Source organism: Astatotilapia calliptera, chromosome 15 (genome assembly GCF_900246225.1).
Source record: "Astatotilapia calliptera chromosome 15, fAstCal1.2, whole genome shotgun sequence".
NCBI lineage: Eukaryota > Metazoa > Chordata > Actinopteri > Cichliformes > Cichlidae > Astatotilapia > Astatotilapia calliptera.
Genome location: NC_039316.1, coordinates 33,368,882 through 33,657,239, shown reverse-complemented (window position 1 = coordinate 33,657,239; position 288,358 = coordinate 33,368,882). Strand labels below are relative to the sequence as shown.

The following is a 288,358-nucleotide window of genomic DNA, read 5'->3' as shown; positions in this document are numbered from 1 at the left end:
TGCCGTCTAAATTTGTGGGTTTGCGGCACCCTTCAAATTCTAATTAGTTCATCTCTGAGTCCAAGTAAACAAATCTGTCGCAAAGCTGAAGTGCTAACTACTTTGGGCTGCTCCCTTATTCACGGTGGGTCACCACAGCAGGTAGCTCTGCGTGTTCGATTTGGCAGATTTTTATGCCGGATGCCTTTCCTGACGCAGGGGATATGTGCCTCCTCCCGGGATCAAACTGTGGAGCTTTCACTAGAATGTGTAAACCACGACGCCGTAGAGACGACACCTGTGCCAAATCTGAAGTAACTACAACAAATCTGTTTCCTGAAAATCCAGTTTTTGTTCTTTTCTTCTGTGGCTCCCTCTGGTCTTTACATCAAACATATTATTGTATTATTTGCTGTTTTTCCCTCCACAATTTATTCATGTCTACATGAAAACAGCAAGTACAGCACAGCACAGGTTTCAACTGACATCCAGGAAGATAAAATTGTAGATCTACTAGCAGCTTGCGAGAGAAGTTTCTGAACAAGTGTTTGAGACTTTAATAGCAGAATATTTACAATAAATAACTGAAGTGAAGGACGGATATCCACATACCTTTGTCGCTAGCTGGATCTTGTTTGACAATGGACAGAGGGGAGCGCGTGGGTGGCTTGCTGAGGGGGTGGCGGCGACTCTTTTTTATTTCTGTAGGTATTTTCCTCTTGGGATAGGTTGCCTAAAATAAATTAATTTTAAAAAGTGTGTGTCTTATTTTTGTTCAATGTGTTTAACCTTAAAATATTTATCTCCAAATAAAAAGTAATTTGAACATGTTCAAACTTGATATTAATTTAATAAACTGCTGTTTTTCAGAATGGATAAAAAGGAAATGGAAAAACAAGTAATGACTACAGCTGCAAAAACATTTTTTCCTACATTTGTGGATTATTACAGCAAATATTTGTGGATTTTTTTTAGATTTAATTAGCTTGTGTTTTATTAGCCAATTCAGAGTCTACTCTATTGTGATGTAAGCTCACAGCAAATAAAGTATTAAACTGCCACCAAGTGGGGATTACAAACGCTTAAAGAGCTAACCTGTCTGACAGAGTAAAGGACAAATCTATTGACTTTCAGTCAAGATCGGACTCACCTGGGTGGCACTCACATCCATCTTGTTGTCTGCTAAGATGTCGCTGTGTCTCGGGGACAAAGTGTCTAGATGACGAGCCGTGTCCCTCTTTGAATTCTTGTCGTCAGATGTAGCAAACTGCTTAAACGCTTCCTCGAATCCAGTGATGGCATTTTGGCCACTGGAGATCTTCTTCGGCTTTCTCTGCTTCTTTTTCTCAATGTCGTCTGTCAAGTTCTGTGGTTTGGTTTCTTGTTCTTGTCCTGGAAAATAACAGATGAGGAGATAAAGTCAGAAGTGCTACTGGCTCATTAAAAATGTCTGTATGAGGCAATGAGGTTAAAACTACCGTGTGGACTGAGTAATGACTTTTTAAAGTGGAAGATTCTATCACTGAGGATAGAACTGAAAGAAATGCTTTCATATCTGCCTCACCCTCTGCAGCTGGAGTCTCTACTACTTTAGCGGCGGCCTCAGCAGCCTGCTGCTCCTCGCGCTCCAGGGCTTCCAAAGTTATCATGGCCTCTCGGGCAAGACGTGCTTCCTTCTCCTTCCTACGCTGAGCCTCACGCTCCTCAACCTGACGCTGATACTCGACAGCATTCAGCTCAATGCCTTCCTCTGCCAGGACTTTCACCTCCTCGAGCTTCAGACGACGGAATTGCTTCATCTTCTGCATGGCCCTGTCATAGTTAGACAGCTAAGTAAAACCCTCATATTTACTTTTGAACACATGAAGAATTTCATAATACAAACCTTCGCAGGAGGTTTGCCCGTTGGGCGACGCGATGCTCCCTCCAGCTCTCCAGCTCAGGGCTGGTGAGCTCTGTGGGCTTCAGGTGGTCCAGCACTGTTGTGTCTTTACCCTGCTTCCACAGGTCATAGCGCACGGGTTGCAGGCGGCGCACAAACACATCCATGGAGATCTTCACCATGTCCTTCCGGCAGGAACACTGGAGAGAAAAGACAAGGCTCTACATTAGAGTAGAGAATACCTTTTGTAAAGATGGGACTTCTGTGTGATAAAAGGGGGGGGGGGGGGGGGGGGGGGTGAAATTCTAGATAAGCATCTCTATTAAGGTCTTTCAGAACCCACTACCCCACAGCCGTAGGACTACAGATTATATTACACATCCGATTTCTGAAAACTCAAAAGAGTAAGTGAGGAGTGATCAAAAGCAGAGGTAACCATTCAGAGTAAACAAATCAAACTTTACAAAGGGGATTAGTCTATCTAGATAATAAAAATCTCTTACTTCCATCTCTGTAAATTACTAAAACCAGAGACAGTCTAAGAGAGAGAGAAGTCACCCAAACAATGCTGAATTGAATCTAATCTGTAAGAGCAAAGATGGTTGTAAAGTTTTAGCTTCTGGAGGAAAAAAAAGTTTGTTAAAACCTTTTTTTGGGGAGAAGTCGGCAAACCTTTTAAGTACATTATATCCAATTTGACTGTTGACTCAAAAGGCATGCAGATTTTATGTCACAGTGACCACAAACAAAGTTAATTTACACACACGAGCATCAAAAAGGGCCATCAGGATTACCAATACAGCTACAAAATGACCTAACTTGCTTTTAATGGTCACAGGTACACAGGCCTAGAGATCTGCAGGTGGCGATCTCCCGGCAACCTTTATTTTCTATGGAAAAATGTATAGACCCCAACCTGTTAGCAAGTGGTTGTGTAGAGGATCGGTCACAAAGATGGTGCTGTACCAAAAAACTTTGGTTAATAGCACTCATAATTTCCATGAAAGATGCCAATTTGTCTGCAAACAATGGCATTTCCTCACTTTTCACAACTTTGTTTTCAGACATATCTCCCATGCAATCTAGTAAGCGCAATGATAGCAATCAAAGTAGTTGTCAGGAGGTTTTCAGTACAGGACAATGCCTTAGGGACTACGAGCAACCTCCAGCAGCCACTCACCAGTTACAGGATCCACACTTTTCCCTGTTGACCAGTGGTTGCCAGACAGTTGCCGGCAGGTCTCTAGGCCTGTGCGACAAAGGCCACACCTGACAAACAGGCTTTAAATATACAGTAAACAACCAGCTGTTCCACTGTGGTGTTGTACATAAACCACTGACCTGAGATACCTTAAAACATGATAATGACTAAAATACGGCACGAGACAGAACCATTGAGTCATCAGAACTATTGAATCATTGAGCTTACTAGAGAGGGGAACTGTTGCATTAAAAAACTGCAGTGGTGCAGGAGTGAAAAATGGCATGGACATCAAAATGAAGTTTTGAAATACAGGAAACAAATGGAGGGTGGTGTAATGAAAGGGAAAAAAAGAAGAGGAAGGAGACATATGAAGATATTTTTTGTGCCTCGCTTGCTGTGTTTCTTTCAAATCCTTTTATTTCCTGATCTGTATTGACAGCCTTGTGCTCAATTACTAGAAACACAACAGCCCACACCTCCACAGCAAAACAATTTCCAGCCTACATCTCATCTAGACACCACTTGACAGACAGAGACATTAAAATACTGTGTTGGTGATGGAATGGGGAATGGGAGGGCAAAAAAGAGGGGGTGCAAGTGCAAGCATGGGAACACCTGATTTTTACCACAATGAAACTTTTACTGGGAACAGGACGTGACTAACAAAAAACCCCATCAAAAAACAGCCACCGAGATAAATATTGCTCTTACCCTGATTGTACCTAGCAAAATGTGCATTCTTCACTGCTAAAGAGTCAGCGCCTTGTTTTATTTTTAGGAAGGTGTTAAGAGGTTATGGACATCGTTGCCATCCTCAAGGGCCAGGATGAGTTACACTTTATTATCATCTAAAAACTTAATTAGATGAAACTCAATTGGAGATGCACAAGATCTCAGAAAACAAAAACCCACTCTGAGGCAGGGAGTCAATGAGCCCTGAAGTATACTTGGGCTCCTAATGAAGCTTAATTATAGGAGCCACAGAAAACCTGAAGCCCGGGGACTCACTGTGGATGCACAGCACTTAATTCAGTCTTCCTTTATTTTTCAAAGTTCTTCAGTGTAGGGATACTTCTCAGTATATCCAATAGTATAAAACAAAATGAGATTGCATGAAAATGTAAGCATCCAGTTATTTTGTTCATTCTTCTGATGAAACAAAACTAACCTTCAAGATGCTAATAGGAATGGAGAATAATTTCAAAGGTATTTAAAAACATTTTCAATGCAAAATTCTGAATGTGCTGTACAACAGGGCTGCAGATCACCCACCTGCTGAGAAAACAGAGTACAGCAACACAAAGCTAAACCACTACTTTGGTGTTTTTTTGTGTTTTCTTTTGTTTGTTTGCTTCAGTTAGCAAGAAATAAAAATGCTGAACACATTTAAAGACTAAACTGCTCCAATTTTTCTCCCACTCCCACAGTTTTCCCCTCCTTTCCTTCTTTATCTCCTCACATACATCCCCAGATGAGATCAGCTGCTTAACATGCTGAACAAAACAAGAAGATTTAAAACAAAACAGTACAAACGTTCATTAGGAACTGTGGTAAAACAACTGTAAAGTGGCACGAGCCAGGTTTATGATTACATTGCAAGTTGTTGTATTTCTCAGCGATATTTAATGGTCTTCACTAATCTGTGTGGCCGTAAGTCAGGGGTTTATTATCCTCCAGAGTAAAAACTGTCCTTAAAGTCAGAAAAAATAAACAAAAAAAAAAAAAAAAAAATCATTTGTATGTCCTCCTGCATGTAGTTGCTTCTACATTGTACTAACTGCCATTGCAGCAAATATACATTCAGCATGAGTGTCGAAGCTCGGGCTGCTGTGCATTTTTTAGCTATATATAAAGTAGCAAAAATATAAAGTCAAATATGACTATAGAGTTTTAGAAATGGATGATCTTTCTATGGTTAAATTAATCAAATTTCCTCAACATCTGGGCAGAAAGAAATCTCAGCAGCAGGAAGGTTCATTAAGCTGTTCAGAGTGAAAAAAATTAAACTAATTTTAAATTACTTTAGCACAGCAATGCAAAATGGCAAAGAGATTTTTGTTGTTGTTTCTCATGAGCAGCATTAGGGTAATTGTAGTTATAGCATCTTAATTCACCTTGCCCACACTGACACAGCTTCCTAATGTTATAATGAAAATCTCAGTAACATGTCTGTGTTTTACATATGAGCTAAATTTACTGCTGATTTTGGAAACTCTGTGGACAAATTCTGATTGTTTTTGTTAATGACTGGCCTGATTTTGTTGCTCAGTGTCAAGAATCTAGTCTGCATCTTAATGAACACTTCTTTTCTTCTTTTGTTTCAGGCAGTGTTTGCTACATTAACACTGACACAGTCCTTTCTTTAATAAATGTAGCACAAAAAATGCTAAATGTTGAACTATATCATGGACAAAGTTGATGAATACGACTAATAAAAACATATTCTCTGGTCTCATAGAAAAAAAAAACAGACAAGCCTGCAAACAAATACAGAAAAGATGAAGCGAGTCATCTGTAGTTGAATCTTTAGATGAAAAAGTGATGTGATTTAGCCCGGGACCTGGGAGGATGATTTTTGTTCATTTCCTAGACAGGGGGGATATATAAAAAAAATAAATAAATAAAAAAAAAATCACCCTGGAAGCCTGGAGGAACATTAGCAAAGTGTGACTGAGCACCAAACGAGCAGAGAGAGGCTTTCACCAAGAATACAACAACCCCAGAAGACAAACTTTTAACATTCAGAAAAATAATGCACCAGCAAATGTAAGTATAACAATATGAAGAATCTTTTTCACCGACTTCAATTCGTCAGTGGAGTCTACATTTTGCCGTCTTCCCTTAAATGTGCAAAAGAAGGGAAAAAAAGAAAAATCCTACTGTAGCTAGTCATGCAACACCTTTCTTTTTGATTTCTGCTGTTATTATTCTTGTCATTTCAAAGAAAGCTAGCCATTTCCACACTCAGATCTATGGTTCAAATGAAATTGTTTGAGTTTCAATGCTTTTCTGATATGCTCTGAATGAGGTACTAAATCCATTAAATGCAAAAAAAAATGAAAGAAAATTAAATGGCCAACACCTAACGCACAGCCAGAGGTGGAGAAGAAGGTTAATTAGAACTGTCACGTCTTAAACAATAGAAGTACAACCCCACACAGAACATGCAAGGAATGCTGACAATAGACCTGCTCTGACCGCAGATGTGTTCACTTAGGAAGCCAAACAGATGGGTCAGCAGTTAAGGAGCTTGTCTTTAAAAAGGACTGAGACATGAAGCACGCCCAAATTCTCTCTCAGTCTCTGTCGTGTGCCACCAGCCCGAAAACAGTGACAGATTCGATACCGAGCCCCATCGTTCACTGTCCTGTTTGATGCTGACAGACTAGGGCTCAGCAGGGGGAAGGCGGGGAGGGGAGGGGAGATGAGTTAATGGATGACTGCTTAAGCCAAAGACAGAGAAAGATGGCGGAGTTAAGAGAAAGATTAAGAGAAAATGAGACTTTATTATTGCTCAGGAAGAAGGTGGGATAGTTAAGCCATCTAAAACTACTATCTATATCAAGATACAGAATATAGAGAATATAAGAACTGAATTTTTTTAGGATATTTGGGGAATAAAAGGAAAAGAAATTCGAATAATTATGGCCCTGTGGATGTACGCCTCTATATACAGAGGGACAACCCAAATATAGAAAAACCTTTCAACTTTTTCAGGCATTTAGGATCCACTTATTCACAAGGCTCAGCGCAAGATCTGTGCAGTGAGCAAAAAGGCAAAGAAACGCCTTCAGCAGGTCCTGGTCTCTGGTTCATTTTAGCCAAAGACTCATCTGCTTGGTCCAAATGATTCACTATGAGGCGTCTGCTACTGAGCTGTAAATTACACAGCACAAGTTCTGGGACAATCTTTATAACCATTACACCCAAAGAGTACAGACGCCTGAGTGAGAGAGAAATCTGGCTAGAAAGAAAGAGCCCTGCTCGTTGGTCGAGCTGTTGTATTTTTCCACATTCCTCCAGCTCCACGTGCCGAGCTGTGCTGTCGATTTGTCGACTCGGATTAGTCGTGCTGAATGGAAAACTCTTCTTTAACAAACTGAGACAAGCGCAGTGGAGATGCTCCCTTGAGCACTGGTGAAGGGAAGACTGCTGGAGCCTCGACTACTGGTTCTTAAATTACAAGTGGCCACATGGGTACAGTAGGAAGGCCGAAAATGAGAAAGAGCGAGAAGGGAGGGTGATGTGCTTTTGCAAACTGGCACCTCATAAATCTGACATGCAGCCAAGTAGAGAGAAACCAGGGAAAAGGGGCATGCACACACACAAAGACAGAGACAGAGGACTGAACATGAAATGGAATGTATAGAGAAAAGAAAAGAGGGGAGTTTCTTCCAGAGGACATTGTCGTTGGGCTCCCTTCCACAACCAACCCATGCCCTGTCAATTTCATGCTCAACAGCCCACGGGCAAAGAGGCAGTTTGCGTCAGTGCAAGGATGCAAGGGTACAGTTAGTGTCGGTAACAGATGGTGTGCAGCAGAGAACCAGACGCTGCTTTTATATTTCGATATGATCTATTACTTCATCCCTTCAAAGAAGCAAACACCCAGAGCAGGAAGGCTGCAAAGCTGCCTCTGAATCACACATCCGATCAAAACTATTCAAGTGGAGTGTCTACACTGGCCTTCAGACCTCGTCTCAAACAAGTGCTGACAAAATTTAGATAAAAACCTATTTTCTAAATGGATAGACGTGTTATATAGATGGAGTGCCCAGTTTGCAAAGTTAACATGATCATTAATGAGCATCACTGCTTTTCTTTTAGCCAGATCAGTGTTTTGTTTTGGATGTTTTTGTGAGAGCATTTCAAACGTTTTCAAAATCCCCCAAATCACTTTTTCCCATCACTGCTGACACGTTAACACAGCAGACTGAAATTTCTCTGTTACGGTGACTTAACCTCTCTGCAATCAGTCTCATCTTACCAGTGTAGCCATCTTGCCGTAGTCCACCCAGCGCAGCGTGGCAAAGTTTGTGGACTCTGCACAGTTGAAGCCATGGTTGAAGCCGGCGTGGTAGCCATAAGGAAAGGTGATCATGAACTCCCCTTCATTCTGAGTTATCTGTTCACACAGACAAGAAAACACATTTTTTTAAATGTCTGAAGGCTGAATTTATCAGTTGTCTCTGTGCACAAGGAAGGCATTAATCTATTTACCAGTTATTTCTTACAGCTATATTTTATTGTTACCACCAGTTGCACAAAGGCTACCGCTGACTTAAGGTTTGAGGGATAAACATTGAGTTTGAATCCTTAGAAACATCTTGTCCCTGTTTTTCTAACTTAATTCGACTAAACATGGCTGCTGCTCCGAGTACTGAATTCCTTCCCATGAGCTCAGTGTTATTCTGCAAATGTGCTCTACTTGTCCTCACATTTTAACCACTTGTGTGTGTGTGTGTGTGTGTGTGTGTGTGTGTGTGTGTGTGTGTGTGTGTGTGTGTTGCCCTAAAACCCAAGCCCTATATATCTGACTGCGGATCTCAACTTCTTTACAAAGCATGGATCTTGGCAATCAAGAGACACATCAAGCCAGATAAGGTGACAGGAGAAACGGAAGTAGGGGGCTGAAAGTGGGAGATAAACTTCTTCAACTAAAGGCAGTGGTTCAGATATCAAAAGTCCCTTTTTTCTACTGCAAGAACACAAGTTTTATTTTTACACTCAAATCAGGAAAGACACTGTAGGTGTGTAACAAGTCAAACGTTCACTGTGATAATGATGTCCTAAGGGGTGAGAAATGAGATAAATGGGGGTAGAGGGGAACCCTTATGCTGACTCTGGAGAACATCAGATGCCTGCTCCATGTCAGCGTTTTTTCCCCCTTCCTCAATCTGCCATAATTTGAAGACTGAACTGCTGAACAGAACAATAACCGATAGGTGAAATGATCCCCAACAATTTGCTACGACAGACACAATATCTTGACTCAAACTAATTTTTCAGAGCCAGTATAAGTTAATAATAAAAGCCCACTTCTTCTCCAGCTGACGCAAGACACACTTGGAGAACTGGGGGAATAAATGCACCACTTCCCATCTTCTGATACTAAATATTTCAAATCTCCTCATTGTTTTAATGTCAATATCTGCATCACAATTTCCACTCTGATCATTATGAGGCTGAAGATGCGTGTGTGCTTAAGCATTGGGGTACAGCTTTATTCCATTTTATAATGGTTGCCTACTTTAGATAGACGTTAGAGTCAGGGCAAACAGCTTTCTTCTATATGGTGTTAAAGGGTGAAACAGTGTCAGCCAGTTTAAGGCAAGTGGGTGGGAGGGACTCTATTGCTACTTCAGCCAGCACTGGTAAAGAAGCTTGTATGACAGTTAACACAGAAATTGTTAACATTACTTTATTACCTCATGGATACCTTATACTGTGTGTGTAGGGAAACAGCGGCTACTCACCCTGTTAAAGGGAATGCCATACTTCTTCAGGATGGATGGTGATATCAGTGTCATTTTGTGGCGAAGGAAGGCATCGCAGCCTTGGGAGCTGCCGGGAAAGAAGCCTGCAGAGGGTGAGAGTGAGCATAGGGCATTTTACTGACAACCACAACATCATCTTACTACAACAATCGTAGGGTATACACACACACACACACACACACACACACACATATATATATGTAAACATACATACATACATACATGTATATATATATTCATGTTATCATCAACCTCTGAAAGCAATGTTATGTTATCTTTTTGTGTTTCTTTCATGAGCCACATTCAGCAAAATCTGTATCCATGACAGAGTTTTGTTCAATCACCACAAAAGACAGATTAAAGACTTTGAGAAAGTGCTGCAGGCCTCTCAAAAACAGCCCACGTTTTGTTTTGTTTTTTTACTCTTGCTAGTTTATGTTTATGTAAACGATTAATCTGTATATTGTAGCAACAGGAGAATAACTGGATTTAAACTCAGAGTTAGTGAGAGAAGAAGATTAATAAGCAAAGCCGAAACCCATATACCAATATTTGGTGATTGGCAACTTTTTTCTTTCATACATAGGAAACAATAAATGCTCAGAAAAAAAAAAAAACTGATTATGTGTAGTTTCATTCATTTAGACTCAACTCTGCTTAGATCAGCTGGTTGTTTTGTTTATCGTCAGGTATCTGGTGTGGTGGATGAGCCAAAACATCAGCCTACTGAAGTACACCAACACTAAAGACAATATGTCAACCGCACTCATAAGCCATCAGGTACATGTTAAAAATGGATTTTGTTCTCACCAGAAACTTCTTTTAAATCCACTTAATAAGCCTGAATCATCGAGTCACCGATTTTACGAACGGAAGCAATTATGCGGTGACTATGAGAGAAACTGTCTAGCAATGAAGTGTTGAGCATGAACAGTAATTTCAAGGACATCGGTTAAGAGCTGACACCAATGCAGCACTTGTTCCTGAAAGCCATTAATTATCATAATCATTTCCTGGGCCAACAATCCCCAGATGTCATCATGATGCCCCTGTGGTCCCCTGCCTGTCAGCTGGCACAAGTGAACTTCTTTGAGAAGAAGAAAACTTAAAATGACACGGCAACTGAATACATCAACTACTGCATGGAAATGGGTGACAAAATTTACAGATGAAGCTACTGTACACTGATAGCATCATTGCTTACTCTGATTTTTAGGAGGAAAGAAACCTAATGATTTCTCTTATTCTGTTCTCAATCACTACAGCACCCTAATAGCATGCCTAAAATTAGGTTATGCTGTGAAGCATGCGGGTGTCCGAGACATGAATGGAATCACTCTCTGATCGTGATGCAATATTTTCATCACACTCTGTCTGAATTAGAAACTAACAGTATGTTGCAGTAGTATTACGACCACAATCTAGCATAAACCATTACCAAGAAGCTTGTCAGCCTTTACTGGAATTTAGATTGAATATATTAATTTGCACAAACTGCTTTGTGTAAAGTACAAAAAACAGATTACAGAGTAATTAAAGGAGAAAATCAACACATTTGAATGTACTGCATTAGCCTGATTACTATACAACAGTGATTGGAGAATAGATTTCTATGATCCCTTCATATGTGTAATATAATCCCATAAGTGTATTTCGACACTGACAAATAAACAGCCATCTCCAGTTGAAATGCAACCATTTATCTTGTTATTGTTAATCCCACAACCTGGAAAAGGAAATCCGGTTTCCCCTTGACATGGGCAGAAATTAATTCACTGCCCAAAGTGTGGAATAATCACATTACCACAGTGCATGAAAATTCACTGATTGTGGGCCTCCAGGTTGGATTTCTGGGGAGATCTGATGGATGTCACTGTGTGTAAAGGGATGCAACAGCATAAAAGTGAAGCTGGGTGCTGTCTCTCTGTAAAATTGTGATCCAGTTCAGTGCAACCAATGCAAACAGAAACAAGGAAAACCTGTGGGGTTATTTAAAACATGTTATTAATTTGCAGAAGCAGCAGCACTAACAACAGTGACAGTCAGAGGCTACTGATTATTTAAACCATGGTCTCATCTGTTTACTGCAGTGTAATTAATCCGAAAACAATACAATGAGCTGTGCATTAATTACCGATGTTTCCGTCACTAATAAAAGTTACTGCAAGTCAGTGTACTTTATGAGAGGATTCAAACTGCACTAAAGGAAATGTGAAACTGCATTTGCTATTGTATCAATGTGGACTTTTCCAGCTGGAGTAATTTACCAATCATACCCATCTTGTATTATAAAACAAACTCAATTCCTTAAAAACGCCGCCCGCTTTGAGAGCCCAAAATGTCAGAGGTATATTATGATCTCAAAGCCCCGACTCACTCTCTAAAACAAAGGCTCACTTCTGCTCTTGGAGACAGAAAGACAGACTCTGCATAATCAAAAGAATGAATTTCTCCTCCATCGCTCACTCTCCACCCCCTTTACTGCATGTACCCACCAGTGCCTCAAAGGGGGGTCCATCCATGCCTCCACCCAGTTAAACTTTAATGTGACTGACAGTATAATCAGCACCCATTTCATCCTTCATTTTCACTGCATTGTTTCAGCCTCTGTTCCACCCTACAAAGCAAAAGAGGGAGAGGGGGACTCTCTACTCTCCCAGTGCCTGCCTGCCCGTTGGAGCTGATAAAGGTGAATAATGTGCCGACAGAGCCTGCGTATTAATCCCCATTAAAATGCAGCTGGCTTTCTGAGCTCTCCATGGGGTAATATTAACTTAAAGGCTTCATTCTGTCCTTTAGAGTTTGAAAATTAAGTTCCTGCTTCGAACCCTACACCCTCCCCTCCTCTTCACCTTAACCGAAAAGTCTCCCGCCGTGGCAGAAATGAGGAGTGATAGGAGTGACGTCTGTTACCCTGTCAAATGTCTGGAGAGGAGGTTTTAAGTAACCATTGTCCCAGTCCCATTTAGCATCCCTGCAACACTCATAACTGTCTTTTTAGGACCCCATAAACAGTTGGCTGCCTGGAGGATGGCTTTGATAGGTCAGTGAGAGCCTGTTAAATAACGGTGGCAGTGGTGTCCTCCTACTGCCAGCTGGTTAGATAAGAAGAGAGGAAGACAGGAAAGAGCATCAACATATACAATGTAACTAGAAAGCATGTTGCTTGAGATCAGAGATGTTGAGGTTATTTAAATAAAACATTAAACAATTCTGCATACATTGAAATGCATAATTCCCAAGTATTGTCCTAAAACTGCCAAACCAGGCAGATAAAAGTAAGACAAAATGCCCATTTTGCAGTATAATGCTATATTTATTTATAGCGTTTTTATTATCAGCAAAGACTTCAACATGGTCTGTGAGTAAAGCCGTCAATACAATGGGCCCATCTCACAGCAGACTTTTTGACTGGTGTTTTAGAAAAGGCACAGACGGAAGTAATAACAGTAATTAGGACTCCATTCTATTTAGGTGGGCCAGTAAGTCAATGTGAACACCAGGGCTGTGAAACTGAAACAACTGAATAAAATGATGCCAAAGCTGCAGTTGTGTTTAGTACTGGTAGGGTTTGCAGGGTTTCCCCCTTTATTTAGTTTTTAATACTTAATTGTAAAAGTATTACTTGAGAGATTACAGAACTAGGGTGTTTAAGAATGAGGCTCTCTTTGATTTGTACTTAGGATTTGGAATAATTACAAGGTGTTTTTTAATCTTAGATTCTTCTGTGGATTTTTCATGTCGTTTTCAAACCACAAGAGCAAGTTTTTGCATGAATGAAGCCCAGTGGTGGGCCCATTTGACAAACACTCTTTAAATGACCGTAACTCTGTTACAAACTGTGCTAGAGAAAAAAAATTCAAGTGGTTTTGGGGAGAGGAGAACAAAAGCTTTACAGGGATCTGTATCATGGTAGCAAAAGAAGATTCAGGTACTACGGTCTGAACGCAGACAGAAAAATCAGCTCTGGCTAGATTTTTACATTAATGTAACTCCTCAACCATTTTGGGCTAGAGAGAAAATTCACATAGTTTCTAAAAGATGGGATTCAATTTACAATTTTACAGCCAAAACCACAAAATAAGTGCAGGTGGCCTGTGTGATACTTTCGTGATAATGAGCTATCATTATAGACATAAGCCTGACACTCCAGTTTGCATTGCCCTAAGCAGCAGTACATAAGAAGAACTTTATCACAAAGTCAAACATGTTTGGTTATTTCTCCAGCTTTCTTTTGTGGAGAAATTTTAATGCAAACGCTCCATAAACACATTAAGTAGATTGGTTAAGTGTTTTCCCTTTATGCCAGCGCAGTAACGGCTACAACCAAACCCCTATCCAACGCTGGCACAGCACTGTGCAGATAGCCAGGGAGTTCCTCCACAGAGGAATTTTTGGCGAGGCTTAATTAAAGGCCAACACCACAAGAAAATCCACTGGTGAAATGATAAGAAATGAGAATAAAAACATAAGAATTAAAATCCTCTCCAAAAAGTGCCTCAGAGCAATTTAGCAAACTGCTGAACAAGTAGAACATAAACACTGATATGTTTTTGACTTCCAGGAGTGAGCTCTCCTCTCACCCTCGGCAGCTGTATTTTACAAATGAGGCAGGTGCTGGATAAGCCAGCTAAGCTGCAATGTATGACTGAACACCCTGCTATAAAAGCTGGCGCTAATGGGATCTCAGTTTTAATGTCCAAAGCCAGGCTACTCTGCGGGTGGTTTTAAAAGTAGCATTTAATGTCATTTTTAACATTTTACCAGTGTAACCAGCAGATGTATGGATAAAGGACATCTGGGCCAAGACTGTCCATTTCCCTGTGTGTCAGTCACTGATTACAATATGAATATAGATACACTTATTTAAAAAAAAAAAAAAAAAAAAAAAAAGCTAAATTACTGCAGCGTGACAGCTGATGCTTTCAAAATTACAGCTGCCAAATGTGCTCCTCTTATCCCTCCACATGGACTTCCTTCCACAGGCTGCTCAAATGTGACTGGTCAATACGACTCTAAAGCCCAAAGCATCTCACTCCTTGCCCTACAGATTCTGCATATTTATAAGGAAACCTATTTAACTTCGTGTGTGTGTAGCCCACAGGAAAAGGTTTTAGACCTGGAAATGCAAAACCAGCTTCCTCGAGCTGTCTTTCAGCCCCTCAGTATTATGTGACCGAACCTTTTTGAGTTTAGTTCATCAATAACAGTTTTTCCTTATAAGTACAGGAAGTGAAATACTGTCTGAATACTTTTGTTTCCTTTGTGCATAGAGACAAACTCCATGTATTGCACATAGATCAATGGTACATAGTTAAATTCCACCCAAGAGTGATAACTAGCATATAACTGGGAGAGTGTGTCTATTTAAAGCAAGTCTCTCTTCTCACCTCGATATCTTTTCCCTCACTCTAAGAAACATTCGATACTAAGGTTAATCCTCACTGATCAAAACAGAGAATAAGAGTAAAAGGAGAACATGGGTACTGGAAAAGAATGGGGAACAAAAGGAAACATCTTGTGTCAAAGAAAGATGGCAGAATGGTATCACTTCACTGCCTCTTATCCACCTTAGACAAGATTTCTAGATTTCAGATGAAATCCTCATGTCAAAGCGCTGACTATAAAAGTCAACAAAGAATATAATGCTGAGAAATTGTTCTACTTTTTGTTTTTTCACCCTAGTTGAAATATGTTTGACGTTTTCACTTTTCCACAGATTTCTGACAGGCGTTAAGACCGTTCATGAATCATCTACAGCCAACACTTCCTCCTCGGGATAATAAACATTCATCAAAACATAGTCCAGAACAACTGGCCTTGATTGTGTGAGTTTTTCAAGTTTTCCGTCATTACTTCTGCAGAACAAACAGGTGCTGCTGGTGTCACTTCAGACAGCTTCTACTATAAAATTCAGCATCCATCCTCATCTTTTTAGCATGAGTGACTGCACACGTTAAGTGCTTCAAGCTGCTCTTTCATCTGCTGCTCCATTTTAGCACAACCAAGTGACCAAAAAACAAAAATATATAATTTTATATATTGTGGCAAAGTGGCATTATCAAAGTTTTTCACTAACTAAGTGCATATGCGCCACACTGTTGATGGTAAGGACCACTGTGTTTGTCAGAGGAAAAGCTGCGGGAAGGTTGTTTATTGTGAGTGCTAAACAATGACGTCCATGCTGCGGTTGGGAGAGGAGAAGGTGAGATGTAGCTCAAAAGTCCCGCTTTGTTTTCTATTAAACGATGCAAGAGGGGGCAATAAGCGTGCTTTGAATGTGTGCTTGTGTGTATTCAGGGCATGTGTTAAGTGTGCAGCGTGTGTATGATTTTAATGGCGTGTGCTCTACAGGCGGAAGCACTTGCTCTGTCACTTAACGCATGTGAGTGAAAGAGATAGGCAGGAAAGCGTGCTGAAGTGGTGAATAAACAAACTTAAATGGATTTTAATTGAAATTAGCTCCTCACCTTGTGCCAGCCTCTCTAGTCTTTTGCCATGCTCAGGAGGGACACTGTACCTGTGGAGACAAGAGGAAAAGATGACAAAAAGTCAGACACCTCTGACTTGTGTTGAACTTTTTTTAACCTAATTTTCACCTTCTCTTTCTTCCAATTATCTTAAAAGAAATCAAGATGTACAGAATATTTTTACATCTCTAGTGTGAACACTTTGCTTGTACTAACAGCTTAAAAGGAATCTGCAGTTTTGCTGAGGTGAATCTGCAACTTCAGGTCTTCTCATAAAGCAGATGTGTGGATAAAGCTGGGTTGCATTCTTAGCATTAAATATATCACAGAAACATTATTTTCATTGATGATTTAATTCATTCATCAATTGCTTAAGATGAACACAAAGCATATTTAACAGGTATTTATACTATAGTATACAAAGTCAATGCATGTGTTAAAATGTCAAACAGCAAGCATGTGGCCATGTGACAATTTGACTTGAGATTCACCGTAGTATTAAAAGCAAACAGATGAGCACACAGGGTAAGATGCTAGAGGGAAACAACAAAACACACAACCTGTTACGGTTTTAATACGATTTAGAGTCAGAGCTGTCAGAAACACACCACGGAGGCTCATGGTTATATGTGCATTACTCTAGTGATTGACTTGGTGCAATTAAGAAGAAAACTTTGAACAAAAAATGTCAATATCTAAACACTGTAGCAGCGAAAGAAAACAATTATCATTAAAAATATTTATAGTGAGACTGGGAGGGAAGGAGAGGTTAGTGGAAAAGATCAAATGAGCGGTGAAGGGCAGGACCAGGAGATATTAGTGTTTTGGGAGTGCTAGGTTATTTCTGACCTCTCAGCAATTACTGGTTTGATGAAACTGCCCATGACATAACCGTCACTATTCCTCCCTAAAACAAATTCTTGTTTTTGTAACTGACATATCTGTGCATTTGGCAAAAGCCCTTCTTTTTGTTTCTTTGTTTTTCTTAAATCACCTCAATATTTTACATCCTTTTGTAACAGTAACCCTTTGGCCTTGGTGTTTGTGCTAGAGCGAGGTATTACTATTGGCAGTGTTCGTGCTGATAATACATGAGGTAGGCACTGCAAAGTACGTGGCATTACACCAATTGTCATATGCTAAACTTAGAAAGCAAATTTCTTTCTAAAACAGAGTGGGAGGAAGGGAGCAGAGCTAAACTATAATCTGCTCATTTGTGAAGTTATTACATACTCTTTATTACAGCAATTAAATCCTCGGTATTGTTTAACCCTCCATAGACCTTGAGAAATGAAGATGGGTGGGGGGAGGAGAAAAAAAAAAGCCTACATCTCTGCTTTCTTACAGAAGCCTTAACAACAAGAGAGATGTTTGAAACAAACTGAGAAAGAAGTAACAAAGAGAGACGGTGAGAGGCCATCGCACCTAATGAGAGACAAGAATGGACAAGAGAATAAGACTCACAGAGAGGAAGGAATGAAAATAATTAATAAAAGGAAGCATAAAGAGAAAGTCCATTCCAGTCAGAGACGCCATGAAACATGGCGCCACACTGCCACCTGTAGACAAAAGATTAGACCGTAGCTGGAGCTGCAGCCTCCTTCAGTGTTTTATTGTAAACACTAAAAGCTATGCATAGATTTTAGCTCCAACCTGACATTGGGTTATGGGCTAATGTTGTCACAAAGCTCTGCAGGCATTCTTATGAGTTATGACCAGATATATCACTCGGGTTTTGGGTCATATAGCGAGCACGGTATACACACGGTATACACACGGATACAACTGAGTGCAGCATTGTAACGCAGTTTAGCTGCAGCTCCAAAAAAAAAAAAAAAAAAAAAAAAAAAAAAGGAGAAATAAAAGAAACAAACAAACTGTAAAACGAACAGCAAAACGAAAACAAAATGAGCTTCGAGTAATTCCAGCATCTGTGTTCAGCTAGGCTAAATACATCCCCACACCTCTCAGCTGAAGATTAAATTGATATCGATCTTTTCCTCCAACTCAGGAACACAGAAAACAACTACATCTAAACCGAAGTTTTGGAGTCCACCTCTAAAAGCTGTTTGGGATTTTTTGTTTTTTTTTTCTGCGTGAGGTAAAATCACATCAGAGCTTTCTGTGCAAATATGTACATTTTTCAGAGAACTCCATCCCAGAGACAAACTAAACAAATCAAACGATCAGCGTGAGTCCTCCTGTTCCCCTCCGTCCGAAGGCTGAGGTTTCCATGGCAACAACACGTATGTCACTCTGCTGGCACGGTGAGAAACGCACAAAACAACGCACGGCAAATGAAGGCTTGAACTTTTACACCTCTCTGGGGAAGAGTGTTATTTACCCAAGGTGGGACACCTTTCCAGGCAGGTAGAGATAGAGGGGGGAGCCTTGACAGCACGAGAAGTGCCAATGCATGTGTTAGTGCGCCACTGCAGACATGTTGCACACACACTTCTTTAAAAATCTGTAAACAACTATGGCACCGTTAAAAAGGAACTTTCAGCTACTAAAAACATCAAGTCAACGCTGAGAACACCCCACTCAACATCCGAACTGCAGCTGCATTTCAACTTCTATGCAGATTTTCAGCTCCCCGTTCCTCTCCTCTGGGAACTGTCAAACGACAATGCTTCAAAACCATCGGACTACAGAGGAGGTTGAAAACTGATGGATTCATAATGAACTCCACCCTTCCTGGGAAGTTGCAGCTGGGCTACACTTCAAAATATCCCTTTCAATTCTCTTTCGTCAGCCTTTCCCTATCTTCTAGTTGCATGCTCAGAGGCTAATCTTTTAACTGACAGCATATCTATTGTTGTGTGTTGGGGTAGATGGATGATTGACAGGGTTTCAGCACTGAAAAGAGAAAAGAGAATGATGGAGGGATAAAGATGGGAAGAAAGTGACTGGCAGCTAAGGGTGAGATCTTCCACACATCCACTAGAATGTGTGCGATTGGCACTAGTAGTTTTGGTAGGGTCTGACTTTGATGGGAGCAGAGTTGCATGGGGAAACGGAGTTAATTTCACAATCGGCTGCACTATGAGAGGAGAGGAAGTGAAAGACAAAGAGAGTGTGTGTTTTAAAGGACCGTGCTCTGTTTAACAGCCTGTAATTACCCCACCACACACAAGTATAAAAGTGAAAATGATTCAGTTTCAGTGGGGGGAGAGTGCGGGTGGGTGGGCTTGGTGAGAATTAGACAAGAGAATTCAACAAAAGCATAAAAAGTCTGGGAGAAGAAAAAGAGAGAGGAAATAAAACTCGTACATCTGTTTAGTTGGGCATCAATTAGTCAGACTGATGTTAAAATAATGTTGTTGTTTTTTGTTTTTTTTAATTACAAGATTCTCGATTACCCAATTTGATAATGGTTAAAAAAAAATAAAAAATAAAACAGAATCCGTCACAGCACGAAGGTCCTGGGTTTGAATCCACCATCCGACTCTGTGGAGTTTGCATATTCTCCCCGTGCCTATGTATGTTCTCTCTGGGTACTCCAGCTTCCTCCACAGTCCAAAGACATTTAGGTTAGGTCAACTGGTAGTTCTAAATTGGCTATAGGTGTGAATGTGAGTGTGAAAGGTTGCCTGTCTCTCTGTATTAGCTCTGTAATAGACTGTAACCTTTTTGGCCTATGACAGGTGGAATAGACCCCAACCAGATGCTGGATTCATAATGAACAGTTACAGAAAGCGTTTTTAAAAAGACCACAAAAGGAAGAAGCAGTCTTTTTAAAAACAAAACAAAACAAAAAACTTCTTTCTGCTAAAATATGTCTTGTGCATTAAAACCAGTTCATTTCTGTTATAGTGAGCAAAACTGGTCTCACATTGGCTATGATTTGCATACCTCTCTGGCTACACAAAGAACATTACTGAAATTTAATAAATTCAGATAGGGAGACGACAACAGTAATAACACTGCCCTCAAGTGGCTGTAAAAGGATTTATACGACTTTGGTGTGTTAAAAAAAAAAAAAAAAAAAAAAATCTATGAAACAGCCCTAAATATGTAACCAACAATTGTTTCCATAATAATCTTTAAACACGGATACAAGAGAAAGACAGAAACACCACACCTTCTTAGCAATTTAATAAACACCGTGGAGGTGTATTCAAACAAAGGAATACTGCATACACAGACCTCCATAAGCAATGCAGCAGTGCCAGAGGTCCAGAACATGTAACACCAGACTGAACACTGCAGCTCGATGAATGTAATTTCATCTGTCAGACCACACGCACTTTGACACTGAGTCGTAGTGAAATATACTCATGCTCACTCGGAGGTGTGAAAACAAGACAGATGATTTTAATGAGGTGACATCACAGAGAGGGGGAGCTATAACACATAGACACATGGTATACCACTTCAGGAGGCAAGCAAGAGAGGGGAAAAGGTGGCGGGGAAGCATACTGTGAAAAGAAGGAAGACAGGTGAGAAAGAAAACAGAGAAGGAAATCTTTAAAACAACAATAAAAACCCACAAACACACACATACACAGAAGCAATACTGTATTTCTGAAAGCTGAGATGACACTGCTCCCCTCCTGCAGTGATATGGATGGAAAGACACACACACACACACACACACACACACACACACACACACACACACACACACACACACACACACACACACAATCAAGGAGCAGAAAAGGTAAGAAGAAAAACATTTTCCCCTCAGGAACCATGTGACAGAAGGAAATACAGACAGCAGGCAAGAAAAGTATAAATCTGAATCACAGCACTACCTCTCCTGTACAACAGGCTCTATAAAGAGTTTAAGCAACTCCCAAATGTCAAGGTACAATGAGACAAAAATTTATATCTTTGTTTTTAATTTACCATTCTTCAAAGTACCGCATCAGACTAGAAATTGAAAAATAAATCATGTGAATAAGATAAAGTGACAACTAGCAATTATAAAGAGAAATAACTTTTGTGCCTGCTGTTGACACAAAATGTAACAAATAACATTTTTTACCCGGCATTGAACAGAAAGAAACACTACTTTGTTATTGTTTGGCATTACCAATCAGTCAAGCTTCAGTTTCAATTTGTATTTGCTTGAGTCCAAACCACATAATTAGTCAATTTCATCGAGATGAATGATTTGGCAAAAAAAATGTTTAAATGAAAACATAGTTTAATTAATTTCAGTTTTACTTATATAGCAACAAATCAAAACAGCAGTCACCTTAAGGAACATAAAGACCCAACACTGTAATTGGCGACAGTGGGAAGGAAAAACTTCATTTTTACAGGAAGAAACATCCAGCAGAACCGGGCTCAGAGAGGGGCAGCCATCTGCCGGGACCAGTTAGGGGTCGTGGCTAATGGTTTGCAACGAGCGCAGTAGCAGTTGTGATTAACTTTACACACAGCTAACCTGATACCAGAACCAAAGAGGAAGAGGGAGGAAGGACAGCTAAAAAACTAAACTACGCTATATATTCTAATCACTCCCCAGCATCAGTTTTTACTGCTATGTTCTGCTTTGGAGACTTAGTACATAGACATCAGTTTGGACCCAAAATCAGGTCAGATAAAGGCAGACAAGTTGTGTCTCTAAAGAATGATTAAGGAGTGAAACGAGTTGAAAATTTTGCCAATCATTACTGTCCACACTTATAATAAACAGGATGTAGTGAAGACTTTGACACAAATTTCAAGTTATAAGGCATCCATGTGTAAATATAGACACATTTGAGCTATCCAGGACAAGCATTGCATTTACATAATCAGGTGAAAATTAGCGTGCAAATGACTGCAAATCTGCAAAGCACCCTCTCACTCTGTCCTTCGCAAAGCTCACTGCAAACAATTCAGGCATTCAGGTAGCAGAATCCAACTTTCAGCCTATGCTGTCACTGTTGTCACTTTAAATATGAACAAGCTGTCGCTATACAATGTTCATTTCGTGACAAGCCTTAAACGAAACTCGCTGTTTCACCGCCTTTTAGAAAGCCGGTGGAGAAATGGGCTTTGACAAGACTTTGGCTGAGCACATTCTGCACTTAAAGATCATTCATGGGGTGAGAGAAGCATCACTCTGTAATGTGGCGGTACACTCACGAAGAAGTAAAGTGATTCTGTAGTCCCCACACAAACTGTAAGAAATTATACACACACTTTGAACTCTAAATACTGTTTAGTAAGCATCACTTTATGGTGATGCTGAATAGTAATCTTAATTGCCCCTTGGGGATAAATAAAGTATTTCTGATTCTGATCACTGTCATAAATTTTGTTTTGTGGATTAAATGTTCTATTTTTATGCAGCATTTCCAGTTATCTGTATTTTTATTATTATTAATTTATGTTTAACCATTTCCTGATAAAAATACACAAATGTTCTCAGTCCCTGCTTCCATCACAGTGTGATCCTGGCTACAGAACTATTAGCACATTCACAGCCTGCAGCAGCTTAACTGAGGTAGAGGAGCTGTGGTTTGGAGGCAAGTTTCCCCAGTTACACTGAAACAGTGCACTCAGTGACATACAGCCAAGGCTAACTGGCTGGCAGTGAAGCCATCTGAAACAGCAGTAGCTTCAAATGCAAACTTCTGCATGACAAATGTGTCCCTCTCATCCTGCATTAAGTGAAACAGACACACAAGCCATTGTTTTCGATGGCCAATAAAACTGCTGCAATATTAAAGATTAAAAAAACAAAAAAGAATGACAGATGGTACAAACAGTTAACCGCTGATGGGGTCACTTATTACGGCAGCTTGTTTTAATTTCCACTTTTCTTTAAAAAAATAATAAAAAATTATTATAATTGTGCTTTTTATGTTCTTTTCTGCTTAAGATTAAATGAGAATTGATCCTAAAAATACTATGACTTCTTTTTTCAAAACCAAAGTCACCGTCCTGTGCTAGCCATGAGAAAGAATACAGCTTTAAGACACTTCAACAAATGGCTTCATCTTTTTGATCTGGGACCTTATCCATTTATATGTATGTATGTATGTATGTACACCCATTTTAATTAGAATATAAACTTGGAACTTCAAGTGGCAATTTGTGTCACATTCATAGAAGGTCAGGAAAACAAAGTGACTCACCAGGACTTGGACTGCCCGAAGTGCAAGTAATTGATGCTGTAGAGGTCCATGTCTTCAGTGTGCCAAGCAAAGGTTGTCTTCCACATGCCAAAATACAAGTATGGAGTGTTGACACCCTCAATGACGATCCCACATTCCTGCTCCACCATATCCAGCAGTGTGTTTAGATGGCCGATGTTCCATTCTTCAATGTTCTGGAGAGCATGCAATTATGAATATCAAGTACAAGGGAACCTGCACGCTACACTTTCATCAGTCCATCAATCTCCATCAATGACCACCAGATGGTGCTGTAGTCATATTACTCACTGAGCACGATTTTGAAAGTTACAACAGCAGCAAAAATCTTGAAATATAAAAGTTGTAAACTCCTAAAGCAGCTTTCTATCACAATTACATGGTGCATTTTAATTAAGTTCTAATAATAATAATAATACTACTAATGGTGAAAAAACAACCCTGAAAATTGCCCATTGATGGAAAATAAACTACTATAAACCTATTAGGCCAGAAGTGGTTTATTTTTATTTAAAAACAAACAAACAAACAAAAACAAATTCAAGAATATTTTAAAAACTTAATAAAAATTGTCATTATCCAGACAAACTTCACCCACCTCATCATAGATGGAGCCGCTCACATCAGCACCATAAAGAGGTGACACAAACGTCAGGTTCTTCCAATACTTCCTCTCGAGGTCATCAAAGTCTTTGTGTCGTGGCGTGCAGTACCTGCAAACAGAACAGGACAGGTTGTATTGTAAGCAGTGTGGTGCCCTTCAACTAAACCCTCAAACAAGCACTGTGCAAACATTTACAATCAGCAAATAGACTGTAATAAAATAATTTAAGTCCAATGTATATAAGAGTTTGAGCTTTTGTAGTAGTTCTGCTACAGTGCCAAGGTTTTCATTTGTTACATTATTCTTCTGCCTTAATAGTTATAGCATCTACACGACAATTTATAAAGAAAATGTTTATAAAATTTAAAAAAAACAACAACACAGCAACATAATATAGTTTGAACTGGCTTTTTACCGTCACTAGCACCACAGCTACCACTACCCACCATGACCCATTTCACTTATTTTAAGACAGTATTATTTTCAAACTCATGGTTATCAGGACAAACAAAACCTTCAGCTTTTTAAAATACTGTGCACTGGTGTTAAACAGTATTAGTTTAAAACAGAAAACCTGTCTGTTCTTTCTGGCACCCTGATGCCAATTGTAGGTACAAATAACACAATTCCTGATTTAGTGTGAAATATTAGAATGCACTTTTTTTGTTTATTTATGTTCTCCATCATCGTAGTTGCACTATATTTAGTAACATTCATGTTTTAAACCATGCTGAGTAAGAGCAATAATTGCACCATCAAAGCTTACAAGGACACTATCGTGCAAAACATCACGTCAGATACTGCATTTGTATGCAATCATTTACGAATGAAGCCCCTGAGGTTGGGACCGACTTACTTCTTGCTATTGGCCAGCTTGCGGTATTCACCCACAGTCATAGATTTCTTCTGAATGTTGTACTGGGTGAACAGACCCGACTGACCCGTCACCACTTGGCTGATGGGAGCTGGAATCACCATGTCCTCGATTGTGTCATAGGACTTGCGTGGCTTCCATCCCGCAGGGGGAATCACCTGGAGAAAAAAAAAAAAAGACACTTAACCTTTACAAGGTCAGCAGATTCAAAATCTATTCAAATTCAAAGTATGCAGATTAAACCTTTGGAAATTTAGATGGTGGATTCTGCTGATATCAGCTTAAAACTATAAATGGTTCTTACAAGCATTTTCTAACATGCTTTGATCATTTTAAACATTAGTAATGATGTTAGATTGAACCTTGGCTATGCAAAAACAGGTAGGAAACTAAAAGAGATGCACAGGATTCAAAATGTTACAGCAATACTTCACTAAAACAAAACAAAAAACATCTAGTAAGAAGACTGAAGTGGATATGTGGGTACATATATGTGTGTGTGCCTGTGTCCTGAAATCACCTTTGCCAGGCCAGCGCGATGAGCTCCTTGACTCTCCATGTAGGCGATGTATTTGGCAAAGTCTTTGAACTCCTCCATTGTGGGCCTGAAAGTCATGATCTTGCAGCTGGGGTTCTTGGCAGCAGCTGGCGGCAGGGGGGCCGGCAAAGGTACGGGAGACACCTCCGCACCTGGAACAAGTTCTGGGGCCACATTTGGGTCTGCAGGCTGAACTGGATTGAGGTGTGGAGCAGCATTGTGTTCAGAGATTACCACTTTATTCAGGTTTTCAGCTATTGCTGGCTCCAGAGTGGGAATCTGGTTTTGGGCTTCATTTGAGCTGAGAGTAGGGGGAGACACTGGGTCAGGAGGAGTGGAAGAGGCTGGGGCGGGGTGAGGACCCAACACATCTTCCATGGGCATGTCGGTAGCCATTGGCTCTTGGAAAGATTGCAGGTAAACCTGAGGAGGAAATCAGTGGTGTTCAGGGCACACACAGTCTGCCTCAAATACATTCAAATTACTGAGAACTTTGCAAAGGCAAATTACACAAAACTGCAAGTGAAAGAAAAGGAATCTATGTTTTAAAAATATTTTTCTAAAAAGGAAAAATCCAACTTTCTGACTACAATGTGTGATTATTTTTGTACATTTAAATAAAAACAAAAAATTAAATACTGAAAAAAATATGGAAAATTAAAAGATTGATTTTAAAAATAAACAAGACCAAACAACTCAATCTTAGTGCAATCTACACAGCTGTTAACACAAAAAAAGCAGACCAGTCCACTTCCTTCACCAAATAGGGGTGTCCTTGATCATAACATTACTGAAGGCACTTCCTAACCTACATTTTAGAAGTGTCACTTCTGCATCTTGTCAAATTTTGTGTCAAACAAATTCAATGGCTCTCATTCTCTTAAGGCTTACCACAGACTTTTTAAAATCCAAATGTGAACATAAACACCAGAAAGTAGCAAGCACTAAAACTTCATTCAAAAAACTCACTCTAAACCATCTTCTCTCATCAGCGCTTTCACTTTATATCAGTGTTTTTGAATATTCAGAAGCATTTTTAATTACCACTGTTTACATTTTCAAGCTAAGTTTTAATACCATGATTTAGGGTTGTTGTTTTTTTTGTTCTGTGTAAGACAAAACCTACAGCCTTCAGTTTAGCTAATTAACTTAATGTTATAACCATTTTAAAACATCATTTAAAAGCTTTACCTATTAAGCTGCCAGCAGTCCACTTAGATTCACTTGTTTTAATAAGATAAAAATCATTCACTGCCCTCTCATCAGCAGCAGTGGATAAATAGACAGAGCCTAAAGTACCTAAGCAGTTTGTATTGGTGGACAGTACCTCCCCCAACCACCTCTCCAATTTGCAAGTCGCTGCCGCAGGGCTAGACAACATTAACGGGTGAGACTTTGGATAAACTGACGGGACATTGTGACTTTTGTTGGACTAACTAAACCTTTAAGTAATATTTTCATTGGTTGGTTGAGCCTTCATTATGCAATACCATCACTGCCTCATGGCAGAAAATTGTATCCAGCCAGTAATTGTGCAAGTGTGACGTTTTAGGATCAAAATAAAGAAATACAAATAAGGATTTGAGTTTTTGCATTTAGAATAACAATAACCTGATCCTAATTGATCCATCACTTATGTGACTCCGTATTCATTAATCTAATCATGTTATACATATTAACATAAGACAATATCAGTGATCAATGCATCCATGTTCCTTAAAAGGTGCATAAATCAAACATTTTTCTTTTTCTCCAAACAACTACCTAATAAGGCTATCAACAAACACCCTGTTGATAGGAAGTTAATATCTGCTGGAAGATCAACTGTGGCACTGTGAACAACACGTGTGCAGTTCACTTCACAACTTTGCAGTGACTGTCCCCATCTGCGCTACAGACAGCATGTTCACTGTTCAATCACAGTTATAGAAGCGTTTTAGCTTTATGTTTGGTGGGTCAAGGAACAGTAACCATTTTCAGCGCTGCACATGCACTAAAAGATACACACTGCTGCATTGCTAAATGTGCCTTGCATTATCCTCATTCACAACTTCAAACAGATCTTACGCCCACGAGGTTAAAACAGCAGTAGTGTACTTCCCACTCCGACTTTCTGACACGAGATAATGCAAATTGCGCTTCGTTTGCATGAAGCACAAAAGCCCACAGTGCATATGAAGAAATGTGCTGTAGCCTTAAGCGCAGCCAAGTTTGAAATTAACGGGAAAAAAAAGGATAAGAGCTAACTAAGTTTGCTTTGCTGAAACTGACATATAATCCTCGTAAATACAACTACTCAGTGACCGAGACATTTCATAACACATTTCAAAGCATTCATTTCTTCAAAGCCCAGAGCAACAATTTCAAACTAGTTTTACCTTTAAAATTAATTCTGACTGATTGGAAAGGGATTTATTACATCTTTCCAATGACTAACTGCTTTAGACGCCGGGACCCTCTTTCTAACTGAGACTGACCTACTAAAGTGAATGGAGGCCACATGACCCCCAGCTGGCTCATCACAACAAACAGGGGCCTTTAACTCCATTTAGGCCTAAAACTTAATTCAACTGTGCAGCAAGCAGCCCCCTCGAGAGGGTAAAACTCATAAAATATATCAGTTACCCAGGTGGGTCTTTCTCGGCTTTGTAAGTGTAAAACGGCGCTGCTCGGTTGCATAGTATCAACTTATTATTGGCAGCTACTGCTAAAGGCGACCATAGCCCTGCACAACTGCCAATAACTATTAGCATTTTAACCCACATAGTGAACAAAAGAAAGCCAGCCGAAGCTCTTTAAGGTCCGTAAATTGCACTGCCTGTATAATCGCTTAATGCAACAGCAGCACATAGGCACATATCAACCATTTCATTTTAAGGAGCTACATATCATCGTGTCCTGACGCAAATGTATTCCTAGCCAACGCTGGCTAGCTTCTGCTTAGCTACTTCCATATCTGCATTTAGAAAGGAAAAAAACAAAACAACAACGACGGAACACACTCCGTGAATAGACGAGAGTATGGTCTCTGCAATTTACTAAAATAAATATAAGTAAGGAAATATTACCTCCTGCGGCAAACTATAGCCCTGTCCCTGTTTCGTTCAGTCGTTTTAGTTTCGTTTAGAACAGATTCCCTGGATCGATTTTCTTCTAGCATTAGCTTGCTGGGCTTGTCGTTGAGGACGCGCCTACTTTCACCAATTGCCTTCTGAGTGGTTTAAACACGTGATGGACGGTTACTAGGAAACGTATGATTGGTTTACTCGGTTACCGACACGCAGAGTAACCAATTAAATCAGACGTTTGCTATTCCATGGTTTCCGTGGCTCTCACGCAACCAATGTGTACGTCACGCACGTACACACTGCCGGGTTTGCTCAAGGTTGCTATGCTCCGTTGGCCAAGAGAAAAATAAAATACCCTCAGAGCAGGGGTAAACACGTTCAGCCGTCCTGACTACACTTGTATCACTTTTCAAGTTTCATATCTAAATTGTAAATGTTAGTGTTAGGACAGCTTCCCACCATGACATTATAATTAAATGTAAAGTCACATATCAATTTCGAACATTGTTTTTCATTTAAATTCCTACTTTAACTAAAAACTGTGAAAAGGGTAATATGTGCCTCCCCCCCCAAACATTTCCCCCCAAAAACACGTGTCAAATTTTTTACTTTATTGAATAACACTGAAAATGCATTGACAAAAATTCTGCACAAAATATGTGCAATTCTAAAACTACATATCAAAACTACAGACTAAAAAACAAAAACAAAAAAATTATACAATTTCAGAAAATATACATTTCCCAGTCTATGCAAATATTTGTATCTCCATCAAAACCCGAAGTGCTGGCACGTGGATAAATAACACACTGCTGCTGAAACTCACTGAACTGCATTTATAAAAAAGACAAAAGGCAGTAAAATTCAGTTTAGTTGAATTTCAGGATCAGCATGTGGAATTTCCTTAACATGTAAATGAAGCATTTTCTGTTTTGTTTTTGTTTGGTTTTTTCCTTAAATGAGGTCAGATAACACAGGTGACCACTGGAGACACAAAAGGCTGACTGAACACCCCCTACATAGATGGCAGAAATAAGATTATAAAAAGATGAAAAGTACACTTTTAAACTTTAAGAAAAATACAATTTTCTAGACAAATACATTTACGTGTCAGGGACATCTAGAGAGCTTGATAGATGGGAGTTCTACATTAAACTCTTGGTTAAGCACTGCTTTTTCTTTGGACTTTAATAAAGTGAATCTTTTCAAAACAAGGGATATCCAAATCTATGCCAGAGGATAAAATTTCTTTAGTAATCTATCACGTTTGGCATCTGAATGTTTTATCAAATTCATAACAACTTTTACAAACTTAATATACAGCTAGAAACATTCCTGTATCAAAACATTCAGGGAACTAGTATAGCTAGAAAATCCAACATCTGATGACTAGGCTACTTGGCCTCAGACTCAAGTGCAGGAACACAAAACTGATCTGGGTCAGTTTGCTCTTGAATGTTGGATATCATCTATATCCAAGAGAAACAGTGAGATTTTAATCATGTAATCAAGCCAGGAAAAACAAACACAAACTTTTTAAAATCTCAACTGCGTGATCAGAATTAAGACAAATTGCACCAAAATGAGGGCCAACCTCACAGCAAAGCAGAACAGACTGGATGATAATAAAACCCTTGAATAATTACAAAAAAAAAAAAAAAAAAAAAAAAAATCTTCAAACAAGTTGGACAGAATGGCTTAACCACTTAACATCCTCTTTTAAAAGAGCTAAACACAGATATTTAGTTTAAAATGATACAATTTACATCATGGATAACATTAGCATTAGTTAATGAAATAGACTGAAGCACTTGGAATTTAAAAAAAGAAAAGAAAAAAAAAGTCGAGGTTGAAGGTATTAATGGAGTAACGGTACAGCCAGTTAAAGGGATTTTTAAATGTATCTTTTAACACCACATCATTGCAGATCCAAGGTGATGATATTATTGAAGTCCACAAATATTGCAGTTTTATAATCATAGAATATATTAAAAGAAACTGATTCTTTATTGCCTCTACTGAAAACGGCCCTTACAGTTTACGTCTCATTTCCTCGAGGGCTGAGTAAGTAGCACCAATGATCACCGCCCGTTGCTGTACCCTGGGAAAAACTGATTTAGAATGTCTTGCAGGGATTTGTTGACCGACATGGAGTAGTTCTTGCCCAGGTCGTGCCTGCAGGCCGGGCAGGTGTACACCTCTGCTTTGAAGGACCGCTGAAGGCATTCCTGAAGGAAAAAAAGTAGAACAAGTTCTTGTTAAACAATAGCAGGTTTTGTTAAATAACAATTTGTGATGCATTTATCAGAGGTGTTAGTAGATCAAAAAGATACTCTAAGCACCAAAGCAATCAATGCTATCACTGCAATACAATAAGTTTTCACAACATCACTCATTAAAAACATCCATATAGAGCCTTTCAACATTCTCAGCAAACCCCATTATAATACCTCGCTCCATACGGCAAACAGCTACACCTCCAGCCAGTCTGCCAAATTTCTAATGTTCAAAGACGACACCACCCTAATCAGGCTCTGATAAAGAGGAGTCTGACAACCTAGTGACCTGGTGCAGAGAAAACAACCAGGAGCTCAAAGTAACTGTGGCAATAACAGGACTTCAGGAAGAATCCAGCCCATCATCATGCATCGCTGCCAGTGGACACTTTCCTATTCTGGGAACAATTATCTCTCAGGACCTAAATACACAACCTAATCAGCTCCCTTATCAGGAAAGCAGCAGAGGATGTACCTCCTGTAGCAGCTGAAGAAATTCAACCTGCAATGGTGCTACAGGAGGTACCATTAGTGAATGAATCCATAAAATATCACAACTAGGTGCAACAAAACTTTGTGAACTCCATTACTAATAAATGCTTTGCATTCTGCTTTATTTGACAACATTATTCTGTTAAGTAGCTTACTACGTGACAACTATGAGGAATACAAAAGTTAATATGTAAAGGTTTAAAGCTAAAGTAACAAGAGCACCCCTGAAAGGCAAGGGTTAACATACTTCAGTCAGTCTGTTTTTTTTCCCCCCATTACAAGGTGATGATGTCGGCCTGTTATGGAGTCACGGATATCGTTGGGCATCAAATTGCAAAAATAAAGTGTGTAGTAAAGCAGTTGATATATTACTTTACATGATTTCTTGGAATTTTTTCCAAGGTCAACTTTGACCTTGGACACTAACAATAAAGGTTAAGGTCAAATGATTAACCAACCTAGTTACTCATGTCTCCTAATGGCCTAGTATACTGTTGTGAAGCTTGAAGATTTTGTATTACTGTGATAGAAAATTGAGATGAATAAAGTGTTTACTGATTTTCACATTTAAAAATGACCTTGACCCAATTTCTAGCAAAAATAAACCAGTTTTAGCTGTTACTGGTATCTACTATCACACAAAATTTAAACATGATCTCTACAACATACTACAGAATAAATATTACCAAGTGGTAAATTTATTAGAGCAACAACTCTAGATTCGGGACATTAGTAGTTTCTTACCCTGCAGACATTGTGTTGGCACTCTGTGGTGACGGGCTGATAGACCACTTCTTGGCAGCAAATGCAGAGGAAAACTTCTTCAACTTTGTTCAAGAATTTCTGCAGAAAAAATAAAAATTAGATCAGTTTTATAGACAGTTTCAGTGGTTTTTGTTTTACGGAGGAACACAGGCTTCTTATTTCAAGTTGCATTTACTATGCACATAAGTTTGAAATTTGCAAGTGATTACACTTGCAAAAGCACAGTGTGGTTTTAAAATGTTGCACTAAGAGGTTCCACCCAGCAGCCAACTGTCACACAAACCAATAATATTGGTAAAGTGAATGGTTTTTATAAAGCACTTTTCTACTTTGAGCATCAAAGCACATTCACCCATTCATACAAGCACTTTCCCAAATAGTAAATTCAGTAAATGTTTACAAAAAAACAACAACGACAACAAAACACTATTAAAACATTGTGGTAATTTGAACAAATGTACAGATATTCTTACCGGTCCAAGTGACAGTGACTCCATGGCTTCATCCCACAGCTTCTTGTTTAGCTTGTCATTTTTGATGAGTGCCTTTTGCTCCTGGGACAGCTTGTACATCTCTACCTTGACTTTCTTAGGAGTTTTGGCTGGTGGGGTCTTTGAGGATTCTAAGAGAAACAAAGACATTTTCCATTAATAAGCAGCTTCTAGGATGCAATTTTAGTTAAGCTGCTACATAAAAACAATGTCAAATACATGAGCAATATCATGTTTTTTACATTTTCCAAAAACAAAGCACAGTTATGATATTAGCAACTTCCACATAGACAAACAACATACCGCTGCCCTGAGATTTTCTCTTCCTTTTAGCCTTGCTGGGTGTCGCCTCCTCTTCCACTTCATTTTTGTTCTCTTTCTCTTTCTGATAGCCTGCAGGATACTGGAACAATAAAAGTAGTTTATTAGTTTACACTACAACAATATGTAACAGTCAGCAGGTAATTAATGAATTGAAAACATCTAAGATGTAATGCATTTATTTACAAGGCTACATTAAGTGTATTACATTAAACTTAATATTTTTAGTAATGCAGAAGCTCATTTTCTCAACAAAATACAGAAGAACACAATGTTTATTTTATCCAGCACCAGGACTAAAAAATATCCACCATTGCTGAAAAGAAACAAACAAAAAGTAAAGAAATTAAAAAAAAAATAAAAAAATAAAAAAAAAAAAAATTGTATGGACAATATAATCTAATGATCTCTACCTGCATGGTGAGACCCAGTTTCTTGATACGTTCCTTGCCTTCTCTGGTCCATGGTGCTGGTTCGTCATCATCACGCTTTAGCAGGTACCGCCAGACCAAGAAGCCTGATTTTCCTTTGTCTGGCCAGTACTTCACCACCTAAAGTAAGACAAAGATCTCAAGTAAAACTAAAATAGTTGCAATATTGTGAAATCACTGCAGATTTTTTTTACCAAAGGCAAAAAAGAAATTCTAGTTTTCCTTCATACCTTATATATTCCATCGTATCTGTTCCCTTCCTCGGGGCAGTATTTACTGTGCTTGCGTCCCTTGCAGCTGCGTACTACTCTAACTGGTTTGCCTGCCTTCCAGTTTTTGGCTTCTGCTCCATTTTTGTCATTGACAGGGATGTTGCAGTTGAGAGCCAGCGCCCTGATGAGGCCCAAAAACAGATGATTTACATATGCAAAGGAAGATCTAAGCAGACAAATTGAAAATTAACACCAGTAAGTTTTTATAGCCTTGTCATACCGGTTCATGTGTGTAAGTGTCTGATCGCATGATTGCTCCGCAGTCCTCTTGTTTCCAGACAGATCTCGCCCACCAGAGCCAGTGTAGGTGAACTCATTACCATCATCCTATAGTTTAAGAAGCACCAAAGATATTAAAAACACTAAACTTCACAAAGTTTCTCATCAGGCTATTGCATAAAATAAATACAGTGTTTTCAAACATAACTGCTAACACTTGAAAAGCAGTATTATTTGACACCATTTTGATCAAAACAAACAGCAAGCTCCCCCCCCCCAGTAACATGTTCTCACTACTTTGCTTTTCTTTATAGAACATACAAAAACATACCACATCATCCTCATAGCCTCCTGCCAGGACCAGAGAATAGGCACCATCATTGCTCCTGCCATGAATTCCAGCTACATGAGGCCTATGAACACCAGATTCACTGACCTAAGGGTGGGAAATTAAACAGTTATTATTATTATACCATTATTATTCCAAGGTACAGGAATAAGTCATCACAAACGATGATAAGCCATGAAGTGAGGAAGGAAAAGAAAACAAACAAAAAAAAACAAAACAGACCTGGACTCTGAACTTCCATAGGGAACCGACAGGAATGCCAGGGATTGGGCCGTAGTGATTGGATGGAACAATGGTGCACTGTTTGGTTCGACCGACACAGGCCATACCCTAAAATAGGAGATAAGGCAAATCATTTATGATGTGTAATTGTCATTCCCATAATGAGGAAAAAAAAAAGCTGATAAGTTTAAGATTCATATTGTGTTAGCACTCACCTTGCCCCAGTCCCTTTGGCTCGAGGAGCTAGCAGAAGCCATCTTAGCTTTCTTCTTGCTCTCCTTCAGCTTCTCTCCAGCCAGCACAACCTCACTGACATCATTACGACAACCTGGGCAATACCTGCGAAATGTAAAGTAAAAGGTAAACCCGAGCCTGACACACTGATGATAATTTTTTAAGTCTTCCATTCTAACATTTGATGATTTTGTGGCTCTGTTCAATTTTAAATGAATGCTGGATTTCTGAATCTACCTACCAGTCCTCATCCTCAGGGATGGTGGTGAGTGGAGGATTCAAACAGTAGGTGTGATAGGCCATGTCGCATTCATCGCACAGCAGCTGTTTGTCAGGATCCTGCTTGATGCCGCAGATGTGGCAGTTACACCAGCGACAGTTCTTTTTGGGATCATCTTTACAGTGCTTGCACTCAGGTCCATTTGATCCTGAAGATTGCATTCATTTTGATTATGCATTTCATTCTGCAACATTCCTTAGTGAAAGGTTAAGTTCAGATTTCTAGATTATGACTACTGCTACACATCTTTGCAATTTTAAATGCAGTTTTTAAACCCACTTTTTAGTGGACTCTCAGATCCAGCAGGGGCGTCACCCAACGAGCCAGGCTCCTCAATTTTGTAGATTTCAGTGACAAACATGATGCGGCAGTCATTAAGAGAGTCACCAGCATCGCTACATTTTAAACAAAAAACATAAAGGAGCCTGTTAGAATAGTCAAACAATATAATCTAACTTCCTCCTGCTTTCCATGTTGTCCAAGCTTAAACAGAAGGTAAAAGAAATGACAAACATGAGGATAACAGGAAGCTTCCGATGCATGTACAAAAAGGTTAGTTATATTTTAGGTCGTCATCAACACAAAACTAAACCCGTTTGATATCAGATACAATAATCAGACGTAATGTTAATGAAAGCCATTTATCCTCCAAACGACCATACACACAGTTGGTTAAACTGTCAAAAATTGTTTCAGTGGCATCCACTGATACCACAGCAGGAAATTAGCTTCTACACACCTGCTGCTGCGGCATTCAAAAACCAAACTATGAGATACTGTTACAACAGACCTTAAAGAAAATGTTTATCATCTACCACAGCCAGTGAAATGTTCTTATATGTGACAAGTCGTAACAGATGCTACAAAGCACAACAACTCCAACTTGTATGCAACGATGGCCTTACCCAAGGATAATCTTAGCATAGATCTCTCGCTGGGTGCGCGTCTCCCGCTTCCTCTGGATCTCAGCATCATACCAGTAGCCACGTTCCTTGGGCTCATCTGGGTTGTAGTTAAGCATGACAACCATTCCTGGCTCCAGCTGGTGCCACTGGTACACAGTACGAGCACGTGGCCGAACGTCCTTTGCCAGCAGCTGAATCACACCATTCTCTGCATAGCTGTGAAAGTAAAAACAATGAATGATTTTGCAATTCAAAGACAAGCAGTGCTGCAGCATGGCCAAAACATAAAAAACACGTCTGAATAGTAAGGACCAGTAGTCATTGCAGCAGGTTTGAACCAATACACCATTCACATGAATGTTCCCTCCAACACTAATGTGCTTGCCATCTAATAAACAAGAGCACCTTTCAATGAGGGCACATATCAACAGAGCAATGCCTTCCCTTTATATATATTGTACTTATTTAACAAATGGGAAAACCTGTTTCATTGTACAGTCTCACTGAGCAAAATGAGAACTTACAGTTCAGAGTCCGTAAAAAAATTTTTTTAAAAACATTCTTCAATGTAACAACTGCATTGCTCGCAGTATCAAATTTAAACAGGACCATCAGTTTTCATCTCCAGTGTGTTTGAGAAGAGCTTTTAAAGTAGCTTACATCGTGTCAATGTATTTGTTAGGATATTTAGCTGCATCTTCTTAGATCTTTCAATTAACATTTTCACTGCTGCAACAAGTTGGTTTGTAGAATTACAACACCTGACCCACTAAAACCAAAATCAGAGCTCAAACTGCTGAATGATGACCATTAGTACAGAAACTCTGCTCTGTGCTGCTACATGACAAATACTGCGTTGATACAGTGATGTGATGGGGGGAAAGGAAAAAAAAAAAATTAGTCATTAGTACGAAAAATGATTCTTACTCTTCATATTTGACATGGTACAGTATATCCTCAGCTGGCTCTGCCTCTGCAGCCTCTTCTTTGGGCGTCTTTGTAGTCTTGGTAACGTTTACAATCTGGGCCTCAAACCATGCTCCCATGTTCAAGTCTCTTGCATCCACCAGCTCATTGATCTACACACACACGCGCACACACACACACACACACACACACACACACACACACACACACACACCAAGAGTTAGCAAACTTTTGACACTTTAAAACTGCAGTCACTTTTTCAGAATAATTCATAAAATGTCTTTTGACTATTCCCCACCCAAAAATAGTTTAAGTTCACTACAAAGTGGCTCATTTGATGTCTTGTAAAAATGAAACCTTTGCACGCTGCCCTTTTTGAAGCTTGGACAACAGAACTCATTCCATCCACTCCATGCACATGTCATCCAAACTGCCTACTTTTGTAGACAATTTGGAAGACCATCACAATCACATCAGAGGGAAAGTGAAGACAGCAAATCCTAAACTGCATCCAGAAGTCTCTTACTGATAAGATAAAGTTAAATATAATATTGCATAAATGCACAGAATGCATATTAAAAAAAAAGTTATATATATATATAGGGGGTTAATTGGAAAATCCAAATTGTCACTAGGTGCGAGTGAATGTGAGCGTGAATGGTTGTCTGTCTCTGTGTGTTGGCCCTGCGACAGACTGGCGACCTGTCCAGGGTGTACCCCGCCATCCTTCAAGCTCGGGTCCTCTACCAGAGGCCTGGGAGCTTGAGGGTCCTGCGCAGTATCTTAGCTGTTCCCAGGACTGGATATAGATAGATATAGATATATATATATATAAAATTAAAAAAATAAACAGCTTGAACACTAACGTAAAGAAAAAACAAAAGCAGTTTTCTTAGCGCCAAACTTTTCTAGATATTACCAGAAGGGAAACAATGTCTGAAACAGTGTGACCCCAATACTAAATTTAGCCTCAGTGTCCTATTCAGGGTGCATGCATCTTGCCTCCTGCCTGCTCTCTCAGGTCAATTTTAAATCAGATGAGAATCTCAAGTAGCAACATGCATGTCTGTCACCCACTGTGTCCTGCCTGTGAGAAAAGGAGACTTCAATCAACGCCTGCCAGATTTTCCCCACATTCATTCGTTAAAACAGCTATACAAAGTGTAACTTTATATGCAGCACATAATGCATACACACGCACACAGCATCAACTGTACACAAAGTGTTAAAAAAAATCAATTACTTTGCAAAAAATAAAGAGAACTAAGAGTTCAAATAAACATGTTTTCTACATGTGCACAGCTCACCACATAACTGCATGAACGCGACATACAGAGCTTATTGGGCACAGCCCATCACAACCTCCCGATGAAAAGCTTTGGGGCAGGGCTGCCCAATCCCAGTCCTCAAGAGCTACTATCCTGCAGCTTTTAGATGCATCCCTACTCCAACACAGCTGAATCAAATGGTTTGATTACCTCTTCAGCATGCCATCATGTTTGGCAAAGGCCTGATAACAAGCCATTCATTTGATTCGGGTGTGTGGGAACAAGGATGCATCTAAAAGCTGCAGGACGGTAGCTCTCGAGGACCGGGATTGGGCACCCCTGCTTTGGGGTAATGGCAGTTCCTGAGACTGAGCCAATGGCAAGTAGTTGTGAAGAAATATAGTGGCAACCTTGGTATGTTTCCTGCATGTCTTTTTTTTTTTTTTTTTAATTGTTTTGTCCATGTCTGTGTGGGTTTTTTTTTTTTAATGTAGGCATTACTAGCCATGTTTGTTCTGTATTGTCTTTTTAGTATCTGTTGTTGAGCTTTATGTATTTTAAACAAACATCTGGAGTAGTCATTGCTTACACGACTTTTTCGGGCTACATATTCCCAATTTATCTTATCCAATTTCTCTTTGCATTGTGTTTTGAGTTTGTTTTTTCTTAATCCCTATCACTTTTTTTTTTAAGATTGTAGCCAGAAACATCAACATCACAGTGGTAGCAGTTCTACATTGTATCGCCACCCTACCACAGCTGGCTTAAACAGGAAGTAATACACATCACATTCAATGTGACCACAGTCTTTAGCGCATACCTTGTAAAGTCCAAATCCAGGGTCGATGAGTTCTGGGGCGTTTGTCTGTGCAGAGGTTCCCGCCGTCTGACCTTCTGTCTCGCCATGAGTCGAACTCTTGTCACACTCGCTCTGGGTTGAGCCGCAGCCAGAATCAGAGTCTGAGAGCTCTGCCTCTTTGTCCTTGCTCTTGACGACATCAACAGGGGGCAACTGCTGCCTAACAAGCAGCTGCACTATATCATTTAGGCCTACATTGTAATCAAATATAGTATGGCCATCTTCCATCTGATATAAACAGGAAAAAAAAAAAATTGTAGATATCATTTATAGCATTTTACATTTTGTCTGTGACTAAATGCTAAAGCAGGGCTGACAATTGAGCTACAACCATCACTGAGATCATTTCAGCTACTGCACTAAAATGTAATAAAGTCATTTATTAACACCAACCATGCTGGCTCACCTGCTTGCCCCGGTAGAAGAGTCTCTGTCTCTCTGGCTCCACCTTGAAGATCTCCATGATTTTGAGACGCAGCTCGTCCACCTTGGTGAGTTTGGACAGGGAATCCACCCGATGGGTTTCCTTCCCATCCATTGTGCGGACTTGAATCCACATTGCAGCTGCCCTGTGTCAACAATCAAACACCACTCCCATTATAGCTAGTTATTTTCAATAGCACACTAATAACAAGTCTTTCCTGAAAGATTTCATTTCATCTTTTAATCCAGCAGTAGTACACACTCTGTCATAGTACAAATAGAAATGTGAGAGGAGTGCCATGCTCGTTTTTTCTGCAGTGAAGTTTAAATGAAAAACCAAAACATATCTGCTAATCATTTGTATTTAAATGCATTTCATAGTGAATAGTACTACATGGTACATATTTGAGCTTTATCTAGAAAGATCTGAAGGTGTGAACCAAACTTTCGGTTTCACCATTCACTGGAGAAAAAAAAATTATGACAGTCATTTTCTCTGCTAGCTGCATTCATTAATAAAGAATGTGTTTGCTCTAAACCAAATTGTTGATATGTGCATTTGTATAACATATCAGAAGACAGACAATTATCATCAACTTGAGCTTTATTCAGACAACAGCCAGACTGATATCAGCATATAACAGATATATTATATCAAGAAATATGTTATAAGATAAGGAACCAAAAATATGATTGGGCTCATTTTTGGAATCAACGCAACTACTTCGTTTATCCAGCAGAGAGCGCCCAGAGACTATTTACATTGATCACAACTGTCTGCAGCACATGTAGCAGAATACAAACAGTGGAGCAGATGGTGCTGTTAAATTTGGCATTTTCTACATAGTAAGGACCTTATTCATTTGCTAAATACATTGCTGTAAAGTTAAACAATAACCCCACCATTTCCCCTTTTAAATATAACTATCTCTGTATTTATATATGTGTGTGTATATATATATATATATATATATATATATAAAATTCTGTAACCTCTGTCGGTGCTGTGCTTTTGGAAACCGAATTTCCCAGAGGAACCCACCCGAGGGATTAATAAAGTTTTATCTTATCTTATCATGTTCTGTGCATATATGGAAATTACCATTCAGTATTTCCTTATCAGGACCATTGCCCCCTAAAATAAATAAATACGCGCACACATATATATATATATATATATATATATATATATGCAGTATCACTTGTGCTTTAGATTACGCAAGTCATATAAAAATTTGTTTCATAATTATTTCTAAATATTAATTGATTTTCTTACTGTATGTTACGTTTTTGTTTGCTTTCGCATTGCTGAATATTTTTTTTCACGAGTTTATATGATAATCAAATTCTCATCTAACTGAGAAAGTTGCAGTGATTCAGAATTTGCATCGTAAAAAGCTCTGCGTGGAAGATTGTCAAAACACTACATCTGCAAAATCCATCCCTAGGATTGGCTGTTTTTGTTTAGTGATCACAACAAGTTAAGACGAAACGGTCTCCAGCAGCAGAAATATGACCGTCTCCCCTCCCTACTCAGTGCATTGTACTGCTGTCAGCACTGTCACTTCAACAGAATATGAGAAAAGGGAGGGAACGGGCTGATTTAAATACAGTGCGGGAAACTAAGCTGTAGGCCACTCCCAGTTCTTTTAAAAGCACATCCGGACGCGAGGGAGCGCTAGCCAACAATGTGCCTTCGCTCCCTGACAATGAAACATACCTAAATACCAACTCGCATGTACTTTTAAACCGATTATTATAATACTACAGTGGCTTTTTATCCGCATATGTCGTCCTTTGTTGTTACAAAACAGCAAGGGGCCAGCTAAGCGGGGGTTGCGCGTTTACTTCAGCGCTCTCAGCTGAGATCCTGTTCGCTCTGCTGGCTCGAAATAAACCAGCCGCAGTCAACAAAACATAAGTCAAAACCTCGAAAACAAACTACTTGTTCCCATCCAAGGGGTACCATTTTGCCTGCGCAAATTAATACGTTTAAACGATGCTGACGAAAATGAGATTCACGTCACGCCACACCAATCCAGCCACACAGGAAAATAAACAGCCCGACGTTAGCTTATTTGTTTTTCTTAAAGAGAAGCAGTGAAGTTGCAAAGCTAACTCGGTTTACACATTTTTTGCAGATTATGTGGACGTTCCGAAGGATAACAAGTTAAAAGTTCACAAGTTCATCGCCCACCCATATCAGTGCTTAAAGCAAACCACGTTACAATTTATTTTGCAGAGCTTTTAAATACTATATTAGCAAAAGGAAGCCAGAGTACAGTCAATAGCTCTAATACTGTCCCGAAGATTATCAGATTTGACTAATTTTGACGTTTACACTTGACTGGTTGAGTAACTTGGTGCAATAAGCCAAAAAGAAAGGAGGTAGGACTTTGCCAAGTTAGCTAACCTCAGTTTGCTAGCAACTGGGTGACTAAATCAATGAGAACAATTTTTAAAAAGTAATTAAAAAACGCTGAAATTCACTTTACCTGTTTGTCCGTCCAAGCAAAAACAAGAAATTTACTTTTGAGGGAAAACGTGCACGTTTTCCCCAATTAACTCCTTAGAAGGGATGGCACGACCAATTCTATGCCTTGGTGGAGATTGATCAATGAGTTATTCTTCAAGACTTTGATATCCCGCCTGCTCTCGCACTTCAGGTTCACCATTGGCTACTTTCCTCTAACCACATCGTGTCCATTGGGTAACAGAGCTGTCAATCTGGAATGTGACTGGAGCTTATCATCAGCGCGCGAAACGACAATCTCGTGAGTACAACTGCCCTCCGAGTATTTATCGCGAGATTATTCGGCGCCATGTAAAACCGGTATCCCGGAGAGACAGATGGTGCTTCTGGTAAACAACTTCACTGATAGAGCTTTTTGATTGTGTCTGAACTATCACGGCTTCGTATTTGTGTTTAGAAATAGTTTCCAGTCTTCAAACTAATCAACTAAATGCATTGAACCTTTTGGTGGACTTTAATAAGCAGACCACCCGTTAGACTCCTATGATTCAGCTTAATTAATGATGTGCAATTAAGATACCTCCCCCTCATTTTGGCGGGAGCCGAAAGTTAATGAGACCAACTCAGTTCAAGCGCCTGAAAGCATGGAAAATGACAAGTGTATGTGGGAGGAATATGTGCTTTTGCGCACACTTGAGGCATGCTGTTTGTTTGCCTTTGAACTTGACACGTAAATAGCCTCCACTGTGCAATAAACTCCGTCCTAAAGCGCGGTTTATGTTTGTTCAGTATGGAGTAATGCGTTTGAGGTCACCTTCTGACCAACTGATCTGTGTATATGGCCATGACGTCAATCTTTAATAGTCAATTAAAAGTATTTATTTTAATGTTTCAAGATTATTTTCCTAGTTCCCGTTAAGGCACGATTTATTGTCTAACCCAAATCTCTTTTAATCACTTTAAATAAATGAGATGAAAAAAATGCAGTGCTGACAAATATCTTTATTACCACATATTAGATATTTCTATTAAAAAAAAATAAGCACTATGTGCAGGTTGCAAAATAAACTACAATACATGTGAAATATAAATAAATTCCAGTCAGTAGCGGGCATAATTATTTCTGTCCATCAAGTTTCTTCTACTTAACGAGTTCAGGGTTGTAGGGGGATGAGGCTATCACAAGGCAGAGGCTGGGTACATCCTGGACAGGCTGCCAGTCTGACACAGAGTCTTACATTTATATATACAGACAATTTAGAATCATAAAGCCCAACCCACGCGTTTTTGGACTGTGGGAGGAAACCAGAGTACTTGGTGAGAACCTACGCAGCCACAGTCAAACTTCATACAGAGAAGGGCCCACTATGCTAGGGGAAAGGGGGGGAGGGGGGATTTTTTTTAAAAACAAAGGGTGGTAAGTGAAGCAAGCCATAAGGAAAACACAATACAACCAGCAGAACAAGTAAACAACACGAGCAAAGCAACTGAAACTATACATGGAAAAAAAAACAGAAAGCAGAAGTTAACACAACTGGAACCAGTTCCTCCTTTGAATGTGATAAAAACAAGAAAATTGACTACTTTGAAGATTCTTTATTTTGACAGATGTTTTAAAAATCTAAGATGCGTTGCCACAAGACCCAGAAATGTGAAAAGTGTTAGATATACACCAGCATACAAAGCTGAATTTTTGGTGAAAGTTTTACTTGCACTTTGTGATAACGACAGTCAGTTAAAAGCCAACTGCTCTAAAAGAAGCAGATAAAATCTTGCATTTAAGAGGTCAGAATGTTACCCTACTTACTACCCTAGTTCTTGAATTGTACTGTAGTCACAGGTGTTTTAAACTTTCTCTTATAGCTCATTTCTGTTCTGCATTTGCACCCATTCCCTCTTCAGCAACATTGCGCTGCCACCAGTTGCTGGTTTCAGTGGGATGTTGCACTGCTATAGCAACCACTATTGACACAGTTTGAGAATCTATGGAATGGATCAGTATGATTACAGGGAGGAAAAATCTTTTTTTTTTTAAATAATATTTTAAAATAATGTCAACAAACTTTTCTACCCTTTTTAAATCAAATTTAGTCTATATACCTACAGTGGTGTCAAAAGTGTTTCCCCCCTTCCTGATTTAATATTTTTTGTCATGTTTCAGATCTTGAAACATTTAAATATTAGACAAAGATAACATGAGTAAACACAAAATGCAGTTTCTAAAAGAAGGTGTTTATTATTAGGGAGCGAAACCAAATCTACATGGGCCTGTGTGAAAAAGTTATTGTCCCCTAAACCTAGTAACTGGTTGGGCCACCCTTAGTAGCAACAACTGCATCAAGTGTTTGCAGTAATTGGCAATGAGACTTTTACAGTGCTATAGAAGGATTTTGGCCCACTAATCTTTGCGAAATTGTTGTAATTCAACCATACTGGAGCAGGAACTGCCTTTTTAAGGTCGTGCCACAGCATCTCAATCAGATTCAAGTCAGGACTTTGCCTAGGCCACTCCAAAGCCATATAGAGGTGGACTTGCTGGTGCATTTTGGATAATTGTCCTGCTTCAGAACCCAAGTGCGCTTAGGCTTGAGGTCACAAAAAGATGGCTGGACATTCTGCTTCAGGATGATTTAGTAGATGGCAGAATTCTTGGTTTCATTTATCACAGCAAATCTTCCAGACCCTGAGGCAGCAAAAAGGCCTAAAACCATATTTTACTGTTGCTATGATATTCCTTTTCATAAATGCGGTGTTGCTTTTAGACAGATGTAATGGGACACAGACCTTCCAAAATCTTTAACTTTTGCCTCATCAGTCCACAGAGTATTTTCCCAAAAGTCTTGGGGATCATCGAGATATTTTCTGGCAAAAGTTCCTTTTGCTCTGCAGAGGTATCTTCTTGGAACTTTGCCATGCAGGCCATGTTTGCCCAGTCTCTTTCTTATGGTGGAGTCATGAACTCTGACCATAACTTAGGTAAGCGAGGCCTGATGTTCTCTGGATGTTGTTCTGTGGTCTTTTGTCAACTCTTGGACGAGTCGTCACTCAATCCAACAGATGCGCTCTTGGGGTAAATTTGGTTGGCCACCCACTCCCACTAATGGCGATCCTATTTAAGTGATTTTCTGATTGAGAACAGGTGTGGCAATAATCAGGCCTGGGTTTGGCAGGAGAAATTGAACTCAGCTTTTCAAAGTTATGATACACCACACTTATTCCCCTGAATAATAAAAACCTTGATTTAGGAACTTCATTTTGTCTCTATTTGTGTTTAAATTTGATGATCTGAAATATTTAAGTGTGACAAACATGCTTCTAGAAAACTTTGTGAACCAGGTCATTAGATTAGTTTTAGAGTAAATATTATTCATGGTATTTGATCGGTTTTCATTGTAATGATTTCCATTTTACAAATGTTTAGTTCATTAAATAAACCCATGCTGAGCCACTTTTTGAAAATAATCACTTAAAAATCTTCAGAAGCTGTTTACTATATCACGTATGAGAAGCACAGAGAGACTACCACAGTGTCCCATGAAATGCAGGGCTTTTTTTCTTTTAGATTATTTGAGTGTCTTAGAATTTAATTTTAATAAACAAAATGAGCATTTTTAAAAAAAAAAAACTTTTTTTCACTTCTTAATCGTTCATGAACATCTCTCTGTCTTCTGCACAGTCCCCACTCTTGGGAGAGGAAATGAAGGAATGATGTTTTTCCTTTTCCTCTAAAGTCCCCTTACAAAGGGTCTTCCCCTTACACTGGTGGTGCAGCTGCAACTCCCAGGAGTGAATGTGTATGACTCCATAAACACGTAGCAGAGTTCTTGTTGAAAAAGTCCATCCCAGTATTGTAAACGGTTGCACACTAAAAGGAAAAGCACTGAGGAACGGCCATTCAGTTGTATGGTGTCTCCGGTGCAGTGGATCCTGGACAAAGCTGCTTGGCCGGCACTGAGCAGCACTCAGAGCTCAGGGAGGATGATAGGAAGTGTACACGGCAAGCCAAGTCATCCAGGAAATCCTTTTGTAACTTTGCTATTGCTTGAGAAAGCACAACGGGCAGCGACTGCACACATTGAAGGATGGAGTCCAGTTTCTTTTCCAGAGCCACAATCCTACTGTCCAGCTCACCACTTCGATGCTGCAGCTCTGATACCAGATCGTACATCATGTTCTGAGTCTGAAATCATCACCAACATGCTGAGGTCACTTTCAAGTATCAGGAGATAAGCAAGTCAGGGTTTCTCACTGTTTAGATTATTATAAAAGTCATAAAATGCAGAAAAGATAATGAAAAAGAGGCAAAATGTGGTTCATACTGGATAAAAATTACAATTCCTTGTGTCAAATTACTCTCAGCATCAGTCAGAGGGTAAAATTTCCTATTATATATTAGTAAAACTGAGGCAAATAAAAACGTTTGCACAAACCTTTGCAAGATCAGCAACTGTATTGGCCTGGTCAGTTAATTTCCTTTGCTCCATTTTCACTCGTCGCAGTCTAAAGTTGTAACCCAAAACTATAGTCACATTTGTGCTACAATAATATAAATGCAACATGCAGTAAATCCTAATTCACATAATCCAGAGCCACAAATTAAACTGTAACAGCATTTACTGAAACCCCTGATGGTGGCATAACGATACCTACTGGTGGATGGCTTGCAAGAATTTACGCTGATGGTGGCGTACTCTGGCATGGTCAATCTTCTTGACCAGCTTTGTGTTTTTGTAAATGAGCCATGTCTCTCTCAACACATTTGCTGCTGTGTTCTTGATCTGTTGAAGTATGTCAATGGAAAGGCAAAACAGAAATGTAGAGACATAAATGAAGCTTAAGTCAAACAGAAACTAAAATGAGCCTGAGTACTATAGGAAAGTCTTGAGCAATCCCTCATTTCTTTATGTTTTTCTGTGAAAACCTGCACGGAAATGCAGTGTTTAAAGAATAAACAGAGTTTGTACATTTCTAATGACCTGAAAAGTCAACATTTAGTATGACAATGCTAATTCTACAACAGAGATTAAACTGGCTTTAGGCAAACTTTCTCACATCTTCTTTGAGAATCTTTTAGAAATATTTCTCCAGGCCTCTTGACAGACTTTTAAACCTCTCCTTTAGATGTTGGCTGCTTTTTGTTATCATGATGATCCCACACTGTTTCAATAATGTTGAGGTCCAGGCTCTGAGGAGGCCAAAGTATGATATTGTTCCACTTCTATTGTTCACTTTTTTTTAGTGCATTTGTATTGTGTTTGGGATCATTGTCATGCTGAAAAATGAATCACATGCTTTCCAGATAGTATCAAAATCGGATGGTACTTTTCTGCCTTTCATAATTCAATCAGTTTTAACAAGACTGCTGGCTGAATTGCAGCCACAAGCCATGACAGAGCCTCAACCATGCTTAACAGATGGCTGTGGACACTCACTGTTGTACCTCTCTACTGACCTCTGCTGAATATATCGATGACACTTTAAATCAAAAATTTCAAATTTGGGTTAATCACTCCATAAAATCTGTTTCCACTGATTTTTAGTCCAGTTCTTGTTAAATTTGTTACACTTCAGTCTTTTCTCCTCATTTCTCTTCCTCAAGAAAGACTTCTACGGGTAGCTGCAATTAACCCCCTTTCTACTGAGATCATTTCTGAGGCTTCACTTAAAAGTAGATGATTAGATGATAGGCTAGATGAATATCACCTGAGCTCTTTCCTAGATTTTTGCCCTATTTCTTAAAGACATTGCTTTGAGATACATTTCATCTGTTAGTTTTGTTTTTTAGGCCTACCACTTGTTCTTTTGTTATCCCAAAAACTTAAGTTCACACTTCATACCATGCTAAGACATGACAAATTTTCAGTAATCGCCTTGTTGGGATTGTTGGGAATCACCTCGTTGGAGCAACTTTAAAAAAAATCTAATTGGAGGAAATTGAGGGTGGCTCAAGACTTTTGCGCAGTAGTGTATATGGTTAAAAAAGAGAAAGTGCTGTTACTTTTAAGACTGATCATGTAGTCTTAATATTAAAAATAAAGTCCAATCACTGCATGTGTAAGAACACACCTTTTTGTAGATTTGGGTATCCATCATAAAGTTGTGGACATGTTTCTCAGCTCTGGTGAGTTCTGATTTTCTTGCGACAACGGCCACAACTAAGGCTGTACAACCTGCTCCCTGATGAGAAGAAGAGAAGTGTTAGCATGACTGTGTTATTAGTTAGTAGTTAGCTAGTATAAAAACCACACCAATCATTCACGTAGACCAGGATTTTAAAGGATTTTTAAACAGATATTTAATTGGGGTTATTCAGAAAAAAATCACTGTGAGTGATTTGCATATCTGCCTCTTCTCTACATGTGCACTGTGTTGGTATAAAACTCACCATAATTCCAGTTAACAGGCAAACCCCTTTTCCACAGTAGGTGTGAGGGACCATGTCCCCATAGCCGATGGACAGGAAGGTAATGGAGATGAGCCACATTGCTCCAAGGAAAGTGCTGGTTACTTCCTGTGCATCGTGATACCTATTTAAACATGACACCTGTCTGTAAAAGCAGTTTATGTTAAAGCTGGAGAGACTACCCTTGATTTAAGTTTCTTTCATTTTTATCCAGCATTTGTTTAACGCTGAAAATCTTCTTGATGATTTTTAAGTAACACATTTAAAAAAAAAACAAAAAACCTTTAAGATACCTTTCACAAACACGCACTGTCCACGCAGCAATGATCCAACAGGACACACTGAAGACTAGCAGCACTGTGCCAGGACAGATGGTCATTAGGGTCTTCATGACAAAACGAGTGTCAAAGTTGATCTTATTGAGTGCACCGATGCTGCGAGAGGAAGCGTCTGTGAACAGCTTGCTGTGCAGCAGCATGACCCGGCCAATCAGGTAGAGGCGAAGGAACATCGGCACAGAGAGGATGATGTCTACGTCGGCGTATGCCACCGATGCTGCATAGCTGAAGGCCAGTCGAGTCGTCCAGGTGAACACGTATTTCCCTGGGATTGGATGAATGGCACAGATGAGGAGCTCCAACACGATGAAGACAAGTCGCTCAAAAGTCATTGCTATCCTCCAATCGTCAGCCCCGTTGTCCACCATGAAGAGCTGTTGAAGAAAAGTAGCAACATTTCTAGACCGTGAATATGAAAGAATAATGAGTGATGAACTCGTTTTGTTGGGATTACAGTTTTTTGTTTTGTTTTCTTAATTTGGATAATTCTGACGAGATGAAAATGAATGTTTTATCTTCTGGTGTTTTTCAAAGAGACAATTTTAAATATATTTTTGGGGGTATTTTAACTTTTATCGTTATAGGATAGTGGAGAGAAGAGCTTGGATAAAGACACGTAGTAAATGGCCTCTGGGGAGATTTCAGGTATGTGGGTTGTCTGCTCAACCCCTTGAGCTAAACCAATGCTCCAATTCAGGGGGTTTTAAGACTAGTTTCCTTACTTCACGTGAATTATCTGATCCAAATGATAACGCAGCTCATGTTGGCAAAGTCATGGTTTGTTTCTTCATACCTGGATTTCCCTTGCATGGTACATCACAATGAGTCCCAGCAGAATAGCAGTAGAAATGCTGATCAGGCCTTTTAGAACATATGAATACATGGATTCCTGTAAATGGTAGAGACAATGACACAAAACTATTAAACTAATAAAAAGAAGACCATCTGTGAGTAAAACTGTTTAGGGGGCCCTCAAAGTTAAAACTTTTAATGGCACTATGTTGACGCCGCTTTCATTTGTTTGTTGAAACACATTTATTTGGAGACACTGGTGTTTCTGCTCTGAGTGTACCTTGGTGTAAAATCCCCTTGACAGCTCCGTCTCGATGACCATGACAATAATGCCAAACATCCCACAGACCAAGGCGTAGTCGCTCAGTTGTTTGCGCTTCCCAAACAGAGCTCTCCTCTGACCCAGCCTGTAGCTGATATCCTTGGTCTTCTTCGGTGGTGTGCTACCTTCCTCACCGTTGGTCTTACTGGAGTCTTCTCGGATGACTTTGGAAAAGGCGTCCTCCAGGATGGCACTATGAAGAAGCTGGATTGGCTGCTGGCCTGAAGGAAGATCTGAAAAACTAGATCTCAAAGTGCCATGGCTGCTCAGGGGTCGGACTGCATCCCCGTTAAGTATGCCACTGCTTTGTAAGGCTTCGGGAGGCGGAGGAGTGTGTTTAGGAAGGGAGACTTTAGACCCCTGAGAGACTGTCTGCAAAATAAAATAAGACTGTCAACAACAAGCATGTAATATATCTGAAAGCATGTTACAGTGTATGGTTCAGTTAGAATTGGCATGGTATGGAAACACACAGGTTAGCTAAACCTACTTTTGATGGTTCCAATTTAAGTATGAAAACTAAACGTTTAAAGCAGCCGAATCAAAACATGCACCTGACTTTGTCGCTGTCTTGTTTTCTCATCCATTAAATCTTGAATCTCTAGGGAACTATACTGACTGATGGAGAAAGATGTGACACTTTTGTTGCCGACTGGTGTAGACGATCTTTTTATTTGGCTTGTCAGGGAGTCGTGAGGGAGGTGGTGGCACTTGAAGATGGTGGACGGATCTCCAGATGTTTGATCGCCTGCGATCAGGCAGTGGAACTCTTGCTTTCGCTGTTGCTGAACTAACAGCGGCTCTTTACCGAAAAGGTCTCTCCAGTTGACATCTGCACCAGCAGCAGGATGAGGCTGCTTTTGGAGTTTTTGTTTACACTCGACTGAGTCTAGAGGAATGTTGAACAAATTTGTTGCTTGGCTGCTGTCTTTCAGTTTATAATGATTGCAGGGCTGTTCTTTTCCACCTTCTTGGTTAGTGCACTGAGGCATGAAATGATCTTTGAGACGGTTTGTTGCAGGATTCAAAAGCTCACTTTGGTTTGTTTGCTGTGGTAAAACCTGGCAAGTAGTTGAAATGTGGCTGCTGGGAGAGAAAGGCTGAACATGTGGTGAACATAAAAGGCTTCTCTTAGCTGTTACCCTGGGAAGGCAGTCTTGGACCCTGTCCTGTTTTGACTGTGGCTGAAAACTAGAGGCATCAGGACCGGGACATCTACATCTGTCATTGTGGTTTGGATGTCCCACACTGGTGCCTGCTCTTTCTGCTGAGGGCGACTCATCTCCTGCGTTGCCAACATGGCCACAAAGGAGCAGCCAGTCCTCATCGCTTAGCTGCGATAAGGTTAGGTTTCGAGTTTTGAGTGGTGACATCTGGGCTGAACCTCTTGGAGGGCCGAGTCCATTGCATGTTTCATGGGGTGAAGATGAGACACAGCACTGGCTTTTCTCCTGTGGGGTCAAAGGTGTCTCAACCGAGGTTCCTCTGTATGGATCATGCTTCCCCTCAGGGGTCTTTATGGGAGGGGATGGGCATCCTGAGGTACAATGCTCATGGCCACCTTCGTGGAAGACTTCACCTGTTGAGTCAAGGCGCCGCGTTGCATTGGTGGGTTTAACCAGAATCAGCCTCATGGCATCAATGCAGGGCTGAAATGACACCATACACTGATCATTTTTGAAATGTCACCAAGAAATGAAACAAAGATCCTGAAATATAACTGAAAACATTTACACTGATCACTTTGGTTTATTTATTTATTTTCCCCCACAAAGTTCAAGAAGTGGTGAAAAGACTCAACTGCAGAAGGAGTTCATACATTCAAACATTATTGATTATGCAGGAAGACAGATATGATGGATGTATGGGTGGATGGACAGATGAAGAGGGATATTTCAATGTGAACATGATTTGAATGTTGCAAGTGGTCAGACTTACTTATACAGTCATGTTAACTAATTACCCCCTTACTGCTTGCATAGCAATTGGAAAGTAAGTCACAGAAAGATGCTTTTAATCAAATCCAGTTAATTAACTCATCAGTAAGTGTGAGCACCTCCATAAAAGCAGATGTTTTGGCAGGTTGTTGGTCTGGAGTATTCAGGTGTGTGTTGACAGAACATTATAATCTACAGTCTTGTGCCAAAGGTCAGACTGCGCAATGCGCAGGCCTCATTTAGCATGTTAAATGTTACAGCAGAGGTGTCAAACATCGTGCTTGGGGGCTAGAATCAGCCTTGCAATGACTTCAATCTGGTCCACTGGATAGCTTTGGAAAATCAAAAATGTACGTTTTATAAATATAGGACAGTCTGGGTAGGGATGTACTAAAAATATTTTTGTAATTTTACAATTTAATCATGTAGGAAAACTGAGATGTACTGTTGAAAATGCACGTCTTTATCTTATATTAAACATGTCAGGGATAAGATGTGTAGTTAAACGTCTTTACACCAACAGAAAGTGAAAGTTTCTCTCATCCGGCCCACTTAAGATCAAAGTGGGCTGTATGTGGGCCTCAGTGTAAAATGAGTTTGACAGTTTCCCTGCGTTAGAGTGCACAATTAGAAAAAACTGAACAAGCGTAGCTTTTTTGAAAGTTTCAGTCTTTTGGACAGACGAGACCAAAGTAGACATGTTTAGCCATAATGTACGGCACCACAATTGGAGACAAACAAATACAGCATACCAACACAAACACCTCACACCAACTGTCAAACATGCTGGTGGAGGGGTGACAAACGGGACAAATTCTGTCTCACAGAAACAGCATCGTTCAGAGGACGGTGATCACAAGCACAGCAGCAAATCTACAAAAAATAAAAGAATCAAGATTTTGCAATGCACCGGTCAATATCCAGACCTCAACCCAACTGAAATGCTGTCAAGGGATCTTAAGAGAACACAGTGAAAACAAATGAAGGCAAACCTCAATGAAGTGACTCAACAATGTAAAGAATTATGGGTTTACAATTCCTCCACAGCGATGTGAGAGACTCATAAATGATTACTTCAAATTATTTCAGCTGAAGGTGGTTCTGCACTACAACCACGGAGAAATAACTAAAGCTGTCAAATTAATGTGGCAAGTTTCACATTGTATACAACTGAGTGGTTGTGAAAAATTACAGCATAGTAATAAAGTGTAAATAATCAATCCTGAAGTACCATAGGCTACTTAAGTAGATGAACTTTCCACAAAGAAATCGATACCGACTGACTCCAGAAATAAGATGTTTCACAACTCTTCTGTCATTTAGGAATCTTTAGCTTTAATGAGGCCATTTGTTCAGCATGAAAGGAAAAAAAGTTCATCAAAAATAAATCTTCAAATTCAGTCTAATAGATTTTTTTTTTAAAACTTATTGCTTTTTAAAATAGTTATTCAAGGCAATCTGACACTAGATTAAAAAAAAACATGTTCAGTCACAGGTTTGTGTTTTTTCTAAGGATCTGTCACAAGCAGATGTGAACCCCCGCTCATGTTTATTTACTGCGCATCAAAATCAGAAAGCCTCAGATAATAATACTGAGCAGACTCACACACTACATTACACTATAGCTATATAACTACAGATATAGATTCGGAGTTACATTAGTATCTTTAAGGGTTTGGTTTTCTCTTTTTTTCCTCCTTTTACAGGGTTGAATTTTAGTTGTAGAACAAGTTAGACCATTTCAAATTTTTAAGGATATGATTTTGTTGATTAATTGAATAAAATCTAAATTCACAATACAAAAATGTGCATATCCATCCAGCCAACTATCCATCAACAGACTCAATCAAATGGTAGACCCTTAAATAAACCTCTGAATATATAATAAATAGTCACTTATAAACAAAAGGCATCTGCAGCAGCTTACCTTTACCTCCTTTATGACTTCAGCCAGTCATTTCCAGGAGAGCACTTAGTGCACAAGTGCTCCTTACCATCTTCTTCCATACGTTACTTTTTTTCCAGACTTGAAGAAGCAGGTTACAGACGGAAAGTGCTCCTGATTTGCAGAACACAAGTGTTAAGAAGAAAAGGAGCAGTCAGAGTGGGTGTTGGACACGGCTTCCCTCCTCCCGGTACAAACACTCGATAAAGGAGCTTTAGAGACGCTTTCCTTTGAAAGTAATGATTAGAATTCAACACGAAGAAAGGAAAGGGCAGCAGCAGCTGGCCTGGTAAAGGGTTGCCAAGCAAAGACACAGAGTGGGAGGGTGCAGCAACAGGTTAGAGAAAAAAATCTGGAACATCAGACTGGCGTGTTAAGGCGGAACATCACACATATAGCTCAAAGACATTAAATGGGAGTGGGCTGCTGGGTTGACAGGGGAAAACAAAAAGGAAATTGTAGCTTTCAATGCAGAGCGGAATATAAAAGGTCAGTTGAAGTTGTCATTGAAGCTCTTTGGTTCAAAGGCCTTCGCACGTTCTCTTATCTCGTCCACCAGAAGAGCCTGCAGAACAAAAGTGCCCATTTTTAAATCTGGTTCTGAATCAATCGAGCTAGCGAGGGCGACGTCTCATCAATGGGGCACGAAAAGATCTAAGAAATGAAACTGCGCGAGCAATTTTATAATAAAAGTATATTTATATACATGTGGAGAAGTGTAACGTCCAAATTTACTTGGCAGGAGTGGTGTTGCTTTCTGACCTTGTTCCTCTCCGGTGTTGCTTATAGACATTGATGTTGTATTTGTATGTAGCTTATTATGTTTGTATTTAGAAATAAAAACCTGCAAAGTTTTGATAATTCTCAATGTGAAGAATTTGTCATTTATAAGCACACACAACATTGCCCAAAAAATTTATTTATTACAGTCTGTGGGAGAGCTATGTGCGAAAATCCCATTCCCCCAATATAAATACGCATTATAGTTTATATAATACTTATATTTAGGTAGCTTCAGCTCTGTTTTATCTGCACTTACTGTCCATCCACCTGGCATCAGACGAACTCTGGCCTGCTGCCTCAGCAGCTCAGCGTGAATGTTGCTGTGCTGGAGAAAACCTTTGTGACCGCAGGAGCGCTGCTTGCTGTCACAGGGCAAATAAATGGCCGCCACAGTCATCTGAAAGCAACAACTGATACATGGACACAGTTGCATGAAAAGTATTTTCTCCCTTCCCGAGTTCTTATTTTTTCCATATTTGTCAAACTTAAGATTTTAATATTAGACAAAGATAACCTGAATACATTCAAAGTGCAGTCTTTAAATGACGATTTCATTTAAGGGTAAAAAGGTCATCCAAACCTACCTAAGGTAATTTCCCCTAAACTTAATAACTGGTTGTGCCATCTTCAGCAGCAAGAACTCCAATCAAGTGATTGGCAATGAACCATTCACATCACTGTGGAGGAATTTTGGCCCACTCGTCTTTGCAGAATTGTTTAAATTCAGGCACATTGGACGATTTCCAACCATGAAAATCCTCCATAGTCTTTTAAGGTCTTGCCAAAGCGCTTCCGTCTGATTTAAGTCACCACCACCATGGTGGTTTTATGTTCTTTTTAGAAAATGCTGTGTTAGCTTTATGTCAGATGTAGCGGGACTCTAACCTTCCAAAAAGTTCAACTTTTGTCTCGTCAGACCACACAACATTTTCCCAAAAGTCTCGGGGATGATCCAGATGTTTTCTGGCAAATGTGAGATGAAACTTTGTGTTCTTTTCGGTCAGCAGTGGTTTTCTCCTTGAACTCTCCCGTGGATGTCATGTTTGCCCAGTCTGTTTCTTATTGTTGAATCATGAACTCCGACCTTAACTAAGTCTTTGCAATTCTTTCCAGACTGATAGATGACAGTGACTTTGTTTCTCAGGGGTTTCCTTAGATCAGAGGTGGTGAACTCCAGGCCTCAAGGGCTGGTGTCCTGCAGGTTTTAGATATCACCCTGGGTCACCACACCTGAATCAAATGATTAGTTCATTACCAGGCCTCTGGAGAACTTCAAGACATGTTGAGGAGGTAACTTAGCCATTTAAATCTGCTGTGTTGGATCAAGGACACATCTGAAACCTGCAGGACACCGGCCCTTGAGAGTTTCCCCACCCCTGCATGCCTCATGGCATGATGTGTTGATTTTTGACCTTTTTTAGCCTGCTTCACTTTGTCAGACAGGTTCTATTTAAGTTAGTTCTTAATTTAACAGGTCTGACAGAAATCAGGCCAGGATTAAAAACATTTTGTATTTTCTCCGGTTAAGAAGAAATGTGACAAATGTGACAAATATGCAAAAAACTAAGAGATTATGAAGGAGATAAATACTTTTTCACGAGATTAAAGGCCTAAAGTGGAGAAAACTTGGACAGTAGAAACTCCTCTGGGAATTAATTAATAATAAATTGAAGCTGTATTGGCACTACCAGAGGCCCCTCTGCACACGCCATTGCTGTTCTGCATTTTAAACGACTTATTTGAAAAGAAGGTTTGTAAATGATGACTAAAAGCAAAACTGCATCAGTTACATACACACATGAGCATTAGGCCACAATATTCGCACCAACACAGCTCTACATGTTTGATGATAACTTGAGGCTTCTGCTTTCAGGGGTCACAACAGACTCTCTCTTCTGTAAAAGAAAGAATAAGTCATTGCTGGCTTCCAGCCAACAGGTCTGGCAGAATAGATAAGGGATGCACCCGCTGTTGACCAAAGTCTGAGGAGGTTTAAAAAAATGACTAAATTCTATATCTCAGTCTTATTAGATAATATTAAAAGTACCAATAATTTTTTTGAGCAACTTTCAGCCTGGTAGACAACTGGCTAATGTTCTTTTCCTTCTATTAGCTCACCTGGAGGGGCATAAGGAGCTACTCCAAGTGAGTGTTTAGGCTACATACCAAATGGGTACACATTGAACACTTACTCCCATTTGATTCCCAGCTGGTTGAAACTTTAATGCATGTCACTCCTCTAATGTCTCTCCCTTATCAGACTGTCAGACTGCTAGGTTGGAGCAGTCTGACACTGCTCCAACCTAGATTAAAAAAAAAACAAAAACTTAACCAACAGCAGTCTGACTCTCAGCAGTTACAATCGAAGCAATGCGATAGACGCCTGAAAATAAAAGCAACAACCAGTTAAACATTACATGCGGTAAAGCTGAATAGCCAGTGAAGACACCATCCTTGTGTCAACATAACAATGTTTCAACATTTTGCCATTAGATTGGTGCTGTATGTGATGGTGCAATAGCCACTCCTCATTCTGGTCGTGTATCACAGAGCCAAAAAAAGATAGCATGTGGAGTAAGCGGGCGTTATTACAGTTGATCTCTGTAACCACTTCACCATCCTGTAGGTTTTTAGCAAATGCAAAGTCAGGCCGTGTTCTTACACATCTGAACCACAGTGGGGATATTGTGGTAGAAATCTCACTTCCTGTCTATGCACCTTTGATAGTTCAGCTGCTCTAACGCCGGAATTTCCCATCTTTGGGATAAAGTACTTTTCACTGCATTATCTTATCTTGTATTCAGGGGTCTCTTAATCTGTAGACACCTCAATACTAAGGCTGAGATTATACCCACTTGGTGACAGCTGCGGACAGTACAGATAAGACATTTTTTGATACTCCACCCTCCAAGCCCTGCTTAAAGTCCACCTGAAGGATTCATGGCCAAACAAGCTCATGTGGTCACAAAATGCTGGAGGGAACACGGACATTCCAACCAATTATAAAATTTACAGCAGTGAGACCTCGTCATACCCACATACGTGGAAACTTTGATACACTAGATTCTGAAGAATCTGGTCACTTTCCAATGCAAAGAAAGAAAAAAAAATCTAATTCCCAAAGAATGTACTCGTCATTGGCGAGTACAAAACTAGAACTCGACATCTCAGTGAGGTCAAATATCAGCTCTCTGACGTTTATATGTATTGCACAACAGCACTTGCCAAAAAGCATTCAACTTCAGCATATGGAACAACGTATGTGCCTCCTAACAGTATGAACTGCATTTACAAAGAATGACAGATATTGATGATTGAGCAGTGAACTTTAATAAGTTATTCTCAAAACATCTGGCTTCCCACCTTGCCAGGAGTGCTAGGGGGAAAAAAAGAGAGAGAGAGAGAGAGAAAAGCAGTTACATTTATTAGATGCTGAGATGCCTCATTAGAGGCTGTGTGCACAAACATGAGGATCAGTTTTTATTTGATGGGTCATGATGAGTCTCTCCTCGTTAGTGAATGAAAAAATAAGTCAGGTCCTGTGGCACTGGAGAGACTGATAACGGTGAAGCTCTCGTCAGCAGAACTCATTTTTCCCCCCAAAGAAATTATTTAATTTTTCAATGGAAGTCCCCAGTGTGTATAGGCAGACAGTTTTCATTAGTGAACACGATTTCACTTTGTGTTGTAGGTGGAAAAGCGCTGGTTGAGGGGGTTTTCTGGTGCTTTTGCCCATTCTTTCTTCAATTGCTGTTTCAGTTGTGACAATCTCATGTTGGGATTCTCCTGTTTTAGACGAGGCATGTTTTCTTGCTCGTAAGCGGCAAATGCCGCTTTCATCCTGCGCTCCGGGTGACGGTCAAGGTCCTCGGGCCCCACGCTGAAACACAGGAAGACACACTGAGTGATTGTGTATTGTTAACATTTGCACAAGTACAACAGGAAGCCTCACGCATAATCAGAGGTTAGGGTTAGGTAGGGTTAGTACATATACGTTGTTACTGTGCTTAAGTTGAATTTTCAGGTACCTGTTTTTTCTACTCCTTACATTTTTAAAACAGGCTCATTACTTTTGCTTTAAAGCATTTGAGGAGAGTTATTATTACACATCACTGAAGGCCTCGAAATATCAAACCGATTTGAACCTAAACACATGAAAGGCAGTCATGTTCGTTTTAGTGCTGTCAGCGTTAATCTGGCTAAAATGACGTTAACGCCATAACCGCATTAATGCAGCAAATCTCTGTTATCGAGTTAGCGCAGATCGCCCCGTGCGTGAGGCTGCACGGCCCTAATACGTTAACGAGCTCGTTAACGCATTAGGGCCGTGCAGCCCCACGCACGGGGCGATCCGCGCTAACGGAGATTTGCTGCGTTAATGCGGTTATGGCGTTAACGTCATTGTAGCCAGATTAACGCTGACAGCACTAGTTCGTTTATTAATCACCAAAGGATGTCACATAAAAAGAGACGAAAGAGGCAAAACTGTGTTCAGTAGTCCGGGGTTAAAGTGGGTTGTGTTTTTATTTCTTTTTTGCCACAACAGCAGAGTGACTGCAGGTGTCCGTAAGTTGCGTCTAATATAGCGACAGCGTAAACAGAATACTGTCAGTGTAGAGGATGAGAATCAGTCAGGACAACTCATGAAACATCAGGTGTGTAAGGTGTGTAGAAATTATTTTTCTATAAACAATTCCAGGGTTCCCCAACCTGCTGGATCTACTTTAACCTCTACCTGCTCTTCCTGTTTGAAGCAAAGTCACCCTCTAAAATTTTTCCTCTTTTTCTCTCCTGATGTTCTACTTAACTGATTTGAGCGGAATACCTTTATTAGAACTAAAATTTAGACTAAAATTAAGTTTGTTTTCCTACATACTAATATTATTTTATTGTCACATTAATGCAGAACAAGGTTCAGTTAGCTTTGTATAAAAGTAGATGGTAGAAGTGTTCTTTAAGGAGCTACTTTTACCTTTTTTACTTTGAGTACATTTCGAAGCCTGTACTTTTTTAGTTTTACTTGAGTAAAGAAGTTTAACCGGTACTTCAACTTTTACTGGAGTATTTTTTAATACTAGTATCTGTACTTCTACTTAATTACAGAATATCTGTACTTTTCCCACCTCTGGACATAATTAATACCTGAGAACAGCGATGGCATCTTCTATTGTTCTGGCTTCCACGGTTCCTTCTTCAGGGATAACTCTGTTCACATTCTCCTCCAATGGAGTTTCCAGGTGGCTTTTCTCTGTGGGAAGAAATTTAAACATGGCACAATTACAAATCTAGATCATCTATGAATCTTATGACGATTTTATTACTCTACAAGCACATGCTTGTCTTCAAAATGTGCTCAACCTTTCGGATTGAGCTGGTCCTGCTCTTGCTGCTGCTGCTCATTGCGAAGCGTCTCCTCGATCTGTGCACGAGTCACTTTCCCACCAGATCCAGCACCCTGCTGGGACCTGCCTTTCAGTCTAGCATTCTCCTCATCGAGAAGTCGCTGATTTTCCTTTTTCCTCTCAAGGAGTTCCAGCCTCTTTTTCTCCTTGTCATCCTGCAACATCAGAAAAAGTATCTGAGAGAAAAGACTCACTGCTCTTCTGTGCTTAAAGATTTGGTTATTTTGGTCACTACATGTATTAAGGTGCATGAGATTAGATCACAACCATACATGTACTGTCTGTACAGAGCACAATGAGTTTGAAAAAGAAATGACTAAATAAATCCCCGGACACATGTCTCTCCAGTCTAGTCAGTACATGTCTATGTATGACATGATGTGAAGCAGTGCAGAGTAATGCCTGATAATCTCTACTAAAGCAAACATAACACACAGCTTTTTTTCACATAGTAAGTCAAGTACCACTGCCTGAACACATGCAGATGCACTAACTGTTTTATATATACCCAATCAAGGCCTATTAACTAGATAATCTTTGACTACAACTGCTAATTTCTTTTTACCAGCATAAAAAGGATTTGTTTGACAGTACTAACTGGATTGACCAATACTCAGAACAAATGGAAAAGCCAAAGAACTCCGTGAAGATCTAAGAAGGAGAGCTGTATATTAACACAAGTTGGAAAGTTCACTTGGAGACATTTCCAAACAACTACAGATTCCAGGATCACCGGTTTAAACAGCTGTACAAGTTGTGTACAAGTTATTCAGATTTGTCACTTCTTTATCAAAGTCTGGAAGAACACCCAAAGTGTCATCCTGGGATGACAGCAAATTGGTTTAGGATGTTCAGGAACAACTCAGAAACTAAGCCTGTAAACTGCTGAAGCGCCACAGTGTCACTGACCACAGTGAAGCAAGTTTTATATCACCATGGACTGAGAAGGTATCAACAAAGAAAGAAGCCCAGGTTACAAAATCATCACCCTCAAATTTGACTGAAGCTGCCCACAAGGACAAGCCAAAGCCCTCTGGAGAAAAGTCAGCTGAGACAAAGATGGAATTATTTGGTCACAGTGACAAGAAGTGTGTTTGGACAAGTAAAGGTGAGGCTTTCAAACCTAAGAACATTGTAACAACTATCAATAATGGTGGTGGTAGCATAATGCTCTGGGGCTATTTTGTTGCTAGTGGTACTGGTACACTGCACAATGACTAAAAAGGAGGACTAACTTCAAATTCTTTAACTTCATGTCAAATCATCAACTAGATGGTTCAAACTTGGACACAGTTGAGTCTTCCAAAAGCACAATGATTCTAAACACGCATCAATGCTGGTTTTGGAATTGGTAACGCAGGCTATCATTAAACACAATTTCAGTAAATATGTGAACTACAAATTTACTGAAAATTTGCAAAGTATGCTTAGAAGTAGGTAGGGTGGTTGCCAGGAACCCATCCGATTTAAATGAAGTCTTGGTAGAGTCTTATTCTACCACTTTTCCAAGAAGAGTAATCAAATATCCAGCCAGAAGATAATGGATGGCTGCCAAAAGCATCTAGTCAAGGTGCTATGGGATAGTTAAAGAAATACGTACTGGTTGGGATTGGTTAGTTTGTCAGTGCTAACTTCTTTCAGCTGCTCTCATATTCATATATATACACATACATATATATACACATACATATATACATACATACATATATACATATATACACATATATATACACACATATACATACATATATACATATATACACATATATATACACACACATATATATACACATATACATATATACACATATATATACACACACATATATATACACATATACACACACATATACACATATATACACATATACACATATATATACATATATACACACATATACATATATACACACATATACATATATACACACATATACACATATACACACATATACACATATACACACATATACATATATACACACATATACATATATACACACATATACATATATATATATATATGCTCTGAGAGACTGCTATGACACCACAGACTGGGATGTGCTCCTGAGCCCACATGGTGAGGACATAGAGGGGGCGACACACTGTCTTACAGACTACCTCAACTTTTGTGTGGACACAGTCGCCCCTGCTAAGACGGTACGGTGTTATCCTAATAACAAACCGTGGGTAACACAGGAAGTCAAACCTGTCCTCAACATGAAGAAGAAGGCTTTCAGGAGCAAAGTGAAGGAGGAGATGAAAGCAGCACAGCGGGAGGTGAAACGCTGCCTGAGGGAAGCAAAGGACACCTACAGCAGGAAGGTGGAGCAGATGTTGGAGAGGAACAATATGAGGGAGGTCTGGAATGGTGTGAAAACCATCACAGGCCACAACACCAAGAACAGCACAGTGGGGGGGACTGTGGAGAAGGCAAACGAACTCAACAACTTCTTCAACAGGTTTGACCAGCCCACAACCCCCCCACCCTCACCTTCACTACAGAGTCCTCTCCCCACTCTCCTACCTCCCTCGCTTCCCCCCCTTCCTGACACCATGACACCCCCCTCCTCCAATCCCTCTTTCAGCAGCAAGACATCTCCCCCCTCCCCTCCTCCCAAATATCTCCCAGTGTCACAGTGGATCAGGTCAGGAGACAACTGAGGAAGCTTCGCTCCAGAAAGGCAGCAGGCCCAGACAAGGTGTGTCCTAGGATGCTAAAGGCGTGTGCTGCTGAACTTGGGGAGCCGCTACAACGAGTCTTCAACCTCAGTCTGCGACTGGGGAGAGTGCCCGCCCTATGGAAGACATCCTGCATCGTCCCGGTCCCCAAAAGGAACCGGCCCAATGAGCTGAATGACTTCCGACCGGTGGCACTGACGTCACATCTTATGAAGACTCTAGAGCGGCTCTTCCTCAACCTCCTCCGACCACAGGTACAACATGCCCAGGACCCACTACAGTTTGCATACAAGGCGGGTGTCGGAGTGGAGGATGCCATCCTGTACCTCCTACACAGAGCCCACTCACACCTGGATGGGGGAAAAGGCACGGTCAGGATCCTGTTTCTTGACTTTTCCAGTGCCTTTAATACCATCCGGCCCTGTATGCTTCAGGAAAAACTGAACAGGATGGAGGTGGACCCCTGCCTGGTGGCTTGGATCTCCGACTACCTCACCGACAGACCACAGTACGTCAGGCTGAAGGACATCACGTCTGACACTGTGGTCAGCAGCACAGGAGCACCACAGGGAACTGTGCTGTCCCCTCTTCTCTTCACCCTGTACACCTCTGACTTCTGCTACAACTCTGAATTATGCCACATTCAGAAGTTTGCAGATGACACGGCCATCATGGGGTGTATCTGGGATGATCAGGAAGAGGAGTACAGAAGTCTGGTGAGGAACTTTGTCGCATGGAGTCACACAAACCACCTGCAACTCAACACCTCAAAGACTAAGGAACTGGTTGTGGACTTCGGGAGGTCTAGAGCAGGTCCACTGCCGGTTCAGATAGAGGGGGAGGAGGTGGAGGTGGTCAACAAGTACAAGTACCTCGGGCTGTGGGTGGACAATAAACTGGACTGGTCATGCAACACAGAGCACCTGTATAAAAAAGCCCAAAGCCGACTGTACTTCCTCAGGAGGCTGAGGTCTTTTAAAATCTGCAGGAAGCTCCTGAGGATGTTTTACCAGTCGGTGGTTGCTGGAGTACTTTTCTATGCTGTGGTGTGCTGGGGGAGCAGCACAGCAAAGAAGGACTCATCCAGGCTGGAGAAACTGATCAGGAGGGCTAGCCCTGTGGTCGGCATGAAGCTGGACACTCTGGTGACAGTGGCAGAGAAAAGGACATTAAAGAAACTGCTGGACATTATGGACAATGCTGGGCATCCTCTGCACACGGCCATAAACAACCAGAAGAGTCTGTTCAGTGACAGGTTGCTTCTCCCCAAGACAAGAACTAACAGACTTAAAAACTCCTTTGTCCCACACGCCATCAGACTGTTTAACTCCTCTCTGGAGGGGAGAGGGAGGGGAAACAGGAGGACAAAGGAGGGGGGAACAACTAAGCTGTAGTGCCTCTTCACCTCACTGTTCACTACCTTGTGGAATACTTTTTGTAAATAGTCAACAGTGCAATAGACCTCAATACTTGAAATGTGCAATTCACTTGTATTTTTATTTTTTATTCCTATTTATCCCCTTTGTATATTTTATTTATATTTGTCTCTGTATTTATATATGTGTGTGTATGTGTGTATATATATATATAACATTCTGTAACTGTAACTTCTGTCGGTGCTGTGCTTTTTTGGAAATCGAATTTCCCAGAGGAACCCACCCGAGGGATTAATAAAGTTCTATCTTATCTCTCTCTCTCTATCTCTCTCTCATATATATATATATATATATATATATATATATACATATACATACATACATTTATATATTCAAGTATATATATCTTCAAGTACATTGAAGATGAAATTGTACTTCACACCTGGCTAAAGAAAGAGCTTACCTTCCTTTGCTCTTTTTTGAGTACATGCTTGTCAGTTTCCTGCCAGAGAGCATCTTCTTCTTGCTGCTTCTTGCGGGCGTCTGCCACCGCCTTAGCCTCAGCTTTTCGGGCTCTGGCCGTGGCCGCCTTGGAGTTCTCACCCTGGAATTTCTTTGGCATCCCAACAGCTGTTTTTCAACTGAGGGACAAGCCAAGACAAGAGGGCCAAGATAAGACTAAGAAACGTTTCAATACTGACGCACAATATTGAGCCAGACTTTTTATTTTGAATGCAACACAATAAAAAAAACACATTCTCGAGGCATTTATCAACGGATATATTGTTCATTTATAGAACGTTTACATGACAGGCAATGCGCAGGAGCTCTTTCAGGACCTTAACATTTATCTTCAGCTGGATCGTAGGTTACATAACACACAGTTCGTGTAAATAGTTAACTTAATTAGCTATACTTTGGCCTGAAAACGGCAATGCATACTTTAATCTCCACAATCATTGAAATGGTTGCAGTTTGCCTGTCAGTACAGCTAGTTAGCATCAGCTAGCTGCAGTTGGCTTGAGGATGCGCCAGACTTGTTTGGCTATCAACTACATTCCCGTTTCCTCTGTTACTTAGCCAAATTTTAGCTGATATGACATTCCCAATGACATACGTTAAGTTAATTATAAACGTGGTTTCATACCAGTAATGAAAGAAGAACCAGGTCGTAGGTAGACGACAGTTTACTGTTATTTCGAAGCGGCATCCGCCACCTCCTCTCCGAAAACCAGCGCGCTCACTGATGACGTTACGCAGCACAATTATACTGTAAACAGCTAGGACTGTAGAAAATAGTAAACATGTGTTTTTGTTAATTCTTTGTTAAACTTCAAAATGATTAAACACACATTTCAGTATGGTCATGAGTATGGAAGCAAGTTTTTTTTAATTATATAAATTGAAATTTCAAGATACTAATTTTGAGAAATAACCCAATTACTAGATTGTTAAAAATTCTTTTATTTTATACATTCATTTGTTTTTTCCGGTGGCGGGAATATATGGAAGCTCGTTTCCACCACAATAAATAAATAACTACAGTTTGTAACTTAAAAATTCTTGTTATTATTTTTTTTTAAAATCTAGTATGTTTACATTTTGAGAAGCTAACACGAAATTTACGATAACACCTGGAAATACTGAATTTATATGTATCCAAAAAAAACAGCAAAAAACCAAAACAAAACAATCCCCCTCTGGCCCCTGCTGGTGGTCTCAATCCTTCAAGCTTGGGTCCTCTGGGAGCTTGAGGATCCTACACAGTATCTTAGCTGTTCCTAGGACTGCACTCCTCTGGAAAGAGATCTCTGATGTTGTACCTGGGATCTGCTGGGGCCAGTCACATAGCTTGTTGGTCGCTGCACCAAGTGCTCCAATTACCACTGGGATCACTGATGCCTTCACTTTCCACATCTTCTCAAGCTCAGCCCTTGGTAGTTTTCAAGCTTCTTGTGTTGTGCTCCTTCCTGATGTTGCTGTCACTCAGCATAGCAATCCATCTCCAATTGCTCCATTCCATAGTTGGTATCCATAGTTATGACTTGATGGCTGCTTTTGCTAGAGGCTTGAAGTTGGCCTCTAGTGTCTTTTGCCGCATTCCCAATGAGTTCCTGAGGAATGCTCTTAGAGTCCTGTTGATATTGTACGCTTCTAGGAATTCCATGATCCATGTGTGGGGCACTGAGTGATAGGCCTTCTTGTAGTTAATCCAGACAGTGCACAGGTGGGTCAGTCTGGTCTTGCAGTCTCAAGCGGCTGTTCTGTATCTGTCTGTTTTGCCCCTCTGGTATTACTGCCAGTTCCTTTCTGTGCCCTGCTCATGTATTGATCCACAAGCCTGTTCTTCTCAGCTGTTATGATGCCTGACAGGAGCTTCCATGTCATACTGAGGCAGGTTTTTTCCAGTAGTTGGATGAAACCGGCCTCTTCTAGGGATGCTCGGGGATCAGAACTGTCTGGCCTTCAGTTAGCCATTCCGGGTGTGTGTCATCTACTAGCAGCTGGTTTATTTGTGCAGCCACGTCTTAGACACCCCTTTCTTCAGCTCTGATAGTTGGTTAACTTCCCTCTGTGCTACCTTGATCTTGGCCTCTAGTCTCCTTCTCTATGGAGGATACTACTCTTTGTGGCTGTTCATCTTGTAGCCAAGCATCTCCATGATCACTGCAGCCATGGTGTAGATCAGCCAGTTGGCTAATACAGGTAAACCCAGTTTTATCATTTGACTGTGGCCATCTTAGCTTTGTCTTTAATGTCCAGGGTAAATGAGGTTTGTTTTTTAATCCACCTCACCACACTTTGCATCACTGTAGGTAATCAATGGACCTTACATACTTATATCAAGCACTGACTGCTGCAAATCTTCAGAATTGCAACAGTTTCTTTTTTTCTCCACCTTTCATTTATCCCTATATGTCTATTTTTTGTCATATTTTGAGCACATAAACTAAAAAAAACCTAAAAGATTCTTCACCACTAGTCAGTCATTTATTTAATGGCTACAGAGGTGTGAAAACTACTCAAATGTTGTGCCATATAAAGTATAAAATTTCAAAATATGGTTGACTCTCTCAGAGAATAAATGTCACAACACACAGAGGACATGTTAAAATAAAATATTTAATATTTTATTATGACAAATATTTTACTCAAATATCAAAGAACATGAACTATATTGACAATTAAGTTTCAAAAACAGCACGCTGTGAAACAATAATGCATATTTCTTGGACGGTCTAACTAGAGCTGGAATAAAAACTAGCTGGAGCTCATCATGTGTGAGTGTTCTTTATTCAGAAGTCATTGTCACTTTCCTCAAGCAGGGGGGGCCTCATACCCCCTCTTGAGGGTCGAGGACCCCTGGATATGGGGTCCTCCAAGCTCTCGTCCTCCAAATCCTTGCTCTCCTCCTCCTCACCTTCGTCATCTTCCTCATCATCCTCGTCCACATCAATCTCACTATCTTCAGTCTGGGAACAGCAGTGAATAATGACCACAACAATTAGAGTCCAGTCCAATGCACGACTGAAAATATTTCCAACACAAAACGTGAAACCACAACAGAAATCGCTATGTTCATCAGAAAAGGGATTTGGGTGTGGGGGGGCATAACCACGTCCATGACTCGTTTAAAGGGAGCTCCTGCAGTACATGAAAAATCCACCCTGTAATCCAACTCAGAAACACCATCATAGTTAAAAAATGAAATGGTTAAAATCTTCTCTGGATGAGAAACAGTTCTATGCCTGTAGCTACATCAGTGTACAATGAAATCACAAGACTGGTAATGGAAATAACAGAAATAAATGTTTAAAAAAGGGCTTTACAAAGGCTTTGGACCCACTTCTGCTTTTCTGTCTGGAGTAGCTTGAACATAATCATCAGGCTATGTCATGTGGGATATTCCCTACTGTATGAGGATTTGAGAATGGATTTTTCTTTTAGATGCACGAAGAGGAAAAGGGGAGTGAACTAGATCTTGGTCCGGCACAAACCTTTCCTTTCCGGTGTTTTTTCTTATGGGGGAATGATGTTCTGGAAACAGCTAAAAGGGCCTTAAATAACAAGTTGGAAACCGAAAACGGGGAAGAAACTGATCAGAGATTGAACAGGAGAATCAGCTAGAAATGACAGATAAAGGTTAAAGTGCAAGTCATGAGCAGTGAGCACCATCTGGGACACCTGCAAGCCAAAATCAACACAAAAGAACTCAAGTATAGCTCAGCAAAAGAGGAGAAAAAGAAACCAAGGAAGTTAAAAGATTACTAACCTCATCACTGTCACCACCCTGCATGTTCCCGATGAAACGTGCTCCTCTGCCTAAAGGAGGGACACAAGGAGGCAATGTTCAAGGAACGTGAAAGGTGTTGTTATTGCATGGCTTGATGTTCTTTGGTTTTTTGAGAACCAATCAGTGTCTACATTAAACACTGCAGCATGAATGTGTGTGATGTTTGATAGAAAGCACTTAGACACAGTAAACAACCAGACCATCTACTTAAATAATGGCTTCACTTTATGCAGGTGAGAATTGATCATAACATGGATGATGTGGCTATCCCCAGTCTGCATACCTGTCATGAGGCCATTTCGTGTGAGATGTGGCTTAGCGGGACGCAATTCCTCCATGTCACTGTCTGAACCTTCATCCTCGGGAACGTCTATGTCCGAGTCCTCGTCTTTCACTGTAGACGACATATCGTGTGAAAGTAGTGTGAAAAGTTATAGAAAGGTTTGGATGGGATTGTGCGACAGGTTTTTGTCTTTAACTCTGTGTTTGTTTATCTTACAGGAACTCTTCATCAGCTCCCTTTCCTCTTCTCTCAGTTTGCTCTGCATTAACCTCAGAGTGTTTTCAGCTTCCTGCAGCGGAGAAAGAAAATAACACAGACATAAAGTTTGCATGTGCATGACTGGGACAAATTGTATGAATGTTAGTCATACAATTTTATGGGACATTCATTTGTAGAACATTTGAGAAAAAATGCTTTGCATATTGTATATTCACGCACCTCAAACCTCTCCTGTTCCAGTCTGTGGTACTCATTAAGCTGAGACTCCAGAAAGGAGAGGTTTCTGAACTTCTCCACGTAGGTCTCATAGTGTTTCTGCAGATCTTCCTCGATCTTCTCGTATTCATCCATGAACGCTGGTCTAAGAGGTTAAGGAAGAACAATAACCTGTTTGTCTAAGTTTTGTTTAAAGACTTGTTTTTAGTTGAGGAGAGAAAACTTCATACCCACCTGACACTCTGCAGGGTCTGGAGCCTCTTCCGATTCCTCTCCAACTCCTGCTTCTTCTTTTCTATCTTGCCATCCAGAGTGGCCTCATCGGAAACAACGTTATTCAGCATGTCTTTGGTCTTATCCACACTTTTCTTTAACACAAAGACATAGCAACAAAGTCAGTATTACGGTACTTGGGAGGTATAAGCATGTCCCCTGTGAATTTTGAAATCTGCTACCAAAATTACAGACCAAAACCTCCTTGATGGCAGCTCTCAGGGCCTTTTCAGTCTCAATGATCTCCAGAGGTCTGGCAATGGCTGCACTTCTCATTTCCTGTGAGCAAAGTGAAAATAAAGACAGCAAAGTAAACCCCTGTGCTACTGAATGATGTCTTTCAAAGAGACAGCCCTATAATTGTACAACTACGTTCATCTGAAATTATATTTACTGTAAAAAAATTTAAAAAATGTTACTGAGCTCACCAGCACTCAGATTTGAACAGCTGAACATTAAAATGTTAGTTAAGTTAGTCACCGTTTCTTAAAATCATATCCATGTTTTCCCCTTACCCTTAAGTCCACCTCCTTCCCCAGTAAGTCATATAAGGATGCTCCTTTGGACGTGACCTCGGACGCCAGCTGCCGAGCTGCTTTAAGATCTGAAATCTAGAATAAAGACAACGTGAGAGCTAATCAGAAAGTTTTTTCCTCTACCAAGGATTTACTATAATATTGATTTTTAAAAATAAAAAATAACAAACACGTAGAAAAAGCTATCTCCATGTAAAAACAATGTTTTAAATGATATAAAGCAAAGATTAAAAAGTAAATAATATGGTTTGTGTAGATTAAAGATACCACCTGGTTATTGTACAGCTTGATTTATAGTCTTGTAGAGCACACACTGCAGAAACATCCTTGTTTCTATTTATACTTGTACTCTTGTTATTTTTGCGGGACGGTGCATAGGATGTGGGACGAAAAGCACAGGTTAAAGTGTTGGATATACATCCGTATACAGAGCTGTGCAAAAGCCACCCTTCATTTAAAAATATGCTTTATTACCAAGAAGCCAGCCCTTGTTAGGATTTTCAAAAGTGGTCTTGAGACCTTTATAACTAAGAGTCTGTCGCAAAATTTAATACAAAAACTGTCAAAGACAAAAACACTGTTTGACAGGCATAAAAAATGATTTTTGCAACAACAAAAGAACTATTAGTTGAAAATGTGCCATATCTAAGGAAACCAGGCCAACAGGCCTAAAAAAATAATTTAGGCCAAAAAAGGTGCACAGTGTCTGAAAGTTATGTCCTTAAGGAATAAAACAAAAGAAAATCCAGCAAAGACATGATACAAGACCTGAGACCTTTCAGTAATGCAGCTATCGTTTACCAAAGCTTCAGTAAGAAAAGGCTGAAGCATAACAAATTACACAAGACCTGCACTAAAAATTAGTGACAACACGTCTTATGAAGCGAATCACTGCCAATATGTTCAGGGGTTATGAGAGAGGTACAGCAGTGTCTACAGCCATGTGTAAAACACTGTAGAGGCTCTGTCATGGTTGGAGGCTGCATTTCAGCCAGTGGTGATGTGGATCTTGTCAATATTTATAGTAAAATGGGAACAGAAAAGAACCATCAGTTTTTGATCTGCCATGCAATACCATCTGGAAAGCGTTTGATTGTCAGCGACTTCCTTTTTAGCATGGCAATGATTTCAAACACACTGCCAGTGTAGAAGAAAAACAGAGGAGCACTATCAGACATGAACTGACCTTCCCAGATCCCGTATCTCAACATTATTGAAGCAGTGTGGAATCATCTTGCCAGAAAACCTAAACAAAAGACAGCCAGCATCCAAAGCAGAGCTTTGAATGTCCTTTGAGGAGCTTGGAGAACTATTCTTGAATTTATGTCCCTGGATGGCCCGTCTCCTGCAGAGAGCTTTGTTGTTGATGTAGACAGCCTACAAAGTATGTGGTGCAACTAGTCTGTAGGCAATTCTTGTTTGTTCTGTTGTTGGTCCATCAGCCAGCAGTGGAGAAGAGTGAAGTTGTAACATAAAAAAATCTGAAGTGAAACCGAGTGTTGAAAACAATGAAACGTGTCCACTACAGCCGCTGTCTGTACTTCTCATACTATATATATTTTTTTAATATTTGAAGAGTTTTTTTTGCGGTTCTCACATTCCCTTTGAACCCTCCTGTTGCTTCCTTCCCTTTTCTGGCCAACTTGTCAGCCAGTCAGCATTCGACAGATACATAGGTCATTCGATCTTGGACTGCATAGGAGCACATCTACAGTAGACAAAAATCACTGTCTGTCAAAACAGAAATGTGGAAAAAGACAGGCACATTTACAGGACTACAAATTACACTTATTAGCCATGGATTGGCCCTCCCAGAGCCCGGACCTCAACATTATTGAAGCAGTGTGGGCTCGTCTGGACAGAAAACCAAACAAAAGACAGTGAACATTCAAAGAAAAACACTGAATGTCCTTCAAGAAGCCTGGAGAACTATTCCTGAGAATTACTCAGAAATGAGAAGAAAACTTGGCTAACGGAGTTCAGGCTGTGTTGAAGAATAAAAGGTGGTCACACAAAATTAAGCTTGTTAGAATTGTACAAAAAAGATTTTTGCACAGCACTGTATGTCAGAGCTGGATACAATTTAGTACTAAGACTCAATCTTAAGGAAAATTAAGACAATCTGTTGCTTCTAACATTAATTATTCAGTTTACGTCAAAACCTAAGTATCTATTGTCTTACATTTGTGTGCATGGTGATTCTATCACAATACTTTGCAGATGAACAGCTTGGAAAATGTTTGGAAGTGACTGCTGGTGAATAGAGTCTTAACCAGCCATGTCTGTGTCACCAATTCACAGTTGTTCCATTGTATAATAACAGAAACATAAACGCAAGTAAATGCAAAAAGCTCAATTTATCCTGCACTGAAGCACAAAAGGTAATGTAAAAACACAACCTACAGCCCTGTGCTGTTCATAAGATTAAAGCCATTTATTAGTGTTAGCCACATTAATTAGACAACGTGCTAACACTGACAATTTTATACTTGTTGTTGGGATCTGAATACACAGCATCCTCAGAACATTTAGTAGACTTTGCTCATCGCTGAGACATTTTACAGCTGCAGTTAGCAGAAGTGGCTCTGGTGAGGAAATAAGAATTGCTGTTTCATTCTGAAACACTGCATATATGGTGTTTGCTTTAATTTATCTTGGTTTCAAACACTTCCCCAAATTAAATGTCACCCAGTGCCCATTTTCTTTTTTAAATTCCACAGGAATGAGAGTCTCATAATGTAAATAAAGTATGTGACTGAGGATTTAGTAAAACTGGCATAACATTACACACAGCGTAGTTTGCACCTCACCCGAGAGCCAAGGTCAAACTTGAACTTGCTGTTGTCCTGCTCAACTTTGTCTCCCAGAGCCATCTGCTTGGTTTTCATAGCACTGTACAGGACTGAGGTGATCTTCAGCATCTCTTTCACTGCATAGCCGTCAGCCTGGTAGAGACGCTTAGTGTTCAGCTTGATGTGAGCCTTTGTTGCCTGGAACACAAGGAGACACTGTTTAAGATGCAGTAATAACAGACGTTCATTTGCCAAGAATAAACTCTACAGTCTATAAAAAACTTCCAAGAATACGTCACCATGAACTGGGCCACAGCCTTGATGAAGAATATCCTGTCAGCTTCTGTGTCCACATCAGTAGGAACATCACTCTGAGGTTCATATCTATAAGGATGAAAAGAATGAAAGGGTGCAAAAGACAAAGAAAAGCAAAAATATATCACAGTATCCTCCACTAGAACCATGATGCTTTAACATGGCCGTGTCCAAATGCAGACAGAAAAATGTGGAGGACAGAACAGTGGCAGTATTATTTAGATAAACAATTTGACTTTTTTTAGGCTCAAGCATACCTCTTCACAAGCCATTTCAGGATTTCTGCCACAAGAGAGAAATTTGGAGTCCTGAAGTTCTCCATAGAGATCAAGCGAGGATATCCCAAGGCCCTCATCATTTCTGTGAAATCTGACACATAACATAAAACTCCAATTAACTTCTCACTCAGTTATCTTCTTAAAACAAACAAACAAACCAAAAAAGTGGTCACTACAAACAGCGAAGAGCAGACAGTAAACAACACTTACTTCTTAAATCTCGGAAAGACATTTTCAGCCGATTGCACTGTGCGCCAAAGCTTAGACCACTTTGTCCTCTAGCAGGAAAAAAGAAAGAGCATGTGTTAACAGCAGACGAGCTACCGACTGTGCACGTAGGTTTCTCTCCGAGACTGGCAGGTTTTCAGTGAGAATTTAGTGTTTGGGGTTTATTAAATTAGAGCTGACGTGATTATCATTCACGACATAAAACTTTGTGCATATCAGCAGATGCTAAAATACAGACTTCAGTCACTATTTTAAAAAACTGTAAAACCAACTGTGATAGAATCACCGACGATTTCCCCGCTGATTTGTATTCCCGCACAGGACACCGTATGTTATATGTGAACCCTAATCTTGGTTTAAGCAGCATGTTTATGACTACAAAGCATAGCTAGCTCGTAGCAGGATTTAAGTGAGTAGAAAGCTATCGCTTTTTGTAGTTTTTGGCTAACCTTAGGTTAATCAGTGAAAAGACAGTATATATATTTTCAACGATGAAGTTAGCTGTTATTAAACGTAACACGTTGTGTTTCGGGCATCATTACCTGTTCTAGTTGTTCCAAGCTAAGTGATCGGTGGCCGCTATGAGAGACGGTCTCTATGGAAACCAAAATCTTCTACGGAAGCTCAATACACTCAAAAATACTATCTGCGATAAAATAGCTTACGCAAACCGTGGGCGAGGGGGTGGGGACTTCACGGTGTGCATCACCAAGACTGTGCTGTACATATATATAAGTAGGAGTAGTGTACACTTGTTTTACACTACAATAAGTTTTTAAAAAGGTTTTTAATTTACACCTTTTATGAATATGTTTTCTATACTTTTATTATCTTTTTTTTTTTTACACTTATAAAATTTATGTTTCCCTCGCTGTTTGCAAAGGTTGCACAGGAACTAACCAACACAGTGACTGGGAAGAAAATGAAAAAAACCAAACTAAAAGAGGAATGTATAAACAAGAAACAATCACAGGGTATCAGAAAAAATATTCACATAGATTATTGGTTTAAAATGTGAAGAAGTTTTATATTTATACTCTGCTCTGTGGGCAATAGGATTGTTACCAGTGAGCAGGATTTTAAGAGTGTTCTACAATAATTCAAAGAAACCAAAATCATCATTGAAACGTTTCAGGATTTTTCTGTTCATGGGTTAGAAACATTCGAGTAGATGGGAGAAAACAAGACAGGATGTGTTACTTTCAAGGGGCCATATTTATTATATGCTGTTGTCATTCAACCCTAAGCCTTGATATTATGTCCAAGAACTGTAGGGACATCTGAGGTGTGCATTTCAGGTTGATGTCAAATCCACATTTCCACTCTATACAGTGTAGTTGTGTGCCATTGTGGCACAACTGTAAAAAATAAAGAAATAAATGGAAACTTTCTATGTTCTATTGTGAATAAAATGTGGGCTTATGAGATTTCCAAAATCATTGAATTCTACATTTTACACACTGTCCCAAAACATAAAACAAAGCAGATAATTTGCATGTTAATACCAAATCATTTGCCAAAAACATAAAAAGGTGGGTGTATTAAAAATATATCAAAGAAATACTTTGGTTAAAAGCAACTATTAATACCCAATTAAAAGTTTTTGAATAAAAGGTATATGGAAACAGGCACTGGAGAGAAGTGTTAATCATTTGGCAAAGAAAAGAACATTGTGGTTAGTAAAAACGACAGATTGGACTGGGAAGCACCCCCCATAGTTTAGGCTACATAACTGTAGTCATTGGATTTTTACATTATATCTGTAGAAACCTAAACTAAACTTTCAAATATAAAGTGGAAAGCACAGTATTTGCATCTTTAGTTGAACGTAAAGCAGCACAAGATGGAAAAAGTCAAATAAAATGCTTCAGAATTATCATTTGAATAAAAAGTCTTATTGAAATGTGGAAGAGTGCATTTTTCCTGCATTTGTGTGAAGTGTGTAGAGCAGGGATGTCAAACTGATTTTTCATTGTGGGACATGTGCAGCTAACTTTGATTGTAAGTGAACCAAGTGAAACCAGCGAAACTCCCCTTTCTGTCATTGTAAAGACATTTAGGTAAACATCTAAACCCTGAATTATCTTTATATAGGAAAAGAATTTCCTGTTTCGTCCATGATAAAAGGTGTAAAATAGTAAATAGAATAGAATACTTTTATTTGTCAATTTCTTCAAATGTACTTGCCATACAAAGGAATTGAAATTACGTTTCACACTGTCCCATGCGTAGACATTGACAACAATAAGGTGCAGATGCACAACAAAAACAGCCCTAACAATAAGATAATAAATAGTAATATAATAATATAAATAGTGCTAAAAGAAATACTAAAAATATATAGCAGCAGGTGTGTGTGCAATTGCAATGCAGAGGTAGTTGTTTCCAGTCAGGAATGTTTTCCAGTTCTTGGTTCAGAGAGTGGCAGCACGGTGGCACGGTGGTTAGCACTGTTGCCGCACAGCAAGAAGGTCCTGAGTTCAATTCCACCATCAGGCCGGGGTCTTTCTGTGTGGAGTTTGCATGTTCTCCCCGTGTTTGCGTGGGTTCTCTCCGGGTACTCTGGCTTCCTCCCACCGTCCAAAGACATGCAACTTGTGGGGATAGGTTAATTGGATAATCCAAATTGCCACTAGGTGTGAATGTGAGTGCGAATGGTTGTCTGTCCCTATGTGTTAGCCCTGCGACAGACTGGCGACCTGTCCAGGGTGTACCCTGCCTCTCGCCCTATGACAGCTGGGATAGGCTCCAGTGCCCCCCGCGACCCTGAAAAGGATAAGCGGAAGCGAATGGATGGATGGATGGTTCAGAGAGTGTTTCCTTGTTGGAGAGTGGGGAGGGGTAGAATCCAATCTGTCTTCCTATACTTCTGCCAATCTGGTGATTCTGCTGGCTGGGAGCCGGGAGGGAAGAGAGTTCAGCAGTCTCACAGCCTGGTGGATGAAGCTGTTGGTGAGCCTGGTAGTGTGGGAGCGGAGACTTCTGTATCTCTTTCCAGAGGGCAGGAGGCTGAACAGACAGTGCGCGGGGTGGGTTGCATCGTTGACAATTGTGATGGCTTTGCGGGTGAGGCGAGTGGTGTAAATGTCTTGCAGGGAGGGGAGTGGGAGTGCTTTCTTGGCCAGTGATGCTGTGTTGGTGGTCCAAGAGAGGTCCTCACTGATGTGCATACCGACAGACAGATTGTTCGTTTTTTCTGCAGGGTGCGTTATCATTATCTGTGGATGTGTAATATTTTTCTTCTTCTGACTAAAGTTTAACATGCTGAAAATCTAATCAAACATCACTTTAGTCTTTAGTGAAACACCAAAAAAGATAGAAAACGTGTATCAGCAAGGGCATTCAGGACAGTGCAGTGGAGGGAACCAATCTGAGATTAGAGCAAGCCTCTTCCAGAAGAGGGCAGTAGTGAGATTCAAAGACGCTAGCTGGCCGCTAAACCCCCAGAAGAAGAAAGAGACGCAGAGCATGATGGAGCAGACCGGCGAGGCCCATCATAACAAGAACAACTCGTCTGGCAATGAACTTCCAGCCTGCGGCCTCCACAGTAAGCGCCTGAAAGAGCTGGAGAATGCCGCCCTGCAGACCACTTTAATATCACGGATGGAGACCGAATCGGGGGCGGACGGCGGGAGCTGGACAGAGCAGGAGCCCGGGGAAGGCGAGCAGTCGAACGCCTTGTCCTTGAACCACCGGTCCGGCCCTCCGCAGCAGCCTGGCGCGGATACCGAAACCGAGGAAGCGGAGCCGGATAGAAACGTGGCCAAGGAGCGGGTCGAAGAGGAAAGGACGCTGACGGACCATTTGAATAAACGACTCCTTTCGTCGTTTCTGGAAAAGCTTAACGAACGGGACCTGGCGCTTCCCGGTGTGCAGCGCCTGGACTGTGCTGTAGCCGACGAGGACTCTAACAGGGCCGCCGATGAGTGGTGAAGAAACCCAGTAGCTCATGCGACAACATGGAGGCGTTTGAGGGATTCAGGACAAACGTGCACGGAAGCACAACCTCACCGCTTTAAAGACTGAACTCCACAGTCATTCCTGCCAGCTTATCGGAGTGTGACGAAATATGTTTACTTTTGTAAGGCCACCATGGATGAAAGGTTGATTTAAAATGCAATAAATGAAATTACTGTGTTATAAGCACTTTCGTTCTCATTTATTTGTGTGTAGTTGGCAGCCATGATGGATGCAGTCATGCGTGTGTGTGGGTGGTTTTGCTTTTCTGCATTTTTTTTAGTGACTGTAAATGATCAGCAGGGGTCATCATACACAAAACAATCCTCTTCAGCCTGTTTCTTACATTCGTCTCATTTTTGAGACTAAAGTTTATTCATTTAGTTGTATATTTATTGCACGCAAGATTCCAGAGGGACACATCTCACAATAAATATCACTGTTCGTGTCAATACCACGACCCAATAAATACCCAGCAATAACAGTTCACTTTCTGTCAGGAGACTTTAGGTGTGAATGCAGTCACAGGTGTTGTGGTGTAGAATTTTGTTTTATCTGCTGTGTATTTAGGGTGAAGTGTGAAACTGACAGTACAAAGAGGGTGTTCTGTGTTGTGCTAATGGGGTGTGTTTGTAATGTTGCATGGCAGCAGAAAACAAGTGCAGCATAATGAAATAAAGCTGAACTCCAACCTCTGAGGGGACTGAACTGAACAATAGCTTGTTTTACCCCTTTATTTTTCTTGTTTACACACATGGGGTTACTTTTGCTTCGAAGGTTTTCTTTTTATTTCTCAGATGTCTTTTTGTATAATTGTGTAAAATTGATCTTAGCCACTGAGCCATTGATCTTTGTTTATTTAGAGGTACACCTGCAGTCCACAGTTAAGTAGAAAGTCATAACTGGTACATTATTAAAGGGAAAAATCCCCTCATTCTTTAGGAGGAAGTTTTAGGCTCATTCGAGCAGATGTTAAATGATTGCTGAATGAGGAAGCAAGGGTTGAATTACAGTTTAAGCATATCCCGTGTACCTGCCCACATGTCGGTTAATGCTGGTTGAAGTGCAGGTGTGCATTGTTAGGAATATGGAACATACCAGAATGAGAGTTCCCATGAAAGAGCCTTTCATCACCTCTGATAGTCTGCACTTATAGTTTCTTGGCACAGGTGTAACTTAAAATATGAGGCAGACTTAGAACCAAAATATATAGAGAGAAACACTTTGAAAATGAAAACAACACCTAAATTTATTAGTGCCGATAGAGAGAAGATAGCACCGTGATGTGTTCCAGTGGGATCAGTAGTCTTCTAACAGCTATAGACTGTGCAGTGACTTTATTTTCTGCTGTCTCTTTGGTCTCCTTCCCCTTCCCCTGCATCCTGCTTGTCCATTGTCATCAAAGACACACACTGTAGTTCTTCTGACACTTTGTCTCCCTCCTGAAAACAAAACAGAACCACAGTTAGAGAAAAAGTTTAAAAATAAAGCAAGAGACTGACACAAATCTACAATAATGCCTTCTTTATGCATTAACTTTGTTACACCTATTCAACTGCTTTTAACTAATGTATAATCAATCAGGTAGCAGCAGCTCAATGCATTTAGGAATGTAAGCACAGTTAAGACGACCTGCTAAAATTCAAAACAAGAATAGGAAAGAAAAATGTTGTAGTGTCAGGTGGTGTATTTCAGAAACTACTGATTTGCTGGGATTTTCCCCACACAACAAGCTCCAAAGTTTACAGACAATGGTCTGAGAAAGAGTTCCCCCAGTTCCCTGGGGGAAAATGCTTTGATGATGTCAGAGGTCAAAGGAGAATGGCTGGCTGCTTTCAGCTGATAGGAAAGTGACAGCAACGCAAATATCAGTTGCTACAACTAAGATTTGCAGAAGAGCATCTTTCAAAGCACAACACAGTAGGAGAAGACCACAATGAATACCTCTATTCCTGTCAGCATAGAACAGGAAACAGCCTGTAAATTTGCCCACCAAGCTTAGGCAATAGAAGATTAAGAACAACATTCTGCAACGTTCAGATTTTAGGATCAGAATTTGGTGTAAACAACATGAAAGAATGGATTCATCCTGCTTTGTACTGACAGTTCAGACTTGGCGTGTAATGGTGTAAGGACAAGAATATTCTTGTCATGTTTTGGGCCACTTATTACCAACAGAGCAACGTCTAATCCCCACAGCCAGCCAGAGTATCGTTGCTGATCACACTGATTTCTTGAATGTGACAGTGAGTTCACTGTACTCCAATGGCCTCTACTGTTATAAACATAGAATAAAGCACCTTTGGGATGTGGTGGAAGGGAAGATTTGCAGCGAATAATCTGCAGCAGCTGTGTGATGCTGTCACATCAATATGGACCAAAATTTCTGAGGAATGTTTCCAACACTTTATTGAATCTGTGTCATAAAGAATTAAGGCTACTGTGATAAAAAACAAAAAAAAAACAAAAACTGACCTAGTACTTCCAAGGTGTAGCTAACAAAATGGCTGATGAGTACACACTTAAAATAAGGGAAAGTGAAAACTTCTTGGACAAGAAATCTTTAACAGACTGATCATAATTTCTGTGTTTACACTAACACCATATTCCATATTCCACTTTGAAGTCACGTGTTGAGTTATAAAGCAATAATTACCTTTTAAAACAGATTAATTAATAAATTCATTTTCTTTTGTACATTTTCCCATGGAAATAAGACAAATGTAATACATGTAAACATAACTGACATCTGAGTGGGAAAAAATATCCTTTGAGCCCCCTTCACGTGTTCTAACAGTATTTAGGGCTGCTGTGCACAGTCCATAGTCCTGGTTGTGCACAAGGACTATGGAAAGTACAGTCATTGACTGTGCAGGACAGTCATACAGGACTTACTCTGTTTTTAGGGGAACCCTCCACTTTCTTCTTTTTCAGGTCCCACCATAACAAACCTTCTTTAATGTTCTCCCTCTTTGTTGGGCCTGTGTTGAGAGAAAAAGAATGGCGTAATATGTTTTAAATGCACTGTTTGATTGCTTTGGCATATCTGAAGCGTGTGCACTTTTATTATCTTGAAATCAAATAAAAGCACTGTGAATCAGCAGTTTTACAAACACAATAACAGCTTTTTACCTGTTGCGTAGCTCACAATTACACCGACAAGTACAACTGAACTAGTTGCCATGGCACCGAAGTAGAGGTAGGACATGGAGTAGAAGTTTAACAGGCCCCTAGTTTTGGGAAAAACAGGATAACAACTATTATTATTACTATTATTATTATTATTATCATTATTATTATTATTATAAACTAGCATGTACGTTTAAGCCTCACTGAACTCACTGACCCCTGGTTATTGGGGTGAAGCCGGGTGGAGACAGAGTGCTGGTCTTCGATAGCTATGCTACTCTGGGTGGTGTTTATGGATTCACAGGAACCTGCTAAGCTGGGCAGGACACCCATGGTCTCCTCACTGGGTGGATACAGAGTTGAACCTACAGCTAGCCACATAGAGACAAGGAAGCCAGCTAATATCCCCGTGAATGCCCCCTGAAACACAGATAAAGCAAATGAGCATCCATGGCCAGCTGGTTTCTAAAATGTTTACCTGTAGCACAGTGTCGCTGTGAAAAACAGTAATGGCCCATGTGAGGTAACACACACTCCACGTAAGTGGGACCTCCTTAAATGTAAGGAATTCAGAAAGTAAATATGTGCACTGATAAATTTCCAGGGAAAGTTGTCTGGCTAACAGAACAATATCAAGGTGCTGTGTCAAGAGCGATGAGTGTGAACTGCTTTTTAACTGTTTCACTATTAAACTAGAGCTCACAAAGTTACTGCTTTAAAATGTTTTATGTGACGTGTCCGAACAAAGGAGTGGTGTTAACAGTAACACAGATTCATCATGGATCTGTGACTAACACCCAAGTCTTCCTTAATAGATAAGATAGATGTCTACATTAATACATGGCAAACATTCAAGTTAATAATTGTTATATTTTCAAGAAATACGTTTCAAAATTTCCATCGAGTATTATGCAATTTAGTTTGAGACATTCTCCTGATATTTTTAGATTAAAGAGAATACAATTCAGGCCATTGTTTAAGTCGTTTGGCTTTTACCTGTGAATTTAATCTAAGTACATGTGCTTCTTGGAAGTATTTGTAGATCATTTCTTTACCAGTCACTCACCAGTCTGTTTGCTGCTGGGAAAAATATTCCCAAAATAAACACTCCAAGTAATGGGCCGCTGACCACACCCATGACAGTAAATGATCCCTAAAGAGGGAAGATAAATGGTACGTTTGAAAATCAACCCAAAAAACTTTGTTACAGAGTATAGTATAAATCTTATCTGTAATTAGTTATTCAGGTCAAAAATGTAACTGTCTTATATCTCTTACATATGCACTGCATGCCTGAATTACGGTGCCCATGTGAGAAAAGTGCATCTAACATTTCTGAAGTTTCAAAATACCTCCTGCTGTGTGTGGCATATCTGAAACTGCAACTTTTACACAGTCTTCCAACATTATCTGGGTTTCATGTATGACAACAACAATAGTTGTATAACAACAACTATTGTTTTATCATTTTTGTTAAAAATTGCAAAAATCTTTGGTAAAATGATTGATTATGATATTGTTACCTGAAGAACTCCCCAGTTCACTAGGGAGGAGAGTGCAGCCACCAAGATACAACCACCACCATACAGGAGTGCTTAGAGAAAAGGTTCAAAATGCATTATTGCCGAATATGACTTATTCTAAGAATCTGGGACTAAAACATTACAGCAGTAAGTGGTATAGTCAGCCTACACAGTCCTCTGGAAACCAGCATCAGTTTCTTCTGTGTCATGTGAAGCAGATAGGGGTGCAGGATATCCTCAATCGTCACCGCAGCCATGGCATTGATGCTTGTGGAAGCCGTACTGTTAAAAAGAGGCTTGATTAACATTAATCTCATAGCGGCAGCTCATTATTTGATGGTTCTTTCTTGTGCATAAAAATGTGTAATATATATGTATACAGTATGTAAAAGATGTAACATGCATATGATGAATGTTAGATGTTAACAGAGGATATGTAGTTTAGTCTGATATTTCCTCACATTCACTTGAAGACTGAAGAGTTTTTTGTCTTTAAACCTCAAATAGCCTTAAACCATCACACAAGTTACGAAATGTCTCAAGCGAAGTTATTTATGCTGGCTCCTTGTAATGTGAGGGACATACCTGCTTCAGGTAAGGTTTAAAAAAACGTAGATTTGGATACCTCAAAGTCCCGCTGTATGCACAGGCGAGGAAAAGACCTGGGAAGCCTGGGTAATTTTGGAATATGTCCAGCACAAAGTACGGCATAAGCTTCATCAGATGCATAAAGAGTAAAAAAAACAAAAAAAACCCCAACAATAAACAGGTACATACTGGCATGTAACATACGAGCATACCAAAACACACTAGTTATTAGTGGTATTCAGTCTTGGCCACATAAAGGCCCTGCTGAGATAATAGAAATGTCCGTATTTGTTTGTTTGTTTTTTTCCTTGTACAATATGGATATTTACTGTATACCTCAATATGCAACTAAGTAAAATATTCCATTTAGCCATTAGCCTAATTTAACAATAAAATGAGTTTAGCTAAGAACAAATGTCTGCATCTCAAGAAACATCTTAAAACTGACTCATTAAATATTTCGTTGCTCAGTACAAAATGAAAGTAATCTGATTACCAGGTCAGGTTTAGAAATCCTCCCAGACTTCAGTGGATCACACGTGTTGTAAAAAGCAAACATGACGATGCCACAGGTTGCTGCACTGCTCACAATGAGGCACAGACCCACTTGGTTCACAAACAGTGCCCTGAAAATGAAACCAAACATGATGACTGTTTCCACTTCCTACTTACTGGTGTGGGAAAAGTGAAAAACTGTTATTATAAATTTTAATCTAAAACTTGAATTAGATATCCATCTATGCTTGGAAGTAAATTTACATTACAAAGAATTGCTGGTTAATATATGGAGATGTTCATTGTCATAATAACACATTCCTTCTTAAGTGTAATCAGTATATGTACATGCAAATATCATAATTAAAAAACCCAAATCGATGGATATGTAATGTCTGTAGGAAAACAATGCTTTATAATATCAAGTGCCTATTAAGAAGAACTAGTGCCTGAACTATCAGACCTGGACATTCCTCTCACTTTGAGAAAACATGAATGAGGACCACAATAGCAGACACCTGGAAAATAATGATACTGTCCTGAGGGAGTCACTGTGAAACAATCTACCTTGCATCCATAATTAAATGACAAAAGTCTTCTTATTAAAGCTATTTTAAACCATTAGATAAACAAAGATGTCAGAGCTTTCATGAGGATTTTAGAAGACGAGGCTATTCAGTCCAAAGTTGGAGAGTTTTGAAAAATCAGAAACAGGGAAATGGCACAAAAGCAGTCAGAGAATAGCACATTTAAAAAGATGAACGACAGCAGAGTAATGATGCAAACTGTAGAGCCACAACAATGTTTGATGCAACATATTTTGAGACAATGTATACATGGCTACAATAGCATCTATGGTCAGCCCATAGCACCAACAGTAAACTGGCCTCAGACTGGCAACTTTTAGGCTACAGGTCCATTTTGTTAATCTGTGTGTGAGAGACAACCATGTTGGGGACATCCCCTCTGACTGACATCATGCAGAGCCAGTCTGAAGCCTGAGCTCTTGGCTCATGGGGTTAGTTAAACACATGCTGACCTTATTATTTGAAACTCTGACCTCTTCCTTGTCTTGTCGCATGGCTTTTCAGTGGTTGGTTACGTTTCAGCTATTATAACTGAAACATAATCAGATTTCATGGATACTATGCTTGTGTCATAGTCTGTCTGTTTCAGCATGTAGGTGTTCACTCACCACTGGGCCGCTCTCTCTGATCGACAGGAGATGTATCGCTGGACTTGTGCTTGGTTCACTCCGTACATGGACAGCCAAACCAATGCACCCCCAACAGAGAGGCTCCAGAATGTGTAGCGATGCCGTGGGTCAAAGCTAAAACTGTGGAAGATCCAAGTAGCATTTGCAGTGACTTGTTCAGTCTTTTTGTATCAAGATGTAGTCGCACACTAATGTACATTTATAAAGACATTCATAATTAAAAATGTTTTTTACTCATTAAAATTAATGCGTGATCCATTGTTTGCAATCCTCAGTACTTGTGCCGGACCACCAACCAGGACTGTGCCATGGATGTAAATGGCCACAAAGCCCAACAACATGACAATGATCTGGAATACATCAGTCCAGATCACAGCTTTTATTCCACCCTATACAGAGATGAGAGGAGACAGAAACAGAGCATGAGACAAATGTTTGCACCTTAATAACTTAATACAAAACCTGAAACACGATGTCAGCTGAATGTTTGTGTTTTAATCTCTGATTTAAGTTTACTGCTCTGTGTTAGATATACAGTAACAGCATTTTTATTCTCAGAGAAGTCTGAGGTTAAAAGACATCTACCACGAGAAAAAACATCCCCCAAAACCAAAATAATCTGCTAGTTTTATCTAGACAACTTAGTTTACATTTTATTTTTGTTTAGGCATCTTATTTTGAAATACATCCTGCACAAATGAGCCAACAAGGCATTTTTAAATGAACACTGAACTCTGAAACAGGTGGTGGTCTGATGCTGCATGCTTACTTGTTTGATGAGAATATTAAAGCAGTCTTCTTACCAGTGTGGTGTACAAGGTGCAGATGAGCCCAGTAGAAAATAGGGATGCCCATATGTTGAGTCCAGTAGCTACAAAAACAGTGAATGAAACAACAGCTTTATTTGTAAACTACAAGAACCAGTCATTAATAATGTGTGAAAACCATCCACAAATTTATGGTAAAAAAGTAAAAATTATTTCTGGTACTAATTCAATTCAAGTTATTTTATTTATACAGCGCCAAATCACAACAACAGTTGCCTCAAGGCGCTTTATATTGTAAGGTAGACCCTACAATAATACATACAGAGAAAAACCCAACAATCATATGAGCAAGCACTTTGGCAACAGTGGGAAGGAAAAACTCCCTTTTAACAGGAAGAAACCTCCGGCAGAACCAGGCTCAGGGAGGGGCGGGGCCATCTCCCACGACCGGGGAGAGAGAAAGAAGACAGTACTAAAGAACTAAAGTACTAAAAGACGGTACTAAATATCATACATACAGTAATTAAATTTGCCTTCTTGAGTTTTGAGCAAAGATACTTAATTAAAAAGTTTCATAAAAAGTCAGTGCAGCAGGTCTTAGTGTCAGGTTTAATGTCACCCTTTCCTATCACTGTTCAGATATTTCTTATCACTGTTTAAACATTCATTTTTGTAACACATATTTCCCTTAAATTTATTCCACACATCCTCTTCTCAGAAATAAACGGTTTAGCTGAGTCAACACTGATAAGGAGCAAAACGTCTGGTGCTATAAATACACACGTGTTCTCCAGTATGACAAAGTGTCAAATAAATGAAAATATCCTATGAAAACAGAGGACCATGTTTAGACCTCACCTACCTTGATTCAGAATTAAAGCTGGCGCGTAGATGACAATCCCTGTGTAAAGCAGCTGTGAGAGAGGAAATTCAAGCAAAGCAGCAAAAAGGTGATAAACACTGGGTTAAAGGATTGAAGCCACTAGGTTTGCCTGAAGATGAATAAATATGAGAAGAATTTGAAAATAAAAAATGTCTTTGTGAGCTCCAAATTCTTCAATCCAACAGAGAACATTACATTGTCTGTCTTACCGTGGCAACGAGAAACTGAATGCTCCCCAGCAGCTGCATCCCTCTGCCAAATCTCATCCTCAGATACTGTGACAGGCAGATGGTCGGTGTTATAACCTCATCCTTCTTCACCCCCTATATTCACCATGTTTGAAGGACTACAGGCACCTTTCAACACTTGGTCAGATAAATTCTATTACTTCGCTGTTGATAAATACATTGTCATGTTTCGTTAATAAAAATCCTCAAATCAAACTATTTTTATTATATTGTTCTAAAATTAGCAGCCACTCAATCATCAGTGGCAAATAAAATTATTGCTCCTGTTACTTTGATAATTGCACAATGTAATGCATATTTATAAACTTTTGAATTTGTTAATTTTTATTTGTTAATCATTGCAATGAGGTCATATGAAATATAAGAAATATGTGATTTAATTAAAAAAAAAAAATATACAAAATTTGCGATTCACAATGAAAGTTTGTTATATAGACATGTGACATGCAAGGGATATTTCCATAGCAATTTATCTTAGTGTGAAAGGGTTTCGCAGAATTATGTTACATAGAATCATCTAAATATAATTATGTGCATCATGAATGAATTAAAACAATTCAGAAGACTGAAATATACTCATTTCCTTCATAAAATAAATGAGGCAATGACTATTAGGTCATTAGAACCTGATTGGTGCTGGTGATGCCCAGTCGAAAGAAAACCGGCAGGAACAGGTAAGCTGTCAGCAAGGAGTTGATGCTTTGTCCGAGGCACATGTAGAGGAATTTGAAGCCATAGCGAAAACCTTCAGAAGGAACACCCAGAACCTGGACTGCTGACATGAAGCTGGCACAGAGAGACAAGCCAACAGGAATCGCTGGCAAGCTCCGGCCCCCAGTGAAGAAGTCGTCAGCAGTTGCTTCTCTTGGCCTTTTCTTCAGGGCCTGGAAAAGTCCTATCGCCACAGAAACCAATAACATGGCAGCAAAGACTGCATAGTCAGCCAAAACAAAACCTGGTCCGGATGGCTCACTAGCAGACTGGCCTTCCATTATTGAGTTTGATAATCTCAGCCCTCTAGATTTCTCCACAGTCAGGATGTTTGGTGAATCTGTCAGCGGGAATTACATCCAATTAGTAACCAAACAACTCCTGAAGTTTGAAAAAGTCATTTTAAATTCATATTAATGTATTTTAAATATAAACACTGTGAGAATTCTTAAAGTCAACTAAATGCAACATTTTTGAAAACTGATTTGGGCGGCATGGTGGCAGCGCTGTTACCTCACAGCAAGAAGTTTCCTACGTTCAAATTCATAATCTGGCTGCTGCCTTTCACTGTAGAGCTTTTGTGTTTGTAATGTGTTTCTGTGTGTCTGCTTGGGATTTCTCCAGGTAGTCTGGTTTCCTCCTACAGTCTAACACTTGCAGTTAGTGGGCCGGGCATAATTGGTAATTCTAAATTGGCCACAGGTGTGAATTCTCTATTAGCCCTAACAGAAATGCAAGCTGTGCAGGACCTGGCCCCTGTCGTAGCAGAGTATAGGATGATCAAAGTCAGATAAGTGTTTCATGTGTCACCCTCTTGCATGAACGTGAAATAAAACAGGAAACCACATGCAGTTTGCTGTGCTTAGACTTGTTTTTAACATGTTGTGAAATCATTTTAACCAGTCTTAAGTCTTACACTGTTTACAATGCGACAGCATCCCCACCACACACACACACACACACACACACACATATATATATATATATATATATATATATACAGTGTTGGGTGTAATGCGTTACTAAGTAACGCGTTTCTGTAATTAAATTACTTTTCCACTGAAAAAGTAGAGTAACTAATTACTGTTCATTTTTAGGTATTTTAATTACAGTTACTTACAAAGTGCTTGTGTCACATTGTAAAATAATTAAACCCGCTGAATATCATTATTTAATTTCAATAATTTATCTTCTAAACGTAGAAGTAAACTCTGCTGATTTAACATCGCTGTAGTGCAGGTGCACGTCATTTCACGCCAGTTTGCTGCATAGTCGTATTCTAAAGCGGAAGATGTCGGACTTGGCTGAAGTGTGTGGCTGTTTTTTGAAATGGACATATTCCTGTCTCTTCACTTTTCTGAAACAAGCAGACAAGAATATTACAATAATATGTAAGCTATGTCCTGGGGAGAAAAAACTATCAGCTGAAGCGCCTGACACGAGAGCATAGACGAACACTTCTGAGTGATCCTTGTTCATCATCCATGGATAACACCGCGGCAACTCCTGCTAAGCACGCAAAACCTGACTTTACTTCAGCAGCACAGAAAGCGTCTGAAGGTGAGCTTTTTTTTTTTCCAAGATGGGGCCACAGGCAGCTTGTTACCTCAGCTCCCAGCTCGTTTTTCTTTTCTTTTTATTTTTCTTTGTGTTTTAAGCTTTTCCCCCCCGACTCTCTTGGTCATCTTTTATTTGAACTACAACCTGTAGAGTAATTCCATGTCTTCTACTCCCTTTGGGAATTTTCATCACCACATCCAGAGAACCTGTAAGTCACCGCGTTGTTTAAATAAGTAAATAGCGAGTTAAATTTTTGTCTTCTTTTTTTTCTGCTGATCCGAAAATTGATCCGATCTGTGACGAAAAAAACGTGATCCGATCCATGAGACTTTTGATCCGCTGCACCACTAGTTTCTACCAAGAAGGTACAAGAAGACCTGAAGGCCCTGCTGAAAGAAATCTCTGGACACTTCTAGGACAATAGAGGAGCCACAGTGTCTATTGAGCAGTGGTGAGCAACGACTTGAATCTGTTTTTCAACAGATTTGACTCTGGACCACTTACCACCTCCCCCACCCCTGAGGTTCCCTCAGCCCTCCTCCATATGGCCTGCATTTGTATAGCGCTTTTCTAGTCCCTAAGGACCCCAAAGCGCTTTACATATCCAGTCATCCACCCATTCACACACACATTCACGATGGCAAGCTACATTGTAGCCACAGCTGCCCTGGGGCGCACTGACAGAGGACACTGGCGCCACGGGCCCTCTGACCACCACCAGTAGGCAAACATGGGGTTATTATCTTGCCCAAGGATATTTGGCATGCAGCCAGGAGGCAGCCTGGGATCGAACCACCGACCCTCTGATTAGTGGCTGACCTGCTCTGCCACCTGAGCTACAGCCGTACACATCTTTAGCCTGAACATGAGTCTGGAAAGGTTTCCTGAACTGTGGAAGACTTCTTGTGTGGTTCTGGTGCCAAAGATCGCACACCCCAGGGAGCCCAACCACTTCAAGTCTGTGGCTTTGACTTCTCACCTGATGAAGACCATGGAAAGGCTCATCCTGCACCACCACCGTTCCCTCTCTCACCTAGAGCAGGCATGGAGCACTTTGAGGATCATGTTTTTGTCTTCTCGACACCATCCAGTCTGCACTACTGAGAGGGAAGCTGGAGGGAGCTGGAGTGGGCAAACAGATCACTGCATGTGACTTTCCATGGCTATGTGTCCGAGGTGGTAATCTGCAGCATGGGGGCGCCAGGACATTCTATGACTGTGCCGTTTTCTATGCAGTGGCCTGCTGGGGGAGCAGATGCACAGACAGGGACAGGAGCAGGATTGACAAACTGGTGCAGAGGTCTAGCCTCTGTGCTGGGATGTGCTCTGGAATCCGTGGTGGTAGTGGGCGAGAGGAGGATGTTAGTCAATCAGACATCCATCATGAGCATCCCACATCACCCTCTGTATGAGTCTGTGAGTGCACTGAGCAGCTCCTTTAGAATAGAATAGAATAGAATAGAATAGAATAGCCTTTATTGTCATTGTACAGAGTACAACGAAACTGGAGTGCCACTCCCTTGGTGCAAGTTTCAATAATAAATATAAATGTAAAATATAAAAAGTACAAAAAAACAATCGTAAGTACTCAAACAATACTATGCACAATATATACAGGATAGCAGCATTAATATAATGACAGTATGAATAGCAGCATAATATAATGACAGTGACGGTATGGAATAGGTTCAATTGTTTTTGTGCTTATTTACTACGGTGATAGCTCTGGGAAAGAAGCTATCCCTGAATTTGTTTGTCCTGGTTTTATGTGACCTGTACCGTCGGCCTGACGGTAATAGTTCAAACAGTTGGTTGCTGGGGTGAGAGTAGTCCTTGATGATATTGCCAGCTCTGCTGAGGTACCGAGAGTTTGCAGTGACCTCCAGGCTGGGCAGAGAGCAGCCAGTGATCTTCTGGACTGTGTTGATGACCCTCTGCAGTACTTTCCTATCTGCAGCTGAGCACCCTGCATACCATGTTGTTATGCCGTACGTTAGGATGCTCTCTATGGTGGCTCTGTAAAATGTCACCAGCAGCCTCTCCTCCAGGTTGTTCCTCCTGAGCACTCTCAGAAAGTGGAGACGCTGCTGGGCCTTTTTAACCACCGCCGTGGTATTTGCAGTCCAGGAGAGGTCATCAGAGATCTGCACGCCCAGAAACCTCATGGAGTGTACCCTCTCCACACAGTTCCCGTGAATGTAAAGTGGGGCCAGGTCTGCTCTGCCCTTCCTGAAGTCCAAGATAAGTTCTTTAGTTTTCGTGGTGTTCAGTTGGGGGTTGTCAGAGACTGAAACACCCTAGCTGCAGGAAGGAGCACTTTCGCAGATCATTCATCCCGACAGCAGTTAGACTCTATAACTCCTCAAACATGCTGTCATGAGTCACTTGGACATTGTGGACATCCACAGTTACCACTTCATGCATAATGCACCATATATATGTATGGACGTGTGCATGTATATGTGTACGCATACGTGTATATATATATGTATATTTAGTGAGTATGGTGTATGTGTGTTTGTACATGTGTGTGTACATGTACATGTCTATACTTATAGATATTTATTACTTACATAGTAAGTGTAGTAGTAGAATAGTATAGCCAGCAGAAAAAGCAGAGGTGGGGGACTCATTGTCTACGTTAACAACAGATACTGTAACCCTGGACACGTCTCCGTTAAATTATCGGTATGCTGTCCAGACCTGGAGCTGCTAGCCGTTAGCTTGCGGCCATATTATCTACCTCGAGAGTTCAGTCATGTGATCTGTGTGTGTGTTTACATTCTTCCAAGGGCCAACGCAGCAGCTGCCTGTGAGGAAATACACACAGTTACAGCAAGACTGCAGACACAACACCCTGAGGCTTTCATTATTATATCTGGAGACTTCAATCATGCCACACTGGATTCTACTCTGGCTGCTTTTCACCAGTTTGTAAATTGTCCCACAAGGAGCAACAGGACAATTGACCTACTATATGCCAATGTGAGAGATGCATACAGAGCCACCCCCCTCCCCCCACTAGGGAAGTCAGACCACAACCTGGTTTACCTACAGCCACAATACACACCCCTCATCCAAAGGCAGCCTGTCACAACACGCTCCATCAGGAGATGGACCCCAGAAAAGGAGGATGCTCTGAGAGACTGCTATGACACCACAGACTGGGATGTGCTTCTGAGCCCACATGGTGAGGACATAGAGGGGGCGACACTGTCTGACAGACTACCTTAACTTTTGTGTGGACACGGTCGCCCCTGCTAAGACTGTACGGTGTTATCCTAATAACAAACCGTGGGTAACACAGGAAGTCAAAGCTGTCCTCAACATGAAGAAGAAGGCTTTCAGGAGCAAAGTGAAGGAGGAGATGAAAGCAGCACAGCGGGAGGTGAAACGCTGCCTGAGGGAAGCAAAGGACACCTACAGCAGGAAGGCGGAGCAGAAGTTGGAGAGGAACAATATGAGGGAGGTCTGGAATGGTGTGAAAACCATCACAGGCCACAACACCAAGAACAGCACAGTGGGGGGGACTGTGGAGAAGGCAAACGAACTCAACAACTTCTTCAACAGGTTTGACCAGCCCACAAACCCCCCAGCCTCACCTTTACTACAGAGCCCTCTCCCCACTCTCCTACTTCCCTCGCTTCCCCCCCATCCTGACACTATGACACCCTCCTCCTCCAACCCCTCTCTCAACAGCAGGACATCTCCCCCCCCCTCCTTCCAATCATCTCCCAGTGTCACAGTGGATCAGATCAGAAGACAACTGAGGAAGCTTCGCTCCAGAATGGCAGCAGGCCCAGACAAGGTGTGTCCTAGGATGCTAAAGGCGTGTGCTGCTGAACTTGGGGAGCCGCTACAACGAGTCTTCAATCTCAGTCTGCGACTGGGGAGAGTTACCGCCCTATGGAAGACATCCTGCATCGTCCCGGTCCCCAAAAGGAACCGGCCCAATGAGCTGAATGACTTCCGACCGGTGGCACTGACGTCACATCTTATGAAGACTCTAGAGCGGCTGTACCTCCTACATAGAGCCCACTCACACCTGGACAAGGGAAAAGGCATGGTCAGGATCCTGTTTCTTGACTTTTCCAGTGCCTTTAATACCATCCAGCCCTGTCTGCTCCAGGAAAAACTGAACAGGATGCAGGTGGACCCCTGCCTGGTCGCTTGGACCTCTGACTACCTCACTGACAGACCACAGGCTGAAGGACATCACGTCTGACACTGTGGTCAGCAGCACAGGAGCACCACAGGGAACTGTGCTTTCCCCTCTTCTCTTCACCCTGTACACCTCTGACTTCTGCTACAACTCTGAATTATGTCATATTCAGAAGTTTGCAGATGACACAGCCATCATGGGGTGTATCTGGGATGATCAGGAAGAGGAGTACAGAAGTCTGGTGAGGAACTTCATCACATGGAGTCACACAAACCAACTGAGCTGTAGTGCCTCTTCACTTCACTGTGCAATACTTTTAGTGCAATACTTTTAGTGCAATACTTTTTGTGCAATACTTTTTGTGCAATACTTTTTGTTAATAGTCAGCGGTGCAATAGACTTCAATACTTGAAATGTGCACTTCCCTTGTATTCTTATTTCTATTTATTCTATTTATCCCTTTCGTATATTTTATTTATATATGTCTCTGTATTTATATATGTGTATATATATATATAATATTCTGCTCACGTTCTGTAACTCCTGTCGGTGCTGTGCTATTGGAAACCCAATTTCCCAGAGGAACCCACCCGAGAGATTAATAAAGTTTTATCTTATCTTAGTTGAAATTTATTACTTGCAAATTTCCACAACCCTCTATCCATAACACGCTCTAGGCATGCGTATACATAGAACCTCCGCTACCGTTGTGTATATTTTATTATCTTATTTGTTTTGTATTTCTTGACTTTATATTCTAGTATTCTTTTGCTATCTATACCTGAGCTGCGGTAACGAGCAATTTTTCCCACCGTGAGATCAATAAAGTCTTGTGTTTCTTATGTTATCGTATCTTATATATATATATGCACACACAGACACACAACTACTGAGAAAACAGCATGATCGTTAACTGCAGGCAGATGAAAAATGACCTTTGAACCATGTTGGTTCCATGTCACAATGAAAAGCTTTCTTGGTTTGAAAATGACCTTTGTTATTTTGCAGAACTACATAAGGGCAACACTATGTTCTTATACTAGTGTAATTTAATCTACAGCAATGGGTATGCAAAGCACTCCTTATAATAAAGGTTAGGGCATGCATTAATCCTTAACAAACAATCAAATAAAATAAATACTGTTGAACAAATCTCATCAACGCTTGATTTTAACCACAAGCAATCTTTATTAGTATTAAAGGCAAACAATATTGTTTGCCTTTAATACATCGATATTTTAGTAATTTAGGGTAAATTTGTAGTTTATCATTAACAGGAACACAGTGGAAAGAAACTAACATTCGGATTGTATGTATTCAAAGGAACTACTTCCGCCTTTCATAGTCATGTGCGAAATACGGCTGTATAAATGTCTTGCTGCCCCTTGGCGTGCGCACTCACAACAATGGCCGATCGTAACTGGAGTCATGTGTGAATGTATTTTACCTCCACAAACAGCTGAGACGTGGTTTGCGATACATGTGGCAAAAAAGTGAGGTGTTGTGGCCATACTTGCCAACCTTGAGACCTCAGAATTAGGGAGGCATTCAAAAGGGCTGTTGGGGGGGGGGTGATAAATACATTTTACAGGGTTTATTTATTGGGTAAAATACGTTAAATGTCACCGTTATTATCGGCCGGTCCCGAAACAGCGGGGGTGTCCAAATTCAGAGGCTGCTTCCACCTGAGGACCCGGCCTTCGCGGTCTAAAGAAAACCGGGTAGTACGTCGTGAGCTCCCTCAGTGGAGTGAAACTGCCGTCTGCTCCTTGCTATCCAAAATATAACCGGGCGCTGACGTAAACGCTTCTGTTTAATCAGTTTTCTGTTTAACGTTTATTCAGCTGTGTGAAAACCCCGGAGGAACCCTCCCGAGGGATTAATAAAGTTTAATTTAATCTAATCTAATCTAATCTAATCTAATCTAATCTAATCTAATCTAATCTAATCTAATCTAATAACTTTAATCTCAGCCAAACCGATTTACTCACGAACAAATAAAACACTGAAAAAGCCAAACAATAGCATTTTTAAGTTATCAAAGTGACTTATATATCATGTTTAACCCGAGTAGTGAAAGACCGCAGGGGTTTGAAGACGATGTGTCGGTCGGCTCAGATATTTGAAGTTTACACAGCTACAGTCTCACCTGAAAATATGTTAAAAGTTTTTTTGCGACCCAGAAAGAGAAATAAGAGTAATATTAAAACTAAGGTGCTGCCGCCATTGTTGGAAACTGGAATTGGCTGAGCCATGCTATGAATTCTGCAATATGGTTTTTCAATTTTGTATTGTATTGTATTTTTCATTTCTATATGACGAATCCTGCATTATTAAGTGATAAGAACAAGTAATCTGATGTCCTGTAATCATTATGACGCTATAATTTGAGATACAATTAATAAAATAAGTTTTTGTACAAAGTATCGGTATCGGATCAGTATCATCGATACCACCCTGGATATTACTTGGTATCGGATCGGAAAGGAAATCAGTGGTATCACACATCACTATTTAGGACTCATTTTTCCAAAAGATTGAATGTTGACTTAAAAAAAATAGAAACATATCTTTTCATTTAACTAAGTGTAGTATTGCCAATTATCTATTATACTTGCAAATCTGGATCTGGGGTATTTACATCTAATCTATAAATGTATTTCCCCCCATTTGCAGCAAATTACTAAGAATATTTTGATAGGAAAATGCAAATTACTTAAAAGTACTCACCACTGTTACTCCATGCAGTTCAGCTGTGTCCAGTCACTGAAGGAGGAATGCACTGTCTGCCTTCTTAAGTCCTCTGCAGCTGCAAGCACGTGTGTAAGTGTGTGTGACGCCTGAACACATCACAAGAAGCTCCATGCACGTTTGTGCTCAGGTGTGTGTGTGTGTACATGTGTCCATGGATGTGTGGTTATAAATGTTTGCATTTGTGTGTGTGCTTATGAGAGATGGAGTCAAACTGATGGGCAGTGTGGAATTTGGTATTTGTTAATGTGACTTTCAATTTCTCAGTTAATAATCACAGCTACGAAATCACATAGCATACTTCTGGTCTTTAGTAACCTGCAATTATTGTGCAATACATTAATTTGCATGAAGTTAATATTGAGTAAGTGAGTGAATGAGCTTCAGAGTTACTGCTGTGGAAATCTAGAGACTAAATAAGATGAGCAGCTGCGCTAAACAGCACAATTTGGATACAATAACTAAATTTACTGACTTTTACACTAGTATATGCCAATTCTACAATATTTAAATATGATATATATATATATATATATTTCATATATGGGTAGGGGTGGGTTTTGATAATCGATTTATTGCTTAAAATCCATTCTGGCTTCGATAACGTGATATCTATTCATTAAAATCCTGAATCAATTTTTTAATATAAATTTATTTTGCCCGAAATGCCACAATCTTAGGTGAAACCTCACAAAATTTCAACAACCACCAAACAGCTAAAACAGTGAATGAGAGCAGGAACACGGATTCTGCACATAAATGTAAACACAAAGCGCGGACCCGCTGACGGATCAGAATCAGTGAGATGTGGCTTTCTCACCCGATGGCACAGACACGGTCGGGGCTGAAAGCTGACAGCTCGCTGATTCTGATGTTTTGGCGGATCCGCGCTTTGTGTTTACGCAATTTTTGCGCTGATTCTAAAGCTGATAATTTTATCTCTCTCCAAACAATATTGACCAAACCAGCAGCAAAAGAAGATCCAAACTACGCTTTACATAAACACTGTCATGGACTCCCTCTGACTTTTACTGTTTTGCTTCCAACACGATAAAATCACACGTCATGCACAGCTCTCTCCCTCTTGCTCTCTCTGTACTTCAAGAACAGTTTCCCGTCTGAAAATCTGTTTTATTCGCTTCTTTGTTACGCACAAGTCTACCGTTGTTTACAGCACTGTTGGACACTGTTTTTTCCTTTTACTTACTTCCGAAAAGAAAACATAATTTCTGCTGTTCAATGGGCTACTGAACAAATTGAAACTTTTTAAAATTATGCAAAATGCAAAATGCTTAGCCGTGTCTCTACTAAAACCGCTGTAACTTCATAGGTAATGTTCATATGTTGATTAATGGTTTTCTTTCGTTTTTGATATACTTTTTATAAAATCCCAGGCCAGGAAAATCACCTTCATGTTTTTCTGTGTTTTATCTTCAGCTACTTTGACACAAAGGCGTCTGCTGTGATGCTTACACGTTTGATAAAGTCTTGCGAGTGACAGACGATACTCAGCCCTATATATGGGACATTCCTTTTATATGAACATACATGTAGAGCAGGGGTAGGCAACCTTTGTGATGACAAGTGCCATCTAAAATTTCCTCAGAAGTCAATGTGCCATATAATTGCATTAGCAATAAATTTAGTAATGCTCTATATTAACAGTTGCTGCGCTGAGCGGAGAGCTCCTGAAGCATTTGAAGTGTCGGAATGTGGAAATTTCAATATCACTTGAAAAAACTGACAGCTAGCAACGTCCCTCTCACCAGTAGGCTAAGTGATTTTTAGCCAATTACAAGCTGAATCTGGTAGTTGGGGGTGTTAGCTAAGATACTGTCATTAAGAAGCGGTACAACAAATGTGTCTATGTGAGCTAATTTGCGATGTGCACCGCTGGCCCGGCCATTTATTTTTTTATTGCACCCTCTCAGATTAATTCACTGCGTGTCGTGCCCAGGGCTGGAGTGGGACAAAAAATCGGCACGGGCATTTTGACTAGAGACCGGCCCACCAGGTATTATAGGAAAAGCCATAAAGCCTTTGAATGAAAACAAACGCTGTTTTGACAGTGATGTACAGTCTTGTTGGTATATGTATGATTTCTATACGTTGTACATCAGATAAAAAGTTTGGTTGTAAGATTCAGATAATTATTTAATAAAAGCTAGACATTTTAAATGAGAATAAGAAAGAAAAGTATTTATTTTGCCCCCCTTTCCCTGTTAATGCCCTACCTGGCCTCCTGGCAAAACTTTGCTAGAGCTGCCCCTGCACAGTTACCAGCTGTCAGCTACTTAGAAAAGGATCCTGGTGTCATTTGTCTCTCAGAAACAGCTCATAACTTTCCTTCAACTCATTTATGTCACCTAAAAGGTAAACCTATTTCTCCATCACCTGTTCGGCTCTGATGATTCATCTTCATGTTTCGCTCTCACCAGATATCCAAACCGATACCATGACCAGCAGCTTTTACAGCTGTGGCTCCAGCAAATATCAAAGAGGGAGGGTTCCTGGGGCATGGAGAGTTCAGGGGGGTGACGCAGCAGATTTCTGTTGAGTCAGTGCTGAGATGACGCACGTAGGACTCATTTTCTTCACTCCTCCTCCGATGACACAGGCCCCGCTGTCTGAAGGTACAGGCCCAAATCTCTTAAGGAGCCCTGGCGGCACTTTCTCTGTTTCCAGCTTAAGTATGACATAATCTGATTCTTGGTCTTCAAAGTTAAAGACCATGGTAACGTTTACAAATTCATGCCAGTTAGGTGTGTTTGATTTAACCCAGTAGTCGAATAAGTGGGCGTAGGTCAAGATAAAGTTGTCAAATAGCACAAAGCCTGTGCCTTGCTTTATGAAGGAACCAGTTATGAGACAAACTGACTCGCTCAGTTCAAGCAGCAACATAACACTGCGAATTTCGGTAAAAGACTGTCGGCTCTTTCCAAAGGTCTCCTTCCTGTATTTCAGTGCTTCCAGAAAAAATTTTTTAGGGAATCTACTCTCCATCCATCGTTTCAGACGCGGATACTGCTGACAAAGTAGATCGTAAACCTCCTTACGGTCAATGCTGCTGCCCGTTTCTTTGATTGCCATTTTTAGACTCAATCCGTTCTGCCGTGCTACATCTAAGACTGATGTCATTCCACCGCTGCGCTTTGCATTATTTGATGCGTGTGGAGGTTTCTACTGCCCTGGGATGGCTACATCTTTAATTTCCGTATCTGCTCCCTGTGGAAAACATATCTGGAATTTCTTATTGTCTTGACAATCTATTATGTCTGTGCACTCAGTCTTACGTTCGTTAACCAGCTCAAAGTAGCCCAGGTCATCGGTGAAGCGTCTGTCTCTTTTCAGAGCCTCGGCCGCAGTTATTCCCTTCTCCCCGTAAACACAAAGATACTTGAACTGTTTTAAAGCTTCATTTTTTTAAAAACTTTTCTCTTTTTTATGTCATTTAGTCCTCCCTTTGTACCGATGTAAAAGACAGAATAGCAATCTCTCGCCTTAACCATCTTCTTATATTTAATGAAAGGCCTCCGTGCAAGCTTGAACATGTTGCGTGTGCCGTCTGAACTGGATTTCAGTCTGAACTGATGTCCGTGTTGGTCCTGCAGAGAATCAGAGTTGGAAAAGTTGTTACTGTAGTAAAAAACAAAATGTATTGCATTTTGTTCATAATCTCTTTAAAGTCATGATCGTTTTTTTTATCGCTTTCACCGGAGTGGGTAAATGAATCTGCAAAGTTAAAAAAACTGATTTACATTTATTGTTTATTACTTTTATTGGACATCATCCGATCTCATTTATACACATTCAAGATATAAAGTGGAAAATATCCTTTTGTTTGCATTTGGAGACTCGGCATTTGAACCATCCCAAATATCTGGACCAGGGAACTCCTCAAACTGGTAAAAAGGTCAAGGACACAGTTACACGATTGCTAAACTACTGTTTTTGGATAAAAGAAAACCATATAAGCATGAGCCCTGGAATCTCGGTTTTAAAAAAAAGAAGCACTACCCAATACTTTTCTTCTGTTTAGTATACAGGAGTTGCTGCTCACACCCTGAGTTACACTGATGAGTCTGTCAGATGTCCCAAATGGGATGTCTGGCCGCACGCATACTCACGCCGGACACCTCCTGACCTTATTTCCACGAGCCTTCAACTCAGCTGCAAAGTGCTTACGGGGTCATTTTCCTTTTCATTAGAATTATCTGCCGTCATTCAGACATAAGTTGAGCAATGGTTTAACCAATTTTCCCTCAAAGGGATTAAACAGAACATAGGATGTAAGTTAAGGAAATATAAGTTTGACTATGGAGCACATCTCCTTCAGCGTTCACAATAATGGATTGCATTTCTCTCAGTCAACTGACTGTTTAGGGGGGAAAGCAGCTAATAGTGGGCTCTGTGTTTGCGGTTATTGTTTTTTTTAATCACACTAGGAGTGAACAAAAGCAGAAAAAAAACCTATAAAGATGCAGACTGTGAAAGTCTGGTTTATACCATAAATTTTTTCACGAAGTCTATAACACTGTGCGGACTATTGGTAATACAAATATTGTAATTGGGGGAGATTTTAACTGGGTCAGGGATGTATTTTTGGATAAATCCTCCCGTCCTGGACTAAGTAAGGACCCTGTAAATGCTGCGGTGGACGTGATGTCAGAGGAACTGAGCCTGGTAGATATATGGAGACTTCTTCATCCTCAAGAAAGAGACTATACTTTCTTTTTGCATCCTCACTCAACCTACTCTAGGATAGATTACTTCTTGGTGTCTCGCTCTCTGGTGAGTCAAGCTATTGGGTCCTCTATTGGTAATATTGCTGTAACGGATCATGCTCCCATCGACCTTGTTCTTTCTGGTAATGATAATATTAAACCGTCACCTAGGTGGCGTCTGAATAACTCATTATTGAAGAATAAGGGTCACTGTGAATGTATAAGGGAAATGATGAAGGAGTTTTGGTTGCACTTTGAGGGCTCTATTGATGATGTTGGAATGACCTGGGATGCTTTCAAGGCCTACCTGAGGGAGCGTCTTATCCAGTATGGCTCCTTGATTAAAAAAGCTGAGAGGGACAAGCTGATGAAGCTGGAACAGGATATCAAGGAGCTCGAAAAACAGCACATGCTGCACCCAGAGAGGGAAGTGTGGAACAAATTAACTAAATTTACATTTGAGATGAATAGTATACTGCAGAAAAAAGCAGAATATGCAATGTTTGGCCTAAATCAAAAGTATTTTTAACAAGGGGAGAGAACAGGTAAAATGTTCACACAGTGTTAAGCAGGTAAAATCTAGCAACCTTATAACATCTATTTTTGTTCCTAGTAATAATAATAAGTTGACCACCAGTAAAAAAGAAATTAATGATGCTTTTACTAAATTCTATCAGGAGCTTTACACCTCCAATGGATTTGTGGAGGAACAGAGGCTGTCAGATTTCTTTTCTTCTATTCCCAGCCTGTCCGAAGACCAAAGAACTGTATTTGAAGGTAAGATCACACTAATTGAAGTTAAGCAGGCAATTGGTAGTCTTAGATTGGGCAAATCTCCAGGCAACGATGGATTTCCATCAGATTTTTATGAGGTGTTTGTGGGCGAATTAGCTCCAAGACTACTGTCGGTATATCAAGATGCGTTTCAAAGGGGGAGATTACCACTTGTATGCGATCGGCAGTGATCACGTTATTACATAAAAAAGGGAAAGACCTACAGCATTGTGGGAATTACCACCCAATTTCATTAATTAATGTGGACGAAAAGATTATTTCCAAGATACTAGCCTTTAGGCTTGAGAAGGTCCTTCCTTGTTTGGTGCATAGGGATCAGGTCGGTTTTGTGAAAAACAGAAGCTTTGCAGATAACTTACGTAGGTTATTGCATATATTCTGGAAGAGCAGGAATAATTTAGATCCTGTCGTCGCCTTCTCCTTAGATGCAGCGAAGGCCTTCGATAAAGTTGAGTATCCCTTTCTGTTTTATACGCTGAAGAGATTTGGTTTTGGTCCCATTTTCAGGCAGTGGATTCAGGTGGTATACACAGATCCAATGGCTACAGTTACTACCAATGGGATAATGTCACCCTCCTTTTTGTTAAGTCGGGGCACTAGACAAGGTTCACCCTTATCACCTCTCATTTTCGCCCTGTTTTTGGAGCCTTTGGCTATTGCACTACGTGAATGTAAGAAAATCAGAGGGGTGGATATGGGTCAAGAAGAACATAAAACTTTTTTGTATGCAGATGACATTTTATTGATTTCAAGTAACCCAGAACAGGCCGTTCCTGCAATTTCCTCAATTACTGATTCCTTTTCTGTAATCTCTGGCTACACCATAAATTGGTCTAAATCGGAAGTTATGCCCATTTCTAAATTGTGTCCTCCAGTCATTAGGAGCTCATGGCAGTTCAAGTGGATGCCCGAGGGTTTAACCCCTGGTCTAGATAACATAATGCAAGTAAATATCTCCCCAGTGATTCAAAACATTCGTCCGCTGTTGCAGAATTGGGTTAAAATAAATCTGTCCCTTTTGGGCGGAATTAATTTGGTGAAGATGATTATTGCTCCTAAACTTCAGTACTTTCTTCAAGTTACCTATAGCAGTCCCATATAATTTGCTAAAGCTTTATAATACATGTGTGTAGGGTTTTGTGTGGGCAGGCCAAAAGCCATCTTTTAATGGGTCCAAACTATATGCTGCTAAAGATAGTGACGGGTTGGCAATGCCCAAGATGGTCTGGTATCACTATGCTTTCTCCCTCTCTCAGTTAGTTAAGATACATAATTCCCTTACGGAGACGCCATCATGGGTTGCGTTTGAGGAAAGTCTTGTGGCTCCCTCATCTTTAGAGGCCTTCCTCACTCAGAGGTGAAGACCAGTACCATCTAAAAATCCAGTATTGGCTTTCATACAAGAGACCTGGTTTAGAGCTCACCAATTTACCAACATTAGCCCCTATCTTACCTCTAGAGCCTCTATCTGGTATAATAAGAAAATATTAATTGGTAAGAAACCGGTCAGGTGGGAGGCTTGGGCTAGGGCAGGTATCAATCGGGTGGGGGATTTATTTGGGCAGACTGGCATGAAATCGTTTGCAGAAATCAGACGAGAATTTAATCTGGATCCAAGGGAAATTTGGAGGTTTTTTCAACTTAGATACTGTATTAAAACCATTTTGAATAATAACCCAGACCCTCCATCTAGTATTCAGGAGATGTTTGCAGCTACTGGCATTAATAGAATCAGGGCATCCAAATTCTACAGGATCTTCAGAGAGGCGCACTCTCCCAATTTGGGGGGGCTGAGGCAGTGCTGGGAGAAGGATCTGGGAATTCAGATTTTAGAGGACAGTTGGAAGAAGCTGGTTTCATCATGGTATGTTTGCTCACCTGAAACACAGTCTCAACTTATCCAGTACAAGTTGCTTCACAGAAATTACTGGACTCCCAGTAAATTAGTCAGGCTGAAGCTTGTGGATAATGACACCTGTTGGAAATGTCATGAGGAAGCCGGGACCCTAGTTCATATGTTGTACACATGCCGGAAAAATGATTATTTGTGGGACGGGATCATTAACTTGGTGAATGATATTTTTAAACTTAATCGTTCGAAGTCTCCAGCTGTGTGTGTCCTGGGTCTGTTACCTGACAACAGTATCCTCTCCAGAAGACAGAGACTATGGATGCGTCTGGCTTTCATAACAGGATGCAGGATAATACTGAGGCACTGGAAGTCATCCAGCCCCTGTTCTCTCAGGGAATGGACTGAACAAATGTCTAAGATGGCATTATATGAACGGGTTGTGTAAAGAATTAAAGGGAGAGAAGATATTTTTGAGCAGGTCTGGGGTTTTTAGGCACCTGGGTGTTTTGCCCCTTTTGCTTTTGTTTTTGCTGGTGTTTTTTTGTTTGTTTGTTTGTTGGTCTTCCTTTTGGATTTCTTTAGTTATTGTTAGCCCTTATTTGTCGGTTGTTGTTAAGAAACGGACAGAGAACTGACAATATGATTATTCCTTGTTGTATATCTGTTAATGTTTCTGTCCATCCAAAACATGAATAAAAAAAAAAAAGGAAAGACATCCGGTGTAAAAATCTGCCAAATCAAACATGTGGAGCTACCTGCTGTGGTGACCCTTGGTGAATATGGAACAGCTGAAAGAAGTTTATTTTTTCTTTCATCTATCTTTTTATCAAGCTTTGTTCCTCCATCATGGGTTAATATTGCCCAAACTGTGGGCACAAGGAACAATGCACACAATTAAGCACCTAATATGTAGTAACTGCCCTGCAGTAGTATTCTTAAAATAAAGGAGTCGAAGATGTTGTTATTGTAAATGAATCGAAGGGAAATATGGGAGTCACTGTATATTTCTATACAGCAATATTTGTTTACATCTATGCAAGATAAAGGGATGAAATTGACCATCCACTACCTGAATAACAAATCACACACATTTTTATCTATCTGTCAGCAGCGTGCACCTGACAATAACATGCATGCTTTTTGATATGGAAGGTAACTTTGTATTGTGGATGAATGCACCTTGCTTTAAAACCCAGCACATTTATATATTTATTTATCTGAAATTAAACTTATGATATTGTTCCTAATTACAGTAAACCTGGCTTCAGTCCATCAAATGATGCAATGTAACATTTATACTGTAAACATCACCATTTGGGGATGTCTAAAACGTAAACAGTATATGCCAACATATTTAATACAGATGTATTTTTCATTTTACTAGTGATGGGATTATTATGTAACTAGATTATTTTAAATAAAATTGCTTTGAAGTATGTATAGGCGTGTATATATCTACATTCATGCACCAGCTTTTGTATGGTGTTAAGGGTGCATAAATGCTACAAATGGATCATTTCAGCCAGTTGGTATTTTGTTTGTGAAGGAGGAAACATCATATGCTGCTTAACTGTGTTTGAGTACCTGGTTTCAAAAAACAGACAGAGATGGTTGTGCATTAGAAAAAAATATATACTGTCTGCATTAATGGTAATACAACAGACAATAATGAAATGTGATCATCAAATGTGTTACTAGGGTGTAGCCTTAAAACCAGCAGTTAATTTGTTCTGCTGTGAAAGCTGATCTTAAATAAAGGTATGAATGTTGAAATGTTGTCTGAATAAGTGTCTGCAACACCTTTATCCTAGAAAGAAGACTACCTAATAGGATAAACACACAATTATGAATGTACTTGAATGTCTGGGAATGCACTAACTGTGCTTGAGATCCTGTTTAACTTAGAATAGGATGAAGACCTGGGGCTTCAGGATCTACAATATTGGATTTTTTCCACATTGTCCTGACTGGACTGACTGAGTATCAGGGGGATACTGATATGATTAGTTCTGCAACTACAAATATGTTTGGTTAGTAGTCTGTAAAGAAAGACTGATGAACCTGGCCAGGATTTACCCCCATCACCTTGTAAAATCTGTGCCAAATGACTTATGTCATCATGATCTTTTGGGAAATACTAAATCAAATGCTTTAATGACATAAAAGGAATAAACTGAAAGGTTCAGAAAAAACAACATTTTTACTGTTTAATATCTGGACTGCACTTAATCTATGGCTGAGATGTTAGAGCTAACCTTACAAAGCAGTCACCATGTTTACACATGTTTTTGAGACGTTAACCTTTTACTGCTAAAACTATCTAGTCAAAATAATAATGTCACATTTTTATTCACTTGTCTTGATTAGTCTTTGCTCCTTGATATGTGTTTTAAACACTCATTCCAGTACTTGATGTCCTCTATCAGTTTTCACATATACTTCTTGTGCAGTTTCTGATCCTGGCCCACAGAGCAGTTAAAACACAGAATACCAGAATATTATTTCCATTTAGCATAAAGACTTAATGAACGCTCACTAATTAACAGTTTTACGGAGAGTTGTGTGCTCAATTGTGTCTTGTCTAGGGACAGAAATGAAAAAAATAAAATAAAATTTAATGATCATGGAGTGTACTACGCCTCTGCCGAACCCTAATTCCCTCCTGGACTTGTTCCCCACATCTTTTGGACTGGGTGAACTCTCTGTTGCCCAGTCTAACTTCACACAGAAGATCATTTTCTTCAGACTCCAGCATTTCTCTTCAACTTTAAAGCATTAAAAAAAAGATCAGTGTTATCTGTTGGATGTTTGATTTGTTGTCTCTGTCCATCCAAAATAATCAGACTTCTCTACAAAACTCACCCAGTGAAATAATGAAAATGTAATTTTATGGGTGTCATAGATTGATCCATCAGTGAGTCTGTCGTGTAAAAGGATGTATGGCAGTTGTGGAATTAAAAGAAAATATATCGTTGCAACATGGCTTGCATTTAGCATTTATTTTATTGTGTTTAATAAAATCATTGTTTGACTGAACTAATCTGGGACAGTGTTGGTTTGTTCTTATCCTCAATATTAAAGAATCAGGACACAGTGTATTGTAGAATGAAAAAGAAACTTAGAGATCATGCTGTAACAAGCAAACTCCCCTCAGAGAGACAGAGATGCAGGAACGGGGAGTTTTATAAAAGAGCTGAGCACACCGGACTGAAAACGCTCCACTTTAAACCATCATCAGTATCAACTTTCTTAATGCTTTTATTGTGTTTGTTAATGTTCAGTGAGGTTACAGAATGTGGCATTTGAAACCAACTGCTACTTAAAAAATGTTGCTCCCTTCTGTAGGGCTAGCTTGGTGCTGATACCTGCACTTGCTCTGGTGACACTTTAGCCTTATAGTATAAAAGCTATAAAGGATACTGTTTTGAACATTCAAGCAGGAGAAAGTAAAAATATTTGTATAAAAATGTAGGGAGTAAAAGCCAATGAAGGTAATACTGGACTTTATAGACTCATTCTTTCAGCCATGCTGGCATTGTTGTGGATATTAATGCTAGTCTGTCAGTCCGTTAATAAAGTGCTTTGGATTGTTATTTTGTCATGACTTGGCTGTTCCAGCCATTCCTCTCTTGCTTCCTGGCAGTGTGTGACAAGAGTCTTCATTTCCTCAAATCCTGCTGGGAATTTAGGGACCAGGCTGTTACATCAGCCTACATTATTGTACCTAGTTATGCAATCAGTCCTCTCTTTATCCTACTTCTCTGTGGATTCCTGTTAAGAAGATTAAACTCTTACTTGACGTAACTTACCTGCCTAACTACTCTTGATAGCACACACTAGAAGAACTTACCTCTACACTAACAGTAAACACCACCTGGTCAGTATGAATGCTGCATGCATCAGAGCTTAACACCCATGAATCACCTTTTTTCCAGAAATGATGACAAACCAAGCAATGGCTCAATGGCTTCAGTTTACTGGAGCTGAGGTTTGAAAGGGTTTTATGTTGGATTTATCAGTCTTAACAAAGGTGTTTTATTTAATTTAAATGTTAACTGTAACCTGAAAATTGACAGCTATAGAAAAAAAAAATACTAAATGTGTCAGAATAAAAAGTTTCACAGAACAAGAAATTACAAGTATTGCCTAAAGTGCTAAAATGTTTGCTGTTGTGAGCAGATGGTTTTCTCAGAGCTATAACAGGAAACTGCTCAGAAACCCAAGAGCTGAACAAGGAAACCACAGTTTTCAGCTGTTTCTCTTTTCCTGTAATGTTAGATCAGTCGATTTTCTTCTGTTGTCGATCTGGAGGGCCCACAACCCCTGTACAGGAAATTTCTTTTGATTATTAAAAAGTCTGAGTCTTCTGTGCTCAACCATTACAACATTTAACATGATTTCTGTTGTTCAAAAGTATAACAGGAATCAGAGACATAGTTCTTATCTCCTTGGTCCGAGACAAGAATATAAAAGGCTAATGATGGATCACATTTACATACACAAAATCTTGAAATTTCCACTACTCGGGATGAGCAGTTTTAAAGTCCGTCGATGAGACAATGCCTCTGTCAGTGCGCCCCAGGGTGGCTGTGGCTACAATGTAGCTTGTCATCACCAGTGTGTGAATGTGTGTGTGAATGGGTGGATGACTGGATATGTAAAGCGCTTTGGGGACCTTAGGAACTAGTAAAGCGCTATATAAATACAGGCCATTTACAATGGTTATACTTACACAAAGAGGCCTGTGGATTTTGGAAGAAGTAATCAAATATTTGCAATTCTGCTAAACTTTTCCTGCTGGTTGTGGTTTGAAAGAGGAACATGGGTCCATTATAATACAATAATATAGGCTTATGACTGAAGGAAAATAAATTTGGTCAACATCCTCTAGGAAGCATAAATGTGTTCAGTATATTTTATTGCATTCTGTATGTTTCATTTGCTGGTAACCAAGAGAAACAGCCACACCACTCAGGGGTAACCAAAATGTATTAAGTTCATCCAACGGTGATGGTGCATTACAAGGCGTTTTTTGAACACTATTGGAACCAATGATTATTAATTTAGACAGCTGGAATGAGAAATATGCTAATTCTCGTGTAATGTGCATCATAGGTCCTTGAAATGTTCCTTGAAAAGTGAATTCTGAAAAGAGAAGTTGCACAAGTTCTGACATCAGTATTTCACTTTTGAAAGTTGTATGGGTTTGTATGTGTGGGGTGACAACAGCCTGGTGACAAACAGTTGATGAGTTTTCTGAAAATCAGGAAATCCTTTTAAACTTCCTGTCTCACACAGACAGACACGCAGCGCAAAAGTCAGAAAAGTAACTCTGTGTTTGTGGCTACAAAGTAACAAAATGAGGACTTCTGATGGTCGCATGTGACAATACACGACCCGACCAGTGATTGCACATATTCCTGTAAGTATAAAAGATATTTTTACATACTTCCTACTCAGAAACATCCACTTCCACTGTATATCGACAAGTATTATGTCACATTATGAAGAATGTGTTTGATCTATGGATTAATCTGTCTTTAGCTCTTTATAAATGGCTATTCAAAGAAGCTTTTACAGCATGTCCATATTGTGGGATATTTTTCTATAACAGTGACTCCTTCTTAAGTTGTTATGGTGATCTTTAAAAAAATAATAATAAAAAAACATTCTTAAAATTGATCCTAATATACGGTATTTGAAAGACATTGAAAGACAAAGTCAAATAAATGTACTTATTACATTGAAACGTAAGTCACATGTTCTCACATAGTGTTAATTTGGGCTACGGCAAAGCGTGGTAACCAGTTTCACTTGAGGACGGGAATCCCCGCAAAACTACAATTGACTTTTCAAAAGCTTTCTGAATGCTTTTATATGGATGTGAATACTGAATATGGGGTCTGTCCAGGTTTACATCATATTCGGTATATGATGTTTATCTAGAATGCAGGGTTATGCATATTACTGTATAGCATACGACTTCATCCTATACAAGCAGGAGCCTGCATTAAGGTTTACAAACACAAATTGACATTTAAGGACTTACCTTTAATTAATTTGAGTGCTACTGAAAGGAATAGTTATCCTGTTAATATTTGGTAAATGTTTCCTGTGAGCTCTCTGTCACAGATCAGTATTTGATCTCTTTTAACAAAAGTATTAAGCAAAAATTTAAATATGATCAAAAATATTAATTATATTAAAGAGCTTGGTGGAAAAACATAAAAAATAATGTTGGCTATTACCAATAATGTAAATCTATGACATAAACCTTACATTGGATGCTGGTCTAATTTATCTGTGTATATATAATCATGCAATATATTTGCATGTGGACAATATTTTTACAGCTCCAAGATTATGTTATTTTCTCTTTTTATTTTATTATTCTCTTTTTCATCCTTGCAATTATTTCCCATACAGTCATTTCTTGCAGCCCAGAGCAATATTTAAGTTTATTCCCAGTATTTTACAAAACATTAAACATTTTTTGTTATTTTTAAGAAACACCACAATAACAGGTTCTTGATCCTAACAGAATAGTACACTGTAATTTTATCAAGCATTGTTTACGTAGACCACCAGAGAGTTCACTGCTACAGTAAACTGCATAAACACTTCACTGAAATTGTCTTGTAAAAGCACTATTAGTGTTACAAGCTAAAAAGTTAATTTAAAAAAAGCATCCACTGATCTTGGTAAAGATAATATTAAGAAAAGAAAAGACAGCCAAAGGGTGCAGCACCTCAATAGTGATGCACATGATTCCACAATAAAGTAAGGTGCCATCATAAATCACTCTGCCCCAAGTGTGCACACTGGTTGACATAAGAACCAGTGTTAAAATCACTACTATAATACCATTAATCACCAATAGAAACAAAACAAGCAATGTATTAGAATTAGAAGGACAATTAAGATACTATTAGATAATAATTGGAGCTTAATTGGAATTCAAAAGAGAAAAAGACAGTTAGATTCACAGGTAACATAAGTATAACAAATATAAAAGTATGCTATGTCTTTTGTTGACACAGACCAGGTAGGTACAGGTCTGTTTTGTCAAAAGAAGACCTTTGACGTTAATGTATACATGGGTACTGCCTGATGCATGGCTTTTTGTTACCTCACAGTCTCCCACTAACACACCCATTATTCCTCAGCACTAATGAATCTATGAAGGACCTGACTAATCAAGAAAACTACTTAGGACTACACCCTCCTGTGACTTTTCTCCTAATTTATGTTGTTTAAGGTCACAAATTCCTATACAGTTAGCAAGAAAATCCAGTGGTAGTTATCTTTGTAAACAGTCTTTCCAACACATCCCAGTCAGCATTTATATACATACATTTGGGAAATAGGATATGAAACATTTCTTTGGTTTTTGTCCAAGATTTTAATTATTAAGCATTTGGGGCTTTTCCAGGCGTCTGACACCATGTCGTAATGCACCAAGGTACCTTAAAACCTGATTTGAGCCATGACACTGATTCTTATGACACGATGAGTCATAAGCCTATACTGTAAACACTACTGTGATACAATAACACCTTATAACAATAATCTAGGTTTTTTTTCCTGAGTCAATGGGGTTTTATAGAGCTGAATCACTCCCTTGTCATGTACGTGCTGTGCGAGCAGCCAGATTTGGAACCCACAATGCAGGACTTCAGAAACAGAAAAAAATCCCTCTGAACCTGAACCACACAGCATGTAGGTATGAGGGACGATGCAATAAAGGGAGATTGAGATAATATATACACACCGAGTAACAAGGGAAAAGGAAACACTGATTACAGGGGAGGGGACAAGAAAAGTTAAACTGAACGTAGCACGTATTTGACAAGGGGCTATAAAAATAACACACCAAACTAACAATGAGACGGAGACTGAGACATGCAACCTTGACACTGACCAAAGAGGAAAACAAATGTCTGACTAGGAACAGAAAGGGGAACGAAATATAGGGAGACACAACTGAACGAGAAACCTTGGTTAACTTAACAGAGGAGAACAGGAGGACGTGACAGGGGACATAGGGAGACAAACAGCGAACAAATCAGGGAAGATGAGACAGAGAGAGTAAAACTAGAGTTAGAGGACAGGAGGACAAAAGACCAGAGGAAATACCAGGTGACAGGCCAATAAATGAACCTAACAGGGAAACAGTAAAGCATATAAGATGCTGAAAGGTAAGGCTGATGCACATATGAGACAAAGGACAAAACATAGATGAGACAAGAACAGACAGGAAACCAAGAACAGACTAAATAAGAAGCTGGACCTGTGAAACAGTTCCTGACTCAATGACTCAGGAACATTACTAATCTAAAATGGATGAAGTCAAGCTTTGTGGACGTCACAAGAACAGAATAACCTTTTATTGTCACTGTACGTGTACAACAAAAAACAGTTGGAAAACAACTCAGTTATTCAGCATTAGTTATTTAACTCTCCATTTTTTTTACTTTTATGTCAACGCTTCAGCCAATCAAGTCAAAATTGAACCTTCCATGTCAGAACATAAAATGTTCAAGTTATTCCAAGGATTTCTGATTTTCAGTGTAAGTTAATATAAAAAAGGTCACCTGACTACTGACCTCTAAATACATTTTCTGATGTTTATCTGTTGGCTTTATTTTCTGAAGTAACCATGGATCTCAGCGAGGAAGAGTCAACTCCTCTGGTGATCAGAGACCGCGGAGGCAGCCAGAGGTCCAGTTCAAGCACTGTTCCTAATTTACAAGTCAACTTCTTCCCTGTCAAAAAGGAAGCAACAACATTACAGATCACATCTGGACAAATATCTGCTGAAAATGTCTGCATCCAAGCAGGGAAGAAATGTGGTAAGACTGTAATGCATTATGTATTATGTAAGTCACTAATTTTTGTCAGCCATATTCATTATTGTGGGGTTTTTTTCCTCCAGGAATCTTGCCGGTATACCTAAGTCTATTTGGTTTGGCATCTGAAGACCTCTCATTTTGGTATCCTCCTTCTCACATGTTTGACACTGATGAAAACTTAAAAGTCCATTTCAGAGTCAGGTGGGTGTCAAAATGCCTTATTTGATGAGAAAATATATATATATATTTAAGATTCAAATTCAACTTTTCAAATGCTTGTTAATGCGCAGTTTGGCATGTGGACACGGTTAAAACAACTTGCTGAAGTTCAACTCAAACGTCAGAATGGGGAAGAAATGTGATTTAAGTGACTTTGAACACAATATAGCTGTTTGTACCAGACGGACTGATCTGAGTATTTATGAAACTGCTCTACTGGGATCTACCCCACACAGTCATTGCTAGTGTTTGCAAAGAATGGTCTGAAAAAGAAATAAATAACCAATGAGTCAAAGTTCTCTGGGTGAAAAGGACTTCTTGATGTCAGAGGTCGGAGAAGAATGGCCAAAGTGCTTTGAGCTGATAGGAAGACAACGATAACTCAAGCAACTGCATTACAACCAAGACACAGAAGAAAATCTCTGAACCGGGTGCCACTCCTGTTAGCTAAGAACAGGAAACTGATGCCACAGCTCACAAGAGCTCACCAAAGTTTGACAACAGAAGATAAAGTGACAGACAGATAAAGTGGCTATTGAATATTCTTTCATTTGATGAATGTTTAGTGCATCAACTCCTTATACTTAGAATGTTGCTATAAATAATTAGAGTTTGGAGTACTAGTTGAAAGGTTTTTAATGGATCCTGATGTAAAGGTTAGTTTTATATGATTTGATATGCAATGGGGTTCTTTTGTGTTTGAAGGTACTTCTTTGGAAATTGGTTTGGGCAAGAACCAAGATCTTCATACCGCTACAGTTTGACTAGAGACAGAATCAGTCCAGTACTCGACTACAGTGTCATTGACTATCTTTTTGCCCAGGTAAAGTGCTAAATAATGATATTATTTTCAAATATATTAAGTAAAGATTTTTATTAATTAACATAATTTATTTAAATTATGTTATACTTTATGAAATTCTTTATTTTATTTTAATTTTAAGAATCGAGACTGATAGAAAGTGATTAGATAAATGTTTTTCTATTTTAAGTACCGATTTCTAGTAAGATGAAATATTTACAATTTCTATTATTGAAAATGGTGAGATTCTTCAATTTAATTCATTAGCAAAAGTTTATCCAACCATGTACTGTCTTTGTTGCTTTGAGGTGTCTATTAGTTTTGGTTTTTGTAAAACTGATAGATTAATGTACTACTGCACAATGTAACACAAGTTGTGGCCACAAAAAAACTGCATGCTTGTTATACTAGTAGATGTGACGATAATAAGATTTCTTTTGGTGTTTAGCTTCGAAATGACTTCATTGAAAGTAAGGCAGGCATAGCCCCACCATTGACTCTTCAGGAGGAATGCCTTGGCCTTGCAGTGCTCGACTTGTGGAGAATGGCCAAGGAGCGCAACCAGAGTGTTAGAGAGCTCTGCAAGACTGTCAGGTATTTACAGTTGAGACTGTATCATTGCTTATACAACAATCCATTCTAGTTTGCAATCATTACACCAAATATTATTCCTCTTTAGCTACAAATCCTGCCTTCCCATGTCACATCGCCATGACATCCAGAAACGAAACCGGCTGGACCGCTACCGAATTAGAAATACCCTCAAGCGTTTCTTAAAGAAGCTTGGCAACTGCTCCGTAGATGAGTGCAGCCTGAAACTCAAGTACCTGATTGAGCTGTCTGGCATTGAGCCTTCTGTTGGAACGGAAACCTTCCAAGTGAATCATTCTTCCTCCCATCCAAAGTCAGACTTCTCTCTTGTGCGGGTCACAGGGGAAACAGGAATCCAAACCGCTGGAAGTATCAATAACAGCCAGGTAAGATGACTGAAGAAGATCGAGTTTAGTTTGTAGTTGGTTAACTGCTATCATTTTCCTGCTTTAATATCTCTACTACGCTACTAAACAGATCAAAATGCTATTTGGTTGATAGGTTTTGTCAAGAGTTGAGTGGCAGACCTTCTGTGATTTTCAAGAAATCATTGACATCAGTATACAGCGGGTATGCCATGAGCAGGTTCCCCAAGACAGCAGGATGGTGACTATAACACGAAAGGATGACAGCTGCTTGGTAAAAAAAACAACATATTTTACACTTAAACCATTGCAATATATATATGTGTGTATATATATATGTATATATATATATATATATATATATATATATATATATATATATATATATATATATATATATATATATAAACACCCAGCACGCCCCTGCGGGCAGTTTATCCTTCAAGCTCGGGTCCTCTACCAGAGGCCTGGGAGCTTGAGGGTCCTGCGCAGTATCTTAGCTGTTCCCAGGACTGCGCTCTTCTGGACAGAGATCTCCGATGTTATTCCCGGGATCTGCTGGAGCCACTCGCCTAGCTTGGGAGTCACCGCACCTAGTGCTCCGATTACCACGGGGACCACCATTACCTTCACCCTCCACATCCTTCTTCCTGATATTGCTGTCATTCGGAACCGCTACATCGATCACTACGGCCGTCTTCTTCTGTTTGTCTACCACCACTATGTCCGGTTGGTTAGCCACCACCATTTTGTCCATCTGTATCTGGAAGTCCCACAGGATCTTAGCTCGGTCATTCTCCACCACCCTTGGGGGCATCTCCCATTTTGACCTCGGGACTTCCAGGTTATACTCGGCACAGATGTTCCTGTACACTATGCCGGCCACTTGGTTATGGCGTTCCATGTATGCCTTGCCTGCTAGCATCTTGCACCCTGCTGTTATGTGCTGGATTGTCTCTGGGGCATCTTTACACAGCCTGCACCTGGGGTCTTGCCTGGTGTGATAGACCCCAGCCTCTATGGATCCTGTACTCAGAGCTTGTTCTTGTGCTGCCATGATTAGTGCCTCTGTGCTGTCTTTCAGTCCAGCTTTGTCCAGCCACTGGTAGGATTTCTGGATATCAGCCACCTCCTCTATCTGCCGGTGGTACATACCGTGCAGGGGCCTGTCCTTCCATGATGGTTCCTCGTCTCCCTCCTCTTTCTTGGGTTTCTGCTGCCTGAGGTATTCACTGAGCACTCGGTCAGTTGGGGCCATCTTCCCAATGTATTCTTGGATGTTCCTTGTCTCATCCTGGACTGTGGTGCTGACACTCACCAGTCCCCGGCCCCCTTCCTTCCGCTTAGCGTACAGCCTCAGGGTGCTGGACTTGGGGTGAAACCCTCCATGCATGGTAAGGATCTTTCTTGTCTTTATGTCAGTGGCTTCTATCTCCTCCTTTGGCCAGCCTATTACCCCAGCAGGGTACCTGATCACGGGCAGGGCGTACGTGTTGATGGCCCGGATCTTGTTCTTACCATTCAGCTGACTCCTCAGGACTTGCCTGACCCTCTCCAGGTACTTGGTGGTTGCAGCCTTTCTAGCGGCCTCTTCATGGTTCCCATTTGCCTGCGGGATCCCCAGGTACTTGTAACTGTCCTCTATGTCTGCAATGTTGCCTTCTGGTAGTTCAATCCCCTCAGTTCTGACTACCTTCACTGTCTTTAATATATATATATATATATATATATATATATATATATATATATATATATATATATATATATATATATATATATATATATATATATATATATTTTTTTTTTTTTTTTTTTTTTTTTTTTTTTTAATTTATTTATTTTTTTTTACTGTTTGGATGTAAATATGAACAATTTAAAAGCTATTCGCATCAAATTAGTGTCCTCGGGCAACTGTATCCCTTCTACTTTTGTATTGCTTCTCCAAAGCTCCCTGTTCTGGCTACGTGGATGACATTTGGCTTGCTGTGGTGGAAAAGTTGCAAATTTGTACCATCTGGCCAAAACTGGTCATGGCATAACACCAAACCTTTAATCGTAGATGGACCGATGTTGGTGATGTTTGTATGTTGAATAGAATTCTACCCAGACCATCTCTGGACCAGAAGTGAGAAATATTCATCAGATAATGTCATTTGTGGCGGGTGAAGTTAATGTGTTGGAGTCTTACAATTATCCCCATTCTTTCTGTGATGTGAGGAAAGCTGTTATATCCATAGGAAGTCAGTTAACGAGTTAGGACAAGTGGTGGACCCAAATGTATGAGACATCAAGTTTCCATCACCACTGAAAAATGCTTTTTCCCCTCCTCATTCTTTTTTCAAGAAGGCTTTCAAATTTTGCTTAGTTGAAATTAATTAATACAGAGATAGTAGAGAGCAGTTTGTCTTTCTAGAAAGTCTAACAATGGTGTCCATTTCAGGAGTAACTTGACTGAGCATCATTGTAACACCCCAGACATTGGTTCAACTTTTAGTTTGGAAGTATTTTTGTACCATGACTAAGCAAACACTTGATGGTTATTCAGTGTTGTAATGCTTGCTGACGCTGTCAAACAATGGTCCTTTAACTTAAAGCTAAAACTAGAGAAGAGGACAAGAACACAGAGGGCCAAATGCAGCAAGCAGGGTGTGCAGTGAGTAATAAATGTCTGCCTACAAATGGTTCATAGCCAGAGGCCCAACTCCCGTGACTACTGATGGTCCTTAGGATAAATGTTGGCTAGGTTTGATCCATAATGTGATGTGGGAAGTCCATGGTAAGACTCCACGGTACACGTGGCATCGGTCAGAACGGGAGTTTGAAAACCTAACTTAGTCCCCTAAGTGGTCCAGTAATGCAACAGGAGACTAACAGGAGACTAACTTTTTTTGTGTGTGACTACTTTCATTACAGGAAGTCAAGTTCCAGAGTCTCAAAGAGGCACTTTCGTTTGTGTCACTTGTTGATGGTTACTTCAGACTGACCACGGACTCAAGCCACTTCTTCTGCCAAGACATTGCTCCGCCAAGTATTCTAGAGGGAATCAAAAACCATTGTCATGGCCCAATAACGTGCGTCAATTTAATCATTACTTAATCAGACGCCAGCTTTTACACACACACCCACCCACCCACACACACACACACACACACACACACACACACACACACACACACACACACACACACACACACACAGATAGATAGATAGATAGATAGATAGATAGATAGATAGATAGATAGATAGATAGATAGATAGATAGATAGATAGATAGATAGATATATTCTGATTTGTTTTTATGCTGTTTGAGCAGATCAGAGTTTGCAGTCAACAAATTGAAAAAGTCAGGATACAAAGGTGGTACCTTCCTTCTGCGGCAGAGTCCGAAGAACTATGACAACTTTTTCCTCACTGTTTGTGTTCAGGTACAGATATAGACAAAAACCTTTGTTTAAATGTTTTTTGTCACCCACTTCATGTTAAAGAAGCATCTGCTCAATCCGATGTGCAAGAGTGTTTCCCATGGCTTACATTTTGACTCAAGTGTTTGGATTCTTGCTTCTGATCAAAAATCACCCTCTTATTTTTGCAGACTCCACTTGGACTTGATTATAAAGACTGTCTCATTAATAAAAATGAGCACTACAGCCTCTTTGGTGTCCAGAAATCATTTTCCAGCTTGAGAGAGCTTACCAGCCACTATCAACACAATAAGCTCCTGCTGGCTGAAGTACCTGTCAAGTTAACCTGCTGCTGTCCACCCCGACCCAAAGGTATGTTTCTTCAAGCTACAGATGACATTATCTGCCTTGATCGCCAAAAATACAAGGGCAAACACACAGAGAGATGTGACCCTGATACTTCATTTTGGCCATCTACTTCCTGAAATTCAGCACCATGACTAGACAAGAGGCTAAATTAATAAGCTAGCTTATCTAGTTAGCTAGGCGCCGTGAGTAAACACTGTGACAACTGGGATGCTTGTTTTCACTAGTGAAAAAGAAACATAAAAAGTACTTGCCAAAATAAGTTCAGAGCCAACTACCAAGAGTATCCTATAGTGCAACTTCTTTCACAGAGGAGCTGCCACCTGCTGGCCATTAGAAACAGTGCAGATTAATGGCACTGTAAGACTTTGCTGTTAAGAGCAGCAGGTTATGTCCATGTTTTTTGACGGGTCTGTTACAGGAAAATCAAAGTGTGATTACATATTTGCATCAACTGCATGCCAATTTTTGCAATAGAGTACATACTGTTCTGATTTTTTTTTAAATATGAAATTGTCATATTACAGTTGTCTCATAATCTAAGTTTTATTGTTTCAATTAATCTGTGCAAGCTATCAATTGTAGCAGTAGAAACAAATGAACATCCACATGGTTACAATGTGTAACTGTCACATTCAGTATTCTGAACTACATCAAGGATATAGAAAAAAACATTACTAGGACACATGTACTGTCAAATCTACAGTTGCTCGACAATTTTCTGTGCACTCATCATCATTCAATTCTTGTTTGAGGTAATATATGTCTGAAAGATTGAAGATTTTATAAGAAATATTATGTTTTCTGCTGTTTTTAAAGAGCTCACAAATTTGATCATCATACGCAACTGCAGCTCTGTAGAAGCTCCAGGCTCTCCAACAACCGAAAGGAACAAATTCAGTCACATCCAGTTTCATATGATCAAATATGAGGACCTGAGCTGTGTAAGTTGATCTGCATGTTGTGCCAATCAAGCCAGTTGGTACTTCTGATGACTGTCAGTACAAAACTTCTTCTACTTGTTTTCTTCTTTTTCCATCTACTCCTTTTTTAGTGAAAGCAGAGCAGGAGCATTAATGAAAAATATACCTTTATCCTAACATAACAGGCATTTCTTGCTTGCTAGCTTTGGACAAGAAGTGGTGCATACCTATAGTGGTGAACTCATTTTTTAAACAGTAAACGGCAATTATTTATAAACTATCTGTATCATTAAATTTCTATTGAAAAATTAATGTTAACTCAGAGGTAGGCAACAGCAGCCCACTTCCCCCAGCTGCTATCCTTCATTTTGGATTTATTTTCCTGCATTGTTCTATTGGGGTAGCTCTTCAGCCCCATGTAGAGAGAGGGATTCTGGGAATCCAAACAATGCTATAGCTATGATGTCAACCACATCTCCAGTGGTTCCTCCTGCACCTTTCACAAACAACAGACTAGATGGATATGGAATAGTTGTTGGTTATTTTTCTTTGAATTGTAATTTTTAATTGTTTATTACCTTAACTTATTCCTTTCTGACATGAACAGTAGCACCCTGTATTACAGCTTCCATGTGTTTATGATATTTCATAACTGCAACAAGATTTGCAAAGATTTGCACAGCACCTATGTACCCTGTGAAACTGTCCTGAATTTCAGATATCTATCTATAGAGAGAGAAAGCATGTGATAGGGTGCCAAAAGAGTAATTGTGATAGTGCACAAGGAAGTCAGAAATATGTAAGGATGGTGTATTAGGACTGTGAGACATTGGTGAAGTGTGCAGTTGGGGTGATAGATGGGTTCATGGTGAGGGTGAGATTATATAAGGGATCGGCTCAGACCCCCGTATTGTTTGCTATGGTGATATACAGCTTAACAGATGAGATCAGGCAGGAGTCTCTATAAATTATGATATTTGCAGATGATATTGTGATCTGTAGTGAGAGTGGGGAGAGGTGGAAAAGAGTCTGGAGACATTGGGGTGTGCAATGGAGAGAAGAGGAATGAAAGTCAATAGAAGTAAGACAGAATACATGTGTGTGAATGAGAACAGGGCAGGTGTAACAGCGAAGCTCTGAGGAGCAGAGGTAGTGACGCTAGAAGAGTTTCAATACAGACAGTGGCACGGACATAAGACAGGACGTGGAGCTAAAGGTGCTTGAGTGTAAGATTTCTGCTTGGAGTGACCAAGATGGATAAGATTAGAAACTGGTATTTTAGAAGGACAACTTAGGTTTAGATGGTTTGGGCATCAGAGGAGAGATCGTTGCTATATTGGACAAATTATGTTGAAAATGGAGCTGCCAGGCAGGTGGAAAAGAGGAAGACCTCAGAGGAGGCTCATGGATGTAGTGAAGGAGGACATGAAGAGGGTTGGCGTGACAGAAGAGGATGCTGAGGATAGGGTGAAATAAAAGCAGATGATCTGCTGTAATGACCCTTAAGTAGCTGAATGAAGAACAAGAGCTGGCACCCTTTATCGTGATTTCTGGAAGACTGATTCAGAGTTGTGCTTTTTAACAACAGTATAATCATTAGCTGAATTTCATACGAAAATAGTTACACTATATGGGACAGTCCCAATATTCTGTCAACTGACACAGTCACATCAAGGGGTTCTCAACAGGAACAGTCCTACACGAGTCTTCTTCAGCAGAGATTTGTTGCAAATCTATTATTCTAAGGAGACACAACTCGAGTATTGTGATTAAAATGTTTATTCTTTATCTCAACAATATGCAACGTATCTATTCACACTTTCTTGGTTTGAGCCGAGACCTGAAAGTGTAAATGTCTGCCCCTGCTTCTTCTACAACTGCTCATACCTCCATTACAGCTACAGTTGTATCTTTTTAAATGAATAACGCTGTGGCACTAACAAATACTGCTAATGCTGCTACTGTGACGCTATAGCCACGGTAATCTAAAAAGAATCGCTGAGCTATAATGTTGTTTATGATGGATACTTTCCCAATCAGGACGAAAGCCTCGGTCAGGGCTCTTTCACTCGAATCTTTAAAGGCAAAAAAATCGACATTCATGACGGGGAGAAACGTGTGACCGAAGTTCTGCTGAAAGAGCTCGATGCGACTCACAAGAACTGCTGGGAGGTGACTTTATACATACCTAAGTATTTTTTTTTAAATGTATTTGTTTCTTATGACTAACACATGCTTTTTGACCATTTCAGTCATTCTTTGAAGCTGCCAGCCTGATGAGTCAGATTGCACACAGACACCTGCTCCTTGTATACGGTGTTAGTGTTCACGGAGCAAAGAGTGAGTTAAAACTAAGTTCCATGAACGCATTGACTGTTTTTGTTGTTTTGTGTTTTGTTGTTTGCTAGTAAGCCCAGTAAAGCTGAATGTTGTGTTGCTGAATGTTGTACAATCAGTGTTTCGACTGACACAAGTAGTTGTAATTTCAAAGCTGACAGTTATTTGGTTAACTTTGTCTCATATCATGTGGCCCTAGCTCAGGCGCTGCTCTGCGAGTGAGCGCTCTGTGTTTTGGTTTGAAGTACAGCTGTTGAAACAAACCTTGTTGTGCCTTTCAGACATCATGGTGCAGGAGTATGTCAAGTACGGGGCCCTTGACCTTTACTTGAAAAGGGGGAGATCTGTATCAGTGAGCTGGAAACTTGACGTAGCCAAACAGCTCGCATCAGCCCTCAACTTCCTGGTAAGGAAGATTTACCGATGTGGAAATGAGAAGAAGGCAGCCTAGAGCAGGCCTGACTGTAGATTGCGTGATGTGCAAATAAATGTTATTTAAAATGTCATGTTTTACCAGGTATTTTAAAATACATAACTGCTGTGAACAGTAGAATTAATGCAAAGGATGAAGTGTTTCCTAATAACACTAAACAAGCAAACAGGTATTTTTCTGTCCTGCTTACTTTGAAATGTAGTTGCTAAAATCACATGTAACCCTCGTACAGGAAGAGAAGAACATTGTTCATGGAAATATCTGTGCCAAAAATCTGCTGCTGGCTAGAGAAGGTGACCCCTCTCAGGGGAGCTCTCCTTTCATTAAGCTGAGTGATCCGGGCATCAGTATGGCCATGGTGGGCAAAGATGGTAAAGCCTTTTTTTTTATTTAAATTGACTCATTATTTACTGTAATGTATGTATCAGCATTTCTTTATGCAATGGTAACCAATTTTAGCTTTATTCGTTTTATTTTATACCCATTAACATGCCTTACAAAATAAAGGATACTTTTAGCTGCTTCCTTATAGCCAAACAAACAAATAGATGAAGAAACTTAATTAATAGAGTTGTCGTTTCTCCAGTCATTCTGGACAGGATCCCCTGGGTGGCCCCCGAGGTGTTGGGCGCTCCAGAAAAACTGACCCTCGAGTGTGATAAATGGAGCTTTGGCGCCACAGTGTGGGAAATCTTTAACAATGGAAACTCCCTGCTACGAGGCTGGAACCTAGATCAGGTAGATTATCGTATTCCCTGATCTGCAGTTTGTGGTTTTGGAAGGCTTTAAACACTCTAAACTTTTTAGCTGTCTGGGTCAGTGTTACATGATCCCTCAAAGCTCATTGCTGTTATGCAACAATTGCAGAAAATGCCTAAACTAGAGGACTCTGTGTGTGAGTTGTAGCTCTGGTTTTGGTTCATAAAGTTCAGCATGCAGAAAAACTGATGCAGTTCAGAATATTATATTAACTTTTCAAGTTGATGTAAATAAAATGCAACACTGTGAAAAGACTACTGAGAATACTGTGTAGATTAAATGAAAATTGCACTTCCTTTTCTGTGAATTTTCAGTCGTTAGAAAAATTGTTGTACAAACATTAAATGGTGCTATGTGGTGCTAAATGTGTTGTGTTTGTTTTTGTTTTTTTTTGCAGAAGAAGCAGTTTTATGAGAGTTTCCAGCAGCTGCCTCCCTCTCAGTGGACAGAGCTAGCAGATCTGATCAGTCAGTGTATGGACTACCAGGCAGACTTCAGACCTTCATGTCGCAGTATTATCCGTCAACTCAACAGTCTCATCACTTCAGGTAAAGATGCATACCATACTGTTCTGGTAATCAGCTGACACATACATGTTAAAACTGTCCTTTAAAACATAAATTAATTAGATAAATAAAATTAATTCAGTTAATACCACAATACTTTGACTAACTTTTTGTATCAGATATAATCCTTAGAAAAGAAGACATAGATAACAAATTATGGTGTTTTATGAAATGTAAATAAAACAGAATCCATGATTTGCAAATCTTATAAACCCGTATGTTATTCAGAATAGAACATAGAAAACATAACTGATGTTTAAAGTGAGACATTGTATTACTTCATGAAAGATATGAGCTGATTTAGAGTTTGATGGCAGCCAAAAATCTCAAACAATTTGGAATGCAAGTGACAAAAGTCAGCGCTAATAAAGAACAGCATCCTAAAGAGGTAACATTTCTCTGAAGTGAAGACGGGTGGAGGTTCACCAGTTCTGCAAAAAAATACCTCTACAAATTATGGGTCAATTTCAGAATAATGTTCCTCAATATAGAATTGCAAAGACTTTGAATATGTCATCACATGATGCCATCAAAAGTTTCAGAGAATCTGGAGAAATCTCTGTGTGCAAGTGACAAGGCCTAAAATGAATATTGGATGCCAATGATCACGCGGCACTGCATAAGAACAGGCATGATTCTTTCATTGAAATAACTGCACGGGCTCAGGGACATCTCCAGAAATCGCTGTCTGTAAAACACAATTAACTCTGTCATGCAACTTTATAAAAAACAAAGTTATACGTGAACATGACCCCGGATCATCATCTTCCCTGGATCAGAGATCATTTAAAACAGACTTTGAAATTCTTTTCGCAAAAGTGACCCGAAATAGGCACTCTGGTGGAGTTACTTTGTGTGTGTGTGTTTATAAGTAGTTTTAAACCTTGTGATCCACAAAACAGCATAAGAGTAAAAGAGTAAAAGAAGAACTGACTGCGTTACAGCATCCGCTGCTTGTTGAGAGTAAAAGCGATACGCGCTTTCACGTCTTTTTTTAGCGACTTTTCTTTAGAAAAAAAGTCGCTAAGGGGTCTGAAAACTCGCTAAATATAGCGACAAAGTTGCTAAGTTGGCAACACTGCTTGGCACTTGTGCAGGTGAAGCCAAAGGGAAGATGTGCTTCACCATATTTTCTAGTCTTTGGCTTAGAATGAAGTTGGTTTGGAAACATATTCAGCGATGCTTCATCTCCTGCCCTGTGTGGGCGCCCCGTCAAAAACCTGTCCATTATGCTAGCAGTGTCCAAGTGTTTTTTGTTTTGTTTTTTTCCTTTTCATACCCCCCCCCCCCCCCCCCCCAGGGGACGGGCCCCACACTTTGGGAAGCTCTGAGATAACACAATATAAGTATGTGCATTTCAAAAAATGCTCTAATATACAGTAGTACAGTGAACCTTTTAAATGTAAATTATAGAATAGCAAAGAGAAATCTTTGTTTGTCCTTGTGTTTGTGTGTCTGTGTGATTCGTCCAGGGGTAGCTGTTAAACAGACTACTGTTGCTACCAATAGCTGTTTTCCAAATGGATGATGTTTTAGGTATTACGCTGAGATTCACTGAAGTGAAAATACTGCTGACTGCTAACGTTGCCTTGTTTTTTGCCAGACTATGTGATACTTCATGCTACCGAACCTGTCACACAGAGCCCCGTGTGCAGATCTTACAGCCACCCTCAGCACGACCAGACATTGTTTGAGGAGAGATACTTGCGCTACATCTCCCCTCTGGGAAAAGTAAGTGTGAGGTGACATATAATGGACAGAAGCTTTAAACTAAATAAATGTGTCAAGCTGATGTTATGCTACACAAGCAGGACCTACTATTTGTGCTCATTCTTTATCCGTCTCTTTCATGCATCTACTTTAACTTCAGTTTTTACCTGTGACTTAACACATTTGCAGGGGAACTTTGGCAGCGTGGAGCTTTGCCGTTATGACCCGCTGGGTGATAACACTGGTGAGCTGGTGGCTGTGAAGAAGCTGCAGTCCAACAAGCAGTCAAACCTGGAGGACTTCCAAAAGGAGGTCAACACCCTCCACGTCTTACACTGCGACTACATCGTCAAATACAAGGGAGTCTGCTACAGCATGGGTAAAAAAAAAAACTAAACAATAATAAAATGATCTGCCCCCTGCTTAGACTGTAAAACTCTTAGCTCTCCCTTTCCTGTTTTATAAATGAACTCATTAAGGATTGCTGTGCCACTTCAAAAACATGTTTAAGGTGACTTGTATGACTTTTTTGTAAAAGGTGTAAATGTAAGTGAACCAAGCAAAAGAGCTCGTTGCACTTACTCATTTCCTCTTAAAGCATGAAACTCACACATGTCTCTGTGTTTCAGTGACAAAGATTTGAAAGGACATTATCTGATGAACAACGTCATGGCTTGTCTGTTCACAGGTCGCCTCAGCATGAGTCTAGTGATGGAGTACCTGCCCTATGGCAGCCTTATTGGCTACTTAGAGAAGAACAAACACAACATCAACACCAGGCGGATGTTACTATTTGCTTCTCAAATTTGTAAGGTGCGTGAGCTTGCAAAATGTTAAAAATATGACCTCTGCTATATGGACAGGAATTAATTGTTTGCCCACACAATCATAAATGAGTATCGACTGCACATTCTATGACTTGAAAGTCTTTTGCTTTAACGTGTGCTTGACCTGCTGCTTTTGATAAAGATGATGAACATGTCTTCCCAAGCAAGTGTAAACCAGCAGGATTTAAAGCTGCCTGTGACGCAGCAGGATTACAGATCTGATTGGGCAGGATCTGAAAATTGACGTGACATATGTGAAGCCATTCCTGAACCAGTGCTCACGTTTTCCCTAAGGACCCCAAAGCGCTTTACACATCCAGTCATTCACCCATTCACACACTGGTGATGGCAAGCTACATTGTAGCCACAGCCACCCTGGGGTGCACTGACAGAGGCGAGGCTGCCGGACACTGGCGCCACCGGGCCCTCTGACCACCACCAGTAGGCAACGTTTGAAGTGTCTTGCCCAAGGACACAAACTGTCCAAGCCGTGTGTGTGTGTGTGTGTGTGTGTGTGTGTGTGTGTGTGTGTGTGTGTGTGTGTGTGTGTGTGTGTGTGTGTGTGTGTGTCTAATGCAGAATATTTCTCTCTGCTGTGTGGACCGGTTCAGTTTTGGCAGTTTATTCTTATCTGCTGTGTAACGATGACGCACATTTTAGAGTTGTATTAGAAGGTGACAAGAAGAATTAATAGCTAAAAATATTTACCTTTTAATACCATATAGCTTATTATATTTCCCCCACAGACACACACAAATACATAGACTTTCCACAGTTCTACGTGTTGCAAATCTTTAAAAAAAAAAACTTAAAACACAGAGGGAGATTGACAGAGCTAAAAATAAAAGTGTCTTTCGTTTGTTTCTAATTCTGTCAGGGGATGGAGTACCTGCAGAGCCTGCGTTATGTGCACCGAGACCTTGCAGCCCGAAATATCCTTGTAGCCAGTGAGACGCTGGTAAAAATCGCTGATTTTGGGCTGACCAAGGTCATTCCACATAATAAGGACTACTACCGTGTCACCCAACCAGGAGAGAGCCCCATCTTCTGGTAGATTTCCACTAGTTTCACCAATAAAAATCTAATAACTGCTTTTCAATGAATCAGCTACTTTCTTGTGTCGATGGTGTGGTTACTAGCTGTTAATACTTCCTAATATGACTAAATGAAAGACACGAATAAAACCAAACATGAGACAGTGCTTATTTTTAAAAGAAATGCTTCTCAGAAAAGAATATGTAATGTTGAAAAGTGAAGCATAAGCTATGAGATAGATTTCCTCTGCTTGAAGATCACAGTTGCCCCATTACTCGGGATTATTCTGTGCTCTAATGGTCATGCATTTACTGCAGGTATGCCCCAGAGTCCATCACTGAGTCCAGATTCTCCCAAAAATCAGATGTCTGGAGTTTCGGGGTTGTTCTTCATGAAATCTTCTCTTACTGTGATATAAGTTTCAATCCGAAAAGAGTAAGAAAATGTACAATTGTTACAAATGTGTCTGGAAAATGCTTCAGCTTAAATATGGATTCCCATGGCTTACTGTTTTGTTTCAGCTTTATATGCAGGAGATTGGGCACAACGTGCTGGGTACATCCATTTCAGTGCATCTGGCAAATCTACTGAAGGGTAACTGGAGGTTACCACCACCTTTAAACTGCCCGCCCAAGGTACGTTTGCTCTGTGCGGTCGAAACTGTAGTTTTTTCGGAATACTTTTTGATCTTTGCTATTGTGAGTAAATCAGACCTTTGGAGAAACGACTTTCTTATCTGTCTTACATCAGCAATAAAGTAATTTCCCTTCTATCCTTTTATTACACAATGTTTATCCTTGCTCATATTACTTTCATTGTAATGCCAGGTGTACCTTATGATGAGGCAGTGCTGGGCACATGACTTTGATGAGCGTCCATTTTTCTCCAACCTTGGAAACGAAATTGAAACTATGGTCCAGGATGAAAGAGAGAACTCTAAAGGCTGACGAGGATACAAGATACTTACTCTTTGTTCAAAAGGAAATCAAGTTTAAATGAGTACATGTTCACAAGTTCTCAGGAGTGAACATCCAATTATGGGAGTATGCGCAGGCTGACTTATTTATGATAGATCTCTGGGTACACTGGTTCTGATAAGCTCTACTTAGGCTCTTTCAAGTTGATATCACAGCAAAGCCTAGGTTATTATATTTTTATATTTTTTATATTTTATATTTTTCCAGTTTTCACTCTGAACTTTTTGCAGAGATTTAATGGTTGCTAGAGATTGCTAGTTTTTTGTTTGTTTGTTTTTTTTTTGGGGGGGGGGGGGGGGGTTGTAAGTGTTTTGTAGCTCAGAACGTTCACAACGTTTTAAAAGTAGATGAAAAATATATGTTACCTGGATGTAACTTTAGTTCTCTGTGTTCATGCGTTGATCGCACTTACGAAAGCAGCAAAGCATAAATAAAGCTCTTTTCCTAAATCAAAATGCGTTTTTTGAGATGAGCGGGAGAAAGACAAGCTGGACAAGCTTATATAAAGCTAATAATAATAATAATAATAAGTTTATGTGGTAAAAAAAAAAATATATATATATATATATGTATGTATTAGAGATGGACCGTGTGTATTTGTAGCCTCGCTACCAATCCAGCATTTCATCTCCGAGGAAGTGATCCCAGAGAGAAGTAAAGCAAGTGTGTAACTTCATCTCTGAATGTTTATAAAGCATTCCAGCGTTAAGCTTAACAACGGATATATGGAGCGACTGCCTCTCTCTCTCCCTCTGCTCATAGCTGGACTGGCCATCGGCCCACCGGGCAATGGTGATTTTTCGTTTTTATGGGCCGATGATTTTTTATTTTTTTCTGTTAACGGTATAAATAATGAAAGGTGGTGGATTGGTCAGATGCTGGCCAGTGTGTAAAAATAAATCAGTTGTTTGGGGGTGGCTATCACAGAGCTTCCACAGATTCAGTAACATTAGCAAGTGGTGGAGGACAGCAGCTGGATGAGGGAAAGGGGAGGCAGGAGGAGAGATGTCAGTAGTACAATCATCCAGCGACGAGAGGATCTGTGTTCCAGCCTCAAATAGTGCTCCCGGTGATGACAGGTGATTGTTGTCAGGTGTGTGTGTGGGCCAAGGGCGGGAGCCCACAGTGAGCTCCGCCCAGGCAGAGAGGGAGAGAACAGAAACAGCAAATGTAGCCTTGTGGGGCCGACCGGGCAGGCACGGAGACCATGACAGCGCCAGAAAGAGGAAACCAGCGGATGTCGTGTTAAACAACAGCTGCAAGTTTAAGCTTTATCAGCTGTTGTTAGAGTTTATTTAATATTAATTTCAAGTATCAGCTGATGTTTGCTGGAGCCACAGCTGTAAAGCTGCTGGTCATGATATCGGTTTGTATATCTGGTGAGAGGGAAACATGAAGATGAAACCAGGAGATGTCCTTACTGAATCATCAGAGCTGAACAGGTGATGGAGAAACAGGTTTACCTTTTAGGTGACTTGAATGAGTTAAAGGGAAGTTATGAACTGTTTCTGAGAGACAAATAACACCAGGATCCTTTTTTACGCTGACATCTGGTAACTGTGCAGGGGCGGGTCTAGCAAAGTTTTGCCAGGGGGCCAGGTAGGGCATTAACAGGGAAAGGGGGCCACAAAGAAATACGTTCTTATTCTCGTTTAAAATGTCTAGCTTTTAATAAATAATTATCTGAATCTTACACCCAAAGTTTTAATCTGATGTAAAATGTATAGAAGTCCATTACTGTATATAGTAACTATTAAGTCTAATATACCCTAGTAAGCTGTAGTACTTTTTCCTTTGGGAAGATACCATCTGTGCAGTCTGCAATTCTGTTGAAGAAAGATGTTGAATCTATTTAATTACTCTTGAAAAATAATTGATTTCTGTGCATTTGTTTTCACACTGCATCAAATTAAAGTTGATTATTTTGATTAAGCATCATGAGGTGGGGGTGGTTCCCTATTTTTTTTTTTTTTTTGCTGGGAGTTTTAGAAGCCTATTAGTTAGGTTGCTTACTCTTTAAAATACCAGAATAGGAAGGATGGAGTAGGTTTAAGTTTTTTAGATTGATCAGTTTTGCTGAACTATTAAATATTTTGGGTGCAGTGTATTTTTTGCATACAGGTATAACAGAATAGCTTTAATGTTTGTTTGTTTGTTTTTTAACTTGAGTATGAACTTATACAAAAAGCAGCAAGATATTAAAAAAACAGTTATATTGATTAAAAAACTCACTATATCGGATTCATATCGGTATTGGCCGATATCCAAATTTATGATATCGGTATTGGACATAAAAAAGTGGTATCGTGCCATCTTTAATATGTATTAAGTATTATTTCAGAATAATTTGCACTTTTTGCTTTTGCCAGTGACTGAAGGAGAATGTAAGGCTGAAAAGCAGCTTGTTTAAGTTTTAGCTGTGTCTGAACGGGTTTGAAATATTACAGAAACTTAAGCTTAAAAATGTGCAGATTTTTTAATGCAATATTGTATTTTCTTCAGTGTACACTGTAATACACTGTGTTTTGCATTCCTGACTTGTATGAAATTCTTAAAGCTTATAGTCCAGTTACACACAGTGGTAGAAATAAAGTAAGTATATTTACATATAAGTATATTAATATAATTCAGAATTTCAAGACATGCTTGTTTTTTTTCAGTATTTTGATTTTATCTTAATTTCACCCCAATACATTTATGACTGACTGATACAATGATTAACCCAATACATTCAAACCAGTTTGACATGGGTCGACTTACACAGATGTCAGCTGTTAGACATTATTCTTAAAAGTGACTCTCTCTTACAAAACTTGTATTATTATATTCGTATTAGAAATAAACCACAACAAAGACTAGAGAGAAGTACCAAAAAGTACATACAAATTTGTTTTTCACAGTGTTCTCTCTATCTCTCATTACCTTTGACTCCATAGTTTTATCTTACCAAGCCTTTGACAGAATAATAGTGGGTAATAATTCTTCTGTGCTGTTACTCAACCATAATTGTGATAAAACTGCTTTTACTTATGTGTGAATGGGTAGTGTAAAGCGCTTTGGGGTCCTTCGGGACTAAGTAAAGCGCTATACAAATACAGGCCATTTACTTGCATCGAAATGCTACTTAAAATGTCTTTGAAGTTTTCACTTAAGCAAAGCACTACAGTTTTTCTGAGATGCTATAACAAACACAGTATTGACAAAAGTCAAAGAAAATATGAATCTTCAGCGATTGCTACTATCGCCACATTTTAGATTAGGATCGTGTATTTTATGCCACATAAAATACATCCTAGCCGGGAGAAATCTGTGTACTAGTAAAAAGTCTTTGTAATAACAGGGGTCATAAAGATCCACTTTATTTGATGGGATGTGCAATCCAGCAGTCTTGAAGCCCATGTGGGACACAGGACCAAGTCCTGCTTTGGCCAGACATATCCCCATGTAAACGTCATCAATGGGAAGAAGGTTAATGGATTTTGACATTTTGTATATGACCAAAGCTGTATAGTGAGACAGGAGGTAGCCTGCACCCCCACAGTAAGGAGGGTATGAGTCGGACTCATGCACCTGAACAGGAATATAGTACTTGCTGTTATTCCCTCTAATAGGCCCTTTTCCCTGGATAAGATGGCCAGTAAAGAGGTGCTGGCTTCCGTCATTGTCCTTGAGGCTTTGCAGATACTCGACCATGTTGTCTGTGTTGGCAAAGACGTCGTCATCACCATTCAACAGGAAGTGGGCATTGGGACAGTTCCTTTCCATCCATTCAAGAAAGAGTATCTGCTTCAATGTAAGGTTGTAAAATGTGTCACTGAAATCCCATTGGAGGATGTCGTTGTGCTCCTGTTGCTCCAGCTCCAGGAGTTTGTTCAGCCTTTCCTTCTCAAACCCGCTCTCTGTCGTTCCTGAGATGAAGATCCGTCGAATCCACACACCGTTGTGTAACCTCTCTTCACCCTACGTTTTGCGCAGCACCTCTCTGCGTTCATAGTTCCCCGGAGAGCTTTTAATGACCAGAAGAAGAAAGACTTCTCCAGATTTATCAGCTCCTCCACATTTGTCCGGAATGTCCAGTAGCATGGGGAAGTGGCGACAGTGGCGATAGTAGAGGAAATCTTTGATATGCTGAGGAAGTGTTTGGAATCCTGGGATGTTGGCGGTAGATGTGTTTTGTTGACATTTTGGCCACGAGGACATATGAGAGTTTTTCATAGGTGTCTTCTTTTGAACGCCTTTGCTTCTGGTAGTCACAGGTACAAAGTCAAACCCACGGTGGAAAAATCCAACCCTCCAAAGAAGGAAAATCAATAAAAAAAGAACTCCAGCTATCGGGAGATTTTTTGACTTTCTTATTCTCATCCTTTAAACTCTGCAAACCAAAACAAGGAAGAACTCTAACAACAATAACAGCAAAAAAGGTACGCATCAAAACCATTAGGACAAGTAATTACTAAGGCACAGCCGAGGAACAAATCAGTTACTGACTCACCGACCTCATTTCAGTTTTCTCTAACTGTCAGGTTGATGAAAATAGATTCATCTTTTGCTATAATATCAACATGTGACACATATATTTATATTTTTAAAATAATAACCACATTAACTCATACAAACCTTAATGCAGTGAGATGTGGTGAAATGTGATAATTGTCTGATTAGCTTCATCAAAATCCAGATTTAATCCAAGTTTCAATTTCCCAGGACAGGCATAGTATGCTGATCACTTAAGAATCCAAAATTCACAGTTTAGTTTTGCAGTTTCTGTATAGTTTAAATGTAAGCTAGTCACTTCCTAAAAAAGATTTTATTCTGTCTGCTGCCACATCTTAAACCTCATAGCTGCAAGAACGGATGTTTGTTCTTGCGCCCAAAGATATGAGGGTTGCACCGAGCCGACTAGGCGGTGCTTGCATTAACGTAGACAGGATGATAAAGAAATATATCTGCTCTGACGTTTTCAAATATTTTAATGGGATAGACTGTGCACTCCCACATTTAATAATATATGTATTTAAAAAGGGCTAGATTTACAGGTTTTAAGGTTCTGATAAACAGACAGAAAAGCACACTCTCCATGCTATTCACTCTTTCTCTTCACCATGGCCTCAGTACTCTTCTCTCTAGTTTTTATTTTTCTTACCCTCTCACTAACCGCAACTCTCCATCAAACACCCACATTTTTGAATGAAGTCTGAGGGGTTTATATCGCTGTCATATCTCGCGAAAAAGTTGGAATCACTTCATGAACCAGTCACGTGGTACAGCCGGGCAGCGAGGCTTCGGACGTCATCATTTTCAGCTCCTCCCATAAATGAAGCAAGCCTCGATACGCGCATCGCGGAAACGCCCCCTCCATTACTCGACACAAGCTTCGAAGCCTCGATACAGAACGTCACATCACTACTGACAGTGGTTTTTGGTTCAGATTAAAATGACTTTCAGAGCTTGTTTTGTTGCCATGTTTGTGTTTCCTTTATACCAATCTTCTTGCTCAACACTCTGAAATGGTTGAGTTGTAAAAATCGTGTGTGAAATTAGGACGCCAAACAAGACTGAATAGCAGAATAGCAGATTTCCTTACTTTTTGCGTTACGTTTATATGGACTGTTTTTCCACTGTAATAAAAAAAATGTTTCTAATGTTTTCACATTTGTGTCATTTAAAGCTGTTTGTGGAGCCAGTATGCAGGACTCAGAGGCAGAACTGAACTCAAAAGCAGCTTTATTGCTTAAAGGAAAACTACAGACTAGGAGACAAGGAGGAAACTGGGAACGGAAGTAATAATCAACTTAATAATCAACTAGGAGACTGAAACACGAGGCAGACATTCAACATGATGGAGTTTGCGACAAATGACAAGAGGAGACAGAGAGCTAAAATATACCCTGGGTAATCAGGGAGATGGAAAACACACAAGTGAACTAAATCCACCAATGAACCGAGGAAGGCAAAGCATAGCATAACACACAGGGGATAAGGGACTATCAAATTAAAAGAAGGAAACAAAAGCAGGGAGGGAGACCCAGACACAGGGAACAGATAAAGAAACTAATGAACTGAGAAGCTCTAGGAAAGAGAATATAATTTCTTAAATCCAAGAAAAATAGAACACACTGAAAATACTGGTTCAGAGGCCGAGGACCATGACAGTTTGATTAATCCATTTCCACATTTTAGTTATTTCATGAGCATTAGAGGAGAATATATAGATCAAGATCCAGTATGGCAGAATAGGTGTAACACTGCTTGTGCAATCGTAAGATAAAGAAACTACATTGTTTCTTTAATTTAAGGTTTTAAATATGATAATAAAACTCAGTACAACACAACTGGTTCCAACCAGATTCTCCTCCTCAAATGAACAACAGTGTAAGACATATTACACAAAGACTTCTGGAGCAGTGTCCTTTGGAGAGACGAGGCCAAAGTGGAAATGTTTGGACATAATGGACAACACCACTTTGGACAAAACCAGCACATCAACACAAACACCTCTTACCACCTGTCAGCACAGGGGTGGGGAGGTGATGATTAGGGCTTGCTTTCCAGCCACAGGACCTGGGCACCTTGCAGACACTGAGGTGAACATGAACTCCTTTATACCAAGGTATTTTAGAGTCAAATGTGAGGCCCTCTGTCTGATAACAAGAGCTTGATTGAAATTGTGTCGTGCAACATCACAGTGATCCTAAGCAAATCAATAACCACATGTCTGAAAAACAAAAATCAAGGCATTGCAATGATTCAGTCAAAGTCTAGCTGAACCATTGCAACACCATGCACTTCAAGTCGACTGAATTGTTGTGGCGGGAACTTAACAAATGCTGCAAATCTCAAGCTTTTGTAAAATCATATTATCTTGCAAAGAATAAAGAGGCCCTTTTATCTTTATTCTTTAAAGGTAAACGAGGAAGAAGATAATAGAAGGAAATAGAAAATGCAATCTAATTTTACTAGAGACCTCATTTATCTAATCACAAATATTTTCATGATGCACTTTATTCTATGCGTGGGTGACTTATCTGACTTTTACACGAGGCACTTATACACTGAACCAACAACCAGTCTACTAATCTACAGTTGCACAATATATACTATGTACTCAGGAGGATTGTGTTTCAGGAAGTAGACTGGTGTTATACTGATCAGACCAGCGTTTCCTGACTACATATCATTGTCTCAAAGAGCAAGATAATGAACTCCAACGTGCAAGTATAGTGGCGATAGAAAAAAAAAACATTGTACAAAGGAGTATGTGTGACGGGGCGTGGTCAGCTGCCAGGCCCCCCTCATGGGTTTAGTACCGATGATGAGTGAGGCTTCCTCCTGACATACAAACACTCCAATTCAAGGAGTTCAAATGGTTTATGTTCCAGTTGCCTTTTGATGTTTTGATTATGTTTTGATTATTGTACAGTGTGTCCTGGGCCCTGTTTCAGGAAGCCGGTTTAGAAAACTCAGAGTTAAAAATGATACGCAGGGTTGAGTAACCCCGAACTGTCCAACTCGGAATATTCGGTTTCAGAAAGGCTGATAACAATTAGTTCAATCAACGCGGAGTTGCTTTAACCCCAAGTGAAGCGCGCGGACGAGGATACATAAAGCCCTGATAAGTGGAGCACAGATTAAGCGAGTCACCATGGAGACGGAGGGAAAGAAGGCGCGGTCAATGTATTTCACAGCGCTTGAGGCCGAAATTCTGATGGCAGCATATGCCGATAACATGCAAATTTCTCAGAAAAAAAGTAACACAGCCTCAGCTGCAAAACAAAGGGAGCATGCATGGCAAAACATAGCCGACAGAGTCAATACGTGAGTGTTAATATAAACATTGATCTAGGGATTTCCACCCATTTAACACGTTATTTTATCATATGTTATTTTATTTGTTATTTTATACATTTTATTTTGTGATGTGATGTGAGCGCAGGTGCAACCCAACAGGCCCCAAACATGCCTGGCAGCAAGTAAAAATGAAATATAAAAATATAGTCCAAACAGGTGAGGTGTAATTGTATTATGAGCCATGGTGCTTGGTCTGTTTGTCCGATGTAAATCGATTGCAGTTAGAGGCTACATTAATTTTCTTTCTGTAAGCACTTATTGAAATTATCTGAGCACATTACAAGTACATATTTGCTTACTCTGTATGCTCAAATGTGGCCCGTTATAGCCAACAGAAAAAAAGCGGAGGCCCGAAAAACAGGTGGGGGTCCTCCACCACCACCACTCACAGAGGCTGAGCAGTTGGCCCTCAGCCAAAACAGTGGGCGCCCTGTGGCCAAAGGCATCTCTGCGGGGACATCCTCTGAGTCAATAACCCCGCAAGACACAAGTGCCTACATAGGGGGTAAATTCAAAATAATACATGATGTGCATACATCCTTTCTTCACAGTCACCTTTGCAGTGCGACACATTCATTTGATAAACTCTTTACCATAATGGATTATTTTGTAGTGAAGTTATTTTCCTACTGATTTTGCCTTCCCTCAGCCTTGGTTGTCTTTGAGAGCATAATGACAATGAAGTGTAAGGTGATTGGTATGTTTGTTAATTGCCATTTGGTCCCTTGTAAGTTATAAGTGACCTGTATAAACCTCATATTCTATCAGTTGATGGTGTACTGCATCTGGTGCAGCCTCCTGTTGAGCCAGACCAACATGCAGTTGTGAGTAATACTCCACAGATTATATGAGTTTACAGTAGAACAGCAATGTTGTTTATTTCTTTACTACAGGAAAATAATGAAGAAACATTGACAGCTGTTACAGAGGAGGAAGCAACAGAGACACTTTATGAGGTGTACATCTTTTAATACTTTGTGTACAGGAAACACAGGCGACCAATAAAGCCAGTTGAACAAAAAATCTGTTTATTCTTCTTTCAACATGTTGAGGTGATGGGTCAAAGGAAATGATTGTGACATATGGTGTCTCTGACTGCTCTTCCATCTTGTATGTCCGTGGGAGGGTCAGGATGTTCATGGTTTGGATCACTGCTGATGTTTGGTTCAGAAGGACAGTGTTCTCCTCTAATTGTGGCAATGTTGTGAAGAATCACACATGCCACAATAATGTCACATGCCCTTTCTGGGGTGACCCTGAGTCTTTGCAGGCACTGGAACCGGGCCTTAAGCATTCCGATAGTCATTTCAATTCTGGCTCTTGTCCTGCAATTAGCCAGATTATATCGCTGCTGTGGGCCCGGTTCAGGGTCAGGGTAAGGGGTAAGCAAATAGGGTAAACATGGATACCCCCTATCACCAAGCAAGTAGCCAGTGAACTCTCCTAAGACAGAAGGATACACTTCAGTTCAAATGTCCCTGAAGCAATTGGTCTTTATATATTTTAAAGTATTCTCAACTCACCATGTCCAAATTTTGTGCTCAGTGTACATTCACGGAATATTTGTGAGTCATGGACAGAGCCTGGCCACTTGGCTTCCACATTTGTGATAATGTTGGCAGCATCACATATGATCTTCACAGTGCAGAGAACACAAATTAGCATCCATTACTATAATGAAATAATTTGTTAGTTTGACATGCTACAGGGAACTATGTACCTGTACATTAATGCTGTGGAAAGACTTCCTGTTCACATAGTCTCCTTCATTTACTGAAGGAGCAATGATTGGAATGTGAGTGCCATCTATACAGCCAATCACGCCTGGGAACCGTGAGAATAAATGTAAAATTTAAGTAGTAGTCCAAGTATCACCACATCATAAATTAAGTTTTGGTCATCCTGATACCTGCAATTTTGTGGCATCCCTCTTTGATAAATCTTGTGGGTCTATGACCGGGGAACACCACAAACGAGTACAGGAGACGTTTCAGTGCAACTGTAACATTCCTGACTGCCCGACAGACGGTAGCCTTGGAAACGTGCTCAGCGTCACCAATATTATACAGAAAGCTCCCGTTTGCAAGAAACCGAAGTGCAATACAAATAATATGTACAGAACTGAGAGGATGTCCACGATGTGTCACATGCGTAATATATGGCCTGAGGATGTTATCCAAATAAATTATAGATTGTGCTGAGAAACGGTAACGTTCACACAGAAAATCATCAGGAAATGATAAAATGTCCAAACGCGCTCTGATCACTCTCTCCCGGCGGAGAGCTCTGCGGAGAATTTGGGCTTCACGATCTACTGGCTCTTCAAGGAAGGGGCACGCCATGTCCGACACTTCCTACTGTCAGGTTTCCGACAAAGGGGCGGAGACAGTCAGGGTTAGTTGTAGTAAACCTGCTAGGGGGCAGGTTAGCTTCACGGAGTGTGTCGTCATAGTGACTCACTGAGGCTTCATCTAAACTCGCTTTGTGAAACCGAAAACCCAGAGTTTTCGTTAACTCAGGGTATACTTACTCAGTTTTTCCACTAAACCGGCTTCCTGAAACAGGGCCCTGCACTCGAAGCCACAGATAACCTGGAATCAAATGAATTTTCAAAATGCTACCTCTCCATTTTCTCAGAGCAAACAAATTTATCTGATACAGTGACTTCAACACTGACTAATAAAGGAGCCACCCCATATTTAAATAGAAAAGATGTCCTGGAGGTGGAGTCACCTAGCAAACCCTCATCAACACTGTGGCAAGTGAAGCTCTCGCTGTTGCACAGACAGCTGATGCATGTTTTACTTCTATGCATGAAACAGTTGGGAAATGCTGCTCATGTTCTTACTTTCTGCAGGAAGAAGTTCGAATGCACACATTCAGATCATAGCAGAACTGATAAAATACAAGTCTGAAAAGATGCTGATGGGACACAGCGTGTGACTGGAGTGCTGTGTGACAAATTGTGGTTTCTTCGTACCTCGCAAGTCAAATGTTAGATCTCGGAAGTGACGGAAGTTAAAAAATAATTTAAAAAAAGGGTTTGTTTTGCTTCTTAGCAAGTATGACTATTTGGGCATTCAAAAATGGCTGATGTGGTGCATTTTTGCCTTTGGAACATGCTAAAGAGTTCTTGTTAATGATACACACTTTAACACTTTTTCCAGACAATTGACTTTTATACAACTTGCTATTTTCTGGTACATGAGATTTGGAGGGGCAGCAAACAGGCAGGCAGTTATCCAACAAGGAAGTCCTTGTCCATGCTGTCATTTCCATAGAGTGTTTGAATCAGATTAGCAATACCAGCTATCCTCTTCAGTCTACCCGAGAAAATGCAAGTAACTATTTGAACAGTTATTAAAGTAACCTATTTGCCATTAAAGACATCCTTAAATACCAAACACTGATTGGGCAATGCAAAGCAGGTGCTGAGTTAAAGACCGAAAAAAGGGCACAGTAACCGCCGGCCCACCTCTTCCCCTGAGAGGGAAAAAAAACAAGCCTTGTAGGCGTTGCTTTCAGTTAGCGTTGCTTTGTCTGTTATGTTGGCTTTCATCCTCCCTTAATTTAATTCTTAACATCTTTTAAAAAACCTAACGAATTTAAAACGGACCCAAACAGTCTCCTCACATTCCTCCACCTGGTGTTAAGTAAGGTTAGAATTATATAACAATTTTTTTTACAGACATGAACAAAATCCAAGGCAGCTTATAAATATTTATCCCAATGTTTATTACAAAATAATCCTCCAAAATGTCTTGCGCAGGTACACCCAAACAAAAAAGGTCCAAGGACATTATGCGTACATCTTATTTAAAACGATTGTGTACTGCCAGTGTATGCAGTTCACAGTTACCATTTAAAGCTGTTTAACCGTACAACATATAGCCCCTTACTTAGCAGCATTAAACCCAAACAGATTTGAACATTTGTGCATATATTCGATTCAGCATACTGAATCTGCAACAACAGATATTGATTCTTAATGAAACAGTGATCCTGCATTGGATTGCCTACTGGCAACTACTTGTAACGGCTTTTACCGACACCCAGTTGTTATGTTCTGCAACACTGATGTAAGGCACAAATCCCTTTGTGTAACAGAAATATTGAGGCTGAAACAAACAAAATAAAGAAGGCTTAACAGAACAAAGAGGATTAAGAATATAATATATATATATATATATATATATATATATATATATATATATATATATATATATATATATATATATATATATATATATATATATATATATATATATATATATATATATATATATATATATATATATTACACCTTTTATTCTTAAGAAACCCTGAGAAATTATTTTGGATGATATCTGCGGCAACACAAGCGTCAGATCTAGAGCTGGGCATTGTTCAGAAGTTTACAGGTACAATTAAACTGCAGTGTAAAATTTACCAAATGTAGAACTTAAAATATCAAACCAACTCAAACATGAGTTCAATCGTTCTTTTTAGGTGATGAATTGCATTGTTATTTGTCCTGTTTTATTTAATGTATGTATTTATTTTTGGAGAAGTCTCAGTATATTTTAAGCACTTTGTAACTTTGTGCAGAAAAACAATACATAAATAAAATGTTTTCATATCATTGCTGTATTTTATTGTAAATAAATACCCAGCTCTTATAACCAATTTAACCCGCAAAATGTACTTTCCTCCATACAATCGTAGCATGAAAAGACCCATACAGATGAACCATAGTACTCTGCAATGCTTTACATTTGAATTGGTTGATTATATGTCATCTGTTCATGATTTTCACACTGGCTGGCACGCGACATACAGAAAAACTCCAACAGAAAGTATGAATTAAATATTACAATCAGCTCTTAAAATTCACATTTGATTTACAGGCAGCTAACATTAACTTGGTAACTCTCCTTACACCTGGCTCATTTTCTACGTGATGGAAATTCAGTAAATTATGCAATATAGAGCCAACTTTTCAATTCTTGGCCATTTTTCATGTCCTTAATCTCAGGACAAGGTAGCTAACACACGGCTGCACTCTAGCTGGCAGCTTTTGTCTACTAAAACATGGCCTTTATTAGTCTGTATCAGCTGTAGCTATGCTGAACTTTATGTGATACTAAAATATAGAAAATCAGACCCAATGACCTTAAATGTGGACTCATTTTCCAATGAGAATTCTCAAAATGAGGCGTAACTTTACACTTGATGGCTACTTAAAATTCACATTCATTCTTTCTGTGCAGTAAGTGGGCATTTCAAGCAAAAGAAAAATCTAGCAATCCAACCAGTATAGTACCTATTAAGTAATATTAGACAATCTGGTAAAGAAAGGTACAAGATTTGGTGAGACAAAGACAAAATATAATGCATTGTATTGTAACGCAACAGCCAGTCCTGCCTGTTCAAATGTTGTCAACTCATTTGGTATGTGCCAGTCCCTTCTGTCCAGCAAAAGTTTTTTCTCTTTTCAGTATGTGAAACAAACACTTACATGTTCATTTGAGCTGGAAGCAGGAGGAACCGGAACATCACTAAGCTCTATTATTGCCTAGAAGTTAAAGTTTGGTGCTACAAATGTTTTTGGCTGGAGAGACCACATCTTAGATTTGGATCATGTACTCTGTGCCACATTAGATACATCTGAGCTGGAAGGAATCTGTGCACAAGTAAAACCTCTTTATAAAAGCAAGGATGGTATTGGTCTAAACTGTGGGATGGAACGCGTTGTCCTGCTGTCTTGACGCCCATGTGAGAAGTGGGGCCAAGTCCTGCCTTGGCCAGACACATCCCCATGTAAACATCATCAATGGGAAGAATGGTAATAGACTGGGACATATTGTAAATGACTGAAGCTGTATAGCCAGAGAGGAGGAAGCCCCCGCCACCACAATAAGGAGGGTATGAGTTTGACTCCTGCACCTGAACAGGAATATAGTACTTGCTGTTTGGTGATCTAATAGGGCCAACATTTTGGATCAGATGGCCAGTAAAGAGGTGCTGGCTTCCATCATTGTCCTTGAGGCTTTGCAGATACTCGACCATGTTGTCTGTGTTGGCAAAGACATCGTCATCACCATTCAACAGGAAGTGAGCATTGGGACAGTTCCTTTCCATCCATTCAAGGAAGAGTATCTGTTTCAATGTAAGGTTGTAAAATGTGTCACTGAAATCCCATTGGAGGATGTCGTTGTGCTCCTGTTGCTCCAGCTCCAGGAGTTTGTTCAGCCTTTCCTTCTCAAACCCGCTCTCTGTCGTTCCTGAGATGAAGATCCGTCGAATCCACACACCGTTGTGTAACCTCTCTTCACCCCACGTTTTGCGCAACACCTCTCTGCGTTCATAGTTCCCCGGAGAGCTTTTAATGACCAGAAGAAGAAAGACTTCTCCAGATTTATCAGCTCCTCCACATTTGTCCAGAACATCCAGTAGCATGGGGAAGTGGCGACAGTGGCGATAGTAGAGGAAATCCTTGATAGAATTAGGCAAAGAGTTGAACTCAGCGATGTTGGCAGCAGATGTTTTTTGTTGACATTTTGGCCATGAGAATACATATGTGCTGTTTTTGGTGTTTTGCGTCAGTCGGCTGTGGTCCTCTCTAACATCTACGTGGAAACTTATAGTTTTATGGTCAACAAAATCTTTGCAAAGGTGAAGGAGCAAAAGCCCGAGTGCTACCACCATCAATACATTTCTTGCCCTGATGGTTTTCATCTTCAAAACTCTGTAGCGACAAGACAAAAGACAGAGATTAATTAAGATCAGAATGAAACTAGACTAACTTATTGAGGAAGTTATTGATTAGAAGCAAGTACAAGCATGCAGTGAACACAAAGATGTGAGCCAAAGCCTTATAGATTTACGTACTACTTGTGCAGTGCATAAGACCCTCGCATTCTTCTTGAAAGTTCCTTTAGGGTGATGTGGTTAAACCCGCAACTGTAGCATACATTGCACTGACAAGGGCATAACTTGCAGGGAACTTGCAATTTGTTTTGTCAGAGTATTGCTGAACATAAACCTATGTTCCCTTTATTAGCTAACAATACAGTGGTTTTTAAAACACTTGTTGACTTGTTTGTATGTTACAATTGCTCTCTATATCTGTGGCATAGGCATAAGGTGAAATTATTTTTCAGAATATGATCCTTTGCTCTGAATGTGGTTTTAAGAGTAAACTTGTGATTTCCTGAAACATGAGGACAGAGTGCACTTTAACTCTAGAATGATCACGTACCAGTGTTAGCTCAGTGATCGTTACAATGGGCCTTATTATAATGTTGCCTTTGTCTTGTCTTGTAATGTGATACTGTATCAGTAAGGGTTGTGTCACTTTGGTGTGATCGTGTTTGCAGGCTGAGATCTACACTGAGGTTTCACCTGTTAAAATCAATCCTCAAACAGCTTAAAATGCAGCAATGGGTGTTATATTCCTTCCAACAGAGCTAATGCTGGTGCCTTAATGGTAGACCGTGTGGTGCACATGGGTTGACCATTCAAAGCATTCATCTTCCTGTTTTAAATTAAACAGAACATGTGTTGTGTTGAAAATATTTGTGCATGCACACAAAATGCGACACGCATGTAACAGCATATGTTTTTCACACATCCTTTTTACAGTACAGTTGATGTTTGTTTTGCAAAAGACTGAAGCATCATTTTAATTATCAAATTCTTTGCTGTAGCCCTGACACCTCATGGGCTGTGGCTTAACACTTATGCAAAACTAACATTTTGGTTTTAATTTGAAATGAAGGCAACACCCTCCCACGAAAAAACATACAAAAACACTTGGGCAACAGGAATGCAAACTCACCTGCACCACGACATGACTCTCAGAGTGACAAGCCAGCAGGAGTGAGGAGACCGAGCTTCAGAGCAGACATGAAGCAGCTGGACATGTGCCTGAAAAATCCACACACAGGATGCTGTCACACAAAATAAAAATAAATCAAATGTTGTTTTGTGTCCTCAGAATGGATGGAATATGTTACATAGGTGGTTTCTGACATTGAGTAATAAAACCACACAGTCATTCTGAAAGAAGCGGGGGAAAAGAAAGAAAGAAAAGGGAGTTCCCAGTCCACACAGGCTTTTGTGTGTTTTTTAAATGCAAATCTGACAGCAATAAAACTCAAAATGTGCAGTGTAACAGTGTTCAGCAATCCTTAAGCATGTTAGTGCGGTAGGACAGCTGCGGCAGATTGCTTTATGTTGTTATTAACCTCCTAGGACCTGGTGTCCACATATGTGGACATCACATTTTGGGTTATTTAGACCAAAATACTCAATTTTGCTCAACATGGGCCTGATTTCTACTTACAAGGACATTATATTGCTACTGTTCTATCAAAATTTTAAACAAATATCCTCATATGTGGCTCTTATTTTTCTTTTTAAAAAAATCTGGTAATTCTTTGTTTTTACATTAATTGGGCCTCAACATGCCCAAATATCAAGGAGAAATTAAAAATGCATGTCGTGGAAGAGTTCGGGTCTTAGGAGGTTAAAGCAGAATTTTCAGTGTTGACCATTTTAACTGTTACTAGTTTTCTTCCTCTTTGTCATGTTTCGGCTGTGTGGCAGGCAGGAGAGGACCCAAACGCAAACTCACAGAGACAAAAGGTAAACTCAAAAAACACAGCTTTATTGCTGGCGTGAAGTGGGACACGAAAAACAATACAAAATAAACTAAACTGGGAAAACTAAAGCACAAAGAGCCACAGGGAAAAATCACACAGCTATGATGGAGACTACGACACTGACAAAGAGAAACACAGGGCTTAAATACACAGAGGGATAACGAGGGAATGAGACACAGAAGGAGGGCACAGCTGGGAGAAATCAGGACTGGACGAGACAGAGACGCAAAACTAGAAACACTCACATGAGGCATGGACCTTCAAAGTAAAACAGGAAGTATCACACAGAGACGCGAACTAGACACAGTGGAGACAGCAACTAAGAAACAGAGACAAACCATAAGGCAGAGGTCTAAGAACCAAAATACACAGAGGGAAATACTCAGCTTTGAACACAAGAGACTAGACTAGAGGGAGTAACAAAAGACCAACCATGAGAACATAATGCACAATGCAGGGTGACAGAAAACAAGAAACTCAAACATGCAAAGACACACCATAAACAGAACAGAGGGGGCACAGAGAGACATGAAGGGCAGGGGAGACTTAACATGGGTTGAAACACAAGGGGGAACTAATAAGCAAATCAACATAGGAGGCCTAATGAGCTAAACATACTATAAACATCAAAATGAACTAAAACTCAAAACACTGGGTCCTAAGACCCAGGATCGTGACACTCTTTTGTTTTGCGTGATTTTTGTGTAGTTGGCACAACATCAGGGTAAAGTCAGGAACAATGGGCTTAGCTTTGGATTCCACAAAAATGGACTGGAAAACGGAAGTTAACTGCACAGTGTCGTGAGTATTTGATTTGTGACAGCCACGACATCAAAAACAATTAAAAAGATGAATAACATATAGGCCTATTTTAAAATTATTTTTGCTGTGTGTGAAAGTGTTATTTACTAGGATCGCTGAATATTTCTATGCTTATTTCAATTTCCTGTTACAATACAAAGGACAATTGTTAACCAGTTACATACTGTGCAGACTCACGAATACAGAAGGCTAGTTTTGTAAAAAGCAAAATGATAAACAGCAGTCAAATTAGTCTTCTGGACAAGGTAGAGAATGATTGCACAGGTTTTAAGTACACTTGTCTGGTTAAGACTTTCACTTGTAATGTGGTTTTTACTTTGTGGTGTTTCTACTTTCAGACAATGAGAGCTCCTTTCAGTCTTGAACATGTCCAGGTACAACAGTCATTTGAAGAGATTTAGAAGATATGCCTATTTACTTTTTAATCTGCAAGTCCGATGGTTATTATATATATTTCTTATTAAATCCTTTCATAGTGTATTGTCATCAAAGCATCAGTAGCCACAGGCTGTAATCTTTTTGCCAAATATTATATTATATTTTTGTTGTTTGGTCTTTGTTGTCTGTGTTCTCCAGTTTGTTTTAATATGGTGCCATTTAGTATTTAGTTAATATCTGCCAGCTCCATCACACAGAAGGCGTATTAAACAAATGTAATTTTTATAAACCATCGGGAGATTAAAAGAAGCATTGGTGAACATTTAAGTCCATTTTTTGATTTTTGATTTTTTTTTTTACATAGTGTCATATTGTTGAATGGACAATAGTCGAGCTTTAAGCGACGATTATTAGTTTGTAAAAGGACTTTTTAAATTCCTTTGGCTTCCACAAACCAGACAGAGTTTGTGGAAGCCAAAGTAAGCAGAGTAAGCAAAGTAACACGTCGCGCATGGCTGAAGCATCAGAAGACATTTATCTTTAGCTTTCGTCGAGTTCTCAAATAGCGAGTCATGCCTAAACTATTGTAAACTAATCTAGGGGACAGTTAAGATTCATAAAATAAGAGATTTTAAAAAGCGACACTCCAAAAAAAATTTTTTTTAAACAGCATTTGTCGTCTATGCGTAATTTCTCAGGAAACTGTGTTATTATAGCCAGTAATATATCCCAATTACGCCGAGTACAAACTAAACATGTGATGCTCCCTATGCCAGATCCCGTTACTTTACGGAAACTTTATTCGAGGACGCGCACGGGCACAGAGACAGCACTTCGCGAAGCTGCTGTGTACAGTACTTACAAGTTTAAGAAGATCGCCCCTCTCCTGTGTCTGTAGTGAAGTCAGACTAATAGTGAATCCAGAATCCGGTGGCTGAAAAGCTCAGGTCCCTGCACTGCAGGGCGTTGTTCTGTCCGCCCCGTGCGTCATCTCCTCATCTATTGCCTGTCGGTAACGATCTGCGATCATCCCGCTATGACTATTTTCTTTCACAATTTCAATTACTTTGACTGTTGATTAATAACAAATATCTATAGAAATAATATTACTTGTGATTATTATAGGATATATGATATTATAATACTTTAAATGAAGTATAAGTATTACAATATCATTAAGACGCTGCTTAAATAAAATGTACTATGATTACCTAATAATAAAACCTTAAAAGTAAAGGTTATTCCCTATTAGGTTAGCTGTAGCTGTAGGAGGTGGAGCACGTCATCAACTAATCAGAAGGTTGGTGGTTTAATTCCTGGCTGCTCTGGTCTGCATGTTAAAGTATCCTTGGATAAGATACTGAATCCACTGGATTTTGAATGCGTGTGGATGTTTGATAGAAAGTACTTAGAAAAAGTGCTTGGGTGATTGAGGTATTCACCATTTATACATCCACTAGTAGCATTTTACACAACGCAGTCTAAGGAAATCCTTTAGCAGAATTTATGAAAGATCACATTATCCAGTTAAAGATTTGAGCTTCCTTTTCAACCAAATGGTCGGGCATTGCACAGCTACAAGCATTTAAATCTCCCCAATTACATACAGACCAATTGTCTGTATCATCAACTCGGTCCCCTATAACATGTCAAAGTTTCTGGCTTCAATCCTCAATCCGTTAGCAGGCAGCTCTAAACACCATATCCAGAACACCTTGGATTTTTTTGAGAAGGTGTTGTGTTCTGTAAACACACATGGATCAGTGTAATCAGTCTGACTCTCATCATCCATTGGAGCATAAACTGGGTGTCATCAGGACACTACAACACAGAGCAAATTACATCCCCACAGACCGAGTGGCCAGGAAAGCAGAAGAACATCACATCAAGAAGGCCCTGAGTAGGCCCAGCTGAACATTTGTCAAAGCCTTCCCAGCTTTGGCAAAAAGAAAGCTCCAAGGTATCCAGGAGAGAAGGACAACTGCTGCCTAAGCACTTTAGTGATCCCTTGTGTGTCAGGAGTACGGGAACAGCTAGGACGCATTTGAAACTGATCTCACAGCCCATTGCTGTTATATCTTTTACTATTTTACTTGCTATGATTGAGCATGCATCAAGACTTTAAAAAAATGGAATTTCCACAGGACACACAAGGCAAAATAAAAGTAACGTATAGAAATGTTTACAGTAAACACTGTTAAGAACTGGGAGCACCAGTCTAATGACAGGAACTGTTGTGAAGTCCTCCCCCCAGACATTAAATGTGAAAATGACCTTTTATTTTCCTGGTACAGAGCTCAGATAAGGCCATATAAACATTTTCTTTTATCAGGCATCAAGCAGTGAGTGTAAAGAAACTGCACAGAAAATGCAACTCTCTTTCAATAAACATCTATTTTAAGGACAGTTTTTAAAAACTGTTGGTAATTTATTACTTAACCTTTGAGGCTAACATACTGCAACATAATAGATGCAAGTTTTGTTGTATTCATTTGTTTTTATTAATCCCAAGTCATTTGGGAACAGAGAGAATACATTTTCCTCTTGGCACATGTCAAAACCTGCTCACATTTTATCCAGAAACGTTTGATTTGACCTTCACCAAAACATCGTGTCAAGGTCGTTATTCCTTAGTACAATTTTGCTTTAGCGGGAAATCTACAGTGTAACCTATATGGTAACCAGAAACCCCTTTTAGCCCTGTTTGGTATGTCGCAGTCGCATGTGACACATACTTAAAAAAGAAGGTGTCATTGGCAGGCATTCATTATTTATAATTCACTGGTGTCAGGTGGAAGATAAGCATCACGATGGATTCACCTGAGGTTAAAATACCTGGGTTGGACATCCAGGCTCCTTTTCAATCGCATGAATTACTTACATACAAGATACATACAAAATGAAAAAGAAACAGTGGTGCATGTGGTAGTTGTGAAACTACCAGGCCTGAAATTGCATCAGTACAAAGAAACTTTCCACTTCCTCTTCCTGCCCTCGTTCACATGTGCTAGGTTTAATTTTTTTGCACCACATTTTAACTTTTGAAGGCAGCTTGAGGCTGCAGCACGTTCACAGTACACAGTGGTCATGTATGAGATGCACTTAGCATGGGGGATTGGGCTGTGGTGTCATCTTCTTCAAAGGGATGGAACCATGCATCCATTTTACGCTTGAGTCTCTTCTTAAGCTGAAAGCGGCGCTGGACTGAGGTAGAATTGTAAGCTTGGGTCTTTAGTTTGCTGTAGTAATCAGAGAACTTGTTAAACAGGAAAGAAATCGGCATGCCGTTGAGGATTATCCCAAAAGTAATGCATCCAAAGGCCACGATGCGGCCCAGGATAGTTACAGGAACCACATCCCCGTAGCCCACAGTGGAGATACTGACCTGAGAGAGAAAAGGGGAAACAAAATCCTATGTTCAGTTTCCAGGAATGTTTCCTTTAATCAGAGTTATTTTTGATTCTAAGAATGAATTAAAAGTTTACACTAACAAGTAGTACAGCTGGCCTTGAAAATGTCTGCTGAATCGACACTTACTTGTTTAATTTCACTTCAAAAGCAACACAAAGACATTATCTGAAGTCTGCAGTGCAAGTATAAACATTAAAATGTGTAACTTTATTGGACAGTTCTGTACAATCAGGCTGCTGCTTCCATCAAAACCTACACCCTAGCCTCTTTGTGGCTCTAGCAGGTGTCAAAATACTTAAGAAAAAGCACAGACAGCAGACCACTTCCGTTGACCAGTGTTAGGATTGCCATCTTCTAATTCTTTATGAGAAAACAGTTTGGGCAGGGTTTGCCTTTCATGAAATGACATTTAAGAAATTTATGCAAATAGACTAAAAAAATGCTGAGAAGAATTTAGTTTTTTAAGCCAAACATAAGTACAGATCACTGCATGTTACATTTGTGAAAATCAATTAATTTCTGTGTTTGACTAATAAGTAGTGGAATAATAACCTTTGATCTAGAGAGTATTTACATTTCTAGACAGGTGAAAGTCACACTTGTAGGTGTTAGAACGTTCAACTTATTGCTCAGGGGAAGAGTAGGTAGGTGAAAAAAGACTGCAAAAGGAAATAAGCGGCTGGTTTGGGTTAGGTGCTGTAGTACACATTTCTTTGACACTTAGAGCCCCCGAGAGCAGCCAGTTGGCTTTTCTACCTTTAAAACCTACCTTTAAAACCCGCCTACCAGTCAAATGGCTTTTAGCTAGGCTTTAGCTTCAGCCAAGTGGAAGCTAAATTGGCTAGTCATTCATATGTAAATTAGGTTGTTACCTGAGAATTCTGGAGGGGAGTGGGTGTGTGAGAATGATTGCTAATTTCTAACTGCCAACTGCCTCCATGGCAGTGCCAGGATTGTGAGTGATTGCTGAAAATGTTGAAATGTACTCACTCACTTTTTATTATTATTTGTAAATATGTGTACAAATGGTTGGTTTTTTGTACTGTTTTTATCAATAAATCTCAGCAACAAAGGACATACACCCATGTCTGTTGATTTCTCCCTAAGATGGCAAACTGAAACACTCCAAGTTGGTGACTTTTGGAGATTTATTTCCCTGGATGATTGAGAATGCATCAAGACGAACACAAAAGGAAGTTCACAGCTTTTAGCAGCTCCCCCACCCCCTCATTCACACACCCCCACTCCCCTCCAGAATTCCCAGATAACAACCTAATTTACATATGAATGACTAGCCAATTTAGCTTCCACTTGGCTGAAGCTAAAGCCTAGCTAAAAGCCATTTGGCTGGAAGGCGGGTTTTTAAAGGTAGAAAGGTAGAAGCCTGGCCGGCTGGTGTTGAACCTTTCTTTTATTAGCGCACATAATAGGCAGATGTTTGCTTAGAAAGAAAAAGTCAAAGGCAGACGTGGAGATGTGGAGTTTATAGCTACAGACAGTGATACTTACTGCTGCCCACCACCAGGCGTACGGGATACTGCTGATGGGAGAGCCTTCGGTTTCCCTTTCTGCTGAATGCAGAAGAGCAGAGAATGTGAAGATTCCCAAGGCGATAAAGAGAAAAATGCAATAGGCCTCCTGGTAGCACCTCCGCAGAGTAAATGCAAAGGCCCTCATGCCGGTCGAGTGGCGGGCTAGCTTCAAAATCCGAAAGATCCGCAGCAACTTGACAATTTTGAGGACGTGGCTGAGCTTACTGACCCGGGCCATGGCCCTGAGGTCTTCTTGTGCACTCACATCCTCGGAGTCAGTAAAGGCTTCAAAGATGATCTGGACAAAATAAGGCATGACTGAAACCATGTCCACAAAGTTAAGTCCGCTCTTCAAAAATAATACAATGTCAGGAGTGGTGATGAGACGAATCAAATACTCAAAGGTGAAGAACACAATGGTGACGATCTCTCCCCACTCCATGTAGGTTTTGTCATCGATTCTGTACGACTGTAGTTCTTCCACAGTGTTGAGACACATTGAAGCGATGGACAAGAGCACGAAAAGGTTAGAGAGCAGAGTGAAAGTCTTCGCAAGAGTTGACGAGTACGGATTCTCCACAATGTTCCACATAGTCATCCGAACGTCCCCAAACATCATGTCCTTGAAATAATCATCATTGTACTTTACCTCGACCTCAGCCATTAGTTCTCTTTCCACCTCCAGGTTCTCCTTCAACTCATCTACCTTCTCCTGAAACACCATCCAACAGCAGAGCTGTGTGTCCTTCAGGCTCAGGCCCCAGTATGCAATTTCTTCCTCAAAGCTGATGGGACACATTTCCACTATGATCCAAAGCACTCCGGTTGCATAGAAATGGCAGATGTGGTGAAAGAAGGCAGGATCCCGGTCAAAGAAGAACTCGTTGCTGCACACAGAGTAGTCATCACAGAGGGTGAGGAGTTTTGCCTGGTCCCGGCAGAGAGCTAAGGAACCTATTCGAGTGTTAGGATATCTAACTGCACACATTCTTGGAATGTAAAACACTTTCCCTCCTACATTTAAGTTCATGTTTTGCTGGGGTTTGGGTGTCTTCTCACCTTTAGGGCAGTCATCTTTAATCCCAGGATAGTCCAGATTCTTCAGTGAGCTCCACGCTTTGGCTGTTTTTTCCTGAGAAAATGGGAATGTTTTATTACCCTTTGTGCACTTTGAGAGAGAGCTGACACTATAGCAGGAGCTCTGCAAACATGTTTGCAGCTGAGCGTTCTCTGAGCAAGCCATATCAGCTGTGGTCCAAGACAGGAAATGCAACAGAACAGAAAGAGGAAAACAACCATTAAAAGAAAGACTCTGAGAAAGGGATGTAATCAACACATGGTAAATCCACGAATATCTGATCCTGCAGCCACTTCTGACATCCCAGGGAAAACGGGGTTTTCCTGTTTGATGGCTCAGCTGTGGCTGATATGGTGACTCCTGGAAGTTAGGGGACAGAAGGAATTTCCTCTGTTTGTTACAGCAAAGACAACACATTGGACTTTACGACCAGAAGATCAGGACAAGCAGCAGGGATTTTATCCATTTAATCTCATTGGGACCTTTCCAGGTGCCTTTAAGTAGTTGTATATTTAGGTGGGAGGGGCATGGAGGGCAGGATTAGTAAACAAAGTTGCTTTAAGGATTTTGAACCTACGCAGGTACGGGGAAAACAAGCAAACCTCACGCAGTAAGGCCTCAGCCAACCAGGAAGTGTAAAACCAGAACCTCCTTGACGTGTAGACAACAATACTAAACACTGCACCACTGTGCCACCCTCAGTGGTCATTTTTTTTTAAATTAATATTGAAATCACAGCATCTAAATTTTATACACATAAAATACAGGATAAAATGAAATGGAATGAATACTACAGAATGTACATAAGGTGCAGTTGCAGTCTGGCAGTGTGAGCAGTGTGACAGTTCAACTGTTTAAGAGGGAGATGGTGAGGGGAAAGAAACTGTTCCTATGTCGGGTGGTCCTGGTCTGCAGGCTTCTGTACTGTCTGCCAGAGGGCAGCAGGTAGAGAAAGTCTGTGTCCAGGGTGTGAGGGGTCTGTGATGATTTTCCCCGTTTCCTGGTTCTTGAGAGGTACAGATCCTGGATGGAGGGCAGGGGGGCGGCGATGATCCTTTCTGCTGCCCGTACAGTCCGCTACAGTCTGCTCCTGTCCTGTTTCAATGACTGCAGTGTAGAACTGGATAAGCAGCTCCTGTGGAAGACTGTACTTCCCCAGTTGTATCAGGAAGTACATCCTCTGCTGGGTGTTTTTGAGGATGGAGGAGATGTTGGTCTCCCACTTCAGGTCCTGGGAGATGGTGGTACCCAAGAACTTGAAGATTGCCACAATTGACACCGGGCTGTCTGATATGGTTAGGGGGAGCAGTGTTGAAGGATGTCTCCTGAAGTCCACTGTCATCTCTACAGTCTTCAGCACAGATGGCAGAAATGTGGAGTTTTACATAAATAACTTAGAGTTAACCTGACATCAAAACTTCAGTATCTTTGTCTTGAACCCAACAAGGTTTATCAGCCTTAATAAAATGCAGTCCAATTCTTCAATTTCTGCAAAACAAGTAAGTAAAGTTGTATTTATATAGCACCCTTCAAGACAAAAATCACAAAGTGCTTCACAGAAGCTAAAACAAAAATAAAAATCAACCAAAAGCAAGTTTAAAAAGATGAGTTTTTGTAACTAATTAGGTTAATCAAAAACACATCAGTAACACGACTGGGTATAAAAGGAGCATCTTAGAGATGTAGAGTTTATCAGAAACAAATATCAGCAGAGGCTCACCAATCTGCAAAAAAGAACAACAACAAATCAGAGAGCAATTTCAGATTAAGAGAGACTTTGAATATCTCTTTTACAGTGCATACGTACTGTTGTCAATAAGTCCAGAGAATCTGGAGAAATCTCTGTCCACAAGGGACAAGGCTAATACTTGTGATCTTTGGGCCCTCAGGTGGCATTGCATTAAATGAGAGAGATTACTGTCTGTGAACACAGTTCATAGTGCCATTCAGATACAGGTTAAAACTCTATAATGCAAAGAAGAAGCTATCAGTTCTATTTGTATGGCGCCAAATCACAACTACGTATGACTCAGGGTGCTTTATATTGTAAAGCAAAGACCCTACAAAAATACAGAGAAAACCCAACAATTCAATGAACCCCTGTGAGGAGCCACTTGGTGAGAGTGGAAAGGAAGAACACCCTTTTAACAGGAAGAAACCTCCAGCAGAACCACACTCAGACAGAGTCAACCAACCATTGTCATATACGTGTGCACTTACAGTTAAACTGCACATCAGTCCACTGAAGCAGAAAAAAATCTTCCCACACAAAATGAGCACAATGCAGCACGGTTATCAGGATAGACTGTGGGTGGTTACATTCTCTGCATGCTACACTGATGAGGTTTGAACTAGTTCACTGACTTAGTAAATTATTTATGAATGTAAGTGGATGTGAAACTTAAAACATGCTTTGACTACACTAGGAATAAGTCTCTTCTACATTTGTCATGAGACAGCTGTGTTGCTACCAACACACACTCGTTGGTTAGATAAAAAAGGGTGTGTAAATCCTGTATATGTATATGTGTTGCCCTAGATTGATGGCTTATGTGCTGTGTTGTGTTGAGGTGGCTATAAAAATGAGATTACACAAACTGCTGAGGACCTGAAATCCTACATCAGAGCTGCAGGAACTGCTGTCCTCACTTCACAGACACTTAAAGAATAGTTTTAAAATACTGACTTCTAATAAATCCCTCATATTAAAGAGACACTACCAAGCTATTCTGTTTTGCCTCTGCACTCTCTACCACTCACTGTGACACAGAGTAATCTCTCAGCTTAATTAACTAAGCGTGATCTTCTCCTTCTCCTGCTAACCTACTTATCTCACTTCAGTGAACTGATCACAAGATGAAATCTGCAAGGGACAGAGGGGGATTGGGCAGCTTTATCGGAATACTACAAACATAACACAAACTGGAAACATGGAGTTGGTAGTGGTGCAGTGAGTGATGATGTTTCTAAACGTACTGACAGGTGTGTTTGATGTGCTGGCCAACCAGAAGCTTGAAACATACAATTTCACTAAGGTAACAATGTTTCATAAGCGACATCACTTCACAATACTTTCTGCAAGACCTCGAATGGCGTGAGCCTCTTCAGCTGGATGAAGATAAAATAGAAACAGTTCCATCAAAGGTTTTTTTTTATTTAGGCAAGGCAAGGCAAGGCAAGTTTATTTGTATAGCACAATTCAACAACAAGGTGATTCAAAGTGCTTTACAGAGACATTAGAAACAAGAACAAATAAAAAGCATGATTTAAAATTGAATAAAACAAGCAAATAAACTAACTAACTAATTAACAAACAAACAAACAACAGTATATAAAATCAAAACAGATAAAATCAGAACAGTAGATAAAATCAGTAGTTAAATGTAAGTTTTGAAATTTAAGCTTAAAGTGTGGATTTGGTGCTTTATTCAAATGCAGCTGAGAACAGGTGAGTCTTCAACCTGGATTTAAATAAACTGAGTGTTTCAGCTGATCTGAGGCTTTCTGGGAGTTTGTTCCAGATATAAGGAGCATAAAAGCTGAATGCAGCTTCTCCGTGTCTGGTTCTGACTCTGGGAACTGATAAAAGACCGGATCCAGATGACCTGAGGGATCTGGAAGGTTCATACTGGGTCAGGAGGTCATTGATGTATTTTGGTCCTAAACCATTCAGAGCTTTATAGGCCAGCATCAGAACTTTAAAGTCTATCCTCTGACGGACAGGCAGCCAGTGTAAGGACCTCAGAGCTGGACTGATGTGGTCCACTTTTTTGGTCTTAGTGAGGACTCGAGCAGCAGAGTTCTGAATGAGCTGTAGTTGTCTGACTGATTTTTTAGGTAGACCTGTAAAGATGCTGTTACAGTAATCAAGCCTACTAAAGATGAATGCATGGACTAGTTTTTCCAGGTCCTGTTGAGACATCAGATCTTTTATCCTTGATATATTCTTGAGGTGATAGTAAGCTGACTTTGTTATTGTCTTAATGTGTTTTTCTAAGTTTAGGTCTGCATCCATCACTACACCCAAATTTCTCGCCTGGTTTGTGGTTTTTAGATGTATAGATTGAAGTTCTCTGGTGACCTGTAATCGTTTTTCTTTGGCGCCAAAGACTATTACCTCAGTTTTGTTTTTGTTTAGCTGGAGAAAATTGTGGCACAACCAGTCATTGATTTCCTCAATGCATTTACCAAGAGCCTGTACAGGGCCTCGGTCTCCTGGTGACATTGTGATATATATTTGTGTGTCATCTGCATAGCTGTGATAGTTTATTTTGTTGTTGTTTATAATCTGTGCCAGTGGGAGCATGTAGATGTTAAACAGAAGGGGTCCCAAGATGGAACCTTGGGGAACTCCACATGTGATACTTGTCTGCTCAGATGTGAAGTTACCTATTGATACAAAGTATTTCCTGTTTTCTACGTATGTTTTGAACCAGTTTAGTACAGTTCCTGAAAGACCTGTCCAGTTCTCCAGTCTTTTGAGTAATATGTTGTGGTCAACTGTATCAAATGCTGCACTGAGATCCAGTAAAACTAGGACTGACATTTTTCCACTGTCTGTATTCAGACATATGTCATTAAACACTTTGGTCAGAGCGGTTTCAGTGCTGTGGTTCTGTCTAAAACCTGACTGGAAGGCATCGTAGCAATTATTCTGTTTTAAGAAGTAACTGAGCTGTTGGGAAACTGCTTTTTCAATGATCTTACTTAAAAACGGGAGATTTGAGATCGGCCTGTAGTTGTTCATTTGTGTCTTGTCAAGATTGTCCTTTTTCAGTATAGGTTTGATTACAGCAGTTTTTAGTGATTCTGGAAACACACCTGATAATAAAGAAAAGTTGACGATCTGTAACAGGTCTGACTCTAAAGTCTTTGAGACCTTTTTGAAAAAACTTGTTGGCAGGACATCTAAACAGCAGGAGGAGGAGTTCAGTTGACCTAAGATGTCCTCCAGGTCTTTGCTGTTAATAGGTTGAAACTGTTTCATGGTGTTTAAACAGTTTTTTGGTGGACACAGTACATATCCTGGATCTGCTGTTGATGTACCAATTGCTTGTCTAATTTTTTGGATTTTTTCAGTGAAGAATTTGGCAAAGTCATTGCAGGCCATGGTCGAATGAAGTTCAGCTGCCACTGACACAGGGGGGTTTTTTAGCCTGTCAACTGTAGAAAATAAGACCCGAGCATTATGGCTGTTTTTAGTGATGATGTCAGAGAAGTAGGACCTCCTTGCATTCCTCAGTTGTAAATTATAATTGTGAAGTTTCTCTTTATAAATCTCATAATGAACCTGGAGGTTTGTTTTTCTCCATCTGCTGGTATGTTTACTATGTTTAAAGATCTTTTAGAGTGCAGCTCTCTGTGTTTTGACCAGGCCACATGTCTCCTGTCACCTAAAAGTACAGAAATTTTAAAACCTTCTAGTAAACAGGGTCCCAGCTTCTCCTGGGAAAAGTCATCACTGCCATAATCCTCACAGCCCGGACCCTTCACATATCACATATCAGACTGCGGAGACAGGGCATGAAGAGGAACTAAGGGGGGCGAGGCTGGGCAATGTGACTTCGATTGCTCTGTTGAGGGTGGGGCTCGATGGCGAACCTTTGGCCGCTCTGGTGGGGGGTTTATGGGGGACAAAAAGGGATGGGGACGGGGGGTAGATCTGAGCCCAGCATTGACCCGCTCCATCATCTCCTCAGTGAATTTCAGGTGTGGGGAGGAGGGAGAAAGGGAGGGGGAGGAGGGTGATGGCCTGTCAGGGGTTTGGGGGACTGGGGAAGGTCGTGGTCCCTTGTCCTGGTCGTTGGTGTTGTTGAGAGAGTTGGAGGCAAATAGGGACCCCTCTTCTTGCCTTAGATGTCTCTCCTTTCTGAGGCTCTTCCTCAGATGCCATGGATGTCTCTCCTTTCTGAGGCTCTTCCCGGGTGGGGGCAAATGGAGCTCCTCCTCAAGGTTTCTGCTGGGCTTTGTCTGTTCTTGGAGTACTGTTTGTTCCTCTTTATGAGATAACTCCTCGTTTATCTCAGCCTTGGCACCAAGCACAGATGGATGACGTATGGAATAAAACAAGTTGGAGGTGAACAGTTTCACCCCTGACTTGTTAAAATTAAATCCATTTGCTTTGAACAGATGCCTGCGTTCCCAAAAAATATTAAAGTTGTCGATAAAATGCACTGAGTGGTCAGCACATGCTGATATAAGCCATTTATTCAGTGTAAACAACCTGCTGAATCTCTCGTCTCCTCCTCTGACCGGCGGTACAGGTCCACTGATGAATACAGCTGCATTCAGAGAGTTTACAGTATTTAATAATCCAGTAAAGTCCCGTTTCAGAACCTCCGACTGTTGTTTGGACACATCGTTTGACCCTGTATGCAGAACAATGTTTGTCACAGTTGGATATTCATCTGCAATTTGAAGAATTCTCTCCTTCAGGTTGTTGACCATATCGTTAGGAAAGCAGAGGACTTTAGTGTTCTTACCGCACATCCTTTGTACATCCTTTACAGCAGAGTCACCCACAATCAGAGTTTCAGGCCTAGCCTTTAGCTTTCCCTGTGGCCTTTCACTTTTCAACAGATTTTCAGACCTTATTTCGCTGCTTTTAGATGGATGGTTGTCCGATATAGATCCAGGGTCCTTTGATAGTGGAGCAAATCTGTTCTGCAGTTTCACATTCAGTTGTTTTGGAGGTTTGTTGTTAACCTTCCTATTCACGGTTGTCCAGTCCTGTTTCCTCCTGTATACAGGGGTAGAAGAGCTTCTCTGTCTCGTAGGAAGTGAAGGCCAGTCGGTTTCAGAGATTTCAGCTCGCTGTGCCCTGCCTGTGATACGTCCTCCCCCTTCCAGGAGACATGATTTATGTCTTGGTTTTGCACCAAGACAGTCTAAGGGGGGATTATCACTTGAGGATTTATAATAATGCACAGAGTCTACTTTCTTGGTCATGTTATCTGTGCTCCTTAGCTGTGTACTAGCTTGCTCATCGCCATTGTTTTGAATCAAAGGCAAGGTTGTTTCATTTCCACACAGTCCATTTACCTCCACGTTTACTTCTAAGCGATGAATTTTTGTCTCCAGTACTGCAATCTTCTGCAGGAGGCTGTGGTAGTCATCTGTGGAGAGGGAAGGCATCTTGTTGCTAGTTAGCCTAGCGGTTAGCACCTTTCCAGGCTATTGAGGCTGCTCGGTGCCCAGACGCTGTAATCAGGCTTCAGCTGTGTCTAGGCCACAGACACACGGAGCGCTGAGGATAAGGTAACCATAAAATGTTGCTGTTTCTGTTAAGAACACTCTAGTCCTAATGATCTACAAGTGTCCAGAAGTTATCGCAGGTAAGCTCACACGGAAAAAAGGGAAAAAATCAGCATAAAAATCAATATAAGAAGCAAAGCATTCAAGAGCAAAGAGATGAAGTGTCCACACTCACAAAGGGGAGGAGCAAAAAAGGATAGACTTTAAAGTTCTGATGCTGGCCTATAAAGCTCTGAATGGTTTAGGACCAAAATACATCAATGACCTCCTGACCCAGTATGAACCATCCAGATCCCTCAGGTCATCTGGATCCGGTCTTTTATCAGTTCCCAGAGTCAGAACCAGACACGGAGAAGCTTAAGATTTCAGAATAACTCACGCTCAGTTCATTTTACACTGGTTCCTGTCAGTCTCTGTCCCCCATCTCAAGATATTACTGCTAGGTCTCTCACATGCGCCCGAATAAAGAGATCATATCGTATCTGTTTTAGCTTCTCTCCACTGGTTTCCAGTGAGGTTTAAAATTGATTTCAAGGTCCTCCTGTTTGTATACCACTACAGGATGTATGTCTACAGAATGTGGTCCTGTAGACCTAAAACTAAAGATGACTCACTCACATTTTTGCTCATCCTAGCCTCGGTGCCTTTTTCTGTTTAGCACCTACTAACATGTGCTTTACTTATTTCTTATCTATTCCCTTGCTTTGTTTTTCTCTATTCATTCTAATTTTTGTACAGCATTTCTTTTTTTTTTAATAGATATTCTTTATAAATAAAATTTAAGTCGAGTCATGTTTTACAGTCTTGATACATGCTGGAATTACTGAAAGAGCATCTCAACCTCTGACCTCATTAAAATCGAGAAAAACTCTTAAAGCTGGAGGCAAAAATCAGTTTTTTTCAAGTGTGTAATAAGAAACTACAACGAGATTTTATGAATGATTGTGACGTGTTGATTCCATCTCTAATTTATACATAATGTCTGTGACATCACGAGCCTCATTTTGCTAAAATGCAAATTGTTGTAATGTTACGGACATTAGACACCAACAGTTATTATATTTTCAGTTACTGCCAGTTAATAAGGCAGAACATGCTGCATGCTGCATGAGTGAACGGTAAGAGCGACATTTAAGACAGCAGCCATTTCCACTTATGTTTGGCATGCTAAAGATGAGCTGCCGAAGTTCAGACTGAGCGTCAGAACGGGGAAGATGCTGATCTGCTGTGGTTTTCCCACAAAATCAGCTCTAGGGTTTACAGAGGATGGTCCAAATAAAGAGAAAACATCCATTGAGCGGCAGTTCTCTGAGAATGTTTGCTAATGCCAGAGGTAATAATATAATCAGACTGCTTCAAGCTGCTGGGATGGAAATAGTCACACAGGATGCCACTCCTATGAGTCAATAACAGGAAATTGATGCTATTGTACCACAGAGGCTTTATCTAGTTTCTATTTCTGCTGCAAAATAATAATAATAATAATGATGGATTAGATTTATATAGCGCTTTTCAAGGCACCCAAAGCGCTTTACAATGCCACTATTCATTCACTCTTGCATTCAGTGCTAGGACCAATTCTGTTTACATTATACATGCTTCCCTTAGGCAGCATCATTAGAAGACATAGCATACATTTTCACTGCTATGCCGATGACACCCAGCTCTATCTGTCCATGAAGCCAGATAACACACACTAATTAGTTAAACTGCAGGAATGTCTTAAAGACATAAAGACCTGGATGGCCGCTAACTTTCTGCTTCTTAATTCAGATAAAACTGAGGTTATTGTACTCGGCCCTGAAAATCTTAGAAATATGGTATCTAACCAGACTCTTACTCTGGATGGCATTACCTTGGCCTCCAGTAACACTGTGAGGAACCTTGGAGTCATTTTTGACCAGGACATGTCCTTCAACGCACATATTAAACAAATATGTAAGACTGCTTTCTTCCATTTGCGCAACATCTCTAAAATTAGAAATATCCTGTCTCAGAGCGACGCTGAAAAACTAGTTCATGCATTTATTACTTCCAGGCTGGACGACTGTAATTCATTATTATCAGGATGCCCAAAAAACTCACTGAAAAGCCTTCAGCTGATCCAAAATGCTGCAGCAAGAGTCCTGACAGGGACTAGAAAGAGAGAGCATATTTCTCCTGTTTTGGCTTCCCTTCATTGGCTTCCTGTTAAATCCAGAATTGAATTCAAAATCCTGCTCCTCACATACAAGGTCTTAAATAATCGGGCCCCATCTTATCTTAATGACCTTGTAGTACCATATCACCCTATTAGAGCACTTCGCTCTTGCTCTGCAGGCCTACTTGTTGTTCCTAGAGTATTTAAAAGTAGAATGGGAGGGAGAGCCTTCAGTTTTCAGGCCCCTCTTCTGTGGAACCAGCTTCCAGTTTGGATTCGGGAGACAGACACTATCTCTACTTTTAAGATTAGGCTTAAAACTTTCCTTTTTGCTAAAGCATATAGTTAGGGCTGGACCAGGTGATCCTGAATCCTCCCTTAGTTATGCTGCAATAGACGTAGGCTGCCGGGGGATTCCCATGATGCATTGAGTTTTTCCTTTCCAGTCACCTTTCTCACTCACTATGTATTAATAGACCTCTCTGCATTGAATCATATCTGTTATTAACCTCTGTCTCTCTTCCACAGCATGTCTTTTATCCTGTCTTCCTTCTCTCACCCCAACCGGTCGCAGGAGATGGCCCCGCCCCTCCCTGAGCCTGGTTCTGCCGGAGGTTTCTTCCTGTTAAAAGGGAGTTTTTCCTTCCCACTGTCGCCAAAGTGCTTGCTCATAGGGGGTCATATGATTGTTGGGTTTTTCTCTGTATCTATGAAGCGCCTTGAGGCGACTTTTGTTGTGATTTGGCGCTATATAAATAAAATTGAATTGAATTGAATTCACACACTGGTGGAGGCAAGCTACGGCAGTTGGTAGAGTCACTTTGGTGTGAACAAAACAAAAGCATAGATCCATCCTGCTCTGTATCACCAGTTTAGGCTGGTGGTTTTGGTGTAATGGTGTGAGGCAGACCTTCCTGGCACACATTGGACACCTTAGTCCCAACTGAGCATCATTTACAACACCAAAGCCTACCCGAGTATTGTTGCTTCTTATGTTGTAGCTTCTTGGGATGTGCACAAACTGTGTGATGCTGTTGTATCAACATGGATCAAAATCTGAGGAAAGTTTCCAGCACCTTGTTGAATCTGTACCATGAAGAATTAAAGCAGTTCTGAAAGCAACAAGTTGTCCAACTCGGTACTAGCTAGGTGTAACTAATGAAGTGGCCAGCGAGTGTATAGTTAAAAGAGGCAAACATAAACGCACAAACACAGTGAACTCAGGTCTGTTTGGAGTTATTACTTAAAACAGATCATTGCAGTGCAGACAGAGGTGCAGGAGGCTCCTGACATATAGTACAACTGGTGGTTTTTCACAATTGGATTAGCTAACATTTTCATATTTTCCATGCAGAGAGCAATGAAGCCAAAATGCAAAAACATCAAATGTAGGAAAACATAAAATTCTTTATTTGACTCATTTACAGCAATTAACAGAATTATGTAAAGTACAGAGACAGCACTAAAGCAGCTACAATACTACTGCAAAATAAATAAACCCACCAAAATAAATACTAACCATACAAGTCAGCAGTTTGTACCAACAGATATTTTTTTTAAGGTCCAACAGAAAAAAACAAATCAAGAGACTGAAATCAGATAAGGCATGTCAACCATTCAACAGCATCAACCATAACCGCATCAACACACAAACAAAAACATGAAGAAACCCCCAAACCAGTTATAGGTTTTCTAACAGTTGGTAATAGACTAAGAAAAAAAGCCCTTTATGTATTTATTTAAGGTCACTTTAAACTGAATTGAGATTCCAAATGATGCCATGAGCTGGGTTAGGAATGTTGAAATATTTAACTCAGCCAGCTTCTGAACTGGTAATAAAACGTGTGCTGCACAAAAGTGGCTGCTAGATAGTTGATGTTATATTGTAGAAAATAGGAAAGCGGTCTAACACTGAGGAAAGCTCTCAAAAGTTTATCGAACTAAGACGAAGAAAAAAAAAAGGTGACCATTTAAAAACAAAAAACAAACATCCTGGTAGGGATGGATTTTTTAGATCAATATTTAACTTTCAGCTTTAATCCAGTCTGTGAAAACACACAAGAGTGACCTTCTGCACTTTGTACCCTGCAGGATTCACACCAAGTGTGTAAACAGGACCATGCATACATTTGGTGATGCTCTTTAAAATGTGCCAAACTAAATGTCTATTAAATTAACGCATTTTGCTCGCTTGATTCCTGATTGATGTGAGGAAGTAAAACTTGTAGTACTGCTGGAGTTAAGTTTGGTGAATTGAACACGAGGCAAAAAGTATTCAAAACATTCAGTAAAACGATGCAACTAAACTAAAATACAAATATGAACAAATATTAGTGACTAAATAATTTCATCTGTGAAACCTCATCCTACAGTTTGCTCATTCTCTTTGATCAAAAGTGCAAAACATATCAAAGAAACCAGCAAACTGTGTTGTCAATTATCAGAACGATCTCACTGCCAGTGTCCTTCATACACATATTTTCACCTCGTCTTCAGTTCACATGGAAATGTGAAGACCTTAACAGTTAACCTGATGAACATTTCTTAGACATACTTAAAGAAAAAGAAACTGGATGTGCTTGTTCACCATTAAGTAAATAAACTATGACTTTAACAAAAACAAAGTGAGTTGCGAGAGCTATGTGAAAAATATCCTGAAAAGTGAAGGACTTTCCTCCTCTTCAAATGCAGATATTTATCCCAGATCACAGATTTAAACTTCCAGGGGAGTTGGAACTCTCAGCCGGGCCTGCTTGCAGCCTTGATGTCCTGTCAGCTCTGAGGTCTTTGCCAGGGGTTAAAACACCACCAGGTTCACCGGGAGAAACCCAGTCAGCTGATCACTTGTGTCAAACCTTCACTCACCGTCCAAGTCCCGCTTAAGCAAAGTTTCCTGGCAGCAAAGAAAACACGACTTAGTCAACCTGCTGCATGGGATAAGCCTCTAACTTGTGAGTCAAACTGTGTTTCTATATATTATAGGATAAATTCCACATAAACAAACAAAAGAAACTCATTGATGGGACAGCCTGTTTGTTTATATTGTGATTGTGTCAGTTTAAAGTCTAGACAGGAGGAAGAAACTGTAGCTTAACGGATGTATTCTGTAAGCCTTTCAAACAGCCCACATTTGCAGTTCTTTCTAACTATTTTAAAAGCTGAGATGCAAATTAGAAAATCTGAGGTTGCTGGCTTCAAATCTTAATAGTAAGACATGCGTGTGTGCGTGTTTTTCCTGAGGAGGAAACACCTGTTGATTGCGTCGCTTCAGAAGCACGAGGCTGTTTTTTTTAAACTACCAAAAGAGAAAGTTGCTGCACTTACCACAGCTTAATTCAAGGACAACACACACATGAAACATTTAGGAGCAAGGAGCAATATTTAGAAGCACTAGGTTTTTTGTCATCCATCCCAATTTTACCCTCAAAGAAATCCACTCTTCTTCACCAGAACTGCTTACAGTGGCTTTTTCTTTTATTTTTTTATTTTTATTTATATTTTTTTATTCTGCAATAAAACCAAAGGTCACGTTATGCAACTCTAGGATGTTCATAAGGTCACAATAAACTATTGTTTATACCAGACGAAGCTAATCTTTAAGGTTCAAAGTGTACTCAACTGAATGAATGAAATGGATCCATTTGAAAGTGGAATACTGTGTTATTTTCTTTTTTCAAATGTTAAAAATGTCTCACTTCTCAAGACGAAACAGTAAAAAAAAATCTGACAAATAAAGCATAAATATACTAATGGTCATGCACAGGAGTAACCTCTGGATATGATGGGTTGCAGTAATTTCATAATCATTAGTATTTCTGTATACTAATGATAAAGCAACATACTAAACACAACACCATCGCATTAATCTAGCTAAGTGTAAACAGCAGTAAATACTAAATATTCGATGTTGTTGTGCAGCACGCAGGACAGACAGCGCACAATGTGCTTTGAAGTAGCAGCCAAGAAAGGTGTAATTTAAGTCTACGAGCAGTAAACACCCGTGTGCATACCTGTGTGGATCAGCGCGCTTGTATTCAAATGGTTTCCACATGTAATGGTCTGCAAGAGGATGTAGCGAGCCATAGCCCCATCCCCCAGGGCATGAAGCAGGCATGGAGGAGATCCAGGCCCCAGACATCCAGAGGCCTTAGAGTGCGAGAGCCCAAGGAGGACCACTGGAGGGGCATCCGTGCCACCCTCATGGGAAGGGCTGAGGATCCCCAGACAAGGCGTCACCCAGTAGCCACCGAGCAGAAGCTAGAGGGGGCTGCACCGGCGTGCCCGCCGGCTCTGCCGGCAGCCAGCTGTGCCAGAGTGAACCGAGCCGCAGGCCCAGAGGCCGGAGGCCCCCCGCACCCCGGAGGAGGCCTGACCGAGCAACAGGCGCCAGGCCCCGCCAGGTAGCCACCGGGAGTGAGCTGGTACATACCTGAGTGCCCAGCCCTGGACACCAAGAACCACCAATGCACTGACCCCTGAGGGCATCAGTCACCGGCAGGGAGTGTGGTGAGGGGAGATAGGCCTTGGAGGGCCTGGGAGTTCCCAGAGAGGTGGAGTCTAAGACCCGACCTGACATATAGACACAGACAAACTGGCACACACAGACACAAACATGCATTCCCACCCTCATGCACACATATACAGTGGCTTGATAAGATTTGACTGACTGTAATGAAATAACTGAAGAAGGATCACCAGGTTTCAATCCACATTAACCCAACCCCTGATCTGTGTATCACTACTGAACGCGGCTCGAGTCAAAGCAGCAAGCAGAGCCCAGCCAAAAACAAACAAATGCATAAATGTATAATGGGGGGGACTCCAATAAATGGGATGATCTTAGCCAGCCTCCTTATAGTGAAAACATTGTTCAGGGCTACTAAAGGCTGAGTCAGGGACCTTATGATAACACATTGTGCTGTTTGACAATCCTGTTTCCTCTAATAAGAGAAGCCTGCACATTAGCCACAATATACTCCCTCACATCTACTAATTCGCTCCTTCGAGCATGCAAAGCAGGCCTCTTTAGACGTTAATGCAAGCCTAAGCTCTACTTCTTTGCTCTCAGACTGCAGGCTTGCTTGTGGTTCTCAGGGCATTTAAAAGTAGCTTTCAGGCCTCCTCTCCTGTGGAACCAGCTCTCTCTTTGATAATCCAGCCCTAACTATGTGCTTTAAGTGACTCTGTTGGAGGTTTCTTCCTGTTAAAAGGGAGTTTTTCCATCCCACTGTCACAAAGTGCTTGCTTATAGGAGGTCATCTGATTTTTGGTCTTCTCTGTAACATTGTAGTCTTGACCTTACAATATAAAGCGCCTTGAGGGGACTGTTGTTGTGATACGGGGCTGTATAGCTAAACTTCAATTGAACTGCTAGATTAGATAGCACCCCTCCGTGAATCGCTACTTTATCGTGGTGGAGGGGTTTGTGTGTCCCAGGGATCCCAGGGGCTATGCTGTCCGGGGGCTTTTGCCCCCTGGTAGGGTCTCCCATGGCAAATTGGTCCTGTGAGGGACCAGACAAAGAGCGATTCAGAAGTACCCTATGAAAAGACCATCGAGGGAACAGTTCACCCTGCCCGGGATAGGGTTACTGGGTCCCCACCCTGGAGCCAGACCTGGGGAGGGTGCTCGAGGGCGAGCGTCTGGTGGCCGGGTGCGCCGAGTGGCAGTTCAGAGTACCCAGCCTTCTTAGAGTCCTTGGGTAGGGTGCTGGAAGGTGCTCCACCTGGAGACTCTGTTGTCCTACTGGGAGACTTCAATGCTCACGTGGGTAACGACAGCGAGACCTAGAGGGGCGTGATTGGGAGGAACGGCCTCCCTGATCTGAACCAGAGCGGTGTTTTGTTATTGGACTTCTGTGCAAATCACAGTTTGGCCATAACAAACACCTTGTTTGAACATAAGAGTGTGCATAAGTGCACGTGGCACCAGGACGCTGTAGGCTGCAGGTCGATGATCGATTTTGTAATCGTATCACCAGAACTGCGACCATATGTTCTGGACACTTGGGTAAAGATCAGGGATGTAAAGCACTGGGGGAAATGCCGGTTTTTGTTTGGCGTTTTCTTTAAGGAATAGTCCAATAAACGCAATGAACAGTTTGTTTTTGTGTGCAGGAAAAAAATGGGAATGACAAAAACATTTGAAAATACGACTTATATGGCTTAACGCACGTGCATGTGGGTCCAGGTTCAGTTTGCAGTTGCATGCTACCTGCCCAATAGCTATGGTTTCCCTTTATTGTTTATTATGTAGTTTCCTTCTTTGGATGTGTTTTTGCAGGATTATTAAATCACTGGGAGCAGTGAAAAAGAAATTTTAAAACATTTTTGCTAGTGAGGGTTGCATCTTATTGTCCTAAAAAAGATAAAACAGAGGGTGTAAGATAGCCATGAAGTGGGAAAACAACATGTAAAGCAGTTAGCTGTATCTCTCACATGTGCACACAAACACAAACTACTGGTTTTACCTTCAAAACTCCTCTCACCTTGACTATACGTGTGTCTGAACCCATTGGTGGCTCTTGAATGACGAGGGGGTCCTGGGATTCCTTCAGGGAGAAGCTCTGCACAGTGAGAGATCTGTAAGGTTGGAATTCTTTCCTCCACCACCATGCAGCCATTCCCAACAGCAGGACACTGAGGAACACTTGGAAACACACACAGGAAATTCATCAGTTTTTTGGAGTTCCAGACATGACATAGAAGCTGAAGTCATGCATGATGTCACTTCTATTACCTCCACTGAGTGGACAAATGGGTGGCTGCATGAATGGAAAAACACTTGTGGAAAAAGCCCTTTGGATTAACAACGCTTCATAAAAACTTGAAAACATTTACTTATGTGTGGTAAATGAAATGCTTCTTATTTTGCTTTTCTACTAAATTTGGGCATTTTTATAAAACAGGTCTCGTTCACGCACATTCATATAAGCATTTTTTGCAAAGATATTCATTTGCAAGCTTGACTTCATACATGTAATCAAGCATTATATTATGACCACACAGGTGATGTGAATAACACTGATTATCTCTTTATTATGGCATCTGGTAGAGGTGGGATATTATCAGGGAACAAGTGAACATTTTGTCATGTTGGCCCGGGTCTGCTGTGGTTAGTATCTATCAAAAGTGGTCCAAGCAAGGAACAATGGTAAAACCAGTGACAGGGTCATGGGCGGCCAAGCCCCATCAATGCACGTAGGAAGCAAAGGCTTCCCCGTGTCGTCCAAACCAACAGATGAGCTACCGTAGCTCGAATTGTCAAAAAAGTTCATGCTGGTTCTGATAGAAAGGTGTCAGAATACACAGTGCATTAGTTAGGTGCATATGAGGCTGCAGAGACACAAACCAGTCACGGTACCCATGCTGACCCCTGTCCACCCTTTCATGGAAACCGTATTGCCTAATGGCTGTGGCTGCTTTCAGCAGGATAATGCACCCTGCCACAAAGCAAAAAATAAAAAATAAAAAAATGTTTCAGTGATGACCAATGGAGACCTGTTGCATGTTTATTGGATTACTAATTACTCTGGTAAACTGTAACTAAAAGAAAATCAATGATCCATTCATTTTTGCACTTTATATAGCCTCTGTAGAAACTATCTACACCCTCACTTATCTTAACTGCACTACTGTATAGCTCTGTGTAAATAATCATTCTGTACATTCGATAATCTTTAATCCTACAACTGTTTACAACTTGCATAGTTCCCATTTCTGTATAGCTGTATATCCCAGATTCTGTAAAGTTATTTATTTCATATTCTGTATAGTTTTTCATATTTATATCCTGTTCATATCCTGTACATAGCTTGTACTCACTACAGCCTGTACATACTTATAGTTATAGAATATTCACAACATACTTCATACCGTGTACATTATAACATACCATAATAGACCCATTTCTGTAATATACTCACATATCTATATTATTGCTAATATATATTGTAATATATCTATATCACTAAAGCACTTCTGGATGGATGCAAACTGCATTTCGTTGCCCTGTACCTGTGCATGTGCAATGACAATAAAGTTGAATTCTATTCTATTCTATTCTATTTTATTGACTCTGGTGGAAAAATTTGTGCCGCTGCTAATGAAAGACGACCTTTCATGTGCAGTATGGATCTGATTTGTTTAAATGTTTTGAGACTTTGACAGGTTCTTACCAATCAGAGAAAGGATTCCCAAAAATGTAGGATCCGATAAAGCTGTTGCAGGAACTGAACGGGAGATTGCAGGAATTTCCTCTGTTTTGTTTCTTCCTATTTCTGGAGAAACACAGCTGAACTTTGGACCCTGGGTCAGCAAGTCAATGACACACTTGTGATGGCAAACTGCCCTTGGACGTCCACAAACAGAGGGTCCTTAGAAGAAATCAGCAACAGTTATCAGTCTGGGACCTACAGTGTGAAGAAGTCCCTTTTTGATTGGGCATACCTTTTGGTTGGAGAACAGGCTGTATGATGAGCACACCACCTGGCGAGGTGACGTTAGACAGAAGTGCTTGGAGGTCTCTGCCGTTGTGTTTGTTTGCTCGGCAAATGGACCGCGTAACTTCGTCACTCCAATATACAAATCCCTGAAACCCAGTGAGGGAAAGCTTTAGCAGCACACAGCAGAAATCGGGCTTTGCATGCAAGAAGAAAGCTCCATATCTCATCATGAAGTGATTTTCTTGTATACAGTATATCCAGGAAGTATTCACACTTCAATTCAGCAAGTGGTGCAGGCCAAATATTCTCTTTCGTTTTAAGCTGCAGCTGCTGCTGCTGCTGAACTCTTTAACTCAGCTGTGATGAAATTATAAAAGGGGAATGATCAAGCACCGGTGAAATGTGCAAGCAGCATGTCTTCTCAGTGATAGCCAATGGCACAAGTAATAGATCTTTTAGTGGAAATTTAGGCACTTTTGTCGCATGCGTGTTGTGTTAGGAGTATTGTGTGTTGGGTTTTAAGGTGAAAAATGAATTGAATGCACTTTGAATAAGCCTACAAAATAACAAAAAGTGGAAGAAGTGAAGCACTGTAAATCCTTTCTGGATGCACTGCATTTAGTTTCCTTGCATATAGCTGCCTTCAGTATTAAAATGCATTTGTTGTTGCCCCCCGGGTCTGACACAGGATGTCAGGCAGCACAGACCATAATGTAATTCTTGTACCTCGAACACAGACAGTCCAAACGCTCGGTCTAGATAGCCGTTAGACTCCACCACCGTTTTACGCTGACGACCGTCTAGATTTACTCTTGAGATTCTTCTCATTCCCTCATCAAACCAGTACAGCAGCTGCCGAGGCATATCTAAGGGAACGTGCAACATGAATACCAGCACTAAGTGACTCAACATAAATATATTCAAATGCTCCGAACTGAAGGTCTGACTTCTGCCTGAAGTACAGAAAAATGAACTCATGTTGTTCCTAATTTAAGGACGAAGATGTTTTTCCTCTCCTCTGATTTCTCTAAATAATGCCAGTTTGACAGCAATTAATTTGAATGTCAGAACGTACCTAGAGAGATGGCTACAGGCTGGCGTATTGAGGAAGTGACCAGAGCTTTTCTGTCGCAGCCGTCCAAACCGGCACTTTCGATCTTTGGGGAGACACCACAATCTGCCCAGAAAAGCAGCCTGAGAAAATAAAAGCACCCATGTTTTGATCTTCTGTAGCTTTGATTTTTAAGACTTATTTTACCTTTTGGTGATGTCTTTTTTTAATTTAGGAGACAAGCTATTTGCCAACAAATAACACTTCAATAAAGACGAAACAAGCAAAAAGAAATATGCAAAACTAAAGGAAGTGGTTGGACCTACTAGCATAAAGCAAGGAAGAGAATGTATTATTTGAATAATTCAATGCCTTCAAGCATGACATGGACACAGTCATGCTTAAACACCATTTAAACTGTATTAATGTAGGGTTTTGTAATGTGCTGCCCTTCCCTGGACAAGTAAAGGTGTAAATGTTTAACCAGCTCCAGCGTGACGTGCTGGCTTTTAGCTTCTTTGCTTTGAAATGCAATCATTGCTATTTAACAACCATGATGCAACAGCCCCTTATCACAGGTGAAGCATTTTTTTTTCCTTATCTTGTGCTGTTAACCATTAAAATGAAATGCAAAATCCCAGAGCCTCGTACCCTCGGAGAGGATCCACGGCCACTGCGGAGGGCTTGTCGAGCCCTGCGATGAGCCGACGATGAGCTGAACCATCCAGAAAGGCCACGCTAACGCACCCCATCTCTATACTGGTCCAGTAGAGAAGTTGGTGGATCCAATCCACCACCATGCTGGTTACCGAATCTTGAACTTTCAGCACCAACACAGCTTCCTGTGGCTTTCTATCCAAGGAGATCCTAAAAAAAAACAATGCAAGAGTGAAAATAAGAAGCCCAGACAACACATTAAAAAAACAAAAAAAACAAAAAAACCCCACCACAACAACAACCACAACAACGACAGTGTGTTTATTGAAATTTCAGCTCTAACAAATCCAATCAGACTCCATCCATGCCACTGGCGCCATCCCACAACAGGCTAATTCATCAGAACTCGGCCTAAACATTATTTTAGCCACATTAGCAACAGTAATGTTAGTGTTAGCACGTCTCAGACTGATGCATCACCACAGTCACCCCCACCACAGAACAATTCATGACCAACATTTCCTTCCCCTCCACTATCAGGCTGATGTTTCCAGTTCTGTCTCAGTGAAATATTTTAGCAGTTACTCAAAACACTTTTTTTTTTATTATTATCTTATATCGTATATCTTATATCGTGGCTCAAGAGTTGGACGTTCGCCTTGTAATCGGAAGGTTGCCGGTTCGAGCCCCGGCTTGGACACTTCACCCGTTGCCTACTGGTGGTGGTCAGAGGGCCCGGTGGCGCCAGTGTCCGGCAGCCTCGCCTCTGTCAGTGCGCCCCAGGGTGGCTGTGGCTACAATGTAGCTTGCCATCACCAGTGTGTGAATGTGTGCGTGAATGGGTGGATGACTGGATATGTAAAGCGCTTTGGGGTCCTTAGGGACTAGTAAAGCGCTATATAAATACAGGCCATTTACCATTATATATACACACATTTTATTTTTTTCAAGTCAAATTTTTTATTTTACTTTTTAATCCACTACTAGAGGCCAGTACTTGTGCACTTTAACAGCCTTAGCTGTACTTTCTATATAGGAGCAACTGGCATAATTTAGCATTCAAAGATTCTGTGTTGTGATTTTGGAGTTACATAATGAGAAAAGAGAAAAAAAAAAAAAAACAAGAACAAAAAATATAGACAAACACAAACAAATATTCACAATATGGAAACGGCACACACACATAAAAAAGGGAATACTATTAAAAAGTGGTATTGTAAAGTGCAGTGGCCTTGTGCATGTCTTCAGGTGTGTGTGCAGGGGGTGTTAGATTTCAGAGCTGTAGGAAAGAAACTGTCCCTATACCTCCTGGGAGACAGAGGGGCAGTTTATTAGCCAGGGGGGTGGAGACCGTGTAATAAGTTCCCTTTCAGTCGATTCACTCGGTACAACACATGTATGGGATATCATGCCCTCGCGTGTCCTGGCTGAAGAGACCTTTATTCACGCCTTTAAGGCAGATGACGTGTGATGACACACGCACAGCCCCGCCTGCACTTATAGCCGCTGTCATCACAGTTGTGGAATACGGGAAATATTTTACTGCTACTCATACTTATCATTATTACCATTGGATTAATTCACTTTGCATTAAGACATAATCAAATTAATCATCATTTCATTAAAGCATTTGTTGAAGCTGTTGGCATTACATTGACATTTTTATTACAGGTGCAGCTATAACCATTTTATACACATTGCATTTTGTGCTTATTAAAGAGCTGAAGCTCAGTCAATTAATTAAAGGTTGTAAGCTTTGTTTGGCGCGATGTCCAGACAATCTATTGTGTAAGTGACTTGGAGCTATAGAAGGTTAAAACTGCATACACGCCTACAAAACACATATATTACATATAATCTAGAAACAGGCTTGAGTGAAGGCCTGAATGTATTCAACTTCTTGTTGCTTTTGAGTTTGCCTAGTAACAAGTGACAGAAGATGGGCCAAAGAAGAGGACAAGTCCCAGTGTACATCTTCCCACGCGTGTGTTCAATAAACTCATCTGTTTGATTGCATCCTTCTGGGCCTCTGGTATTTTGTTTTGGTTCTCAACATCGCGAATCGGGACACAGTCATCCCTCAGTTGTTACGTTCTTCACCTCGCTGAGAACACCTCTGCTGAGTTGGGCTAGCTAGCTGCTGCTAGTTAGCTCCGTTGTCTGCTGACTTGAACTTAGCTTAACTGCCCCTGTTGGTGTTAGCCTCCATTGCGCAGTTGGTGCGTGGGCTGCCCGCAGAGCACTAATTTCGAGTTTTAACTGTGCAGCGTTTTGCTTTGCTTTTTAAAATGGACTCCAAACTGAAACTAGCAAAGCAGAAATCTTCCGTTCTCCCGTCCTCTCTTTGCATGATAGCGACCAGCACGATGCCTGCACTGTCTGCCTGGGGATCGTTCACGCTAGGAGAGTGTTGACGGAGCCCGAAGCCTGTGCGTTTTGCCGCCACCTCTGGCGCTCGACCCTGGAAAGATGGGTGATGTTTGTGGAAAAAGTGCTGGGACGCTCAGCTGTCGCACAGCATGGCCCAATGTGCCGCCACCGCTGCGCCAGTCAGCCACGATGACACCTTTCTTTTCTCCCTGTTTCGCCGTGCTGCTGAGAAGCTGCAGGTGGACTGGTCCTCTCCTCCGCCAGCTCAAAAGCCGTCGTGGTTCGCTAGTTTTTTCCTCCTACCAGAGCCCGCATCGGCCAAAAAGGCGCCTCCCATGTTCCCAGACCTTGTCTGCGAGCTAACGGCATCATGGGACAAACCTCTGTCTAGCCGCATCACTGTGCCCGGCTATGGAAAGTACATGGAGTTGGACGGCGCCGAGGAAGCTGGCTTAGTTAACGCAGTCTCTGGCTGCTTATCTGGCCCCATCCCATAACGATGGTGTTGGCGGCCCCGCAACTCTGCCATCCAAACACTGCAGATTCTCAGCTTTGCAGCTGGAGAAGATTTATCAGGCTCAGGCCGGCACTGCTTGCGCAATGAGCTCCGTCACCATGCTCCAGACGTACCAGGCTATGTGCCTGGTGGAGCTCGAATCGCTGGTTCCTGATGACAGCCCGCTGGTACCTCTTCCTAACGAGGTCAGAGTTGCCACAGATTACATCCTCTGTGTGTCCCGCTGTGCAGCGCTCTCCCTGGGCAGAGGAATGGCTTTGACAGTAGTGGCGCAGAGTGGCTGTGGCTGACCCTCTCAGATGTCCCAGATAGAGACAGGGCTGTATATTTGGACGCACCAGTGTCTGCGGCTGGGTTTTTTGGACATTCACTTGAAGCCATTCAGGTTAGATTCGATCTGAGGAAGAAGCAGACAGAAGCTCTGCGCGCCATCATCCCCAGACGTCAGGCGAAGCCCAAGCCCGCAGCTAGCTCTCACAGGCCTGCCGCTCCTCTGCCAACTGGCAAAAGACCAGCGCCCACTGCTACAGTGGGTGTGCCGCTAGCAAAAGCACATCCTACAGCCCGAGCTCCACACCAGTCGGCCTGGAGCAAAGGCCCACCCGACGCCCAGGAGAAAGAAGCCTCAGCCCTCCTAGCTGTGGTTCTGAGGGGAACAGGGGGCCAGCAGCAGGGAGACGCTGCTTTTACCCCTCTGTTGCCGCCCAAGAGGTGCCGCTTAAGTTCTGTTTAGGTTGTCAGCTCCAGAATGCGCTGCCTAACACTGTCTCCCAAGCACAAAACCCGTGCACACAAAATGCCTCAGGTTGTAACTCCCTGTTCAGGTGTGTTAAATGTTCAGGTGACCACATCACGTGTTACCGCTGTTTTTCATTGTTGTGCCCCAGGAAAGGTGCCTCCAAAAAAAAAAAATGTATGAATGTACATCTTTCCATGTTACAATCAATAACACTCAGACAGGTCTTGAATGAAGTCGGCCCAGGAGATTGATTGTTGCAAACCAATCTAACAGATGCTTATTTTCATGTGGCTATAAACCTGAAACGCAGGCAGTTCCTGATATGCTTTCGAGGGCTTAGCCTATGAATACCTGGTGCTGCCGTTTAGGGCTGTCGCTCGCTCCTCGCACCTTTGCTAAATGTGCCGAGGCAGCGCTAGTGCCCCTCAGAGAGAGAGGTGATGCCGTCTGGCCCCGGCGCTTTCCTTGTGTTCACTCTCCTCAATGCCGCTCGGACGTCATGCTCCGCGATGATGGTCACCGGTCTCTCGCTGATGACGTCACTGTCCTCGGTAGTCAGGCGGTAGATAGCATTAGCCGCCTGGCTAACCTCGAAACGGGCGTAGAACTGATTCAGCTCGTTGGCGAATGCAGAGTTGGCGTTGATTGGCGCAGTGTCCCTGGCTTTGTAGTCCGTAATGGTGCGTAGTCTGTGCCACATACTCCGTGTGTCGCCCTGGTGGAAGCGGGACTCCACACGCTCCCGGTACCGGCGTTTGGCATCTCTCACCGCGCGCGCACGCCGTATGAGGCCGCTTTGTAGGCGCTCATATCGCCAGTGGCAAGACCCGCGTTGTAGGTGGAGGTCCTGGCGTTCACTGCAGTGCGGATCGATCTCTTCATCCACGGTTTCTGGTTTGGGAATGTGGTGACTCTCGCAGTGGGGATAATCTCCTCCGCTAGCATATTGACGAAGCATACTGCTACTTCCGTAAACTCGTTGATGTCGACTGCGCATGCTCTGAACATGTCCCAGTTGACGTCGTTGAGTGCGTCCTGTAGCGTAGCTTCTGATTGGGCAGACTACCGTTTCACCTCCCTCGTGGTTACTTCTTCCCTCCGTATGTTATAGTGGGGAATGAGGAAGATGGCATTGTGGTCAGACTTCCCAAAAGCCGGGTGTAAGACAGCTTTGTTGCCCTGCTTGTATGGCGTGTAGCAGTGATCCAAAATTCGATCCCCCCTCGTTGGACACGAGACATGCTGGTAAAAGTTTGGCATGACTTGTCTGAGGTTCGCTTTGTTAAAGTCTCCTGCTACAATGAGGGCTGCGCCCGGGTCCTTGTTTTGAAGCGAACTCAGCACATCATGTAATTCGGACAAAGCCATACCTGTGTCCGCTTGGGGTGGGATGTAGACCACCGTGGCGATGACCAAGGTGAACTCACACGGCAGATAGAAAGGGCGGCACTTAATGCTCAGGAATTCCAGATGTGGCGAGCAGCTGCTGGAAAGAGTAGAAATGCTCCTGGCATCACACCACTTTCTGTTTACCATGAAACACACTCCTCCACCTTTGGTTTTGTTCGACTCTGCCGTTCTGTCCGTGCGGAGCACAAAGAATGAATCCGACGGAGTTACGGCCTGGTCCAGCACGGTGGGGGTCAGCCATGTTTCTGTGAAGCACAAAATGTTGCATTCCCTCATGTCACGTTGGAAGGTGACTCTTGCTCTTAGGTCATCGAGCTTGTTCTCCATGGATTGTACATTGGCCAGTCCCCCGGCGCTTCTTTGTTCTACGCCTCGGATGAGCGGCCCGTCCTTTGTTGTTCTTCGCGCCGCGTAGAATCTCTGGCGGCCAGGATGGGTCGGGTTTAAAAGTGTCCAAGATTAGATGTGCAACCTTGTCACCGATGTTTACAAGTGATCTGCTGTCGTATACTATAAAACTAGAGGATTTTGGAATGTAAACCAGAGCAAAAAATAAGAAAAGTGGATAGTCGGAGCGGAGCGGTCAGGAAGGCGTCTGGACGTGGCCGCGCCATCTTAAATCTAGTGGCTCAGATTTGGGATCTATTTAGCAAGGCGCAAATAGATCTTTTTCCCTCCAAGGTTAATACTCACTGCCCCCTGTTCTTCTCCATAATCGACCACGATGCACCCTTGGGCATGGAGGCGCTGATTATATTGTTTTATGTACTTTAGTAATGAAGGTTTGTAAAGCAAGGCCACTTTTGACTCACAAACCAAGTGCTCAGCCAGACTGAAAAACAGGAAGTTAGTGTAGCGCTATACAAGCATATTAATAAATATTTTAAAGAAATAAATAAATAAGGGAAGCCAGGCAGAAAAGAGGAACTTGTACCGTATATAAGGAGTTGTTGAAACTATGTGTGACATGTAAAGTACCAAAATAACATCTATATGAGACTGTGACAAAGTGGGTGAGAAGACCATTTGTCTACATTCTTAGTTAACATTCTTGTTTTGATTTAACCATATTTCACATGTAATCTGCAATAGGCAAACATCTACTATCCCGGGTTTGTTTATGTTCTGCACTTTTACAGATTATATAATATAACATCTTGGTTTAAATCAATTCCTACAAGTTTGTTAAGTTAACATGTTATTTATTTCAACTGTTAATTGGTATTGTTTAGAACTTACCTTACCTACCTGTCTTCCAGAAGCAAAAGGAGGAAATGTAGTTTTACTTCCTGCTTTATACCTTCTGGGTTCATTTGAGGTCACAGGAAGAGACCAAGTGCAGAAGGGGAAGAACTCTTTTAATTTAATAAAGTTGATTTTAGAGGGTTTATAAAGAAATAGATTTACTGTTGTGATATGTATTGATTACACCACAGAGTTTATGTTGCCAGTCAAGAGGAGTAGTAGAGGATTGAATATAATAATGTTCATCTTACCTACCTACTGAATGGAATAGTCCAGAGGAGAAATTGTTTGATTAAGTGGATTATTTAAGCAGACAAACTCAGGTGTTTGAGGAGAAAGGTTCAGGTCAGTGTAGCTGTGTGCAGTTTGACCTTAATTTCTGTTGATTTAAGTTCAGTTATGTTTATTTGAACTGAGTTAATTATAGACTTGAGTTTCTTATTTGTTTCTTTGTAAATATTGTTTGGGCCACAAAATGGTGAATAAATCACTTGCTACACTGGACAGCATCAGTCTCTTGCATTTCTTTGACCGCTTAAGTCGAGTCTTACCACAGAGACACATTTTATGATTCTGTTAGATATCCTGCAACTGGCGTTGGGCTGTGCAGGACTCTCTCTTCCGGAAGATGATTGAATAAAGAATTAAATATAAAAATGTTTTGACCACTCTGAGTCAGGTTTTCTCTGTTCTATTATGGGGATCAAAGAATCGGGTTTTAATATGCACCAATGGCCAGACGTGCTTCTGTATCATTTCCACTGGGGGAAATGCACATCCAAATCCAAATAGAGGTAGAGCTCTGTCCAAACAGAGGCTGTCCCACTGGATTATAGAAGCTATCTCACTGGCATACGGCACCAAGGTCTTGCTTTGCCCCACGGGGTGAGAGCTCATTCCACCAGGGGGATGGCAACCTCATGGGCTCTTTTCAAAGGGGTGCCTGTAGGTGATATTTGTGCGGCAGCTAGTTGGGCATCACCGCACACTTTTGTGCGGTTTTATCGGTTGGATGTTACAGCCCCATCGGTGGCTCATACTGTCCTTTCTGCTAGGTCTACCGCTCACTAAGGTGGTGGTGGTCCGATTCCGGTTTGGTGGCTGCTCTGCGGGGCGTGTATATATGTCCCATACCTATATGTTGTACCGAGTGAATCAACTGAAAGAGAACGAATAGTTATGTCTATAACTTCTGTTCCCTGAAGGAGAGGAATGAGGTACAACACAAGGTGGCCCCACTGAGCAGTTTGGCTCGTTGAAGCGCGGCTATCAAACTGAGGAATGACTGTGATGACAGCGGTGAATAAAGGTTTCTTCAGCCAGGGCACACGAGGTCGTGATATCCCATACTTATATGTTGTACCTCGTTCCTCTCCTTCAGGGAACAGAAGTTATAGACATAACTAGAGATGGCACGATACCACTTTTTTATGTCCGATACCGATATCATAAATTTGAATATCTGCCGATACCGATGTGAATCCGATAGTGTTTTTTAATCAACAAAACTGTTTTTTAAATATCTTGCTGCATTTTGTATAAGTTCATACTCAAGTTTAAAACAACAACTACACTAAAGCTATTCTGTTATACCTGTATGCAAAAAAAAATATTTCATAGTTCAGCAATACTGATCAATCTAATAAACTTAAACCTACACCATCCTCCCTATTCTGGTATTTTAAAGAGTACCTAGCATAAATATTAAGCAACCTAACTAATAGGGTTCCAACTCCCAGCAACAACAAAAATAAATAAATAAAAAATAGGGAACCACCCCTCACGCTCCACCTCATGATGCTTAATCGACGTAATCAACCTTAATTTGATGCAGTGTGAAAAAAAATGCACAGAAATCAATTATTTTTCAAGAAATATTAAATAGATTCAACATCTTTCTTCAACAAAATTGCAGACTGCACAGATGGTACCTTCCCAAAGGAAAAAGTACTATAGCTTACTAGGGTATATTAGACTTAATAGTTACTATATACAGTAATTGACTTCTATTCATTTTACATCAAATTAAAACTTTGGGTGTCAGATAATTATTTATTAAAAGCTAGACATTTTAAATGAGAATAAGAAAGAAAAGTATGTCTTTGTGCCCCCTTTTCCCTGTTCATGCCCTATCGGCCCCCCTGGCTAAACTTTGCTAGATCCGCCCCTGCACAGTTACCAGCGTCAGCTACGTAGAAAAAGATCCTGGTGTAGAAAGTAATATTAAATAAATTCTAACAACAGCTGATCAAGCTTAAACGTGCTGCTGTTGTTCAGCCGCTGGTTTCCTCTTTCTTGTGCAAAGTGGGCCAAAAGCAAACTAGAGACACGACTCGCGACAGAAAAGCCGATCAGCTGATCATTAAGCAGTTTCATGATTGAAGTAGCAGCAAGAAGAGGCAGTCGCTCCATATATCGTTTGTTAAGCTTAACACAGGAATGCTTTACAAACATTCAGAGATGGACTTACACACTTGCTTTACTTCTCTCGGGGATAACTTTGTCGGAGATGAAATGCCGGGTTGCTAGCGAAGCTCCAAATGCTATCCAGACCACCGACAGGTCCCGCATGCCACAGCCGCTCTATCACGTGATGCATACTGCTCCGACATGCTAACGTTCTGAGGTGAGTTACGGCGTGTTGCAAGTTTTGTGAGGTGCTTTCGTGATATTTAATGGATCGGATTACATTTTTTATTTTTCTCCGATATCCGATCCAGTAATTTAGGTCAGTATCGGACTGATACCGATACGTAATATCGGATCGGTCCATCTCTAGACATAACTATTCATTACTCCACTAAAAAAACAAACAAAAAAAAAAAACTATGGTAAACGATATATGTCATTGTATCAAGTTTTTTAAACTAGCTAGCACACAAGCTATACAACATCACTGCATAGGTTGCACCGTAAGGTGAAAACATACGTATACTCTTTGTTTGATCTCTACAGTCAATAACTTCAACAGGAACAACAGGCTACAATCGTGGGAACTGTGACTAACCTTTGCGAAATACAGTATCACTTCTGTTATGTTATGCTGATGATACACAGATCTACTTTGAACTAGCTGATGATTCCACTCTGTCTCTGCACTGCTTTCAAGAGTGCATGTGTGAGGTCAAATCATGGCTTTGTTTCCCTTTGTTTTCATGTGTGGCTAAGGCTACGTCCACACGTACATGGGTATTTTTTTGTATTATCGTTTAAAAAAATAATCCCATCCACACGTAAATGCAGAAATGAAGGAAATGTATTATATCAGTCACACATGGGCAACCATTTATTTTTTAAGAAGCATCCGAGCACTAATCGCTTTATAGGAGAAAGCAATCTGCAAGATAAAGTCTTCACTTATACAACAGTAGTTTCTCAAAACTTAACACTAAGTACATGACATAGGTGATATGTGATTTTCTCTCCATAACTTGAAGAGCTTGTTTGAGATGTGGAATTTGACTCTCTTGTTTGCCTGTGATCAGTCATTTAAATGAATCAGCATAAAGTAAAACTTCCCTTATAGCCGTATCAGCAGACTCATGTCACTCTTTGATGCTTCTCAGAATCACTTTTATTCTGAAATGCTTTGCATAATGAAGGCTGTTGAACTAGAAACATTTCCCCATAAATTGCATTTCCTTATATCAACAACACCGACACACTTGTATGCGGATTATTATCACTGTGTGCCATGAGAGAGAGAAGATATTTGATACTGACACAACTAAATTACCTATTACCCAAATAATCTGGTCAGGTGAAGGTTATTAGCTTTCTGTTGCCCTAATCTGAGTCAAAGCTGTCTAAGAAACACTCTTTGAGAATCAGAACATATATTGTTTGGTTTGAATCTGGAGTTCAGTGACGGCGGTAGTCACACTGATATAGCGGCGCCGCAGCATGTGGCTGTTTTCACCGTCCCATAGCGTTTTTGTGTTTGGGTCACGTTTCAGACCATGATGCTGTACCGTTTCTATTTATACTGCAAGCATTGGTGGACAAGTAAGAGTGTGTGAGCACAGAGTTTATTTTAACACCTAACCAAAATGAGCTATGGGCCACTGCTGACACTGTCATCTCGCTTGAGGGCCATTTTGGTGTTCAGGTAATGCAAAAAACGAAACAAGAAAACACACAGAAATATGTCCTAAAATGCAGGGGGGGGGGGGGGGGGGGGTTGTTTTTTTTTTTTTTACAGACACATGGCAGCACTTCTGCTATCATTTTGTTTGTATTTAACAAAATAAAACTGCAGACATAATTGTACACGTTAGTTTTTGACTCTCTCACTGAACTAACACAGCCAATTACTCAGCGTGTTTGTGCTCTCTGCTCACATTAAATTGCGGTATACAGGCCGCAAGTAGGGATGACATGGCCCGCAAGTTGTCCCCGGGCCACGAGTTTGAAACAACTACCTGACACATTACTGTAGTCCAGTGAATGTGTGTTTATGAAAAGAGACCAGTCAGGTTTGGATACAGATAGGAATATTAAAATCCAGTCTCTCTGCTCTGCAGCTAATCAGTTTTGGTCCACAGACAGGAAACAATTTCCAGATTATCAAAGTACCCTTTTTTATCTGATCAGATCATATTTTGTATATCTTTAATAATAAGGAAGTTGCTAATAATACTTACGAAACTAAAACTGATACTCTGAAAATGGGTATGGGCTATCTCACTTATCCTGCTGCCACACAGATCCACATCAGCGTTAGGGGAAAAAATTTATTAATAAATAATAAATTAAAAAAAAACAAAAAAAACAGGTAAACATCCATGTGTATATATTTTTTGGACCTCAGATTTTCTTGCAACTGTCACATGTGACTTTGGAAAGCAGGTCATATTGAAACGTGCTGGTTACCTGTAAATGGAGCCTCTTCCTTGTTGGGCCCAGTACAGTGTGCGATTAGAAATCATGACAGCCAGGGGACCCGGCACATGCGGTGCCAGTTCCATGTACTCAGACCTGCTGATGTTTTTCAGCTGGATCCCTTTGGAACTGGTGAAGACCAGCTGAGCTTCATCTCCTGAAAAGATACACATTATTTACTGTGTACAGCAACCACTTATAAACAGTAGAAATTATTCTGTATTCATCTCCATTTTCATTGTGCTGCTGCAACAAGTGAATTTCCCCTGTCTATGTCTACTTATCTTCAATTTACTCATTCATTTAAACCAGATGTGCCATCACTATTTATTTTTTAATGACTTTTCTAAATGTCCTTGAAGACGTGTGGAAAAAGTGACAATGTCAGCGGGCCTGCTTTAAACTCTTTGACCTTGTTTTTTTTTCCAGTGGCAGCGAATTAAGTTTCAGGGTCATTTTACAATAGTTTGCACAACAGGAACATTGTAAGTCACATAATAACAAAATGGAATGGAAAATGCCATTGACTACGGTAAGTGTATCTACGCTAAAGTTACGGATTTGAGCAATATGTTTGTACAGTTGTGTCAACCTATATAGTGTGACTGAGTCAATATTTGTTAAGGTGTAACCTTTGTGAACGTGACATAAAAGTTTGATTGTACTTACAGATAGTGTTGATAATCGAGAAATACTGGCAACAGCCAACGCTACCCCTCACCCCTCCAGTAAACACGCCTGTGGTATCTATTTGAAAATCCTAGCTGACTTCCTTCTTTTGGACCACAGCACTAACAAGTCTTTGTGCAAAAGATGAATTCAGTCATCCACTTGGGGTTTGCCTATTAGTGGGATCTGAGCCAGACTTCATAAAAAACAAAAAAAAAAACAAACACCTTATCTCAGATAAAAAGGAACAAATATAAAAACAAATAGACTTTTTACAGACTAACTCAGTGAATGTGTCTGTGGCTATTCCACACTATTCTCAGCCTACAGTCAAATCGTGTTGGAAAACCATCTTCAGCTGCTCAAAACATCATAAATCGCAGATTATTTGCAAATACTTGCTGCTGGCATTCTTTAACTTGGTATCAAACACTGGAAACTCTGCTCTGACATGATCTGCTCTACGTGTTAGTGTGAAACCAAACGGAAGACGTGACCACTAAGTAGAGACTCGAAGCCAGTTGATAGCCTGCGGTCATCTTTGTGAGCCCTTCTGTGAAAACAGCACTGAAACAGGGCAGAAGAGTTTTCATTTTTACGAATTGCAACTGCGACAACTTTCTATGGTATGATAGTAAATTTAAGGTGGAAGGGGGAACAAAATGTCTAATAAAAACTGTTTAAAAATCTAGCAGCTCCACTGATGGCACACATCTGAAATTGTTGTGAGATAATTTGTTGTTCACCTTCAGCTTTGCACTCTCCAGTTGTTGCATTCGTCCTGTAGCCCTCCTGGCACTCACAGGTAAGGCTGCCGTTATTGTGAACACACAGCTGATCACATGTGTCCCTCTCTAGGCACACATCCACCTCTAAAGAATCAAAGAGATAATTTACTAGAGTAAATAGTCATAGCTTGCATTGTATTATAATATGTATGTAAGACGAATGGTACAACCCTGACTTATGAATACAAAATAAATAAATCTTCGGGCGGGGTTGTTTTTGCAGCTGCTCCATCAGGCTGCCACTCACCCTCACACTGGCTGTCCCTGACCAGCTTCATGTTGTCGGGGCAGCGGCAAAAGAAACCCATCGGCTGATCCACGCAATGATGAGAACAGCCGCCATTATTGACCAGACACTCGTCCTGATCTGCAACAAGAAGAAAACACACACACACACACAAAAAAGAGCACATCAGCAGTGGTTTCACACCAAAAAGCACCCTTTTATCTAGATATGACTAATAATAGTCGGGTAATGCCAGCATGATTAAACTTGCTTAAAATCAGCACAATGTTTAGCACATTCATTTTGCTTTAGTGTCTTCATATGCCAACATTCGCTTACTATTTCTAAACATATCTGAAGCTAACCGAGCAATTTGAAGGAGTCATTAATGAAAATGAGACGCTCGACATTTTATCTCGGCAGCTGAACTTGAGAAAAAGTAAAACATGAGAGTCTGCAACGAGAACATGATAATCCAAACGGGTGTGTCAACCACAGGGGTGGATATCACTCGAGCTGCACTGTGGTTAAAACGTAAAGTAACCACACCAAAACACAATGACCCACTGAGCCTCTACCCAGCTGTTCATGCAGATGATGAGCGACAATTATGAAAAACATTCAGAAGCCACAACTCTCAAACTTCCTCCAAACATTAATATGTGAGACTATGGACTGCACCAGCTTAACTGAGCTGAAGTGCTTCTACCACGAGGCAGCGAAATGAAGTTTACTGAATGCATTTGCAACTCTAATTTCAAAGAAGCATATCGTCAACCTTCTGGAAGTTTTCCAAGACAAACTCACGTGCCCTTCTCTTGAAACTACAACACCCTTGGTGTCCAATTATTGGGCATGCCATCCTCCAAAAATTAAAATTAAAAACCCCCAAACACCTCTCTCTGAGTTCAACCCAGTAAAAAAAATAAACAGTTACATTTTTCTCATTATCTTTTTCTGACTTTTTCACAAGTCGTTGCTGTAACAGATCCTGTGTGAATCATTACCCAGCGCCACTGGTGTGTAAAGAGTAATGTAAAGAGTAACATGAGCAGGTATAAAAAAGAGCATCTTGGAGAGGCAGGGTTTCTCAGAAATAAAGATGGGCAGAGGTTCAACCAGTCTGCAAAACTGTGGACTTTGAATAATGTTCCTCAATGTCCAGCTACAAAGACTCATAACATATCATCAAAAGACTCTCTGGAGAAATTTCTGTGCGCAAGGTACAAGGCTGGAAATCAACACCGGATGGCTGTGATCTTTGTGCATTTAAAAAAAAAAAAAAAAAGAAAAAAAAAAAAAAAAAAAACAAAAAGAACAAAAACACACACACACACACACACACACACACACACACACACACAAATACAATGTGCCATGATACTTCAAAGGAAATTACTACATGAGCTCAGGAACACTTACAGAAGTCACCGTCTGTGAACATAGCTCACAGTATGATAGACTAAATCTCTATCACACTGATCAAATACAAAAGAAATTTCATCTCCCTGCACATCACTCCTTCAGATACCGTCAGGTTCAGGACTTCATAAACAAAACAAAACAAAACAAAAAAAAAAAACATACAGAAAAAAAGTACTTTTTAAGACATATCATGTTTTTATAATGTGCTGAATTGATCTATGTTGAACGTGACCAACATTCATTGACATTTCACAGGATATATGGACCCTGTGTCTCTCCTGTTGGAACAGCTGAGTCAGGATAATATCACTGATGCCAGCTTGAACAAACGTTATCATATCCTTGCATAGGTTGCAAGGAAAAACATTTTTATGTCTCAGATAAATGACGAAAACCCCACAGAGACATCTTGGCACAGAATTCTTATTCTTTTCAATCATCTTTGGGGCCTGTACTCCACTACTGGGCACATCTGTCACTACTGGTTTGCTCTTTGTTTTAAGCCTCATCTTAGTATCCAGAGTGTTCCCCGGCTTCTACCCCATGACAGCTGGGATAGCTTCCAGCACATTTTCTCAGTTCCGACATTTTAATGTTGGAAACATCCCAACTTTTGTGGAATTTTTTTGTACACTTAAGGAGGTGCAATAATTCATCAGCACGCCATATTTTATCCCATCACAGAAGCTGAGAAATTTTAGCACCTTGTTATTATATTTGATAACAAACTGAAAGCGCAATTCTGCTGATTAACTCAGCTTTCCCACACACGCATTAGTAAGACGCTTGCGTTGTGTTTAGTCTCCTAACTGTACAGGTGACCAACAACTCAGACACTGATGAAGGTGCAGCAATTTTTATCAACTCTAGTCTGAACAGAGCCTTCAGCTAAAATGTTTGGCTGTTCTAACTTCAGTACACCAACTCTGCAATACAGAGCAGTACAGTGCTGCCCTCTGCTGGATGACGCTGTGACACGTCACCGTTTTGTGACTCAAAACTGTGAGACCTGTCTATCTGTTTGAAAGTTCGGAAATTCTGAAAACCCCTCAGGGAGTAGAGAGATCGTCTGTGTGACAATTTTTCTTTCCGTGACACCAACATTTCAAACATTACACCCACTTTCTGGACATCTGTGTAAAAGCTCTTCCCAGCTACCATCATTCTACCCACCTTCAACTTCAGGCATCAAACGTCACCAGTTACAAGAACATTATCTTGTATTACAGTAGTGTTAACATGCACATTATTAAAAATGAATCAGACGTGATTGCTGCAGGCCTGCACAAATTGGATTAGCCTGTATTCTTTTTGGCTTGTAGAACTCGAGTATCACCATACAATATTTATTCTACTTCCCATTATCATCAGTGTGCAGCAGCATCCAATATGGCTTCATTCTGGGTGGCAGCTGGAACACTAGAGGTCAAACGCATTGGTTAACTTTTAAAACTACAAACTTTATACACTTACCAGCTATATTGTTAGCTAATGCAAATATCTAATCAGCCAATCACATGGCTGATTAGATATTTCAGTGCATCTATGCACAAGGACATGAACCTGCTATGAAAGACAGAAAATATCCAGAGAGCAGCAGTTCTTTAGGAGAAAATGCCTTGCTGATTGGAGACAAATAATTAGACTGCTTCAAGCTGCTGGGAAGGTTGTTAAGGTGTGTACTGGTTAACCTGTCATTCAAGCATTCTTGTGGGATGACACATCCAGGTGCCAGCAGCACCTGGATGTGGAATTGGTCTTAAGAGGTTTGATTTCTGCTGCAAAATTCAGTGGAAATGTGAAACATGAAAGAATGGTAAATGGCCTGTATTTGTATAGTGCTTTACTGCATCAGCCTTGCATCAACAGTTTAGGCTGGTGGTTTTGGTGTAATGGTGTAGACATTATTTTCTTGGTCCACTTTGGGCCTACCTCATGGTCATGATCAGCTATTACAGTATTGTTGCTGACCATGTTCAATCCTTTATGACCACAGTGCATTACCCAGGAAGATATTGTGCCACGTCACAAAGCTCACATCCTCTCAAACAAGTTTCCCCTCAATATGCCCCCAGCAGTCACCAGAATTCAATCCAATAGAGCAACTTTTTACTTTAATATCACATCATGGATACGCTGCAATTATGTGACGCTATCAAGTCAATATGGACCAAAATCTGATCTGCAAAAAATTAGGGTTGTTCTGAAGGCAAAACTGGGTCTAGGTGTTCCTAACAAAAAGGTAGATAGAATCGCATTTTTCTATTCTGCGCTATGCCTTAAAAAAAAACAAAAAAAAAAAAACAAGTTCAACAGAGCCACTATAGCTTTGCTACTGACAACTTCAACATTTTATCCAAGGAAGTGGAGCTGCACAGCACATCACATCACTCACCACAGTTTTCCTCGTCGCTGCCGTCAGAGCAGTCTTTTGAGTGGTCACACCTCCAGGCGTGACGGATGCAGTGGCCGTTCTTGCACGGAAACTCTGACGCAGCACATCTCGGTGACGCCTGCGGGAGGGTTTGAGCTAAACCACACAACTCCTCGGTCTCATCACGTCCATCTCTGCAATCAGTCTGCCTGTCGCAGACCCTGTTTCTGGGCAGGCAGGCATCAGACGGCCCACAGGAAAAGAAACCAGCAGTGCAGTTCATGCAGGAAGCCTCGTCGCTCCCATCGGCACAGTCATCCACACCATTGCATAAGAAATCCATTGATATGCACCTTCTGCTCTGGCAGGCAAATTCACCTTTGGTGCACCACACATGGCCTGTGAAGAGTCACAGCTAAAAGTTAAAACTAAAATTCAAGCATGCATGTCTATTGTGCGTGTGTAATTTATCTGAAACAGACAAGAAAACAAGAGCGTGATCCGACATAGTAAATGTGTCTAATGCTCCTAGTTATACTGGATTAACCTGGACTGGATTAGTCTCTTTAAAGTCTCCTGGCCTAACTGATGAACCCTGCATTTCTTAGTAGGACAGTGAGAATAAATTACTCACTTTTTTAGTTTTCCTGGCCAGCAGTCAAACCAAAACCTTTCAGGTTGGACTCACACATCCCCAAGCTCTAAACAAATATTCCAACCTGCTGGCTTCATTCACGTCAGCAAAGTTTATGTTTAACCTAAAATCACACCTAATCCTTTCAGAAGTACTCCCTCCTGCAGGGTTCTGTTTGGCAAACCCGCAGGCTGATGTACGTGATGAACACTAAATCTCTCTGGAATTCGATATCAAAGACTCTCATGACTTCAGCAGGATTAGAAAAACAGAATCTCAAATGGCATATTCCCACGCAGCAAGAGAACAGAAGATAATCTGTTCTGCAAAAGAAGTCCAAAAGGTGCAACAGTATACAATATGCCATAAATCTTGAGTAGGACAATTATTAACAGTGCAGATTTAGATTTATTAACATTATTAAAGTATCAGTCATGCATGGAACATAACATCTCAACTATGCTGCCTTATTAAAATTAAAATAAATAAATGGATAAAATGTTCAATTTTATTTTTAAAAAAATCATATTTAGAAAAAAAGTAAATTCTGCATAAGTTGCTGAGAAAGTTGTCCTAATGTTGTAATAGGCCAAACAGATTACACCATCTGTGTTGCTAAACACAAAGCAATGAGCATGTGTGTGATGAAGCGCATGTGTGCACTCACTGCAGTGGAGTTCGTCCGATCGGTCCTCACAGTCTGCATGTCCATCACACACCTTCAGGGTGGAGATGCATGCGCCATCGCTGCACGTGAATTCTCGCTGCTGGTGACAAGCGGGCACAAAGTGACCTGCAGCGCCTGGAAACGAGGCACATTGAGTGTTTTACTGCTGTGGGAAAGAGCTGATAAATTAATGAATTATTAAAAATAAGAAAGGACTTGTTCATTACATTGCTGACAAAAGAGGTATTTTAATAATATCCAAGAGTACTATATTTAATTTTTAAAAACCCATTCATTAACCTGCTAAAATCAACCGGCAACACGCACATTTTCCAAAAAGTTTCCCCCCCAAAAAATCACATTAAATCAATCACAATGTGACAGGCTCTCGTACCAGGTTTGTTTCATGCAAATACATCATAATGATTCATTCTGCCCTAACAGACTGTGACTGTGCAAACATCGCATAATATAATTTTGTTTTTAGTGTTTTATGTTGACAGACTCGCGCACGCAACAACCCGAACATAAAACGCCTCGGCTTCTGAAGCACTGTTTGTCTATGGTTTAGTAACAGTAAAAGCATAAACACGTCATGAGTAACAGACCAAGAACAACCCCGCTCGCGCTGCAAGCACGCTTCATTCAAAGTAACAGGCGCTCTGCACGCGCCCCGAAAACGACATGCCGGTTCATTTCACACACACGCAGAAGCAGCTTTTTCTTTCCACAACATACCCCAAATATAGAAGGAGAGACCCACGACCAGAAGAAATACAGCTCCAAGGTGTCCCATGTTCAACGTCCTCCACAGAAACGAGGCAGATGGCGCGCAAATATGACGCAAGAGCCGAGCCTGTCAACCTGTCAGGTCTCCGAGTTGGTACTTGTTTCGTCCGCCGTTCATACTTCGTTTCTTCGTCTAGTTGTGTTATTTTTATGCTCGTGAACTGGCTCGTGTTGAGTAGAAACTGCTGTATGTTTTGTACTTGTTTATCTTTATATCGTCGCAGGTTTTAACATGGAAATGCCTCAAACGGTCCACTTTGCTTTTCCAAGCTTCTCTGCCTTTTTCTGTATATTCAACATGTTTGATTATATTGATAAACAAACTTTAATAGAATTTGTGAAAAGGTTGGTTATATAGAAAATAAAGAAATTACATATATGACTCTGATTAATGTGTCTACATTATAATCAGTCCACGTCTTTGTGGACATTTACAGTATCTTCATGCAGCTGTGATATTTGTTGAGATCTCTCCTCGACGTTCACGTGAAATAACACCTTATAAAGTGCTTCCAGCTGAAATGATGACAAAATCCGTGCTGCTTGTTATGTGAAAAATCTGAAAGATGTGGCTGAATTGGACACAGTGAAAATCTTCTGAATTCTCAGTGTTTCCCTGTGTGTTCACGCAGTCTGCGCGCACACAAAAGACTTAGTGTTAGTTATCTATTTATTTATTATTTGCACTGCATTAGATAAGGTCAAAGTAGGGGTTTCAAAAATGACAATGTTCTCATTTGTGTTATTTGTGTGTTATAATCTTTATGAAAAAGTAAAAACAAAATGTAAAAATAAAAATTGGCATATGGATTTGTGAATGCAATAACTCAAGAACGAGGCAACGTATAATTTTCAAATCAATACCATGGTTGCATTTACTGAAACTCTCTGTAAGGTTTAAATCTTAGGGACCTTGACTTCAAGGCTAGAGCTCAACTTTTCTAAAAACAAAAAAACCCAACCAATTATTTAATAAAATCAATTTATTTCCAATTTGTATCAAATTAGGTCTGATTAAAGGACTGATGTGATGGTAAGTTGTCCGCTGCTCCGCTTTGAATATTGTTAAGAACTTGACACAGAGATTACTTAATGGATTTTAAGCAAAATGGTGCCTAAATTCAATGGCATATTTTGGCAGCTGTTTTTTTTTTTTTTTTTGGATTTTCACAAGAATTGCTAGTTCTCCTAGAGTTTTGGCCACCCCAACAATCAAGTGATTCCCTATGAGCTAGCAATTAGCGACTCTGGGAAGGAAAAATTCCCTTCTAAGAGGAAGAAACTTCGAAAGAACCAGGCTCAGAAAGAGACAGCATTCTGCCGCGACTGGTAGGGACGGGCCTGTGCCTTTTACCCATTTCCAGGTAATGGATTGCCGAAATGTGATTTCCAATATTTAGACTATTGCAAATGGCTCGCCTGTGTACGAGTTTTCATTTTGAGGGACATTGAGCGGTCACTTGGAGAGGATGAGCAGAGCTTCAGCTGGATGTTTAGCTCATCGCTTCCCCCACTTACTCTCACATCTGTTCAGTACACGGTTGACCAAAACAATGAGCAGAAAGAGATAAACATAATATTTTATTCACATCTTCTATTGTACAAGATACAACCAACACTTGCTGTAGTCAGGGCAGGATGGAGACATAATGTTGACCCTGCAGAGTCTTGTCTTGCTGCTCAGAGGTAGGGCTGGTCTGTGGAGATTGGTGGCTCTTTATATACAGTGCCGGGAGTCACTGGAAGCTTTGAGGTCTCAGCAACTTGACTAAAAAAAAAAAATTTAAAAAAATTTAAAAAAAAGGAACAACAACAGAGAAAGAAGGGGGAAAAAAAAGACCACAATATTTCAGCTAAAAACTACAAATAGCAAACTTCCATTGTCAGTCACAAGAAGATGTTTTGACAGGTGACATCAAATAGATGGATTACACTATTATTATTATGTATATGGCGCAAAAAACAAACACCTGAACTTGAAATACATGAAAATGCAGTGATCATTAACAAACCTGCCAGCAGTAAGAGCTTTCTGTGAGGACATCACGAGTGTGGGAGGGGCTGATTCTCTCCGTCCATCTCTGCTGTAGTAGTAGTTGTTGGCATACCTGTGGCTCGGGCCTACTGGCAGTTTGGGTGGTGGTTGTGTCCTGTTGGGATGAAGAAAAAAAAATCTATTTTAACAGACTTTAACAATGTTGGTGACTTCCACATTTGCAGGCAAAATGGAAAATAGGTGCAGTTTACTGAAACGTGCAAAGATACCTGGAAATATAGAATTTAAAACAAAAACAGAGTTTTTGCTTTAAAGTCAATATTTTGTATGACCACCTTTATTCCTCCACACATCAAGAAACTCTTAGTCAAACTTTCTTGTCATTTCTTTATGTAGTCCTCAGGAATAGTTCTCCAGGCTTCTTGAAGCTCTGGAGAACTCTTCTTTGGATGTCGGCTGGCTTTTGTTCTGTTCTCTGTCAACATGATTCCACGCCATCTAAATAATATTGTGGTTCGGGCTTCAAGGAGGCCAATCAAAGCCTGATAGTGTTACATTGTGTGTTTTTCTAACCAGATTTGTTAATACTACATTGGTAGTGTGTTTGGGATCATTGTGAAGCTGTTGCCAGTCAGACACTGGCAGTGATGATGCTTTTTGTGCAATCATAACTCTAGCATTTTTGAGAAAATCTCAAAATACAGCCCCAAACCAGCACAAAGCTTTGATTTTTCTTTTACAGATGGCTGTAGACATTCACTGTGGTACTTCTCTCGTCCATATACATTGACAGCGATTTATACAACAAATTTGAATTCTTCGTTAGTTTTAAGTGGTTTAACAAACAAAATACAAACAAAAACAAAAAGCAAGTCTGGCAACCCACAGAGTCATTGCATCTCTCTGTTAACGGGGTTTTAGTCGTTGTTTCTAATATGTGAACACTTTCATTCGTGAGCGGTACGAGGGTAGCGCCTGTGGTCTTACCTCTTTGCAATCTCCTCATATCGCAGCTGCAGTTTGGCTTGCAGGTCATGCTGAAAAGGAAAAGGAAAGTCAATTTTCGACGAGTGCAAATCCCACACTGGTGAACTTCACCTCCTTCATAGTGTTTAGCTACCCCACAACGCTACTGCTAGCTAACGTCAGTAAGGGTTAGCTGGCTGTTAAACGTTTCCTTTGATAAAGTTTATTGCGACAAATCGTCCGGAGGGCTATTACATCATATTTAGAGCAGAAAACTACTCCGTTTTAAAGTGTGACGAATGTTGTTGCTTACCCCTGATAAAAAATTTCGCAGCCTCTGAATGAATTTAGTAGCAGTAGCCATGTTAGCTGTTGTGAAGGACACGGGTCTTCTTCGTTCCTTTTCCCAGGTTTCTCAACACATTGCTGACACCTGCCGACCAGCAGGGGAAACTGCAGCGTAAAAACGTGCATTTTAGAGACTTTTGTTGTTTTACAATTTATGTACTCCGAGGGCCAAATTAACTTAGATAAAGTGGATGAACACAGACACTCTGTACAACTAATCTTTATCTTCTTTAGTAAAGGCCTGGCAGAGCAGCTCATAATTTTTTTTTAAAAATTACAGTATTTTGTCCAATTACTTTTGAGCCTTTAAAAAAACAGGACGTGTGTATAATTTTCAAATCCCTGTATTTAAAAGATGATAATCTGCATATTGATTACATCTTGATTTACAGTCCACTGTGATGGTGTACAAATCCCCAACTACAAACATTGGTGTCTTTGTTCAAGAATTATGGCCCTAACTATTGCTATGCCAGTATGGACAGTAGTAAATTTTGACCGAATTCAAGTATTACCTGCTTGAAACTGCAGAACTCCTACGGATTTTAAAGTAAAACATTTTTGTTACTAGGTTAACCTCTGGACCCTTTATCCTACAAGTGATTGGTCTATCTTGGACAGACATGCATACATTTTTATTGGTATGCATACAATACACAGCTTGATCTATTATCAGTAGGTAAAGTTGTAAAACTTGTGAAAAAATTCAAAGTCCAGAATTTATGGCCTCCTTCAGATTTTCCAAAGTGATCTGTGAGCTGGATCAGAGTCCAATTCTAGACCCTGGCCCTTACGTTTGAGACACCTGCCTTAAAGGGAAGCCTTAATAACCTTCACAGTGTAATTTTGCTTCATCACATTTGTCTATTGATGAAGTATTTATATAGTGATACAGTGGAATGGTTGCTTGTAGAATTACAACACCTATACTGATGAAAAGGATTTGAATGGTCTGATCTGGTACATCAATGTAACAATAAGGCAGATAACTGTACGCAACACTCAGAGAAGAATCAAAGGGAAATACAAAGTTTATTTGTTGCACAAGAAAACACAGTAGAGGGCGACATCGCCGGTATACCATGCAGTCAAGTATTACAGCTGTGTGCTTGTCTCATGCAGCATGCACTGGACAGAAGAGTCCACAGGAGAACAAATGCACTTGTACGACACTTTGACCTGCCAAACTTGTTCTTTAAGAGTACGCTCAACAGAGGCTGAAAAATCCCTGTGGTGGACTTCAGCAAAGAATTTTTTTTTAACACATACAAGGTTATTAAAAAGCAACCAAAACATTATCCCTCATCATGTTTACATATTTAAATTGGCTTTTCCTGTATGCAAAAAGAAACCTCTAATGTAAATATATATTTTATTACTCATCTTTAACACTTTTACTTTTGGTGTAAAGCATTTTTCTCATGCACATAAGAACAAATATGCATGTTTCCATCCATCCCTTTTCCCCCACCTCCAATTAATTAATATTTAAAGCTTCTTTTTGAAGTCTGAACAACAAGTCCCAATGATCTCGTTCTGCAGGTACATGCAAATATCGAAAATGCTTCTGAGCTTGGTGCCAAACTACTCATTAAGAACAGTGTCTTTAAAACTAAACATAAAAAACAAACGGATATGCAGCTTCTATGAATGTCGTTTCCTTTGCGAGTATCAAAGAGGATAGTTTCATCGTGTACAGCCACAGAATATAAAATGTTTGTACAGTACACAGCATGTTTGTTCATTGTAAACAATTCTGTCAGACTGCAAAAATAACTGAGTGGTCCGTCTGTTTGCGTCACTAACACAACAACATCATCCCGTAAGGTTTTCATCACAAGATTTAAGGTTTTTTTTTTCCCTTCTATGGTTTTTAAGGAAGAAGAGGGGTTGAAGTAACACAACAGCTGTTTAGAAAGAGAAGACTCAGAGTAAAGTTAGTACAAAAGCCAGGAACAGCCACTTACAAAGAGGACGACAACTCTCCAAACGTCATGTCTGTTGTGGAGAAAATGTGATGTGCAGCCAGTCTGTGCAGCTGTCAAATACTGCCTGAATTTAAAAGACAGAATTCCCAAAAACTCCCTCTTGCCAGAAATTGTCTTCGTGCATATTATGTCCTTCAGTACACTTGGAATTATACACACTCTTGTTACCAAAATATACATCAAAATTTGCACAATACAAAGACAAAAAACCAAAAACACTTGTTCAAAGAAGCCCTGATTTCACTGTAAATATGTTTATCTCAGTTTACCTTTCACATTCGGTTACAAAAAACTTATGTCTAAATGTCATTAGTGCACTTTTCCCCTTTGGATGTAAACAGCACTGCACAGCACATGAAGTAGGACCAGGGCGTTTACGGATGGTCTCTTTCACATGCACATGTGGGAAAAAATAATGATTAAAATGGAAAAACGCTACAGCTTCTGGAAAAGGTGAAAACAACAACAACCCCATAACGCACTTGTACGTACTTGTGCTTGCAAAAGTCCAACACGTGTCAGAGTAAGTAAGGAAACCTGGCCAAAAAACGAAAGTCAAATAAAATGAGTGTTTTAAACGCTCCCTTCCATGTTCTGAAGTAAAACGGCGTGCTGTGAGATGAACGCGCCCGATCAAAGAGTTCGACTGATAAACTCACAGCACACAGAAAGGTGGACGTGGATCATCCGGAGCTTCAGGCTCGGCGTCTTTTTCCACAATAGCAGTGGAAACGAACAAACAAAAACCCCAAACAAATCTTCCTAGTGACTGAAAATTACAAGTAACATTTCTGCCTTCAATGATATGGCTTAGAGGACATTGCACAAGATGCCATGGCACATAAAAACCCTTCGGCTCCGTATCTTCATAAGAGAAGACAAAGGTGGGTAGTGTCTCACCGCGTTTGCAACATTATTCTCAGCAAGAATAAAAAAAAAAAAACAATGCCGTTCCCGTGAATTCACACTGTGAGGAACATGACCAACACAACAAGCTGTGCAAGATTAAAGTACATGAAGGGATAAAGCCATCAAGGAAACATGGACCAAACATCTTCAGAGCCTCTTCTTTGATACGACCGTTTTATTAACAGTTGTTTTTCTCCCCTGCATTCTAGTTTGAGCGTAGTAGCTTCAGTTTTACTCCTTCTAAAGGATGCATCAATACAAATCCATGCAGTACTGTAGCCATCAGCTGCAGAGATAGATCCAATGACGTGTCAGTCATGTTGCTCACAGTGTGAACCAGAGATCGTTTTAGGTTCAGGAAGACCTACAGCAGTACTACAAACACACACAGACACTGAAGAAGAAAAAAAAAGCGACCTTGACTCCTCGTACCTTTTGGTCCAACAGTTTTACGCAGCATTAACACTTCTACTCTGTACCAGAATTTATTTAAAAAATAGACAACTTTTGTTTGTTTTTTTAGAAAACAATCCATTCAGAAGACATAAAACCACATTTTATGGATACAAAAATGTTGAGCCTTGGCTGGTCAACCCATGAGAACTTCTTTCTTTTCCCCTGTTACAAACGCATCATGAAATGTAATAAATAAGACCAGAAAGGTCAGCGATGCCTGAAGGCAACTGTTTTTTTTACAAAACAAAATTCAAGTAAAAGTTTCTCCCGCTCTTTCAGCCCGACAACTTTGAGAATGACTTAACATCTTCGTCACCCTTGAAAGACAAGAGCAGGTTTTAGGAGTACAACGGCGAGCTGTCACTTTCTCAGGTGCCCTTTTTGTGTTTGCTCTCTGCACTCTGGTGTCTTCTCTGGTGCAATTTTAGGACCCGTGGAAGTGGTTTCTGCTCCCTGCCTGCAGCTCATGTTGGTGAGAAGACATCCTGTTTGTTCCCGCGGAGATGCTGTGACGTCCACCTCCACCTCGGGCTTCTCACCAGAGTCCTCTCCATCTGAACACGGCTCCCACTCGTCTTGCTCCTCGCTCTCCGTAGAGCCCTGCACAGCTATCTGCGGCACAAGCGTGAACCTCCTCACCACGGGGACGTCCATCTCGATGTCCTGACTGCTTTGGGGTCGTGTCACAGTCCAGGCCGCTCTGTGCTGCGTTTGAGCCCCTGGAGGTGTGCTGCTCCCCGCTGCATTACTGCTGCTTTTCTCCTCTGGCTCGTCGAAGCTCACTTCCTGCACTGCCTCCTGCTTCTTAAAGGAGTCTCTCCGCTCTGACAGGTTCAGCTTCCGCATCACAACCAGCTGCTCTGATCGTTCAATCCTTTGGCTGCTAATGTACGGCCCAAGTCTGCTGTGGTCAACCCCAATGTAAGCGATGCCACAGGCTGCGTCCATCTCTGAGTCGCCCAGCAGGTCAGCCTCACCGTAAAACGGCACTTCCAGCGTGTGCCTGCGGGGGGCTTTTGACTTCTTGTCAGCGTGATATACTCCAGACAGTTTCTCCGCTGACTGCACCCTCTTAAGCAACGGTGAACGAGGCGGCTCTGCACTGCGTGGCCGGACGACATGCCTAACGATGGTGGGGGGAGACAGGGTTTTTCCGTGGTATGTGTGAAGGTTTTTGGCGAAGCCTGGCAGAGGAGAGGGCGAGCGCTGTGGGGAAAGCGGCTGATTAGAGGATGAGGAGCTGCTGCAGGCCAGAGGCGAGGGGGGGATGTTGCTGGTGGATTTGCGGCGGCCCACTTTGCTGTAGCGTTGCGGGCTGAGTTTAGAGCCCAGGCCGAGCGTGATGGGCCGGCTGTGTGTGGCGGGAGAGCTTGGAGAGCTGGAGCAAGGCGACGTACTCTGTGGTGAGTTATTCTCTGGAAAGTAGAGGCAGGACTGTTGAAATACTCACACTACAAGCTGCAGTTTGCAGCAGGGCAAACAACACTTTTAAATTTCAATTCTATTTCAGTTCAGTTTTATTTATGTAGCACCAAATCACAATAACAGTCACCTCAAGGTGTTTAATATTTTAAGGTAAAGACCCCACAAAAATACAGAGAAACCTCAACAATCAGACGACTGCCTTTCACAAAGCACTTTGGCAACAGTGGGAAGGAAAAACCCCCTTTTAACAGGAAGGATCCTTTAGGCTGAGGGAGGGGCAGCCATCTGGGTATTATAAGACCTTCAGTGTACCTGCAGAATCTCAAATGACTACATTTCCTTAATTACCGTGGCCCTGATGGTCAGGTGCGGGGCTCCGGCAGGGTGTGGAGGGCCCCGGGGAGAGGCTGTGGGTCGGGGAGCCTGGAAGACTCTCACTGGAGGAAACAGAGTGATGAAGACCTGAGGAGAAGCTGCGACTGCAGTGCATCACTGTGCTCTGCTTGGACAGCTTCTTAAAGATGGTCCGTCGCCTAGAAGGGACGATATATAATTCACTGTTGTAGCTTACACTTGAAGGAGAAAGAGCCTCCCAGAGTAAACAGATGATGAGTAACACAGCAGAGCTGCAAAGACAGAGAGAGAGAAAAAAAAGAAACCCAGAACCCAGTCAGATGCTCACCTGTCATAATTATCTCTCCTCTTGCTCTTCTTGCTGCGGCGAGCCATCTTCCCTTTGTGTTTGGTCTTTCGTGCAGGACCGACTTTAATAGAAGTGTTCTCGAGCGCTATGGTCTGAAGGGCCACCTTGTTGCCGCTCTGCACGTTTCGTGAGAATGAAAGAATTTTTACAGACCTTTCAACACAGAAGCAACTTAAAAAGCAAAGTTCAAGTGCCACGCAGCTCCGAGCTGTACCTTCAGCAGCAGTTCGATCATCTCTGTGTGGACCAGGCCTTGGACAGACTCTCCGTTCACGTGGGTGATGAGGTCTCCAGTGCAGAGGCCTGCCTGGTGAGCCGGGCTGCCCTCCTCCACACTCTGTTGCGATGGTGAAGTGAGTGAGTTTCAAACTGAGCATTACATAACAACCTTTTTATATCACTACCTTCTAGTTTTGGATCACCAAAGCAAAGCAAAATATTTGGAACACGCTACAGTTTACAAACACAGGTTTCAGATCTTTGATCTGTTTTAAGGCTTGTGGTTAAAACCTACCGACACCATGTGATGCACGGTGTAGACGTCGCTGTCGCCCATGTACACACGGATGGCCTGCAGGGTGAAGCCGAACTTCTTCCCTGAGGTGTGGATGATGATTGGTGGCCTCAGGCTGCCGGGGCTGAATGACAGATCCCGGTTTGGGGACGAGTCGCGGGATGAGGGGTTGGAAGACAGTGAGCGTGGGGAGATGGGACCGGGGTGGAGGCCACTGGGTGAATCGTCTGAAACAAACACACAGTTTAGAGATGAATAGACTCATAATCTCACATTTTATGACTCAAATTAGAAGGCCAGTTTTAATTCCACAATTAGAAACAAAAACTGCTGTCTATGGATTACATGTTTAGACTATATCTGCAGAGGCTCTCTGTCAAAGCGGAGCAATAAAAACCAAACTGATTCTGCTGGATTTAAAGTAGTTATGATAACCTTCTGCACCTGTAGTGATGATGAGAGACAGGGCTGAGACAGAGGCAGACTTGGGAACCTTTCCTCCGCAGGGAACCCTCTGCCTGTCTGGCGTCTCCAGCTGGTTACCGAAGCGCCGAGGGCCTGCCGTGTCCTTAGGGGATGACTGCTTCCCGCCGGTACTGTTGCTGCGAATCCTGATCCGCCGAAGATTTGACACCACCACCTCTGCTGCGGACAGAAGGTGTTAAGTGTGAATGTTTCTGGCAGAAGCACCTGGACGTGTTATGAAGAGATGTGTTAAAATTAAAAAAAGTGGATTTACCTTCATCATCAGTGGAGAGGGCAAACCGGGGCATCGTCTCCAGGCTGTGAGTGCTGCTCATTACCAGAGGACTGGTGCTTCTGTCAGACTGGGAGGAACTGGAGGAGGCCCGGGGGCGAAGACTAAAAACAGTAAAAGCACACAAAAAAATGTTGAACTCATAGATCAGCTGATTGAGGATCTGTTTTCATGCAGACCCACAAACTCAGCCACCTGTTTATTATATTATGAATACTATGAAACGTGCAAAAATACGAAAAAGAAACAAGAATAAAGAGGAATAGCAGGTGTCCACATCTTCTGTTTACCTGGCCATGCGTCCAGACTGCCTGTGCTCAGCACTGCCATCTGCTGGGCTTGGCGAGGCTCCGAGCCCTGCCGCATCCCCGTGGTCCTCTTTGTCCTCGCTGTGGCTGCGGTCGGAGGAGAAACTCAGGTTGGACGGTGTTGCCAGGTGTTCTGTGCTGCTGTAAACCTTGATGACAAACAGGTGAAAAGGTGTCAGTTAAGATCTGACTTTTCAAATTTTTTGGCACTCTTACAGCAGATTCTTACTGCAGCGGTCTTTACCTTGCTGAAGCGATGAGACCAGGAAGCAAACTGTCGGATTTCCAAGGAAGACTCTTCGTCGTTAGTTTCGTCGTCTTCGTCAGAGGCCAAATGATGATAGCGATCCAAACGAGCTGAATATGGCAAAAAGGGAAGATGCTCTCATTTAAGAGAATGTCAAACTTCATGGTATAATCCCGAGAAAAACTCATCACTCTGCAGTTTTATCTTAGCTCGCCCGTATTATATTCCAGCTAAATTTAACCTGCATCCCATCTCCAACACCCACAATTATGGACAACGTTTTGCTCTCACTACCATGTGAAGTCAAGATTACACAGAAAAATAAACCACAAAGAGACTCAGCAGGAACTCACTGTCAAAGTAGCTGGTATCATCCTCGGCCTCCAGCTGAGGGATGAACTCGGCTTTCTGTCGGAGGAGTCCGTTCCAGTCCAGCCCCAAGAAGAAGGGGTGCTGCTTCACCTCTGAGGCTCCACCTAAAAACATTCAGTTAAACACTGGATTAGGATCAGGGTGAAACTCCTCTTGCAAACATGTTTACTTCATTCTTAGTTTCACTTTTTTAAAATTATTAAAATGTAATGTCCCCCTTGCTATAAACCTTGTTTTTCTGATTTAGCTGTACAGACCTGTATAAAAGATCCCTGCTGTAATTTATCAGCATTACCTGTTCCCAGCCGGTCCAAAGGGTTCTGCCTCAGCAGGCGGGTGATCAAATCCTGTGCATCAACAGGTAAGGCATCCTCTCCTTCAGGCCAAATGATTTCATCTGACAATCAGAGAAGATAATAAATAAAAGTACAAAATTAAATATTAATTAAAACCAAATTTACAGTCTTACAAAGACATTAAACAGCAAGTCAGAATGTTTGTGTTTGCCAAAGCATAAGCTTGCCCAGGACTGATGTGGTTAAGATTCTGAGAGTGAAGCAAAGTTGTAGACTTCTGTGCCTACGTCACTGCTTGTGTTTTCAATTCAAATAAAAGGAAAAAGAAACTAGTTTAACATAAAGATTTGATCTCAGTGGCTATTCTATGCTGTGATTCTATTTTTTAAACCTGATGCTCGATTTTTAAGTAGAGAATTCATTCATTTCAAGACGTACCACTGACAACTTGTCCAAAAAGCTCTTCGGGAGTGTCTCCAAAAAACGGGACGCAGCCGACCAGAAATTCATAAAGGATGATCCCCATCGCCCACCAGTCCACTGGCTTCCCATAGCCCTGTCTGAGGATCACCTCTGGGGCAATGTACTCTGGAGTCCCACACACCTGAGGAAGTAAACCAGCAAACATCAGTTTGGATCAAGTGCCTCTACAATCACTGCTGTCCAAAAGTGACAGGTGATTCATCTCTTACACCTGAAGTTGTCTCACCTGCTTGTCAACAAACTCTCTTGTGTCTTTCTCTATGTGACCTTCATACAGGTTGGTCGTCATGTTCATCAGGCCGATTTTAGAGAGACCAAAGTCAGTCAGCTTGATGTGGCCCATAGATGTAATCAACAAACTGTTGGGGGAAAGAAGACGTCAGTGTAAGCGGCGCATTTTACAATTTGTCAAGAAAATGAGGATAAGGGCTGAATTACAGAAAAATCAAGACTCTACATGTGCCCGCTCACAGACCCAACTATGTCAACGGATCCTAATGAAAGCAAGAAAAGCAAGACGGAAGAGCTGAGTGAAGGTGATGTTGGAGATGTCCTTACTTGTCAGGTTTAAGATCCCGATGCACGATGCCGTAGTTGTGAAGGTACTCCAGAGCCAGGACCGTCTCAGCAAAATACATCCTGGACATTTCCACAGGCAGTGGGCCCATGTTTTTCAGCAGGTTGGCACAATCTCCACCTTAAAAGAACAGAACACCTTAAAAAACAACTAAAATCCCAGTAACAGCAGTGATCCTAACACACCAACTGTCCGAGGCAGTAATGCACAGACTTTTATTCTCAGACTCTCTGCATTGGCACTCACTGAAACCGGGTCTTGTTTAAGCTAAGCTAAAATGTTAGAGACATAAAACTGTAACAGCCCCCGCAGCCTCTCCCTTCTTTACCTTCTACATACTCCATGACCATGCAGAGGTGACGTCGTGTCTCAAACGAGCAGAACATGGAGACAACAAAGGGGTTCTCAGCAAAAGTTAGGATGTCCCGCTCCACAAACGCCTGCTGGATCTGGTTCCTCAGCACCAGGTTCTGACGGTTTATCTTTTTCATGGCAAAGCGCTGACGGGTCTCCTTGTGGCGAACCAGATACACCGCCCTGCCAAAAACCAAACAAACCTCATTAGCTCAATTACCTGGAAACGGGTAAAAGGCACAGTCACAGTGGCTCACAAAAACGTGCACAAAAAAAGGTTGAAATTGAGGCAAACTGCATCAGAATAACAACAATAAAAACTACTTCCAACTAAATGTATTTTCCGCTTCCTGACACCATTTAATCTTTCATCTTAGCTTTGCGACACTTTGCAAATAAACAAAGTGTCGCAAACAAACAAACATCATTTCTAAGATGAAGCAGTGAAATGCAGTTAAACAGACTTGTGCTCTTACCCATAAGCTCCGTTACTTATGAGTTTGATGGTCTCAAAATCACTCTCAAGAGGTTTCCTTCGAGTTGGAGTCAGCGTCTGTGGGCTCTTATTCTGTGGCTGTTTACGCCCATGTGAAAAATTAAATAAGCAGACAGAAGCAATGCTGTGATTAATGCTGATTGCAGATTAAAAGCCAACTACTACTCCAAATACTAATTACACCTGCAATCTACTTAACCAAAATAACATTGATTTTAAATATTTTTGGCATCCTTTCACAATAAAAAGAGTCACCGTTTCCTGATCCTCTTTAAACACATTCAGCACAGCACGGTGGGCAGATCTGAAGAAGCGTGTGCACTTTTCATCTTTGGTAAATGGACTGATTCTACTTTACCTGAGCACTCAAAATTAAATCATCTCCTCTCCCAGTATAAACACACTAAAATATAAATAATGGCTCCTAATAAATGTACAGCAGGGAACAGCGGCAGTGTGAACTCTTCCCTGACACACACTGTCCAATACTGTACATTTATTAAGATCCATTATTTGAATTTTAGCATATTTCAATACTTGGTTTTTGTATTTATTCTAGTTATTTATACTGTTTTAGCTATTGTTTAATAGCACGCTGCATATACTGAGACCTAAGATGCTGTGTTTAATTTCTAACATGTCAAATGGTTGAATAAAGCTCAGCCTGAGTCTGTAATATTATTTGAACTTATTGAATTAGTCAGTTCACCTCCACAGAAGCATCTGTTTCCACTGACACTGACGCTGAGGGCGAGGGACTGGCATCATACTGTTCAAGCTGTACCATGTCTAGAAATAAAAGAAGAAGAGGCTTTAATTTGGGTTTCCAACATTTCTGCACCGATCACTTAAAAATGCAGTCTGCTCTTCATCTAAGTCAGGACTGTGTATTTGTTGCAGTATCATAAAGCATAATAATAATAATCACCTACTCGGGGCAGCATGTTACTTAACCCATGTCTGAAACAGGCTTTAAAAAAAACATCACATATGAGCCACATCACAGGCTTCGCTCGATAACTGATTAAATTTACCTTCTAACGGGTCGCGTGTGAGGCCCAGCTGGCTGATGATGTACCGCGGGATGTCGGTCTTGATTCCCTGGCCGACTTTGGCGTGGCCTTCTGCCGCTTCGAGTAGGTGGTAAAACTCTTCTGGATCAAACTCCTGTCACCAGCATCCAACAGCAGTGTAATTAATGCAGAGTGTCGGGAAACATCCAAGATGCCATTTGATTTACTACTAAAAATCCTAAACAAAGCTATGCGCAGAGCTGTCGGGGTAAGGTTGCCGACTCAGATCAGATTTGTGTTAATAAATGGCTGATTGTTGGAGATGACAAACTTGGTATTCGATTGACAAATTTAGGTAGCTTACCAGACATTCAAGGAGCCGAGCCGGTCGAGAGATTATGATGAGGATCTTTCTGACTAGCTGGGTGATGACGGTTACCTCTTCACTTTCAGAGCGCTCGTAGGCCTGGAAAAAACAAGGAGCCATCAGGAGACTCAACTCAACAGATTTCCAGTTTCAGAGAGGGACTGCAGACGGTTTGGGTCTGAGCGGCAAAAACATGGCTTACATTTACGATAAAGTTTGACCAGTTATTTGTGTGAACATGAGGCGACTGTGATTAAAATGGCTTTAATTTAAAAATGTTAAAATCGCTGAACGAGCGTCTACATTTTAGTCACAACTTGATCTCTGTGCTTTTAATCCACCGTGGAGGTGCACAAAAGCAAATACTGTGTCACTGTCATTTAATATTGAGAAACTGCATGTGCCAAAAGGATCATCAGGGATTATACAGTGGGGCAAAAAAGTATTTAGTCAGCCACCGATTGTGCAAGTTCCCCCACCTAAAATGATGACAGAGGTCAGTAATTTGCACCAGAGGTACACTTCAACTGTGAGAGACAGAATGTGAAAAAAAAATCCATGAATCCACATGGTAGGATTTGTAAAGAATTTATTCGTAAATCAGGGTGGAAAATAAGTATTTGGTCAATAACAAAAATACAACTCAGTACTTTGTAACATAACCTTTGTTGGCAATAACAGAGGTCAAACGTTTACTATAGGTCTTTACCAGGTTTGCACACACAGTAGCTGGTATTTTGGCCCATTCCTCCATGCAGATCTTCTCGAGAGCAGTGATGTTTTGGGGCTGTCGCCGAGCAACACGGACTTTCAACTCCCGCCACAGATTTTCTATGGGGTTGAGGTCTGGAGACTGGCTAGGCCACTCCAGGACTTTCAAATGCTTCTTACGGAGCCACTCCTTTGTTGCCCGGGCGGTGTGTTTTGGATCATTGTCATGTTGGAAGACCCAGCCTCGTTTCATCTTCAAAGTTCTCACTGATGGAAGGAGGTTTTGGCTCAAAATCTCACGATACATGGCCCCATTCATTCTGTCCTTAACACGGATCAGTCGTCCTGTCCCCTTGGCAGAAAAACAGCCCCATAGCATGATGTTTCCACCCCCATGCTTCACAGTAGGTATGGTGTTCTTGGGATGCAACTCAGTATTCTTCTTCCTCCAAACACGACGAGTTGAGTTTATACCAAAAAGTTCTACTTTGGTTTCATCTGACCACATGACATTCTCCCAATCCTCTGCTGTATCATCCATGTGCTCTCTGGCAAACTTCAGACGGGCCTGGACATGCACTGGCTTCAGCAGCGGAACACGTCTGGCACTGCGGGATTTGATTCCCTGCCGTTGTAGTGTGTTACTGATGGTGACCTTTGTTACTTTGGTCCCAGCTCTCTGCAGGTCATTCACCAGGTCCCCCCGTGTGGTTCTGGGATCTTTGCTCACCGTTCTCATGATCATTTTGACCCCATGGGATGAGATCTTGCGTGGAGCCCCAGATCGAGGGAGATTATCAGTGGTCTTGTATGTCTTCCATTTTCTGATGATTGCTCCCACAGTTGATTTTTTCACACCAAGCTACTTGCCTATTGTAGATTCACTCTTCCCAGTCTGGTGCAGGTCTACAATACTTTTCCTGGTGTCCTTCGAAAGCTCTTTGGTCTTGGCCATGGCGGAGTTTGGAGTCTGACTGTTTGAGGCTGTGGACAGGTGTCTTTTATACAGATGATGAGTTCAAACAGGTGCCATTCATACAGGTAACGAGTGGGGGACAGAAAAGCTTCTTACAGACGACGTTACAGGTCTGTGAGAGCCAGAGATTTTCCTTGTTTGAGGTGACCAAATACTTATTTTCCACCCTAATTTACGAATAAATTCTTTACAAATCCTACCATGTGGATTCATGGATTTTTTTTTTCACATTCTGTCTCTCACAGTTGAAGTGTACCTCTGGTGCAAATTACTGACCTCTGTCATCATTTTAAGTGGGGGAACTTGCACAATCGGTGGCTGACTAAATACTTTTTTGCCCCACTGTATGTCTAAGGGAACCCTAACTGATCCAACAGGCAAGTACAGTTTATCACTATTAGCACCATTTCATCCACCCCTGAAAAAAAAGCTATAAAAAAAAGAGAAATACAAGAGCACTGCTTTATGGGGAAACAGTGAAATAAAAATAAATATAAAATTCTAAGGAAGTGGATAGGGCTTTAACAAAAACATGAAAACAGGTGCCGCCTGATAGAATTACATCAGAAATGACGCCACTTCAAACGAAGAGCAATTATCAGAATAATCCGCGGTGGGTGGGCGGAGTCTTCGTGAGTCATTTTCAGTTTCTTCTATAATAACAGAGAAACACCCTGTTCTGGTGACGATACAGCAGCACAGCACACTGTGTATTTGTGATCCAGTCATATGAGAGCTAATTGAAGCTTCCTGCACAACAAGACTATTACTAATCTCAGCCACCTGTCAAATATGAGGATACAGACTCAAGAAAGTGGCCCTAAAGGAAATGTTGCTACTACACCTGTCTACCAGCATTTCTGAAACATGAGATACTCTTTCACAATCTGCCAAGCTTCCTGTGGCTGTGATCGTCATTTCTGTCTACACTTAGGTTTGTGTGGATTATATTTTAACCTTCTGGTAGTGAGTGTAGTAATGTGTAAGTTAAGAAAGACAGCAGTTACTCAAACCTTACGGTCACAGGCTTTCTCCTGCCTGCTCTAAACTCTTGTTAAAGCTTTTCTGTTGTACGTAACTGTGATACAGGCCATGTCTGTGCCTGAAATCACTGCCTAGTGCTATCCATATTTACAGTGAGTACTGCTATACCGTACAAAGTGCAGTATCCCCACAGTTCCTCGTGATCAACACTGACGAACAAAAGAACAGATCGATGAGAAGACAAAGAAAAGTGGATTTTAAGACAAATGTACACAAAAATATTTAGCCAATAAACAGACATTATTTTTGCTACTTAACAGCTGAGCTGAAAGGGGAGGCTCTGACACAGAATCAGAGGATCAACAGTTAGCCCAGAACAGGCCTAAATGGGGGTAAATGGTAAAAGTTTTACGTATTTCCCGGAATGAAGAGGAATATCTTCATCAGATAATTAATGATGCTATCAAAAAGTGTTTTTGTTACTGTGCCCTATGACCTCCTTCTATGCCGGACAGAAATCCTACTGTCTAGCACCTGGTCAGCCCTCTCAGGATTCTTTAACTGTTGTCAGAATCAGATGTAAATGTGCTGAAGGTGCTTTCAGCTACTGTGGTCCTGTTCTTTGGAACAAGCTGCCTGCTGACCTGAGATCAATTACAACTGTGTACAAATTCAAAAACAGACTTAAAACCTTTTCATTCACCCAGCCTTACAGGTGTTGTTGCTTTGTTGTTGTTTGTTGTTTTTATTTTGTTTTCACTGCCTTAAGGTATCATTTTTATGTTTTTGTCTTCTTCTTGAATTTACATGTAATCAAATGTAATCAATAAAATTGCTACTACTACAACACGTTTTTTTGGCAAACTGGAAAGCTCTCCGGGTGGTTCAAAAAGGTCGTCCAGGAAATCGTTTCCTTACTGCAGGAACTTCAAACACCCGCTGTCTCAGAAAAGCCCCCAAAATTTTGCATGACTCATCACACCCAAATTATAATTAGTGTAAAGTGCTCTCATCAGGCAAGATAATAAAATCAAGGACAAATAGACTAGAAAAACATTTTGTACCCCACAGCCAATAAAGCATTAAATGCAGTTTAAGCATAGTTTGTAATTGTTATGATGGGACCAGAGCACAATCACAAACCCGAAGAAGTCCAGATATGGGAAATAGAGAGCAGTGAATGATTATTAATAATTGTTACTAAAATAGGCTATAGTCTTTATGTTTATATCCTTGCTCTCATTCCCCTTTATTGTATCTGTAACATGCAACTTCTGCCGGTGCTGTGCTACTGGAAACTGAATTTCCCGGAGGAACACACCCGAGGGATTAATAAAGTTTCATCTAATCTCTAACCTCTAATCTAGTCCAGAGCACTGTTCAGGTGTTTCTTTCACAAAGCTACTTTTTGTGCATTGCTTCCTGTAATGTACAAGATTTTTATAACAAATTAATAAAAAATGTGTCACTTTTCAGGCAACACCGCAGCCGTGTATCCACGTGGAGGGCTGGAGCCTGCGCAGCTGTCACAGGGTGAGACGCGGGACACCCCTTGGACATGTCCCCAGCCTGTCACAGGGCCCCCTGCATATACTGCATGACAAAGACCCAGAGAAAACTTTCTGGAAAAAACTGTTGCCCTTTTTAACAAAGTGGCCTTGGCACACAAATCAAGTCGTGCGTGTGTGTGCGTAAATATATGACATTTGCTCCACTGTGCGGGAACAGACTTATCAGTTCAGCTGGAAGTACAGAGAGTTAGCCGTGCCTGCTGTCTGAAAGCACGCAGAGAAACACGGGAAGAGGTTGCTATAGAAACTAACACAACATGCATAAGACCTGTGACAAAAGTGCCTCTCAGCATCACTGAAAATTTCCACTAAGAGATCTATTGTGTGTGCCGTTGGCTATCACTGGAGAGGCATGCCTGATTGCACATTTCACCGGGGCTCGATCAATCCTCTTTCAAAACGTCATCACACCCGAATTAAAGAGTTCAGCATCAGTTCATCAGCTGCTGCTTAAAACCAGAGAGAGCATTTGGCCTGCACCGCTTCTCTCATCAGTCCTGCAAAACCTCCAGTGTAACTGGAAAGCATTCACAGGTCTTTACTTGTTCCACATTTTGTCATGTGACAGCTTTGTTCCAAAATGGATTCAGTTAATTAATGACAAAATACTGGTGGTGGCCAGTTACCCCTCAGCTTCCTAGAAGATACACCTCAGCAGTGTGGATGCCTTTCAGATGCACCCTATGTCAGATTGAGGGATTCTCACCTCGTGTAGCAGCTTGTCTAGCTTCTCCTGCAGCTCAACAAAGTAACGAGAGGTAACCAGGCCGTTCTGGGACTTATCCAGACAGTCTCTGACCAGCTCCACCAACTGGTGCTGGATGAAGCCCAACACCCCGTCAGCCAGCCGGAGGGAGCTGTCTGGAGAGTAATGTGTGACAATCTCCAACAAGCGCTCCTCCATCTGGGCTGTGGCCTGCAGGGAGCACACAAACACAGAGTTAGAACAATTAAACGAGCACTGATAATCATTTTTTAACCTCTCTCTACAGCAAATTAAAAAGAATTTCTCCAAATGTTGAAAAGTGGGCTTTAAAAGCTTGTTTAAAAGCATTTCTCCTTATTGAAACAAAACCCAAAAAGGCTTCAGGACGCTCCACACAACAACAGGAGAAATGCAAAGTGTGTTTCTGGTTTGAATATGTCTTCGTTGAGAATGCAAAGTTACAGATATCCTGTACGTACCTTTGGAAAACGTTCTCTGTAAACATGGTTCATCATGACTATCTCATTATCAAAGGAAACACTTGATCGGCCCGGGCTACGAAAAAGCAAAACACAACAAATTAGTACATTGCAACTGATCAACACAGAGACATTTATTATTATTACTACTACTCAGTTCATTGCATTTCTCTTCTAAGCTATTAAATGGCGATGAAGAGTGGTTATGTCATCGAGGCCATCGCAGTTCCCTCGAAATGGCCAGCAGTCAGTTTAGTTCAATCCAACCAACACACACACGTCGGCTCTTAACTAATAGCCTGAGTGTGACTGAACGAGGGTTTTGAGGTCAGCATCAACGATACTTTTGATGTCAGCCTGCGAGACAACATTCAGGTTTGGTGGCTCTTAAGCTGCTTAAGCTCCAATCAAGGTGGATTTCACTGTCAGGTTTTGATGTTTCACTTTAAGATGCTTCCGTACCGGCAGCAGCAGAGGTTTCTTCTAGCCAAAACTGTGTGAATCATCGACATCAAATAATTAGTCACTCGCTGCAGCACCACTCCAGCATTGAGGCCAAAGGGAAGGTGTATTTTTACAGAGAAATCTTGCTTGATGAAGCTTCAAACAGAACAGATGGAGGGAAAACCTATCACTTGCAAACAGACTCCCAGAGTCTTTTTTTTCTTCTTCTTGTCATAAAAGACGCCTCTGTTTTACTGGATGGCTTCTGCCCAACACACACTGCTGCAAAGCTCGCTGCAGTTCGCCGCATCAGACACCCACCACCCTCGACTACAGTTCAGCAGCTATGAGACGATGATCCCCGAGGCGCTCTGTTAGCTAGCACGCCCACGCGCGGCACACCATGGTGCCAGAACACAGAGCACTCAGGCACTGCACAAACAGCACGGAGCAGAGCCAACAGACAAAAGTTGTCAAAAACGCACCGCTTTGCAGTCAGATCTCCACCTGCCTGCCGGCCAACGGGCATGTGCGATCAATCGGAGGCAGCTGAGGTGCCAAAACTGGCGCTTGAAGGCGTCTTCAAATCTGACAGTCTATAAATGATACAACAGCGCTCGTGTTCTGTAGTCGCTGTCCAAAGTTAATCTGAAATGTAGGTAGTTAATCCTTTCGGACGGATTACTGCATTTAATCTGTGTGAAACATTACATGTTTTTAATTTGATGGTAGAACAAGAAACAATCTGAACAAAACAGACAGGAGGCTGTGAGAGGTTCTCCCATCTCCGTGTGGATCCTTCCGTCGGTGTCAGAAGGTCGTCTTAAAATAGTGATCCTGTCATTACTTTACACTTTATGTTTTCAGTAACTGAATAAATAACTAAAAATGGCTACCCTAAACAAAGTTTAATTGCACGTTTTTTTAGTTTGTTCAGTTCTGTGTCAATTATCCACCTGAGGCTCCGAGACCGCGGTCGTACCACCGGCGAGGGCCGTCCGTCCTCGTCTGTTATGCTGTCTGTGCTGCGGAAGTGCTTGAAGATGAAGTGAGGCTCGTCTTGTGTCGGCTGGTAGGGAAGCTGGTGGAGACGCTCCTGGGACGAGGAGGAGGACTGCGCACACAGAAAGAAATTAATCAAATGTCTTGAAGGATGTTCAATCATCAAGGTAAACAAACCCCAGAAAGTTGATTCTGTTCATCTACATGTTGCGGTTTCAGTGGGAGAAACGTTTTATCACTCAGCCAAGTGACTTGCAGCTGACTGCAGGTTTCCCCAACCTTATAAACACTACATAGTGACCGAAACTGGCACCATTGACTAACAATGGGTCGTGAGGTCAGTTTCATCATCATTAATATGCAAATTGTCATGAGCTTAAGTTTCTCCCGCTGAAAACTCTGCGTTCAGATGAAAAGAATCAAGTTTCTTGGAATCCATCAAATAAGAAAAATACATCTATTTTCACATTTAATACTGAGCTTCTTTTGAGGCTGATTTAACCAAAACAACGAGCAGTATCTCTTCAGCCCTTCTGAGCTACTTGTTTTGACATTTGAATAAATGTTAAAGTATCCAAATCTTTACTTCCGACCCATCATCTTGTGCAGTGCTTCTAAAGAGTGGGAAAATATTTAAATGAACTCAAAAATGACTTAAGACTGAAAATCCCCGAGAAAGGATCTTCACCTCAACACTACAAAAGCCCAACAGCTTCCCAAACTGGCAAAGATTTGCTGCTGTGTTCACGATTAGTAAGTGCAAGCTAAGCCAGCTTTACATGTTGCAATACGCAGCATCGGCCCTGTAACCACTGCGGGCTGCTTTCGCAAAAGAAGAAAAACAACTAATGTTGCAATTTGCCGGTCTGCTTTTCAGGTGGCATCACTCAACAAGGTAGGCTGCTAAGACTGAAGATCACAAACAGGTTCAGGCAAGTCGGGCAAAGCAAAGGACAACAGCAAACTGAAATTGGTCTGCATTGTGAGCCTGACTTAAAGGATCATCGAAGGGGAAAAAATAAAATTAAAGCTAAGCTCGTCTTACTAGGCAAGCACAGGCCTACGCATGTGCTGCGTTCTGGCTTCACTCGGGTTTCAAACCCTGCTCTCCCATGAGAAGGTGCTCTTTTCCTTTGCAGTACTGTGATTTTCTGCTTGGACAATCTTTATTCTTTGTATTTTACAGGCTCTACAACAGACTGACGACCTGTCCGAGGTGTACCCTGCCTCTTGCACTATGATAGCTAAAATAGGCTCCAGACCACCTGCAACCCTGAACTGGATACTGATGGATGGATGGATGGATGCACTACTTCAGTGAGAGTAACTGAATCTGGAAAGATCTGTGATATGCTATGAAACATAAGAGTCTAGTTTCTTTTCAGACCAGCTGAAAAACAACACACTGAAAGGTTATAATTGTTTAAAAGACATAACGAATGAACTCAGTGATTTAAAATAATTCCACATAGCATCTTTCAGATCAGAATATTCCACTTATGCATTCTCATAAAATAGATCAGGTACCTGTGAAGATTTGCCCGAAATCCAAATTCACAATGTATATGAATTTAGGTGACCAAAAAACCAAAAGCCTACAGAGGCATTATTATTATTTGCAGTCATCTTCCATGTCTACCGAGGCAGAGAGTAACATCTTTTCAAGCAAAATAGGGGACGGTGTCTGTTGCCGGCAATCTGTTTCATTTTGCGGTCCATGTGTCGTGAACAGAACGGGGCCAGAGGGACAGCATCTGCGAAGTCTCTTTCTAAAGCCTCAGTATAAAGAGGGCAGCGGGGGCCACTGAAGAGCCCTTTTGTCCCCACTGACCTCTGGGGCTATGCCCGGGTCGGCCCAATAAACCTCCTTATTAGAGCTTCACACAGCAGACTTTCAAAGACTTGGCAGACTGCCGCCATTACGAACTGTTCATCTGACTGCCGTCTGGTGACATCATCCAGTAAATACAATTATGGCTTTATTCTGCAATAAGACAATTCGCAGTCTTTTAAAAACATCTGGTTGAATCACTGTGACATCCTGTTGCTCAAAAATGCTGTTTAAAGCTACCAAACACTAATGTCTCAGTGTACTGTTAATGTGATGTTATGATGTTTTGTGTTTTTAATAAAGGCTGTCAAAAAAAATAAAAAGTTCCTGAAATTATTTAAATTTCCTTCCCCTCCTCTCCTCATTAATATGCATCCACGCAGACTGTGTGTGTGTGTTACTTCTTACACCGAGTTCCACAGACTTGGAGAATGACTCACTGAAGCAGACGATGGAGGAAAACAATTAGCGGTTTGTCATCATCAGTCTTGGCATTCACTGTCCCTTATTGCATAAACCAATGTGCTATTTGGGCTGAGTGAGGTGTTAGAATCGCCTGGCTGCCATGTTGTGACCGGGGGACGATGGCGCCATTTTTCCGGGTGTCTTACCGAGACGGTGGAGCTCGGCGGATTGGTTCCATAGCCAGACGAAGGGAGGGACGCCAGGGACCATCGTCGGCCCTCGGCTCTGAGGGAAGCAGACATGCACATTACATAAGCCTCAGCGGCATAGGCATTAGTTAGCATTTCATAGCATTTCATATGTGAAACCTGTTACATAACAGACAACGGAGGTGTCCTGTGACTACATGAGCATGAAATTTATGTCTTTTCCCCCCCACATATATATATCTAAAAATATAAATGCCCATTTCTCCCTCCCTCCCTCCCTTTCTCTCATCACTTGATTTCAATAATCAAGCAATAAGAATTTATGAAGGACAAATATTTTTTGTGTAAAACACACGACAGAAAAGTTTAGACATAAAGACAGGGTGCAAGAATTGGAGAAGAAGCTACCTGTCCGCGCGAGCCAAGTGGCTGCGATCACGACAGCAACGGAAAGAAGGACAAGAAAAAAAAGAAAACAAGAAAGAGAAAAGCAGAGAAGTGAGTTTCAGTGAGTTTTAAGAGTCTTGCACAAATGAACCTGTGACCTCTGGCATTCGGCTGAGGGATTAGTACTGACAATGTTGCCTTCCTTGCCACTTTTCATTTGTCCAGATACAAAGAGTGGAGAGCAAACTAAATTAATTTGAGGATGTGTGTTACATAACAGGAAGAGCCCTTCACTTCAAAGCTGGAAAGAACGAACCTGCAGATTGGACTGTACAGCTGCAAAAAAGGGTGGCGGTGGGAGTATGTTTATGTTATTTGGCATTTGCACGCAGAGAAATGATGCAAGGACTGCACTAAACTTTCACACAGATTGTATGGAGAATCAAGTGCAGCTGCATAGGCTGAGTGGCAAACTTCAAGAGCAGGGCTTTTCCTGCTTAGGCAGAGAGTTTTAGCCTGAGCCAAAGGAAAATCACCAGCATCAACACGCTTTAGTTTATCAAATCACACAAAAATACTGCAAAGGCGTCTGTCGTATAACGTAGCAGAAACTCGTTGCCTTTTTCCCCCCTTAAGAAAAAAAGCATACAACCCTGACAAATAGTGTTAAATAGATCGGGACAGATTTAGTAAATTAATAAAAAGCTTTGACTGCCACAAAAACAACAACAGCAGACGGATTATACTCATGAATCTCTTCTTCCACTAAAGGGTCTCATTAAATGGTGACAACAGGACAACCAGAGCTTCACGCAGTAACAAAAAGAGTTCTCTTCATGGCTGTGAGTCTATTTTATTGCAGCACAGTGACGGTTAGGAATAGATATATGACACAGGATGAGATAATAAGAAAAGTATCGCACAACAATTTATTATCGGCATGAATTTAGAGTCAAGTCTAAGTTCAGCTTATCAAGATAAGTCGAGGGCCATTCCTGTGTATATGAAATTTTTTTTTTTTTAAAAGACATTAACTGACCTTTAATTTGACTGGCTTTTTATACAACAGGAGGAAATCTAAATATTTAATGAATAAATATTTACCTAGTGCCTGTTATTTTGTTGGCAAGCTATGATGTGTTCTCAGAGCAGTCCACAGCACCTGAACCTGCTTATAAGTTTTTAATGACTGTTCTCGGGTGTCTTTAAGGTACTGCCTCACTTGTCGGCTACGCACGCCTGGAGCGAGACAAGCATGTTGCCATGGGAACCGGGCTGAATGATGCGTGAGTAAGGGGGGGTACCCTCCATCTGACTTCACTCATCCTGCCGAGGAGTCTGCAGCGTTAAGGATGGTGGGGAGCGCTCCCGGCTGAGTCAGCCTCAGTCACCTTTCTGCTGTTTTCCTCTCGCTGCTTTTATGAAGTCCGTGATCCTGTGTTAGCTTTTTTTTTTAGTCATTTTTTTAAGTGTGTACTTTTCTGATTTGGATTCACAGTAATAAATCACAAAGACGTAACGCGAAACAATGGCCCAGGTGATTCAGAGATCAAAAAACGACTACCTAACTCAATTCAGTTTTATTTATATAGTACCAATTCAAATCAACAGCTGCCTCAGAGGACATATCGTCAGGGGAGACAATGTAAAGACCCTCAAATATTAGTAAGAAACCCCAACAACTACACGACCCCCTACGTGTAGTGGGAAAGAAAAGCTTTCTTTTAACAAGAAGAAAACTTTGACAGGTGGTTTCTTCTTCTTAAAAGGGGAAAACCAGACTAAAGTTGACTTGACTGATGTGCTAGCACCATTAACTTCGACCACTGTTGACCCTTGACATCATCCTCTACCAGCACAATCCCAACAACCTTCACTGTAAGAGTTGCCAGTTCCAGGAACTTCAAAAATACATCATAAAGCGATTGATTTTAATTATATCTTTAAAAATACTCACTTGTTGTTGTGCTGATTTTACTTTGTATACAAGTGTAATATGATGGATTTTATGGTTCAAACTTTTAATCGAATGACACATGACCTTTTTACTTTTAAGTTTCATTGCAGTATTTCTGCCACATTCAACATGTGGCTTTCTCTTAACAGCAGTGATGCTGATTAATGTCCATCATCCAACAGAATACAAGCATGATTAAAAACGGCAATAAAGCAAACACTAAACTCCAGGGGAACAATTTTTAAGAAGCATTGCCGACATACCTTCGGGCAAATGGAAAGTTGAGGAAGGCACTGGTCGACACATTTCGTGGACTGTCTAAAGGACTGCTGGCGGCTGAAAGACATAAAAACATAAATGAAAGTTAGCACTGTAATAACATACGAGAAAATGGAACGGAAAACAGATAACATCATGTTTATGCAGTAACCTATCATCAGTGCAAAACTAGCACGAATGGTCCAACATATCATTTTGATATTACTTTTTCAAATGTTGCTTCCAGTCTACTAAGGCTCTCGATTCATGGAGAAGCCTCATCCTGCTTGGCTTTGTTTGAGTCTGCAGATTTGGGTACACTAGAGACCATAGTGTGTTTACATGCGAGTGTTGAGTGCCCAATTAGAGTGCGACTGCACTCCATTATTAGCTCATCCTTAGCGTGATTGAGTTCAAAAGGAAGCACAGCTACATACTGCTGTTATGAGGATACGAACGTTATTTTTTCCTGCTGCTTCATTGCATTCAGGGGCTTTAGAGCATCTGCCGCTGATTTCGAAAGCAGGAGGGCAAAATCAAGCATTTCAGTATCTCCTGTCCCTTAACTAGGTTACAATTTCATGAAAATTGCTATTTTATGGCCTTCAAACTGAGTTATCTTTGGTATTTTTCATAAATTCATCTAAAGAAATTAGAACATATTGTGTTTCTTACAAGGCAGCTCGTAACAAAGTGTTAAAGATACAACTTAAAACTAGTTCTTCACTAAGTTCTCTGTTATTTGTAGACTCAACAGTGATTCTTCTTTTTTTCTTTTTTTTAGAAGACAAGACGAGAATTCAACCCTGGCAAACAGCAGCCCCCATCTGTCTATCTGTAATGTTAGGCTGAAAATAATTAAGGTGGGAAGCAATACAGATGCCAGCTGGGTGAACAAATGCTGTTCTGCAGCACTTGATGTAGAAAATTAACGGTTGTAGTCAGTATTTTTCAGACTTGTAGACTAGTCGACTAGTCTGAAATACAAACAAATAAGTGGTCGGCAGTCTTTCACGACAGAACTTAGAAAACACGCCGATATGGAACATATCGAAGAAAAACACGAGGTCATTTTAAATTTGAGCAGCAACACATCACCAAAAGTTTGGAGGGGGCCATATTTACCACTTTTGGTTGCTTTTCATTTGTGTAGGAAAGCTTAGGGACCTTTAGGGAGTTGTGTTTGTTATTTTTGGCAATGCTCACTGCTGAAGCAAATAAATGGTTGCTTAGCACTTTAAAAGATACTACTGTTTGTGTTCTTTCTTGGGTGGTGCGTGAGTGGGGCCAATTTCTTGTTGCGTTCAATACACGCCTAGACTAAGAACGTAACAGTAGCATCTGCTCTTCTTTTAACAACAGTGTGAAACCGTCTGGGAACTGAGAACACCAGCTGTTGGACTTTTGGGAGAGCAATGTTGTCCAGTTCTTGTCTGATACAGGATTATGTTTGCTCAACAGTCTTGACTCTTGTTCAGTGTATTTTTCATCTCATGATGCACAAAATATTTTCAAGTGATGAAAGGTCTGGACTGCAGGCCGGTCAGTTCAGCACCCAGCTCTTGTACTATGAAAAGCAAGTGGTTGTAGGAGAAAGATGTACTCTGGATGAAAGCAAACGTTGATTTAAAACTTGTTAATACTTTTTAAGACTGATGGTGCCTTTCCATGGATTTCTAAAATAATTTCAAATTATGATTTATCTGATCACAAAACAGCTTTCCACTTTGGCCCAAACCATTTTAAATGAGCTTTGTCCCAAAGAAGACAGTGTTGTTTCTCAATCGTGTTCACATATGGCTTTGCCCATGTAGTGATTTCCATGACAGAATCATGCCTGTTTTTAAAGCAGTGCTGGCTCAGGGCCAGAAAATCGCAGGAATCTAATATTGATTTTTTTACCTTTGCCTTACACACAGAAATTTCTCCAGATTCTTTGACTCTTTTGACAATATTATGTACTGTAGATGATGATATATTTGAAAGTCTATGTAATTTTAGGTTGAGGAACATTATTAAGAAATTCTTTCACAATTTCTAGATGCGTTTTTTGCCAAATGATGAACCTCTGCCCATCTTTGTTTCAGGGAAACTTTAAGATGCTCTTTTTATACCCAATCGTGTTACTTGCCAATTACCCTAATTAGTTACAAAATGTTCCTCCAGCTGCTTCATATTAGTACCACTCACTTTTCCAGCCTTATGTTGCTGCTGTCCCAGCTCTTTTAAAATACGTCACTGCCATCAAATTCAAAATAAGCTCTGATTTTTTGCCACGAAACAGTAAAATGTCTCACTCTAAAAATCTGATATTTTCTATGTTCTAATGTGTTTTTGAGAAATGCAGATCATTGCATTATGAATTTATATACATTTTACGCAGCACTTTTTTGGGATTGGGGTCGTACAACTCTGAACATCCTTCTTCTCAACGCTGGTAAGGTGAGATGGAAACAAGCAAAGCAAACGCTTCTATAGCAACAGTTCATTCTTTCATCGGTTTGACTGGCCGGTGCAGTGCCGAGATTTTGGAAAACACTGAAACAGGTCTTACCAGTTTGGAGTGAAAGTGGAGAGAGCGGCCGGGAAAGCGTAGGCGACGGCGTCCCGACACCGAGGCTCTTCCTGTTGCTGCTGCGACAGCTGGAGCACAAACAGCAAAAAGAGAAACCTCAACAGCCTGTCACAGTCAAAACATATCACTTATCTGCATCTGCCATCACAATTTATATACAAGTGTTTCTGTAGTAGTTTGAATACTAAGTGACTGCTGTATTCTGCAGATGAAAATAACCTAACATTGGCCTCAGTAGGGTAATCTGTGCCCTGCAGGTGTAGCAGCATGCTGACAAATTAGTTGCAGTGTTACGTTCATGATCAGTGAATAACAAAGCTTTATTTCTTCTCATTATGTCCTCAACAAGGTCCCTTTAAAACCTGCAACATTCTCACTTTTAAAATAATGACAGCAGCTCCACACCTTAACACAGAGCACTGTATGAAACACACTGATAATACCAGCAGCTCTTTTAACTGACGGGAAGAACGATATGGCAATGCCAGAAAATAATAACCTGTTGGTTTCCTTCAAAGTGAGCGTAATCGCTGCTGCCCTGACTTCTTCCACCTATAATTACAGGTCTGAGTCATCTGAGTCTTCCAGTGTTTCGGATTGGCTTTAAGTATGTGTGTTGAGCAGCAGCTTGTCGACACAAAAGGCTCATGACAGTGTAACTCTGAGGAGATTAAGCAGACACTTGACCTCTATCGTAGCAGACCGTTATCCTCCAAGCTGTGACGGTTGAAAAAACACAGAGTAACACCAAAACATGTCTGTTTTGTGTGCACACTGGAAGGAGAAATGGGGGTAAATGGTGCTGTGGAGATAGGACATGGATGTAGAGTGTGCAATCCTCATATAACTACGTATTATTAAACAAAACAAACATAGCGATATTCCTGAAAAACACGTCAAAATTTGTTGTCGGTGTTTACCATCTTTAGGATGTCCTTACATTATTAATTTCATTTCAGTATTTTTTTTACTGTTTCTTGCAATCGCCTGTTTGTTTTAAAGGCAGGAATTTCCATCGTTAATTAGCAAAAAAGACCTTTTTCAGACATTGCTGCAAATCTACTGCAGGGTGCCAGCCTATCACAGGGCTAACTCACTGCGACATTCACGCTCACCATCACACCCACGCCTAATTTAGGATCATCAGCTGACCTAACATGCGTGGCTTGTGACTGTGGTGGGAAGCCAGAGTAAAACCATGTCGACATGGGACCAACATGCTAAGACCTGCACTTTAGGTCATCTGAAGATCATTAATTTTCTGGACCCATATACCTTCAGCCTGAGGCTTAATTTTTTACTGGTTTAAACACAACCAATAAACAACACTGTGTTTGGCGATTCTTGACCAAATGGGTCTGAAAATGATCTACTGTACTGTCTTTTGCGCAAGATTAGAAGGGTGTTTAGCATTCTGTTTAGTCATATGTTGCATCTGTTCGTTTTATTAGTATTTCTCAAGATTATATGAGAGAAAGAAACTAAAGAAAGTAGATCCCTTTTTAAACAATAAGTTTCCAATATTTAAATGCTAATACTAGCAGCAATGCTGTCAGACAAGTAAATAATAAACAGAATACCAATGTATCACCACAATTCACAGGTTACTGCACAGAAAATAACAAATGTGACCTTGATCTATACCACAGTTTGATAGAAGACCCGTTTGATGATCAATTGTGACCAATGCTGTAGGAGAACTAGCAAGTCTTGAAAATTGTAGACGGACGATTGACGCCTTGAAATGAAATTAGCTCCACAGTTCTTCAGCTGAATGACCTATTATCATTTTTTTCTTTCAGCTGCTCCCTTCAGAGGTCACCACAGCGGATCATCTGCCTCCCTCTCACCCTCTTCTGTCGCATCAACCCTCTGCATGTCCTCCATCCCTACATCCATGAGCCTCCTCTGAGGTCTTCCTTTTTTCCTTCTTCCTGGCAACTCCATCTCCAACATCCTTAGTCAAATAATTCCACTAGCCCTCCTCTGCAGATGTCCAAAACCGTCTCAACCTTGCCTCTCTGTCTGTCAACCTGAACTGTCCCTCTGATACCGATCTTCTCCATCTTTAGCTCTGCTTGTCTTCCTGTCAGTGCCACCATCTTCAAACAGTCCTCAAATTCAAATTCATACTCCAATGGATGCATTACAGAGCATCTTTGTGACCTCTACATTTCTCCATCAGCACCCTCAGAGCAAACGTGCTCTTTTTCAGCATGAAGCCATAGTGCTGCTTCTCTTCTTATCTACCTTTAATGACTCTTTCACCATATCTTGATAGTATGGCTGATAGTGTTACTACAGTCCTGCACATCATTCTAGAAAATTGGTATCAATACACTTCTTCTCAGTTACCCAGGCATCCTCTTGCTCTCCAAGATTGTAATTACCAGCCTGGTTAAAAATGCCACTGCCCTCTCTCCTGGAAATCTGCATACCTCTACAGGTATGCCAGCTGGACATGCTTACATAACCACCTTTTCACTCTTAATCTTCCTTCACTGCTGCCCTCACTTCTCCTCACTAATCTTCTTCACTTCCTTATTCACTTGCTTTCCTCGATCTGTCCTCAATCTCTCAGTTCCTTCATTCATTAGGCCCTCTAAGTACTCCTAACTTCTCTGCACACTCCATTCACTCGTTATTACATTTCCATTCCGGTCCTTTAATCACCCTAACCTGCTGCACATCCTTTCAAGCTCAATAGCTCGTGTTAACCTAATACTATTGATGAGCTAATTCTTTCTTTACTTTATTATTTTTTTTCCTCTTTCCTTTCTTAACACTTACCAAAAATACAGCATTCATAGCCCAATACAGATGAGCGTTAAGAACCACAGCTTGCGTTTTTTATGTGTTTTGTTTTTTTTCTCTGCCCACTGGAATTTAACTCAACCAGTGAGATTATTTCCGCCTTCAGAGCACCTCTGCCTTGAGACGCGTTTACGTAACTACAACTGTAATCTGCAGGCAAATGCATGACACACCAGCATGACAGATCAAGAGAGAAAACTCATGAGAGCCACAATCCAAAAAGGATGCCCTTCTGTCACCGGACTCAAGCCTGAAGGGGGGAGTGTGCACGCTGACCGCCACCGCGGGCCCAGCTTGGTCAACAGATGTCCACCACTGTGTGTGTGTTTGAGAAGGAAAAAGGAGGGAATGCTAAATAATCCCCTAAAAGGAGGAAATTCGACATTTCAAAGTTGCTGGTCCAAGCACTCCGTTCCAAATTTATGATGCAGATAAAATGAAGCAAATACCTTCTGATGTTTTAGAGTCCACAAGATGAATTGAGAAAAATCACCTGATTAAATAACTTCTGGATGCACTGATAAAAAAAATCTCAATATCTAAGATGTCCAGCTGCACATTTAAAGTATTTGATAGCCAGAGGGGCTTTTTCAGACTGTGCCCGGCACGTTCTGGAGAGCATATCAATCACTGGATGACACTAATCACTAGTGATCCTGTGTGACATCCTGCACAAGGAAGTTAACAGGTGCAGACCTTATCTCCAGTCAGCCAACAGTAAACACAATACATTACACCTAAATATGACTTCCAGGCAGTCATTATAACCCTAATCCCAAATCCAACGTGCAGCACACCAATCTAAACAGGGATCCGCACATATAATTTTATTATTTAGTCTATCCACACAGCTTTATGTGCCAGCTGCAAAGTGCATCCACTGACAAACACATGCAGACCTGCTGTCATGCTACATCCAATTTCAACAAAGGAAACTGCACACCGCGCCTATTATTTTAAGCTCCTGCCTCTGAGAATATTGGCTTTATAGCAAATATTATCTGCAAACAGCTTCAGATACGATGTTTTCTTCATAACCACAAAAACAAAAGAGTAACAGAGAGCAAACACTGGATTAACGTTCAAGCGATCGGGTTGCTGCTCTGAAGCAGCAGCTAGCTCGTGTTGTTAAACGTAAACGGAGACGTTTGAGTGAGTTAGGATAGACTAATGTAATCCTATGTGGTAGCTTTTAAAGACTAAATAGCTATGTGGGCTAGTTTCAACCTCCGGTATGTCAACTTCTGATAAGTACCTCTTCGAGCGCTTCAGTAGCGACACCGAAACAAAAGGGGACTTGCTCTGGCTCGGCACCGCAGACCAGTGAATCGGATCCGACATGCTGGAGGATTTTCTTGCATAACCCCTCGTTTAAAGTTTATGCTGGTTTCAAAAAACACAAGCTCGACTTGATGTGAAATCCGCTCCCCCTCCAGCTGCTGCTGCTAATACTGCTTCTCTCCCCACCATCGTCTCTGCTTCTTCTTCGTCTTCTTCTTTTCGGCGGTTCCGTTTGTATTCAAGCCGGAGTCAAACCGCCTCGTGCCGTCCCAACATCTCCGGAGCAGCCGTTACATCCTCCGGTCTGACGGAAAGCGCTACACCCGGGACATCACGTCCTTCGCGGCTTGTCGGTTAAGCGATACCGCTGAAAACAGCCTCTCAGCCCGCGGTACTTTGTCCACACCGTGTCCGCTCGCTGCGTGTCTCTGCGCGTGAGGAAGCTGGAGACAAGTGCTGCGTTCAAGCGCCGCTCGTTACGTTCGCTACGCACTGCCGCAAAAGTCTGCTCAAGTTTTAGGGCTTTTTAACTGACTTGTGTTTTTGTCGCTTCTCTTATGTTAGCTAATTCTTACAAAACAGTGGCAATCCCCTAAAAGCCTGACAAACAGTTCTGAGTCCAGTTATATTCTCATATGCAATGGTTTAAAAATGTATGTATATTGTATTCATATTAATTTTTGTGTGCAGCACTCGATTTAACAGCTCTTTTCCATATCTCCACTCTGTTCTCATCCATAAAGTGCTTTAAAACCTGAACATTATGACTAACAGCTGGATCTTCTAGTTTCAGTGCAGCTAGCCAAACAAGGAAGAGCCAATTGCTGCTAAACATACAGTTAAAGTGGACAGTATAGCCTTGATTACTTAACATGAAACTCATTGTTGGAGCCAAAGACCACACAACACACTGATTTTTAGTTTTAGTGTCTTTATTTCCCCCTGAGTTATTGGTTCTGTTAATAATTAGCTAACATAAATAAATGTAAATCTATCAGCACAAGGTGGCGTTAATCATGTTCTAAAAGGTTCAACTTTAAGCACTTAAATCCAGCTACACAAATAGTTGTTTTGGTATTTGCACAACTGATTGCTATTTCTGCCCAATAAATGTGACTGGGTATCAAAAACTGTGAGTGCACGTGGTGTAGTGTTTGATTTTAGTTTAATAGATAATCCTCAATGAGCCCCACATTCAAATATGCAACCATACTGTACCTCCTGATGAATAATACTTCATTTATGTGCGCTGTGGGTATATATATTTGTATTTGTGTGTACTGTAGTTAGGCTGTTGTGGGGCAGGTATATTGTCATCAGTGTCAACAGAGCTGTCTTTCAGTTTCAGTGCTTTCACGTGTATTGGACAATAGACAACTAGAATAGAAGCAGCTTTGCCTAAACTTGGGATCTGTTAATGTCCTAATTATTCTGATTCCGTACCAATAATAACACTTCACTTTAGCCAGGACATGCACAAAAAGATAACATAAAAGATAACATTGATGGCAATATTTTAGTGTGCACTGGATCTGGCTAAGTAATTTCCCAGAGTGGAAGCAAAGGTATTAATTTCAGTTATAGTCAGAAACCCAGCCCCGATTTGTTGGTCCCAGTGCTGACTACAAATGAGACTTGCTGGCCTGTAAGGGGGTTTCTGTCTATCTGTCTTTGCTAAAGATGCAAAAGTAATATTATTTGTAAGACTGAAAGTGTGAGTCATGTAAAGATACCAAATAAATACAACATTCCTGTAGCAGATTAATAAAATAAAGCTTTCAGTCATGCTGTTTTCTGTATGATTAATGACCCTGGGATTTTGAAACAGAGGTGGGGGAGAAGTGTTGGTTTGCCATAACTGCAGCTAAAGACTCTAACAGACGGTGCTGCAGCTCAGATTACAAAAGCAGAGCAAAGAAAAAAAACTGACACCACTGAAGACTGGGAGTACAAATCCAAACCACGCTGACTCCTACCACGCAAACGTGCTAGAAACCTGCTAAAAGCTGTTTTTTTCTACTTTCTATCTTGACTATTTATAACCTACATTAGCCTGAGACAGCCACTCTTTTCATATAGGCTTCAGATAGGTCAAAACGTAGCTTGAATTCTTTTAGTATGTATGATTATACCTCTCTGTGTGGAAGGGTTATAATCATATAACTGCAAAATTAACATAATATTGAAAAAATAGTCGCGTAAACCTGTGTGTAAACGAGACAGGACAATATGCAGATATCAACAATCCCCCTTTTAAAATCATTTAATCATAATAATTAGCAATGAACTGGAAAATGAATCAAATTTTTTTTTGTTCTCCTGTTTAAAATAGTTTATTTTTTCTGTATTTCTTTAATAACCTGGTGTACTGCCATGTAAACAATAACAACAGTGCAAGATCATTGTTACGTTTTTAAGTTTCCATAGAAAATCTTGTCCAAATAGACCAAGAATAATTAAAACGTGTAATATAGAGAGAGAGCAGCCTTTATATGTTTTATGATTAGTTGTGCTGCAAACCTGCAAACTATCCTTTTATGATATAATACGAGTAAACTTACAGATGCTGCTTGCATTCATACCTTAGGGATAATTTCCTACAAAACGTGAAAGCAGCATAAGATGTTGCTGGGGTATACCATTAGGAGCCTGGTAGAGGGAAGTTCCAGATAAACTTATTGAATAGTGGTACATTCCACTGCACAAACTACATCCAGTACTTGTGCACTTACTCTTGGCTTAGTACGCACGCGTACACACACACATACACACACACAGACAGACAGATAGATAGATAGATAGATAGATAGATAGATAGATAGATAGATAGATAGATAGATAGATAGATAGATAGATAGATAGATAGATAGATAGATAGATAGATCTGCAACTTTTTGTTTCTCTAGTTATACTGCAGCACATCTATTTAAAGTCATCATTAGAAGTTTGCATGTACAACAGTTATTTCCCGACTGTTTTTGTAGTTAGTTATTTTTTACCTGACCTTAAAACTTCATTATGTATAAGATTAGAAGTGTCAAGTTAGAGTCTCAGACCAACCAAGCCTAAAAATAAAACCTTCTTACACCTCTGCACATAATAATAACGTTACTCTTTAAAACGTAATCTCGTCATCTCTATGACCCAAAAACTAACTGAAATCTTTCTTTTATTGTAAGCTAACTGTAACCAAGCACCTTACCTTGACAAAAAGAGGCATGTCTGTGTCTGAACCTATCTGATAACAAAGATAGAATATTGCATATTTTCAGGCTTGGTCATTTCTGCACTTTCCATCACAGCAGCTTTAAGTGGAATTTTATAGATATTTTCAGTGAAATGACTTTGTTACCACTGACATACCATTCATGACTGTTAGTGTCTCTATGCACATTATTTCCCACACAGTCAGGCCATTTTTCATTAAAGGCTTTAACATAAAGTCATGTGAAAAACAGAGTTTTTACAGGATTCTGAGCAGTCGTGTCTAAGCATACCTTCATGTGCTGTGATAGGAATTAAAAGGGTAAGGACAACCGATCATCAGCAAATGTAAACATCACCTCTATAAAAGCAGACATTTGTCAGTTTGCGGTCTGGAGCATTTAAGTGTGTATGGACAAAGTGCCACATTCTTCCAGGAGTGGGCGTCCAGGCAAATTCACCTCAGGGTAAGACAGTGAAATGCTCGGAAGAAGCTGCTTTCACTTGCTCCCTTACTCACAAGGGGTCACCACAGCAAACAGAATGTCTATAGGGTCATTTTCGAAAAACTCACAGCCGATCAGGTTACAGTAAGTATTTACAAGTGAAAACATTCAAGATATCTGCAAGTCTACCCAGCAAATTCACCCCAAGGTCAGACTATGCAATGCAAACTGCAAAAAACTCAAAAGCTACAACTCAAACTCTACAGGCCTTAGTTAGTGTGTTAGACGTTAAAGTCAATAACAGTGCAATTAGCAAAACACAAAACAAGTATAACTTGTTTGTGATGGTTGCCAGGAGAAAGCCTTTTCTCTATCAAAAGAACATGGCAGTACAGCTTAGGGTTTACAAAGGCATCATGTTTGGCAAAAATCAAACACAGCACATCAGCACAAACACCTCACATCAATTATCAAGCATGGTGGAGGAGGAGTGATGATGTGGGCTTGTTTTGAAGCCACAAGGCCTGGGCACATTGCAGTCATCGTATACCAAAGTATTCTAGAATCAAATGTGAGGCCATGTGGATGAGAGCTATGGCCAGAAATGGATAATTCAATGGGGCGAGCCAAGCACAGCAACAAATCTATAACAGAATGGCTGAAAAAGAAAAGAATCGAGGCGTTAACGATTTGGTTATATGCTGGCTATTTATGCACAGACCTTAAGAGAGCTACGCTAAAACGCCTGCAAACTTCAGTGAGCTGAAGCCACGCTGTAAAGAAAGGTAGACCAAAATTCCTCCACGATGATGTGAGAGACTGATGAAATCATGATTGCTTCAAGTTATTGCTGCTAAAGCTAATGAATAATTTTCACATGAAAAACTCTCTCTTTCACGTGACTCTACCAGATAGCTGGAATTTTTCGGTCCTGTTTCCAAACCTTTGGCACTTTATGTTATTTAATGTAATTTGAACTGGTTTCCAGTCAAATTTTAAATAAACTTCCATCTACCCTGACACAAAGAAACTCTGACGTGATTTACTTTTTTTGAGTCATCAAACAGGTTTTATTGGATATACAGCTCATACCGGGTGGCTATTTAGGGTGTGGCAGCTTAACATAATTTGTTCTTGTCTGTAGTTTAGGTTTAGGATTTGGCTATGCTGCCAAAAGATTAGAATGGGTAATACTGAAAATGAATCCTACGCCAGGCAAAAGGCATGTTGTCTTCTCACATTTTTTTTCCTTCAAGCCAAACTGCAGCACAATCACAGTATCTGATCCAAGGGTTGATGTTGGGAAATAAGAAATTTGCATACAAATACAGAATCTGATGCAAGAGAATGAGCATGTGCCTGGGTGGTGAAACAAATGCAAAACGGTGTTAAAAACACGAAGCCAGCAAATATGGAGCCGGTCATGCTGTGGAATCAGACTATGTCCATGTGCAAATGAATGCATGTTTTTTTGCATCCCTAGAAAAACTGTGCTCATTTTTCAGGAGAGCAAATGAGATTCATTACTGCTCAGTGTGTGGTGTGACAGCCTAGCGGTGCTCACACATCCAGAAACATGCTGGATGCAGCCGCCTCTGTTTGCAGTGTTGCCTTCCTCCACAGCACCCAGCACCGTTGCCAAGCAACCCACTAAGACTTAGAGACAACTAATAAACGACACATCTTCACTGGTGAAACAGAAGCACCTTCACATGCCAAAAAACAACAACAAGACAACAAAGAGCACACGACTCAAATGATATTTCTGACTTTTTCTGATCTCGTTTTTTTTCTCAAATAGGAAAAGCAACAGAAAAAAACACACCCAGATTGTGTTATTGTCATGTATATAAATGAGCAAATTATGATTTTTTTTATGTCATATCGATCCAGTCAGGAATGATTTGGTGCATTTTTATGCACTATTCTGAAATAATAGTGCATAAAAGGATCAAAAGCAACCAAATAATAAGAGCTGTATTATTCTGAAATAAATGAAATTTAATTACACTTGCTGGCCCATGTTAACAGTAACATTAACATTACCTGTTCAGCAAATTGTCAGGGTTTTTTTGTTTCTTTGTTTTTTAATTTAATTTAAAAATGGATAGGTTTAGTCCTTAGGAAGAGTTTACGTGTGACCTGGCTCTCTTACCTCCAGGGATGAAGGGTTTGTAGGGGGCTGCAGGGGCTGCATGGGCTGCATGGGCTCAGGAGGGTGGGGCTCTGGCATGTGGGTGACAAACTGTAAGAGCAAGACATGGTCACGTGCATTAGTGAGCTGGCTCAGCAACTTGGCCCGTCAGGTGTCTGTCATCATCAGTCAGTGCTGGAGCTTTGGCGCAAGGTTAGAGGCCGATGCCCGCCTCTCTCCAGCTGACATCACCACTGGGGCTGCCAAAGCCGATGCCCATCTGATAGCGCTGTTTATTTACAGGCTCGCTGGGTGCATCCCTGGATGCATCTGATTAGCCGGCTACTGATCTCGTGTGAGCTCTTACACAACAGGAAGTCAGCAGCTGCTTGTCAACACACCAGACAGGAAATTTCAGCATCCAACACACATTTATTGAACATGTAGCGCAATCTTTAACAGTGTTAGGAGATGCCTAAGATCAGATAAATCGAGGTTTGACTTCCTGAAATCAAAAACAACAATGCACTTGTAGTTCTTGCACACCCAAACATGCACAACACTGTCTCTAATGAATCTCAGCTACTACTTCACATCTTAATGCACGGTCGAGATAAGCAGGCCGAGCTTGCTCCAAAATCTGCATCTGTCTAACACTGACATAATGCGTGAAGTAATTCTCTCTCAGATTTAAGCTCTGCCTTCGGGGTTCCACAAAGCTGCTATTGTCTCAGTTCTGCAGAAGCTTCTCAGTGCTAAACACGGCCCTGGCTACCACAGCACTAATGAACATGTTGTCATAGTAATGCAGGGCGGACGGTAGGAAAAACAACTCCTCGCACAAAGACTGATCATTCTGTAGTGCCTCCTCATAATTAAGCAACATATGCGAGTCGTTCCACTGCATTTCATTTTGGCACGTCTTCTCCTTAAGACCCTTTAAAGAAAAGCCCCGAGTGGTGTTTGAGTGAATAATCTGTCAATTCCATACTGCATTTCAATTTTATCTCCAATCTTGTCCAGAGTGGAAAACAGAGCGGAAAATCTCAGACTGACTCATTTCAGATTTTCCTAAATGTTCAGGGAGGCTCTGATATTCAGACCGGCGGTAGCTACAAATCATCAGATAACATCCATTGGCTGTCCTTAAAAACTACAATCCAATTACAACTGTGCTCAGACCTAATGGCTTCTTATTATTCCACGTTATTCATATTTTACCTCATAAGATCCAAAGTGTCACTACGACTACAAATCTGGCTAAATACTCGAAGAGCACAATTCACCATAACAAAATCTATCTGAATGCCAGGAAAGTGTTACTTTTCACATTTGCACTTCCAGTAGTGGTTTGATTCAGCGGGTGCCATCATTAAGACCCTGAGACCCTCCCTGCTTGCGAAGCGTGAAACCTCCTCTGTATCTCAGAAGCTAAGGAGTGCCTAAAAATGAAATGAAACCAACGCATGCTCAGCCGAGATGGTCCACAGAGGAGGCAGATGGATGCATGGATCAGAGGATGATGAGGATGCGAGAAGGGAGCTCCTACGCCTTATGGATCAGCATCCCAGTGGGCAGCAGCAGCAGCAGGAACCCCCACCCCTCCCGCTCCCTAACCCCCTCCCTTTTCTCAATGCAAAAAAAAGGCTATATTCACTCAGAAGGAAGGGTGGGTGGACATAAGACTGCAGTCATGGGCTTTGATAGAGACAAAAATTACAGGTTAGCCAGCGTCTGTCCTGCTAAATAAAACACTGTCAGTGTGTGTTGTTCCTGTGGAAAGGCCACGATGTGATTCATGCAGGATTTGTGGACTGAGCTTTAAAAAAAGAGACAATAGAGAAGGAAAAAAACAGAAAGTCATATCAAATTAAACATTTGGTGAGATTAAAGGATTGGGAACCTGGATGAAGTCATTTCACGGACAAAATATGTCAACGCCATCACAAGTTTAGTGTTGTTTTCACTAGTTTGGCTTTACAAATTTAACCAGTCGTAAATTGAGCAAACACGGATCCAGTTCAAGGTTGGACAGCTTGATTTCTCCACTTCAGCTCAGTTTAAAGATTAACGCGCAGGGTGGGGGATCTGCCAATTTTAAGCCTGTGTCTTCCTGAGAGCACTGATGATGTTTCTAAAGACATAAAGGCTGCTGGTGAGACACCTGTTGACTCCTGAAGTCTCCAAAGCGCATCGTCTTCAAAATATGAGAATAAACCGAAGCCGTTACCAAGACAATGAGAATGCTATCACCCAGAGAGAGATTATTTTTACATCTTTCGTGCTCAGGTGGCTGTTTAACTTCACTGCGCAGCAGATAGCTGAAGGTTTGAATTAAAGCCACGGCGCATCTAAAACTCTGTTGACACCACGAGCGCGTTGTACACGAGCGCGTGAACGCTCCTATTTCTCACCTACTGCAACTTCAAATTCAGCAGCCACACAGGACAGCTAGTGGTTTCACATCTGCAGCACAGCACGAAAACATTTTGTTTGTTTGTTTGAAAAAAGCAGAACTTACTCCAGAGTCAGAGAGGGGATCTTCAGTTTATCTCGTCTCGACTTCATTCTTCCTGAGCACCGACCTGGGGCTTCACTTACCACAGCGCAGCAGCGCTCGGTCTCGCAGCCGGCTTCCAGCCACTCATCGCCGCCGTGGGGGACTAAAAATAACCCCTTTAACCAAGTATCGTTTCCCGGCGGCTTCAGCGGATTCCGGGTTGATTCTCCTTAGCAACAGATACAATAAAAGAACTTAAAAAAAGACAGTTACTGCCAGTTTTGCGCTTTTTGTTTGTTTGTTCCCCCCGTGCGTCTTTCAAGAGCACCGGAGAGCGAGCGACTGCCACAAAGCCGAGGGAACGATGGGTCACCGCTTACCTCCATGTGACTGGTGGGAAGGGAGGGAAGGGAGGAAAGCGAGGGGGAAGGGGGGTGGCCAAATCAATTTGGGCGGTGGGTGACAGCCATGTCAGAGTCGAGGTTGGGTGAGGACGAGAAATTCATGTCGAGAAGGAGGTTTTATTCACAAACCCGATGAGTCTGAATGCGCCCTGAGGTTTGGTCATTTCGTGTATCTTTGTATTTATTTAGGTGCGTTACGCGTTTTTTCACATTTCTATGCATCATATGGCATTAAAAAAACAACCTAATACAAGCGTTTCTTTTTTTTTTTTTACTGTCAACTCTGGAACCACGAACACTGGCAGGCTGCTGGTTGTGATGGAACTGGGGAATACCTCTGCCGGAGACCGTAACAGCTGCCGCACACCAAGATGCGCGCTTCTATTCGTGGAAGCGCCGTGCACGCGCATGCGGGGACTGTCTTGCTGTTACGAGCCTTTATGTTGTGCGGATGTGTGGCAGCTGTGGCCACACCGGTCACTGAGGTGGACACGCAAAGCCCACACCTAGTTGCTACTATGCACAGATCTGATGCCCCTGCTGCCGGTTATAACAGATTTTGAGTGCACATAGACTTAAAAAAAAAATCACACTTAATAATAAGCCAGTTATGGATGGTGGCCCCTAGAGACAAAGCACGTGCAAAATCCAAAACACGTGCAAACGCCAAAACACATGCAAACTACAAATCACAACGGAAGTGCTCCAGGACGCTAGGGGCAGTGTTGAGCTGTGTTTGTTACCTAGTAACTACACAAGCCAGGAAGTACCAATGACCGGATTTGGGGTCTGCAGCCATAAAGGCCGCACAGTGTTGCCAACTTAGCGACTTTGTCGCTAGTTTTCAGACCCCTTTCAGACCCCTTAAAAAAGACGCGAAAGCGCGTATCGCTTTTACTCTCAACAAGCAGCGGGTGCTGTAACGCAGTCAGTTCTTCTTTTACTCTTATGCTGTTTTGTGGATCACAAGGTTTAAAACTACTTATAAACACACACACAAAGTAACTCCACCAGAGTGCCTATTTTGGGTCACTTTTGCCGGTCCAAGCCCGGATAAAGGAGCAGGGTTGGAATTGTGACATTAAAAAAAAACAATAATTGCTAAAAGAAATGTAATTTGTAGTTCTAAATAAACTCTAAATGCATTTAGGACGTTTTTTACTCACTTTATGTCTCTTCCACGATGCTATTTCTCTCTCCAACAACATAGGTTACAATTAGATTAGCATGACCAATTATGCAAATTAGGTGATGACGTCATTTAGCGACTTCTAGCGACTTTTAGGACAACCAATAGCGATTTTCCTTACTGAGGAGTTGGCAACACCGAGGCCGCATTTTAAGGTTACGATTACGTCACAGCGACACGACAAAGGCTGTCCCAATTCAAAGGCTGCTCGAAATGCGGCCAAATGTTTTTATAATGAAGAACATTTTAAAAAATTACTGTTGGCCAAATGTCGGGAAAGTTATGTGACATTAGCAATGTTTGTACTAACTTGGTTTTAAAGCCTTTACTTCAAAATATACGCCGTTCAATAGTTGACCTTAATCTTACAGAGAATGTGATGATTTTATGGATAAATAAAGTCAGTCATATATCCACAAACACAACAAGCTGAAAGTCAGTGATGCTGCTCGGTTTGCAGTCCTGAATATCACGGCACAAGCAGGATTCACTGCACTGTTAATGTTAGCTATGTTATATTTCTGCCTCTGTTCGGTGGTGTCGAGCCAAACGGACTTTAACGTGTGTTTGAACGAGCTGACGGTTCACTCGTTAAGCTGAAAGAAAGATGCTTTAATCACAGGAGTCACACATGTGTCCACTGTACCAGCTGGGAACTCTTCTTGCACTCGTAATAACACAAACGCTAAATCCTCCTGTTTGTAGCAGTGTATACACCTGAGACTGTCACCTGTCTGTCTGTCCTGCACTTCCTCTCTGTTTCTTTCTCTCTGATTGTGGAATAAAAGTATGAACATGTATTTATAAGTTACACTTGTGTTTGAATTAGAGCTGGGCGATAGAACGATAACGATATGTATCGCGATATAACTTTTACTCGATAGAGAAATTAAGCTATCGCGATAGACCTCGTCGCTCTTGTCCTCTTAAAAAAAAAAAAAAAAAAAAAAAAGATCAGCCAATCCAAATTAAGTAGCGCAGAGCCGAACCAATCACAGCCGCAGCGTCACGTCGCGTGACTTGTTACGTACAGCACAAGTGCCAAGCCGCACGTGTGTTTGTTTGGGAAGCAGCCAGCGGGTAATGGAGGAAATGAGTGTGCCGACTAGAAAAATCAACCGAGCGTGACCGAAGAGAAAACAGATGATGGTTCCAACGCCGGAGAGATTGTCGAACGGAAGAGCCATAGAAGTTCCGTAGTGTGAAGGTATTTCGGCTATTTCAAGTCTGACAAAAAACAGAGTAGCGTGCACTGTAAATTGTGCCGAAAGCAAGTCTGGAAATACAATGAACTGGTGCATGCGTCACACTGTGCGCCACGTTATTGTTTCGGTGAAATGAATTTCTACAATACTGTTAATTCTACTCTCTGCAGTGTTTAAATGCTTACATATACACACAGTTACTGTCCCTCCACACATACGACTCGGTTCTGCTTCTATGCTCCAGCTTTGTTTACTTTTTCCCACCGAGGCTTCTAGACTTCTGATTGGCCAACATTTCTGCACGGTTAGGAATCTAGCGCCACCTGCTGCTTTGGCATGTTCATAGCAGCGTTTTCCTTCATTTCTGCCTTTATGTGTGGACGGGATTATTTTTTAAAACGAAAACGGAAAATCTCCGTTTTCAAAAATACCCGTGTACGTGTGGACGTAGCCTCAGTCTCTGACTGGAAGCGCTAATTCGTCATTCGGCTTTTGTCAGACTAAAGTAACTGTTAAAACTGTTTGAAAAGCTAAGCTATACAACAAGGAGAGATTGAGAATTTCCTTTTAGTTCTCAGTTTATTTGATATTGACAAAAGTTAGTCCGTTTTGTCTGTTCTTCTGTAACACAAACTAAGATTTATTTTTAGAATTAATATTTTGTTTCTAAGTGGAATTGACAATTTAGTCTGTTTCGTTTGTTCTATTTTGAAACTTAAACGCTTTAGCGGCTGCCTTTTGTGTAGTTTGCAATATTTGCCTTTATTTATCTGAAAAAGTCTCATGTTCCTTAAGTACATCTACCCTGTTGAACTTATTATGGGAAATAGATATTTAAATAAAAACAAGCTGCTGATTATTTCACATTTTACTTGTGAGCAACGGCACATTTAAATCTTACAAATATAGTTATTTGGCTTATATCGTGATAGATATCGTTATCGCCTGAAATGAAAAAAACATATCGTGATATGAAAAAATCTCATATCGCCCAGCTCTAGTTTGAATCCTGCGTGACATCCATGTGTGACACATTTGATTTCCATGTGTGACAACTGCAAGTGTCCAGAGTGAGGACAGACTGAGGGACCCACTGCTGCACATCATCTGTGAGGCTTTGCACCCCTGATGATCCACCAGGACAAACTCAGCAGTGTGTGAGGAAGAGGAGGAGGAAGAGCCAGCAGCAGCTGACAGATGGAGAGAATAGACAGACTGTTCCCTGTTTGTGAAGGACTGCTAGGAAAGTTTAACATAACTAATTGTCTGTCCTGAATCAGTCTTATTAGGTAATGTTCAAATAATTTTATCATTCCAGTGTTTTCAGTGTGGGAGAAAGTACTCAGGGCCTTCAAGTTACACACTATGAAAGGCAGCAACAAGTTTAATGTTCAGAAAAATAAAGTATGTATCAGCAGCAGAATGGACCTAAAAATAAATGTTTGTTTCAGTTCTATGAAGCTTTGAGTATTTTGGATCAGTAGCACTGCTGTGTTTGTTGCATCATATTGCTGTAATTGTTTATATGCTTTATATATTCTGAGGTAAGTTGATCTATAGTGTTACATCATATTCTATAAGGATGTTATGTGTTTGTAGACTTTCTGCCCAGTTTGACCCATTTAGCAGAAGTCAGCCTGTTTAAGGCTCTGATATCTATTCTGTATGACTAAAAGCAGTTATGACATGGTCTGATTTTCTCACCCAATAAAGGAATATTTCATATATCAGTCTACTCTTCATTTGATCAGAAACAGTTATCACAGCTTGTACATTTTCTTTTTATAAATATATGTAAGCAATGAGCCAAATTTAGTAATGCCAACATACTGAAGGAACAACATTTGTCTCTTATATATGATACACCTATATATGCACTGTCAATATACATGTTGAACCAGCTGCAGACGTCAGAGTAACAACTGACTGACCCCCACATAAAGTTTGTTACAGTAGTCCACAGGGGAAGAAGTGAAAACATGGATCACGGTTTCAAAGTGCTGCCTAGAAAGAAAAGATTTCACTCTTGCCAGTCACCTTAAATGATAAAAACTGGACTGGTCCAACTTAAAACCAAGGGCAGTAACAACAGGTTTAAAATAACCTTCCAAATCAAAAGAAGAGGACTCACAGGGGCCACTGGGTCCAAACACCAACAAATCTGTTTTCTTTTCATTGAAATTTAAAAAGTTTAGAGCCAACCAAGCTTTAATGTCATCTAGGCATGTCAAGAGAGGTTTTATTCAGATGCCATCCTTCTGCTTCAGTGGCAAATAAATTTGGCAGTCATTCCTATATACTTGTCTTTGAGTGAAGATTTAAGGTGATAAGACATGTAAATAACTACCACTTGAATCTGTACTGAAGCTCAGTATTTGACACAGTTCATGTTCACTGCTGTAATAGCTAATAATGATTAATATAATAATAACTATAATATTGGCCATATTATATTTACATTACCAAAGTGATATGACTTTAGTCTCATGAACAACATTAGCTAATTGTTATTTACTAACTAATCTTAAATGACTGTTCAGTACAGAAATGAAGCCCAAAAATATGTTTTACTGTCCTGTGGTCTCAGCCTCAGATACTTATTAAATCACACAAAGCTCTTGTAGAAACAAACAAACAAATGAACAAAATATGTTCTCCTTCATTTCTGTCAAACAAAGTTGTATGACACGTTTCCAGCGGTTAGTATCATGGTTGCTAGGCAACCTGGGAATTGCGATGGAGACTAGACTAGCCCATGTGTTTGCAACAAACTTGCCGTTTATTTTGCAAATCGAGCTCAACACTGCCCCTAACGTCCTGGGGCCCGTTCTTCGTACCTCGCTAAGTAAGTTAGCTGGATTTGATTGTTGACGATTTCGCCTGATCTTGGATCGTTCGGTTCCCCGAAGCTCATCCGGGACTTGCTGTCATAGCAACAGAGCCGTAAGCGTAAACCTGCTCCCGAGCAGGTTTACTTTATGTAAACAGGATTAGATCGCGGCCACGCAGGTATGTCCGCTTCACTTATACGAAAGCAACAGCGATATTCCACCACTGTTTCACCATAAATAAATAACATCAATGTAACTAAAGATAATGCAGCACCTGATCCATTTATTGATTTCACACATACATACAGGTCATTTCCTAAAAAAAGGGAAATGTACTATTAACATTCTATTACATGTATGTGATTATTACAGATGTAATTCATATTTCAGAGTAGCAATTGCAAATTACTTTGTGTAATCAAGATGAGAGACCACGGCTATAAAAGCGAAGGTGGATTTGGGAAGCCTGTCGCAGCCATGTCCTGTCCGTATACGCGAGCAGCCCATTGCGGAAGGTGCAAGATTGATAAGGAGAGTCCTCAGAATTCAGCGTATATTGCGGGACAGACAGGATCCTTTAGCTCAGCGCGACAGTGTGCTCATAGAGAGATATCGATTTTCCCGTGAGGATATTATTTACTTAACCAACTTGTTGACGAGGGGGTGCAGGACCACCACCTGTCTTTTTTTTTGCTCTGCCCTTTTCTTGGTTGCTGTTATAAACAAACAGATTATTCCAGGGTCTCTTTCCAAGAGACGAAAAGCAATATAAGTGATAAATATTACCATTCTGTAGAATATTCTCATATTTCACTTTTACCTGTTCCCATGTTCTAGTGGGTCCTGTTGTGGCTCTAATGTGTAAGGGGATATAATATAACATAATATAATATAATGTAATATAATATTGGATAATATAGTGTAATGTAATAAATCTACCCTACCGCCTACTGGTGTTGGCCAGAGGGGCCGATGGCACGATATGGCAGCCTGGCTTCTGTCAGTCTGCCCCAGGGCAGCTGTGGCTACAACTGTAGCTGCCTCCACCAGTGTGTGAATGTGAGAGTGACTGAATAGTGGCATTGTAAAGCGCTTTGGGTGCCTTGAAAAGCGCTATATCAATCCACTCCATTATTATTGTTATTATTAAATTACTTACGAGTTTAATTTGTCAGCAACTTTCTGCCAGCCCTCTCTCCTTGCTTTTGCAGTCTTTGCAGTGTTCCCTTGCGTTCTGATTAAACTCTGAAACTCCTGAAATCCCTCACTCAAGAGTTCTTGCTCTGCTGCCGAAAAATACCGAGCCGAGCGCGCTCCGTCGACATTTTCGCAGAGGGTTGCCGATCAATGTTTCCACTATCGATGCGTAGCCCCTTTTACGACACCCAGTGATGTCACATTACTGCGTCCAGCTGTACTAATCGTCAACAGCAGGTGTGTTCGGGGAACTGGATTAGCGAGCTCACGGTTAGCGCGATGGTTTGGTCTTGGATGTGTCATTTGATCTTGGATGTAGTGAGCGACGTACGAAGAACGGGCCCCTGGGCCCTATTTCAGGAAGCCGGTTTAGAAAACTCAGAGTGAAAAACGATACGCAGGGTTGAGTAACCCCGAACTGTCCAACTCGGAATATTCGGTTTCAGAAAGGCTGATAACAATTAGTTCAATCAACGCGGAGTTGCTTTAACCCCAAGTGAAGCGCGCGGACGAGGATACATAAAGCCCTGATAAGCGGAGCACAGATTAAGCGAGTCACCATGGAGACGAAGGGAAAGAAGGCGCGGTCAATGTATTTTACAGCGCTTGAGGCCGAAATTCTGATGGCAGTATATGCTGATAACATGCAAATTCCGCGGAAAAAAGTAACACAGCCACAGCTGCAAAAGAAAGGGAGCATGCATGGCAAAACATAGCCGACAGAGTCAATGCGTGAGTGTTAATTTAAACATTGATCTAGGGATTTCCACCCATTTAACACGTTATTTTATCATATGTTATTTTATTTGTTATTTTATACATTTTGTTTTGTGATGTGAGCGCAGGTGCAACCCAACAGGCCCCAAACGTGCCTGGCTGCAAGTAAAAATGAAATATAAAAATATAGTCCAAACAGGTGAGGTGTAATTGTATTATGAGCCACAGTGCTTGGTCAGTTTGTCCGATGTAAATCAATTGCAGTTAGAGGCTACATTAATTTTCTTTCTGTAAGCACTTATTGAAATTATCTGAGCACATTACAAGTACATATTTGCTTACTCTGTATGCTCAAATGTGGCCCGTTATAGCCAACAGAAAAAAAGCGGAGGCCCGAAAAACAGGTGGGGGTCCTCCACCACCACCACTCACAGAGGCTGAGCAGTTGGCCCTCAGCCAAAACAGTGGGCGCCCTGTGGCCGAAGGCATCTCTGCGGGGACATCCTCTGAGTCAATAACCCCGCAAGACACAAGTGCCTACATAGGGGGTAAATTCAAAATAATACATGATGTGCATACATCCTTTCTTCACAGTCACCTTTGCAGTGCTACTCATTCATTTGATAAACTCTTTACCATAATGGATTATTTTGTAGTGAAGTTATTTTCCTACTGATTTTGCCTTCCCTCAGTCTTGGTTGTCTTTGAGAGCATAATGACAATGAAGTGTAAGGTGATTGGTATGTTTGTTAATTGCCATTTGGTCCCTTGTAAGTTATAAGTGACCTGTATAAACCTCATATTCTATCAGTTGATGGTGATGGTGTACTGCATCTGGTGCAGCCTCCTGTTGAGCCAGACCAACATGCAGTTGTGAGTAATACTCCACAGATTATATGAGTTTACAGTAGAACAGTAATGTTGTTTTTTTCTTTACTACAGGAAAATAATGAAGAAACATTGACAGCTGTTACAGAGGAGGAAGCAACAGAGACACTTTATGAGGTTTACATCTTTTAATACTTTGTGTACAGGAAACACAGGCGACCAATAAAGCCAGTTGAACAAAAAATCTGTTTATTCTTCTTTCAACATGTTGAGGTGATGGGTCAAAAGAAATGATTGTGACATATGGTGTCTCTGACTGCGCTTCCATCTTGTATGTCCGTGGGAGGGTCAGGATGTTCATGGTTTGGATCACTGCTGATGTTTGGTTCAGAAGGACAGTGTTCTCCTCTAATTGTGGCAATGTTGTGAAGAATCACACATGCCACAATAATGTCACATGCCCTTTCTGGGGTGACCCTGAGTCTTTGCAGGCACTGGAACCGGGCCTTAAGCATTCCGATAGTCATTTCAATTCTGGCTCTTGTCCTGCAATTAGCCAGATTATATCGCTGCTGTGGGCCCGGTTCAGGGTCAGGGTAAGGGGTAAGCAAATAGGGTAAACATGGATACCCCCTATCACCAAGCAAGTAGCCAGTGAACTCTCCTAAGACAGAAGGATACACTTCAGTTCAAATGTCCCTGAAGCAATTGGTCTTTATATATTTTAAAGTATTCTCAACTCACCATGTCCAAATTTTGTGCTCAGTGTACATTCACGGAATATTTGTGAGTCATGGACAGAGCCTGGCCACTTGGCTTCCACATTTGTGATAATGTTGGCAGCATCACATATGATCTTCACAGTGCAGAGAACACAAATTAGCATCCATTACTATAATGAAATAATTTGTTAGTTTGAAATGCTACAGGGAACTATGTACCTGCACATTAATGCTGTGGAAAGACTTCCTGTTCACATAGTCTCCTTCATTTACTGAAGGAGCAATGATTGGAATGTGAGTGCCATCTGTACAGCCAATCACGCCTGGGAACCCTGAAAATAAATGTGCAATTTAAGTAGTAGTCCAAGTATCACCACATCATAAATTAAGTTTTGGTCATCCTGATACCTGCAATTTTGTGGAATCCCTCTTTGATAAATCTTGTGGGTCTGTGACCGGGGAACACCACAAACGAGTACAGGAGACGTTTCAGTGCAACTGTAACATTCCTGACTGCCCGACAGACGGTAGCCTTGGAAACGTGCTCAGCGTCACCAATATTATACAGAAAGCTCCCGTTTGCAAAAAACCGAAGTGCAATACAAATAATATGTAATGAACTGAGAGCATGTCCGCGATGTGTCACATGAGCAATATATGGCCTGAGGATGTTATCCAAATAACTTATAGATTGTGCTGAGAAACGGTAACGTTCGCACAGAAAATCATCAGGAAATGATAAAATGTCCAAACGCGCTCTGATCACTCTCTCCCGGCGGAGAGCTCTGCGGAGAATTTGGGCTTCACGATCTACTGGCTCTTCAAGGAAGGGGCACGCCATGTCCGACTCTTCCTACTGTCAGGTTTCCGACAAAGGGGCGGAGACAGTCAGGGTTAGTTGTAGTAAACCTGCTAGGGGGCAGGTTAGCTTCACGGAGTGTGTCGTCATAGTGACTCACTGAGGCTTCATCTAAACTCGCTTTGTGAAACCGAAAACCCAGAGTTTTCGTTAACTCAGGGTATACTTACTCAGTTTTTCCACTAAACCGGCTTCCTGAAACAGGGCCCTGGAGCACTTCCGTTGTGTTTTGGAGTTTGCATGTGTTTTGGATTTTGTACATGTTTTGGATTTTGCATGTGTTTTGGAGTTTGTACGTGTTTTGGATTTTGTACGTGTTTTGGATTTTGTACGTGTTTTGGAGTTTGTACATGCTTTGTCTCTAGGGGCCACCGTAGTTATGTAACCGGACTTAACTTAAAGATATAGTGCACCATAAAAATCAGACAGCAGTTCAAATCCTAGATGCTCTCAGTTCACTTTTAAACTCTCATTCCAGGAATAATAATGAATCATTATAATTTTAACAGCCTCCAAAGGTGACGCACAGGTGATAAGTGGTAGTTGATGGCAACAAAACCTTTAAAGATCAGGGGCCCGTTCTTCGTACCTCGCTAAGTAAGTTAGCCGGATTTGACTGTTGACGATTTCGCGTGATCCTGGATCGTTCGGTTCTTCGAAGCCCATCCGGGACTTGCTGTCATAGCAACAGAGCCGTAAGCGTAAACCTGGATTAGATCGCGGCCACTCAGGGGCCCGTTCTTCGTACCTCGCTAAGTAGGTTAGCCGGATTAGATTGTTGACGATTTCGCGTGATCCTGGATCAGTCGGTTCCCCGAAGCTCATCCGGGACTTGCTGTCATAGCAACAGAGCCGTAAGCGTAAACCTGCTCGCGAGCAGGTTTACTTTATGTAAACAGGATTAGATCGCGGCCACGCAGGTATGTCCGCTTCATTTATACGAAAGCAACAGCGATATTTTTCCACTGTTTCACCATAAATAAATATTATCAATGCAACTAAAGATAATGCAGCACTTGATCCTTTTATTGATGTCACACAGATACATACAGGTCATTTCCTAAAAAAGGGAAATGTACTATTAACATTCTATTACATGTATGTGATTATTACAGATGTAATTCATATTTCAGAGTAGTAATTGTAAATTACTTCGTGTAATCAAGATGAGAGACCACGGCTATAAAAGCGAAGGTGGATTTGGGAAGTCTGTCGCAGCCATGTCCTGTCCGTTTACGCGAGCCACCCATTGCGGAAGGTGCAAGATTGATAAGGAGAGTCCTCAGAATCCAGCGTATATTGCGGGACAGACAGGATCCTTTAGCTCAGCGCGACAGTGTGCTCATAGAGAGATATCGATATTCCCGTGAGGGTATTATTTACTTAACCAACTTGTTGACGAGGGGGTGCAGGACCACCACCTGTCTTTTTTTGCGCTGCCCCTTTTCTTGGTTGCTGTTATAAACAAACAAACAGATTATTTCAGGGTCTCTGTCCAAGAGACGAAAAGCAATATAAGTGATCAATATTACCATTCTGTAGAATATTCTTATATTTCACTTTTACTTGTTCCCATGTTCTAGTGGGTCCTGTTGTGGCTCTAATGTGAAAGGGGATATAATATAACATAATGTAATATAATATAATGTAATATAATATTGGATAATATAGTGTGATATGATAAATCTACCCTACCACCTACTGGTGTTGGCCAGAGGGGCCGATGGCGCGATATGGCAGCCTGGCTTCTGTCAGTCTGCCCCAGGGCAGCTGTGACAGCTACCAGTGTGTGAATGTGAGAGTGACTGAATAGTGGAATTGTAAAACGCTTTGGGTGCCTTGAAGAGCGCTATATAGATCCACTCCATTATTATTGTTATTATTAAATTACTTACGAGTTTAATTTGTCAGCAACTTTCTGCCAGCCCTCTCTCCTTGCTTTTGCAGCCTTTGCAGTGTTCTCTTGCGTTTTAATTAGACTCTGAAACTCCTAAAATCCCTCACTCAAGAGTTCTGGCTCTGCTGCCGAAGAATACCGAGCGCGCTCCTTCGACATTTTCGCCGACCAATCAAAGGGTTGCCGATCAATGTTTCTACTATCGATGCGTAGCCCCTGTTGGGCCACCCAGTGATCTCACATTACTTCATCCAGCTATACTAATCGTCAACAACAGGTGTGTTCGGAGAACCGGAATAGCGAGCTCAGAGTTAGCGCGATGATTTGATCTTGGATGTGTCATTTGATCTTGGATGTAGTAAGCGACGTACGAAGAACGGGCCCCAGGGCCCTATTTCAGGAAGCCGGTTTAGTGCAAATGTAACCCAGATCATTGTTTGAGTATGGGATTTCTGATTATTTGTGGTCACTGAACGCACCACTGTGCCGTGCGCATAGCCACTCTCTAGTCCAGCTACAGAGTTTTTCCTTCCGTTCATCCGATGAGGCGCATGCTGCTCTCGTGCCCTCTACGAGCTGGAAATTCGGGTACAGTAGACATTTGAGTTGCTGTAAATAGTTTTAAAAACCTTTATATGTGAAGCTAATGATTTAATATGTTGTTAGGAAAAAGTCTTGTAGCGGTTACAAATGTGAAGCGGAGCTGAGTCCGACAGCATTCGCCATTACACGAACTCCTCTGGTGAGTTAGCGTGCAGCTCATGTTCGTATGAAATGTTTTGTGCCTTATTATACTGCAGCGAGGTATCAAATCTACCGCTGTCATGTTGTTAAGAAAGAGGCTAAATATTGTATAACGTGTGTTATTGGCTGACTGTTAGCAAGCTAGCCGTTAAGTGAGCCTAGCTAATGTCCTGAAATGGCGGCCGACACGAGGTCAGTTACAGTGTTATTATGTTATGCCTAAGAGAACAGCATTAATAAGCATTGTTAACGGCATTTATGTTCTGTTATGTTGTATTTTGACAAACCTGTATTATTATAATGGTAAGTCTGTTAAATAAGCCGTTAGTGACATGGACACTGAGTCAGTGGTACTGAGACTTATGAACATTTCAGTTAATTCTTCTGCACACTTGTGTGTAGGCTGGTTTGTTTGCCCTTTTGGTGCCCTGGATCCTACTGGATGAACTGCCTTGTGGAAGTCCTCATCTGATGACTCTGCCGAACCGTCCTGGCAAATAGATGGTCGTTGCTGCTTGCTGGATGCTATTATTGGATGCTACACCGTTCCAACAGAGCGGTAGGAACAATTCAAAGGGCCCCAACGATGCGCTTTATTTTTCCCTGAGCTCAGGTGATTTTCTTTTGGCCAAAGGACCTTAAAGGATACATATTTGTTTTTATTTATTTATTTTATTTTTCTTATGACACTGAGTGGAAAGACACTACAAAAAAGGGGTTTATTATTTAAAATTGTGTCTAATAAATGTGTTTATGTTAAGTAAGTGTGGTGTCCATTGTGTGCTGGAAGCCTTATTGTTCCTGTGGTGGAGCAGCTACTACCAATCTCCTTTACGAAACTAGCTTCTGACAGGATACAGGTATTTGGGATACATTTGATTTCTTGTAACCTATTTTTAGAGAAACTGTGGTTCTGGGTTAAACATCGGGGTGAAATTGATGACACCGACACCTAGTGAACTGCCCAAGGTCAACAGTCCTGATTTCCACGCATTAAAGGTTTGGCGTAAGTACAGATTGCGTTACACAAACTCTGAGTAAGTAAACCCTGAGTTAACAAAAACTCTGGGTTTTCGGTTTCACAAAGCGAGTTTAGATTAATTCCGAGCGAGTTACTATGACGACACACTCCGTGAAGCTAACCTGCCCCCTAGCAGGTTTACTTCAACTAACCCTGACTTTCTCCGCCTCTTTGTCGGAAACCTGACTGTAGGAAGTGTCAGACATGGCGTGCCCCGTCCTTGAAGAGCCAGTAGATGTTGAAGCCCAAATTCTCCGCAGAGCTCTCCGCCGGGAGAGAGTGATTAGAGCGCGTTCGGACATTTTATCATTTCCTGATGATTTCCTGTGTGAACGTTACCATTTTTCAGCACAATCTATAAGTTATTTGGATAACATCCTCAGGCCATATATTGCTCATGTGACACATCGCGGACATCCTCTCAGTTCTGTACATATTATTTGTATTTCACTTCGGTTTTTTGCAAACGGGAGCTTTCTGTATAATATTGGTGACGCTGAGCACGTTTCCAAGGCTACCGTCTGTCGGGCAGTCAGGAATGTTACAGTTGCACTGAAACGTCTCCTGTACTCGTTTGTGGTGTTCCCCGGTCATAGACCCACAAGATTTATCAAAGAGGGATGCCACAAAATTGCAGGTATCAGGATGAACAAAACTTAATCCATGATGTGGTGATACTTGAACTACTACTTAAATTTTACATTTATTTTCACGGTTCCCAGGCGTGATTGGCTGTACAGATGGCACTCACATTCCAATCATTGCTCCTTCAGTAAATGAAGGAGACTATGTGAACAGGAAGTCTTTCCACAGCATTAATGTACAGGTACATAGTTCCCTGTAGCATGTCAAACTAACAAATTATTTCATCATAGTAATGGATGCCAATTTGTGTTCTCTGCACTGTGAAGATCATATGTGATGCTGCCAACATTATCACAAATGTGGAAGCCAACTGCTCAGCCTCTGTGAGTGGTGGTGGTGGAGGACCCCCACCTGTTTTTCGGGCCTCCGCTATTTTTTCTGTTGGCTATAACGGGTCACATTTGAGCATACAGAGTAAGCAAATATGTACTTGTAATGTGCTCAGATAATTTCAATAAGTGCTTACAGAGGGGAAATTAATGTAGCCTCTAACTGCAATTGATTTACATCGGACAAACAGACCAAGCACTATGGCTCATAATACAATTACACCTTACCTGTTTGGACTATATTTTTATATTTCATTTTTACTTGCTGCCAGGCACGTTTGGGGCCTGTTGGGTTGCACCTGCGCTCACATCACATCACAAAATAAAATGTATAAATTAAAAAATAAAATAAAATATAATATAATAACGTGTTAAATGGGTGGAAATCAATGTTTAAATTAACACTCACGCATTGACTCTGTCGGCTATGTTTTGCCATGCATGCTCCCTTTCTTTTGCAGCTGAGGCTGTGTTACTTTTTTCCGCAAAATTTGCATGTTATCGGCATATGCTGCCATCAGAATTTCGGCCTCAAGCGCTGTAAAATACATTGACCGCGCCTTCTTTCCCTTCGTCTCCATGGTGACTCGCTTAATCTGTGCTCCACTAATCAGGGCTTTATGTATCCTCGTGCGCGCGTTTAACTTGGGGTTAAAGCAACTCCACGTTGATTGAACTAATTGTTATCAGCCTTTCTGAAACCGAATATTCCGAGTTGGACAGTTCGGGGTTACTCAACCCTGAGTATCGTTTTTCACTCTGAGTTTTCTAAACTGGCTTCCTGAAATAGGGCCCAGGCACAGAGCCTTCGACAGTACAGGAGATCCAAAGGCACTCTTAGGCCTGAAGAGGGCAGCACGATGTGCCAAGCAGCTACTTTAGCACAAGCTTAGAACGTTTGTCGATATTTCAGAAAGCCTCTTGTAAATCTTATTTAATTGTGTAACATATCGTGCCAAATCTAGCTTTTTCTATTAGTGTGTGTGTGTGTTTGTGTGTGTGTGTTTAGGGAGGGCATGCATTACAGGCTGACCAGGAGTCTAAGAATTAACAAAAAAAAAAAAAAAAAAAAAGAACCCTGATTTCGATAAATAGTGGGAATATTCTTCAGGGGTTTCTTCATTTGTTTATTTCATTTTGTTTTCAGGCATTTTCCTTCTGAAACCTTCATAGATCTGCCTCTGAGCCTTTCTTGCCTTTCTTGTTTCCCTGTGAAACAGAAAATTGCAGAAAGGACACAATTATTTATGGATATCAGGAGGTCTGTGTGTGTGCTTTTATTAATTCAAGTCAAAAGATGACAAATTCATGACACATTTATGATTTAAGACATTTGACAACTTGAAAGATTTAGACCCCCCCCCCCCCCCCCCAAAAAAAACCCCCCCCAAAAAATATGTGGGAGGAACAAAAACTTGTAGGATAAAAATTTATAACCACAGTGGAAGACAAATAAAAGGACTGAGCAAAGAGTAATGAGATTTTACTGCATCATCTCTCCAGGTCAACAGTTTGCAGTTCTTATTTTTTATGATGGTGCTGTTGTAGAAAGATGAAATAAAACAGGAAAACAAAAATAATTACCGTTACAAGAAATTTAAGTTCTTCTGGCCTGAACTCTAAAACCCCATTAAGTCATTGTATTGAGTGCTTTACAACATCAAGCAGCTTTGTTTACCACCTGGTATCTACTACAGAAACTGTTCCTGACATCCCCATAAATACATCACCTGTCTACCAGAACCTTTTCTGTATTTTACACATTTTCTTCATGTAGAAAAACTGAGACATGCTATATAAGATATATCATGGATTAGATATGTCATTAAAAAGCTTTACATTAACAGAAAGCTTCACTCATCCAGACCCACTTAAGAGCGGGCAGTACACGTCATCTTTTTCCTCGATTTCAGCCAGCAGGAGTTGGCCATGGATTTTAAAAGCTGCCATTACCCTCTCCAGTCTATAGGCACACTTTTTAGTATCACAGATAACAAAAGTCACAAAAAACCCCATTATAACAGACCAAACAAAAACAACAACAACAAAAAAACCCCTCACTTATGGACATCAACCTAACCCACACACTACCCACCAGAGATGGGCAGTAACGCGTTACTGTAATCTGATTAATTTTTTCGAGTAACGAGTAAAGTAAGGGATTACTATTGCAAAAACGGTAATTAGATTACCGTTACTTTCCCGTAGGAATGCTGCGTTACTGTGTTACTAAAACCGTGATTTTTTGCGAGAATGTCTCATGACAGTGACGTAAGCGAGTGCGCCGTTAGTGACAACAGCCGTGTGCAGATCAACAGTGGATCACATTTCGATTGTGGGAGAGAGTATGAGCGTGCAGCGTTTAAAGCGTGGAAGTACTGACCTTACTTTGAGTTTGATTCCATAAAAAGTGACAAAAACATTAGCGTCCATCGTGCGTGGGAAGAAAACTTCTTTTTACAGCGAAAAAACCCCCTAAACTTCCAAACAAACACCGAGTGCGCAACGACGTAATGGGTAATTCACAGAGAAACTCACGGATTCTTCAACTGACCGCGGCACACCTGCACCAGGGTAAACCTCCGCCTACCACAGTCCTGCTTTACAGGTGAAAATAGAGCAACAGGACCGCTGAGTCTTTGACTTTATTTATGTTCTGCTGTGTTTTACTTGCATCTATTTGAAAGAGTGAGTGTAAACACAAAAAATATTTTACTTTATGTGCTGGAATGTGTGGAATATAGTTTTAAATGTTAAACTAATTTATTCAACTCAGAGAATGTTGCATATAATTACATTTTTGCTTGATGCATAAAGTTAAAAGATTAAAACTAATAAAACAAGTTAAAAAAAGAGACTTTTCCATTTGATTACATTTTGTATGATGGATTATGTAGAAAAAGTAGAATTGGGCTGAAAGATCTATCGCTTTATTACCTCTTTAGGTTGTAAATCGTGTTTTTAAAAAGTAACTAAGTAACTAAGTAATTAATTACTTTTGAAAATAAGTAATCAGTAAAGTAATGGGATTACTTTTTGGGGTAAGTAATCAGTAATTAGTTACTGATTACTTTTTTCAAGTAACTTGACCAACACTGCTACCCACTGCTTCCTACCTTCCTGGGAGGCCTCCACATGCAGCTGTGTGTGATCAGAGGGACACTGGGGGGTCTCTTGCCTGAGTACTCAGACCCCCCCCCCACTTCCACTGTTGCCCCTGAGGCTGTCCCCCGAAAGGTCATGAGTTCGCCACGAAGGCGATCAATCATTATCTGCTGGTTCACCAGTTGTTCTGTCTAAACATTTGCACAGAGGTGCACATTTAAAGAACAAATGATAACACAGCAGACATGCATTAAATTCATCTTTTAATTTTTTTCCCGTAAATAAAATATACTGATTTCTGCATCACAGAGCAGCTCTTTATTGCACTGTTCTCCTCCTCAACTGTATGCGTAATCGCTGCTTTTCTTCCTCTAACAACATAAGGTGAGTTTTCCTCTCTTGAGGGAGTTTCTCGAGTTCCTCTTTTACCCGTCTCAGTTCTGCATCTTTCTGCTGCAACAGTTGCTTGTCTATGTGGAGAGCTTCCTAAGCATACAAAAGAGAAACTGGATAGGATAGCCAGCCTATAAAATTGTACAACTTGGCTTTTGTCTATGTAAACAGTTTGATCCAGTTGAGCCATGCTGCGTTTATTCACATCATCTTCTCATAAGCTCTCAGAGGATAAGATGTTCCAGACGAAATGTTGACAACTTGTAACGGAAACAAAGGAATAACCAATGATATACCCATGGCTTTACTTCTTTCTACAGCCTCAAATCTAAACGGGATGCAGTCATTCTTAGTTTACATTAGCTATGTCTGTGGTTTTTAAAAAAAATCCATATTAGACTTCAGTTCTTTAACGGCAATTCCATCAGCAGTTTGAAATGATTTCAGTCTGAATACACTTCTCCTATTCTGAATAGCAGGTGTCACAGAACATGGAGTGTTCAGGTAACAGGACCCCAAAGCAGACTCAGCACACCGCAGCTCAGAACTATGTACACGTTTTTATTGAACTGAAGAATCTTTTAACAACGTTAAGGAAACGGAAAAATAAAGCCCACGCCACGGGGGGAAACGAGGAGCGTGGAGCCCAGGAGCACAGTAATCGGGACCGTGGGGAAACTGCAACAGAAAGGGGAGACAGAGTTAACAGCACGCAGATTGTCAAGAAATGAACAGCTAGACTTCATAAGTAGCCGAGGCTTACAAGTAGAGCAGGACTGTGGAGCTTGGAGGGGAGAGGTGCCCATGAAAGGAATCCTAGGGAGGGAGGCAGTAAGGCAGGATGACAGGCAGGCCACAGGCTTCCACGCCGAATGCTGGTCACACTGGGAGGAGACTTACAGACTGGCGAGGAAAAGCCGTCAGAGCTGGCTGAAGTAGTCCTCCGGTGATTGCCTCAGATGAGACGTAGGTGATTTGGAGGCGGCCCAGCCCGAGGGTGTGGCCACCGCAGCCTCCCACAGCTCCCTGGATGCTGAGCCACAGGCCGTGACAGCAGGTATCTAAGAGGGTACAGTAATATATCATGTATTCTAATTTTTGCCTCATAACTTTTGCACTGTCCACTCCTGCTGTGACAAAACAAATTTCCCACGTGTGGGACTAATAAAGGTTATCTTATCTTATCTTATCTTATATAAATAAAACACCAAGCTCATTTGTTGTTGTTTAATGTGTCAGGCATGTCCACATGTTGGAGACACTAACCATCTTTTACACTTCAAGGCAACCAAATAAAAATCTCAGAGTTTTTTTTGCTTTACTTTTTATCAATTGATTGTAATCAAAGTGTTTGCGATCTCTTAATGGCAACATCCCTTTTAAAATCTTTTATAGTTACCTGGCATTTTTTTAGCTCTTCTCTGAGGTTTAATGGAGCAAAATGGTCTCCCTCCTCCTTTGAACACTCCATACGAGTTGGAGGTGAGTGACTGACAGCTCTGAGTCTCTCCTGCAGCCGCTGCCTGAAAGAAGGACTTGGACGGTTCTGAATGTATCGGGCAGTAGATGCAAACTTGAGGACGCCCAGGGTCTCAGCTACAAAGTGGTGGGAGGGGCTTACACACGCCACCATTAGCGTGTGGGCGCTGCCTCCTAATGAGTCACGAAGGAGTCGAGTGATCTTGGCATTACGGTATGGTACGTGTGCACTGCCGGAGTTGTTACTGTGCCGATTTTGACTTCGGTCTGAAAGTGCACGGATAACGTTGCCCAGTGCAAACAGGCCTGTGTTGATATGAGCAAACTCTTTCAGTTGTGTGTGTGTTCTCAGTTTTTCTAGCACATTCCGAGCCTGCCAGGTCAACCAGACAGAGCTTAGAGGAGCAGACAGACTTAAAGGAAGATGTTGTATTGCTGATAATGTTTGCACTCCGTGCTTACTGTCCCTTGTGGTCCACCGTAGTGGCAACGGGGAGTGTTTGCTGTCACGAAAGTGGGTGTGTTTTATGTTGAAATGGACGAGCGGCAATAAAGATAATGGTGGCTCACGAAGCAGATTATGAACACGTTATTCATAAGTTTGAGACAGAATATTACATGGTGTCAGAGTAAATCGAACTAAACGCCCACCGACAGAGCGAAATGGATTCGTCGGGAGTTCCTGCACCACGGATGGACTGGGATTCAGCCAACCTTCCCGATGCCTGGCGGAGGTTCGTGCAACATGTGAAGCTAATGTTTAGCGGCCCGCTAAGCGGCAAGCCCGAGGAGACCCAGTGCAGCTATCTTCTTCTGTGGGTGGGAGAAAGAGGCAGGGACATTTATAACACATGGCAGCTGTCTGATGAAGAAGCTAAAAAGCTGACCACATATCTCGACAGGTTTGAACAGTACCTCATGCCGAAAACGAACACCATTTTCGCCAGATACAAGTTTAATGAAAGACTCCAAGGTGAAGGGGAGTCATTTGAACACTTTGTGACCGAGTTAAAGTTACTCGTCAAGCAGTGTGGCTACGTTAACAGTGATGAAATGGTCCGAGACAGGATTGTCTTTGCAACCAGTTTACCACAAGTCAGAGAAAAGCTGCTGAGCCAAGGGTCAGATTTGACTCTAGAAAAAGCCATAGACATTGCACGCTCCTATGAGATCGCACGAGAGCAATTGAAAGCCATGGTTGACCCACACACGAGCCTGCAGGGAGCAGCGCCCGCGCATGCAGTATCCGCTAAGCGCCAGAGTACGCAGCAAAAAGATAGGAGGGCACCTCATTATAATAAGATGGGAAAAGTGTGTGGAAGATGTGCACGAGCACACAGCCAGAAGGAGGAGTGTCCTGCAAAAGGGAAGAGGTGCAAAAAGTGCAATAAAATGAACCACTTTGCCAAAGCATGCCGTTCACAAGCACCACACCAACCCAACCCAGTGTACTCTATTAACCCTGACACTCCAAGCGATGAAGCGGAGCTATTCATAGATTCCATAACAAAGTGCAACGAAGGGGAGGCCGATGAACAGGCTTACGCTGACGTAGAAGTAGGCTCACTGCATCACACCGTGAGTTTTAAGCTTGACACAGGAGCCACTGCTAACGTCATTCCTGCCCGATTGTTTAAGAAGTGTTTTAAGCAGGTTAGCTTGGCACCGCCCACACGCACACTATCTGGCTATGGAGGAGAAAAACTCAACATCAAGGGCACATGCCAGTTGACGTGCAGGTGGAAAGGCATTCACAAGATACTGACATTTGACATAGTAGACACTGCAGCACCCCCCATCCTAGGGTTGAGAGCATGCCTGGATCTAAACCTAGTCAAGCTGGTCATGTCAGTACAGATCACAAATGTCATGGAGGAGTTTGCCGATGTGTTCGAGGGCATAGGGAAATTCCCAGGAGAATGCGACTTACACATTGACCCAGACGCCATGCCCGTAGTGTGCCCCCCCCGGAGGATCCCTTTCACACTGCGGGAACGACTGAAACGGGAGTTGGATGACATGGAGAAAAACGGCATAATCATCAAAGTAAAAGAACCCACAGAATGGGTAAACGGACTGGTGGTCGCAGAGAAGCGTACTGGGAAGCTCAGAGTATGCCTCGATCCTCGCGAATTAAACAAAGCCATCAAAAGACCTCATTACCCGCTTCCAACATTGGATGACATCACACCAAAGCTGGCAGGAGCACAGTACTTCAGTGTCATGGATGCTCGCTCAGGCTATTGGGCCATCCAACTAACCACCAAGTCATCGCTCCTCACCACCTTCAACACGACCTTTGGCAGGTACCGTTTTCTGCGCCTTCCTTTTGGGATAATATCAGCACAGGACATTTTCCAAAGGAAAATCGATGAGACGTATGAAGGGCTCAATGGAGTGGCAGCCATCGTGGATGACATCCTCGTGTTTGGCAGGACAAAGGAGGAACACGACGAGAACCTCTGTGCCATGCTTGAGCGCACACGGGAGCGAGGAGTACGTCTCAATCCAGAGAAATGTGTCATAGGCGCCACAGAAGTGAGCTACTTTGGACACAAACTCACCCGGGAGGGCATCCAGCCAGACCCAAAGAAACTGCAGGCCATAAAGGACATGCCACCTCCTGAGAATAAGAATGAGCTTGAGACAATCCTTGGAATGGCGAATTACCTGTCCAGATTCGCACCACGACTATCAGAGGTGAACGCACCGCTGCGTCAGCTGCTCAAACAAGACTCAGAGTTCATCTGGGATCAGACCCACGACAGAGTCTTCCAGCAAATGAAAGATCTCATAACCAGAGAACCAGGCCCCATACTGGCATACTACGACACGACCAAGGAGCTACGGCTACAGGTAGATGCATCAAAGTATGGTTTGGGAGCTGTGTTGATGCAGGACGGACACCCAATAGCATATGCTTCAAAGACACTGACCCCAACAGAAGTCAACTATGCACAGATCGAAAAAGAGCTCTTTGCAGTGCTGTTTGGATGCAAGCGTTTCCACACGTACATATACGGCAGGAGAGTCATCGTAGAGTCGGACCACAAGCCGTTGGAGCACATACTGAAGAAACCAATCTCTGTAGCCCCTGCTCGTCTGCAGCGCATGCTGTTACAGCTGCAGAGATACGACATAGAGATCGTGCACCGGCCCGGAAAAGACATACCTGTGGCCGACACACTGTCCAGGAAACCATTGCCCGACCAAGACAGCACGCTGAGTGAAGGCATGGAGGACCAGATCCACTCAGTGATAAACAGCCTCCCAGTAAGTGACAAAAAACTCTCAGAGATACAGGCGGCAACAGGATGCGACCCGCAGCTCACCCTGCTGAAGCAAACTGTGCAGGATGGCTGGCCTGAGGACAGAAAAAAATGCCCCAAAACCCTTTTGGACTTCTGGACTTTCAGAGATGAAATTTCACACTCCCATGGCATCATCTTCAAAGGTGACAAAATTATAGTGCCAACAGCCCTAAGAAACAACATGCTGGAGAGAATCCACACTGGGCACATGGGGATTGAGAGGAGTAAGCAGAGAGCAAGGGACGCCCTCTTCTGGCCAGGCATGGGCAAGGACATAGCTGCCACGGTGGAAAACTGTTCCATATGTCAGGAGAGGCGCGCGGCGAATCCCAAAGAACCTCTCATCCCCCACCAGATCCCTGAGAGGCCATGGCAGGCAGTGGCCTCAGATCTCTTCACATGGCGTGGACGGGACTACTTGGTAGTTGTGGACTACTACAGCTGCTACTTTGAGGTCGAAAGGCTATTCTCTACCACTGCAGGGTCCGTCATCAAAAAGCTCAAGGCCATATTCGCCAGACATGGTATACCAGAGACGCTTATCTCAGATAACGGCCCACAATACAGCTCTCGAGAGTTCAAGGATTTTGCAGTCACATGGGACTTTGTCCACACGACCTCAAGTCCTTTGTACCCGCAAAGCAACGGCCTTGCCGAAAGAACAGTCAAGACGGCCAAATCAGTTCTGGATAAAGCTCATGCTCAGGGAGTAGATCCCTACCTGTCCCTATTGGAGCAAAGGAACACGCCAGTCGACAGCTTCAGGTCACCCGCGCAGCTCCTCATGAGTCGACGTCTACGCTCAGTGCTTCCTGTTACCGGATGCCACCTGGTACCTCGCATCATAAGCCCGACGGTTGTGCAAAAAACACGGATGGAAAGACAAGAGCATCAGAGGCGTTACTACAATCGCAGCGCCACACCACTACCGAGGCTGCAGCAGGGGGACCACATTCGCTTTCAGCACGAGTCCGGAGCCTGGAAACCGGCTGTCATCATCCGACCTGCAGAGACTGCCCGCTCTTTCGTGATCCGCACTGGCGAGGGACAGACTATACGGCGTAACCGACGGCACCTGAGAGGCGCCAAGGCGTCACCGGCACCTTCAGCACCAACATCCGATCTGGTAACCCAGCCAGATAGTGCAGCTCAGCAACAAGCAGAGCCCCTGTCGCCATCTAGAGACACTAAAACACCAACCATGGACACTAGCCCTGCACTGACCACCAGATCAGGACGAGTGGTCAAACCGAGGGTTATTCTTGACCTGTGATGTAAAGGGTGTAGGCGGATCGCTGCCCTAACAAAAAACAAAAAGGAAACATGTCAAATGTCCATGTACTAATGAGTGCATATCCCACATCGCATTGTTGTTGTTAGTTTAGGCCGCAGTAATTTTACACATGGCAATGTTGAAAAACTGTTCCTTATCCTCAGGTTCGGGATGTTCTATTTTGAAATGTATACCAGCTGTGTCACTGGTGGGCATCTAAAAAAAAAAAAGGGAGATGTTGTATTGCTGATAATGTTTGCACTCCGTGCTTACTGTCCCTTGTGGTCCACCGTAGTGGCAACGGGGAGTGTTTGCTGTCACGAAAGTGGGTGTGTTTTATGTTGAAATGGACGAGCGGCAATAAAGATAATGGTGGCTCACGAAGCAGATTATGAACACGTTATTCATAAGTTTGAGACAGAATATTACAGAAGAGTTCTTGCTGTTGTGGCAGGATAACACGACCTGAAGGGTGAGGATGGTATGAGAGCGACTGGAGCGCTCGTTCATTCCTGTGGTGCTGGTGTGCCGCAAAGCATTTCCCATCTTTACAATGCTGAGCAGCTCCTCTGCCAGTGTTGGGAAGGTTACTTTTAAAATGTATTCCATTACAGAATACAGAATACATGCCCCAAAATGTATTCTGTAATGTATTCCGTTACGTTACTCAATGACAGTAACGTATTCGGAATACTTTGGATTACTTAATATATTATCATGCTTTTTACAACAACGTGAATGTACTATTGCTGTGTGATTTATTACTATTACTGAATGTCCGCGACTCCGAACCGTAGTAAAGGGACCTCTGACTAATACCGGTGCGTCGCCCCACAGCCGGAGATTAGGACTTCGGAACTGCCGGCTGTGGTGAGTGGAAAAGACGCTCCGTCTGTTTCACCAGTTCATATGACTGTTTATACCGGGGCTGTGTTTGTTGAGTCAGCTGCTCAGCCGGTAGCTCGGTTAGCTGCCCAGCAGTCGCTAACTCAGTCAGCCGCTCAATCATCACCTCCATTACAGTCACAGTCAGACCCAGTAGACACCATGTTACAGTCCATAGCCCAGTCAATAGCTCAGTTGGCAAGAGATTCATCAGCCTTATTATCAGTTCAGCCAGCCACTCCACCACCTGTTACTACTTCGCTACCTGTAGCTCAGTTGCCACCAGTTCAGCAGCCTGTCCACTCATTTACCCAGCCTGTATCCTCACAGCCTCATTACAAGCAGGGAACACACTCCACACAAACTTTTGCTGGTTCATTTAAGCTGGCCATCTCAGAGACCGTTGCTCCCTCTAGGGCCTCCCCAGAGGCTGGGTGTCAGTCACCAGCCAACTCTGGACCCCTAGAGGTCAAGACGCCAGCACCAGCAGCCTCACCGGAGAACTCACCAGAACAGTCTCGGCTCTCAGCACCCCCTGAGAGTTCAAGTGAGTTCACCCGTCCGCCTCAGTCCTCTGCTGAGTGTATTGGGGAGCACTTTCAGCCCTCTGAGGACTGTATCCCACTGTTGCTGCCTGAGTCTAGCCACTGTGCTGCTCAGTCCCAGCCAGTGTCCACACTGGCAGAGGTCTCCGTACCTGCTGCTTCAGAGACTGGTTCCACTGGAGGGCCTGAGGAGCCCGTCCGGTCTCAAGTCATGTTAGCTGGGGGTTCAGGTGAACCCAGCCACCGTCCCGCCTCGTCGGCTGGAGGGCCTGAGGAGCCCGTCCAGTCTCACGTCATGTTAGCTGGGGGTTCAGGTGAACCCAGCCAGCGTCCTGCCTCGTCGGCTGGAGGGCCTGAGGAGCCCGGCCAGCCTCACGTCATGTTAGCTGGGGGTTCAGGTGAACCCAGCCAGCGTCCTGCCTCGTCGGCTGGAGGGCCTGAGGAGCCCGGCCAGCCTCAAGTGTCGTCTGCTGGGGGTTTAGGAGAACCCAGCCAGCCTCAAGTGTCGGCTGCTGGAGGGCCCGAGGAGCCCGTCCAGCCTCATGCCACGTCTGCTGGAGGGCCCGAGGAGCCCGTCCAGCCTCATGCCACGTCTGCTGGAGGGTCCGAGGAGCTCACCCAGCACCACGCCTCGTTAGCTGAGGGTCCTGGAGGACCCAGCCAGCACATCTCCACATCACCTCCTGCAGCATCACCGCCGTCAGGTTCCGCAGCCGTCCCGCTGCCGTCAGGTTCCGCAGCCGTCCCGCTGCCGTCATCCACGCCTGGTCCGGCCTCCGCGTCTTCATCATCTTCGCCTGGTCCAGCCTCCGCGCCTTCATCATCTTCGCCTGGTCCAGCCTCCGCGTCTTCATCATCTTCGCCTGGTCCAGCCTCAGCTCCGCCCTCGTCTGGTCCTGCCTCGTCTGGTCCTGCCTCGTCTGGTCCTGTGGTTGCCACGCCGCCGTCGGTGCCAGCTCGACCCGTTCCGCCTCGCCTCTGCCGGCCGTTTTCCGAGCCTCTAAGATGGCATCATGGCCTTCGGGGACGGCCTCCGGAAAGAGTTCGTCGCCGCCGCTGGCATCGCGGCCGTCCTCCGGACCTGCTCGGTGGCCGCCGCTACCTTCCAAGAGGTCGGCCTCCAGAACTGTTTGCCCGTTGCCGTGTGCACGGTCTGCCTCCTGAACTGTTTGCCCGTCGTTGCTGTGTGCACGGTCGGTCCCCAGAACTGTTTGCCCGTCGCCGCCGTGTGCATGGTCGGCCCCCTGACTGTGTTATGGACTAGTGAACAGTCGTGTTTTGGTTCTGGACTTTCGTGCTCCTGGTTTTTTGTGTTTCGGGCCCTCCTTCCTGGGCCCCCTCCGCCCGCCCTGGCTTGGTGCTTGTGCTTTTTGTTTGGGGCTGTCGGGAGCCAGCCCTTTGAGGGGGGGTACTGTCACGGGTCTGGGTCCGTTGGACCCAGTATGTGGAGTTTCATGTTTTTGTTATTCCATGTTTGAGGTTATTATGTTTTGGTTTTAGTTTGCATCAGGGATTGTTTTCTTGTTCTTTTGTTGTGTTTATGATGACGATTATGATGTTTATTATTTGAGTTTCATGTTTAAGGATTTGTTCTCGGTTGTATCTCACGTTTAGTTTAGTTCAGGTTCCATGTGTCATTCTGTCTGTCTCTCAGTGTCAGGTCTGCATCTTGGTGTGGTGTTCTCATTTCCTGTTTTATTGTGAAGGTCTGGGTCTCATGTGAGTGTGTTCAGTTTTACCTCTGTCTCGTCTTGTTGATCATTCCCAGCTGTGTCCACCACCTGTGTGTAATTCCCCTGTGTTTCTCTGGGTGTATTTAAGTCATGTCCTCCGTTATTGTAGTTGCTGTAGTCTGTGTATTCCACCCTGCCTCATCTGCGTTTCTACCATGTCTCACCCGTGTGTTCTCCCTGCTGTCCGCCGTTAGTCTCTTCTGGTCGTTCTCGTTAAGGTTTGTGCTCTGTAGTTTAGTTGATCCCAGTATAGTTTAGTTCTAGCTCCATTTGCCGCTTGTATTTACTTTCATGTTCAATAAACCACCTTTACACCTTCACGACTGCCTGCATTTGGATCCTCCTTCATTTCCTCCACACGGCTCACCTCACTCGCCGTGACATTTACCCCTGGCCTCTCTTATATATTTATCAGAGAATGACAAAATTCTACCCCAATCTTCTTTAGAAATTGCACAACTCAAATCTCTCTGCCATATAATCCTCAAGTTTTCACATATCTCTTTTTTTGGATTGTTAAACAGTTTGTAGAAAACAGCTGCTCTATGTGCTGTACTGGACAATTCTAAAAACTCCACCATATTTGAGCTTTGAGTAAATTTTCCTTTGGTAATACAATCCCTAATTTGTAAATATTTCCAAAAATTATTTTCTCTTATCAAACCATATTTTTGGGTTATTTCAGCGAATGACATAAACACTCCCCCTGAGTAAAGATCACTTATCCTGTGTATGCCTTTGACAAGCCATACTTCCAGAACACTGTTTTTCGCCCAATCTGTACAGCGGTGTTGTTCCATAGCGAGGTATAAGGTTGTCTTAAATGAGATGCTCCACACATCTTGTGCACCTCTACCCAGACAGCTTTAGAATACCCGAGCACTGGGTTATTATGAAAGTCTTGTCCATTAATTGCTGAGCCCTGTGAGAGAACATCCAAGGGTGTAAAAGGGCTCACTAGTTCCTGTTCGATCTTCATCCAGCTCAGCTCAGAGTCCGAACCTGTCCAGTGCTTGGCCAGTCTTGACATTTCAAAAGCTAAATTAAACAACTTCACATTTGGGAGGGCCATTCCCCCAATGTCTTTAGAGGCCCACATTTTCTTTATATTCACTCTTGGCTTCTTGTTATTCCACAAAAAATCTTTAATTAGCTTCTCAAATTGACTAAATATGTGTAAAAGAATTCTTACAGTTAACATCATGGAAACATAATTGAACTGCGGGGCCACCATCATTTTAATCACATTAATTTTACCCCATAATGTAAGATTCAATTTACCCCACTTATCCAGATTTGTTTTTATCTTTAGGAGGAGAGGTTCCATATTTGAAAGCATAATATCCTCCAGTTTGGGTTTTAATAATATTCCTAAATACTTCATACCTGAAGGTAAGTACTTAAAATTGAATGGAGTAATGTCATCTAGAATGACATGATGCTGATAGTGGCATGCCTTCCGATTTGTACCAGTTTATCTTATAACCTGACAACCTTGAAAATGACTCAACACATGTGAGTAGCGCTGGTAGAAACTGCATGGGATCCGTTAGTACTGCTAAGATGTCATCAGCATATAGAAATAACTTGTGCTCCATACCCCCTGCATGAACACCTCTGACATCCCTGTTAGCTCGAATAGCCAAGGCCAGTGGTTCCAGAAATATTGTGAAAAGCAGCGGGGACAAAGAACACCCTTGCCGGGTCCCGCGAATGAGATGGAAAAACTCTGACACCAATCCATTTGTCAAAACTGCTGCCCTTGGACTTGCATATACAGTTTTGACCCAATTACAAAATCCAGGCCCAAACCCGAACCTTGCAAGGGTTGTCATAAGGAAGCCCCATTCTACCCGATCAAAAGCCTTCTCAGCATCCAGTGAGAAGGCCGCAACCGGGGCTAGACTAGATTTGCTTTTGTGCATGAGATGAAGAAGTCTTCTAATGTTATCACCTGAGGACCTATTCTTAATAAAGCCAACCTGATCACCATTGATGATATCTGGTAATATTTGATCCAGGCAGAAGGCCAAAACCTTCGTCAAAATTTTGCAATCGACGCCCAAAAGGCTTACTGGCCGGTAATTTGATGGGTCCAATAAGGGAGATTAGTGCCTCATTAAATGTATTCGGTAAGGAACCTATTTCTAATGCCTCAAGGTAAACTTTATGCAAGACTGGAGCTAAAATATCAATATATTTCTTATAATAGTATAATATAAAAGTAAGGCGCTATATAAATACAGGCCATAATACTCAATCGGGAAGCCATCCAAGCCTGGCGATTTCCCATTTTTCATTGATGAGATCGCAGCTCTGACCTCTTCTTCAGTTATAGGCGCATCCAGCCTTGTTTTCTGTTCCTCAGAAAGAGTAGGTAATTGTAGACCTGAAAAAAATGTCTTCACCTCCCCCTCATTAAGTGCACCAGCAGAGGTATACAAATCTTAATAAAATGATTTGAAAATTGAATTTATTTCTTTTGATGAGGTTACCACTTGGCTGTCTTTCTTAATCATAGATATCGTGGGTGGCTGTAGCTCAGGTGGCAGAGCAGGTCAGCCACTAATCAGAAAGTTGGTGGTTCGATCCCAGGCTGCCTCCTGGCTGCAAGCCAAATATCCTTGGGCAAGATACTAACCCCGTGTTTGCCTACTGGTGGTGGTCAGAGGGCCCGGTGGCGCCAGTGTCCGGCACTGGGGCAGCTGTGGCTACAATGTAGCTTGCCATCGCCAGTGTGTGAATGGGTGAATGATTGAATGTAGTGTGAAGCGCTTTGGGGTCCTTAGGGACTAGAAAAGCGCTATACAAATGCAGGCCATATATTATTTAAATTATCTTGCTGCTTCAGTTGCCTTGCCAATAGTCTACCATTCTTTTCGCCACCATCATAAAATTTTGTTTTAAGCCTAAATAAGGCATATTCTGCCTTTTTGTTATAAATGTCATTCAGCTGGTATTTTAATTTACATATAGTCTGGTATTTATAATTTGAGTATTGTCTTGCTAAATCCTTCTCCAATTCTCGTATTTCTTTATCTAAGGTTTTTTCCCATTCTAGATCACTTTTCTTAACTTTTGTTGCATATGCAATTATCTTTCCTCTTATATATGCTTTAGACGCTTCCCAAACTGTGGCTACTTTATCTGTGGAACCCATATTGATTTCAAGGAAAATTTTAAGATCCTTTGTTAACTCCTCACTAAAACTTTTGTTCTGCAACAACATCGTGTTAAGCCTCCAGCGACCCCTCTTTGTTCTATCTGTGTTTAAATCAATTTGCAACTCTACCGTGGCATGATCACTAATGGCAATGGCACCAATCTCACAGTCGACAACTGAATCGACCAAAGACTTTGATATTAAAGCGAAATCTATCCTCGAATATGTTTTATGACAATTGGAGTAAAATGTATATTCCCTTGAACTAGGATTAACTAACCTCCAAATGTCTACTAGGCAAAGATCCTCTGTCAGTAAATGAACAGCCTCCCTGTCCCTGGGTGTAGACCTACCCCTGGGTTTCTAGTGATGGGATTTCCGGCTCTTTTTAGAGAACTGGCTCTTTCGGTTCGGCTCACTAAAAAGAGCCGGCTCTTTCGGCTCCGAACCGGCTCTTCAGGTTGTTTTGTTGCTTTAATTAATTTATTATTAACAACAATATAAAATTATGCACAAAAGGAATTACTAATGTAAAAAAAAAAGTGGTTTTATTTATATATGTTTATATATAAATATATGCGGTGGCTCCTAGAGACAAAGCACGTACAAACTCCAAAACACATTTCTAGCATGAACTGAACTTCCAAAACGGAGCTACCTAGATCACTTAAATTACACAATTGAAAGCATGAAAGCATATGTGTATTGTTTGTGTATTTATACACAAGCATTCATATATAGTCAAATAATAATTTAAAAAATGTTCATTTACCTGTTATTACCACACACCAAATCCGGTCGTTGGTACTTGCTGGCTTGTGTAGCTGTAACGCTTCCAGCTCTTCATAAATCACAGACGCTCAGAAAGGTTGGCTTTTCACAGTTTATTCCTGCAGAAGACATAAAACACACTCAACAGGTGTCTTCTGATGGTATCAGCAATTGTAGCTCCCTCACAGTGCAAACGCGCACTGTGTTTACAGACTTACAATTAACTTTTTAATAAAGAAAAGATGGAAAATAATAATTTCTCCCATTTTACAGTCTGTCACACTGAATTTGTATACAAAAAGAAATCTTATGAATAATAAAATACATTTCACAATCGTATAAAACAAAATAACAGGATAACAGAAGTATCACCGACTAAACATTTCCCTCTAGTGGACAAATTAACAATAGCGCATTACATTTTCACTTGCTTGTGCTGTATAGACAAAATGACTGTTAACAAGCTCACGTACCTGCAGAAGACATAAAACACACTCAACAGGTATCTTCTGATGGTATCAGCAATTGTAGCTCCTACAATGTAAAACAACATCACAAAAAGCACAGAAAAACAGTAAATCCAAACACATTTCGTGCTATGCGCAGCAACCACTAGGGGGCTAACAAAAGCTTACTGCCAAAGAGCATAAATACGGCAGAAACACTGTTTAACAGCAACCAGCCTTTGTTTCGGTTACACAGAAACTTTTTAATATCAATATGAACCTATGTTCATATTGATATGTGAGGAGCGGAAGCCTTATGCTGGGCTTACACTTTGCGATTTTTGGCCCATTTTGAGCCGATTTTTGAGTCGTGCGACCGTTTTGGCGATCGGCCCGATTTTGGCCTTCATCGTGCGTCGTGCATCGTGTAGTATACTTGGGGTAACGAGACGCGATTAACACCTCACGACGAGCTCCCGATCATCAATCGCTTGGTTGTGAGGATTTCGTGAGGGTGTCACCGCAGTTTGTCACACTGCGCACGCGCAAACACAAATGTCAGCGGAAAAGACGGCGCAGCACGGCAGTGCAGCGTGTTATCTGACACAAGCGATTCGGGATGGGTACCGGTGTCCGGTGCCATGATGGCACTGGTTCTGACATAAACGGTAGTAACCAGACCGAAAAGCAGCGCACATTTCGGTGCTTTATTTCGGTGCTTTTTTTTCCTGAGCTGTGATACACTTCTAGCCAATAATTTTACGTTTCCGAGGATAGTAGGCGGGTCCAGGTACGTACGTTCTTTTAGAGCAGAGCTACAGATTAAAAATGCCCAAGGCGAAGCGGTCAAAAGTCTGGCTGTACTTCACAGCAAAATATGCAAACTCAGCAGCCTGCAACAAGTGCTTTAAGCTGATACTGTGATACTGTCAAAGGAGGTAACACCTCAAATCCGATGAAACAGCTGGCGACGCATTGCGTTTTTTTAAAAGCCCAGAAATGCGCCGTATGATAGCTTGCTGCGAGACCTCACACCGAGCACATCTACTGTGCGTGGGTTGCCTGTTATCGGACCCGGAGTTAGCAATATCCCCCAAAAACCCCGAAGAGGAGAGTCCTGGCCCCTAGCCCTGTCAGTGTAGCAGAAATGATGACGGATGATGACGGCAGCAGCAGCCGTTCTTCTTCTTCTTATTATTATTATTATTAATGGGGTTTATTGCCAAATGTTGAGCAGGTTTACAACATTAGGAAATTGCTGCGGTGCTTCAGTGCAAACATGGTGTCATAAATAACACTTAAATAGACATGGAAAAAATAAAAGTAGGAATAAGAATTAAAAGTGCTACGTGGAAAGATATGTGCATGAGATATACATGAGATATATACATGAGAGTAAGAATTAAGAGTGCTACGTTGAAAGATATATACATGAGTGCAGGTGGTGATCAGTGCCAAACATGGAATGATACAGTGAACACAGCGTAGGGTCATGTGTTAGTGGCGGGGACAGTCATATGGTTATTGTTCATGTGTCCACAATAATCTCCACTGTCTTCTGGGCATTCAGCACCAGGTTGTTGTGGCTGCACCAGGACACCAGACGTTCAAAATCCCTCCTGTAGGCAGACTCGTCCCCGTCCGAGATGAGTCCTTCTCTGCGTGAGTAACTTAATGTTGTCCGTGTGTAATTTATGTTGAGTAGGCTAACCACGTTATTACATTAATGCATGTAAGGTGAACTAGCAAACATCATCATAGCTACATCCGGCTGTCTTCTTGTTTGATGGCAGATACTCCCTTCACCCTGGCCAAAAAGGCTAAAATGACCAAAGAAAAAGTGGAAAACAGTTAAACATGAGAGGTTTTGGACAAAGTTTGTGTTTTTTCCATTGATTAAGCACTGCTTCCAGCCAAGAGTGATACCATATATGCCCCATAGCTGCAGAAAAGGCTAACATTGTTATCTTTTTACAAAAAACCAGCTGAACATCAGAGGTTTTTGGACCAGTTTTGTGTTCTGTTTTGGAGTTTTTACATGTTTTTACGTGTTTTTTATGTGTTTTGGAGTTTGTACGTGTTTTGGAGTTTGTACGTGCCACAGGGTTCGTACGTAATTTGAAGTTTGTATGTGCTTTGTCTAAAGGGGCCACCGTAAATATACTTTTATTTATTCACTCCACATAAAATGTAATAAATAAATCATATAATACAAAAACCAACTATTCACATTTCAACTTTTAACTATTTCTATTTTCAGCTTTTTCCTTTTACAAATTTAAAGTGAAACAACACAAAACACTGCAAATCACAACACAATTAAATATAAATTATAATATGATAACAAAAAGAACATGCACATTCTCTGTCATATGGACCTGCATGAATAAACTTTTTGAATCCTTTATCATCTGCAACTGAAAATAGTTGTGGATGATTACTATACCTTTCTAATTTGACTTGTTGTCCCTGGCTCTCTTTCTCTCCCTCCTGCTCTGTTCCTGTGATACTGGTGTAACTACCGCCCCTCCCCCTTCTGCCCAGCGTAAAGCACAAGGCTCATGTGCTGAGTGAAGCGGAAAAAAAGTGCGAGAGAGAGAGAGAGGGTGAGAGAAAGAAAAAAACCTGACGGCTTGCAATAAGGAGCCGGCTCGCGTCGTTCACGTCAAAGAGCCGGCTCTAAGAGCCATTTCGTTCGCGACCGACCCATCACTACGATCCGCCTATTTGCCTTTACGTTTCAAGTGGGTGGGGTGCCAGCTTCACTCTGCTTTTATGTTCACTTTCACAGACACGGCGCATTTACACAGAGGGGATATAGCCTACTGGCTCTGTGAGCACGTGGCCACGTCGAGACCGTCCACATAAATCACAGTGTTGAGCGTCTCTAATTGGCTCCTCGGGTATGCGCGCACGTGCGGGCTTAAGTGGAGAGGAGGCGGGGGCGGGGAGGGAGGGGTAGTTTTACAGCCTGACTAAAGGTAGAATATCCTACCACGGGTAGTGTTTGTGTGCTAGTGTGTGCTTAAAAATCGATTCTCCTGCTGCTGTAGGTGGATGTACGAAGTGCCGTCCAGTAAGAACATCTAAAGGTGGAGGTTTAGCTGCTTCAACTGGTCACACCTAAGCTCCATCAGTGATGCCATCAAAATCAGAGTCCAATCCACACCAGCTCCACCATCATCACTCACATTTCCACACAAAACCTGTTAGACTGAGCAGTGTGCTACCTGTTTACTGTTCGATTACCATAAGACAAGCATGCACGTGTTTTTGAAACTTTGCAGTTCATAGTGATTCTGGTTGATTTGTTTGATGTTTGGCCTTTTTATTTTTATTTTTTTTGAAGAAAACAAGAAATTATGTTGTATATTTTTTTGGTAAATTGAGGTATCGTTCAGTTCATCGTTCATTTTGTTTGTAACAGTGTGTGTCTACTGTTTGGTGTTTGGCCAGCAGTGTTCAGTAACAGTAAAACTGCAGCAAATCAACGAGATGAGCTCACTACAGCTCAGGAAGCTCACGGATTCAGGCAGTAGTTCGCTTGTGGGATAGCAAAAAGCAAGGAAAGCACTCACCTGTAAATCTCCCACACCTTGATAATGACTCTTCATAGATAGATCGATAGATAATGTATTTATCCCCAAGCAGAAATCAAATATCCAGCAGCTCAATTTAAAAACAAACATCTCTCCAGTCATAAATCAACAGATTACCTCCTATCTCCCAAAATGACTCAAAAAATGATGGGTTTATTATTTCACCTATTTAGCTTTGTGCATGGTCTGTGACATCATCTTCAAGCCCTGCAAGGGACTTTAAATGTGGCGTATGGATGATGCAAATCCAAACTAGAAAGGTGGATGTTGGTGGGTTTTGGAGCTATTGTGTGGAAAGGTGTAAATGTACCATTGTTGACACTTTGGAGAGCCTGTGGCGTGCGTGTAGTGGTGGTGGTGGGGTTCCCGTTCTCGATTGCTTGGTAATTGTTTTGTTAAAGCAGCGTTTAATAACAGAGTCAGTTTCCATCAGAGTCAGTTACCATGGAGATGAGGGCTTTCCTGCTCTTCCATTCTGTGCGCCTCCTCCCATCACTGCTGTGTGAGATTCAGCTTAGCAAAATTAATGCCGTAAATGATTGCAAGGTGCCTCTTAATACATATTCTTATGTCATTCACACACATGCGGAGCGATGCAGTAAACTTTCAAGGGCATTATTTGTAAATATTAAAGCGAATACGGCTGTTTCTTCAAACACATACGAGCACATCTTTCCACAGACCCCCACTGAGGCTTTTTGTTGTAGCTCTCATCCAGAATCTCACCCACATATATCGAAGGCTTCACTAACAAGAGCGAGGACTCGCTGTGCACCCGAACCAGTGAAACGTGAGGCAAGGCTTTGCTTCAGTCAGCAAAACTGCATGGGAGGAGCAAAGAAGACGGGGCTGTTTAACTGCACGAAACAAAAACAAAAATAGCTTAAATAAGATGATTAATGCAAATATTATTTGGTTAAATACATTATGCAGACATTTCTTGTGGATCAAAGAATAACAAAGGCATGAAGCAGGGACAACAAGCAACCTGTTTCTCAAAATATAGAACTGAAACAGGTGGTTAGTGTTTACCCTCATACATTTGATTGGAAAATCAGAGCTTCCACAGGAGTAAATGTCTTATTGTGGCCAGACTTGGACTCAGTTATCTGAAGAGGATTCCCATGATGACCTAATAAAGGCTCCAGCAAAACCTGAGGTCTTCATTTATTTCCTCACTGACTCTATTACAAAGCCCCTCAAACACTGCAGATACAAAGTGAGCCATGGTTTAGTGCACTGCAAGTCAATTTGAACACACTAATGATATGTTAAAATGTACCATTACCGTAATTGAGGCCATGCAATATAAACAAATAAACTTGCATTCCTATTGCTGGGTGACAGCAACAGAGGCGTGTAACAGGACATGATGTGGTGTAAGAGGAAACATTTTCAAAATGCTGTGATGCAGGAAGTAATACCACAGGGGATTGGCGAGGTGTGTGTCTTGAGTGTTTCTGTGAAAGTGTATGTGAGGAGCGGGGGAGAAAGAGCAGTGGGTTATCACGTGTCAAGCAAATTTTGTAGGGACTATTGAGTCCACAAGATGGCGCATAAATGCAATAATGAGGGTGAAATAACTACATTAGTGTCTGCAACTGTAGTCAGTATTGCACGCTCTCTTTGGGGCTGGAAGTCGTTGTTGTGATTGCTCACACTGACCCCTGATGGAGATGATTGATATAAGAGTCAAATCAGCAAACTCCTTCAGCAAAACAATCATACGTAAACTAGATTTTATCTAGTTTCATGACAACATGATGCACTGAGGACTTCTCCACTCACCTCATTCATTCCCCACATGATCATACAGCACTGCAGCACGTCTTTCTCCAGAATGCTTCAAGGTTTTATCTTACAGTATAAAGCATTGTCAGTTGACTATTGTTTTGATTTAACACTACATAAATAAACCCAAATTAAACTGGACCTGAATTATCCACAAACATACATTTGTCTGTGTTGTACAGGATTTTATAGAAAACTTTTGCTGGAAAGTTGCTGCATGAATAAATTAATGAATAAGTTCCTCTATAGAACTAGAGTTGGTTTGGGGCATCTAAGCTTCCTAAATGCCTAAGAGAAGAGTTATTTCAGTAATATGCACCTATAACAGTGATATATTTACATATGTAAATTTGTTTTTTCCAGCAGAAAGCAATGAAGGGTGAGTTCAGTTTCCCACTAGTGATGGAGCATCTCCAACAGAAGTATGTGGTGATATTTAAACCTAACAAACAGAATTTTATGCAAATGAAAAGAAATGTGAACAGTACAGTTCACTGCAGTACAATTGGAGAATAAAGGTTTTTGCATAATCTTAATGTAAAAATCCACCACTAAGCAGATACAGGACAACTTTACCACGAAGTAAAACTCTCTACAGGAGCGTTACGCTCTGTCGCAGGTAGAATTGTATTTATTTTTAGGTTTTTAATGAACAGTTATCACCACTAGGGGCTCCAGTGTGTTAGCCTATTGTACTTGTAAAAATACACACAGTGATTTTATGGAAATGATACTTCCATGTCAAACTGCCCCTTATCACATTATACTATTGTCTTGCCGATGCTCCTTTTTTTTAAAACAAACCACTGAAAAACTTTTATTGCAAATGAGGAACAAAGCAAATGTTTGCCTTATTTCACTCTGAGATTAGGTCTGGGAAGTTTTTTTTTTTTTTATTAAAAAAGAAAAAGCAGCTGCCATAGGACAGAAGCAGGGTGCAGTCTAGACAGGCTGCCAGTCTGTGGCAGGGTTAACACAGAGACACACACAAACATGCACACCTGTGAAATGGTGAAAAACAACAGTCATCACACGCAAGTCACATCTGCACTGAAAAACTATGTGTGTAGGCCATAAATAAAAGGATCAAAAGCAATAAAAATGTACCTCACTTGAGTTCTTTTAAGGACAGGCTTATGGCTACGTTCCAAAACACACTCAGCTATTAAGAGATTTGGCGAAGGGCTGCAGCTATCCGACAGAAAATGCATTAAAATTTGCGCCCCTCACAACTGAGTCATCAGCTTGGAGACTAATCCACAAGGTCTGTCTTTGCCTGTGGAGATGCCACATGAAGAGCGAACAGGAGCTGCAAGTCGACGCCCAACTCCATCAACCACTGAAACATCCAACAAACAAAATCCCCCCTTGCAGTCTTCAAATTGTTACTTCAAAGCCCCCAACTTCCTCTTCTGTGGTTAAAGTGTTACAGTGTGTGTGTGTGTGTGTGTGTAATGTATCAAGGCCAGATTTTTAACACCTACAGTAATGAGGAAACTAATACGAGTTAATCGTGTAACATCAACTTTATAGTAAGTTTCGTTAGTGGTGGAACAGTCTCTATATCGTCATTTTTATTCAACAACGCACATTCATTAACATGAGCGTTTAAAAATGTGCAGTTGGTGTCTGTGTACAGCTGGCAGGTCGTTCAATCACAGACACTTCTTGGTAAATTCACTCTAATCAGATGAACTTTCAAAAAAACAAGTCTGGTGTTCAATAAAGATCAAACCTGCAGACAGCTGTGGTTACAGCGGTTGGTGTTTGAGCTCCAGCTGCTCACGGTGAACTATTGTAAACTATTGTTTGCTTCTTGAAATATGTTTTATTAGGCCATTCTTTGCAGTCTGTTAGTGGTAATGTGCGATAATTCACAATCACAGTCACGCACAGGGAAGCTGGCATGCACGTGGACCTAAAACGATGGCTCCTTTTATTTGAAATAACATTGTGTTTATTCAATCGTGAATACATGTAGTTGGTGAGAAACATGCAAATGTGCATTTATCTTCTAATCTGCAGATGTCTGTGGACATGCAGGATACTGAGTGTTGTTTCTTAGAAGAAAAGTTGCTGCTGGAATTCTTAGAAGTTCAGATGTTTTTTGATGTCGTGTTGAGCACTCCTGAACCTGTTCATACAAGATGAATGTTGCAAAACAGCAGAAAACAAGAAAAATACATTTATGTGTAATGAAAAGTGAAAAAAGAGTGCTGTTTGTTTTTCCGTGTTCTAAATTTAAACTTTAATTTGTCCTCTAAGAGAAACAGGATGTAAGAGTCTATGTTCTCCCCCAGAATATGAAGGAAACTATTTACTCTTCCTGACTTTACCCACATCATGTGAGTGACATCCTCCTCACAGTCTGCACCACATGTCCATGAACCCCTTTGAAGTCTTCCGTTACGGGAGGCGCTTATGATACTGAAGCTAGATAAATTGGTGTTGGTGTAAGTTCCTGTCTACAGTTTCCTCCAGGCAGGCACAGAAGCTGTCACTTGTGTAGAAGTGTAGAGTTTAGGCTTTACATCACAGGGGCAGCTGAAAAAAACGCACACACAGAAAGGTCAAAGCCCAAGTGCCGTCGCAAGAGGCCTCCGAGCAGCCTAACGCTTCCATCATGGGTGAAAACACCATCACGAAGCCTCTCGGGCTAGTTTTTATCATCACAGCTCACATGGTGTTCAACGGTAAGCCGTCTCATTCGTAACTGTTTTACTCCGTGACGTGTGAGAGGTTTTGTGTCCTGGCAGCGCAGCGCATGATGAACTTGACTGTCTGTTACATTTATTGCTCCCTGATTCCTCTGACAGTTAGTTAATGCACTGAATATTTTGTATGTAACTCGTTGTAGTAGGTCTCTAACGACAACTCAGTTTCCCCCACTCAATTACCATTACTGAATCATAATTGGGGAGTTCCACAAAGCTCTGGTTTTGTGACTCAACTTTATTTGTCGGTAACCCTGTTTCCACAAGTGGTTTGTTCTAAGTTTTGCTGCGGTATCTGTTAGAGTTTTATCACAGACGAGCGATATTAAAACAGGGAACTGGGTGTTTCAAAAATGTTGAAAACACTGACACATTCTGGATAAAACACTGTGTGCTTGTGTCTGAGGTGAAAAAGGCATTGCAGCAAATTAAAGTTAGTCTGAGGCATTGTGAATTTAACCCTGGCTCATGATGTTAAACAAATATAGCAATCACACTTTTATGATGCCAAAAACAAGTGATCGTACTAATACCACATGCAAGCCCTCAAATCATTATGGAGACATCCGCAGGTGCTTCACACATGTTTAGAGAAAAAACTTGAAAAATAACTTAACTTAAAATAGATATATAACATAGATACACAGATAGAAAACGCTGATTTGGGCTGATTAATTTGGAAAAAGACAACGCAGTAGCTCCAGTCCCCCCGCCGTTCTGAACTTAATAAACAGAAGAGAATAGAAGGATAGTGTATAATAGAATATATTTGAACTTTATTTGTTTCCGTTACTGTTTTTAGTAGGTGTCCAAACACCTAGACTCCTGTTTAAATATAAGTACTTGCTATTTAAAGGTTTCTAATCAACAAATCACATAGTTTCTACAGAAGAGAGACTTTCAAACAGAGGAGATGACACATCTAAGAAAAGTTACTTATCTCATTTCTATATGTGAGCTAACACTGAACATTAGACACAGATGGCAGCTAGATAAATCAGGTAAATCAGTCTGAACTTCGCCTTGGTGCTGTTGCTGGTGGCTATATGGCTGTGTAGACTGATCCAGCACTGCTGGCATTTTACTGTGGCGGCTTAGCCTAGTTTAAACACTACCCTGTAGTTTTACTGTCAGTGATGGAAAGTAACTGTGGAACTTGCACTGAGGTAGTGAGCAGAAGGGAAAAGTGACCCGCCTGTTTCCTTTGTGGAGAGGATCAGTCGTCCTGTGCTGCTTCTGTGGCTTTTAGGTTTTTGAGGATTAAACCAACTGATGTCTCTAACACAGAATATGTCACATGGACTATTCTGTTTTCACTACTGCTTTCTTCCAGCTACCCACAGCTTACACTGTATACTGAAGAGCATCAGTTTAAAATACTATAGGATCACAAAGCGGGGTATGATCATGTGTTGATGAGTGGAGACTGATGCATCATTATGGATTTATTAAATTTAAATTGAATAACAGTAAAAGCATTAGAAAGCATTAAAAACATCAAACTAATTTCTCCACTAATCATAAGATAAGATAAGATAGAACTTTATTAATCCCTCGGGTGGGTTCCTCTGGGAAATTTGGTTTCCAAAAGCACAGCACCGACAGAAGTTACAGTTACAGAATGTTATATATATATATATATATATATATATATATATATATATATATATATATATATATAACATTCGGTTTCCAAAAGCACAGCACCGACAGAAGTTACAGTTGCAGAATGTTATATATATATATATATATATATATATATATACACACACACACACACACACACACACACACACACACACACACACACACACACACACATATAAATACAGAGACGAATATAAGTAAATTATACGAAGGGGATAAATAGAATAGATAGGAATAAAAATAAAAATACAAGTGAATTGCACATTTCAAGTATTGAGGTCTATTGCACCATTGACAATTTACAAAAGTATTGCACAAAGGTATTGCACAGTGAGGTGAAGAAGCACTACAGCTCAGTGTTTATAATGCAAATCTGCTCTTCTGTCTCCATACAGACCCCAGCCATGCACAAGTCATCGGGATCTTTGGCAGCAACATCACCCTTCAATTTACATTTAATGTTAGCATTAATGAAAACAGTCAAATTGGAATTTATATAACAGGCGAGAAAAAGATTGACGATTTTAAAAGTGGGAAAGGTTCCTTTGTTATTTGCCCCCAAAACAATTCTGTCTTTTACCACATCATAAATCTCACTCTAAACCACACTAACACCTACTGGGCCAGTTTATTTGGGGGCAACCTAAGAAAAAGTAATGAAGTGAAGCTGACTGTTGAAGAAAGGAACATAAGCTGTACAGGTAAGGACATTTGTTATGATTATAAGCTGCACATAATGAAAACGACTTTAACACACAGTAGAGCAATATCAAGAGCAGACTAAAGTGAAGTATGTTTCCATTATATTCATACAAACAGAGCAGCCATATATAGTATACACTAATTCCTCACCACCTTTACTTCCTCAATGTTTGCCTCTTTATTATAGATCCTGTAATAAATGACATCATCATTCCTAATATCTTTTAAAATACTATTCCAAATTAAAATGATCACTTTAATTAATTGTGTCTGCTAGTATTGACTGCATTAAATATAAAAACCATATAGTGTGTATAAGTGTCATGGATCCAAGGTTGTTCTTAACCAGTTAGTGAAAAGTTTAAAGCCCATATGAAAATAAGTCACTAACACACTATTAAAACAGTAGAACAAATTAAATATGATTGTCACAGAGTCCTGCAGGTTATGTTTTTGCCACATTGTTGATAAAGGCTCAGTTAGAACAGAAATATTTAAATAAACAAACAAAAATAGCTCCTCGTTCTCAGATCATATTGCTGGGCATTTAAAGGATAGCTGACATTCAGTCAGTCCCATCTGCTGTAGATACTTACCAGAGCAGTAGGGCAATAATACTGCCTTCCTTTCCTAGCCTGTTTGAATAAAAAGCACTCTGTTGCTTTGACCTAAATGCTAAATACTGATGTCACCATGCTAGCATCTTGCTATCCAGCAGGCGTACATTAACCAGCTTTACAATGTAGGCAATCAAAGCTATCTAGCGTGTCAACATGTTCTAGCGTTAAATATAAATTATGTTTGCAAATATTTGGTCAGAACTGGGCTACTGAGCAAATTTACCTCTCTACCTGACAAGGAAGCCTGCTTGAAAATCAGGCACATCAAAGGGTTTGCAGTGCATTCACGGGGGACACAAACAGCAGTGTCAGTTACATTTATCCTCACAGAATCGCAATTTGCGTCATTCGTGGAGCTGCTGAGATGTTTGAGCGTAAAGCAGCTGATATGAGATTGACTGATGTACAGTCCCATTATAGATAAAATAATGAGCCTTTTGTAACCGCTTGGTTACTATTCACATATTCAGTATGTTATTTGTTATTGATTACAGAAAAACTGAATACTGATCACTGTTTCACATTCTCATTGGTTTACAGTGTCAGCTTACAGCCCATAAGAAAGAGTCGAAGTGTGTAATTTTACTGCCTACCATGCTTTATTTCTGTTGCTGATGTATGTTATAAATATGTATTATACTGCATTAGTCTATATGTACTGGGGAAATATGCATAGATCCATTGGGATCTAAACTTATTCAGTATCTTTAATCATTTTTATTTTTTGTTTCATTTCTTTTCATAAACGTGGTGCGAAAATATGAGTGAAGCTCACATATTTTCATGACTTTCTTTTAACTCCTACAGCTCCACCGCCGTCGACTAAACCCACAGTTTTCAATGAAAGTTCCAATTCCCTTTCCATCAATAAGATCATCATCATCTTCGCGGTTTTACCTGTGGTCCTGTTAGCAACAGTACTCCCATGGTTGATCTGTAGTCTCGTGAGACCCAAAGGTAAGCAAATATACGGTCCAAAAACAATCTTTACCTTCACTTTTCACTGATATGTTGTGTTGTGTCTGTTATCAGAGTGTGGCCAAAACTTTTATTATTTTTTGGAGACGTAGGATTTTATTTCATTTCCATGCTGTAGTCTGAACGTAGTGTCAGCTGAGTTGGAATAAAACACATCAGGAACCTTTAATTCAATATTCTCCACATATAAATAGTAAAGGGGTATGAAGCCAAATTGCGTGTGCGGGGCTACAGTCAGTAGTATTTTCTAGTTTTTCAAGCAAACAAAGTAATGGTAAGGAAACACTTGTTATTCTGTGGAAAAAATTTGCAGTTGTGTGGTTAGATGCTCAAAAATGCAAACCAGATTGCAGTTTCACATCCTTCTGATAGATGCGATGATTCATCTCTTTTGAAAATAAGTCCTCCTTCAGTGCATGTAAATCTAATTGTGCCTACTATCACTGAGAGATGGGTGGAAAGAAAGAGCTTGCATTATTTGTTCACTAATACGAGTGCGCTTTCACTTCAAAGACAAACCCCTCTGGCCTACTTTGAGTAGGAACGCTGCCACGCTGAAATAATCTGACAGCCCCCGTGACCTCAGAAACCGCACTAGAAGAGTTCCCGTACATGTATACAAATGCAAGCAATTGCTGACTGCGCACTCCTGCATCGTGCCGTGCTAATTGGGCCCGGCCGCTGTCCACGAGTAGAGGTTTTGCACAAAACCGACAGATGCTGAAGAGAAACTGCTCTCTGTCTTTGGCAACTTGTCCTGGTGCATTTGCACCGCTAGAGGATAAAGACAACGTGACTTGTTCGGCATAAACTTACAAAAAGCTTAGACCTAAAACTATATTATAAAAGTCAGGCTTGACTAAAACATTTAGTCACAAACTTTAGTTAAACTAAAACAAAATTAAAACATTTTACTTTAGCACAGCTTATTATAATCATTATTCGTTGAAAAAATATTGTTAAGCATTAAATTTTTCGTCGTCCATAATTTTGGCTTGCTATCACTTAATCTGAACGCTAATTTGTTTAATTATTGGTATTTATGTAAGAATATCGATAGCTTTTTTTATATCTTTTTCCAGAGGCAGGATCAGGAGGTGATGCTAAGCCTAGCTTAGCATTAAGTAAGTAAAAAGCAATCGTAACTCTGTGTAAAGGTAACAAAATGCTGATATTAGCGTGAAAAAAGCTCAGGAATAAACATGCAATCTCATCATTGAGCTCAGTAACTGAACATTAACATTATCATTGCAATGATAATGTTTAGTTTGTGTTTAGTCTAAACCGGCAAAGCGAAACCCGGTCTCCTGCGCAACAGCACAAACACTCTATGTGGTTACGACGTATTTGACGTGGATTCGTGCTTTTGATGTATTTGACGGTTAATTGCTTTATTTTTATGAACGTCTAACGTTTTTTTTCCTTATCTGATGAATCAGAAACTTATCTTGGATGTTATTTCCTTTATACTCCTGGGTGCTGTGGCATACTCCTACTCCCTACTTCCTATGAGCTAAAAAATTCCAAAACATGCGGCATTTATGTCTTTAATATTGAGATTTGACTATTTTCACACTTTTTTAAAAGTATGACAATGGAAAATATGTAAATCGGGGATAAACTGACGTGGTTGATGGGCTGTAACAATAAATTTGATAAGAAATTTTTTATTCGAACGTCCCACGAATGCTTCTTCTGCAAAACTCAAAATATAGTATACATGACCGATTTCACCTATTTTGTAACATTTCACCTGCTTTTCTTCTCATGCAGACAAACAACAGCAACAACAAGAAAGGCCGCAAAGCGCCACTCCCACAGTGCAGGTAAGAAAGATTTTGATCTGCTGTTAGAGAAAAAAATAAGCCTGGAAATTCTTCAGCCTGACTCGAGTTGCCTTCGCAGGAATCAGTGGCGTCGTTGAGCAGCGTGTCTGCACCCTCGGTGATCTACAGCGTCTTGGACTTCCCCAAAAGACCTCCGACAATTGTTGAGATCAACCCAAGAGATACAGAGTATGCTGCCGTCAGCTATCTCACAGAAAAGAGACACATGTGATGCACAGCTCACTGTTCAACTAGTGTACATAACATAAATCTAAATATATATAAATATAAATTTCTTGCAAGTGTTAAAAATCCTGCTTTTGTTATACAGGGATGTCTTATTGCACTATATCTCAAACAAAAGAGTTGGGAGAGGAAGAGTCTGCATGGGTAGTGTGTATGTAGGTGTCACTTTGTGTTTGGTGGTCTCGAAATTGAGATGCATGCTGCTGCGGCAAACCTCAAGCCAGAACATAATACAGTTACAGTGACAACCCAGCCTCGCAGTTAGCTTTCAATTTTTCTTTGCTGTTAATTTGTGTCGGGGGTATCCGGCCGCTAAGGAATACTTAACAGGCGATAAATTAGATTTTAGATTTTCTTCAGACCAGAAACACAAAGCAAGCACTTCCTGTGTACCCAGAGTCTACTGTACATCACTGCTCTGGGTCTCACTGTGTTTAATAGCTTCAGTGAACCACACTGATGCACTAGGTGATAACACAGGAGATGTAGTGACCCCTACAAACTTTGCTCCCTCTGTAGAGCACCAAATTTAGGTTGTTCTACCACTGAAATAGCCTCACTTCTGTTGACTAAAAACTACACTGAACAATTCTGATGCTTTTAATATTTAAAAATCTTTAAAAACCTGCCAACTAAGCACATGAATTTAGAGACAGCTTTGGAAATGTGGATATCCAAACCTGTTTGAACGGGATATGTTACCAAAACTCTGCAGCTGACACTGTCTTAAGTTATAAAAGTATCCCAAATGACAGAAATAACTAAAGCACGGTATCCTTTGTTAGTTCCTGTAAAACAGGGATGCCAAATTAATTTTACATCATGGGCCACAGACAGCCCACCAGTGAAACTACATGATAAATATGTAGACTAGAATCAATTACTAATATCTACACTTAATCACTCTGGTGTGGTATGAATGTCAGTTCCTATTTATCAGTTGGAAAAGCTACAAAACTCACACTTTGTAGTTTTGTAGCTTTTCAGTTAAAACTACAAAATCTTCCAAAGCTGTCCTGTGGGCCATATTGGAGTCTTTCCTAGGCCAAATCTGGACCCCAGACCTTATATTTGATGCCCCTGCTATAGAACCATAAATGACCTTGTAAGTGGAAAAATAGGAGTGTTTCCACTTTAAACAAATGCCTAAATCCACATGTGGCTGTGATTACACCTCCGAGTTCACTTGGAGTCTGGTTGAAGGAAGCGCGTGCTGGCACGTGCCGTTGGTGTCACTGTATTGTAGTGGCTCATGAGAATCCCAGCACTTACTTGCACACTCTTGTAGATGCAGAACATATAATAAAGGTGTTATGCAGCAAGAAAATAATGCAAAACTTTCACTCGCTGTTTCTATAATTTAAGAACCAAAACCACTTGGTTAGTGTGATGAAGAGTGTGACACATGCCAGTAAGCTCAAATTTCTAAATTACCAAGTTGATAATTTCAGATGCAATTTGCACAATCAAACAGCTGCTAGAGGTCAGTTTTAAAATGGGTCCCAATAAGTGGCTGCACACAGAAACTAGGGGCTTTTATTTTGTTTGAGTGGAAAGTTTTGACTGAGAATGCATCATCATGCAATCCCAGGCTGAAAGGTTTTACACTTTGATGACATTTCCAACATGAAAACCTTTCATTTTCCGCTTCACCTCATCTCCAGAATTCATCTTCACTCCCATGCTGATAATCGCGTGAGAGCTTAACAAGCTCACTTTTGACTTTCAGGTTTAGTGACTTCTTTTGCATCGGGGTATTTATCACAACACGGAGGAAAAAGTTTCAGGGACACCGTCCATACATGCTTATAGATCAGTTATAGACCTTTCAGCTTATCAGTACTGTATATTCAAAGGTCACTGGTGATTTTTCCATGAGCTGCTGCATCAGCTCGCCACTATCATGCAAATCTGACAACAACAATCTGACACTATGTGCAATAACTGCATGCATGGCCTCTGAAGTTCTCTTTTTGAAAGCTTATTGATGTCTTTGATTTACTCAGTTCTCATACATCTTTATCATATGTTAAAATGTATTCTCTGGTTTATTGTTCACCAGCTACTCAGAGAAAGAGCAAGTTCATTTTGAAACCCAGCAAGCTTTCAAAATGTACCGTCCTGTCACGTGCTACTTTATTACATACTGCTGAACTGTTTCTAATTGAAATACGCAGTTTTTAAGATGTAAATGGATGTAAAATTATCAACTTTATTGTGTGTGTGTATGTGTGTGTAAATACTGTCTTCAGTTCCTGAATGTACTGTACTGGATCTGTGTCACAGAAGGAACAGAAACTGCTCTTTATTTTGATGGCAGCGGTGCATGCTGGGAGATGTGTAAAATAAGTCTTCAGAGTGTTGTTTTGTTTTTAAAAAATCTAATATTTCTGAATTCTTATCCTGTAAAAACACCTCTAAAATAAAATAAAAAGTTTACCTGAGATTCTGGTTTTCTTTATGGTTTTAGTAACTAAAGTTGACGCTCACCACACACAGTTGTGTATTCAAAGAATGCACTGTTTTATCTTCTAGTCTGTGTTACAGTAGGTCGTGGAGTCTTTGGCATGTAAAAATAAGCAGTATTTTAGCACGTTGCAGGGACTTACCCAAGTAAATCACCTATAACGCCAACTTTATTTTTCTGTCAAGACCACGTAATAAAGCGTGATCTTAGGTTATACACAGACGTGGATGCTTTTTCACCTTAGAATAAACTGAAACCTACACCGAAACATTGCAAAGTGTCTTTTAGTGTGCTAAAAGACTTTCGTTTTTAGTGATGCCCCAAACAGGCGTACGGCATCAGCCCTGCAAGGCTTTTGCTACCTGTATTGGCTGATTGGAGTAGGAGGCTGAATGGAAACCACTCAAATGACTGATGAGACAAAAATAAATTCTTTTGGTAGAACCTGAAGCGCTGCGTCTGGTAAACACCCTTCTGCTTAACCCCGAGATGACTGAGATGAAATATTATCTTGACAGCATCACGCTGTTCACACTTCTCATCAGCAGGGACAGTGAGACTGGTTAGAGCACACAAGGAAATGAAAGCAGCAAAATACAGAGAGGTGTTTGAAGAAAAGCAGAGCGACGCGCAGGTCTGGAGCAGCGTGTCTTAGGTTGCATATTCGACTCATACAGATTGTTCCGAAGCCAAGGGACCCTGATGGCAAATCCACAGACATATTTGAATTTAAGCCTCATTCTTTGGAAACCCAGAAGGGCCCCAGCTGAAAATCTAAGGCTTTGAAGTGACATATGGGAGTCTGCATTTCTGATAACGCAGCACAGTGCAGTCTCATATGAACAAGTATAATGAAATCATACAAATCAATCATAAGAAGATCTTAAAATAAATTCTAAAAGATGAGCGAAGCGCAGTCAATAGAGGTGATGTGATGCCATCTGCTGAAACCAGTATGTGACCATCAACCATCAGTATGTGACTGAACTGCAGACTTTATCTTTTATTTGAGATATTAAGCATCACGCCCCCCACCCTCAATGATCGCCTGAAGTCTGGAGCCCATGGATATCACCAGTTGCTTTGTTTCCTCCTCTTTGATGCTCTGGCAGGCCTTTCCTGCAGCCGCCTTCACTTAGTGCTTATTTGTGTATTTATTAACTGATAAGCAGCTCTCTTGGGTTCCGGTTAGGTGGTTGATTTGACTTTTTCATCGCCTTGAGAAACCTTTGGGTTGCTTTTGCAGTTTGCAGTGCTTTGGGTCTTTATCCATCTGCACTGTTTGCGGCATTTGTGAATGTGAGCATTGAGTACTCCTTCACCTGCATCAGCATCTCTTTTGACCTCAGAATAATGAGAGTTCAAGCAAACAGCTACCAAATACAAGTTCCACTGCAGATGTGGAATAACTGTCAGTCTGTGGTAGTGAGTCTCTGAAGTCGGTGTGCTGTATATAAAAGAAAAGTTGTCTTATTGTCCAGATCCTTGTGGACCTAACTGTAAACATGCAGTTTCAAATGATAAATTTCAGGTTTTGGTTATAATACATTTTGCAAAAGTGCATCAGTTAAAGTTAACTCTACAACAAAAATATTTTGCACACTGTCAATCTAAAATCCAGATGAAGTAACAAGCACATCTAAAGTTTGATCAAAAGGAGAACACTTGGTCTATCCGGTGGTACAGCCACAATAACTGAGCTCAGTGTGTTTGGAGTAAACACTTAAGCTGATCATTCGGTGAGTGAGTTTCTGCCTCCCACGTGCTTGAGGTAAAGGCTTCATTGTTTTCTGTTTGTGTGCATGTTTGCTGCTGCACTCAAGCAGTGGCCTGAGCAAATAATGTGTCTGCACTTTGCACTTCTTAACACCCACCTCTACTGTATCGAGGTTTCTCATAAAAAAAACAACAACCCTACATTGCATTTTCACAAGTGAGACATTGCATTTTCTAACCCAGTGCATCAAGAATGCAGAAAGTGCAACCTTTGATTTAAACTTGTGTGTCATCATTTTGATATAACTGACAGATAGATAGATAGATAGATAGATAGATAGATAGATAGATAGATAGATAGATAGATAGATAGATAGATAGATAGATAGATAGATAGATAGATAGATAGATAGATAGATAGATAGATAGATAGATAGATAGAAAGTGCATTACAAAAAATATGTACACTATAAATGTAAGAAAAACAACTGCATGATGGTATAATACAAAAATAAGGGGTCTTTTGTGTGCCTGACACTGAATGAAGAGTCATTTTTCAGTTTTAGAGAGGACAGTAGGAATGATTTCCTGAAGTGTTCTTGTCTCAGTTACTCATTTGACACTGAGACTCATCTGAATCTTAGTTTCTCCTGCCAAAGACAGCAGGGTCAGAATTTGGGGTTAAACAGCATGAAACGTGGCTGCATCCCTGCTGGTTCAGACTAGTGGTGGTGGTGCAGTGGGGTGGGGATATTTTCTCAGCACAAACCAGCTTGTTACTAATTTTGCCCATACCTTTTTCAACATTGTACCAAACATTTGATGGCTACTTCCAGTAGGATAATGTGCCATGTCATTAAGTAAAAATCAACTGCTGAACATCACAGTGATTTCTTTGTACTCACATGGCCTCCACAGAGATGCAGTGGAACGGAAGAACAAGATGATATCGTCTCTATATGGACCAAACATCCTGTTGAATCTGTGCCATGAAGAGTTAAGGCAGTTCTGAAGGCAAATGCTGTCCAACTAAGTACTAGAAAGGTTTACCTGATAAACTGGGGTACATTGGGACTGACTCTTGTGGCCGTTAGAGTAGGACGTAATTTTTTTTAGCTCTAGCTCTAGCTAATTGCTTTGTGCTAAAGTGGAAACTCTTACTTCTAAGTTTATGGATATGCAAGTGCAGTTGTATTTGGGTGGTTTATGCTGATGCCTCACAACAAATAGGCTCAGAGTTCAACTCTCAGCTGGATGGTGCCCTTTTACATGGATTCTGCATGTTTTTCCACTGTCGGCTGAAATTGATGCCATGGATGTGAGTTAGAGAGTGTGCAGTTGGTGCTGTGATGGACTGGCTCTGGATCTGTCCATGGTGTATCCTGCCCTGTTTTTCAGCCAATGACAGCTGAGATTATGCTCCAGCCTGTCTGTGACCCTGAACCGTATAAGCAATTAAGAAAATGGATGGAGTGGATGGATTGACTGTGCGATCGTTGTGCATAGTTGTTACATGCGCCTGGCCTGGTTTTAAAAAACCAAGCATTTGCTTGAACAATTACGGAAAAACTCAGTGTTTACCATTCAAACAAAGGGCAACAGCTGATCAAGTGTTTTGCTTTCCTGAGAAACTGATTCTTTTATCTCTAATCAAATCTTATTTTGTTGATAAGGCGTAACTTTCCTTTTCATAAAAACATTTTCCTTCATCCAGTATTAGGTTTGGTTTTCACACCTCTGAAATACTGCCTACACCTTTGATTTTTTTTTTTCCCCCAGTAAGTCAAACAGAAAAGTGAATCTCACACAAAAAAGGGGAAATTCATTTCATTTACGGCCTCAAGATAACCTTTTTCTACCTATAAATCATTGCCAGTAGAATTCATACTGAAAGCCAGATTTCAGATTATTTTCTGCTGCTGGATTATACTGCCAGAGAAAGCTTACTGCAAGTTTCTCTTAGCTGTGTTCTTGAATTAAATGAGTTTATCTACTAATATTGGTGGTTTTGAATGCAAGCCAACATGCAAATCTCCAGATTTATGATGACAGCTTTACAAGATATGCCTTAAATCTGATAAAACGGGAGAACACCGGTGTACCACAAGGCTGTGTGATGAGCCCTTTCCTCTACTCCCTCTTCACCCACGACTGCAGACCTGCTGATGGTTCCAACACCATCATTAAGTTTGCAGATGACACCACGGTGATTGGCCTCATCAGTGACAACGATGAGGCCGCCTACAGGGAGGAGGTGGATCGTCTGGCTGAGTGGTGCGACAGAAACAACCTGCTGCTTAACACCGAGAAGACCAAGGAGCTCATCGTGGACTACAGGAGGAATGCTGACCCACATCCACCCATCCACATTAAGGGGACGGCTGTGGAGCGTGTGAGCAGCTTCAAGTTCCTGGGAGTCCACATCTCCGAGGATCTCACCTGGACGACCAACTGCTCCAAGCTGGTCAAGAAGACTCACCAGCGCCTCTTCTTCTTGAGGACTCTGAGGAAGAACCACCTGTCCTCAGACACCCTGGTGAACTTCTATCGCTGCACCATCGAGAGCATCCTGACCAACTGTATAACAGTCTGGTACGGGAACTGCTCTGCCTCGGACCGGAAGGCGTTGCAGAGGGTCGTGAAAACTGCCCAGCGCATCGCCGGAGCACCACTTCCTGCCATAAAAGACATCTACAGGAAGCGGTGTCTGAAAAGGGCTGGGAAAATCATCAAAGACCCCAGTCACCCATCACATGGACTCTTCACCCTCCTGCCCTCTGGGAGGCGCCACAGGAGCCTCCGGACTAAGACCACCAGGTACCGGAACAGCTTCTTCCCCACAGCTGTCAGACTCCTGAACTCTGCCTCCTGACATCTGACCCACGTTAAACTCATGGACTGAACATACACACACCCACAATGGACAACTGTACCCTCAAACACAATAATAACATGGAGTGAACCACCACTCACAACCACTAGCACTTTATATAGCCTCTGTAGAAACTATCTACACCCTCACTTATCTTAACTGCACTACTGTATAGCTCTGTGTAAATAATCATTCTGTACATTCGATAATCTTTAATCCTACAACTGTTTACAACTTGCATAGTTCCCATTTCTGTATAACAGTATATCCCAGATTCTGTAAAGTTATTTATTTCATATTCTGTATAGTTTTTCATATTTATATCCTGTTCATATCCTGTACATAGCTTGTACTCATTACAGCCTGTACATACTTATAGTTATAGAATATTCACAACATACTTCATACCGTGTACATTATAACATACCATAATAGACCCATTTCTGTAATATACTCACATATCTATATTATTGCTAATATATATTGTAATATATCTATATCACTAAAGCACTTCTGGATGGATGCAAACTGCATTTCGTTGCCCTGTACCTGTGCATGTGCAATGACAATAAAGTTGAATTCTATTCTATTCTATTCTAAAATGAAAGTTAAAAAAATACATTTCTCTTCATGTCTTTCCTGCCTGTTTTTGCCACAACCACTGAGTTTTCTGTCAGTTGCTTCGGATGCTGCCACCCCCCTTTCCTGTACCTGCTGCTCCTTAGCCTTCTTGTTCCTGACCGAGCTTCTGTTTGTTTTTTGTTTTGTTCACTTGAGATTTACCTTCTTGTTGGCATAGCCTCTAACACTGTTTTATTTTTTTCCTGAAATACTCACCTCAGAAAAAAGGTGAACTATTTTAGTTTATTTCCATCACCCTTTCCACAAACCTGTCAATATTGGTCTACTTGTCAGTTTCCATATCACGACTGCAGCTTTTGTTCCTCTCGCGCTCTAATGGGAAGCAAAAAAGTCTTTGACATCTCAGAGCAACCATGTCAGTTTAAGTAAACAACTCTAACTCTAAACTCTAAACATTTTCCAGCGAGCAGTAAATCTTCACTGCAGAAGCAAAAAGAGACTAAGAGGTTTCGCTCTTTTGTCCAAACTTTAAGAAGGCACTGCCCTCCTGTGGCTGTGAGTGACAACAACACAGCTTTTTATCTACCCTTCAACCTCGTTTCAATTATTTTGTGAGTCTGCGCTCTCGAGAAACAATCCAGTATGCTAATATGTGCTAATATGCAGAGAAAAAAACAGGACCTAGGCGAGGAAACTAGGTTGTTGCAGAGGAATAATAGCAGCTGCAGATCATGAAATACAAGCAGTCGTAAGCAAAACAGATGAAACTATGTAGAAAACCTGGTAACAGATTAGTATTATGAATATGTTATCAAAGTGTTGCATCATTCTCTTACTGGACACTTTATTAGTTGCACCTTCCTAATGCTATGGACCAACTTTTGCCTTCAGACCTGCTTTAATTCTTCATGGCGTAGATTTAACAAAGTGCTAGAAATGTTTCTCAGAGCTTTTGGTCCACATTGGCATGACAGCATCACACAGTCGCCAACCAAGAAAATACCCCACACAATTACACCACCACCAGAACCATTGGTGGATCCATGCCTTCATGTTATTCTGATCCCACTGTCTGAATGTCACAGCAGAAATTAACACTCATTGGATCAGAAAATATTTTTCCAATCATCCGTTGCCCAGTTTTGATGAGCCTGTGTTAGCCTCAGTTTCCCGTCCATAGAGGACAGGAGTGCTCAGCTAAGAACAGGAAGATTTCTGCTGACTGGGTGCTTGATGGTGTGGGTCTTCTGCTTCAAGCTTCCATTGTGCATTCAGAGATGCTCTTCTGCAGGCTTTGGATGTAACGAGTGTAGTTTGAGTTAGTGTTGCTTTCCTATCAGCTCAAAGCAGTCTAGAAATCCTCCTCTGATCTCCAGCAAAGGATTTCTACCAAAAAACAGCCACTCATGGATATTTTATGTTTTTTAGACCATGCTCTGCACATCTTACAGGTGGTTGGTCAGGCACAGACACAGGAGAGGAGGCAGAATTAACTTTAAACAAAAAGCAAGTTTTCATTAGGGCTGATGTGACGTGAAACATAAAACAAAGCACGAAACAAACTTGAGCAAGCAACTAAACTGAAGGCAATGACAAAACTAAGGAATCTATGAATAAACTGTGACACTGTGACTAGATTATGACGACAATGAATGCTATGAAAACTGTGAGTACTAAGAACACAATGACATCTACGACTGGACACGGGGAAGGTAACACGGACTACTAGACAGAGGACTTAAATACACACGAGGTGATCAGGGGAAGTGGAGACACAGGAGGACACAGCTGAGACACAATAACAAAAACTAAAACTAAGGAACCAAGAAAAATAAAGCAGGAAACGTGGACATGACATGAGCAACATGAAAACACACAGACAGAAAATACATGACGCAGAAGACTGGGACAGACTTACACCAGGGGACATGAAGAGACTCGTAACTATAGAGACATGAAAGAATCTAAACTATACTGCAACTCAAGGTAACAATAATAATACTAAGACTTGGTCAAAGGAGCTTGCAAAGAAAAGCGTCTGGACTTCTTTAAGTTGCTTGAAGACGTTTCACCTCTCATCCGAGAAGCTTCTTCAGTTCTAAGGTCAAATGGTGGAGAGTCCCAGATATAAACCTAGTGGGAGTGACCCCCCACAGAGGGACAAAAGGACCCCCTGATGATCCTCTAATCGCCTGAGCCAAGGTGGGAAACTGGGCGTGGGTCCCAATCAGCCAGAGTTTCGGGTGTGTTCATTGTGAAACCTGGCCCCACCTTATCATGCGAATTCCTGAGGTCAGATGGCCCAGGATGTGAGTGGGCGTTAAGGCGTCTCGGAAGGGATCTCAAAACTGGATTATAGATGGCAGAGAGTTGGTGTCGTAACGTGGGGCCAGGTTTCACAATGAACACACCCGAAACTCTGGCTGATTGGGACCCACGCCCAGTTTCCCACCTTGGCTCAGGCGATTAGAGGATCATCAGGGGGTCCTTTTGTCCCTCTGTGGGGGGTCACTCCCACTAGGTTTATATCTGGGACTCTCCACCATTTGACCTTAGAACTGAAGAAGCTTCTCGGATGAGAGGTGAAACGTCTTCAAGCAACTTAAAGAAGTCCAGACGCTTTTCTTTGCAAGCTCCTTTGACTACGATGACCTGGATGACTGAGAACCTTCACAGACATAATACTAAGACTTAACATAATTTCATAAATAGCCCAATAATATAAAATAACTCATTAACCCTTAACTTAAGAATAGCACATGGATAGAACACAATGTAAAAATAAGAAAACAATAAAAAAAATAATACAAAATGCTGGGTCAGAGTGTTATGGTGCAACGTGGGGGACTCAAGCGCAGGACTCCAGGATTGACTGCACACAAGAATTTATTTACAGAAGTCACCGGGTGTATATACAGGTAGTGCAGGGCAGTGCTATATACAACAAAGTGGGGGACGGGGCTCCAGGGAAATCCAAGGGGTGATCACTCGCTCTCCGATTCTCCGCACACGACCGTGGGTCCACTCTTCACACTCGACACAAAGATTCACACAGGGGAGGTATCCAGGAGGTCTGTAGACAGGAAACAGGGCTTAATTACAAGATTCTCAATAGATTCTCAACTTTGCTGTGCTGTGCTGTGCTGTGCTGTGCTGTGCTGTGCTGTGCTGTGCTGTGCTGTGCTGTGCTGTGCTGTGCTGTGCTGTGCTGTGCTGTGCTGTAGCTTTGACTCTCACTGACTCATGGCAGACAACGATCCAGCAAAGACCAGCAGTCTCCTCCTGGCTTAAATGCAGATCGCCTTAATGGGCATCAGGTGTGTTCCTCCTCCGTGGGCGTGGGCCGAGGGCGTGAACCCACAATGAGTTCCGCCCCGGTGACAGAAAGGTGGAAAGAGAGAACGAGAGACAAGAAATGGTAGAAAAGGCTGATCAGCGTCCCGCTGACCCCCCAGGCCGTGACACACAGACCCAGCCCCTCACACTTCCCCATTCTGATTCTCACTTTGAACATAGTTGAATCTACATTTACATGCCTAACGCGACTGTGCTGGCGAGCAGATATAGGACCCAAATGAAGGACAAGGCTAGGCTAACAGTTTTAATGCTATCAACTCATAAGAATAGCATTTTAGAGCAGCAAATCTAAGAAGAAGGAATTTTTAGGAAAACACAGGGACCTGGACAAGACCAAAAAAAAGAACAGGGAAAGCCTCGCACAGTATACACACACACACACACAGGATAATAATAGGGGGGAACTCAGTTTAGGATAAAACACACTATGACTGTGGAGGAAGTTAAACTACACACAAGACACGGAGACAAAGAATCACCAAAATAAAACAGGAAGAGAGACATGACTGACTGCGAGACAAGATTAACTTGGCATAACAAAACCAGGGAGCATGAAAGACAAAAATACAAAGACAAGACCAGAGGATCAGACTGAGAACACAAAAGGAACTGACTAAATTAATCTAACAATCAGCTTCCTTTAAAAAAAGAAAAAAGGAAAAGGCTAGCACTGTTTTCATGATTTTTAAATATAATGATTGAGAAGCATGTTTTCAAGTGCAGTGACCAATTAAAATCACATAGTGTTCTAAACTTATCATTTACAAACTACAACAATATAACTCTGATTGTTCCAAAATATAACCATGCCCACAATTGAAGCACATCAGAAACTGCCTCTAACCTGCCATCTGCTGGTCAAGTTGTGTTACAACATGTAATAAAAATGAGTGTGAGAGAAAGATGCTGAATGAAGCTGTGAGGTGCAACAAACTGATGGGTCACAGAGAAGCACTTCAACCTCCTTTAACAAGAGCAAGCATCCATCAGTTTAATGGAAACAGTGTAGAGGAAGTGGGTGCTCCCTCAATCATCGATTCATTTAACATCTTCAGAACAATCTGGGTACAAAGTTCCTGAGCTTCTTCTGGGCTTCAGCAGAATCCATATACCTGTTATCCTGGTGTCTCATTTTAGCAGCCTTTGCAAGTCTCCCTGCTGCCTGTGAATGACGGGCTACAGTTTCTAGTTTTCACCCACTGGTAGGTCCATCAGGGAGTCTTCCAAAAATAGCAGGAGTGCTGAGAGCAGATCTGTTACAGTGTGGATATGGAGAGGACCAAAGCCAGGCTTATGGAAACGAAAGGTAACCTTCATTAAAACATCATCAATTTTAAGGAAAAGGGGTTAGGAAGGCGATAAGGTGTACGGGCTTGGTGTCAGGGGAAAGGGGTGTTGACTCTGAAGGTTGTGTGTGTGTGTGTTGTGTGAGTGATTGAAGTGTAGTGGCAGGCAGGGGGACTGAGGGAGGGGCTGACAAGGCTTGGCTGCCCCAAGAGCACACTCTCACAGTGGGATCAGAGACACTACAGATAGAGACGTCGCCCTCCCGGCCTCACTCATCGCTCACTGGACCTTAAAAAAATTTGGATTCCTAACTGAGTTGTTATCCAGAGTGAGAGCTATCCTCACTCAAGGACAGTTTTCTTTAATGCCCTGCATTAATGTTACTTTGTGCCTCTGCTTTTACCGATTCCCTGAGGCACAAAGTGACATTAATGCAGGGCATTAAAGAAAACTGTCCTTCAA

The 288,358-nt window shown here is 41.1% G+C and overlaps 13 protein-coding genes and 1 pseudogene across 22 annotated transcripts in view; 2 read left to right on the top strand and 12 right to left on the bottom strand.

The window, feature by feature from the left end:
* The window catches only part of kdm4b (lysine (K)-specific demethylase 4B), a 42,333-nt gene extending 13,868 nt beyond the window's left edge, over positions 1 to 28,465 (bottom strand). The window contains exons 1-12 of the mRNA XM_026194264.1: positions 28,214 to 28,465; positions 25,128 to 25,568; positions 24,590 to 24,765; positions 23,728 to 23,842; positions 23,112 to 23,305; positions 16,033 to 16,082; positions 9,542 to 9,645; positions 8,053 to 8,190; positions 1,865 to 2,061; positions 1,544 to 1,791; positions 1,130 to 1,371; positions 592 to 712 (exon numbers count right to left, since the gene is read on the bottom strand). Of these exons, the coding sequence (XP_026050049.1) occupies positions 592 to 712; positions 1,130 to 1,371; positions 1,544 to 1,791; positions 1,865 to 2,061; positions 8,053 to 8,190; positions 9,542 to 9,645; positions 16,033 to 16,082; positions 23,112 to 23,305; positions 23,728 to 23,842; positions 24,590 to 24,765; positions 25,128 to 25,541 (1,999 nt within the window). The 5' untranslated portion in view covers positions 25,542 to 25,568; positions 28,214 to 28,465. The remainder of the gene's footprint in view (positions 1 to 591; positions 713 to 1,129; positions 1,372 to 1,543; positions 1,792 to 1,864; positions 2,062 to 8,052; positions 8,191 to 9,541; positions 9,646 to 16,032; positions 16,083 to 23,111; positions 23,306 to 23,727; positions 23,843 to 24,589; positions 24,766 to 25,127; positions 25,569 to 28,213) is intronic.
* A 1,734-nt stretch (positions 28,466 to 30,199) lies between these two features.
* uhrf1 (ubiquitin-like with PHD and ring finger domains 1) lies at positions 30,200 to 41,622 on the bottom strand. The gene is made up of 17 exons (XM_026143149.1): positions 41,443 to 41,622; positions 38,931 to 39,093; positions 38,486 to 38,752; positions 36,398 to 36,549; positions 35,471 to 35,686; positions 34,845 to 34,960; positions 34,527 to 34,713; positions 34,267 to 34,390; positions 34,052 to 34,159; positions 33,812 to 33,916; positions 33,482 to 33,588; positions 33,220 to 33,382; positions 32,972 to 33,109; positions 32,541 to 32,640; positions 32,220 to 32,368; positions 31,726 to 31,824; positions 30,200 to 30,441 (listed from the first exon to the last, which is right to left on the bottom strand). Exons 2-17 carry the CDS (start codon positions 39,081 to 39,083, stop codon positions 30,295 to 30,297), a joined length of 2,331 nt encoding a protein of 776 aa, XP_025998934.1. The 5' UTR covers positions 39,084 to 39,093; positions 41,443 to 41,622; the 3' UTR covers positions 30,200 to 30,294.
* A 3,432-nt stretch (positions 41,623 to 45,054) lies between these two features.
* Positions 45,055 to 53,448, bottom strand: kcnn1b (potassium intermediate/small conductance calcium-activated channel, subfamily N, member 1b). Of its 2 annotated transcripts, none has more exons than XM_026143040.1 (10): positions 53,140 to 53,448; positions 49,830 to 50,924; positions 49,234 to 49,647; positions 48,955 to 49,050; positions 48,117 to 48,535; positions 47,806 to 47,968; positions 47,487 to 47,597; positions 46,071 to 46,198; positions 45,851 to 45,920; positions 45,055 to 45,600 (listed from the first exon to the last, which is right to left on the bottom strand). In XM_026143040.1, the coding sequence occupies exons 2-10, from the start codon at positions 50,907 to 50,909 to the stop codon at positions 45,316 to 45,318; spliced, it is 2,766 nt and encodes a 921-aa protein (XP_025998825.1). In that variant the 5' UTR covers positions 50,910 to 50,924; positions 53,140 to 53,448; the 3' UTR covers positions 45,055 to 45,315. The 2 variants fall into 2 exon arrangements, with proteins under 2 accessions (XP_025998825.1, XP_025998826.1); XM_026143041.1 differs by having other exon boundaries at positions 47,806 to 47,947.
* A 3,799-nt stretch (positions 53,449 to 57,247) lies between these two features.
* ccdc124 (coiled-coil domain containing 124) lies at positions 57,248 to 64,649 on the bottom strand. The gene is made up of 5 exons (XM_026143042.1): positions 64,548 to 64,649; positions 63,864 to 64,041; positions 59,299 to 59,497; positions 59,083 to 59,188; positions 57,248 to 57,820 (listed from the first exon to the last, which is right to left on the bottom strand). Exons 2-5 carry the CDS (start codon positions 64,020 to 64,022, stop codon positions 57,616 to 57,618), a joined length of 669 nt encoding a protein of 222 aa, XP_025998827.1. The 5' UTR covers positions 64,023 to 64,041; positions 64,548 to 64,649; the 3' UTR covers positions 57,248 to 57,615.
* Positions 64,650 to 66,677: 2,028 nt separating this feature from the next.
* cluap1 (clusterin associated protein 1) lies at positions 66,678 to 73,461 on the bottom strand. The gene is made up of 13 exons (XM_026143153.1): positions 73,377 to 73,461; positions 72,817 to 72,884; positions 72,586 to 72,697; positions 72,313 to 72,397; positions 72,032 to 72,211; positions 69,201 to 69,296; positions 68,881 to 68,964; positions 68,647 to 68,780; positions 68,416 to 68,557; positions 68,194 to 68,266; positions 67,978 to 68,088; positions 67,674 to 67,723; positions 66,678 to 66,873 (listed from the first exon to the last, which is right to left on the bottom strand). Exons 2-13 carry the CDS (start codon positions 72,836 to 72,838, stop codon positions 66,697 to 66,699), a joined length of 1,266 nt encoding a protein of 421 aa, XP_025998938.1. The 5' UTR covers positions 72,839 to 72,884; positions 73,377 to 73,461; the 3' UTR covers positions 66,678 to 66,696.
* Positions 73,462 to 77,046: 3,585 nt separating this feature from the next.
* Positions 77,047 to 94,829, bottom strand: slc5a5 (solute carrier family 5 member 5). Of its 2 annotated transcripts, none has more exons than XM_026143229.1 (16): positions 94,804 to 94,829; positions 86,267 to 86,691; positions 85,602 to 85,667; positions 85,372 to 85,423; positions 84,546 to 84,613; positions 83,977 to 84,131; positions 83,722 to 83,862; positions 82,528 to 82,657; positions 82,069 to 82,157; positions 81,613 to 81,725; positions 81,444 to 81,514; positions 80,987 to 81,073; positions 80,138 to 80,340; positions 79,924 to 80,021; positions 79,687 to 79,772; positions 77,047 to 78,233 (listed from the first exon to the last, which is right to left on the bottom strand). In XM_026143229.1, exons 2-16 carry the CDS (start codon positions 86,630 to 86,632, stop codon positions 78,129 to 78,131), a joined length of 1,830 nt encoding a protein of 609 aa, XP_025999014.1. In that variant the 5' UTR covers positions 86,633 to 86,691; positions 94,804 to 94,829; the 3' UTR covers positions 77,047 to 78,128. The 2 variants fall into 2 exon arrangements, with proteins under 2 accessions (XP_025999014.1, XP_025999013.1); XM_026143228.1 differs by lacking the exon at positions 94,804 to 94,829 and adding an exon at positions 86,865 to 86,983.
* A 2,521-nt stretch (positions 94,830 to 97,350) lies between these two features.
* LOC113006965 (protein FAM111A-like) lies at positions 97,351 to 98,375 on the bottom strand (annotated as a pseudogene).
* A 9,115-nt stretch (positions 98,376 to 107,490) lies between these two features.
* jak3 (Janus kinase 3 (a protein tyrosine kinase, leukocyte)) lies at positions 107,491 to 126,641 on the top strand. The gene is made up of 24 exons (XM_026143043.1): positions 107,491 to 107,617; positions 110,850 to 111,047; positions 111,131 to 111,248; positions 111,972 to 112,089; positions 112,517 to 112,662; positions 112,748 to 113,045; positions 113,161 to 113,298; positions 115,938 to 116,095; positions 116,338 to 116,449; positions 116,617 to 116,797; positions 117,611 to 117,735; positions 119,755 to 119,886; positions 119,967 to 120,054; positions 120,333 to 120,457; positions 120,717 to 120,855; positions 121,071 to 121,222; positions 121,641 to 121,791; positions 123,413 to 123,540; positions 123,709 to 123,898; positions 124,208 to 124,332; positions 125,224 to 125,396; positions 125,699 to 125,816; positions 125,903 to 126,016; positions 126,209 to 126,641. The coding sequence occupies exons 2-24, from the start codon at positions 110,855 to 110,857 to the stop codon at positions 126,326 to 126,328; spliced, it is 3,342 nt and encodes a 1,113-aa protein (XP_025998828.1). The 5' UTR covers positions 107,491 to 107,617; positions 110,850 to 110,854; the 3' UTR covers positions 126,329 to 126,641.
* An 11,871-nt stretch (positions 126,642 to 138,512) lies between these two features.
* Positions 138,513 to 145,113, bottom strand: LOC113007066 (N-acetyllactosaminide beta-1,3-N-acetylglucosaminyltransferase 3). Of its 3 annotated transcripts, none has more exons than XM_026143428.1 (3): positions 144,914 to 145,113; positions 142,026 to 142,137; positions 138,513 to 140,933 (listed from the first exon to the last, which is right to left on the bottom strand). In XM_026143428.1, exons 2-3 carry the CDS (start codon positions 142,037 to 142,039, stop codon positions 139,781 to 139,783), a joined length of 1,167 nt encoding a protein of 388 aa, XP_025999213.1. In that variant the 5' UTR covers positions 142,040 to 142,137; positions 144,914 to 145,113; the 3' UTR covers positions 138,513 to 139,780. The 3 variants fall into 3 exon arrangements, with proteins under 3 accessions (XP_025999213.1, XP_025999212.1, XP_025999211.1); XM_026143427.1 differs by having other exon boundaries at positions 142,026 to 142,114; XM_026143426.1 differs by lacking the exon at positions 144,914 to 145,113 and adding an exon at positions 143,097 to 143,126 and having other exon boundaries at positions 142,026 to 142,114.
* A 1,444-nt stretch (positions 145,114 to 146,557) lies between these two features.
* On the bottom strand, positions 146,558 to 150,462 carry LOC113006645 (potassium voltage-gated channel subfamily V member 2-like). Its single transcript, XM_026142723.1, has 2 exons — positions 148,972 to 150,462; positions 146,558 to 147,436 (listed from the first exon to the last, which is right to left on the bottom strand). The coding sequence occupies exons 1-2, from the start codon at positions 150,235 to 150,237 to the stop codon at positions 147,137 to 147,139; spliced, it is 1,566 nt and encodes a 521-aa protein (XP_025998508.1). The 5' UTR covers positions 150,238 to 150,462; the 3' UTR covers positions 146,558 to 147,136.
* A 10,388-nt stretch (positions 150,463 to 160,850) lies between these two features.
* On the bottom strand, positions 160,851 to 188,739 carry LOC113006570 (low-density lipoprotein receptor-related protein 8-like). The gene is made up of 13 exons (XM_026142620.1): positions 188,301 to 188,739; positions 187,563 to 187,697; positions 186,283 to 186,660; positions 182,484 to 182,603; positions 182,195 to 182,320; positions 180,771 to 180,936; positions 169,612 to 169,827; positions 168,985 to 169,103; positions 168,636 to 168,775; positions 167,914 to 168,055; positions 167,643 to 167,840; positions 165,954 to 166,114; positions 160,851 to 162,359 (listed from the first exon to the last, which is right to left on the bottom strand). Exons 1-13 carry the CDS (start codon positions 188,356 to 188,358, stop codon positions 162,324 to 162,326), a joined length of 1,995 nt encoding a protein of 664 aa, XP_025998405.1. The 5' UTR covers positions 188,359 to 188,739; the 3' UTR covers positions 160,851 to 162,323.
* Positions 188,740 to 189,915: 1,176 nt separating this feature from the next.
* On the bottom strand, positions 189,916 to 191,752 carry ndufa7 (NADH:ubiquinone oxidoreductase subunit A7). The gene is made up of 4 exons (XM_026142317.1): positions 191,627 to 191,752; positions 191,335 to 191,384; positions 190,364 to 190,501; positions 189,916 to 190,119 (listed from the first exon to the last, which is right to left on the bottom strand). The coding sequence occupies exons 1-4, from the start codon at positions 191,675 to 191,677 to the stop codon at positions 190,032 to 190,034; spliced, it is 327 nt and encodes a 108-aa protein (XP_025998102.1). The 5' UTR covers positions 191,678 to 191,752; the 3' UTR covers positions 189,916 to 190,031.
* Positions 191,753 to 192,674: 922 nt separating this feature from the next.
* mast3b (microtubule associated serine/threonine kinase 3b) lies at positions 192,675 to 230,167 on the bottom strand. Of its 6 annotated transcripts, none has more exons than XM_026194228.1 (28): positions 229,822 to 230,167; positions 227,322 to 227,411; positions 217,401 to 217,489; positions 214,852 to 214,924; positions 212,653 to 212,673; positions 212,242 to 212,320; positions 209,754 to 209,911; positions 208,354 to 208,429; positions 207,875 to 208,084; positions 202,924 to 203,025; positions 202,581 to 202,713; positions 202,256 to 202,335; positions 201,527 to 201,624; positions 201,025 to 201,233; positions 200,678 to 200,816; positions 200,346 to 200,478; positions 200,075 to 200,240; positions 199,636 to 199,737; positions 199,322 to 199,444; positions 198,966 to 199,078; positions 198,704 to 198,870; positions 198,396 to 198,517; positions 198,101 to 198,301; positions 197,657 to 197,883; positions 197,357 to 197,479; positions 197,122 to 197,258; positions 196,788 to 196,972; positions 192,675 to 196,429 (listed from the first exon to the last, which is right to left on the bottom strand). In XM_026194228.1, the coding sequence occupies exons 1-28, from the start codon at positions 229,866 to 229,868 to the stop codon at positions 195,375 to 195,377; spliced, it is 4,458 nt and encodes a 1,485-aa protein (XP_026050013.1). In that variant the 5' UTR covers positions 229,869 to 230,167; the 3' UTR covers positions 192,675 to 195,374. The 6 variants fall into 6 exon arrangements, with proteins under 6 accessions (XP_026050013.1, XP_026050014.1, XP_026050015.1 ...); XM_026194229.1 differs by having other exon boundaries at positions 198,101 to 198,298; XM_026194230.1 differs by lacking the exon at positions 212,653 to 212,673.
* Positions 230,168 to 248,377: 18,210 nt separating this feature from the next.
* LOC113006964 (uncharacterized) lies at positions 248,378 to 278,059 on the top strand. Its single transcript, XM_026143246.1, has 6 exons — positions 248,378 to 248,390; positions 248,857 to 248,943; positions 271,639 to 271,944; positions 273,373 to 273,522; positions 275,317 to 275,369; positions 275,449 to 278,059. Exons 1-6 carry the CDS (start codon positions 248,378 to 248,380, stop codon positions 275,599 to 275,601), a joined length of 762 nt encoding a protein of 253 aa, XP_025999031.1. The 3' UTR covers positions 275,602 to 278,059.
* The last annotated feature ends 10,299 nt before the right edge of the window (positions 278,060 to 288,358 follow it).

What these genes read in the sequence shown, in the direction of transcription:
- ndufa7 (XM_026142317.1), bottom strand. Translation starts at nt 191,677, where the DNA reads ATGGCTACTGCTACTAAATTCATTCAGAGGCTGCGAAATTTTTTATCA. An exon ending in TGCGAAATTTTTTATCAGGG is followed by an intron (nt 191,385 to 191,626) that starts GTAAGCAACAAC and finishes TTTCCTTTTCAG; the next exon opens with CATGACCTGCAAGCCAAACT. An exon ending in AAAGCTCTTACTGCTGGCAG is followed by an intron (nt 190,120 to 190,363) that starts GTTTGTTAATGA and finishes TTTTTTTTTTAG; the next exon opens with TCAAGTTGCTGAGACCTCAA.
- LOC113006964 (XM_026143246.1), top strand. An exon ending in TAGTCTCGTGAGACCCAAAG is followed by an intron (nt 273,523 to 275,316) that starts GTAAGCAAATAT and finishes CTTCTCATGCAG; the next exon opens with ACAAACAACAGCAACAACAA. An exon ending in GCGCCACTCCCACAGTGCAG is followed by an intron (nt 275,370 to 275,448) that starts GTAAGAAAGATT and finishes TTGCCTTCGCAG; the next exon opens with GAATCAGTGGCGTCGTTGAG.
- kcnn1b (XM_026143040.1), bottom strand. Translation starts at nt 50,909, where the DNA reads ATGAGGCTGATTCTGGTTAAACCCACCAATGCAACGCGGCGCCTTGAC. An exon ending in CAAGACAGCGACAAAGTCAG is followed by an intron (nt 49,648 to 49,829) that starts GTGCATGTTTTG and finishes TTTATTTTGCAG; the next exon opens with ACAGTCTCTCAGGGGTCTAA. An exon ending in ACAGTGCGTGTTTGTGAAAG is followed by an intron (nt 47,969 to 48,116) that starts GTATCTTAAAGG and finishes CTGCTTTTACAG; the next exon opens with ACAGGTGTCATGTTTAAATA.
- uhrf1 (XM_026143149.1), bottom strand. Translation starts at nt 39,083, where the DNA reads ATGTGGATTCAAGTCCGCACAATGGATGGGAAGGAAACCCATCGGGTG. An exon ending in GAGGCTATGAGGATGATGTG is followed by an intron (nt 33,589 to 33,811) that starts GTATGTTTTTGT and finishes CTTAAACTATAG; the next exon opens with GATGATGGTAATGAGTTCAC. An exon ending in AACTGGGTCTCACCATGCAG is followed by an intron (nt 32,641 to 32,971) that starts GTAGAGATCATT and finishes TTATTGTTCCAG; the next exon opens with TATCCTGCAGGCTATCAGAA.
- LOC113006645 (XM_026142723.1), bottom strand. Translation starts at nt 150,237, where the DNA reads ATGGCTTGCTCAGAGAACGCTCAGCTGCAAACATGTTTGCAGAGCTCC. An exon ending in ACGCCTGGTGGTGGGCAGCA is followed by an intron (nt 147,437 to 148,971) that starts GTAAGTATCACT and finishes TTTCTCTCTCAG; the next exon opens with GTCAGTATCTCCACTGTGGG.
- LOC113006570 (XM_026142620.1), bottom strand. Translation starts at nt 188,358, where the DNA reads ATGGGACACCTTGGAGCTGTATTTCTTCTGGTCGTGGGTCTCTCCTTC. An exon ending in TCTCTCCTTCTATATTTGGG is followed by an intron (nt 187,698 to 188,300) that starts GTATGTTGTGGA and finishes CCTCGTTTCCAG; the next exon opens with GCGCTGCAGGTCACTTTGTG. An exon ending in TGGAGAGTGCAAAGCTGAAG is followed by an intron (nt 180,937 to 182,194) that starts GTGAACAACAAA and finishes GTATCTTTTCAG; the next exon opens with GAGATGAAGCTCAGCTGGTC.
- LOC113007066 (XM_026143426.1), bottom strand. An exon ending in AGAGTCATGTCGTGGTGCAG is followed by an intron (nt 140,934 to 142,025) that starts GTGAGTTTGCAT and finishes TTGTCGCTACAG; the next exon opens with AGTTTTGAAGATGAAAACCA.
- mast3b (XM_026194228.1), bottom strand. Translation starts at nt 229,868, where the DNA reads ATGAAGTCGAGACGAGATAAACTGAAGATCCCCTCTCTGACTCTGGA. An exon ending in AACTTTCCATTTGCCCGAAG is followed by an intron (nt 212,674 to 214,851) that starts GTATGTCGGCAA and finishes TCGTGATCGCAG; the next exon opens with CCACTTGGCTCGCGCGGACA. An exon ending in CCGTGCATCACATGGTGTCG is followed by an intron (nt 197,480 to 197,656) that starts GTAGGTTTTAAC and finishes CCATCGCAACAG; the next exon opens with AGTGTGGAGGAGGGCAGCCC.
- jak3 (XM_026143043.1), top strand. Translation starts at nt 110,855, where the DNA reads ATGGATCTCAGCGAGGAAGAGTCAACTCCTCTGGTGATCAGAGACCGC. An exon ending in AAAGTCCATTTCAGAGTCAG is followed by an intron (nt 111,249 to 111,971) that starts GTGGGTGTCAAA and finishes TTGTGTTTGAAG; the next exon opens with GTACTTCTTTGGAAATTGGT. An exon ending in GAAAGGATGACAGCTGCTTG is followed by an intron (nt 113,299 to 115,937) that starts GTAAAAAAAACA and finishes CTTTCATTACAG; the next exon opens with GAAGTCAAGTTCCAGAGTCT.
- cluap1 (XM_026143153.1), bottom strand. Translation starts at nt 72,838, where the DNA reads ATGTCTTTCCGAGATTTAAGAA. An exon ending in GGAAGGAGGTGGACTTAAGG is followed by an intron (nt 68,965 to 69,200) that starts GTAAGGGGAAAA and finishes CTTTGCTCACAG; the next exon opens with GAAATGAGAAGTGCAGCCAT. An exon ending in AGGGTGGTGACAGTGATGAG is followed by an intron (nt 66,874 to 67,673) that starts GTTAGTAATCTT and finishes TGCTGTTCCCAG; the next exon opens with ACTGAAGATAGTGAGATTGA.
- ccdc124 (XM_026143042.1), bottom strand. Translation starts at nt 64,022, where the DNA reads ATGCCAAAGAAATTCCAGGGTGAGAACTCCAAGGCGGCCACGGCCAGA. An exon ending in TCAAAAAAGAGCAAAGGAAG is followed by an intron (nt 59,498 to 63,863) that starts GTAAGCTCTTTC and finishes CTGATGTTGCAG; the next exon opens with GATGACAAGGAGAAAAAGAG. An exon ending in GGACCAGCTCAATCCGAAAG is followed by an intron (nt 59,189 to 59,298) that starts GTTGAGCACATT and finishes TTCTTCCCACAG; the next exon opens with AGAAAAGCCACCTGGAAACT.
- slc5a5 (XM_026143229.1), bottom strand. Translation starts at nt 86,632, where the DNA reads ATGGAAGGCCAGTCTGCTAGTGAGCCATCCGGACCAGGTTTTGTTTTG. An exon ending in GCATCACCAGCACCAATCAG is followed by an intron (nt 85,668 to 86,266) that starts GTTCTAATGACC and finishes TGCCTGTCACAG; the next exon opens with TATCTGAGGATGAGATTTGG. An exon ending in TCCCAGCAGCAAACAGACTG is followed by an intron (nt 80,341 to 80,986) that starts GTGAGTGACTGG and finishes TCTGTGTTTCAG; the next exon opens with GGGGCATTCACGGGGATATT.